At 45.9% G+C, this 225703-nt stretch overlaps 6 protein-coding genes and 1 non-coding gene across 18 annotated transcripts in view; 4 read left to right on the top strand and 3 right to left on the bottom strand.

The window, feature by feature from the left end:
• Positions 1 to 45368, bottom strand: part of Ccdc170 (coiled-coil domain containing 170) — a 74643-nt gene extending 29275 nt beyond the window's left edge. For all 4 annotated transcript variants that reach the window (XM_013126764.3, XM_013126769.3, XM_013126770.3 and 1 more), the window contains exons 1-6: positions 44909 to 45368; positions 26681 to 26809; positions 24966 to 25222; positions 20475 to 20619; positions 19119 to 19304; positions 4254 to 4571 (exon numbers count right to left, since the gene is read on the bottom strand). In XM_013126764.3, the coding sequence (XP_012982218.1) occupies positions 4254 to 4571; positions 19119 to 19304; positions 20475 to 20619; positions 24966 to 25222; positions 26681 to 26809; positions 44909 to 44974 (1101 nt within the window). In that variant the 5' untranslated portion in view covers positions 44975 to 45368. The remainder of the gene's footprint in view (positions 1 to 4253; positions 4572 to 19118; positions 19305 to 20474; positions 20620 to 24965; positions 25223 to 26680; positions 26810 to 44908) is intronic.
• Positions 16499 to 16741, top strand: LOC101825287 (NADH dehydrogenase [ubiquinone] 1 alpha subcomplex subunit 3-like). Its single transcript, XM_040728185.1, has one exon. It carries the CDS (start codon positions 16499 to 16501, stop codon positions 16739 to 16741), a length of 243 nt encoding a protein of 80 aa, XP_040584119.1.
• A 16213-nt stretch (positions 45369 to 61581) lies between the features above and the next one.
• On the bottom strand, positions 61582 to 69979 carry Armt1 (acidic residue methyltransferase 1). Of its 2 annotated transcripts, none has more exons than XM_005065887.4 (5): positions 69785 to 69979; positions 66689 to 66794; positions 65713 to 65957; positions 65070 to 65232; positions 61582 to 63274 (listed from the first exon to the last, which is right to left on the bottom strand). In XM_005065887.4, exons 1-5 carry the CDS (start codon positions 69823 to 69825, stop codon positions 62510 to 62512), a joined length of 1320 nt encoding a protein of 439 aa, XP_005065944.2. In that variant the 5' UTR covers positions 69826 to 69979; the 3' UTR covers positions 61582 to 62509. The 2 variants fall into 2 exon arrangements, with proteins under 2 accessions (XP_005065944.2, XP_040614165.1); XM_040758231.1 differs by lacking the exon at positions 69785 to 69979 and adding an exon at positions 69465 to 69713.
• A 97-nt stretch (positions 69980 to 70076) lies between these two features.
• On the top strand, positions 70077 to 101942 carry Rmnd1 (required for meiotic nuclear division 1 homolog). 2 transcript variants are annotated; one of them, XM_005065886.4, is made up of 12 exons: positions 70077 to 70210; positions 75421 to 75938; positions 80092 to 80200; positions 83228 to 83303; positions 85153 to 85192; positions 86808 to 86908; positions 87855 to 87961; positions 90107 to 90171; positions 91535 to 91611; positions 95012 to 95132; positions 100996 to 101112; positions 101443 to 101942. In XM_005065886.4, exons 2-12 carry the CDS (start codon positions 75435 to 75437, stop codon positions 101473 to 101475), a joined length of 1350 nt encoding a protein of 449 aa, XP_005065943.1. In that variant the 5' UTR covers positions 70077 to 70210; positions 75421 to 75434; the 3' UTR covers positions 101476 to 101942. The 2 variants fall into 2 exon arrangements, with proteins under 2 accessions (XP_005065943.1, XP_021080270.1); XM_021224611.2 differs by lacking the exon at positions 70077 to 70210 and adding an exon at positions 70297 to 70442.
• Positions 101943 to 112904: 10962 nt separating this feature from the next.
• Positions 112905 to 135549, top strand: Zbtb2 (zinc finger and BTB domain containing 2). Of its 5 annotated transcripts, none has more exons than XM_013126857.3 (3): positions 112905 to 113037; positions 126731 to 126915; positions 132659 to 135549. In XM_013126857.3, exons 2-3 carry the CDS (start codon positions 126743 to 126745, stop codon positions 134028 to 134030), a joined length of 1545 nt encoding a protein of 514 aa, XP_012982311.1. In that variant the 5' UTR covers positions 112905 to 113037; positions 126731 to 126742; the 3' UTR covers positions 134031 to 135549. The 5 variants fall into 5 exon arrangements, with proteins under 5 accessions (XP_012982311.1, XP_012982313.1, XP_005065942.1 ...); XM_005065885.4 differs by lacking the exon at positions 112905 to 113037 and adding an exon at positions 113446 to 113564; XM_021224608.2 differs by lacking the exon at positions 112905 to 113037 and adding an exon at positions 118314 to 118458.
• A 3268-nt stretch (positions 135550 to 138817) lies between these two features.
• On the bottom strand, positions 138818 to 223895 carry Akap12 (A-kinase anchoring protein 12). Of its 3 annotated transcripts, XM_040758160.1 has the most exons (4): positions 223565 to 223895; positions 181478 to 181592; positions 142596 to 147522; positions 138818 to 139807 (listed from the first exon to the last, which is right to left on the bottom strand). In XM_040758160.1, exons 1-3 carry the CDS (start codon positions 223712 to 223714, stop codon positions 142604 to 142606), a joined length of 5184 nt encoding a protein of 1727 aa, XP_040614094.1. In that variant the 5' UTR covers positions 223715 to 223895; the 3' UTR covers positions 138818 to 139807; positions 142596 to 142603. The 3 variants fall into 3 exon arrangements, with proteins under 3 accessions (XP_040614094.1, XP_012965675.1, XP_040614095.1); XM_013110221.3 differs by lacking the exons at positions 181478 to 181592; positions 223565 to 223895 and adding an exon at positions 162870 to 163054; XM_040758161.1 differs by lacking the exons at positions 181478 to 181592; positions 223565 to 223895 and adding an exon at positions 153628 to 153747.
• Positions 200005 to 200110, top strand: LOC121132946. Its single transcript, XR_005869663.1, has one exon. It is a non-coding gene; the product is annotated as a U6 spliceosomal RNA (small nuclear RNA).
• Positions 223896 to 225703: the final 1808 nt, after the last annotated feature.

Genomic DNA, 225703 nt, shown 5'->3' with positions numbered 1-225703 from the left:
CTCTGCTCCCCAGGGAGGGTGAGACCCTCCATGGGGGATCTCCAGAGTCTGTCATTTTTTTTTAATTTAAAAATGCATTCCTAAACTAACTTTTCAAAAAAGTCATCATGGGGCTGGTAAGAGGGCCAGGGCCTGAATCCAATCACCAGAACCTATGGTGATATATTATTTATGGTTTATTAAAGCTTGCTGAAGGATTCAGATAGACAAGTCAGCCACAAGCTACAGAAGCCAGGCAGTGATGGTACACACCTTTAATCCCACCACTTGAGAGGTAGAGGTACATGGATCTTTGTTAGATCAAGGCCACACTGAGCTATAAGAAATATATCCAATCCTAAAGAGAAACAGCTCACACAAAGATGATCTCAGCCTTGGGATCACACAACTTTAATCCCAGGACTTATGAGAGGTACTTAAGACAAGATCAGAGTCTCAGAGCTAACATCCATTCTCCAGCTGTTGGGGGGAAGTCCTGTGCATTTGTCAATAAAGCACTGCTGGCCTATAGGGAATCAAGATAGGTGGGACTAGGAGTCCAGGAGAACTCTGGGAAGGAGAAACACAAGAGAGTCAACATGTAACGCCATGGGGTAGGAAGCCCAGAACTATTCTCCGGTAAAAAAAACATACTTAGATTAACAATTATGGGGTAATTACTTAAGTTAGAGCAAGCCAGTAAGAAACAAGCAAGGCCAACAGCTTCATAATTAATATAGCCTCCTGTGTGTTTATTTGGGACTGATGAGGCTCTAGAACCAGGCTGGCGGGAAGGCTTCTCTCAAGGAAAAAGCTTCTCTTTACATCCCGCCACATTGAGGATAGGAAGACATTGAAGTCTCTAGCCACGTTGAGCAGAGTACAGCAATCTAAGTGAATCTGAGGAACAATGAAGTCGGGAACAGTCTGAGAATCGCCCCCTTTGGTCTGAGCATAGGTAGAGGTGATAGCTAGTGGCTGATACTTTGCTTTTCTGATCTACAGCTTGAAGCTTGTACCCCCAATATCCGTCTCTGGGTCTTTTATTTTTCATGTTATAAGAACCTACATAACAAAAGCAGGACATGGTGAGGTGGAGAGAAGCATACCCGTGAGGCTCACTGGCCAGACAGCACAGCCTACTCGTGATTTTCAGGCCAGTGCAAAACTCTGTTTCAAAAAAAAATGAAAGAAAGAAGAAAGAAAGAAAATGAATGGTATCTGAGCAACAATATTGACCCAAGGTCAACTTCTAGTCTCCACATAAACACACACACACACACACACACACACACACACACACACACACCACATTCACTCACACAGACAAACAAGAAAAAGTTAAGGTCTACGAAGATGGTCCAAGATCCACATTTAGCATATATCTTGAAACAGTTTAGCGCACATACCCTCTCCCCTATTACCCTTTTTTACTACGACATGGATGGACCTAAAAGACACTGTGCGTAGTGAAAGAAATCAGACATGGGAGGAAAATATTGCATGATCTCACCTATATGCAGAATCTTTCAAAGGAGGAGCAATGTCAAATACAAAGCAGTAGACAAAACAAAACCATAGTTTCTTGGGGCAGAGGAAGGAGAGGAGATGGGGAGAACACAAAAGACACAGCGCTGACCTGTGCGAGAGGGACACTGAAACGTGGGAAAGCACACTCGCCTCCTTGGGGTGAGTTTAACATCAAAAAAAGAAGTAGCCATAGTGGGTTCTACACACAAATGTAATGCCATTTAACTTCCAAACTCACTAACCAGAACACAAGTCATCATTGGGAGGCGATGATCCCTGCAACAGTCTGGGCTGAAGTCCACACCACTACGTAGAGCTCTATAGATGGCAGTTGGTGACAGTGTGGATGATGTTCATTGAGTGAGTCTCCTCACTGGCTGTCCTGGGCCCCAGCACGAAGTGCGGAGAACAGAAGGAAGGATAGAGAGGAGGCAGAGCAGCAATAGTTAACGCTTGCTGTTTTGATTTGCCAGATAGCGTGTTGGTGAACATAATAACAACTGTCCCACTGAATGCCTCTAATAAACAGTACCTTATGAGACAAATACTGGTAACTTATTTCCTCAATAGCAAGACTTGCCTTGACCTGACCCTGCAGGACAGCAAACCCTCAATGACTCAGGCTATTTATAGTCTCTGGAGTGGCTCACGGGTTCCACTACATCAAGGAGAGTGTGGCTGGCAATGGGGCACGGTCTAGACCCCTTGTGGAGAACTGTGTGTGGCTGATATACGGCTTTGCTATATACTCAGTTCACAAGCCCATGAAGGCCCTAGATTTGAAAGCACACTGGGGAGTGTGGTAGAACCGGCCTGCAATTCTAGCACTCAGGAGGTGGGGGGAAAGATTCCTGTGGGATGGAAGCCAGCCTAGATACATAATGAAATTGTAACACAAAAACACCACTCACTCCCCAAAAAAGGAAAGACTCAATGAACCCCAAGAATCTTACAGTTTTGAACAGGGACTATGAACACTGTACTAGTTGCTAATAAGATGACAAGGTAAAATCTAGAAAGTGGGAATGGTGGTTCACTGATGGACCTTCCTTCTGTATGTGAGAGTCTAGGTTCCATCTTCAATATTGAAAGAAAGGAAGGAAGAAAGGAAGGAAGGAAGGAAGACAGAGAGAGAGAGAGAGAGAGAGAGAGAGAGAGAGAGAGAGAGAGAGAGAGAGAGAGAGAGAGAGAGAGAGAGAGAGAGAGAGAGATCATTGGGGCTGGGGAGATAAGGCCTGTGCTTAAAGCGCTCACTGTGTAAGCAAGAGGGCCAAACAGAGGACTCCAGAACTGACATCAAGTGTCAATGCCTGTGGGTCTGGTGGCTCGCCTGTAATTCTAGCCTTGAAAGGCAGAGATGGGACTCTCTAGAGCAAGCTGTGTAGTAGTGAGGCTGACCACATCACTGAGCTCTGGAGTTGACTAAAGAGCCTGTCTCAAAAGAAGATTCTTGACATGTATTTCCTGCCTCTACAGGCCCATGCACCCGCACAGTCCCAGACACATGCAGACAGATGCATGCACACTACACAGACACATGCAGACATATGTGAACAGAAACACACACATCACACACAGACACATGCAAACAGATGCATGCATACCACACACAGACACATGCATACAGATGTGTGCACACCACACACTAGCACATGCAGATACATGCAAACAGAAACATACACACCACACACAGCTCAGATGGGAAAGCATTCCAGCAGAATACCACCAGTCACAGTAAGCATAACAACTTACAGCCCTGCTCCAGGGAAAGGTTTCCCAGTGTAACAGCTCTGCTAGGGCAGGGGAGGGCTTCCCCCGTGAGGTTGTTACAGTTCAGCTCAGGTCTGGAGTATAACAACTCTGCTAGGGAAAAGCTTCCCCAGTGAAAGTGTTACAGACCTGCTCAGCTCTGCCTTAGGCGATAAGTTGGTACTTCTCTGCTCTGCCCCACTCCAGTGAAAGAAGATTGTCACCCAACCCTCATTCAAGAGATGTATTGGGAGGGAAGACTCCAGGAGATTGGCTGCCTCTACCAGGGTGGAAGAAGACAGGCACAAACTGAACAGGCACGGGGTTTGTACAGGGCTCCCTAGGGGTGGGGCTTTTCTAGGGAGAAGATTTCCAGGGTGGGGATTGGTCAGATTTCAATTCCCTGAGCTCAGATTGGCTAGATCTTGTGCTCAGAGATCGGTTGGTTTTTTTTTGTTTTGTTTTGTTTTGTTTTGTTTTGCTTAGTTGGTCAGGGGTGGATTTGGCTCTGGTTTTCAAGGCCAAAGTGTGATTCTGTTACTGGCCCTTTTTAGCCTTTTGGCTCTAATTTTTGGGTCATGCCATATTTCTTTCGCTGGCTCTAATTCTATGGTCAAAGTGTGTCTCCTTAGCACTGGTTTTAGGGTCAGAATGTGTTTCTTTGGCTGGCCCTTTTCTCCTACACACACCACGCGCAGGCACATGGGGATGGGGGAGGGGGAAGGAAGAGAAAAACAGAAAAAGGCACTGATGATTGAAATCGGAAACCATGATCTCAGGGCATTGCCTAAGCTCACGCCACCATGAGTAAATGCGTGGGAGAACCATGGCGGGCTCCGCATGGACAGCTCCAACTCCATCATTGACTCGGGCCATCCTGGGTACCGCTGAGGGTGGTGCAAACATGCTCCATCATATATTAACTAATTCCAAGACGCGGCTGCTGAGTGCTGAGTGAATGCTGAGAAAGATGTAAGGGACCATGGTCTACTCACCCTGGTCTTGCTCTCTTCCTGGATGCCTAGGTCTCGAATCCTCTCCAATATGACATCCTCTGTGGGCCCAGCCGCATCCAATCCGCTGCAAAGGAGCTTGGCGAGTTTCTCCCTGAAGGAGGAGTTCTGGCTTTGGAAGGCTGCCGCAGCATCCCTACCAGCCTTCAAGCTCAGGTCCAGCTGCTGGTAGTTTTTCCTCAGCTGGTTCAGCTCTTGCTTTGAAGCGTCCCAGGCTCGCTGCGCAGCAAGCAGCCTTTCTTGGAAGAGTTTGGCTTCCTTTTCCAGAGCCGTTCTTGCATCCACTGCACCGAGCAAGTCCTGAAAGACGACGGAATGAAAACAGTAAGGGCTACATCTGCGTTTGATGAGGTCTGCATTTACCTCGCTTACCTGTGACTCCAAGAATTAGGGTTAGGAGTGCATTACGGTTCTAGCCCTAAGGTCTCTCCATGGCTTCCTAAAGTTATTAAATAAAGTTGTTTGGGCTGGAGAAATAGCACAGTGGTTAAGACCACCAGCAGCCCTTCCAGAGAACCCCCAGTTTGATTCCCAGCACCCACACAGTGTCTCTGACACCCTCTTCTGGCCTCCACAGACACCAAGAATGCGTGTGTTTACTTTCATACATGTAAGCTAATCACTCACACACATAAACATAGAGAAATAAATCTTTTTATTTAAAAAAAAGGGCTGTTTGAAGGGCTTAGGATGTTACTAGGCTGGTAGAGTGCTTGTCTACGCACAATGCCCTATATTCTAGTCCCAACATCACAGAGAAAGGTCCTGGGCTCTGACCCCAGCATCACAGAATGCCAGGAACAGTACTGTTACAGCTGAAAACCCAACAGTGAGGAGATGGATGCAGGAAATCAGAAGTTCAAAGCCATCCTCTGCCACGCAGCAAGTTTGGGGCTAGCCTGGACTACATGGGTCACAGTCTCAAAAAATAAATAAATAAATAAATAGTTTGAATACAGTGGTTGCTTTAACCCTGTTTTGAAAGCCAGACTGGCAGTCTCTTAGAAGTGTCACTCCGGGGGAGAGCTGGGTCTTCCTTCCAGTACGTTGGCTAGCTTTTCTCTCAGAAAGAAAAACAAAAAACTGATAGCCCCTGAAGAAAGGAGACTGAAAGACTGATGGGGGGGCAGTGATTGAAAGGAGATGAGAGCCACACTTAGAAAAATGATCTTGAAAAATACCATATGTACCCATGGATTAAGAAAAATAAAATGTAGGGCATAGAGATGTGTGCCTACTTCTCTATTTAATCAAGTACCAAAACACACAAATTCACATCAAATAAGATCAAACAACTAGTTGACCTGCCTTACAAGATAGTCTTGCCGCTTAGTTAACTAGTTAAGAATTTTTTGGCTTTTTTTTAATTTAAAATAGAATGTTGGGGGCAAAAGGCCCAAAAAAGGAGACAACATCCTTGAGCGCAGACTCAGCCAACTGGGCCAGCAACATTTCTGGCTATTAATATACAATCGTCATTTTCACATTAGAAATTATCTTTAAAAGGAAGACAGGAAAAGGGGTGAGGTGAAAGCTACTTCCTATTTCACAAAGGAAATATGGTATCTCCCCCTTTTCTTTTCTTTCCTTTTTTTTTTTTTTTTTTTTGGTTTTTTGAGACAGGGTTTCTCTGTATTGTTTTGGAGGCAGTCCTGGAACTCACTCTGTAGACCAGGCTGGCCTCGAACTCACAGAGACCCGCCTGCCTCTGCCTCCCGAGTGCTGGGACTAAAGGCATGCGTCACTAACACCCAGCCTCCCCCTTTTTCTTGTGGATTCTAAAATTAAATAACTAAATAAGAAAGTCTCAATCATCAGTTGGAAAGAGAAGTCACCCAGAGGCCAGGTGGTTAAGAAAGCCTGCCCGCTGCAGGGTAATAACTCTTCATGGAGCTTATTCTATGAAATGCTTTGCTTTTTAGGGTCTTGGTTCTCCCCTTTCTCTCTGGAGAAAACCCACTGTTTTGCTAATTAAATCACAGAATTTAACGTAGAGCCCAGGGCCCTTCAGCAAAGACACCATATTTTTAGCATTCACAGATTTCTTTCAGATAGGAACATGGTTTTTGCCTGCTTGCTCAATGTTGGTAGCCAGGATCACTGTTGGTGATGATCAACCAGACTCATGTTTTTCTGTAGAAAACCCCTACACTCAATAGTGCAATGATAAAAGTTAACTTAAATAACTTCAGAGTTCCAAAGCCATATCAAATATGACATATTAGGTTGTATATGAAAACAAGCCACCTCATACACAAGCAGGAATCTCTTATTGTCAGTAGTGATGTCTGAAAGCATTATTCACAAAAAGCCTTTAAGATACTTTTTTTTAATCTATCAGCACAAGTGGGCAAAGGTGATGGCCACCAAGCCCAAAGACCCAAGTTCAGTCTCCAGGACCCATATGGTGAAGGAGAGAAGCAACTCACCTATAAGTTGTCCTCTGACATCCATACATGCATACAACATGCCACCAACACACACAAAACTACATAAATAAAACATGATTTCCTCATTTAAATCTATCAGGTGCTAGAATAAGGTGGACTCACTGACAATTTGAAGTAGATTAATCAAATGTCATCTAACACAAAAAAACACCAACTGTAATTAAAATATTTCATCTTTTGAAGAACGATTCTTCCCTACTATGTACTACCAACTTAGTCTAACACCCTAAAGCAGTGGTTCCCAATCTGTGCGTTGTGACCCCTTTGGTGGCTGCTTAATCAGATATCCTACATATCAGGTATTTACATTACAATTCACAGCAGTAGCAAAATTACAGTTATGAAGAGGCGTGGAAGCAATTTTTTGGTTGGGGGTCACTACCACACAAGGGACTGTATTAAAGGGTCCCAGCATTAGGAAGCCACTACCTAAAACAAAGCACCGCAAAGTCTTTTTAAATCTAAGTGGCCATCATAATGTCTAATTAAAATCACAAAAGTAGTTTGGTTGGATTTTTTCTGGAAACATCCAGCCCAGTGAACTCTTAAGCTGTTTCTCTATGAAATACAGAGGAACCGGAGCCAGCAGCAGACCTTGGGGACAGCCACTCCCCAGGGCTCTGATTAATCACTCTGGGGCTCGGCGGCACTGTTCTTCTGGAAATAGATGGCCTCGGGACTGCAAATGCAATTACCTGTCTAGTCCCCAGGAGGCAGCCACCAAAACTGGAGTCTGGCTGCACGGCTACCTCAAGGGTACCCTGAAGCATGAGACATGAGGTGACATGAGCATGGCTAGGCGTGACCTGGTGACAACTGTCAGACCACACTGACACGGAAGGAGAAACAAACAGCTTCTTTCCCAGAAAGCTCGGAGGTGACCTCCACAGAGGAAACATCTGCAGTTCAGGGCAGGCCATAGACATAAGGGAAGGCTTTAAAACATTTTGTAATAATTAACAAACCTTTCTGGGTGTGGGACTACACACTTTTAATCCCAGCACCCAGGAGGCAGAAGCAGGTGGATCTCTGTGAGCTCAAGGCCAAACTGGCCTATCATAGCAAGTTCAAAGACAGAGCTATAGAAAAAGACCCTGCCTCAAAAAAAAATAGTAGTAACAATAATAATAAACAACTCAATCCTACTAAGACACTTAATGGATAATAATGACTTCACCATTACTTTTTACAAAACTGGGTACAAATAACATGAAGTGTTCAATGAAAGGCAAAAGTCGATCCAAAGGAAAAAAAAAAGAAAGCTTTTCACTGGTTTGCATAGAGAGGGCTCACTTTGAATCTTCACACCCCACGTGAAAAAAGCCTAGAGGTCTGCTGGGTGGGAGAAAGACAGGGAGACCCCAGAGCTGGCAGGGCAGCCTGTGTGTCCTAACCAGTGAGACAGAGAGATCTGTCTCAAAATAAGAGAGTGAAGCGGGGCGGTGGTGGCGCACGCCTTTAATCCCAGCACTTGGAAAGCAGAAGCAGGCGGATCTCTCTGAGTTCGAGGCCAGACTGGTCTACTGAGTGAGTTCCAGGACAGCCTCTAAAACAATACAGAGAAACCCTGTCTCTAAAAAAAAAACCAAAGAGAGAGAGAGAGTGAACGAGCAGTAGAGGGAGAGAGTCTCCATCAATCACTAGTCTCCACAGGCACACAAGCACATGCATAGTCATGCATAACATACACATACATACACACACAAATACATACACATACACATGCACATTCATGCATGACATACACACACACACACGCACACTCATGTATGGCATACACACACAATTGATACCTATCATGAACTTGCTAACTACAGTATGGACTTACATATGCCTGAGATCAAATTATTTCTTAAAAATACGATTAGTTCTTATCAGGTGAGAACTCTTCCAGCTGAAGCTTAATTCCCCCAATTCTAAACTCATTTTATAAATTTAAAAAGTCAGTGGTTTACTTCTGCTCACTGCAGTTAAGATTAATAAATATATCCTTCAATTCCCTACAAGCAGGCACACTTGTGTAAACAGGGACAATTTGGGTATAAATATTTCATTTAATGCATAACAAAATATAATATGCAAACATCTTTTAAAACTGCAATCATAGTCCCAAAAACATAAGCTAAATTATTAAATATGGAAGTGACAAATATTCAAAATTATTCCATTGGAATAGAGTTCTATGTCACTGAGTGACACTATTACACCTTAGAGAATAATGAGCAGAACTGTCTGCCAACACAGGAATAACAATAGGTTTTGAAAGCAAAGTTACTTGTTTTATTTAGATACAAATTAAAAATAAACATCTTGAGCATGAAGAAATCACCTTAAGATGTCTTGGGAGCCAGGAGCAAGGGCACACACTGACAATCCAGTTTCAACAAACCTTTGTAAGAAGGGTTTACTCCTGTGTCTTTGTCTTGTTGGGGCAGAACCTTTCTTTGAAGCTTTGGCTGGCCTGGAACTTAAAATGTAGACCAGGCTGGCCTTTAACTTATCTTGGATCTCTCTCTCTCTCTCTCTCTGTCTGTCTGTCTGTCTCTGTCTGTCTGTCTGTCTGTCTGTCTCTCTCTCTCTCTCTCTCTCTCTCTCTCATCCAAGGATACCTTTCCTGTGAGCATCATTGGTCCAACCAAGACAACCTCAATTAGCCTGCAAAGTCAAAATTTGTCTGTGGTCACGAGAAAACTTCAGCGCTGGCACAAGTTCTACTCCTTGTCAATGTATTTTTTTTTTTTTTGGTTTTTACGAGACAGGGTTTCTCTGTATTGTTTTGGAGGCTGTCGGTCCAGCCTGGCCTGGAACTCACAGAGATCCATCTGCCTCTGCCTTCCCGAGTGCTGGGATTAAAGGCATGCGCCACCAACGCCCGGCATCAATGTATTTATAGAGAGTTTAAAAAAAAACACACACACAAGGGTGTGTGATCTCAACTTCTGTTCAGATATTATTGTTAAGCCAACCTGTGGCTGTAACCAAGATCCTTATTAATCTCCTGTGCACAGACTTTCAAAGCAGGGCGGGTGCAGCTTGTGCGAATCTTCCCACACTTCTCCATGCGGAGGTTACATTTTCGTTTTATGCCTGTGGTTTCTAACACTTGAAATTTGGATTCCCACTCTAAGCACCACTGGCTAATTTTCCTACCAATTCTTTTTTCTAGCTATAGAGGTATGAGTCAGGAGTTGACTCAAAGTAAATGAAAAGTTATGACCCTAACCCACAGCCCGGAGGACGTCACACTAGAGTGCGTGCATAGGAAGGCTGGGGAAAGATTGAAGTTGTGTTTTAGGGGGAGATTTTCTTGAACGGCTGCCAGGGACGGGAGGGCCGCAGCGCAGTCACGGAGGACTTACTTTGTTCTTCTCTAACACATGCTCACAGATGTTCAGTGATGCAGAAGCAGGACAACTATGCTTTACTTCACATGAGCCGACCTTCCCCAAATCAGAGCTGCCCCGGTAGCATGTGTACACTGAAAGGGACAGGCGTAGCTTAAGTTTGAAAGCCTCACGGTTAGCCAACTCGGTGCTGACTGACCGTGGATTCCTCTGCCCCAGAAGCCACTGTGTTCCTGGGCTGCACTACAGAAGAGCTTGAAAACACTGCCCTGTGGTCATTCTGTGCCTGGAGGACCAAGGACAGTTCCCATTGGCACTTTCCAGTAGGATGCCATGGGTTCGGGCTAAGAGCAGAACCCACAATTTAAAAAATATTGTTCCGTGTAATCTTTAAATGCTGCTCTGATTTTAATTTTTTAGAATGACCCTAAAGATAAACCATCTAATAAATTTTAATTAAAAAAATCAGAACGTAAACCTTGACGGTGTCAATACAATAATACAGTAACAGTAAGAAGCAAGAAGGGGACAAAAAAACAAGAGGACTGAACTCTTGTTTTGTGGCCAGGGGTACAATCAACAACCCTCTACTCTCCCACATGTCGTTCCTTGGCTCGGTTTCTGTTCATTTGCTTGTTTGTTTGTTCGTTTCGTTTGGTTTTTCAAGACAGGGTTTCCCTGTGTAGCCTTGACTGTCCTGGAACTCACTCTGTAGACCAATCTGGCCTCAAACTTACAGCAATCCCCCTGCCCCTGCCTCCCCGAGTGCTGGGATCACAGGTGACATGATTGCTGGTTGTACCTTGGAGTCCCAGGAACAGCTGTAACTTTGACCTCATGAGTTGGTGTTACAATTGTGTCTGTTTCCATGCTAATCGCTCATCTGGAGAGAAGAACTCAGTCTCTAAGACAACACTAAGAGGATCCCAGCAAATAGCACTGGGAAAACCCTTAGCCAAAGGGAGATACTTAGAAATGCCTTCAAAAACCCAGAGACAGCTGACCTCAACATGGGGGGAGCCCATGGACCCCAGTCTGACAGCTGGGGAACCAGCACAGGGCTGAATCAGATATATATAGGACCAAAGCCTAGAGAATAGTGCCACCCATTTCTAGTGTGGGTTTTCCAATCTCAATTAACCTAATCAACACAGTCTCTCATGAAATTGCCTAGAGGCTACACTGTCCGACAAGGTGGCCCCAGAGGCTGGTCTAATAGGGGAGTCCAGATCCTCAGAAGTAGACAAAAGCACAGCAACTACAGCCTGCTTCTTAACTCCTCTGCCTACCATGTTAGGCTCTGCTCTCTGCACTACCTGAACGTAGCATAATGAATATATATATATGTATATACATACATATATATATATGTCTGTCTGTCTATCTGTCTGAGGGTCATGTGCCTTGCATGAATGAGGCCATAGAATCAATCTGCAGAACTGTGGAAAAAACAAGGAAGAAAAGGAAAGATGGGGGAGGAGAGGGAAGGGGATGATAGGGGAGAAGAAAATAAAAGAGGGGAGGGGAGAGGAGAGGAGAAGGGGAAGGGGAAGGGGAAGAGGAAGAAAAAATATTTCAGTTTACTCTGTGAAGTAAGACACTACCAGGATTGGGGCCTAAATTGCAGAAACTCTGGTCTCAACCTCTCTTGTTGGGGAACTTTCCCAACTGGAACTACAGAACATCAGAGACTTTCCACCTCAAGGGGAGCTCAAGAAAGGGCTAGACACCAGGAAGTATGGGGAATGTTAAAGGTAAGTCTTTAAAGCACTTGCCTGGCATACACAAGGTCCTGGGGTCACTCCCCAGAACTGCCAAAAATAGCAGTAAATTACAATAATAAAATGTTCCAAGTATGGCACACGCCTTTAACCCCAGTGCCTGGGAGGTGGAGGCAGGTTGATCTCTGTGAGTTTGAGCCTTGCCTGTTCTACATAGCCTAATCTCAACTAGCTTCACAGTGAGACCTTATCTCAAAATAAGTGCCTAATAATAATTCATATTTCCTATGAGAGCTGTGGCCTAGATAAGAAATTACTGGAAGGTTTCTTCCAACATGGTATGTGGTGTTAGATAGCTTTAGTTTCCTTAGTAATCTATTTCTAATCATATTTCACTTCCAGGAACATTCTGCCTGCCTCTTCTCTTCAAATACTCCCATATTTATTTTAATGTCTAGATAAAAGTAAGTTGCAAGGATAGAGAAGCAAAAATAACTTGTGTACCGGATGCACACTGAGTCCTGCATGGATGTGACAGTGTTGCTCTCTGTATCTGTGGCTTCCATATACATGGATCCAACCGACAACAGGTAAAAAACATGCAGAAAGGAAATTAAGTGCATAAATTCTTGCTAAATAATAGTTCATGTGCTATTTTGACTACATTAAGCATTAGAATAATTTAGAGATAATCTAAAACCTATGAGACAATATGTATACTAAACTATAGTATTTTACATAATGACTTGAACATCCACAGATTTTTTGCTATCCATGAGGCATCCTGGATTGGAGCCCCCACAGATATCAAGAGATTATTAACTATAACTTAAAACTAAAAATATGTGTAAGATACAGCCTTAAGTAGTTTTCCTATTTCACAGATAATTTTAAAGGAAAGCAGAGATTCAAAAAGTAAAGTTGCATTCCTGGGAGTCAAATGATTCTGGAGCCAGACCCAAAGTCCCAGCAATAGCAGAGTAGTGGTGGCGCACGCCTTTAATCTCAGCACTTAGGAGGCAGAGGAAGGTGGGTCTCTGTGAGTTCAAAGCCAACCTGGTCTACAAAGTGAGTTCCAGGACAGCCAAGGCTACATAAAGAAACCTTGTCTGGAAAAAAAAAAAGAAACAAACAAAGAAAAAAATCTGATAAAAGCAACTCAAGAGGAAAGGTTTCTTTTTCCCACTCACAGTTTAAGGGTGTGGTCCATCATGCTGGGGAAGCCAGCAGAGTAGAAGCATGAAGCAACTGGCCAACTGCATACACAATGTGCTCAGCTAGCTCTCTCCTGTTTACAGTCCAGGGCCCAAGCCTAGGGAATAGAGCCACCCATCTCTCCTTCTTCCAATCCAGGGCCCAAGCCTAGGGAATAGAGCCACCCATCTCTCCTTCTTACAGTCCAGGGCCCAAGCCTAGGGAATAGAGCCACCCATCTCTCCTTCTTACAGTCCAGGGCCCAAGCCTAGGGAATAGAGCCACCCATCTCTCCTTCTTACAGTCCAGGGCCCAAGCCTAGGGAATAGAGCCACCCATCTCTCCTTCTTATAGTCCAGGACCCAAGCCTAGGGAATAGAGCCACCCATCTCTCCTTCTTCCAATCCAGGACCCAAGCCTAGGGAATAGAGCCACCCATCTCTCCTTCTTACAGTCCAGGGCCCAAGCCTAGGGAATAGTGACACCCATCTCTCCTTCTTACAGTCCAGGACCCAAGCCTAGAGAATAGTGCCACCTATTTCTAGTGTGGGTTTTCCAATCTCAATTAACCTAATCAACACAGTCTCTCATGAAATTGCCTAGAGGCTACACAGTCCGTCAAGGTGGCCCCAGAGGTTGGTCTAATAGGGGAGTCCAGATCCTCAGAAGTAGACAAAAGCACAGCAACTACAGCCTGCTTCTTAACTCCTCTGCCTACCATGTTAGGCTCTGCTCTCTGTACTACCTGAACGTAGCATAATGAAAAAAATAATACAGAAGGGTCATAATTAAAAACCTAGGCATGCCTGGGTCCAAAACCAGTACCAGCCCCTAGTTTCTTCACCCTAATCAAGAATATATGAAGTGTTAAATGAAAGAGGCTGTTTAAATTGTAATGTCTATATTTAACATCTAGGTTCTAGGAAAGGTGTTTATGGCTTGAATGGGCAAAGTGACTGCTTTTAACCAAGTTGGATTTTTTTTTGTAAGATAACAAAGATAAAAAGTAGCAAACTTTGACAGTTTTTGAAACACACTGCTACATCTGTGCTACAGCTGAGGGATACATGTGCTTAGCAGGCATGCTATCTTTACTTCCCTCCCCAGTACCCAAACACACAGAATACCGCTGGAGGTTCCCAGATGATATATTCACCACACATGATAAATCACCTGGATTTTTTTCCCTTGGAGACAGGGTCCTAACATGTAGACCAGACTGGCCACTAACTCACAGAGATTCCCCTGTCTCTGCCTCCGGAATGCTGAAAATAAAAGTGTGCCACCACACTTGGCTTTTAATAGAGTCTTTAGGCAAAGCGATAAAGTCAGATTTTTGTAGACACAGCACCCCATCTGTGCGGCTCCTTCAGTCTGTTCCGTACATCTGGAGTTTCCAAATAAAATGAAGTTTCCTGCTTCAAAACCCGAGCTCTGCAAAGCAGTTGGAGGCTTTCTGAGGCCGTTAACATGTCAGTAAAAGCACTGGGCAGGGATTTTCATGGTAAATCATCAGAGTAACAGTTCCATGAATGAGCATTTGATTAAAGCCCTCATGTTTTTATTGCCCATATTTTCATTTTACAATTTTTATGAGGCTGGCGGGATCCTGGAGCCAAAGTACATGAGTTTCCAGAGTCATTCCCAAGTAAAGACACTTATATAAGACGGGGAACTGGGTTCTGTTTTCCTGTCTCAGTTAGTAGTATGACACGCTTTCTTACTCATTTCCTGCTAATGTCCAGAGACACTTTGTGAAAGTTAATATTCACTAAGGAAATTGCATGGCGGTCTATTATCGCACTTCACTAATCAATAGTCCCCACCAACACACTTATACATAGAACGATGCTCTGGCTGCCATGCAAAGGGAATGATTGATAGAACCAGAGCTCTGTGGAGATGTGGGTTCGGGTCCCAGCCTTGCCACATAATAACTGTACGGACTAGAACAAACCATACAATCTCACTGAGCAAACAGCACTGTCACTGTGGTATGGTAAATGTATAGGAAGTATGCGTGCCTGCAGGATAAAGTATGGCCCCTAAGCACCACTCCTTGACAAGTAGAACCTCAGTTCTCTGGGGAACTGAGAGGCTTATTGAGCTGGTAACCTGAAAGTTTCCAGTAAGCCTAGGATATTGCCTTGGTGCGGAAAGTCAGGAAGCGTTGAACAAGCACAAGGGCCGTCTCAAAGGACATTCAGATGCACAGGCTCAGAGAACTGGGAACACCATGAAAAAAAACTGACTGCTAGACAATAAAGATTAATGTGCAAGAATGAAAAAGAAGCCATTTTTATAGAATTGTAGCAGCTGAACACTCATGCGTTCATAGCTTTGTTCTGAATTACGGATCTTTTAAGAAAAACAAGAGAGCAAGTGAGAGAGGGAGAGGGAAAGGGGAGGGAGAGCTTGCTGGCAGCTGATCTAGGAGGAATTAGAAATGTACAAATTACCACTTTGCCACCTCTGAGGGGACAAGTTAATCAAGGCAAGATGTGATGGATGCTAACATCCGGAAAAATGCGATAAGAATACAGCTTCATGGTAGACCAGTTGCCTAACATGCATGAGGCCCTAGGTTCAATTGCCAGTACAAAAAGCAAGAATTAGCTGGGCGTTGATGGCGCATGCCTTTAATCCCAGCACCCGGGAGGCAGACGCAGGTGGATCTCTGTGAGTTAGAGGCCAGCCTGGTGTACAGAGCGAGTTCCAGGACAGCCTCCAAAACAATACGAGAAACCCTGTCTTGAAAAACCAAAAAAAAAAAAAATTGACCTCATAATTGTTACCCCACAGATATCTCAGGCAACTGGAAAAGGAAAAAAAATCTATTCTTACACAAAAGAGATTAGAGTCAGGTGTAGTGGCATATGCCTATAACCCTAGCCTTTGGAAAGCTAAGGCAGTACAATTGCTATACATTTGAGGCCAACTCGATTAGCAAATGCTAGACCAATACCTATCTGTCTGCTTGTCTACCCATCTATCGAGCCATCTATCTCTCTCCCTTCCTACCTCCCTCCTTGCCTTCTCCCTCTTTCTCTTCCTCTTTCCTTCCCTCCACCTTGTCCCCTGCTCTTCCCTCTCCCTCTGCCAAGTGAGGCACAGGAAAAAAAAAAAAACCTACATTGATAAGCATAGAAGAGGACCTCGGCAGAACTCAGCCATGCCAGCAACTGACCTTGCATTTCCAGCTTACTGTTGTTTAAGCCACACACTCTAGATTTTTTAAGTCTCATTTTCCTATAGTCTTCTGTAGTACGGGGAATCCAACCCGAGACCTGGCGCAGTTAGACTCACATGTTCTCCCTGTACTGGGTCCCCAGCCGAGCCCGTGACATTTTGTTCTAGCAGCACAAGCTGTTCAAGACAAGAAGTTGATGACAATGACAGTCTTTGCTTTCCTCCAGCACTGGAGTGCCGGGGGAGGAAAGCCAATGGTAAGAGGATTTGTTCATGAAGATAACGGGAAATAATTAGAAATTACCATCATGGTCACCTACAATAACAAGATGGCTACGAGACTCACTGCCTTCCTCAAGAATGCCTGGGCAGAGCATCCGGTGCTGGTGGTGTCTTTCTCAGTCTGGGGCCTCCCTATAATTATGCCTGTACTCAGCCCCTACACCAAGTATGCCAGCATGATCAATAAGACCATACCCTACAACTACCCAGTACCTGTTCGAGATAATGGGAACATGCCCAATGTGCCCAGCCACACCCAGGACCCTCAGGCCAAAGCCTGGAACGGCTGAAGAACCTGTGAATACTCCTGATGGAATACCTCCCTGTTGCTCCCCCAATAAAAATGTGAAAATCAAAAAGAAAAAAGAAAAAAAGAAGAAATTACCATTACTGTGGAATAACTAAAAGCCATCATTACTTCAGATCACTGTCAGACCCAGGGATGTTGTCACAGATAAGGAAGATGTAAAGAAGATACCCCTTCACACACCAACTCCACGTCATTCTTCTCAACCTGGAGACCAATGGGCCTTCCTCCCTCATGGAGCCTGTCTGGGACACCCAGTCACTACCTAGCCACAAAATCCCAGTCTGTGACTTTCCTTAGCTGGCTGAACTGGCTTACTTTACCTTTTGAAAGTGAATGGTTATTATTAATCCAATAATGAGTTATTTCATCACATAACTTAGAACATAATTAAAAGATTACACAGTGCTAAACATACAGTATTTATTTTCACACTCAAACAAGTTCTGATTAGTTGGAGAAGATCAAGTTATTCATTGCATAAATAAAAGTTTATAATCATGAGCCATTTCCTTTGGTTGACACCTCTCAGAATTACTGTATCCGTATACTTGGATCCATCAAGTCTTCTAGGATTTTGTTTTATATGACAGATGACACATGAAAAATTATATAGGATTGTTGTGGATTCAATGGGAAATGCCCCTCATAGGCTGGTGTGTTTGAACACCACCAGTTGGTGGTGCTGTTGGGAGGTTCTGGAACCTGTAGGAGGAAGAGCCCTTCTGGAGGAAGTGTGCCACTGGGGGTGGGATTTGAGGTTTTACCCTACTTCCTGTTTCTCTCTTTCTGCTTCCTGTGTGTGGATGAAGTATGATCAGTCCTCTTCCTGACCATTGGGTGGCCTCTCACTCCTGTTACCATGCTTTCTCTGCCATCATGGGGCATATCCCCTCTGGAACTGTAAGCCAAAATGAAGCCTTTCTCCCCAGAATTGCTTTGTTAGAGCATTCTATCACAGCAAAGAGAAGCAACTGATGGCAATTCTTCAGAAAGAACTTACTGAAAACAGTGTGTGGTGCACTGTCCTTTTACTAAAAATAAACATACATATGTGATACACAGAAGGCATATCTTTTATGTATATTATACATATACATGTAGAATGAATAGTTCCAGAAGGATATATATTTTTAAATGTGTGGGGTTTTGTGTGTGTGTGGTGTGTGTGTGTGTGTGTGTGTGTGTGTGTGTATGTGTCTTTTAAGGTTAGGATGACTCAGATTATTTGTGCATAAACAAGAGAATTTACATCTGGATCCCCAATATCTGTGCAAGAAGCCAAGTGTGGAGGGGGAAGGGGCGGGAGAGGGAGAAAGGGGGAGAAGGAGAGAAAGGGGAAGAAGGAGAGAAAGGGGGAGAAGGAGAGAAAGGGGGAGAAGGAGAGAAAGGGGGAGAAGGAGAGAACACACCACCGTAATCCCAAAGGTGAAGGCAGGAATCTGAGAGCCTTCTGGCCACCTAGTTTGGCCAGTTTGTGAGCTCCTGTTTCAGTGGAAACCCTGTTTCAAAAAGTAAGGGGCGAGATGAAACAAGACATCCATTGTTAACCCCATCATCAACCTCTGCCCCCACCTGTGCATACACAGGCACACACACAATTAATTAAGTAAAAAGGAATTGTAAGAAGTTTCCCCAGACGATAAGTGGCTACCTAGGAAGAGGGAGGAGAGGGAGGAATCATCGTTTAATATCTTTTGTACAATTAGAAGTTTGCACCTTTTAAACTTATTACATACTTGCTCAAAATGTAAGACTTGAATATGAAAAACATCGTCATTATCTAATCAAAGTAAACCATCCTGTCTACAAATGCCTTAAAGCACTTTATATTTCTTTTTCGCAGCTAGAAATAGGTGGCTAGTATGTATGAAAAGTACATGTTAAATATCAAACGTCCTAGTGGGATCACTTATCCCCCACATGCAGAGAACAGCCCATAGTTTCAGGGTATTCATGGGCATCTGCTCCTCCGTTTCCGCTCTGCGAGCCCGGCACAGGAGCACCTCCAGCACACTGAACCTGGGAGCCCGGCACAGGAGCACCTCCAGCACACTGAACCTGGGAGCCCGGCACAGGAGCACCTCCAGCACACTGTACCTGCGAGCCCGGCACAGGAGCACCTCCAGCACACAGGAGCACCTCCAGCACACTGTACCTGGGAGCCCGGCACAGGATCACCTCCAGCACACTGTACCTGGGAGCCCCGCACAGGAGCACCGCCAGCACACTGTACCTGGGAGCCCCGCACAGGAGCACCTCCAGCACACTGGAGCACCTCCAGCACACTGTACCTGCGAACCTGCGAGCCCGGCCCAGGAGCATCTCCAGCACACTGGAGCACCTCCAGCACACTGTACCTGACTCAGCTTGTCTTTCTCCACGGCCCAGGAGGCAGCTCTTCTCTGCTCCCGGCTGACTTCTGCCGCCAGCCTCGAGATCGTTTCTCTGTTAGCTTTTGCTTCCATCTCATGGACATTTATAGTCTCTTCAAGAGTCACGATTTGTCCTTTCAGGAATGTGTTTTCCTTACACAGCTCTCTAAGCTGAAGAGAAAGAAATTACAGCTGTGCTAAAAAAGGGGGGGACAATTCCACCCACTTTTCCAAGCAACTCACAATGTATACAAAACAATGAAAACAACAGATACAGTCACATTTTCAAAGGCAGCCTCTAAATGCCACTATTTGCAGACCCAGCAGTCAAAGGAGGCCACAAGGCAAGGATGATGGGAGGTGAGTGAGCTTTGCCTTAGTGAGCATGCCTGAGGTGAGATGATAGGTTAAGGGGACGGCAGGGGCCACTGACCAAGAGAGCTGCCTTCAGCCTGCATCCAATTGCACCTACTGTGTGCAAGGTGCTGGCATCGCAGAGAAAACCGAGCAGTTGTATTCATGAATACTTTCTAAGTAATTGTAAGCATCCTACGAAGCGTGCTAAAAATGGTTGCCATGGGGGTTGGCATTCACAGGGCTTTTTGCTTTCCCTGCTGTGTATTAAGAAAAGTTCCCTGGAAGCGTTTGTAAGCCTCCCTAGCCATATAGATAAGCTCACCTGTTAGGGCCACGACAATGCCTGTAACAGGACTTGAAACCCCGGATAGCATGGCCAACACTTGTGCTTTGACCACCGATGGAAGTGACCCATCTCTCAGTCCCTGCACTGGGTACCATTTCACAACTCAGCTCTGTTCCTCGCTCTTGAACTCTTCCTCACGTTCCCAAGTTCACTTCCCAACATCGGTCTATATCACAGCTCTGAGGTAGTGCCCCAGCCTGCCTGAGCCAGCCTCCCATACCTCTGGCATCCTTCATTCCCTAGCCCTGCATCACAAGGTGATTTACCTCACAGAACACTGCACCAGATAGGGTGACAATACAGTGTTTCACCTTGGCACCATCTCTACCCCATAACAATGAAAGAAGGGTGTTTCCCCAAGGGTGTAAAATTAGTCTTGTGTCGTTCACGGCCACATCCCCAGAGCAGTGCCCAGCATGTAATATACATCCAGTGAACACTGGTGAAATGGAAATCAAAGAAATTATTAAAAGATATGCATAGTACCCAAGAGAAGAGGAATGAGGCAAGATCCTCTGAACAGTTGAGCAAGCATCTGTAATTAATAGTAATTCTTTGAGGGACTTGTGACTGCAGGACAGGAAAACTCTGCCTACACGCCCCTGTGCATATCGTGCCTTTAACCTGCATGCAAATACCTTTAAAATCAAATCTTCATCAGATGCTTCCTCTTGCTTCTTGTCTAGACTCAAGCAGTCACAAAGCTCAGTTCGAAATTCCTCATGTCTCCGGAGATTCTCTAAGCCTTGTTTCTTAGACTCCTCATTTTCCTTCATGCAGTTTCTATCAGTAAAATAATAAATCAATCAAGATTTAACGCTATAGCAGACAACATTCATCAAACCAAATCAGAACTAAAGCTCTCCATGGGGAGTAACTACCACTTTCAATATGTAATAGTGCCCCAGTACCAATGATTGGCAGCTAACCCCTGCCAGGAAATGAGAAATGCCAACGCAACTTCAGCACACCTACAGTCTGTAGAAGATAAAAATCTTCATGGTATCTGGACAGAAGAGTCTTTGACTCCTCTTTCCAACTGATCTGCAGGCATGAAGGCAAGCACTAGTTCATATACACAGACCCTCTGCCATGTGTATGGTCACAATTCACAAGCCCTGAGGCTTCTCCTGGGGCCTCCAAGGGGAGGAGAATGGCGCTGTATTAATGCTAGAAGCCCAAGTTTCATTTTTTTTTTAGACAATATGTGGTGATCTGTATGGTTCATAGCCAAGTATAACTGATAGACACATATACATATACACACATACATACATACATACATACATACATACATACATACATACAAAGATAATATCTGAAGCAGGGGATACTCCACATGTGGAGAAAAAATATTCAAGCACCAGCGAAGAGCAACATGAGCATCCACACAGAGAGAATCTTTAGCATATTAGCAATGTATGGAGATGACGAGTCAATGAAATGCCAGGTATTTGGTCTCCAACAGGTTTGTTGAAATAGCACAGTGCATCCCTGGTGCTTTAAATGTTCAGAAATATCATCAAAAGAACAGGCATACTCTTAAGGCAAATTAGAATCATCTCGGTAATTTGGTATCATTTTTCAGTATTCTAGACAATAATCATGATTATTGCTTTCTTTTTCCCACGTTAAGTGTTTACTGCAAAATTTTTGACTCTATTCAAAGATTAACAAAGCACGTAATTGCATATCATATTTCCATTTAGGAAAGTGTATTAATAAATGACTAGTGTTGGTCTGTCTATAGTTTCTGCACATGTGAAAAGCACCAATGCCTGCCATGGCTCTGACAGATCTGCCTATGTGACCCCCACACATTGGCCACAAGACTTCAACATCACGGCTCTACCGCAAAGGTCACTAAACTATGTCCATATCTATTTGCTTCTTAACTGAGCCAACAAAGTTCCAAGAGTCTATGCTAAGAGAAAGAATCACATAAATGTAAAAATATAAGTGCAGGTGTCCTGTTCAGGTTGTTTTATAGTAAACTTTTTAATGAAACCAATCTAAGTATTTATAGGAAATGACCAAGAAACTAGTTTTGAGCAAGTGAAGCTTTTTAAGATTTATTTATTTATATTTTATGTGCATGAGTGTTTGCCTACTTATATGTGTGTGTGTGCACTACATGTGTTCCTGGTGCCTATCAAGGTCAGAAGTGGGCACTGGATCCTCCGGAACTGAAGTTATAAACAGAAAATTTTGAGCTGCCACATGGATGCTGAGAACCAACCACCTTCCCTGAAAGAGTTAGAAGTGTTCCTAACTGCTGAGCCATCTCTCTGGCTCCCCATTAAGCAAATTTAGAAATGAAATATAAAATACAATCAAGATGATGAACTAGTCCTGAGTTCAATTCCCTGAAACCACATTGTGGCTCACAACCATCTGCGGTGAGATATGGTACCTTCAGGTGTGCAGGCATACATGCGGGCAAAACACTGCATATATAATAAAACAAATAAACCTTTTTTAAAAAATGATGAACTTTTTAAAACACCAACAATGTGTTAGTCAGTAGAAGTACTATATTGCACAGTGAAATTTGGGCAAAATCATCTAAATGTCTATTCAAAAATATTAATAAGATTTCCTATAAGCAAAGGTTTTGAGTAATTTTAATTTCTTCTTGAGAATATCTGCATTGAAAGGGTGTTTTTACAGTAAGTATATAATATTTGTATTACACATTTATCTAGTAGATAATTAATGAGCATAACTGTGCACTGGATCCTATCAAGGGTGTGAAAGATGCAGATGTAAGAAAAATAGAAAAAAATCCTTGCCCCATGGAGCTTATGTTCTAGTTGGAAAGACTGATCAAAATATTAATCCATGTAAAATAAATGGTATTGTTAAATAAAGATTGAAGGAAAATAAGCAAACAGAAAAGGGAGTAAGAAGTTTTTAGACATAGCATTCATGGAAGGATTCAATGCACAGGTCCTTCCAAGTGAGTGCCTAGATCAAACATAGCCATGCCATCTGGGGAAGAACTCTGAAGACAAGCGGATGAGCAGTTGCAAAAGGCCGGAGGTAGGATCATGTCTTCCAATTCAAAAAGCAGCAAAGAAGCCAGTGGTCTAGAACTGAAAAACTAAGGCAGAGAAGGGTACCATCAGCAGGTTAGTGTGAGTTCTTTTGGTTGTAAAAATACAGGTCTTTACCCTAAGTAAGAAGAGAAGTCACTGGAGAACTCTTAGCTGAGGACTGACATGGTCTAATGTATACTTTAACAGGATCCTTCTGGCTGGGGCTGCACACCAACAGAAAAGAGAAAGTCATTTTTGAACTGGATGTTTCTGTGCCCCGTATGTTGAATTACTCAGCCTCAATTGAGATAGCATGTATACCTGAGGCTTCCAGGAGATAATTCTTAAGTCATGGATATGAATCCCTATGAATAAGATTAGTATATTTGGGAAGGAGACAAGAAAGACTCTATCTCTCTTTCTTTCTCTACCATAGGAGAAAAAGAGAGAGAGAAATTCATCTTCAAACAGGAAGTAAGCCCTTACCTCAATCTTGAACTTCCCAGTGTTCAGAACTATGAGTAATAAATTTCTGTTGGTTAAGGCACCTGATCTATTATACTGTAATATCACACTAAATTACTCAAAGAATAAACCGGTACAAGGAGTGGAGTCCTGGGGTAGTACATACTTGCTACAATAAGTCCAGGTAACAAATGTGAAATAGTTAATACTTAGTTTTATTAATTTTAAGATAGTTGTAAACCATGGGTGATACCAAGATGTTTTACCTGATGGCTAGAAGAATGAAATTATCACCAAATCAACAAGTACAGAAAGATGGTGGGAACCTCAGATCCCAGTTTCAAACACATAAAACTGAAATGTCTGCAGGGCATCTACATGAAGATGCCCAGGTTTGTGTGCCTTGTTTTGAAAGGAAATTCAAGCTAGACACCTGCATCTAGATCATTCTTAGAAGACAGGGGATTGAATAACTTAGAAATAAGAAGAAAGGTACCTCAATATTTGGAAGCCAAGAAGAGGAGAAAAAACACAAAAAGAGAAAAGTAGGATATAAACTAGTTGTGTGTAATGTTCTGGAAGCCAAGAGAAAAAGGTGGTTCACAGACCAGTTGTAACTGATGCTGCAGAGGCCAGCCAACGGGAACCATGCCTGGGATCATACCAAGGAATTTCAGCGGAGCAAATAAAAGAGAAAAGAGATAAACTGGAGACACGGATTCACAAAAATATTTAAGAAGCCCTGTAATCCAAGCTCTCGGGAGGAAAGGGAAGGAGGATTGTAAACTTGACACCAGCCCGGGCTACACAGGGAGAGCAAACAAACAAAAGAGAAGTTTGATGATAGGTGGAGGAGAACAGGGGATGGGAGTGCTGGTTCATTTTTATAAGATGGAATACAGTGACATTTAAAGCTGGTGTGGAACAGCGTGACTGTAATCCTAGCACTCAGGAGGCAGAGACAGAACAATCTTAACTTCAATGCTACATAGCAACACCAGGTCCCCAAAATGTATTACTGTAAGACCAACGCTTGAGAGATAAGAGGTAGGCAGATCTCTGTGAGTTTGAGGCTAGCCTGGTCTACAGTTCCAGGATAGCCAGGACTACATCAAGAGGCTCTTGTCTTAAAAAAAAAGTCATATATAGAATTTTAAAATATATTTTAGAAGCAAGTATTTCCCAATTTTGACTGAACGAAGTGTGAAAACCTGAGTTTCGTGAATTCTCTGTATAAAAATGCCAATAAAACCTAATTGGGGATATCTGGCTTCCTCACATTTTTCTAACTATCTTCTAAATACACTCCTGTGAGCTTCCCTGGTACTCCATAGTTAAGTTTCTACTTAAGGGAAATCTCACACTACACATGTAATAAGCTTTGGCAACTCTCACCAACAGCTGCTAAGCATGCATAACACAGTGCTGTTTGTTGAAATACTTGACAACATTTGAACTTGAGCAAAGTCTCTAAGACTACAGAGATATCTGAGGTCTGTAACTGTTTTTTTCAGTTTGAGTTTCAAGGAAAAATAATGTACAACATTCAAAGTTCACTGATGAAGCAGACAGATCTGAAGCTAGTACAGCCACTAACAAACGGGGAAACATTTCCAACTTTCTTACTGCAATTTCTCATCCAATTCCAGGGCTTTCCTAGTTACTTCCTGGTTCTCCTTCATCATGGTGTGAGCAGAGGTCTCCGCTCTGATTTTAGAAGCGGAAAGCGCTGCCGATTCCTCTTGGAGCTCCTGCACTCTGCCCCTCAGAGAGACGAGGAGAGATGATTTTCTGGCACTGCTTTCTTTGTAGCTCTCCACTTCAGCCTTCAGCTCTTGGTAGCAAACTTCCTTAGAGAGAAGCTTGGAGCGGAGGTCTCGAAGCTAATGTGAAGAGACAGGGGTGAGGGGAAGAGACAGAGGGATTTAACATGTGCCACTGGAGGTACCTACCAAAAGAGCCAAAGTTGTCATTTAAAATGTTGCCTTTCATTCATGACCTAGTCCAATTTCACTTGCTCTTTCTTGAATTTGGATCTGTGTTAGCAAATTGAAAATTATGGCTGGATAAATTCCTAATAGTCATAGACTATCTGTTTAAGAAATCAGTTGAACATTGTAGTGATAGCCTCATGGAAGAGTAATTAATTGCATCGTGTGTGAGAGACAGAGACCATGAATTCAATGACCAGCACACAGGCAAATAATAATAATAATAATAGTAATTGAGTAATGTCTTAAGTTGATTTCATACTATTTAGGAAACATTTGTGTCGGATACTACAAAAAGCAATAACATCTTTCACAGTGGGACCCATTTACTCTATCAGTACTGCTGCATTTAGTGCTGATTTACAATGATTTGGGGAACCTCCACACCACACTGTGATTTCACAGCCACAACTGTTTCTCAAGTAAATCCAGATGTTGAGGATATCACTGTAATTCTCCCATTTGCCTTCTAGACCACAATTGTAGGTGGTAAAGAAAAAGAATACTCAGATTCCTGGGGGGAAATACGGCAACAAAGAGAAATTATACAAAGGGAACTTCTGGACTTCCATGAGTTCTGAAGCATCAAAATGCTGGAGGATGCTTGCATCCCACTGACCGAGAATGTCCAGTCTCTTCTGTGGGACCATCTTCACACACATGTGGTTCTTAGGAACTGGGAATGCGCATGCATGCAGAGTAACACACATATTTACAAGTTCATCTCTCATTTGGTCCCTGGCACCCTCACTGACACTGCTAGTTACCCCCCAGGCCAGTCTAGACCCCTCTCAGCCACTGCACTGAGAGCCCAGAGAAGCTCTGAAACTCTGCTATACTAGTCGATCTTAGAATTTGCCCAGACAACCAGAACACCTTCTAAGAGCTCTGGAATGCAAGCAATCCATATTAAAGGAAGACATTCTGAAGGAGGCTTCAAGCTCCCCAAGGTCTGTGCAACTTTTTTTGTTTGTTTGTTTGGTTGGTTGATTGGTTTTTCCAGACAGGGTTTCTCTGTGGCTTTGGAGGCTGTCCTGGAACTAGCTCTTGTAGACCAGGCTGGTCTCGAACTCACAGAGATCTGCCTGCCTCTGCCTCCCCAAGTGCTGAGATTAAATGCAACTTTAACCCAAAATCCTCAGGTGTCCCCAGGTTATGCAGACTTCACTTAAATCTGAAAGCCAGCATGGAGTTGGAAGTGCTAAGCACACAAGAAAGTAAGTCTAAGCTTTGTCAATAGGTCAAAATCCCTTGCTTACTATCCTGTTTCTAATCCTCAGCCACCCATTTCATTGTATAAAAGGCTAAAAGGATGTCCTTCTGAGTCATGAAATGTGTACCGTGTCTCACCTCAGACTGAGCACATTCAAATTTGACCAAAGTCGCTGCAAGTTCACTTTGAACATTTTCAGCCACATTCCGGTAGTGGTTCAGCTGTTCCCGGGTGACTGGGAATTCCATGGGATGATTGGCAGTTTCCTGGTGGAGTTTCCCCAAAAGACAAAGCATTAAAAGAAGTGTTAAACAGTCTGTTATTAGAGGTTGGACAAAGATATCTCACGTGGAAGTTTCCTTTGTATATCAAACGTAAAGAAAATGCTAACGGTACTGTGTCTTGTTCTCAAAGTTGAAAAGGAAGCGAGAGGCAGCCCAAGAAATAATGATGCACACACTCCTGAGGCCATGGAAGAGAGAAGGCATTTAAGGATTGGTCTTTGGAGCTGGGTACCACAGCCAACACCTATAATCCTAACACTCAAGAAGCTGAGGCAGGAGGATTGAGAGTGTAAGGCCAACCTGTACAACATAGAAAACCCTATGTCTTACAAAAAAAATAGATCTTCTATTAATCTGAGAAAATGATATGGCTGCTCAGTAGTAGAGCCCATGAGTGATGCCTTGGATTGGCTCCCCAATGAAAGAAAGGAGGGAAGGAAAGAAGGAAGGAAGGGAGCGGGGAGGAGGAGGGTGGACAGCCAGGCATGGTAGCACTTGGGAGTTGAAGGCAACAGGATCAGGACTTTAAGGTTAACATTGACCACTTAGCAGATTGAAGGCCAGCCTGGGCTACATGAGATCCTATCTCAAAAAGCCCAAATCAAAACAAGAAGAGGAAGTAGGAAGAAGAGGAGGAGGAGAAGAGAAGGAGAAGAAGAAAGAGGAGGAGAAGGAGGAGGAGGAGACTACTCAACCGCCAACCACTGGTGCTTAACACATTTGTGCACACACAAGTCATCAAGCAGCCCTGAAGTGGACAACAGACATTGCCATGACCTGTGTATGGCAAGGCACAAGATGACAAACAAAACTTCCAGGACACTTAGTGACAACCTGTGTTTGCAGTCACAACACAACCAAGGTGGCTAAACACTCCTGGGGAGAGAGCAGAAGAGGCTGAGTGAAGCTCTTAGGGCAGGGTCACATACTACCAGCCTCATTCAGGATGCAGAAGGCCCCTGACCCTCGCCACTACAGCAGCTCTTCCCACACGAGGCCATGAGAGACTGACGTGTACTCGGGAGAGGTTTCAACCTTAGTGTGCATGACGAACCATTTAATAAAAATTTTATTAGGAAAATAACTTCTCCAACGGCTGTGATCTCTTTCTACAACAAAACATAGTTCACTTAGGATGTGATGTAATTATCTCACTTAAGAAGTGCTGTAATTATCCCATTGTTTTATAACTTCTTCTACTAAAAATGCAATGTATCCTCTGACTGCAATATTAAGAGCCATAGGAAGCTGTTCATCTTAGCAGGTCCTCGTCTAAAGCAGATCTGTACCAAAGTATTAACATCTTGATGTGTTCATGGGTGAACAACGATGTGTTTTACTTAAAACAGGACTATGGCTGCCGAGCGTTGGTGGCGCACGCCTTTAATCCCAGCACTTGGGAGGCAGAGGCAGGCAGATCTCTGTGAGTTCGAGGCCAGGCTGGACCGACAGCCTCCAAAACAGAGAAACCCTGTCTCGTAAAAACCAAAGGAAAAAAAAAAACAGGACTATGGGTGCAAAGTACTCCATGAAGAGAACTTGCCAAGCATGGACAAAACCTTGGTGTCAATCTCCTTACTACCAAAGCAAACAAACACCGTCTGACCCAACAGCTCAACTCTCCAGCTATTTCCCCTTAAAAACCATTCATGCATGTGCAGACACATGCATAAAGATTATTGTTATTCTGTGATCTATAATAGTAACAAAAGGGAGAGAGGTTATTAAAGCCATGTAAACTCCTATTCACATAACATTTATTAAACAAAGGCCTTCCTGAACTGTAGAATGCCCCCCCAAAAATGGGAAATAGACATATCTATACATGGGAGCATTATATTGTCTCCAAGAGACATCACTGAACAAAAACAAGAATGTGTAGAGCCACAACCTGATGCTTTTGTTCATAACCCAAAAGGAAAAGGAAAAAATACTACTATGTGTATTTCCTGGAAATACATCTAAGACAAATCAAGGTGAACAAAATGTAGATGCCTCACAGTAATAATGACCTCCAGGAGGGACTCCAGTATTGAACATGGAGAGAGAGTCCCATATTTACATCATTTGTATAATTAAATGTAAGTTTTTAAATGTTGGCAAGAAATGCTATGGTTCTTTCCATCTTCCCTTATTTTCCAGGGCCTTCACAAGGACTGTGTATGCATGTCCTCTGGGTTAAGGTTTTTTATTGAAAATATATTTTTCTCACATAATATATCCTGGTTACGGTTCTCTTCCCTCTATTTCTCTCACTCTCCCCACACACACCTCTCCTCCCACCTGGATTCACTCCCTTTCTGTCTCTCATTATCTTCTAAGGGATAGCAAAGTAAAATATAATAAGATAAAACAAAAACTGACACACTAGAGTTGGACAAGACGAGCAGAAGGAAAAGAGCCCAAGAGAAGGCATAAGAATTGAAGACCCACTAGTTCACACACTCGGAATTCCTATAAAAACACTAGACAGAAGCCATAATATACACCCAAAGGGCCAGGTGTTGGTAGTGCACACCTTTAATTCCAGCACTCGGGAGGCAGAGGCAGGAGGAATCTCTATGAGTTCGAGGCCAGCCTGGTCTACAGAGCAAGTTCCAGGACAGCCTCCAAAACAACACAGAGAAACCCTGTCTCAAAAAACAAATATATACATACATACATACACACACACACACACACACACACACACACACACACACACACATATATATATATATATATATATATGTCCTTTGGACCTGATGCAGACCTGTGCAGGCCCTATGCATGCTGGCTCAGCCTCTGTGAGTTCATATGAGCTTTGATCACACTGGTCTAGAGGATCTTGCTTTCATGGTGTCCTCCATGCCCTGTTAAGTACTTTTTTGAAGGGACAAGCACAGCTGAAACACACTAACCCTGCTATGCAGCCCGTCTATGAAGACTACGATGACAAAGAGGTGACTGTGACAGCACAGACTAGAGCACAGGTGAGAGCTGATGTTTCAGCTCTTTTAGTCAAGCCCTCCCGTAGTCCTTTGTAAACTAATCCCTCAGTTTTACCTGTAGTATTAAACAATCTCACATTATTTTTTTTCACTCTATCTACACTGGCAAAATTAAGGCCCCAAGCACTTGGCCTCCCATGAGGACAATTGAAGCCATTAGGTACTGCCCGGCTAGCCCATGAAGCAATTTTACATTAATTTCAGAGACTCAACTACATATGATTTGATTCTGCTACTGATACTATTATGGTAATGAGTGAAATTGCCTTTTGCTGGCTCACCATCTTTTCAGAATAAAGGAGAGTTTTGAAGTTCAGTGCCCTAAGTGCAAAGGTAAGCTCACTCAAAATTCAGCACACAGCGTGCCCAATTATCTGACCCGTGGGCAGTGTCTTGAGCCAGTTTCGCTGCTACAGAGCCTAGCTGCCGTGGTATCCCATGGACAAAAGTAGGAAGAAAAGGAGGAGGGGGGAAGGGGAGGGGGAGAAGGAAAAGGAGGAGGGGGAGGAGGAGGAAGGTCACTGTCAGTCAGGGACACTCGAAAGCTCTAAGTTCATTCCATTCTCACCTTGGATTCCACAACCAACCATTCTCCCATTAGCTCCAGCATTACACCACACCAAAATGTTCAACTGAATTACCACAGACCCTTCAGTTATTGAATATCTGTTTGCTTTTCCAAACAAGCCCTGAACTCTGCCCAAGGAAAGCTCCTTAAAACGTTGTTGCTTTGCGTTTGTCGGCAGCTGTCTCTTCTGTTAAGAGAAACCTGTGGCCTCCGGGACACACCATCTCCTGATAGCAACAAAACCTCGAGAGACCCACTCAGAGCACAAGAGAAAGTAGAAACCGTAAGAACAGGTAAGTAAATAATCAAATACTCTTAAACCTCCCTATAAGAATTCATGCACATCTGGGATCATTGAGGTGGCTCAACCTATTAAGGGTACTCACGGCCAATGTTGACTGGCTACCTTAGTTCAGCCCCTGGGTCCCACACAGTTAAGGCAATAACCAATCCCAAATGTGGGCCATGGCATATGCGCACGCGCACACACACACACACACACACACACACACACACACACACACACACACAAATATTTAAAGGACTTATGCAAAGGGACAAGATTCACAATAGTGTTTAGAATGACATTTTTATAGTTTTTTTATTTTGTTGCATTTCACTTTACTTACTGGGTTGTTTGCTTGCTTGATTTTTGTTGTTGTTTTGTTTTTGCTTTTTTTTAAAAAAATTTATTTACTTATTATATATACAGTGTTCTGTCTGTATGCCTGCAGGCCAGAAGAGGGCACCAGATCTCATTACAGATGGTTGCTGGGAATTGAACTCAGGACCTCTGGAAGAGCAGTCAGTGCTCTTAACCTCTGAGCCATCTCTCCAGCCCTAGAATGACATTTTTATAGTTCATTCCAGAATTAGTCCAATTCAAGGTGGATCTCAAGTCCCTTCCACTGCTGTATTTAGCAACTGTCATCACATAGCATGAGAGTGACGAAAGTCCTGACCACATTCTCTGGGGGCAGAGTCTGGAGACGTCAGTTTAGGAAGGAACCACGGGTTTCGGAAACGTGGGTCCACCTTAAACTAGACCAACCTCACTCCTCCTCAGGACCCACGTCCTATTCTCCCTGCAAGCTCCGGTGAAGAGAGTAGAGGCAGCTGTGGATTCCAAGAAGGCAGCGGAGGCTTGTTAACTTGGTATAACCTAGAATCATCCGCACAAAGGGTGTGCCCAGATCCAATTAGCCTATGGCCATGTCTGTGAGGAATTGTATTCATTGTTAGTAGATGGAGGAGGGCCCAGCCCACTGTGGGGTCATGGTTCAGAGTTGTACAAGAAAGCTGACTAAACTGGACATGTTAATCCCAGCCAGCACTCAGGAGACAAAGACAGGGGGATCTCTGTGAGATTGAGGCCAGCCTATTCTACAGAGTGAGTTCAGGACAGTTGGGAGAAAGATGGGCTACGACCTGAGGCCCAGCCTCCAGTTTCCAAGATTCAAGTCACTGGGTGTGTATTCCTTATCACCTAACTCAGGTTTGTTGAGACAGTGCAGTAGTTTGAATGTAATTGGTCCCCAGAAGCTCATAGGATACTATTCGGAGGTGTGACTTTGTTGGAGTAAGTGTGGCCTTGTTGGAGGAAGTGTCACTGTGGGGGTAGACTTTGAGGTCTCATATGCTCAAGCCACTTCCAGTGTCACAGCCCTCTTCCTGCTGCCTGCTGATCAAGATGTAGGTAGAACTCTCAGCTCCTTCACCAGCATCATGCCTGTCTGCATGCCGCCGTGTCCCCGGCCATGATGATAATGGACTAAACCTCTAAAACTGGAAGCCACCCAATTAAATCTTTTCCTGTATAAGAGTTGCTGTGGCCATGGTATGTCTGTTCCCAGCAATAGAAACCCTAAGACAGATAGCAAGGTGTGGGTATGTTCTGTTAGGCAAGTGTGGAAGCCTCCTCTGTCTAACGCCAATTCACCAAGCTCTCAGACACCTGAGCTGAAGCAAGTCAACACCATGACAGAAATGGCTCTGCCAAAACCTCATCCAGAAATAAATGAAGGTTGACACGGTAGGAAGAATTCCTGTACACCCTTCCTTCTGCCTCCCTTTGGGTTGATCTTGCTGGGAAGTTCTGATCACCTCCTCTGTGTCTTTTTTCTTCTCTTGTTACCATGATAAAATCCCTGACAAAAGCAACTTTTATAAAGAGGGGCTGGGGAGATGCTCAGCAGTCAGACCATTGCCATTCTTGCAGAGGCCTCATGTTGGGATCCTATGATCCACATGTCAACTCTCAGTCATCTGTAACTCCAGCTACAGGAGATCTGACACTTCCCTCTGGTCTCTGTAGGCCCCAGGCATGTGTGCGGTGCACATACATGAATACAGGCAAATAATGCTGCACATAAAATAAAAATAAATGGAGAAGGAGGAGGAGGAGGAGGAGGAGAAGGAGAAGAAGAAGAAGAAGAAGAAGAAGAAGAAGAAGAAGAAGAAGAAGAAGAAGAAGAAGAAGAAGAAGAAGAAGAAGAAAGAAGGGGTATAAGATGACAATAATGATGGTTTATTTTATCTCACTGTTCAAAGTACAGTCCATCATGGGTGGGGTGGGGTAAGGCAGCAGGAAGTTGAAGTTGCATCCATAAGAAAAAGAGGGAATGAATGAATGCTTACAAGCTTACTAGTGCTTAGTTCACGTTCTCCATTTTATATATTCTAGAATCCCTGCCCAGGGAACGGCCCTGCCCACAATGAAGAAAATTCTTTTTTTTTTTTTTTTTTTTTTTTGGTTTTTTCGAGGCAGGGTTCTCTGTGGCTTTGGAGGCTGTCCTGGAACTAGCTATTGTAGATGAGGCTGGTCTCGAACTCACAGAGATCCGCCTGCCTCTGCCTCCCAAGTGCTGGGATTAAAGGCGTGAGCCACCAACGCCCAGCAAAGATGATTCTTTTCACATCAATTAACCACAACAATCCCCCACAGGTTTGCCCAGAGGCCAACCTAACTAGGTAACTCCCACAGGTATCCCTGGAGACCTGTCCCCTAGGTGATTCTAGATCCTGGCAAGGTGACAACACAAACATCCTACAAAGCCTTCCCAGGTAAACAGGCAAGGAATGAACTCCCCAAGCTGTCTATATACAGCACATCTCAGTTAACTGGAATCCACAGTTCCCTCATTTCTGCTGTAATACTCAATGCCCAGGCCAACCTTCAGTCCTCCATGGGGGTGGGGGGAACATAATGGAGAAGAACAACTCTTTTCATGGCAGCCAGAAGGTGGAACAGTAAAGAATGCCTACGTTAGTGTGCTTTCCCTTAGTTCATGTTTATTCTATAAAGCCCTCCCCCCTTCCCCCCCCCCGCCCCCGACACCTGTAGGGTGGTTCCACAGTCATTCAAGGCAGGTTTTCTCCCCCTTAGTTGGTCCTCTCTGAAAGACCTTCAGAGGCCCACTGAGGAGTGTACTGTAGTAATCACCAGGCATCTCAAATTCCAATCAAGCTTATATTCAGGATAAACCATCACAAGCTCAAATCTACCCCTTGTCACCCAAAAGGCATCTCTGTCTGTGTTCCATAAAACTCTACAGAAGGTTTATGTTCATCTACTACTGCAAAATGCATTTATTCCATCTTCAAGGGTCCCCACAATCCTAGCAGCTGTTCTAACCACCTACATAATAAATATTCCATCACAAAGAAGTATTTTAATTTATTCTTAGGAGTGATTCCTGAAAAAGAAATGGCTGTGTGTGTGGAGGGAGGTCCTCTTTCCCCTTCAACCTTTTGGACACCATGCTGAAAGGGGGAAGAGGCACATGGGGTGACAGAAAGGGGGAAGAGGCACATGGGGTGACAGAAAGCTTTAGCAACACATGAGCACAAACGGGGACAGCCCTCCGGGAGACAGATTTCAGTGAATCAGCTCAATTTTATCCCAGAGTATAAGGAATATACAGGATTGGGTGGGAAGCCTGGGGACAAACCCTAATTTGCATTAAGTGGTATGCTCCTATCACAAGGTTTAGTACGTGGCAGTAGACTCCTATAACAGAGTCCCTAGCACAGGTCTTCTCAGCAGGGATCTATGCCAAGGGTCAAGAGAAAACTGAATCAGACATCTGGTTTAGAGACAGCTTTTAGATAAGGTCAGTCTTCCAGGTCCAGGGACATTCTCCAGATAAGGACAGGTAGAGAGCAGGAAGCCTTGCTAGGGAGAGAGTTCCACTTTGCTGAGCTAATGAAGTCAGCTGCTAGGCCACCTCTGACCTTCCAGCAATGTCTTCCAACATGGCTGTGTCAAAAGTAACAAGCATTTTAAGGATTTGGAAGCCTAACTCAAATAAAAGCAACACCAACTTACACTTCACCAATAAACTGAGATTCACCACATGAAGGGTGTACTTTTTTTTTTATTCTCTCATATAGTACCTCAGGACTGAAGCTTCCCCTCTCCCCTCTTCCCAAGCCTCTCTGCCCGCATCGCCACTCCGCCCTCCCTCCCCTACCTATCCCTCCTCTGTCTTCCTTCAGAAAAGAGCCTGCCTCTCAGGGACATCAACCAAACAAGGCATAACAAAGTTACAATAAGACCAAGCACACACCATCACATCAAGGTCTGATGAGGCTAGCCAGTAGGGGGGAAAGAGTCCCACAAGTAGGCAAAAGAGTCAGAGACAGCCCCTGCTCACAGTTAGGAATCCCACAAGAACACCAAACTACTCAGCCATAACATACATGCACAGGACCTAGGTTAGACCTCTCCAGGCTCTCTGATCTCTGTGAGCCGCCATGAGTCCCAGTCAGTTGATTCTGTGAGTTATGTTTTCATGGTGTCCCTGATAAAGGGTCACTACTTAATCAGCAGCTTTTCATTATTTCTGTAGCCCTTTCAAAATGTCATTTTCCAGGGCTAGGGCAAGGTCTGCAAACGGGTAAAATGATTGCTACACAAATATGTGGGAACTGAGTTCAAACCTGTAGAACCTCCATAAAGCTGGATACAGTGGCAAGTGTCTGTAGTTCCCAGCATTCCTGCAGGAAAATGTGAAACAGGGAAAGGAACCCTATAGCCAGCTAGCTTGGTTTACACAACTATAAAACAACAGAGAGACTGACCCTGTCTCAAAGTGTAAAAGGACGACAAAAATCTAAGGTTGTCCTCTGACCTCCACAAATATGCCAGGACACATGCAAATACACACACACACACACACACACACACACACACACACACACATCTTTAAAAAGATGTCTGTAATCAAGTCTTTGTCCGTTGAAGAACAACTCTCAGTAATCCTTTTTCAAGGATTGGATACATAAAAATACAAACTATCATACCAACTTCACTGCATTTATAGCCTTTACACTAACGTTACAAGACACAAGCAGATTGGTCTTGACCAAGGGACACACAGAGACTGACTTCAACCCCACACACTCATCTGATCCTTAAACCCATGATTTTACCCTGGGATCTACAAATCATTTGTACTACTGTGCATATCTGGGATGTTACCAAAATACTCAAAAATATACATTAAGGTAGCACTTTAAAAATATATTCTTCTTGAACCTTCCATAAGTCCTCTGTTATACCTTCTGTACTCAAAATCCCTGGCCCACACTATTTTTTGTCTACACCATCTCCTGAATTCCACAAAGGAAGTACAATCAGTCCATGTAGCTACCAAGTGTTAAATCCTGAAGCCAAGCCTATACCAAGCATAACTCAAGGCAGCATTATTTAATCCTGGGGTGAGCTTTATGATGCTGATGGTGTTATCCACATTGCAACTAAAGAAAACAAGGTTCCAAGAGGACAGGGAGCCCGCTCCTCCCTCCATCAACTCTAACTCCCCCATGTTCATTCTACATCAGCCACCAAGGCCCTTCATCCATTAAATCAACTTCCTCTGAACCTTCAGTCTAAATTAAGTTCTTGTGCTATTTCCTCACATAGTATCAACTTTTATCCTCTATGTCATGACTACTGTGGCTATTGTTTATCTGAATGGGACTATTTATACGACATCCATTTGCCCCAAGAGACTATTAGGCGAGAGAATATCTGTTTTGTTCACTGCTGTTTTTTTCAGTGACTAGCTATCAGCAATTGTGTGGGGGATGAAAAAATGAGTGAATGAATGAATGAGTGATCCATCAAAATGAAAACCAAGACTGCTTGACTCCAGAGTCCATATTCTTTTTTAATATTTTATTTATTGTGTATACAGTCTTCTGCCCACATGCCAGTGGAGGGCACAAGATCTCATTCAAGGTGGTTGCTGGGAATTGAACTCAGGACCTCTGGAAGAACAGTCAGTGCTCTTAACCGCTGAGCCATCTCTCCAGCCCCCAGAGTCCATATTCTTAACTGTTAACATTACTATCCTATATCTATTTGGTCAAAATTTTAAAATAATCTCTTTTCATAAATTGAATTTTTACCTAACTCCCAATGTTACTATTCGCTAGCCTGACTATTGTATTGACGGCTTGCATTCTATATGTAGTGTTGAGGGCAAGGAATTCATTTAACTTTAATTCATAAATCTCTTTCCAGCTACTGTCTACAAGATGAGTTTTTTTTTTTTCCTGTAAGTTCAGAAATGGACAGGTTGGATCAGGTCAATTTAGAAGTGTATATTTTACCTGAATGTAAAGTTCCAGAGAGCTAAGGAAAATTCAGTCCATATTAATGAGATAATTTCTCACCTGCACTCAGGTAAGTCACAGAAAAATTAATTGACTTCACCATCTAGCAGTGTGTCTGCATTTAAATTGGATCTCTCTGCCGTAGGAGGCATTAGGTGCTGGCACCACTGTCAGCATTGATAATGACCACATATTGGGAGCACTGTCACTTAACTGGCATGGAGGCAGTAGGAAGGTAAGGTTGCCGACTGAACCCTCAGAAGCCAGAGTCAAGGACTGAAGCCAACACTGAAGTCCACTCCACTGGAGCCAAGAGGAAAGAGTTGAGGTCACGAGGTCATGAAGTGTCGTTGTGATTTTTTTTTTACCCTTTTGGCTTTTTGAGGGGCCCACCACCCAGCTCCAAATAACTCACACACAAAGGCATATTCTTATACACCTTAGCTTGGCTTGTTTCTTGCCAGCTTTTCTTAACTTAAATTATCTTTGACCTCCGGGCATTTATCTTTCTCTATTCCTGTATACTTTTTCATGGCTGGCCCCTGAAGCCCTCCTCTTTCCTTTCTCAATCCCCCATCCTTTTGTCTCCTAGGTTTCTCTTCATATTTATTCTCTCTGCCTGCTAGCCCCGCCTGTTCCTCTCTCCTGCCTCACTATTGGCCGTTCAGCTCTTTATTAGACCACCAGGTGTTTTAGACAGGCAAAGCAACACAGCTTCACAGAGTTAAACAAATGCAACATAAACAAAAGCAACACACCTTAAAATAATATTCCCCAACAATGAAGAGGGCCCCCCTAATCCTCAGTCCCATGCCAATATATTCAAGATCTCTTCACCATCACCATAAGGGAGAAAGAGAAAGCAATGGGGTGTGGTTCCTTGCACAGGGAGAGAGGTATATTTCTACTCTGGTTAACATCTCCTAATGGAGACATGACCAAAAGTTTCATTTTCCCCACCTAAATGACATTGTCTCTGAAGTGTATGCTCACTGCATTTGTCCAGGCTGTACGTTAGCCCTTGCCACAGACAGATGCATCATCTAACACCTAAAGAAAACCTGGGTGAGCTGGGCGTTGGTGGCGCACGCCTTTAATCCCAGCACTTGGGAGGCAGAGGCAGGTGGATCTCTCTGAGTTCGAGGCCATCCTGGTCTACAAAGTGAGTTCCAGGAGAGCCTCCAAAACAATACAGAGAAACCCTGTCTCGAAAAAAACCAAAAAAAGAAAAAGAAAAAGAAAACCCGGGTGAACAAAAAGGGTCAGAGCAGCCCTGCAGGCGAGAGCACCAGGAATCTACTCCTCTAAGAAAACAGCTTCTCCAAGATCCAACTTAACGGACTATGCTTAAAGGCTACAGGAAGCCCCTTATACGAGGAACGATTCTGCAGTTTATAATGCTGTGCACAATGCTACCAAAGGCCTTTGCCCTGAATCGGATCCGCTGGGCGTAAGACCTGAGTCCATGTGTGAGAGTTCTCATTTCAGCTAAGTCTGTCTGTCAGTCTACTCGGAGTTCCCGTAACAAAATATCAGAGCCTGGGACAACCAAAAACATTTCTTGTTCACAGTTCAGAAGGCTGGGAAGCCTGACACTAATGTTTTCTCAGTGAGAACAGTCTCCCTAGGTCACAGGACTCCTATGCCGGTGTTCTCATACGATGAAGACAGGGCTCAGTTGTCTTCAGGCCTCCCTTCATCCACCCCAAACTCCGGCCTATGAAAACCCCAGGCCATAGGGTTTGCTGCGGCGTGTTTATCCCTGGGCACCCTAATATGGACTCGTGCATGGACACTCGCCATGCTTGCCATCTCCCATGTCACTCAGCACCGCTTAATTGTTACTTAATTAAACGATAAGTGCCATCGCCAGAACCAGTACTTCATCCTCGCTAACCACATGTGCTGACTGGCACGTATTGGTGAGGTTTTTTGTTATCGTTTTTTGAACTCTGAATACTTTAGACTCGGTCAACGATTAGGAGACCATTTGGCTATGTTTGATTTACCTCTTCGTGTGTAAATTATGATTCCAGTTGCTGAATCATTTTTGAGCAATTTTCACACACACAAAAAAAAATTGCCCAAGTCCTCCAACACACATTTTCCCAAGAACATACCTCTTCACGCAATCGCCAATGTCAAGACATTTAACAAGGCTGTAGAATTATTCACCAATTACCCCAGTAATGTTCCCCCAAAGCAACAGCGAGCACATGACAGGTGGTTGTCAAGTAGCTGTTTCTCAGCCTGTCTTTGTCTTTCAAGTCATCAGTAATGGGATAAACGGTCATGAACAACTTGTGTGCTACAATGAGAGGAACGTAATGCCTCCACAGAACTGTCAGTCGTGGAGAGACATTGCACATCCAGAAGCTGAGAACCACCAGTTAGCAAACCGCCCTTGTTTCTGATGTTGCTAAACAACAACTTTTGCTCTTGGCATTGTTGCTGAGGTTACAACATGCTGACCTTCCTAGGCCAAAGGCCAGGCCTCCTGAAAACAGTCTGTTGTTGTTTGTTTGCTTTTGTTCGCAGTTTCGTGTTTTGTTGTTGTTATTTTGTGGGTTTTTTATTTTAATACAGAGTCTCACCAAGAAGAACAAGCTGGCCTCGAATCACAGCAATCCCCCTGCTTCAGCCTCCCAAATTCTTGGATTTCTGGCTGAAAATCAGGAATGTCTGGCTCAAACTACTTTTAAACAAATAATCATTTCCTTCCCATCAACAGGCCTGCGGCTTCTAGGCACGCTCCTTCCAGGTTACCCAGGACTCGGCCCAGCATTCCATCTCCTCCCCTCCTCGCGGTAGCAAAGCTGGTCTTGCTCTACACCCTATGAACCGCCATCTTCTGACCCTGTCTGATTTTCTTCTCAGAGCCTTTATGGCTCTCTAATACTGCTCTCTATTGCTTAGCTCTTTAGTAAACTCCTTTGTCTTACTCATCTACGACTTTTATGAGACTGGGACTTTAAGACAGGCCCTACCGTTGCAGCAGGAAGGGACTCTTGTGTCTTTGCTGTGTCACAGTGTGACTGAGACTGTGGCTCTGTGACTGACTAGTCCAACAACTCACTAGCAAAACCTGTGGTTCCTACTTCTTCATAAGTTCTCATTTTTTAATTCAAACATTTAGGCTCAACATCAAAACTTCCTATCAGAAATCCTACCATTCGCAGCTTTGAGTCCAATTCAAAGAGATTTACAGAGATAACCCTAATTACCATTGGATTTTAAGACTCTTGCCTTTGGCATTGACACTGGGTTTACAATATGTTGACCTTCATCTGCCAAAAGCCACATTTCTGAAAATGAATATCTATGGGGAAGGCTTGAGAAGAAAAATATAAAGGAAAACTCAATGAGAAGGAAATCATTTGGGTTACTCAGAAATATAAAGTAGGTATGTATTTTGTGAACTAATAACCTCCCTACTATCCTACAGAGATATTTATTTATTCCATTTGATAATTTTATAAGCACCCTTTAGTTATTCAAGCAATATATATCTTGATACCTAAACTGTAGCCACCAGCAGGGCTGGCTTATCAGTAACTGAAAGAGAGAGGTATCCTAGTCCATTTCAGCAATGCCTTTGAACTTCCCTACCCCTGGATCAAAACTGTCAACAAACCAGTTTCAAAGGAGAAAACAAACTACAAGCAAAACAAAGAAAGCATGAAACCTTGAGCAGAAAAAAAAAGGCATAAATAATTCCTTGTGTAACCCATATTACTCCCTTGTACAGTTTTTTTTAAGCAAGTTGTCCTTGAGCAGGGAAAAAGGAAAATTCATCAACTTAATTCAAGTACAAACCAAGAAGCATTCACTACTGTTGGAAACACATCCACATTCTATTTGCTGAAACTAAGTAAAGAAGATCTCTTTAAAGCATGTTGTGAAAAAGAAACGAATATCACTTTGGTGTTCAAAAAGTCCTACCCATTTTTTGAAGATGTTATCTCACACTACATTCTGAAACCAGGTGGTTGGAGAATAGGTGCCAAAAGAAGATGAATGTTATAATAAAAATCTCAAAGTCAGACGTGTAAATGAACAGACCTGTCATCATTTATTCATTTATCTCTTGGCTGTTTTACTCTGACATGACTTAGAATTTTGGAAATGTTGCAGAACTTGAACAAAGACTTTCTGATCAAAGACAACTATCTCCCCAGCCTCCCTGCAAACAGCTTGTTGCACATTTATGGAAGCTATGAACTCAGATTGTAACGGTATTCCTGCTCTGCTGACCTTGTTCCAGCTCTGCCAGGGTTTGCAGTAATGGCCTTTCCTGACCAGTAGCCAATGCAGGCTCCCATATTAACATCTGGTTTCCACGCCCCCTCAGATTTCCCTCAGGGCCAGGATTTTGTAGAATTCTCCTAAAGTTGGGTTATCTAACGTTCTCAAATGATTTGATAGCTTTCCTTTGTTCATAACAGCATGAAGATCTCATCTCATTCAGTCCCTACCAATGAAGTACTTCTAGGTCTAATTATTTCATAGTCTAAAGATACACACACACACACTCACACACACACACACTCACACACACACACACACACACTCACACATACACACACACACACTCACACAATGTTCAGTTTCAAAAGAAAGGACATGTGCTACCTCACATGGGTTTGTCTGTTCATCCTAACAGATCTACCTGGTTTTTTTCTTGTATTTGGGGGCTATACTATTTCCTGAATATACATTTAGAACTGTTACAATTTCCTGGTGAATGAAATCTTTTTCCTTTTAAGATAGTAATCTTTATCATCACTTCAAGTGACATTTTTGCCACAACATATTCAGTCGTTTGGCTCCTTATGTGCCGGGTCCTCTATACCAGCAACCAGCTCTGCTAACCACTGAGCCATCTCTCCAGGCCCTACAACGCACACAGGAAAGAGACCTGCTCCATTTCCCAATAGAAGCTCCTACTGGGGTCATAATTTCCATTCAGAGTCTCTAAATGTGTGAAAACAGCAAAGTTGCAAAGTGGCCCCAACAAGAAATCAAAACTCCTTTTACTAAATCCCTGCTTTACAGCTGTTGAAGATTGTTGCCAGTACCCCATCCTTGGGTAGCAAATGCAGGGGACCCATGCTTCTACCAAGCTGTTTAAGAACTCTCCAAAAGCATGGCGCTCCCCTCTCTGCCTGAGAAGCTACATCGCCCACAGCTCTCACATTTTTTAGGTGTGTGACGCTCTCCCAGTTGGGGATTTGAGTCTGGTAAATTAAACTGAGAAAATCTTGGCATGGAATCGGCCTCCCGGAAGTGACAAGGGAGAAGCAGCATCCCTTCCATGGCTCCAATTCCCTTAACCACGAGCTCTAGCTTTCTAGGAAAAGCAAAAGTGCATTTCTTTTTCTAGCTTCAGCCTCACCCTTGGGTCCTCAAGAAATGGATTGCTGAGGTGGCGGCAGAGCTACTGGTTGAAACATCAGTGGCAGAGCAGTAGGGACACTAACGGTTAATTTTAATTAGTATCACAGCAGACACCCTGTGACGTGCCCTTCATACATGAACTGTGAAATCCCCAAAAGATACTGTGTGATATTATGATCCACGTGTGTGGTAGGTCGCCCGCCCTACCCTCCACCCCCACCTCCGCCCCCCCCACCCCTACCGCCCCACCCCCACACCAGCTTCCATATTTGAACACATGGTCGCCTGTTGATAGCACTGTTTGGGGAGGCTTTGGAACCCGTAGGAAGTGGAGCCTTGCTGGAAGAAGCATGTCACTGGGGTGGGCTTTGAGAATTTACAGCACAACCTCACTTCCGGTTTGCTCTTTCTGCTTTTCTCTGTGTCTGTTTGAAGATGTGATCTATCATCTCCTGGCTCCAGCTGCTTGCTGCCATGCTTCCCGCTCAATATGGACTCTCACTCTGGAACCAAAAGCCCAAATCAATTCCTTCTTCCATAAGCCATTTTTGGTCGTGATATTTAATCACAGAAAAAAAAAAAAAGCTAACTAGTGCATCATATTTCTGGTGAGAACATTCAAGTTCTAACATCCTGAAGAATTTTAACCAAAATATTCTGAAGAAGTAGAATACTCGGGATTTCTTGAACCCCGCTTTTGTTCCAAACCTGGGTCCCCACTATCAGAAAGGGGCCTCCTATCCATGCTTTGTATTTTAATCCATTTTGCAGTGCAGCACAGCAGGAAATGCATAAAATTTTCAGAAGACAGTTAAGTCTTAGTTGCATCTTTTGTCACCTGAGCAACCCAACTATCTAATTCAAAACGTCCTGTCTTTATTATCTACCTAAGATTATCTTAGATGAAATATTTTATAAACTCGAATTCTAACTGTAATAAATGCTGGCTTTTTTGTTTCCACCCTTCTCAATAAAGTCTATTTCTTCCAAGCCAGCTCAAATCCCAGGTAGAGCAAAAGTTTTCCTTTATGTAGATCAGGGCTTATCCTAAAAGACAATTTCACAATTATGATGATTATGATCATTAAACAAATGTTTTTATGCATAAGAATGTGTTGCCAAGTATATGTGTGTGTGTGTGTGTGTGCAAATCTGGTGCCCACGGAGGCCAGTAGAGGGTGGTGAGTCCAATAGAACTAGAGTGACAGATGGTTGTGAGCCAGCATGTCAACGTAAGGTCAACACATGCTATAAACCACTGAGCCATCATCCCACCACCTACAATTGTTTACTTATCACAGAGGGGAATCGTACAATGGAAGCATCCGCTAGATTGTTGGGATTGTTGGGAACATCAGTAATAACAGCCATACTGATATACACATCTCCTGAAGTAATGTACCAAGACGCAGAATATCCTAAGTAGTCCCCTACCAATAATCAGCTCTTAGGAAGTCACAGCTGCAGAAATCTGAGGAGCTGGTTCAAATTTAAAGACATTAAACATATTGTGTGTGGTGTGTGTGAGGGTAATATCTTACACTTGGGATAACAGTGAAAATCTAGCAGATAATATACATTAGATAATATTATTATAATCATTGCACTTCAGTGAATTTCCTTATTCTTACAAGAATATACTTGGGATTAGGATCTGTGGTTGACTTTGAATGGTCTCACTAAAAATATATTCATAACAAGAGTATCACCTATATGATTCAACCATCTTAATTCTCAGAGAACAGACACTACGTTAAGATAAAATGTATTACCAAATATGAAGTTGTCAGAAGAAAAATTAGATGTATTTGCATATTGGTTCCCCACAGCATGGGAAGAGTTGGAGAAACTTAAAAGGGGGTGATAGTCAGGTTGCTAAATAACTGAATTCTGGTAGCATGTTGGAAAATCCAAGCCATGTTTTTAATCCAATTTTGCCCAAAGGATGTATATAGTGGGTATGTCCTGAGGGCAACTCCTAGGTTAGATTTATTCCAAAAGCAGTACACACACACACACACACACACACACACACACACACACACACACACACACACACACAATCCCGGAGGAGAAGCCCAGGCAGGTCTAGAACTTTCCCATTCCTGTGTGGAAGTGCGACACCTCTAAGTCCTAGGAGTAGTGAGCAAATAGCTCCAACCGACACTGTTTGGGGACCTGTTAGGAGCCTGTAGGCTGGAGGACCTTGAGGGGCCCAGAGCTAATCACACCACCTGCAGGTTAGAAGAAAGCTGCTCCAAATGGAAAATTCGGTTCAGTGAAGCAATCCCTTTGTTCCCTGGGGATAGGGAGGGGGGAAGAACCACGGGGAAAAGTCACTGGGTGGAATTCAGTCAATTTCAGTGGCCAGAGAGGCAGCGTGGCACCACCTGCCATTCCTGATCACTGCCCCAGTGGGAACTGAGCTGCCTCAATCCCACCCAGGACACTGAGCAAACAGCAGGCTCCCGTGCCCCTCCCAGAAAACAGCAGCCGAGACTCTACCTCGGGCGGTGAGGCGTCGCTGGGGCGCTCCAGGCTCCCGGAGCCCGAGGTGCTGCTGTGGCTCATGTTGGCTGGTACCCCCGAGATGCTGCTGGGACCCAAGAAGCCTGAGTGCTGCAGTGCACGGAGCCAGGGACACCGGTGCGTCTCCGTGCGTCTCCAGTCTCCTGAGGCAACAAGTAAACAAGAACAGGAGGCGGCGCCTGTGGCCAAAGCCTCCTCCAGACCTGCAGGCCACAAGGCAATTATCCCTTAGGGATCTGTCCTCCCAGCGGAGGAGGGACACGTTGGGACAGAGATCTTTAAGGGGGAAGGGGGCACATTACCACCTCGAGCCCAATTCCAGTTCTTAAGCAGTGCTGGAGACTGAATCTGAGCCCTCATGCATGTTAGGCAAATACTCAGACAACTGAACCATGCGTCCAACCAACCCTTTCAAATAGTTTCTCTCTCTCTCTCTCTCTCTCTCTCTCTCTCTCTCTCTCTCTCTCTCTCTCTCTCTGCGTCTCTGTGTCTCTCTCCCTCTCTGTCTCTCTCTCCCTCCCTCCCTCCCTCCCTCCCTCTCTCTCTCTCTCCCCCCTCTGCGTCTCTGTGTCTCTCTCCCTCTCTGTCTCTCTCTCCCTCCCTCCCTCCCTCCCTCCCTCCCTCTCTCTCTCTCTCCCCCCTCTGCGTCTCTGTGTCTCTCTCCCTCTCTCTCCCTCCCTCCCTCCCTCCCCCCCCCCTCTCTCTCTGTGCATGAACTTTCTTTGGTCCCGCCCTCTTTTCACAACCCAGCCTAGAAGCACAGCTGTAGCAACGCTGAGCTGGTAACCTCTGTCTTCTTGCAACATAACCTATACGGCCTTTCACCACCAGCTCCAAGTGATCCCACGAGATTTGGGAGTGGATATTAGAATAATCCGTTTTCAAAATAAGCAAACCATCACAGGGGGATGAAATAAAAGCCAAGGACACACAGCTGCCAAATGGAAGACTGAAGACATCCCAGACCAGAAAATTAGGTTGATGGAGGAGCTTGTGTTAGTTAGGGGCCCTGAAAGTGAGCCCCACACTCAGTTTGAAAGCCCTGGGGGTGCATGTGCTGCTGGAAACACACATGAAATCCAGGCTGAGGCTGCTTTTCTTTTCTTTCTTTCTTTCTTTCTTTCTTTCTTTCTTTCTTTCTTTCTTTCTTTTTTTCCAAGACAGGGTTTCTCTGTATTGTTTTGGAGCTTTTCTTACATCCCATCCAGTCATTCTAGATGTATCCATTGCTGTCTCTCAGGGTTTCTTGACCTTGACAGTGGTTATTGTTTAACTTTCTGAGGTTTTGTGCAAGTATACATTGTATGCTAAGCATAGTTCCTCTCATACCACCCCCACTACCTTTTCTGCGCCCTCATGAGTCCCCTTTGCCCCACTGACAGTTTTATTCCTACTTGTATACCATGTACATACACATAAATACATACACATAAAATCTAGGAACTGCAAACAAGAAAAAATTTGTCCTCCTAAAGGCTGGCTTAATTCATTTGATTGTGGTTATCTTCAGTTGCATTCATTTTCTGACAATTTTCTTCATGACTGAAAAAAAATCCGTGTGTGTGTGTGTGTGTGTGTGTGTGTGTGAACATATATATATATGTATATGTATATATATATATATATTCTTTATCCAGCCCTCTGTTATTGGATACCTAGGTTGGTTCCATAATTTAAGTACCATGAATAGTACTGCAAAAACAACCTGCACTATGTTAACTGACACATTAGAGTCATGCATATTCATAGGGTACCTTATAGTGCTTGACACTGGCTTGTAGCATTACAGTAATGTAGCCATATATCCAATCTAATCATTACAGTAATATAGTCATATATCTGATCTAAGCTCATGTCAGTACTCTCACTTGAAGCCACATTCACTTTTGTTTTGTTTTGTTTCGAGACAGGGTTTCTTTGTGTAGCTCTGTGGACCAGACTAGCCTTGAACTCACAGAGATCTGAGTGCCTCTGCCTCCTGAGTGCGGGGATTAAAGGCATGCGCCACCACCACCAGGTCACACGCGTTTTTAAATTTCTTTGGTGAAATCTATGCTTTTGGAATCTCCTGTTTACAGAGGGATTCATAGGAAACATAGCTTCCAGTGAGTTTTTTCATCACAGTGGAATCGCTGTGGGTTTATTTGTCAATGAACTGACATGATGCAAGGAACTTCACAACAGATGAAGATGTGAGGCGTCTGGAAGAACCAGCCTGGAAAAAGTCCCCTCTCCAATAACTCTATATCCTAGTGCAGAATCCCACTTGCTAAAGTCTATTTCTGGTCACTCTGGTTGACCTCAGATTTTTTTTTTCTCATGAAAACAGGAGACCTCAGCTTTCACTGTTCTCAAGACTCATTGTGAAGCAATCTGTCTTCACATGAAGGCTTAGAACTCTAATGGCAATGGACACAGGAAAAGTATTGCCTTTGATCTTTCTGGGGTGGTAAGTCATGAAGCCAGTGGTTCCTGATGCCTCCATTCCATCACAAGATTTGCCGTGGTCATGGTGTCTCCTCGCAGCAGTAGAAACCCTAACTAAGACAGTCCCTAACTGAGCTTCTCTTCCTCCCTGCTTTGTCTGCTGTCTCCTTAGGTCCCACTAGGATCCCTGATGGAATCTAATGATGTCTAGGCAGTTGGGCAGTTGAGTCCAGAGGCTTGGATTATGGAGGGGGCTACACTGTAGACCACTGGGCCTCTGGTGTTACAGCACATCAGAGCTGGGCTTTGGAGCATTCCATTATGATGTCAGTTTTAGCAAAAGAAAGAATACAATGAATAAAGCTTGCTCCCATCTAGTCTTATTGCAAAGCTCCATGAGTGGGAGCAACCCCATGGATAAGTAACACACCATGGTCCATAATACCCAAGTGTACTCTTGTGTTCTCCTTTACAATGACAGCAGAGGCATAAGTTGCCAGATGTGCGACCTTGTACACTCCATAAAGCTATTTTTATGGAAGAGAGACACTCCTAATTAGGGCCCAGGATGAGTTTGTACTGTGTTGTCCAGGAGTTCTGAAGCTGGTATGCTTGGGAAGAGCAGTATCATGACTACTAAACTTCAAGAAAGCAGCAAGATGTGATGTTTTGATTGCATTCTGAAAATAAGGTTTGTTTTGAATCAGAAGATGGAGCTAGCCACTAGTTGGCCAAAATTAACCATAGAGGTTTTGGAGGACTGGGGAGGTGGTAAGATGGGGCTTAGACAGGATCTCGGCCTTCTTTTGAGGAAGGAATGGAAGAGGTCCGAAGTCAATGGTGGTGTCTCCCCTACTTCTCTGATTCCTGACTCCTGATTTTGTATTGATGATAATTAGATAAACCTTCAAGGCAGTGGGACAGCAGTGGGCAGATAGAGGAGGACTGGGGTGGCAAGGAGGCCCAGGGAGAGGACCGCCCCAGACAAGGTGAGCGCTGACTCAACAGAGGGTGGGGGAGTGGTGGGGATCACGTTTAACTGAGCTCACTGGGCACAGGGGATCCTAGTGGGACCTAGGAGACAGCAGACAAAGCAGAGAAGAGAAGCTCAGCTAGGGACTGTCTTAGTGCAAGCAGACAAAGCAGAGAAGCTCAGCTAGGGACTGTCTTAGTTAGGGTTTCTGTTGCTGTGAGGGGACGCCATGACCACAGTGAATCTAATAAATGAAAACACTTAACTGGGGCTGGCTTACAGTTTCAGATGTTTTAGTCCACTATCATCATGGAGGGAAATAGGGGGGCACTTGGACAGACATGGTGCTCAAGAGGTAGCTGAGAGTTCTGCCACAATAATTGTAAAAAAAAATTATTGGAGGATTAATTCACATATTTGCAGGACTTCTTATGAGTTCTAAGGAATTAGGCAAAAGGGCTGGAGTGGTGTTTGAGTAGATAAGAGAGTTTGCTGCTCTTTCAGAGGACCTAGGGTCAATTCCTGGCACTCACACACGGTGACTCACAACCCCTTCTAATTCCAGTTCCAGGGGATATGATGCCCTCTTCTGAGCACCATGAACACTGCACATGCATGGCATCTATACATACAGACACAGACACAGACACACACACACACACACACACTTATAAATGAAATAAAATTTAAAAAATAACTAATTTTAGGTAGGCCAAATATTGCGTTAAAACATAATTAACTTCTAGATGTATTTGCACTGGATTATTTTGGTATTGATTTAAAACCAGAATCCAAGCTGGGAAGATGATTCATCAGATAAAAAGCATTTGCCATGTCAGCCTGAGGGTTGGACCTCCAAAACCCATGAGAAAGCTCCACATAGTGGTAAATGACCTATGATAAGATGGGAGGTGGACGCCGGGCGTTGGTAGCGCACGCCTTTAGTTCCAGCACTCGGGAGGCAGAGGCAGGCGGATCTCTGTGAGTTCGAGGCCAGCCTGGTCCACAGAGCGAGTGCCAGGACAGCCTCCAAAACTACAACAGAGAAACCCTGTCTCGAAAAACCAAAAAAAAAAAAAAAAAAAAAAAAAAGATGGGAGGTGGAGACAGAATTCCTCAGAAGCTTGTGGACTAGTTAGCCTGCAGTTTACAGCATAGCAGTCACCAGGAAAGGAGACCCTTCCTCAGACACAGTAGAACCCTCATTACACACACACATGCACATAAACAAAAATAAACAGTCGTAAAAATTAATACCATGGGCAAAAGTTTCAGGAAATCATCTAAGAGATTATACAATTCTCTGAATTGGTAATGTGCTTGCTTTTCAAGCTTTGAGGGCTTCAACTTGATCCCCAGAACCCATATAAAACAAAGATGGATATCATGATACTCAATTGCAATCCCAGTTCTGGGGAGGCAGAGATAGGCAGGTCTCAGGGGCTGGTCCAACCAGTATAGCCTAATGGGTAAATTCTAGGTCAATGAGGGAAAAAGAAGATCTTATCAGCTGTCATCTGTCCTAATATACACAAACACAAACACGTACACACATGGACCCAACATATACCCAGAACTGTATGCAGGTTAGATTTGGCCCAAATGCCATGCTTCCAAACTGCTCTGCTGTGTGGGAGTTGGGGACAGTCTCTGCAAATACCATGGCTAGCAGAGTGTCAATCTGGGAAGATAAGAAGGAAATTCATTTCGACACGACTCAGGAGTTGATATTGGTTCAAACTTTAAAGAGTCTGACCCCAAGTAGTTTCTTTAAGCACAGCACAACTTGTAAAAACATTTCCTGTTAATTAACTCAATTCCATGTGTACAACACAGCTTAGAACATGACTGCTCTGGGACTGGAGAGATGACTCCAGAGGTTAAATGCACTGACTGCTCTTCCAGAGGTCCTGAGTTCAATTCCCAGCAACCACATGGTGGCTCATAACCAGCTATAATGAGATTTGGTGCCTTCTTTGGGCCTGCGGGCATACATGCAGGCAGAATGCTGTATACATAATAAATAATATTTTAGTTGTTGTTTGGTTTTTCAAGATAGAGTCTCTCTCTGTAGCTTTGGAGCTGATCCTGGCACTCTGTATTCCAGGCTGGCCTCAAACTCACAGAGATCATCCTGCCTTTGCCTCCCAAGTGCTGGGATTAAAGGCATGAGCCACCAACGCCCAGCAAATAATAAATCTTAAAAGAAAAGACATGACTACTCAAAACTCTTGTAAAGTACAAGTGACATCATCCACGAAGATAGGTTCTCCAGATTAACTAAGAAAACAGACTCAAGATAAACACGATAATGAAAAGGAACTGGGGTAGCAGATATGGTCTGGCCTTACAAACAGCACAAAGGTCACCAGGCTATTGATCACGTCTGATCCCAGCTTTGTGAGAGGAAAACAGGTTATACATTTCTCCCTTTGAAGAGACAACCTTGTGTACTTAACATTCCTGATTTCCTTAGTGCTTATCTGAGAGCACAAGGACCTACATGCCTCCTGCAGTCTAGAACAAAATTTGAGATATAGATACATTTCTTTTGATTTATTTTGTTTTCATTTTGAGACAAGGTCTTACCATGTATCCTTGGTTTGCCTGGAACTCACTGCATTGACGAGGCTGCCCTCAGACTTGGAGTAATCCTCTTACTTCATTGCAAAAATTACAGGTGTGTGCCGTTACACCCAGCCTTAAATTTTCATCCAGAGTCCATGTAAATAGATTACACAGTTAATCATTGCATAGGAAGTATTCAGAGACAAAAATATCCCCTAGGTGACAAGGGAATGACTAGCATTTGGGAAGCACTGTAGAAGAAAATAGTGGATTTCCTACTAGCATTGAGGGAACACCTAAGGTTGGTGGTCAAGGTTTTAAAATGAAGCCAGTGGTCTCTATTGTATGATTTTTCTCCTCTGTTCCAATTTTTTGAGAAAATGGAACACATTTCCCTTCAACCAAGGTCAAGATTATACCAGTAAGATCAAGAGAAGAGCAGAGAACTTATTGTATTTGCAAGGGAGTCGTCATAATAATGGATGTGGAATTTGAGTGGGAGAGTGAAGGAAGCAGAGGTGGAAGAAAAATGGGAGCATGAGAGAGTTAAAGAGTAATAATGAAAGTATAGGCTCGATGAATGGAAGATGCGAAGAGGTCATAAGCCGGCAGCCATGGGCTATTCTTGTAAATAATTGAGAAGATGGTGGGTGCTGAGTGGAGTGAGATGTTTGAAACCAGAGATGGTACAGCTCCTGGGCTAGGCTGTAACCATGGAAACAGGTAACCGAGTTAAAAAAAATGGGCGGGGGAGGATCATTGCTCCCAAAGCAGGTAATCAAAGAACTAAATGGCCAAGCTGTTGGACAGGTCACCCAGTTGGATGTTGATGTCACCAAGACTGATGATAGAGAAAGACAGCCAGGAGCAAAAGTCTTCAATAGATATGTCACTGAGAAATCGAGACCAGTCTATGGAGTTGGCAGATTTTTTTTCCCAGACAAAAACCTAGCTCTTCTTCTTGATGGCTAAAAATAATAGATGGCTCAATGAAAATGATGAGGAATAAAGCATTCTCTTGACTTTAAGTTGGCAATCAGCAATTAACTCTTCATTGAAGTCAGATTATTAATGAGATCAAGATCTTTTCATATATATGAAAAATTCCCCTAAAGTCAAAGATATTTTATCATTCAAAAATATGGAAAGCCCTTTTTATCCCTAGGCTTGGAGGTCCTCAAATCACCAGAGTGAACACATCCATGAGCCAGGCTGTCTGGGTTCAAATTCTGATATTGCTATTGCGTAGTCTTGTGATTGTGGACAAATTCTTTCATCTCTTTGAGCCTACTTTGCTATCTGTGTTATAGAGGTACTAATGACACTTAATCTGTGAAGTTGATATAAAGATGATGTTATTTAACATGTGCAAGGCACCTAGCATGCAGAATTTGGGATAAAGTTAATAAGTGTTAGCTGTTAGCATTATTGTCCTATAACAGAGTAGAGAATTCTCCCAATAAGGACTGGAAAAGTCCTCTTATTCTACTGGACTAACAACTTTGGAAAATTATTTTAACTAAATGTACAAGAATAAAATTTTAAAACATCTTCTTTGCTTTGGGAAAACAATAATTTTTATAAAGAAGCTGAAAACACCTCACTTCTAAGATCAGACATCAAGCTGGTCATGGAGATGCCCACATGTAACAGCAGCATTTGGGAGGTGGACTCATGAAGGTAAAAGCCACCTGTGGCTTCATAGTGAGTCTAAGGCCAGCCTGGGCTACTGAGGCCATGCCTCAAAACAACACAGGGCCAGAAGATGGCCTGTTGAAAGTATTTGCTGCTGCAGAAACCTGATGACCCAAAGTTCAGTCCCCAGAACTCATGCAAACATCTGAGACCTGACATGGATCCATAATCCCAACAGTCCTCCTGTTGGATGAGTGGCAGAGACAGAAGGATTCCCTGGAGGCTTACTTGCCAGCTAGCCTAGAGAACCCTAAGCAGCAAAACCAAGAGGCCCTTCCTCAGCAAAGGGAAAAGAATGAACCCACTCCCGAAAGTCAGCTTTTGACCTCTATGCACTTTCATGGCAGACTTGAGCCCACGTTCAGACATACACACACACCACGAAAAGAAAGGATTTAAATGCTTCTATTTTTTTAATTAAAAATACAAACCTAGGGGCTGGAGAGATGGCTCAGTGGTTGAGAGAACTGACTGCTCTTCCAGAGGACCAGGGTTCAGTTCCCAGCAACCACATGACAGCTCACAACTGACTGTAATTCCAGTCCCAGGGGACCCGACACCCATGACAATAATGCACATAAAATAAAAATAAGTAAAGAGAAAAACACAAACCTATAGGCCTTCTATTCTTAAACCATAGCAGAGATATGCAGAATGCCTTATAAAACTCTAGAATTTTCTGGGCTAAGGAAAACCTTAACCTAATTAACTATCTCATACTTAAAGAAAGAATGTGATCAACATGGGACAAGTCATTCGACAATGGGGACTGGAGACAGGAAAGACCATGGACCCCAATCACTAATGCCCTGTCCCTTTGGCAGTATGTTTGTTTATCATCAAAAATAGTAAGAAGAGCGGGCGTTGGTGGCGCACGCCTTTAATCCCAGCACTCGGGAGGCAGAGGCAGGCGGATCTCTGTGAGTTCGAGGCCAGCCTGGTCTACAAGACCTAGTTCCAGGACAGCCTCCAAAGCCACAGAGAAACCCTGTCTTGAAACCCCCCCAAAATAGTAAGAAGGCATTTAGTTTTGAAAGATCAAGGCTCCCCTCAACACAGCACCAAGCAGTAACTTCTAGAGCCAGAGGAATCTAAGAACTTCTCTTTTAATTATGCTCACCCACGCCTGGATCCACACCATAGATTTGTGCTACTTTCAACTTTAAGTCAGGGAAGCTTCCTTTTACAGAGGGCAGCAGCTAATACAGGGTCTCATGGTTGACTGTTGCGAGCTCAGCCCTAAGCTGGACAGCTGCAGCACATCCTCACCACATCCCAGGGAACATCTGGAAGAGGGGGTGGAAAGAACGCAAAAGCAGATGAGAAGAGTGCTGAGAAATGCTGTCAACTGGGCATGACCTGGCCATTGCACCCATAAACCCCCTGCAGCCGTCATCTGCAGCAGGCTTGCCCTAGCTCAAGGCTGTCAGCATTCCAGCACAGATGGGAGAGGGCTCACCAGCTTTCCCCCCTAGATGAGGAGCTATTGGTAGCTAGGCCTGTTAAAGAATGAAGGGTCATTCTTCTGCAGGGGTGAAGCTACTGGTAAGCTGTTGGTGATCCAGTCAATAACACCACACCCATGCTCATGCAAGCAGCCTTAATTAAACTCAGTGGATCATAAAATAACACAAGCATGCATGCATGCATACATACATACATACATACAAAAATAGGAGGGAAACATGTTGGGAAGAAAAGATCCAGAAGTATGGGAGGGGATAAGAAATGGTAAGGGGTTAACATGATTAAAATACATTATATGAATGCATGAAGTTGTTCAAAGATTTTTTTTTGGTTTTTCAAGACAGGGTTTCTCTGTATTATTTTGGAGGCTGTCCTGGAACTCACTCTGTAGACCAGGTTGGCCTCAAACTCAAAGAGATCTGCCTGCCTCTGCCTCCTGAGTGCTGGGATTAAAGGCGTGCACCACCAATGCCCGATCAAGGATAATTTTTAATGACCATTAACTAAAATTTGCCACTATGCTTTAGATATTATTATTATTATTATATTTATTATTATTATTATTTTAATGGATGGAGCCCTACCCATGAAAGCCCTGATTTGGGTACATGTGTGTGTGGGTGGTTAGGTGAGTGTATAGAGTGTATGCCACAGTGGACCCATGGACTTGTCTTCCCTAGGATCCTGGTCCATTTTTAAAATGTTTCTGGAGGTAATTGGTCTAAGAACAGGAGGTTAACAGCAGACATAGAAACCTACTTGAAGTTAGTCAAGATTGCTCTGAGACAGCAATGAAAAATATGAAGATTGGCTTATTACTAATAATAATATGAAGATTGGTCTATTACTAATAATAGTATGAAGATTGGCTTATTATTAATAATAATATCATTGCAGGGTGTAGCGTGCATGCCACGGTGCATGGGTGGGGTCAGAGAGCAACTCTCTAAAGCTGGTTCTCTCCTTTCACCTTTATGTGGATTCCCAGGGTCAAACCCGGGGCACCACACTTGTGTAGGATAGTGTCTCTACCCTCTGAGCCACCCACCCAGCCAGAACCCTTCTTGCCACCACAAGTTCCCAATGGAGCAAAGTTAAAAGTTCCTCAAAACATGAAGAAAATCAACCAAGCATTGGTTAAAAGAGAAGTTGGTTTCTAAAGTTAAGCAGAAGCCCCAGCTGTTTCTGAACCTTCAAATGTCCTTATCATTTTGGAAAAATCTCATGGCTCCGAGTGGGGTTGAGAGGAGTGTGGGATATTCCTGACCCCATTTTAGACATGTTCTGCGATGCTTTTAAAATTGTGCCAACTTCCAAACAAAAAGCAGTTGTCGTTTTTTAAAAAACCATGAGGGCAAACTTCTGTGCTCACACTGCTTGTGCTGACTCTAAGTTCCTGCCAAGGGTTACAGAGCAGCATTCCAAACCCTTCTGATGGTTTGTCTGATTCCCAAGAGACCAGATATTATAAGCAATTGTTGATTAGACAACCACATGTCTATATCTCCTTTATCCCTCCCAGAAATACCCAAATAATAAATTGATCTAAGTTTTTTTGGAAAAGATCCTTATCTTCTACTGATTCATAGGTTGATCTCAATTAAATCTATTTATAAATTTGCATTACCAGTCATGAATTTACTTGGCCAATAAAACTTATTAAAAGAGAAGATAAAGGAAGATAAAGGAAGCAAGATACAGAAAGTTTGGTAATCAGATAATGACTTTAAAAATAGGAAAGCCCTTGAGTCTTCCCCGGGTTTCTTGACATGGCTCTAGAAGTTTCATCCGAGACATAAGGCGCTGAGTTCTTTTATTTCATTTGATAGATCAGCCTGCTCAACACGAGTATTGATCAGAAAGCCAGTGAGTCGAACAGAGAGTGGTAAGTTGGATTCAGATCAATGAGAAATGGTGAGATTTCAAAAGGAAAAGGCATAATACACTTATTGCAAAGTTGCTAAATGATAAAGCATAATTCAAGGTAATAGAGTGATTTGAAAATATGATCAAGGAAGTTTTCTTTTTTTCTTTTTCTTTTTCTTTTTTTTTTTTTTTTTTTGGTTTTTACGAGACAGTGTTTCTCTGTATTGTTTTGGAGGCTGTTGGTCCAGCCTGGCCTCGAAGTCACAGAGATCCACCTGCTTCTGCCTCCCGAGTGCTGGGATTAAAAGCATGCACCACCACCACCACCACCACCCGGCAAGGAAGTTTTCTTAAAAAACAAACAAACAAACAAACAAACAAACAAAAAAAAACCAGGGTTGGAAAGATGGCGGCTCAGTGGTTAAGAGCACTGACTGTTCTTCCAGAGGACCAGGGTTCAATTCCCGGCAACCACATGAATGAGATCTGGTGCCCTCTGCTGGTATGCTAGCAGAAGACTGTATACACAATAAATAAATAAAATATTAAAAAAAAAACAAAGACAGTTTTTGGGGGGGCGGGGGTGCAGAGGAGATGGGCAAATGGAGGACACAGCTCAAGTAAACCCGACCTGGTTTCTGACACAGGGAAGGGGAACTTGGAGAAATGGGAGGGCACGTTTAGAATTCGTTGAGGGACATAAGGTGGGTTGAGGCAAATCCAGCACAAATCAGGGTGCTTGTATATTTTGCAAGCGCATTGGAATGTCCAGGTCAAGCGGTAAACTGGCCAAACTGATATTTCTCAAACTTTCCAAGGTATTTTCAGAGCCTGGAAAATTGTTCCTTCTGGTGACTTCAGTTCCCAGCATAATCTCTGTGTGACAATTTGGCCCTGTTGGTAAAACCACTGACTCAAAGGAGATCTTTTTTGCTCTTCCTGCCCATTCTGTAGCCATTTTGACTTTTATGTTACCAGTAATATTTTGATGACAGGCTAGAAAATGGCTTCCCGGGAAGTCTTATGTGCTGGAGCCTTGAGACAGCCATTTGGACCTCCCATGAGCCCACGGATCTCTGAATCAGTCCTTAGGCACCTAAGTATTCACTCCCAGTCACAAAACACGAAAAGCAGCTTGCCCCAAGGCAAAAGCATAAATTCACAGTTTCATTTTTTTCTAACACAGTCATAGTGTGGCCAACTGTTTTGCTGGTCACAAAACGAAGTTAGGTGTGACCTTGAACTCTGACCGTTCGGATACAAGCAAAAAGTCAAATACATGACTTGTAAGTTCGGCCGGGAAAAAAAAACACCCAGACTGCTAAGCTTCCAAAAACACCTTGTGCAGTACTATGGGTCCCTCTCCCCTGCGCAGGAAAGATGTGTCTCAGTAGACTTTCTTGTCACTGAAAGAAAATACCCTGAGAAGTGTAACCTGAGGGAGAGGGGTTCTGTTAGCTCACCTTCATGGTGGAGGATTCGAGGCACCAGGAAGGCACGGCAGCGAATCACGGTGCATCTGAGAGTGCGCGGCAGCCAATCACGCGCATCTGAGACGGAAGCATCAGCTACCGCGTGCATGCCTCCACTTACCTCCCTTTCTTCTCCAGTCCGAGATCCCCTGCTAGCTCACAAGCACTCCAGGAAACGAGTCGAGTTTCTTCAACGCCACGCAACTGTTCTTGATTTGTGCTTCGTGCCCTTCACAGGTGTATCGGATAGGAGTGAGTTTACTTCAGATTATTCATTACAACTGGCTACTGTTACTTGTTTGTACACCTCTATGGAAGAATGTGTTTGCCACGTGCTGCTCGTCCTTGTGATTGTACACTATGATCATGTGACTCTTCTCTGGCCTCAGAATATAAATCATCTGGTGTTCTGAGTAAAACTGGCTATTGCATGAGACTTTAGTCTGCCTGGTTTATTGGCTCCAGGTCCCACCGCCTCTAAAACAATAAAGAGTCCACAAGTGGACGGTTCTTCCTGCCTTAATTAACATAATCAAGATGACCGCCCCCCCAGTCACTGTAGGCATTTCAGAAGGATCAGGTGGGACAGGTATTCTGGCACTCTGGAGTCACAGAATACTGAGTGTTACACAGCTCCGATGGAACGGTATCCTGGAGCTCGGGAGCCAAGGACTACCACAAGCCACAGTAAATTTAGCTGCTTACAGCCTTGCCTCAGGGAAAGGCTTCCCTAGTGTATCTGCTCTGCTTTGGCAGGAGAGGGTCTTCCAGCTGGGGATGTTCGCCCAGTGTAGCAGTTTTTCTCCAGCAGGAGAGGGTTTCCCTGGCGAAGTTGCTACAGTTCAGCTCTGTTCCCCTGAGAATGGAGTGTGGAGTGCAACAACTCAGCTCTGCCAAGGGAAGGTTTCCCCTGCAAAAGTGTTACAGCCCTGCTCGCTCCCCTCTGCTCAGGGTCATCTCTGCTCTGCTGCAAAAGAAGGTCTTCACCCAAAGCTCATCGAAGGAGTTTATTGGAAGGGAAGAATTCAGGAGACTGGCTGCCCTCTGCCACAAGCTGCACAGACACAGGGTTTATATAGGGCTTTCAGGTGGGAGTTGGTCAGATTTTAATGCTGAGCTCACATTGGCTTGCAGTGCCACAAGCAACTCCGAGGTATCAGGAAAAGAGAGACAAGATGTCCCGCTGTTTGTACTAAGAGAATGCATGTGTTGCCTTTATTGCCAGGAGAATGTGTGTGTGTGTATCTTCATTGCAAGTGATAAGAGGTCTCTCCCTTGTAGGAGGGAGGAGCTTTATATACAGGTTTACAGCACAGTGGAAAAACCCCAGGTAGAAGAGATCGTGTTTTTCTCCTGCTGAATGTTGATGTCAGAGGGTCAAGGCCAGGGCAGTAAGCCAGGACTAGAAAACAGGAAGCACTTGGACTGGAAAACAAGTTGCACTTGTAGGCTGACCAGCAACTCACAGAGACCCTGTGGGGTTGGGGCCCAACATTGGCTAGTGCTCCTACTCGAGGATTGGTTAGTTTTCTGCACAGGGTTAGGGTCAAATTTGGCTCTGGTTTCAGGGCCAAAGTGTGTTTCTTTGGCTCTGCTCAGGGTGTGTTTCTTTGGCTGGTCCCTTTTCCCTACAGACACATCCATAAATACTGACACCAATCATTATATCATCTTACAGGAGTTTTCCATGAGGAAAAATGACACTAACTGGGAAAAAGGATGTGGAATTTCTTTTAATACACACGAACTTTCAAGCAAAAAGGGTAAATAGGACCATTCTGTTTGGTGCATGGCAAGCAAGCAAACAAACACCACAACCAAAAACACACAAGCAATCGGATACTAAAATTATAAACCGAGCTAAAGGTGAGTTTAGTGTTTATGTATAAAAGACAATTCCAAAAATAACCGAACACTTAAACCATGTACTCTATCTGAAAGTGCATTGTTAATTACTATTGGAATAGGACTTGGGTCCTAGCCCAACTTCTCAACTCTGAATCGGACCCATCTTGATGACAATCAAGTTCATTTTCTACTTTTACTGGGCTTCAGCAGCTCAAGCCAAGGTGTCTGAGAATCAAAGGAAACACTAACTAGAGTTTCCTTCACAGACAAACATAAAAATGTACCTCACTTCGTTTTAAATAATTTGTCCGTAATATTGTCAAAGGCCAAGCTGGAATCAGGATCATTTACATGAGCAAAATTTTGGATTTCACCACGAAAGCAAAAAAAAAAAAAAAAAAAATTATTAGCATCACTTTGGCTAGAAGAGTAAGCCAGTTCATCTTTGTCAAATCGCTTCCATCTGTCCCCCCATCCCCAAATAATTTCCTTTTTCTTCCCCCACTGGCTTCCAGCTGCTTGTGGCCTGAAACATGAGATGTGTCTTCTCATGGTGGGAGTTGCTCATGGTGGGGCTGTCTACACTGAAGATCTTAGAGAAGGCTTGCATCTCATGTGGTGTTCAGCACACTGCAAAAATCCAGTAATTCACATGTGCCAAGCCATGTCTAACTGCAACGTTACCAAAACACCAGCCTCCGTCTGTCCACCGTTGGTCATCATTGGGGAACATGTGAGGCTGTAATGAATTTGAAACTCAGTGTGGCTTACATCCAGAACCCTGCCTAGCATTGCCACTGTTAGTGTATTTACTAATTTAAAATAATCACGTGGCTATAAAGTATGCTAAAATGAAGTAGCTTAAAAAAATAGAGTTTTGGATTCCAGCAGATTGGAGTTTAAATTTTGATTCATTGACTAACTGGATAACCTTGTGTCTGTAACTTAAAATCCTCTGTTCAGCTGGGCATGGTCACACATGGTCATCATCCCAGCCCTTAGAGGCTGAGACAGGAGGATTGTTACGAGTTTGACATTAGCCTAGTCTATACAATGAGTCCTAGGCCACCCTGAGCCTAGCATTGGGATTGCTGTCTGGTTTTTTTGTTGTTTTTTTTTTATTGTTGTTTTTTTTGAGACAGGGTTTCTCTGTGGCTTTGGAGGCTGTCCTGGAACTCACTTTGTAGACCAGGCTGGCCTCAAACTCACAGAGATCTGCCTGCCTCTGCTTCCCGAGTGCTGGGGATTAAAGGCGTGCGCCACCACTGCCTGGCTTATTTTTATTTTTTAATGGTTTTCTCAAGACAGGGTTTCTCTGTGTAGCCCTGGTCATTCTATAGACCAGGTTGGCCTCAAACTCAGAGATCCACCTGCGTCTGCCTCCCAAGAGCTGGGACTAAAGCTGTGCGCCATCACCACCCAGCTCAATTTTTGTCTTCTTAAATGAAGATAGCCCAAAAAAGTTATTCATTTAAGTCCACTCAATTTAAAAAAAATCACTTGATATACTCACAATTAATACATTAGGGAAAGTTTACAGTAATCTTCTTTTCCATTAATTTACTATGTGTAACATCCAAGCAAAGGCTGGTTGAATGAGAAGCTTCCTATTTTCATAGAAAGGTTTTCCTACAATGTGACTTTTTTTTTTTTGCTCCATTAACCAATTCTCATGTGTTTTCCTCTTCCCGACTGTTAGTTTCCATTCTGCCTAATGCCAAATCTGTAAATCTGTAACAAGCATTCTTCCCCCCAGCCTGGTCCCAGAGCTGCATCAGTCCCAAATGAACACACAAGACACTATATTAATTATGGAGCTGTTGACTGTTTGCTATGGTTTCTTATTGGCTAGCTCTGACTAAATTATGCTAATCTGAGTTTTACATGTGGTCTCCTCTTACTAGAGAAAGAGTCCGGACCTCTTACTCCTCTCATGTCCATGACTGACTGTGCCTGTTTCCCAGAATCCTCCACCTCTCCTAGTCCCACCTATCTTACTTCCCTATTGGCCAACAGTGCTTTATTTACCAACCAATAAGACAAACATATACACAGAAGGACTTCCCCCATCACAAATCATTGTAATGTTACTGCAAGAAACCTATGCAGGAATTCAAGTCCCCAAAATGTATGAGGACATGCACCTCTCTCTATGCTATGCTTGCCCTGATCACCAAGGCAGATTCCAAGACTGAGCAAGAGCAGAGTTCATCTTCATTTACGTCACACTATCTCACAACTTCAGGTAATAGTCAAAATACACACAGTGCAGACCTCATTGTCTGTCTTCTCCTGTTGGTCTGTCCCATAAGAAAATTAAAACCAGTGAGAGCTCTCAGTAAAATTCATTTTATTATTCCAGTACAGTAAAATATTCCCAGGTTTGTTTCCAATCTGTTGTTTCTAAACAAAGTGGCATGAATTTGCTGACTCTGACGGCTGAGGTGAGGAACAACACGATGTGTAATATAAAGAATGAGCTCCGACTGGCAGTATCAAAAACAATGCCAAACAAGCTTTTCCATCTGACACACTCTTCTGCGTCTGCAAACGGAAGCTGTGTTTGTCTGGGCACCTGTGTGGTGGTGACTTCAACGTGGGCCTCTATGGAGAATAAAAGCTTCTGTGCTTGTACTTCATTAAACACCGCCTGTTTCACAATGCTCAGTTTGTGCTTTGACCCCTACCACAGGTCAGTCAAAATGCAAAGTCAGGCAAGCAGACAGGCATTTAAGACTTAGATGCATGCAAGAGAGCAGCTGCAGTGCAGGTCTGAGGTAATTCTGTCTCTGTGTATTCAAGCATCACAGACATGCCTCCCTGTAGAGCTGTTACGGGGCATGTGCTCACTAGACCCTTAGTTCAAGAGCCAGAACTAAGTTAAATAATGTTTGCTTCTTACAATAGTAAATAATTGTCCTGTTTAAGGAAGAAACAAAACAGGATTAAACTAACTTAAAAAGCAGAATTCACATTCATTTTGCATTCTCTGCAATTAAAACTGAGTTCATTAAAACCACTTGAAAGTATGCATTTAGCTTGAAATAGTGATTAAAATCCCAGCAGAGTGTCATTAGCTTAAAACCCTGTCTTTCCCAAATGTGGCAATGGGGAAATTGTCCCAAGGAAGCATCATCTACAGTGTAAGGTAGCACAGGAGCTGAGAAAATGGGGCTCCCCAGGCTGCTGAAAGTCAGGACTAGATCCACGCACTGTTTTTCTGGGGCCGAGAGGAGATTAACTGGGAATTCCTGAGCAGAGTCAAAGTGGGCCATCAAACTGAAATATTCCATACTTGCCGGTGGTCAGCCAGTGGGGATCAGAAGCCATGAGCCGCTCAGCCTCACCGGGCTGTAGACCAACCTGAAGCTCACACTTTAATGTTCTTATGCTACACAGAGGTGCCGGGTGGAAGCCACACAGGGCCTGATGGAACGGAATGGTAAACTCCCATTTTCTGTCACTCATCAGCTTCCTATAATTCAAATCCCCCTTGAATAAAATGAGGTGTGCCTTTTGTAGTTCAGCATACAAGTCAGGGGCAACCTGGGGCATCTCGCAATATGGGTGAGGCAGAGTCCAAAATATATGATCGTGGTAAATCCATCTGCCCATTTTAACATGGTTTTCCCAGTCGGCACCACAGGTGGCCATGGACTTCTGACTGCTACTCCTCACATGTTCAAGTATCCAATTAAAGTCACGCACAGTTACGTCAGACACAAACCATGGGATACTTTTTCCGTGAAAATGAATCTCAGTAGCTAACTCAGAGGATAACAAGAAGTCAGAGAGTACTAGATCTGTGATGAGTTCAAAGCCAGAATTATCCAGAACGATGTCTACTCTAACTACAGGCGGTTTTGCTGTTTTCTTGTATTTACTGAGCAATGCCCAAAGAGACTCTGTGTCGTTTATCAGAATGAATGGCTTTAGGCCTTCCAAAGAGTTCATGACATCGGTCTTCTGGGAACTGCTTTTTCCGCCTGATAGAGACAAGTCACACTTATTCCCCCAGAGGGAGATCTGAAATGGAAAGAAAAAAAAAAGTCATTACCCTTCCATAACCAACAAAAACTCCACTGTACAGGAAGGCATCCAGAATATTCCTATTTCTACAGAATTCTTAAAATGTCCACCAAATCTATTTTCTCCAATGACATATAATATATTTGCACAATACTGTGTTTAGTAAGGTAAAGCAATGATATATGATAAATTTAAGAACCATTAGTACCTACACAGATGTTAAAACATCAGCTGCTGTGAGAGAGAGGGTCAGAATGTATTCCATAACTGGAAGTCAAGAGAAAAAGCAATGTTCTCTTCTTCTCATCTCCAAACCGCCCTTCTTCTCTGTACAGATTGTGCAACCATAGGAGGGCACGTCTGAGAATGACAACCTTAGGAAGACGGAAGGCACTTCTGACATGTAGCTCTTTTGTTTGCTTGCTAATGGACACTGGACACAAGGACGTCTCAAGACCTAACCCCTACAACACGGTGATGCTAACCACAGGCCCAATGTAGTCATCTGCTTATTTAGCTGTATACTGAAATAATGCTCAACACTGTTTTCTAGAAAACAATATGTAATTCTATGGTTTTTAGCCTATATAATCCCATGTCCTGCAGGCTTGGAGTGAGACCTGTATTCAAAATCCAACATCTTCTATTACAGATCATCAGCAATCAAGGTCCCTCAGGGCTCAGATTCTGCAGTGGAAATGAGAACAGAGGCCTCTGCCCACCTGGATTGCTGTAATGCATGTCATAGCACACCAGTCTTGGCTGTAGAAGCATTCAGTAAAATGGCTAGTGTGAAGCAAATGTGCCTTGGACACCTCGTTTATGTCCCATAAACAAATGTAGAAACCCAAGGTAAACGACGTGTCCAAGGCACATTTGCTGCAGCTTGTGAGTGTCATGCATACAGTGGCTTATGTGACAATGTCTCTAGCTGATTTGCTACAGCTTGCCAGGGTCACGTGTACAGTGGCTTATGTGACAATGTCTCTAGCTGATTTGCTACAGCTTGCCAGGGTCACGTGTACAGTGGCTTATGTGACAATGTCTCTAGCTGAGCTAAGACCTTCTAGCCCTGCACAAGTCTTTCACCCCATCTTGGGTCACCATCTGTATTCCCTCCAAATCACAAGTTCTAGGCCGGGAGTGGCAACTCACACCTGTAATCCCAGCACTTGACAGGCTGAGGCAGGAGGACTGCTGTGAGCTTGAGGCTAGTCTGCACTATATGAATTACAGACCAGTCTGGGCTACGGAGTGAGACTCTGTCTCAAAACATGCCAAAAAATAAAAAATAATATATATATTATATAATATATTATAATAAAAATATAATAAAAAATATAATAAAATATATAATAAATATATACATAAAAAATATATATATATATATGAGTGCAGGGACAGAAAAGACAGTCATTTTCTTTTTCTGTGACCCTGTGCCTAGGAAGCACTTGAACAGTCACAGAGAGACCAGCAGACGGCTAGCTCCTTCCCCTTTAGAGTTTGGTCTACTTAAGGGACAATGACACAGGAGAAAGAACTACTTCCTGAAAGAGTGAGCTATAAGGAGTCATGAGCTGTGCAGTGTTCTCGTTCTCTTTAAATCTCAGACTGACATAAAGGACAGTTCAGAGAGACAAACACCAAATAAAAGAAACAAAATTAAAATAAAGTAGCCAAAAAAGGTATTGTAACACATGTGTTACTGAAGTACAAATAACTGTGTAAATTAACAGCTGCATAAACTAACACTCAGTACTAATTGCAGACTATCATAAAGCCATCTAGATACCTGCAGAAGTTTAAAAAGCTCGTCCTTTAGCTGGTCCTTGTGGAGGTCTCTGGCTGGTTTCAGCTGCTCCAAGTGCATGCACAGAGCATCGATGGACTCTTGAGACTCAAAGAAGTTCTCATCTTTGCTTTCTTTAAATACATCGAAGTCATGGATTGGTGGACTGAGGGAGGAGGAAACTGTAAGCATTTATGTGAGTCCTTTTAAAAAACAAACAACAACAAAACTCCCACACCTGGGTGACAGCAGCTCCCTAACGAGAAGAATGATTGCCATTCTTGACAACCAGCTCTGACAGACATGAGACACAGTACCAACAGTCACACAAAGATAAGTCTCAGCCGGGCGTTGGTGGCGCACGCCTTTAATCCCAGCACTCGGGAGGCAGAGGCAGGTGGATCTCTGTGAGTTCGAGGCCAGCCTGGTCTACAGAGCGAGTTCCAGGCCAGACTCCAAAGCTACACAGAGAAACTCTGTCTAAAAAAACAAACAAACAACAACAAAAAAAAGAAGACAACTTTCCATAGTTCATTCTCTCCTTCCACCATGTGGATCCCTCGCTTTTGGCAGCAAGCCCCTTATCTGCTGAGCCATCCTGTTGGCCCCTGCTGAGCTATTCGATTACTAACACTTGTAAACTTGCCTCTGGATGACGGCTTCATGAATCCTCCGATACATGTAGCACTCTACAAACAACCAGGGCGAGAAGAACCAGTGTGGCTCCCCATCGCTCTCATCCAATAGACTCTGCTCGTGTTCCAGGTACTGATTCCATATGTCAGTGTCAACCCATTTATCCGCCAAGCGGATAATCGGTTTATCGGTCTGTACCTCATTCCGCAATTTAGAAAGAAGAGAGATGGCTTTCTTTTCAGCTTCCATTCCTTCCTATGAAAGTACAAAGGGACAAAGAGAAAACTTGGCTGTGTTTTTGGTTGCACACACGCATGTATATTCCTTTAAGGTAGCATACTCTACAGACCTAAAGTGAAGAAAGAAAAACACAGTATTTTAAACCCGCCCTTTGCCTTTTATATGATCTTATAGATATTACACAGATCTCATCTTCGCCTTGGTGTGACTCAATAACCTCTCTTTCCTATTTCCTAAGACCTGGCTCCGGAGCATTTTCAGAAGGCTAACCAACACACTGAGGGAAGGGGACCACAGCCCCTGTATCTTTCTCACTTGCACACCCTTTGACTGACATGACCGGACAGGAAACCTGGACTCCCGAGTTTCTCCTGGCAGCTCTCCAGTCTATATCCCTACTCCCTAAGTCCCAGGTCAGTGACAGATGCCGTCACTGTGAGTTTTACACTTCTGGGACTCAAGATCTCAAACTAGAAATGCAAGTGCTGTAATACAGCTAGGTCTGAAATCTAAAAAGGCTCGTCGGAGACGTCAACAGCTTCATTTACAAGACAAGGTCCACTGAGGTTTCCTGAGACTAAACTATTCGCACACAACACATCTAAACCAGAAGCTGCTGCCCTCAACATACAGAAAAGCAGGTAAGTATTTGTGCCAGATATGAATCTTTACACGACAACAGTGTCCTTCCATGGATACTGTTATTCTCATGAGAAATAACACAAAACTAAAGACATAATTCTTACCTGTCCATGTTTTTCAAAAAATTCACTTCTATGTCGATGCAATGTATCGATAGCCTTGGTTAAGATCTGTGGTAGTCTGTCCTTAACGGTAAGATATGCAAACGACCTAGGAAAGAGAGGCACATGACACTGACATCACCAAGTCACATATGCAGCCCTAACACTAGAAGACACGCCCAATTTTAGCTTCTCGAATGCCTCATTTGGATTCAAATTTCCTTGTGTACAATTATGAAAGCAAACCAGTTTTACCCACTTTATAAAGAGATGCGGGACTGGGAATTTGATGAGTTGGTAGAGTCCCCCAGGCTTGCATGAATGCATGGATGAAGCCCCTGGCTAAAACACAGAGGGCACCACTGTAGCCCTAGAGGCAGGAGGGTCAGTGGTTTAAGGCCATTCTGGAATATATAAGACTGGGAGGGAGGGAGGGAGGGAGGGAGGGAGGGAGGGTGGGAGGGAGGGAGGGGGCAAAAGACAGAGACAGAAAGGCACAAGAACGTTTGAAAATCCCTCTAATGTCATGAGCTAAGCAGACTATAATACCCGATTCTGCCCAGAACTCTCTTTAATCTTTTGCTTTCTATTCTATTCATTTTCCGTCCCTAACTCAGAAACAATGTCTAAGTTCAGGAAAGAACTGGCCTTGCTATCAAACTGGTCCTGGGTCTATCACGAAGGGATTTCCTCTACTTAGAAAGACAAAAAGGTGTAGAAGTGCCTCTCGGTGCTAGGTGGCTGGGCGAGCAGAACAACGAGAAATACTTACAATCTGTTTCTCTCTTGTCTAACTCTTGGTTATTTCATCCCCCCCCCCAAAGGCTTCCCTCACTGCCTGCTCTACACAGAGAACTATTACTGACCCGAAACATAAATGCACGATAGCCTCTCCTTCCTGTTGAAGAAGTAGAGACTTCACACAACTATCAAAGAATGACGAAAGACAGAGATGAGGAAAACCTATTCTTGCATCAAAATACAAAGACATTTTGACTAGACATTTAAAGAAACACAAGATTTACATGTTTTCTCTATGGACATGCAAGCCCATTTTCATGATTTTTAATTGTGTGTGTGTGTGTGTGTGTGTGTGTGTGTGTGTGTGTGTGCCTGCCTGCTGGGGTAAGAGGCCTGGAGCTAGAGTTACAGGTAGTTGTGAACCACCAGACTGGGTCCTCACAAGGGTCCTCACCCTTGATGGCTGAGCCCTCTGTCTGGCCCCTGGAACATTAACTATGTACAGGGTACAGTGCCTAGCTGATGAGTTTCTCTGCTCTAATCATCTCTGTTAAATTTAATTTACTATTTTCTGCAAACTCAGGTGCCTCATTCTGGCTTTTAAAATACTGGGCTTAAGCATTTCTTTAGCCGGCTTCCTTGAATGGTAAGTATGAAACCTTTAAGGATTAAAAAGGAAAAACAAAACAAAACAAAACAAAACAAAACAAAAAACCTGCAAAAACCCATTTGGACTCTGAGGAGCTTCGAAATGCTTCTTAACTCCCAGGACTAGAACTGAAAGTTTAGCAATCACTAATACTGTCAAAGGGGATGGGGAGTGTGACCCAATCTAAGGCAGCAAAAACAAAAAGCAGCAGTGCTTTCGGGAGATGACTGGAATGCCTTATGTTTCTATTACGCACACCCCACCACCGAGTCCTCCTCCACTCTGGTGAGAAATCAGGATTAGGATGAAGTCAGGGTCTCCTAGAGGCAGGGTTCCCCAAACAGTGGCAGCTTACTTCTGGAGGCACAGACATGTCTCTCTGGCTGCAATCTGCTGTGTCTTGGCAAGGCCACATCTAAGCGTCTTGAAGAAACCATCTCAAGAGCTGGTGAGAGGGCTCAGTTGGGAAGGCATCTGCCACCAACTGTGGTCACCTGAGTTCAATCCCCAGAACCCACAAGGTAGAAGGAGAAAGCAGACTCCCTACACAAGCTGTCCTTTGACCTCCACTAATACATGATGTCACATGTGCTACCCTCCCATACATATAAATGAATTAAATTATTATTATTATTATTATTATTATTATTATTTTGGTTTTTCGAGACAGGGTTTCTCTGTGGCTTTGGAGGCTGTCCTGGAACTCGCTTGGTAGTCCAGGCTGGTCTCGAACTCACAGAGATTCGCCTGCCTCTGCCTCCCGAGTGCTGGGATTAAAGGCGTGCGCCACCAACGCCCGGCTCGAATTAAATTATTTAAAAATAAAGTATTTCATCCAGGCACCTTTAATCCCAGCACTGGGGAGGCAGGGGTGGTAGATCTCTGTGAGTTCCAGGCCAGTCTGGTCTACAAAATGAGTTCCAGGACAGACAGACAGACAGACAGACAGAGAAACCCTGTCTTGAGAAACCAAAAAATTCAATCAGTCAACGAATAAATTATTCCCAGTATGAATTTGGAGCCTGGTATGGTGGCTCACTTCTATAGTGCCAGCACTTATGGTGGAGACAGCATTGTCTGGAGTTCAGGGTCTTCCTCTACCACACAGTTCAATAGCTCAGTGTCAAAAAAAAACTTTTAAAAATGGATACTTCACCAATGCAACTGGATATTGTATTATCTTTGCTCTTATTATAACTTAGCTCTCAAAGCCAAGGATACTGTGATCCCCCTTTGTCCACAGGTTTGCTTTCCCAGAGGCACTAGACTAGTTTAAAAAACACACCCACAGAGCTGTTCTCTGACCTCCCTCGCGTTTAACGGCGCGCGCACACGCGGCATTTTTAAATGTTTGGGGATATTAGTTTGACCCACACCAGCAGTGCGCACCTCTCAGTAGGCAGGCGTCCTAAATTCCTGCCCCCGGCAGTGCTATTCCTCCTCCCTGGTTGAGTCTGAGACGGGCTTTCCCTAACCGATCCCAGGGGGGCCTTGAACTCGCGACTCGGGCGAGCTTGGCCTCAACTCGCAGCAATCCTCCTGCCTCAGGTTCCCAAACGCCGGCAACACGTGACGGCGAGGAAGACGCGACACAGCAGGTGCTGATGGTGCTGGCGAGCGCGGCGGGCAGGCGCCCCCGACCGCCCACGGCTTTCCCCACCCAGCCCGGCTTTTCCTCACGAGTGCGCGAGAGGAAAAGCGACACGCACCCCTCGTCCTGAGCGGAGAGAAACGCCGGGGACTCGGCCATCGCCGGCGACAGGCGACACCACGGACGGTTCACCGGTCGCTGCCTCCGGGCCCAGAAAGGGAGCGCTGGGGCTTTAAAAAAAAAAGGCGCCTTTGAATTCGAAAACTTTATTTGGTGCGGCGGCCAGGGACAGAGCACGGGGCCCCAGAGCCTTCCGGCTACGCGAGCGGAAGCCCGAGAGGACCGGAGGCGTCGGCCGGCTCAGCGGAAGAGAGGAAACGGAGAGGTCACGTGGTCTGGCGGTCACGTGTCCCGGCTGCCCGGCCTGGGGAACCGCAGCGCGCCTGCGCCGCAGCGGGGCGGGGCGGGGGAGTGGGTTTCCGCGAAGGCGCCTGCGGCGGCGGAAGCGTGTGCGCCGCACTGCGGTCCTCGTCTCCGCGCACAGGTCAGTGCTTCGCGCTTCCCCAGCCCGAGAGGCTGGCGACCAGCCCGAGAGGCTGGCGAGGCGGTGTGGGCTTCGGCCGGGGCCGCAGGTGGTAGCTGGGACACGCTCCTGACCCCTGGTTGGAATCAGGGCATAGTGGTAGCGGCCAGGATGCATGAAATCACCCTTGAGTTTAGGGATTGGAAGACGTGCTCCAGAGGTCAGCACCGCTTGCCCATCGGATCGAGCCGGGGTACAACCGCTTTCTTCATCTAGAGCTTTCTGAATCTCATACACGTGTGCATTGTATTTTGATCATGTCCACCACCATCCCCAGTACTCCCCTCGAGCCTACGCCTCTCCGGTGTCCCTCTCCCAACTTAATGGCTTGTATGTAAAACACTGAGCCCCGTTAGTGCTGCCCTCAGGCACACGACGGGCATGCTATTTATTCTTAAAGATAGTGCCCAATAACGGTAGCTGCCTTGGGTTTCATTTTAAAAATTGAGTTGATACCCATGTCGGAGGACGCCACCATCGCTGAACACAAGGGTACAAACACAGAAACCTGTTTTGAGGAGAGACAAAAATCCCTCTTACTTCTTTCTGCTACCGTTGTTAGCTAACGTGCATTACATTGATTTGCCACGTTTACTGTTTCCCAACCCAGCTGAAAACGGGCAAATATCCCGTTTGCCCGCTTTTCAGCTGTATTGGGAGCTAGCGAAATGTATGGCAATAGGGTCAGGACCCAGTCCACAACCTTTGTATGAATTAATAAAAATGCAAAGTGAAGAGAGAATGGGTGGCATTGGCTATGTGTATTAAGTCATTGAGGACCTGAAGCAAAGATCTGAAGGAGGCTAGGGAGGGACCCTGGCAAATCCTTGGGAGGAGAGCATGAGGACAGGTAAGCGCAGTGTCCAGGTATGCCTGGGGTGGGGGGGGGCAGAGCAGAATAAGCAAATGGAAGAACTGACCTCGGTGGTGCAGAAGGCTGGAAAAGCACAGGCCGTCTTAGGGGCTTTGGCTTTTACTGTGAAGGTAAAGCGGTCTTCAACTTCAGCACTGGAAAGACAGTTCTAGTTAAGGTCAGAATTTTGCTGGGGTCCATTGTGAATCATCCGTGGAAGGCTGAGAACGGAAGCAGGCGCCGTTGCCTTCCTCGTGAAGAGCAGCTTAAGGGAGGAGGTGGTGGTTGCTGCTCAGCTACAGTCCATCATGGCAGATGAGGCGTGGTGGCAGGAGTTGGTCACATTCATTGCACGACTAGAGAGCCGGGTGACCAAAGCTGCACAGAACTTTCTACTGTGCCCGTGGTGAAGCACTATTCACACTTCAGGTGGGTCTTCTTACCTCAGTTTGCCTGCTCTCCAAAGCTCGTCACGGACAAAGTCAAGGGTGTGTCTCCGTGGTGATTCTTAGTCTAGCCACGCACAGGTCAGCCACCATAAACAGGTAAAGGTTATTGTAATGATCGGTGGGAAAGTCAGGAACTTGCCTCAGATGGTAGGGGAATTTGGGCAGAGTACTGGTCAGAAAAGGCCAGCGGGATTTACTGAGATTGAGTATGGGGACTGAAGAGGAAGAAGGGAACTCCAGGGTTAGGGCTTAGCAGCTGTGAGGATGTGGTTGGCACTTGAATAGGGAAGGGCGTGGTTAGGATGGTTTTGTGGAAGAGTTCCGATGCTGAGTTTTGAGCATGTTGCATTTTTGGTGCTTAGAGTGATGATGTACAAAACCATGGGGTTGGCCAAGGTCACCCAGAGACTGAGTCCTGATGCAGTCTTGGAATGGATGAGGAACCAGCAACAGAGACCGGCAGGAGGAAAACAGCCAATGTGATATTCTAGAAGCCAAATAAAAAGGTGCTTCAAGGAGTGGGGAGTGAGTTCCAGGGGATCTGATGCCCTCTTCTGACCTCCATGGGCACCAGGCATGCACATAATTCACTGATACAAGCAGGCAAACACTTGTGCCCATAAAGTTGTTAAAAGAGGGTGGATTGATCAGTTGTTAAAAGAGGGTGGATTGATCAGTGGGTTGCAGGCTGATGATGGCTGAGGGTTCATGTTGTAGAACTTTCGATTTCTGTTTAGTTAGTGAAAAGAGGAAGTAAGGTCATCATGGAGAATGAGAAATCAGGAAGAGACCAGAGGATTCGAGGAGAGGGAGTCGGTGGGATATAGCAGGGATACGGTCCTGAGCATCAGTGAAGACCGGCCGGAAGAGATGGGCCTGGCTGGAGAGTGGAAGGGAATGGCTGGTTGACAGTCTCTTCACAGTGCGTAGACACAGTTCAGCTGGGGAAGTCATGTTCAGTTAGGACTGAGGTTGTCATACGGCTGTGGAAGTGGGAGGGACGCAGGCTTCACGGTGAATGGGAGGGATGCTAAGAGTGGGCCTGGGGCGTTAGCTGGATGTGAAGGAAGTGGAAGTAGGGGCGGGACTGAAAGTTAGGTCCTGCTGCGGAGGAGGGAGGATTGTTGGCTTTGGGTAGTGGAAGGAATGGACTGGAAAGATTGGAGGCAGTGTCTGGGGCGTGACAGGGGTAAAACCAGAACATGGGCTGGACTTAGAGGACCTAACAGGGAGATCTTGAGCTTTCTAGGTTCTGCATTGATAAAAGAAAAACATGGGTAAAATTAGCTTTAATAATTTATAAAGGGGTTATATGTTACAGAGATTTTACAGGTAACTAAGATCATGGTAAGAATCTAGCCCTTGAATTAAGGAAAGCCTGGGTGACTTTGTTTTCATTTGGAGGGGGGGGGAGTGAGTTCACCGACACTTGCCACAGCATGTGGAGGTCAGTCAGAGGACACCCCGCAGAAACCAATTCTCTCTTACCCTGTGGGGTTTGGGCACTGAACTTGGGCCAACGGGCTTAACAGCAGGCATGTTGACCCACTGAACCATCTCTCGGCCCTGAGCAACTTCCTTTAGCCTCTAGACTTCAGTTTCCCCATCTGGGAAATGTCTTCCTGAGCGATTATGAGGTAAAATAGGGCGTTTAGAATGCAGAAGGTACTGGAAGGTCACATCTGAGGTTTTCTCGGCTCTCCCTTCACATCATTAGCGGAGACATGTTTCTGAAGCACACACCTGACCAGGTGGTTCTGTTATTCCAAAGCCTGACTCCCCCACCAGTGCAACCTGTAGGACCGTTTTTAATGTGTCTTTAGCGTCTGGCCACTTTTTCCTCCTCATCTCCGCAACTCACTTCTCAGCTGAAGTTTGTTAGATAAATAATACTGTGTACCTGGCCTGTTTGCTCTGCTGATCTCTCTGTCCTTCCGTGAACCATAGCAAATGTCACCTCTGACTATGTCACACTCCTCACGCCGGGTCCTCCCTTGTCAAGACCACATAGCATTTTGTACATCAGATTCTGTCTCCTTGGCTGGACTGCGAGTTACAGTCTCTGATCGATGCTGTGTCTTCGGCACCTAATGTTTAAGAATTGTGATCATCACTTACTGTATGTTTGCTTTTTGAAGAATGTGCTATTTTATATTGTAAGGGGTGGCAATCTCGCATATAACAGTCCGCTTCCTTCTGGCTGTGTGTGTGCTTGCCTGTCTAATATGCCTGCCCCAACTCCTTACACCCAGCCCCAGACTGAGTAGCACCTTCCCGCTTAAAAGATGGAAGGCATTTCAGTCTTTCTGGGAGCATTTCCTGTAGAACTGAGGGAGCTCTTGCTGTTTGCTTCTCATGGCTTGTACTCAGCTCCGTGGTTTGGGCTCTTTTGTGGCGTTGTGATGAAAAAAATGCCCGCCTTCTCCAAAGGCTGGAATATGATGGCAAGGGTACTTGGCCTTTGATGCACCTGTGGCCTCGGCTAGTTGATTGATTGATTGATTGATTGATTGATTGATTGATTGATTTAGGTTGGTTGGTTGGTTTGGTTTGGTGTGGTGTGGTTTTTGGTTTTTCCAGACAAGGTTTCTCTATGTAATAGCCCTGACAGTCCTGGAATTCACTCTGTAGACCAGGCTGACCTTGAACTCATAGAGCAACCTGCCCCTGCCTCCCAACTAGTTGATGGTTGGGTTATAAATGTTGAATAAAGGAATGTGTAAGTACAGGTTGGAGTACGAGCGCGCGCATGTGTGTGTGTGTGTGTGTCTGTGTGTGTGTGTGTGTGTGTTGGTTTTCTTTGGCGTTTTTGTTTGTTTGGTTAGTTTTTTTGTTTTTTAAGAAAGGGTCTCCATATGTATCTCTGACTGACTTGGAACTTACTATGTAGAGCAGGCTAACCTTGAACTCACCTGCCTCTGCCTCCCAAGTCCTGAGACTAAAGACATGCACCATCACATCCAACTGTTTTTAAAGTATTTGATATTACAAAAGTATGGAAAGGTTCCATACCCTTTTCTCTTTTAACATCTTTGTTACTGATAGTACATATATAATTTTATAATCTTCCAGAAAAAGGTCAAAATAATGACTAAATGGAAACAAAGTAAGAGTGTGTGTGTGTGTGTGTGTGTGTGTGTGTGTTTTGCATGACTGAGTAAACCAGGACTTTGCTTATCCTAAATAAGTACTCTACCACCAAACTATGGCCTTAGACGTATATATGTATATATAGGATTAGGTTATACTTCTGTTTTATAATTTTTATGAGTGTTTTGCTGGCATGTATGTTTGCACACCTCATACATGTCAGAAGAAGGCAAAATAGGCTGTTGTCAACCACCATATAGATGCTGAAAATTGAACCCGTGTCCTCTGCAAGACCAAGTGCTGGGCCTGGTGTAGGTGGCAAAAGACTTTAGTCCTGACACTCAGGAGTCAGAGGCCAGCAGATCTTAAAGCTACTGAGGCCAGTCTGGTCTACATAGTGAGCTCCAGGCCAGCCAGGACTGCATGCTGTGAGACTCTGTGTCAGAAAAGAACACCAGTTCAGCTGGTGAGATGTCTCCAAGGTTAAGAGCACTGGCTGCTCTTCCAAATGCCCCGGGCTCCGTTCCCAGCACCCACACTGCAGCTCACATCTGTCTATAACTCCAGTTCCAAGGGATCCAACAACCCTCACGCAGCCACACAGGCAGGTAAAACACCAATGCACATAAAAATAAATCATTAAAAAATGAACACATGCTCTTAACTGCTAAGCCATTGCTCCAGCCCACGTTGTACAAATTTTTAACACAAATAAATACATGTGTATTTTAAACATATTTTTAAAACCCAACCTGACTTTTTCATTCTTTTGGTTTCAGCCTGAGATGTGGTCATGCCAGCCAGACTGCTCCAAACCCTGGTCTCTTTACCCAGTGCATCATCAAAGGCTCACCAGTGCAAGAGACTTTCTCGGCTTCCGCTGAAACCACCTACGGCATCTGAAAGTACAGCATGCCACAACAGCCTGAAGATACAGCAACGTTTAGGTTCGTTCTTTCCTCGCATAACAGCTGACAGCTTGAATAAGCCAAAGATCCTGGAAATGAGCTGGATGGTATCAAACGCAAACAGACCCTTTCCATTAGACGCTGTCCGATGTCGGGAAGGAAAAGCTTGCCTGCCAACCATGCACCCCTTTGGGACTCCCAGGAATGTGACCCACAGACCAAATCTCTTATGTGCTAAGTGGTTTATAAAAACAGTAAAAAGGCATCACTCTGTATCAACTGAAACACTTGTCCCAAAACAAGACCCTCCGCAGATCAAGAGGCCCCTGAAGGCATCCCGAACCCGCCAGCCCTCCAGGACCAACCTTCCAGACCTATCTGTGAATGAGGTAAAGCCTACTAGTTCTGTGGCCCTTGAGTGCCCTCCGAACCGGCGTGTGTGGCACCACACCCTCTCTGCTTACGTAGGAGAACTGGGCAGCCAGCTCAGAATTCTGCACAAGACCTTTGAAGTCTAACATAGCTAGAACAACAAAAAGCTTAACTTGCAAGAGTTAGTTGCCCGTATCAAGTGTGGCACTAAAAGCCCTCAGTCATGGCTCAGGAGGGTTAGTTAGGCCAGAGGGAACTAGAAAAGGAGCTTCCCACCAGTCCAGCCAGGGATGCAACAACCTGGTTTTGTTGCTGTTGTTGTTGCTTGGTTTTTGTTGTTGTTGTTTTGATTTTTTAGAATTGAACCAGAAATGCATGGGGAAATTAAAAAGATCTAACCGCCAGCCGGCAGGTGTTTCTTACTAGTCTGTGGTGACTGCACAAGGTTGAAGAAATGACACGTCAAGGCAGAACCCTCTGGAAGTTCAGGGCTTTGCGGTAGTGGCGGCGGTGGTGGTTTTTTTGTTTGTTGTTTTTGTTTTGTTTTGATTTTTATTCAAGCTTTAAACAGTTTAGGGTCAGAGTTGAGGCCTTTGTTAACTTTGTGTCTTGAGTGATATCTTAAGCCATGCCCTCGATGTCTGTAGGGTTGTGCATGACGGTGCACATACCCATAGTAGATCCAGCTGAGGAGCCTAAGGGTCATCTGAGCCTAGGAATCAGGCTGGCCTGGGTAGTTTAGCTAGATCCTGTTTGCAAAGAAAAGAATGTTATCTGTTTAAGCCTTGGTTGGACCTCCTGAGTCTACCAGAACAGCCAGAATGTCTGTCTTCAAACTTGAAACGGTAGCCCTGGGTGTTTAATTTAGATGAGGCTTGTTTTTACTGCACAGATTTTGGAAAGGTTAACTTTGTCAGACATGGTAGCACCCCAAGGCTCAAAAGGCTGAGATAGGAGGATCAAATTTGAGGCCAGGCTGGGCTATATGGTGAGACCCAGTTTCAAAAGAAAAAAAGTACAAGCTCAGGCCATGTCTTTAATCCCAGCACTCAGGAGTTCAAGTCCAGCCTGGTGTATGTAGCAGATTCCTGCCTGTTAGTATTTAGGCGTTTGTACTGAGCTACCTTCCTCTAAGAGCACCACCTATGCACATTCACTAAGTTCCTTTTTTTTTTTTTTTTAAGTTTTTCAAGACAGGGTTTCTCTGTATTGTTTTGGAGGCTGTCCTGGAACTAGCTCTTGTAGACCAGGCTGGCCTCGAACTCACAGAGGTCCGCCTGCCTCTGCCTCCCGAGTTCTGGGGTTAAAGGCATGTGCCACCAATGCCCGGCCACTATGTTCCCTTTTTAAAGGGCCCTGCCCGCCTCCCATCCCACCCCCTCTTTCTCTCCCTGTCTGTTCCTTGTTCTCTATATCCTCTCTCCTGTTGCTCCTGTCCCCAGAGACCGGTCTCCCCCTCCTATTTCCCCCTTTTATGATCCTTTTCCCCCAATTAAAAAAACCCTCTGCTTGAACTCTGTTACATGGTGCCTTTCTCTCTCTGGCTGCCTTTTTTTTTTTTTTAAATTGCAACACCACCCAGCCAAGGCTAAATGGCAAGACCTTGTCTCCAAAAGGAAAAGAGAAAAGCCGTGCCAAGCAAGGGCGGTCACTCCTGGTCGTTGGGGGGGGGTGGGGGGGGCCTCACAGACAACTGGTATTTTGTACCCTTACTTTAGCTCCACTTCTGGTGCCGCCTCTGCCCAGACTGTAACAGATGGAAGAGTCTGCAGAAAGGGCCCTCTCCCAGCGCCGTGGGGTGGGCTGCCGTCAGCGTACCCTCCAGCCTTCTTTCCTTACCCCGGGAGAGGTGGAACTGAAGGCTGTGAGCTTTGAGTCAGGCTTTGTGTTCCCAGAATCCAGGCCCTTTCATGGACCCACCCACAGCCCAAGAGTTACCGCGGTAGAATAAACAGCATTCCTTTCACACTAAAAATTCCAGGGGATGTAGGATGTGTGCCAGGGGATGCAGAGACCCAAGTGATGCCCCAGTGTGCATATCACTAGGGAATTACACTGGCTCCAGCCGCACTGGGAACTAAGGGCGAAGGCCAAATGCAAGTTTCTTCTGCCCCAGTGTCAGTAAGATAGAGGCCGCATTGCCATTGCACACTGAGCTAGCCGCGAGAGGGATGCTCTCAAAACAGGAATTGCCTAGACCGCTAGCTCCATCTGCTGGACTGTGGGTCGTCCATAGCCAAAGCAGCAAAAAACGTGCATTTACATAAACTGGGCATGTTTGTCTTGTTTTACATCCTAAAATAGAAAGGTGTAAGTGTGAGGCCTAATCCAATAACTGTTCTAGGCTGCTATGGTCACCTGTCTAGGAACAAGTTCCCATCCCCAAACCTGAAACATGATTCGACATATGTAAATTTAATAGCACTTTAGAATAAAGATAAGCTATAAGAAACTAGAAAAGACTATGAAAGCGAAAGTTGCTTACAAAGTAGTGTTACCATTAATAGGCCAAAGAACAAAAAAAACAAAGCCTACTTCCTGGATCTCTTCTCCCTTTCCAAATGGACTTAAATGGAACAATACCAAAACAAGATTATCAGAAAGAGTCTATAAAACTGAGGTAATGCCAGGTGGTGGTAACACACACCTGTGGTCCCAACACTCAGGAGGCAGAAGCAAGCAGATCTGTGTGAATTCGAGGCCAGCCTGGTCTACAAAGCAAGTTTCAGGACAGCCAGAGCTGTCATACAGAGAAACCCTGTCTCATAAACCAAAAAAAAAAAAAAGAAAGAAAGAAAGAAAAGAAAGAGAGAGAGAGAAAGAAAGGAAAGAAATGCTGGTGTGGTGTGGTGGTGCACACCTTTAGCTCCCTGCACTCAGGAAACAGGCTGGATGATCTTGGAGTTTGAGGCCAGCCTGATCTACATAGAGTTCCTTCCATGACCGCCAGGGCTACATAGAGAGATCTTGTCTCAAGGGAAAAAAAGATGGAGAGGAAAAGAAAGACACATTGAACTTGAGTCAGCTCCAGATGTGCGGCTGCGCTTGCTGGGTTTGCAGTCAGCTCTGGAAACTGACCTGCTCCGTCGTGGGCAGGGCCGCCACAGGCCCACCCTCTCCTGGATTTTCTCCCTTGTGACAGTCTCCATTCTATGCCCCTGCTGTTCCACTGCAGCCCGAACCAAGCCTGTCATCCACCGCAGTAGCAGAAAGTACAGGCACCCACCCTGCTGCAGGTCTCACTGAGAGGAGCATAGTGCAAAGTTACTCTTTTTACTCTCTGGTCTTTTCGAGGGCCCACCACCCAGCTCCCAAATAAGTACACAGGGAGACTTATTCCTAGATATGAATGCCGGACCTAGGCTTGGCTTGTTTCTAGCCGGCTTTCCTAATCTTAAGTTATCCCAGCTACCTTTTCCCCCTGGGCTTTTCCCTCTCCTTTTCTGTGTCCCTTTCCTTACTTCTTTCTCTGTGGCTCACTGGGTAGCTGGCGTTCTCCTCTCCTTGTTCTCATGCTCCTCCTCTTCCTGGGTTCTTCTATTTACCCTCTCTGCCTGCCAGGCCCTCCTGTCCTTGCTGCTGCCTCGCTGTTGGCCGTTCAGCTCTTCATTAGGAGGACCATCAGGTGTTGTAGACAGGCACAGTAACACCGCTTCCCAGAGTGGACCAAATGCAGCATAAACAGAAGTCACACACCTTGGATAGCATTCTCCCACAGAGGAGCCTGCCTACTGTGCCCTGAGAGGACCTCCTTTCAACCCCCTGAGCCTCTGCTCACATCACCCCCGGACTCTTGGGAGCCCCTCATAAGCACATGCCTGCCTGCTACCTGCTGCAAACCGCCGTTCCCGCCTTTGGCTCCCTTCACCCATGGATGCTAGTGCGTCATGCTATTCAGTCTGTGTTTGGTCCTACCACTGGTGCGTGTGGCTTCACTCTCAGGGTTGCCCTATCTGCTTTTTTGGCTACCTTTTCTACCTCGAGCGGAGATATGCCTCCGAGTAACTCATTCCTCTTTGTCCTCACTGAACTCCGTGTGCACCACTGAGGTCCCCAAGCACACTCTCAAATGCTGGTTTTGCAGGGTAGAGTTCCATAGCGGAATCCAGCTACCATTGCAGGGGCTTGAACCCTTTGCTAACCTTAGTCCCATGCTCATCCCCTAAACAGGACCTGATGCAGTGCACAGCGTTTGCAACCGCAGATGAGTATCACCTGGGAAGTCTGTCCCAAGAGCTGGTCTCCTGTGGATATGTGGAGGTGACAAGCCTGCCTAGAGGTACTGCTGCCCTCACCCAGGGCCACGCATGCTAGGTGCTGGAAAGTGACTCTCCTGTGATGGTGTTTCAAGTGTACATTTGTTCCCATTCCATTGGATCACTGTCATTTGAGAAGATCAGAGCATGTGTGTGTTAGCTTCCTGTTGCTGCAGTAAATACCTGCAGTGAACTTAAGGCTAAACCAGAAGGGCTGACGTTGGCTCCCATTCTGAGGATCCCATCCACGGTCCCATACCATTGTTTGGGAGTCTACATTGAGGCTCATGCCCTGGTAAAAAAGGGGAGCAGGGGAAGCTGCCCCACACCATGATGAGCATCCCTTTCAGGGCATACATCCAGTGACCTGTCTTCCTTCCGGTAGGCCCCCCCCTCGCTAAAAACTGCAGCGCCTCCCAGTATGGTGAGCTAGAGCCAATCCTTTAACACACGGCCAAACCACTGCTCCATACTGCTGCTGTCCCGGCACATTCAAAAGCTTTTCTCGCCAGTGGTGGTGGGGTAGGCAGATCTCTGAATTCGAGGTCAGCCTGATCTGCAGTACAAGTCAAGGACAGCCAGGGCTGCACAGAGAAGCTGTCTCGTGGGAAAAATATTTTTACACACACACACACATGTCGCACCTGCTGTGCAGCCTGCATCCGAGAATGTAGCGAGGTGGTCAGGATAGATGACACAGAGACCGGTTGGTTGGTCTGGTGTCCCCCCCACACACACACACGAACACCTCACAAATAACAGTGACAATAACTGATAAAAATTTTTTAGGAGAGGCTTTAAAAGAAATTAATATTTTTGCCGGGCGTTGGTGGCGCACGCCTTTAATCCCAGCACTCGGGAGGCAGAGGCAGGCGGATCTCTGTGAGTTCGAAGCCAGCCTGGTCTACAGAGCGAGTGTCAGGACAGCCTCCAAAGCCACAGAGAAACCCTGTCTCGAAAAATCAAAAAATAATTAATACTTTTAACAAAATTAAAGCAAAAATTAAACACATAAATATAAGAAAGAAAACTAATTTCCTATTTTAAGAAAAGTGTGAAGGACTCCAAGATTCAACTGGTCCCAGGCAGGTGTACACCTCTAATCCTAAAGTCAAGGCAGAGGTGTCAAATCTCTGGGAATCTAAGGCCAGTGTCTACATAGTGAGTTTCTGGACAGCCAAGGCTACACCGAGACCATGACACATACACACAGAAAAAAACCCACTCACTGGTCCCATAAGGGTTGAAATGCCGTGCGTTTTCATTGTTTATTGCATGAACAGACTGGATTTGATGACAGAAATTGACTTAGAAGAACAAAGCTCCATGGGCAATGGTGACACACGCCTTTAGTCCCAGCACTCAGGAGGCAGAGGCAGGCGGATCTCTGTGAATTCAAGGCCAGTCTGGTCTACAGAGTGAGTTCCAGGACCGCTAGGATTACATAGAGAAACCCTGTCTTGGAAAAAAAAAACAAAAAACCACAAAGCTCTGTCCAGAACCCCTGCGATAAAAAGTTGGTCAGGGCAGCCATGACTGCCACTGAAGACTGTCCCTAGTGTGGCTTTGAGTCTTCATTTGCTTTATCATAGTCTGGCTACAAGGTAACCTGTCTGTTAGTATAAAGTACTCAGGGGTCTTGGGAGTGTGCTCCAAACGGTTGTTGCTGCCAAATTTTACCAGGAATCCTGAAGCTTTGAGAATACCAGTGTTAGAAACCAGGCGAGGGGACTTGGTTGTGTAATGTCAACACTTGAGAGGCTGAGGGAAGCCATGCTGGGTTACGACTAGACATGGTCTCAAGCACATAAAAATTAAAAAAGAAGTTGTACATGACTGCAAATTAGTAACAATGTCTTAATTGGGAAATATTGTTTATAATTTACATTATAAAAGTTACTCAAGGGCTGGAGAGATGGCTTAAGAGGTTAAGAGCACTGGCTGCTCTTCCAGAGGACCCGGGTTCAATTCCCAGCAACCACTTGGTGGTTCACAATCGTCCATAATGAGATCTCGTGCCCTTTTTTGGTGTGCAGGTATACATGCAGGAATAATTTTAAGAGAATTTAAAGAAATAACATTAATTATATATATACATATTACATATATTGTTTAAATTAATTTTGTAGAAGGATGTTAAATTCCCGACATAGTTGTATTGAACCTAAAATTATAATATTTATTGGGTGGACTATTGGTTACTGAATCAAAAATCAGTGTGAATGAGCAGTTGTAGAGAACATTGCTATTATAGAGTTTTCCAGTGACATAATTTCTTACTTTCCTTTTTTAAAACTTTGTTTTTCTAAAAGAATTTCTATTATATGTATCGGTGTTTTGCTTGTGTGTATGTCCGTACATCATGTGCATGCCTGGTGCCTACAGAGTCCAGAGAGGGTTTTGGATCCCCTGAAACTGAAGTTGCAGATGGCTGTGAGCCACTGTTGGTGTTCAGAATTGAACTCAGGACCTCTGGGAGAACAGCTGTGCTCTTAACCTCTGAGCTACCTCTCCAGCCCTCAAAGATTTATTTTTACTTGTACATATGTCTCTGTGTGCATGCATATATGCGTGCCAGAAGAGGGCATTTGATCACCTAGAGCTGGAGTTACAAGTGGTTGTGAGCCACCAAATACAGGTTTAGGGAACAGAACTCGGGGTCCTCTGCAAGAAGAGCAAACACTCTTAGCCATTGAGTAGTCTCTGCAGCCCCTATTTTGGTTTTGGTAGGTTTGGGGCTTTTTTTGTTTTTATTTTTGTTTGGTTTTTCAAAATAGGGTTTCTCTGTGTAGCCCTGGAACTAGCTCTGTAAACCAGACTGACCTCAAACTCAGAGATCTGCCTGCGTCTGCCTTCCAAGGCTTGAGCCACCACCACCAGCCCATTTTCACATCTTAAAACCCTTCTTCAGTCTTCGGGAGGAAGTTGATTGTGCTGTGGAGCATTTCAGGTTGTGAAATGATCTAACAACAGATTAAAACACATACAGGCCACTCTCGGGAGTTTATGCCACCTCTAGACTCAGCCTTGACTGCCGTTTTAAATCACAGATGCAGCCAATATTTTGGTGATGGGTGTGGAGAATGCTGCAAAAGAAGGTGACCCCGGAATGATCTTCTTGTTCAGGTAAGACAGGATGGACACAGCTTTGGGAAGATGGCTGTGCCCAGATGCCTGGAGCCTCTGGGGTGGGCGTGCCTCTCTGGGATCTTCCTCTGCGTCTGGAGTTTGAATCCGTCATCTGACTCTGACTTCATCTTGGGGAGTTTGTCAGGGTTATGACTCTCCTCTAGGTCATCCTTTTCTACATATGTACTTATTTTATGTGTATGAAATTTTTGCCTGCATGTATATCTGGATACCATATGTATGCCTGCCTGAGGCCAGAAGAGGTTATTGAATCCCCTGGTACTGGAGTTACAGATGGTTGTAAAGTTGACATGGGTGCTGGGGTTGAACGTGGGTCCTCTGGAAGAACAATAAGTTCTCTTAACCACGGAGCTCTCTCTCCAGCCCCTGGTAGATCAACTTATAAAATAAAATTTTAAATTTCGAGACAGGGTTTCTCTGTATGTCTCTGGCTGTCCAGGAACTTGCTCTGTAGATCAGACTGCCTTGAACTCACAGAGATCCTCCTGCCTCTGCTTCCCAAGTGCTAGGATTTAGGGTGTGAGCTACCACTGCCCAGCTAAAATGAAAATTTTTGATAGAGTAAGTCATCGTTGCCTGACGTGTCTTTCATTGAATGTACAGATGGAAGGCGGAGCAGCCTTGTCTCTGCCCTCAGGAGACTGCACACCTGCTGCCATTCCCTCACCTTCTGTAGCCTTTCAACTGAGATCGTAGCCTCCTTGGCCATTCCAGATACCTGAGAGAAAAACCTCATTCACATAGTCTTACCTTTTCCGGGGGGGGGCTGAGACAGGGTTTCTCTGTGGCTTTGGAGGCCGTCCTGGAACTCACTCTTGTAGACCAGGTTGGTCACAATCTCACAGAAATCCGCCCACCTCTGCCTCCCGAGAGCTGGGATTAAAGGCGTGCGCCACCACCGCCGGTTTAGTCTTATCCCTTTAAAGATTGGAATGACAGGACAGTGGCAGTAGCAGCCTTTGAAGACCTGCTGTCCCATTTTACAACCAAGAACAGGGAGGGTCAGATGCATTTGGGGAATAACCCATAGTCTGGGGACAAGTAAGTGGCAGAACAGAGAGATGCACATCCAAAAGAATATAAGCTAAACCCGGTATGTTGATTCACAGCCGTAATCCCGGCAGCCTGGAGGCTAAGGCAGGAGGATCACTGTGACTTTGAGGCCAACCTGGGCTGCAGAGTCAAACAATAAAAAGGCTAAACTGCCACACATGGTGGCTGATATCTGTAGTTCAGATACTCAAGCAAGCCAGTCTTAGTGATCAACCGAATAATTTCTTCACTTACATTCATTCTCAGTGTGTTCTAGAGTGATGGGTCTCAACCCCCTTGGGTCAACCCTTTCACAGGGGTCACAGACGATCAGAAAATACTGATGTTTTCATTATGATTCATAACAGTAGTACAATTGGTTATGAAGTAGAAGTGAAAATAATGTTATGGGTGGGGGATCATCACAGCATGAGGAACTGTGCTTAAGGGTCGCAGCGTTAGGAAGGCTGAGAGCCGCTGTTCTGGACGCTACTTACACTTGGCTTTTGGTGTGTCTCTGAAGAAATGTTTTCTCAGGGACTAGAGAGATGGCTCAGCAGTTAAAAGCACTTGCTGTTCTTGCAGAGGACCCAGGTTAAATGCCCAGCACATGTATTGGTGGTTTACAGCCATCTGTAACTCTACTTCCAGGGAAACTGCCACTCTCATGTGACCCCTGTGGGCACCAGGCACTTGCACCGTGTGTACATACATGGGGACAAAATAAGACAACAAACCTAAAAAGAACGTATTCTCCTTTTGCCGAGGTTGACTCTCCTATTATTTGAATCAGGGAAGGAGCTACTGTGTTCTGGAACGTAAAAGACAAAACTGTAAGTACAGTAACTTGTGCATGTAGAAGTCTCGTTTTCTCAGAATATTGTTACTCATACTCAGCAGTCTGAAGCCTGGAGGGACAGACATACCATAATCCACAGCTGCTTTTCTGTGGGTCACACAGTATTTATCCTATCCCTTTCATCTTCTAAAATTTAACAGTTTTTAAATTTTCTACACATGATACAGTTGAATTAAAACAATAGCTTATAAGCACAATCAATATGCTGTTGGTGCTTGGTAAAGTACACTGTAAGTCATGTACATGCCTGTCATCCCAGAAATCATGAGGTGAAGGGAGGAGGATTGTGAGATAGAGGCTGAACAACAAAACCTGCCTCCAAAATGAAAAGAGAAAAGAAAACTCTGGCCATAGTGACCCATGCTTATAACCACAGCACTTGGGAATTAGAGGCTGGCCGAAGGATAGGCAATCTGAGGCCAGTCTCTTAGTTACGTGAAAGAAATCATGGGGAAAAAAAACAAAATGTCTGCCCAGACTCATACCCCTTCTCTGCTCACTTGAAATCGTACTCCTCAGAGGCAACCATGAGTAATCTCAGAGTATATCCTTCTGTGTGTTTGTGGGGTCACTGAAAAGAAGGAGATACACACCCCATGGGGGGGGATAGGGAATAAAAAGTAAATGTACAACGTGGCTCTCTGCCGTTGCAAAGACAGAAAAGGCTGATAGCAGGCCTTGCTTTTATGAGCACTCATGAATATTTAGATCCTAAAAGGACAAGCTATTTTGGAGAGCAGTTTGGAACACTTGGAAGAATTCTGGGCATGCATGTCTGTCTCCCCTTCCCCTTATCCCCTTCTCTGCAGTGCTGGCAATAGTCAGGCTTCCAGCATGCTAGGTCTCTCCCCTACAGCCATAGGCTTAGGTCTTAGCAGCTCTTCAAGAAATGCCTCACAACAGGATGATGCCCTGAGATGGTAGAGAGTGGAAATCACCCCCAAGGATGGACACTCAGGTGTATAAATACATTATACACCATCCTTTGAGAAGACTAGCAGTGCAGGTGTGCACGTGTAGAGCATAGTCCCACTCACATAAAAAATAAATGACACATATACTCATAGAAAACATGCAGACGCATGGTGGATCTGTTCTTAGCCCTGCAGACACACCAATTACCCCATAGGTGCCTAAAGGAGTCAGAAGAGGCCATCAGATCTCCTGGAACAGGATTCCCAGGCTGTTGTGAACCACCATGTGGGTGCTGAGATCTGAACCCAGGTCCTCAGCAACAGATGCTCTTAACCGCTGAGCCACCTCTCCAGCCCCTGCTGCTTGAATTTTTACGTGTCCTTTGCCTGTACAAGTTTTCCAGAGACTTAGCAAATACCAACTATAATGTTAGTAGTGATTTTCCTTAGATGCTGGATAATGGTAATTTTTATTTTCTTTTTCTTTTTATGCTCATCTTACTTTCCAAATATCACAATAAATGAACATGCTAGTTGGTTTGTTTACTGTCACGGTGAGCTTACCTTTTCCTTAAACACTAAGACTCAGAAAACATGTGTTAGAGTGGTGAAAGCCGTCACGGGCTGATGAACCCCTGTGGCTTATGGCGAATCGCTGTGACTGTCGTCTCCCAGGTGAAGCACGTGATGCAAGTTCTGGAGAGACACGAGACCCAGCCCTACGAAGTGGCTCTGGTTTACTGGGAGAACGAAGAGCTCAACTACATGAAAACAGAGTAAGTGTATCCCAGCACACGCGGGAAGAGGGCGGGGAGAGCGGGGAAGCTGGCAGATCACTGTGAGTGAATGGTCACAGCCAGCGCCCACACCCGAGAACAGGATCTGTATGTAAAGTCTCACATCCTCAACCTAAATTGAGGAGGACAGGATGAGCGTAGCAGCTATTTCCAGGAAGGGTGTACTTCTAGGTAAATCCATGGGTTGCTTTTGTTTTGTTCTGTTTCAGTTGAATTTGAATATGACAGAAATGTTCTGAGGAGGTGACCGGGGAGAGGTGTGAGGGTCTGACAGGCGTCCTCAGGTGAGGAAGTGTGTGCAGGCAGCAGGCTAGCCAATTTTCTCACTGTGGCTTCAGACCCTCCGTGACTCCTCCATGCTGTGACTACAGGCTCAGGCCATCAGGTCTCGCCCTTTTGTTCTGTGGAATTACTAATCTAGTATATTTTTCTATTGAGTCTTTTTTTTCCTGACGTTTTACTAGTGAACATTTGACAATAATAAAAAGTCTACTGTGGGGCTGGAGAGATGCCTCGGTGGCTAAGAGCACTTGCGGCTCTTGCGGAGGACCTGGTTCGGTTCCCAGCACCCATGTGGTAGGTTAACAACAGTTTATTGACTAGGTTTGGTAACTTAGACCGATAATCCCAGCATTTAGGAGCTGAGACAGGAGAATTACCATGAGTTTGAGCTATCCTAGGTTACAAGGTGACACTGTGTTTCCAAAATACAGTTTAAAAAAAAAAGTTCATGGTTACACAAGGTTCCCGATTATTTTTGTAGGTTAGTTCCTAAGAGTGGAATTACTCAGATCAAAGGGTAGGAGGACATGTATAACATGTCATCAGTTTTTCAAGTGGCTTCTAAGGAGACAGTCAAGATTTTCAGAAACATAGCTGCTTTTTAGATTCAAAAGACACTTTTCCTTTCCGCTTCTCTTCACAGGGGACAGTCTAAACTGCACAGAGGGGAAATCAAGTTAAACTCCCAGCTGGACTTAGATGACTCCATACTAGAAAAATTTGCTTTCTCCAATGCTCTCTGCCTCTCAGGTAAGTTATTCTGCTTTGTGCAGATGGCATATTACACTTGAGTAATGAGAGCCAGGTGATGGTGGTACGTTCCTGTAATCCAAGCTCTGGGCAGAAGCAGGCAGACCTGAGCTCCAGGCCAGCCTCGTCTGCAGCGTGAGTTCCAGGACAGCCAGAGTTACACAGAGAAACCCTGTCTCGAAAAAAACCAGGGAAGAAGAGGAAGTCCGGTAATGATATCGTGGTGTTTTCACAACACTCAATTCAGCCTTAATATTCCTTTTTCTTTAAAAAAAAAAAAATGTATAAAATATATCGTCCCCTGGTTGTTCGTTCCCTGTTAATTGTGTTGATGAAGCTTCACTTCTCTGAAATGTGTATCATATTACTGGCTGGCACTCCTTTGTTCCCCTTTCTCCATGACTGTTACCCTCAGTAGCCTCTAATCCAGAGAGGGCCCAGACCTGTGTAACCGGGAGCAGGTCACGGCAAGTCACAGTGCTGAGATCGTGGCTCCTGGCACACCAGAGGTGCTCAGTGAGGGTTTCCTTAGCTTGCTCTGCACCAGCCTGCAGGGCCAGGGTTTACCCTGTGGGAAGCCTTCGGAGCTCCTGTGCTGCGCTCACAACCCTGAGGAGTATAGGAAAGGCCACGGAAGTCACACCCCTGCCTCATCTACAGCAGTATCCATAGGCGCTGGGTGTGTTCGGCATGTCTGTTTTCTGAGATGTGAGCAAAAGTTTGGAATAGGAAATACACCTGTGTTCTGCCAACAAGTCTCAGAAAGCTGAAGTCCACTTCCCTTCCTGTCTTCACTGCTGTCTTTTAGCTTCTTTTGTTCCAAAGTTTTAGTACCTTTGCCTTTTGTGTTGTTTTGGATTGAAATTATTAAAAATTCCATTGTTGGACCAGACTGGCACGTCCTTCAATGTGAGCACTCAGGTGGCAAAGGCAGGTGGACCTCTGTGAGTTCAAGGTCAGCCTGGTGTACGTAGCAAGTTCTAGGCTAGCTGGGGTTACATAGTGAGACCTTATTTCAAATATAATTGAGGGGCTGGAGAGGTGGCTCAGCAGTTAAGAGCACTGGCTGTTCTTCCAGAGATCCCAAGTTCAGTTCCCAGCACATGGTGGCTCACAACCATTGATAATGAGATCTGGTGCTCTCTTCTGGCATGCAGGGTTACATGCAGGCATGTATACATCATAAATAAATCTTACAAAATGTTAATTGAAACTCAAGAAATTGAGCGACAGAGAGGGAGGACTGATGAGCAAAGGGGTTAAGACTGGGCTGGTTTAACCCCCAGAAACAGCTGACCTGACAAGGGTTAGCTCTTGAATCCCAGACTGATGCCTGGGAATACAGCATGGGACTGATCAAGACCCCCTGAACGTGGGTGTCAGTGAGGAGGCCTGGGTAATCTATTGAGTCTTGGGTAGTAGATCAGTATTTATCCCTGGCATACAAATGGACTTTGGGTGCCCATCCCACAATTTGAGATGCACTCTCACCCTGGACTCTTGGGGGAGGGTCTAGGCCCTGCCCTGGATGAAATGACAGACTATGGACACCCCCATGGAGGGCCTCACCCTCCCTGGGGAAATAAGGGAATATTGGAGGAGTTGGTGGGAGGGCACAGGAGGAGAGGAGGGAAAGGGAGAGGGACCTGGAATTGACATGTGAAGCCACCTTGTTTATAATTTACATTTAAAAATAAAAAATATATATAAACTTTTTTTAATTGAACCAAGTGGTGGTGGCACACGCATCTAATTCCCTAACTGGGAAGGCAGAGGCATACAAATCTCTATGAGTTCAAGGCCAGCCTGGTCTACAGAATGAGTTCAAAGCCAGCCAGGGCTACATAGAGAAACTGTCTCAGAAAAACAAAACTAAGTAAATAAAATAATTAATTGAATAAAAAGTGTCAGGTGACATTCCCTTCTCATGTCTGGGTTACACTTTGAAAGTGAAAACATCATTTTTTATAGCCCAAGTCAGAGGAACTTCTCAGGGTCAGGGTTGCAGGTGTACACCACCATGCCCGGCTGTACATTTGCTTCTTAAACAGTTATTGAGTGGCAGCAAAGGCACCATGCCAGTATGTGTTCTGTGTGGATGTGACCATGATGGTAAAGAAAAATTCTTCTTCCTTCTTTTCCCAGTCAAACTGGCTATTTGGGAAGCAACACTGGACAAATTCATTGAGTCTATTCAGTCAATTCCAGAGGTAATTATATCAGCTCTATGGTTTTTGTCTAGAATTGGCCTCTTGGGGAAAGTACTAATTGCTCAACATGATAATATGCACATTTGAGTAATGATAACTAGAAAAGCTGTAGAAAGTATAGTAAAAACACTTTCAGTTTACACATAAGATGATGGAGTCAGGATAAGGAACTCCACGTTAGATTTTACTTGAAGACTTCAAATGACTATGATTAGACACTGCTTTCAGTGTGATTCAGTGCTGCGGGTAGCCCAGTGGTAATGCAGTTGCCCAGCATTCACAAGATCCTTGGCTTTTACTATAACAGAATAACATGACTAGTTGTCCTTGGGAAAGTGACCTCACTTTTCAGTTAGGTGATAAGGAACAGGTCGGAGCTGCAGAGAGGGATGTGTGATTAAGAGCACTGGCCATTCTTGCAGATGACCTGGGTTTGGTTCCCAGAACCCACTTGGTGGCTCACAGCTGCTCATCACTCCAGTTCCAGGGGATCCAATACCCACTTGTAAAGCACAAACATACATGCAGACAAACGTCTTACACATAAAAGAAAAATACATCTCTTTAAAATGAGAGACAAGGAATGTTTATCATTGAAAAGACTAAAAGGGACACATTAGCTATGTCTTCTGTAAACACAAACCAACATTTTTGTGGGAAAGGGTTATTTTGGAGCACGGTTTGTAGCTTGGCAGGTGCAGGGGTTTAGGCCTTGGTGAAGCAACACCTCGTGCCAAGAAGCTCCTGGTGGGGCAGCAGCCAGGAAGCAGTGAGGAGGGAGAAGGCCCAGGGTCCCAGCAGCCCCTTCAAGGCCATGTAACCAGTGGCCTAACTGCTTCCCACCAGGCTCCACCTCTAAAGGTTTTAACCACTTTCCAGTAACACGAGCTAAGGATGAAGCCTTGATGGATAGCTCCCGGGGCCACTCAGGAACCAGGCTGTAGCAGAAGGGATGCAAAGCCTGAGTGTAAAATGCTGAACGCTTGATGTGAGTTAGGACATCTCATTGGGCAGCAGTTATCTAAATTATTCCTATAAAATGAAGTGTCCCTTGAGAACATGCTACATAGTCCTAACACTGATTAGAAAGATGTATGTGCATTGTCCCCCAGTGTCTGGAGGATTGACTGTTGCAAGAGTACTCCCCACCCAGGGTACCAAAATCTGTGCGTGGTCATCCTGGACGAGAATGTCGATGTTTGCTGCAATGTATGTAGAATAACAAAGGAAGAGAGTGGACCTGCTCGACAGAGGTGCAGGTTTTAGTATTTTCTGACTGGGGTTCATTGGAGCCACAAATGCAGCCCCAACAGACACAGGCCCATTGTGTATGGTTTTTTGTTTTTGTTTTCCTTCCAAATAGGCATTAAAAGCTGGGAAGAAGGTCAAGCTGTCTCACAAAGAAGTTATGCGGAAAATGGGTGAGCTCTTTGCCCTCAGGTACAATGCCCTCTTGTAAATGACGGAGTTCCTTTAAGAGAAAACATTTAGCTATGAGCAGGAAAAACTCTTCCTCTTTAGAAGCAGGAAGGCTGAGTCAGGACCCTCAGGAAACCTGATGGATACAGACGAGGAAAACTCATTCATTAAACATGTCACACATCACAAGACTCTCCAGGAAAACAGGGCAGTGCATGTAACGTGAGCGTGACGGTTTACACTTACTGAGTGCCATTGCTATGGGAAGTTTTACCCTAGTTTACCAAGTCTGACCCTGTGCAGTGGTACAGGTGAGGAAGACCCTGCCTCCTAATTGGCACTTCCTGTCGTTGTGGAGTGACGTGTCCTAGTTGCGGTTGTCTCACTGGGCATGTCATCTAGTTTCCTCCTTTGCACATGGGATGAGCATCCAAAGCTCCTTGCAGATGTTGTCTTCCCGCTCGCTTAGACACCCCGCAGAAGAGGTGTTTCTCTCACACCGCAGGGATGCTCACTCAGGATCATTCATTACGAGCATCCAGACTTGTGAGACTCTTTTCCCTGTTCTCTAGCTAATACAAGCAGAATCTGATAAACAGATTGTAGTACCCAAACTCAAACATTAGTACTAAGTAAATTTAATTTGAGAATAGTTTCTACAAAGCCTGACTCTCCTTACCGTTTTAATCTTTACAATGAACGTGTTTCTGTTACTACAAAGAAAGTAATGAGTCAGCGGGGGCTCATTGGTGAGGTGGTGGCTGCAAGCCTGGCAACCTGTGCTTGACCCTAGGAGCCCAAGCAAAGGCTTGCAAAGACGGGCAGTCCCCAAAACTGACCACTGACCTCTTCTGCTTTCCGCCACACGTGTGCTCACACGCACACACACATCACGCATAATCACAGTAGCGATTCTTAAAAAGAAATAGGACTCCAAGTAGTGGTACACGCCTTTATGAGTTCAAGGCCAGCCTGTTCTACAGAGTGAAATCCAGGATAGAAAGCAATTGAGAATCAGAATCTTGTTGCTGCCCCAGAGAACCTGAGTCTGGTTCCCAGCACCACATCAGACAGTGCACAACTACCTGTACCTCTCACTCTAGGAGGCCTGACAGCCTCTTCCAGCCTCCAAGGACATCTGCATGCACATGCAGACATACATGCACATGAACAATAATAATAAATCTGTTTTTAAAAAAGATGTAGTGGGGCTGGAGAGATGGCTCAGAGGTTAAGAGAGGTTAAGAGCACTGACTGCTCTTCCAGGGGTCCTGAGTTCAATTCCCAGCAACCACATGGTGGCTCACAACCATCTACAGTTCAATCTGGTGCCCTCCTCTGGCATGTAGGCAGAACACTGTGTATGTGATAAATAAATCTTTAAAAAAAAAAAAGATGTAGTGATCTGTGAAAAGAGTCCTAGCTAAGATGTTAGGAAACGTTGCGTCTTGGGCTGCCGCTGTAGCTATAGTGTGTGCCTGGCATGCACAAGGGAAACCATGGAAAGGATCAGAAGTTCATGACTCTCAAGCTAGTCAAAGAGTTTGAGGCCAGGGCAGACTAACATGAGACCTTGTCTTTCTTTTATTTATTGTTTTTTCCAAGACAGAGTTTCTCTGGAACTTGCTCTGTAGATCAGGCTGGCCTCAAACTCAGATCCACCAGCCTCTGCCTCCCAAGTGCTGGGATTAAAGGTATACACTATTGCACCTGGCTAAGATCTGGTCTTTTAAAAAAAAAAGAAAAGAAAAATGTTACAAGATATAGTGGTGCATGCCTTTAATTCCATTGCTGTGGAGGTGAAAGCAGTGACTCCCAGGTCAGCCAAGGTAACACTGAGATCCTGTCTCAAAATATAAAAACAAAACAGAAAATTAAGCTGCAAATTATATATATGGTATTATTCCTTTTGCATAGCAAAAAATATTATTTCTCTTGATTTATAAATGCACACAAGTCTGTTTGTGAAGAAATGTACAAATAGGCCTTTCAGGGACTGGAGAGATATCTCAGTGGTTAAGAACACTGGCTGTTCTTCCAGAGGACCTGGGTTCAATTCCCAGCACCCACATGACAGCTCATACCTGTTTGTAACACTAAGATCTGACACCCTCACACAGACATATATGCAGGCAAAATACCAATGCAAATGAAATAAAAAACTATTACACAAGTATAACGTGCATTGTCCCTGCTAGCCTGGTCCCAGAGCCGTGTCAGTCCCAAATGATCACACAGAACACTGTATTAATTATGAAGCTGTTGGCTGTTTGCTGTGATTTCTTAATGGTTAACTCTGACTTATTAATCCATAATTACTAATATATATTTTTATATGGTCTTATCTTACTGAGAACACCAGAATTGAGTCCTCTCCTCCCGGGGATCACATGACAACTCTGCACCCTTGACTGTATTTCCCAGAATCCTCCTCGACTCCTAGTCCCACCTATCTTGCTTCCCTGTTGGCCAAGAGTGCTTTCTTTATCAACCAATATGACAACATATACACAGAAGGACTTCCCCCATCACAAAAGATTAAATAAAACAAAAACAAATCGGCCAATCAAAGTGTTCACAGGCCTGTCCTCTTTTTAGAGAATAAAGGGTTTTGCATTTGGAAGACTAAACAAGCTGACTGCTGTTTCTGCTTTCTTCTCCAACATACATCTTAAAGAACGAACAGTTACTTGTATTTTACTATGCAACATGAATTTCCATTAAACTAAATATTTTTAAAGTAAACTCAAGGGCTGGGCATTGGTGGCACACAACTTTAATCCCAGCACTAGGAAGGCAGAGGCAGGTGGATCTCTGTGAGTTCAAGGCCAGCCTGGTCTACAAGAGCTAGTTCCAGGACAGCCTCCAAAGCCACAGAGAAACCACGTCTCAAAAAAAAAAAAAGTAAGCTCACAATTCTGATGCCAAAGTATGAGTGAAACTAAAGAGTGCCAGTGTGGCAGCACATCCCATAGTATTCTTAGTTAATAGAGACTAAAGGTCACCCAGAGCCCAGCTAGTCTGAGCTACATGCGCAGGCTAGCCTACATAGCCCTGTTGAAAAGAAAGAGCCCCTGCAGATTGCTGCCTGGCTTGTGCTTGCACAATAACAAACACATATAGAGGGATCTTGAAGGTGGCCAGTGAGCCCAAAGTGAGAGAAAGGGAAAACTGCGAGTAACAAGAAAAGTGAGGTTTACCCATCCTTACCTTTGTATTTCTTCCTGCTTTTCCTTTAGAGGGTGCACAGGGGGGTGTGGGGGTGGGGAGGGGTGTTTGTGTGTGTCCACTTCTCAGATAGTTTTTGAAGAGCAAGTGCTTAAAACTGTTCTCATATTGTACCATGAAAATGTGGAATATAATAGAAACTGATTTTTAATTTACCATAAATAAAAAGCTAAATTGTGCTTTCTTATTTAAGGCACCGTATAAACTTGAGTTCAGATTTCTTGATGACTCCCGACTTCTACTGGGACAGAGCAAACCTGGAGGAGCTTTATGACAAGACCTGCCAATTTCTCAGCATTGCTCGAAGAGTTAAGGTATGTATTTTTAAAGGGAGAAAAGATGTGTAAGATGGTGATGGCACAGGTCTTTAATCCCAGCGCTCGGGTGGCAGAGGCAGGTGGATCTCTGAGTTCAAGGTCAGCCTGGTCTACAGAGTGAGAAACCCTGTCTGGGAAAGCTGGAGAGGGAGTAGAGACAGAGAGAGGAGAGAAAGAGATTCCCCACTACAATTTTATCACTGAAATTTTCAGCTAAGTATGTACAGTTGCATTTGGAGAAGTACTATTTGACTTCTGGTCATGTCTCCTTAGATTCCCACTACCTCCTCTTGTCTTCTTTGCAGTCAGTTTAGTCTTGTTCTTAGGAGACTGAGGCAGGAGGATTTGCTTTTGAACTCAAGACCAGCCTGGAGTAAAGATACTATGTCAGCCCTGACCACCTGAAGAATAAAATATAAGGAATTGTTCCAAGAGGGTTTTTTTGATACAAAGTATCACCCTATAGTCCAGGCTGGCCTCAAACTGTTGCTAGAGGGGTTTTTAGATACAGTATATCACACTGTAGCCCAGGCTGGCCTGAAACGTAGTGATCATTTTGCCTTAGCCCTAGTCCTGAAATTCCAAACATAAGCCACCATATCTGGCCCCACTCCTCAGCTTTCTGTGTCAAAGGCTCAGTTCTAAGACTTCTGGGTTGTTCTGTTTTAATGTTTCCTTGTTCTTGAGGTGGAAATCTCATTGCATTGTCCAGGCTAGCCTTGAACTTGGGAATCCTCCTGCCTAAGCCTTCCAAGTAGCTAAACACGTTTCTTCATTGTTGTGTTATATGTGATATGCATGGTACATGCTTGTATTCATATGTGTGTGCACATATAGATGCACACAAGCATGTAGAGACTAGAGGGTGACTTCAGTCTTCTTCTGTGCTTGTCTATGTCTATAAAAAAGTTATTTCTTTGTGTGTATCTGTGGGTTTGTGTGTGTATTCAAGGAGTACATGTGTGTATTCAAGGAGTACATGTGTATAGAAGCCAGGTGTTAGATCCCTTGGAGTTAGACTTACAAGTGGTTGATATAAGCCACCCACACTCTGAACTGGGTGTTTGGAAGAACAGCCAGTACTCCTGTTAAGCCGCACCCCCCCCCCATCACACTCTTCAGACAGGCTCTCACTGTCCCTGGAGCTCACTGGTTCATTAAGGCTGGCTGGCCAGCAGAAACCTCAAGGATCCTCCCGCTTCCTCCTCCCCGGCTCTGGCGGTACGGACATTTGCTTCTGTGCCTGTTTTATTTTCCATTACATTTTCTTATTTGTGTGTGCATATATGCCAGTGTGCATGTAGATTAGGAAACTTTATTTCTCCTTCTACCACTTAGGTTCTGGGGCTTGAACTCAGGTTGGCAGGGTTAATGGCACGCGCCTTTACCTGCTAAGCCATCCTCTAGGCCCTCTGCCAAATTTTCACGTGGGTGTTAGTGATCAGAAATCGGGTCTTCATGCTTGCAGTACAGGCACCTTATCTGTCAGCTCAGACATCTCCCCAGCCACCGCCTACTGTTCTCTGCTGAGGATTAGTGACTGTTTCAAATGTCCAGGCACAATACTGATTTTACATTTATTCTGTGGGGCTAGGTAGATGGGTGTGTGGGTGCTACAGTGTGCATAAGGAAGCCAGAGGGCAACTAATTGGGACTCAGTTCTTTTCTTCCACTGTGTCGATTCTAGGAATTGAACTTATGTCATCAGGCTTAGCAGCAAGCCCCTCTACCCACTGAGCTGTCTTACCAGCCTTAAAGTTACTTTTTTTTCTTTTTTCTTTTTTTTTTTGAGACAGGGTTTCTCTGTGTTGTTTTGGAGGCTGCCCTGGAACTCACTCAGTAGACCAGGCTGGCCTCGAACTCACAGAGAATCCGCCTGTGTCTGCCTCCCCGAGTGCTGGGATTAAAGATGTGCGCCACCACTGCCCAGCCAAAGTTACTTTTTTTTTTAACTTTCATTCTCTCAACAGCTTTTAAAGTTCTCATTGTCTTTTGTTGTTTCCTGACCTACACTTTTCAATATTACTTCTAACCACTTCCCAGTCACCTTATGTCCCATCAAGTAAACTGACATAATTTCAAAAACCTCCCCAAAACACTGAATGCTATTCAGTTCTAGAGTATATCCTTTCTCCAACCCAGACATTTGTCCTTTGCATAATAATCCCACCAGGGGTATCTACAGTTCCTCACTCATCCTGGTGTTCCTTTGCATCAGCAGGACTCAGCACGGCTGTCGGTGGTGCTGGAGTTCTTCAGTAGACAGTGTAGTCTGATAACCAGCTGTCTGAGACATTTGATGCCCCAGGCTGTCTGGACAGACAGAAGGCTGACTTTGCGAGTGGCTGGTTAGTGCACAGGCTGAAGATAAGGATGTGAGGGGGATGCTGAAGCTCTATGCGGATGTGAGGGGGATGCTGAAGCTCTATGCAAATGAGGCCTCTCAAGTGCCAGCATTGGCTAAGCCCTGCCATGCAGGGGTTCCCCCAAACTAGCAGCTTAAAGCATCTTTCTCCTAGTTTTATGGGTCAGGTCCTCTCTGGAGGCTGCAGGCATCTCTGCGGACCGCTGGGAATGGTCCCCTTCCTGTCTGGATTTGGTCCCTCTAGGCTGTGGGCTAAGGTCCAGGTCCTTGTCACAAGATCGTCTGTACAAAGCATCTATTATCATATGCATATTAAGAGTCCTAGAGTAAACAAGACAGGAGGCAGTATCTTAGCACCTAATTACAGTCCCAGGCAACTTGTGACTTCTGCAGGGTTCTGTTTAAAATAAGTCCGAAGGCCCGCCATATTCTCAAGAGAGGAGGTATCGCTAGTGAGCACCAGGTCAGGAACATCTAGATGGTAGTGTTCACTTTAGAAGCCTCCTGTGTAAACAGTGACCTACATTATTTTCAGCAGCCACATGGTGCCACGTAACCATCAGTAACTCCCAGACACTCACCCGGGACATTCACTTGTATAAAATAAAGTCTAGATTAAAGGCGTGAAGACACACCAGCTCAGATGCTGGAGCTCAGTTGGCAAAGGACTTCCTAGTGTGTCTGGCATCTCCAGCACCATCTGCACACTGGGAGCGGTGGTGCACACCTGTAATCCCAGCATTCACAGAGACAGGTGATGCAGAGTTCTAGCTCATCCTTGGCTACATAGTGAGCTGGAAGCCAGCCTGGGCTACATGAGACCCTGTCTCAGAAGGAAGAGTACAACACTGATTCCCTAAGACTGGGCAGTGTGGCGGGCAGGTGGGGCTAGCACTGCAAAGGAATGGGAGTGAACTGGCAGTGAAAATGTCGTTACAGATGTTTGTTAGAATCCAGAGCTTAGATGGGCATGTTATGTAAATTAACTTGATAACAAACCTCATGTTTTTTAGGTGAAGCTGTATTTATTATGATTTCCTTTGCTGCCTCTCCATGTACTTTTGAGTGTAATCCTTACAATGAGATGTAATATGACTGACACCAAGTTGCAGGCTTCTCTCCCTCCTAGGACCAGCGTGTTCCCACTCTTTTGAGCTTGAAGAACTTGATTAGGAAACAGCCATGCGCTCAGGGCTGTCTGCATTGCTGCTGCACCACAAGCACCGTTTTCCTGACCTCCGCTCTGGTGGAGGGCATTTTCAGCCTTACCCTTCCAACCACACTTCCCTGCATGTGTCTCCCAGCTGCCTCAGGCCCTCCACACCGACATGCTTAGGCATCCCCTGAGTCCACTGTTACTCCCCACTAGTGTGTAAACTCTGTGACATCTGCTACTATATTTGTAGAATAAACAGGAGACTAGGTTTCAAAATAATTATATTTTCCTGGTTTTGAAACTGCTTTGGCCTGGGCCAAATGCTTGGGTTAACCCAGCTTTGAACTAAGAAAATAGATTTTAGTCATCAGGAGACTTAAAAGACAGACTTGAAGTTGCTCTGGCTGGCCTGGAACTTGGTAAATAGTCCATGCTAGCCTCGAACTCAGAGATCTGCCTGCCTTTGCCCCGGATACTTAGATTTAATGTATTCACCACCATTTTCTGCAGGAAAGTTCCTTCAGATTTACTTTCCATGCATGTCTGTGTGGGCTTTTTGCAGTCCGTGAGTTCAGATGCCTGGAGCCCAGAAGAGGACGTCAGAACCCCTAGAAGTAGTTACAGGCGGTTGTGGGCTGCCTGGCATGAGTGCTGGGGACCAGCCTAGGTTGTCCTTTGCAGGAGCAATAAACACTATTGCTGAGCCCTCTCCGGTCCCCAGGAGGCTAACACTGCTCAAATCGCTTTGGGGTCTTTTGGGGGGGGTGTTTTTGTCTTGTAAGCAATTATTGGGAGAGAGCATGATCTCTGTTCTGTGGTCACAGCTGAAATGGAGGTCTGTCAGCAGTTTGAAGAGAAGTAAGCTTAAAGATGAACTCATTAGAAGCCAGGTCTAAGCAGTCAATAGATAGAATGCCGCCCTAGACATTTAATGATTAGAAACTACACGGTGGGCCTACCAGCCAGGGGAGCTGTGTGTAATGTCACTCACTAGTAAAGCAGTAGGATGCTCGGTGTAAGAAGTTGTGTGTAATGTCACTCACTAGTAAAGCAGTAGGATGCTCGGTGTAAGAAGTTGTGTGTAATGTCACTCACTAGTAAAGCAGTAGGATGCTCGGTGTAAGAAGTTGTGTGTAATGTCACTCACTAGTAAAGCAGTAGGATGCTCGGTGTAAAACCCCGAGTATTGACATAAAGAGGTTTCAGTTCACACCTAGACCTCAGCTCATACTGGCCAAACCGGCACCAACTAGAATGTTCGCCAACTTTACGGCTTTCAGAGAAATGTACAAGTACTAAAGAGTATATAACTGCCTGGCACTGACATCCAGGTTCTAAAATTAGATTCTATTTTGTGTGACAGCCGTCCACACCCCACTCCAACCAGTTTGTCCAAGGTGTTATAACCTTTGCTAGTTCTGCTAGAAGTGGTGCCTTCTAGTGGTGAGTTCCAGGTTACATGCACTACTTAGTTCCGTAGAAAGGTGCCTTTGTACTCACTTCAGTACATACTCAAATCTGAACCGTGGAGATTAGCATAGCCCTGTGCCAAAGTAGTCTCGGCTGTGCTTAATAAAGTCAAGCTTCCCTAACAGAATATGAGGAACCCCATTTTTAAAATTTCCATCAGAGGCTGGAGAGATGGCTCAGTGCTTAAGAGTACTCACCAGCTGCTCTTCCAGAGGACCTGGGTTCAATTCCCAGTACCCAACATGATAGCTCACAGCTGTCTATAACCCCAGTTCCCAGGGGATCCAACAACCCTCACACAGGCATATGCAGAACATGTTTTCTTAAAGTTTAAAACCTCCATTTTAGGAAAACTAGCATTCCAAGTTTTATTTTTTTCTGCATACAAAGGTAACATGGGCTAGAATTAATTTGGTAGTGTTTGCTATCAAGCATAAAGCCCTAAGTTCAGTCCCCAGCACTACATATAAACAGATGTGGTGGTTTGTGGCCCTCTAGGAGGTGAGAGCAAGACTATAGGCCACCCTAGGTTACAAAATAAACAAGGGTCTGGAGAAATGGCCTGGTGACTGAGTGCTTTCTGATTAGTACCAGAGCGAAGATCCCAGCACCGCTTAGCATAAGTCTGATGGGTTCTTGACTCTTGTGCCCCCCCCCCGCAGGCACTTGCGCACCCATACATTCAGAAAGACACACACAGTAAAACAAAGTTGCACTGCAAAATGTTTCTAGACAGAGTCACTGAACACTGTTTGCTAATGGCTAGTTGTCTTTTGAGGACTAAGCAGCAAGAATCGGGTGAACTGCGTTATATCTAAGTCTGTATTCTCTTTAGATAAAAATGCATGACGCTCAGACGTTTCTTGCAGGTCATGAATGAAAAGCTTCAACACTGCATGGAACTAACAGACCTCATGCGGAACCACCTGAATGAGAAGAGGGCCCTTCGCCTGGAGTGGATGATCGTCATTCTCATCACCATCGAGGTCAGCGGTAGCTGTGTGGCTCCAATGGCCACTGCATGGGCTCCATAGCCTACAGGCGGCATTCGCTAGTCTATCGTGTACAGCCTGACATCAGGTCAACTGCCGGAGCTCGGCTTGCCATGTGAGACAGGCAGTGACAGCGCCCTCTCCAGGGACACGTCTCTCTCACGGCAGTCTTGAAGTCACTTGAGCTGCTGATTGTTAATTCTGTCAACTTGACACAATGTAGAATCACCAGGGATTTGTGAACCTCGTAAAAACCCTTCTTACGAAATGAAATTCAGTTGCTTCACCATGAAATTAATAACTCTCCCTTTTTATTTTCCTAAGGTGATGTTTGAGCTGGGAAGAGTGTTTATCTGATCTTGTAATAGGAGCATCACTGGAAGAGATAATTCAAGTTCTGCAACCAAAAACTGCCAGCATTCACTTTGATTTAAATCAACTGTCACTGGCGTGGGACAGCTGTAACCCCAGCGCTCTGAAAGCAGGAAGATGAGCTCCCAACTAGCCTTGTGCTGCACAGGAAACCCAGCTAGGAGGGGGGGGGGCAGATGGTGGCGCATACAACAGAATCAACACTTGAAAAGCAGAGGCAGAGGACTGCCTCAAAATAAAACAAACATCTTAATGACCTTTTGCAACTTTTTAAAAAAGATTTATTTATTATTATGTATACAGCATATATGCCTGCAGGCCAGAAGAGGGCACCAGATTTCAGTACAGACGGTTGTGGGCCATCTCTCCAGCCCCTTTTGCAACTCTTAAATACATTGTTGCCCGAATAAAAATTATGAATATGTTGGTTGGGTCAGCACACCCAAAGTTCAGAAGGGCATTGTTCATCAGTTTTAGTGACCACACTTGTTCACAGGCACACTGCCTTTCACCCATCAACCCTCTGCACTCCAACATGGAGGAGGCCAGTCTCCCTGCCGACCCTTCATTGCGTGCAGGACTCATGCGCCACTCACACCAGAAGCATAAACTTTAAAAACAAACCAAAAGAACTTGAACATATTTACTTTCACAGCCTTAGTCTGCCAAGGCCACACTTCATGTGTGTGTGCCTCTTCTGCATTACTTTGCACTGAAATGGAATGTTCATCTGTTCCTTGGTTAACTGGTGCAGTTTTTGCTAATACTGCTGAGTAGCTGGCCTTTCTTTCCAGCACACTGCAATGGTGTGGTAGCTGTGTCCCAGCTGAGATCCCTGTATCCAAGGAGTTGGGAGCCTAACTGGCAAGCCTCCACGACTTCCAACACAGTAGCATCTCTCAGCCACCCTAAGTTTGGTCTGTTTCTTAAACCATGTGAAGGGACAGTCACCTTGATGAGTACAGCCTTTTTGAACCAAGGCCATTAAGTTTACCTGTTAAGAAATCCATTTACAAAAAAGTTAACAAATTCCAGTGGATGGTAACTTCAGATTACCTAAACAAAAAATCCTAACAATTTCAATAAGCTAATAAAACTATGATGCCTGATAACTCTGAGAAAATATTTATAAATGTTGCAAAAAATTATTTTCATAAACATTTATTTGGATAAAGTTTTATGAGGAAAATATAGCAAAAGCAGAAGCCAAAGGGATAATGCAGATTTTGAATAGTTTTCCTGTATTTCAGTGACTCATGGTGGAAATTAAGACATCACATTGTTTTCGTTCCCTGCTCCAATGTTGCATGTGACAACCACACAGCACTGTATACCTACTCCAGTGGTCACTCCTCATCCAGTTCAGCATGATTACAAATTCTTACACATTTCTCTCAACCTCAAGACAACCCTGCTCTGCAAAGTTTACCGGCAGTGAAGGCAGAAAGGAACCACTAAGTCACCTGCTTTAGGGACAGGCTTAGACATCACTGTTTGACTTTTAAAACTTGAAACAGAGATTTAAACCTTTTAACTTGGCTTCCATATGGGAATCTGCTTGTACAGTAACCTTTTTTTTTTTTTTTTAAAAAAAAGGTTGCTATCTATGAAGAGTAGATTGAAGTTAGACTTGCTAGTGTTTATCAATAGAGAGCACAAACTAAGAAAAAAACAGCCAAGTGCTTCTGATGGGGAATGTCCTTCTGTTTCTTATTGGTTGATGAATAAAACAGACTGGCCAGTAGCCAGGCCGGGCTACTATATGAGAATTCTGGGGAGAGGCAGAGAGGAGCCACCAGGAAGAGATGCCATGTAGTGGCTGAAGGAAAACATACTGGAGCCTTCTCCAGTAAGGCCATGTAGAAATACATAGATTAGTAGGTATGGGTTAATTAACTAAGAGAGCACTGGCCAGAGAAGCCTGAGCCATCTGCCAAACGGATTCTAATTAAGATAAGCATCGGTGTGTTTATTTAGGGCTGAAGGGCGGCTGGACCATTCAAATCTACCACTCCTGCCCCAGGACTGGTCTTGAGCCTAAGCCATGTGACCCAAGAATTTTACTTCTAGGCACCACAATTAATTATGTATCTAATGGCTCCTGTTTAAGCTTGTTAGAATCCTTTAATTTCGTGACCCTCTTTGTATAATGTGACCCACCATCCTGGGTTTTCCTGAGTGAAGATTTTACAGGAGCAGTACTTGCTGACTGGTGGGTGCAAAACTGGCAAGAGCTGGCCCCCATCTTCAGACCTCTTCTCCAGCACTAATGATGGGTGGAATGCTACCTTCCAGCGCACAACCCTGTTGCAATGCTAGAGCCACAGCTATGATGCCTCTTCTACCATCAATGGCTGCTGTCACAAATGGAAACACATCAGAGGAAGCACAGATGCTTCTCAATTTACTACTGTGCTCTACTGGGACCGACCACACACACACACACACACACACACACACACACACACACACACACACACACACACACACACACACACACACACACACACACACACACACACCTCCAAGGGGGAAAAACTACAGGTGAAAAAATATAAATAAAATACTACTGTGCTCTACTGGGACCGACCACACACACACACACACACACACACACACACACACACACCTCCAAGGGGGAAAAACTACAGGTGAAAAAATATAAATAAAATGCAATACCTAACCGTCAAACACCTTAGTTTTCCAACAGTGCCAGCTAGCAGATGTGATCAACAACTGGGAGCTATAGCTCCCTCAGGAGAATCAGACTACATAGAGTGCACCAGCAGCATCGTCAAGGAGATTTGAAGTCCCCCTTGACTGTGGGACCAAGGATAAAACAGTAGAGTGCCTGCTTAGCACAGACAACAGCACATCAAACAGCCCTGTAGTGATGCTTATAATCTCAGCACTTGGATGCAGACAGTTCAAGTCATTAATTCCGCCTACCTTCAATAGTTCAAGACCTGCCTGCCTTACAGGACTCTTAGAAAACAAGACAAACGCATGGCAAGTTTCCTTGTAAATTCTACCATTTAAAGTCATAGTCAGGTTTAGTGGCACACACCTTTAATCCCTGTACTCAGGAGGCAGAGGCAGGTAAATCTCTTTTGAGTTTGAAGCCAGCCTGGTCTACATAGTGAGTTCCAGGACAGCCAAAGCTACATAGTGAGTCCCTGCCTTAAATAAATAAAACAATATAGTACTTTACTTAAATAAAACAATTTAGTACTTTAGCAGGGCATGGTGGCCTACACCTGTAATCCCAGCACTTGAGAAGTGGAGGTATGAGAGTTCAAGATTATCGTAGGATACAAAGTAAATTCTAGACAGCCTGGGCTATCAGACCCTGTCTCAATGGGAAAAGGAAAGGGGACGGGGTCGGGGACGGGAGGGGGGGGGGGGCACAGGGGCCTGAAGAGATGGTTCAGCAGTTAAGAACACCTGCTGCCAGAGATGGGTCTGGAGTTAACATCTGCTCTTGAGGACCCATATTCAATTCCCAGCACCCACATGGCAGTTCACAAGTTCCAGGGAATAGGACACCCTCTTCTACACTCAGGCACCAAGTACACACTGAGTGTACACACATACATGTAAGGAAAATTCATACACCATATAAAAATAAATCTTTGTTCTAAAGTCAACATAGGGTGTACAGTTTCAGACTAGCTTAAGGTACATGAAACCACTTCCCCCCCAAAATTTACTTCTAACTTACATATGTATCTTACTTTATTTAGTCAAATTAAAGCAGACACTCTGAAATGGCTACAATTTTTATAATTCTATGTACATAAAATGTGGAAAATTTAAAACTACAGTATAGCCAACAGATGGGAGTTCCAGGGTAGGGGTAGGAAGAGGGTAAATCTGCAACAAAGGAAACCAATGGAAATTTGAAGTGATAGGCCCTTCCTGAATCCTTGGCAGTTATTATACATATATAGTGTTGAAATTAACAGGACTGCACATGGAAAGAAAAATCAACTTTATTGTATGTATAATTTGAAGTTATACAAAGTTTACAGAAGTCATCTATTTCAGAAATATATTAATGAACACCATCACTTACTGAGATACTATGCACCCCCAACATTGTACTAACTTAATTTTACACAACTCGAATAAATTTATCCCTGTTGTAGGTAAAAAATGAAGGTTAAGAGCACAATGTGTTAGATGCAGCACAATTCCAGACCAGATCCAACTGCAAAGCCTTCTCTTTCCTGTGTCCCTGTGCCTGTGTGTGTACTTGAAGCCAGAGGCTGGGGGTCGTCACCACCATTCTTTTGTGTGTTTGTGCGTGTGTGTATGTGTGCGCGTGCGCACGTGCAGCATACATGCAGAGGTCAGAGACAACGCTGTGAGGCTAGGTATCTTCTTCCACGTTTACATGGGCTCCAGGAATTGAACTCAGCTCAGCAAGCTTGCTCAGCAAGAACCTTCACCTGCTGAACCATCTGACAAACCCATCACCTTGTTTTTTGTAAGCTGCAGTGGCTGGCCAGTGACTCTCCAGCTCACTACTCTAGGTGGAGTTATGGCCCCACAAGTCTTCATGCTTGCACAGCATTTTAGCCACGGGAGTCATCTCCCAGCCCCAAAGCTTCTCAACCAGGACATAAAACACGGGTTTGTTCCCTTGTTCATAAACATCAATCGTGACTCCTCCCACAACAGCTCGCTCCTTTGTTCCATTTCCAACTCAAGACAGTAACACAGAAACACAGGTAAGTCACACACATTTTCACAGCATCACCATCCAAAAAAGGAATTCTGCTGCGGTGGAAATGCTCTCTGGTGTCTGTGCTGTCACCTGTACCAGGTGTGACTTAGCTACTGGACTGGACCACAGACATCTAGAGAAATACACATTCTAGAGGAACGAGTAACTTACGATGGCAACTTACCACCAATAAAGGAAAACAATTTAAGGTAGTGTCACTCAACTAAAACTACTTTTTGCACACCTCTCCAAAACTGAAGAGTCAGTTTCCATACCAACTTCATTTGGTCTATCACAGAACTTCTGTAGAGTAGGAACAACTGTATATTACATCACCTCATTGTGTCCCTCCTCACTGCACCTCTAAGAAGAGCAGGGCTAACCAGTATATATATATCTCTCTCTCTCTCTCTCTCTCTCTCTCTCTCTCTCTCTCTCTCTCTCTCCCTCCCTCCCTCCCTCCCTCCCTCCCTCCCTCCCTCCCTCCCTCCCTCCCTCCCTCCCTCCCTCCCTCCCTCCCTCCCTCCCTCCCTCCCTCCCTCCCTCCCTCCCTCTCTCTCTCTCTCTCTCTCTCTCTCTCACACACACACACACCATCTATACCCAGATGCTTCCTACAACCACTTTTCCATTCAGTGCTAGTGAGAAAAATACTCTTAGATCCCCAGTCTTAACCCTTCAATTACAAATTCACTGCGCAAAGCAAGCAGATAAGCATCAACTGTTCACAAGAGCTCACTCAAGCTTACTGTGGGGTAAAGGTTAAAATATGTATCAAAGTAACCATGTGGAGGTGGAAACTTATCTCCATTGGTAGGCAGGGTGTTTGTCTAACATAAAGGAAGCCCTGGGTTAGATCTCCAGGGCTCTATAAACTGGGAGTGATGGCGTTGCACACCTGTAAGCCAAGCACTTGGGAGGTGGAAGCAGACCAGCAGTTTCAAAGTTTAAGGTCCCCTCTGGGTTGCCTGATCAGACCACCTGAACCATATCACAGACTAGGAAAAGGTTGCCAGGTAAGGCAGTCCACAACAGTAAGCAGTACTTTACACACAAGGATAGGACCATAGAGGACATGAAGTCCCAGGCCAGCCTAGGCTACCAAGTGATTGCGGAAAAGGTTAAGCAAAATGTCTTAAGGAAAAAGCCTGTCATTTTCTACCTGTATAATACAAGTACAAAATAATCTGTATGGCCGGGCGGTGGTGGCGCACGCCTTTAATCCCCAGCACTCGGGAGGCAGAGGCAGGTGGATCTCTGTGAGTTCCAGGCCAGCCTGGTCTACAAAGTGAGTTCCAGGACAGCCTCCAAAGCTACAGAGAAACCCTGTCTCGAAAAAAAAACAAAACAAAACAAAAAAATAATAATCTGTATGTCCTATTTATTTAAAGTTTCCAATAGGCAATGGTGATTCATTCCTTTAATCACAGCACATAGGAGACAGAAACAGCCAGTTACATGATGAGTGTCTCAAAAAAAAAATTCCCATGAAAATTTCACAGCACAGAAAACTAGGATGGTAACCCAAATCATGTATGCAATCCCAGCTACCTGGGGCAGTACACACCAAGCTAAAGGCCAACACAAGCAATACAGTGAGACCCCCATCTCAAAATAAGAACTGGGGACTTACCAAAGTAGCAAACACTCGCCTAGCACACAAACCGGAGTCATACTTCGCCCTCTTCTGGACTCTGAAGGCAAGGCACCGGCACATGGGTACACATACACTATGTTGTTCACAGTCTCGTGTACTTCAACAGTACACTGGCAGTGCTGCCTGGGACAGTCTAGAAGCATGCGGCTGGGGGGAGGCTTTGAGTTTGCAGCCTGCCCTCTCCTCCAGCTTGCCTTCTCTGATTCAGTGGGTTGCTAAGAAGCAACCTCTCAGCTTCCTGTTCTCCTGCCATCATGGACTCTACATCTGGAACCATACACCAAAATAAACTTTCTTCCTTGTTTCTGGTCATGGTATCTTATCACAGCAACGGGAAAGTAACTAACACGTACACCTATATACGTAATTAAAAATAAAACGTTCTTTAATACCCACAGAGACAGGAAAGATGGTTCAGTGGTCCAAGTTCCCAACACTCAATCCAATGCCCTCTTCTGGCCCACAGAAGTACCAGACATCCATGTGGTGCATATAAGCTCACAAACACACACATAAACATAAGTAACTATGCAGAAGTCCTTGAAATATATGTACTACCCAGGTCTGCAAACTGGGAGACTAGATATCTATACTGTAACTTCTTTAAGAAAGATTAAAAAGCAATTAGCAATTTTCTCATCAGTGAGCAGATTATCCCTGATAAAGGTCAGAGAAAATCTTAGTTTCCAAAGACTGAATCAGGCCTTAAGCCAGAAAATTCCTGAACTTCTGAGTCTCCTTTCACAGTTAAGCTGAGCAGAGAAACTAGACACCCTTAGAGGAAAAGAAAAACTGACTTCATCAACTAATTACTCACGACTGACTTTAGCAAGGTTTGATTCCATCCTAACTCATCTAGGAACTGGAGAAACAGCACCGAGCCAGCTACCACAATATTCTGCCCCTGAGGAGGAGGAGTTTACAGCCTAGGCCTGTGCTGTGCACTGCCACTAGAAGGCAGCTCAGGTGCAGTATGCGGCTGCTTCTTCACTGCTGCTTGGATAGCTTGCTCTGGGAGAGCCCGGATGCCAAGCATAAGGACACTTAGCAATCCAATGAAGACTGGGGGGCTGCAACCAACACTACAGGCAAAACAGTGAACCACCTTGAAAGCAGATCCAACAGCTACAGCAACTTGACTGAAATTCCTGGAAGACCCTGCATACAGAGCCTCTCAGCTCCACTACTCCCTGATACCTGTGACCCACAAAAACTTTGTGAGATATATATGCCTTACCTTCTTAATGTTGGGCTGGTTACAACAGAAAAATCAGTTTTCCTCACACTGAGAGCTCAATTTTACAGGTACATACACCTTTAATTCTGGCACTGGGAAAATAAAGGCAGGAGAATCCAAAATTCCAGGGAACACAGCAAGTTCTGGGCCAGCTTTAGCACAAGATTCTTCTTTAAAAAATGATTTAAATGGGCTAGAAAGATGGCTCAGAGGTTAAGAATGCAAAGACCAATTAAGTTCCCAGTACCCACAGCTTAACTTCTACCTAACTTCAGCTCCAGGGATCTGACCTCAGACTTGAGTGAGCACACACAAGTGAGACAGACAGACAGACAGACAGACACACACACACACACACACAATTTAAAAATGTGGCTCAGCAGGTCAGAATCTGCTATGCAAGCCTAATGTCCCAAGTGTGATCCCCAGAACCCACATAAATGTAAACGAAACCTCTACAGCACACACCCACCTGTCTATATACACACAGTATTTTTAAAAGGCATTCACTAACATCAATCAGTTAGTGAATTCTCAGATTTGCATGCACTTGACCACAGCAGCTTCACAGAAGCATAGGGAATTCATCTCTAGGGACTGTGAGCTAAATAACAACCAACCACGAACCAGTATTTCTTAAAATGCCTATGATATAAGCCAGTGAAATAAATGTGACAGTCTTCAAAATAAATTGGTTTTTCATCCGCTTTGTTTGTGGGGTTTGTTGGGTTTTTAAGATTGAGTCTCAGCTGAGCAGTGGTGGTTCACTCCTGTAGCTCCAGCACTTGGTAGGCAGAGGCTGGGGGATCTCAGTGAGTTCAAGGCCACCCTGGTCTACAAAGCAAGTTCCAGGACTGTTAGAGGAAAAACAAAAAGATCAGAGTCTCACTCTGTAACCCTCAGTGGCCTGACAGCAATCCTGCTGCTTCAACCTTCTGATAGCTGATTTCAGGGATCTGACACACTTGGCTAAAATTCATCCTTTCTTACTTATATGTTAAGCTTATTTTATAACAGAGGGTATGAGGCAGGCATGCTGACAAAATGCCTTATAATCCCAGCACTCAGGAGGCAGAGGCAGATGGATCTGTGAGTTCAAGGCCAGCCTGGTCTACCCACATGAACACTCTGAAGTCCAACATGTAAAAGCATGTCGTTGTTACTCAAAAGGACATCCTTCATAAAATCTAGTGAAAGACAGCATTGGATTCCAATCACATTTATGAGCAAGATCTTCCTGTTAACTTTCTCACCAAAGTTTGCAGGAAATTCCACCTTCAACCTCACCAAAATTGTGAGGGTTAAAGGATAAGTTCAGGCCGGGCGGTAGTGGCACACGCCTTTAATCCCAGCACTCAGGAGGCAGAGGCAGGCGGATCTGTGAGTTCGAGGCCAGCATGGTCTACAGAGCCAGTTCCAGGACCACCTCCAAAACAATACAGAGAAACCAAAAAAAAATTTTTTTAAAGGTTAAGTTCAGAACGATTACATTGTTATTGTCCACTGTCAATGTCACACTGGAACGATCTTTAAAGCATACAAATAAAAGCCTACTTCTACGGATGCACCTCAGCAGAACACAAACCTACTCTCTAGTCAATACAAGACTTCACAGGGCATTTACTCCTTGTTTTGTTTTGTTTTGTTTTTTTTGGCTGACTCCACGGAGATTGTTAGTACTGTTTTCTTTGCACTCCCAATCTGCTATCAAGCAGGTGTGGCAGGAGCCCTCAGCACTGTCCTAAGTAGTTAGCCTTCTCTGCAGCGGCTGCTGTTTTCCCCCAGTCTTTCCATACAAAGGCATCCACTTGGAAAAGCTGGGAAAGAGCAGAGACCACACAGCCTCTTGAAAGCTACCTACCAACCCATGATGGGACTGAAAACCAGAAGTCAAGCCGGCTTGCCTCTCTGCCTTGAGAACTAGCAGCAAAGGAGCCAGGCTCTAATCTCAGCAGCAGCAGCTCCTAAAGAGAGGATGCTCTAAACAGCACATTTGCAGCCCCAGCTCCTGAAGGTGCGAAGACCCATGCTCCCAGCACATGCCTTAGGAACGACAGAGCGTTCGCTCACTACTGGTTTGTTTCTGTAAAACTATACAAAGTCCTGGCAAACGATTCTTAAGACTCAAAGATAGGTGACATGTGGTGTACCCCTACAGCCCTATAGCACTGCAGAGGAAGAAAGATCGTGGCAAGGTCCACGACACCCAAGAGCTGCAGAACTTTTGAGACTCCGCTTCAGCAAACAGAGAACTCCACAAGCACAATTTAAAAGAACGAAGAAGCTAAAGATCTTGACTATGACTCTACACAACAAATCAGATTCATTTCGGGCTTTCACTAAGAGGAAATAGACCAGTCACTCCAAGCTGTGGCCCTGATAGTGTCCCAGAACACTTGGCTCAGGGTCATAATTTGTTTGTGGAGTCAAACATTTAAAAACTCCACAAGTTTTTCATCTAGCTGATCAAAGTCTACCAAAGTTCAAGGCAGGTATCTTCTGGGTCTATTATTCACCCTGTGGCCACACGAGTTACACACACGCTTATTTTGTCTTCAAAGAAGAAATTAGTCATCAGTGGCTGTACACACAACTGAATTGCTAAATCCAACTCAAGACTAATAGGATGAACGCTGCCAATGTGCCAGGCATTGGGTTGGGGGTTGGACTCTGTAAAAAACATAGATTTGACATCAACGTCCTTACAGGTAAGTTACTGTGCTTTAAAACCAAGTGTAACCTGGAAACTTCTGCCTCCATTTACTTACGAGCCAAGCTTAAAATCCAACATATGTAAAACAAACCATTAACTCGAGTCTTCAAAAGGGATAAAACTGTACTTCCTAGACAGAACTTCTAGCAAAATGGCAACATAAGTAAACTTTAAAACCTTAAGAAAGCTTATCATGGAATTCCAACTTCCCTACCACGTTACCATGTTTCAGGATGTCCCTGTTACATCTAACAGGATGGCAACTCTGAATCCGCTCTACCAGACCCTTGGAGTCCAAAAGTCAGCCAGAGTAGTGTCCGGCACAAGTATACACACACCGCCAAGCGCCACAGACTAAAGCTCAACATAAGGGAGTAAGCACCCCATGCCATTCAATCCTAGAAAGCATCTTCGCCCACAGCTGTCTCGCTACTCAGGACCCCTAGGACATCTACTTGTGCATGACTTTCAGCCACCACCGGTGACAACACCATCAGTGACTGACAGCAGCCCACTCCACTTTCACGTCTCAGGAGGAAAAGCTAAACACGGAGCAGTCCGGGTACAAGGGCACAGCCAAGAGATGTCAGGCATCCCTCGACAGGAGGATGGGCATGCATCTCCCTCTGCACCCCGAAATGACCATCTGCATCTGCAGCACTGGTCCTACCGAGACACTCTGGAAACAAGGGGGTCGGGCCGCCAGCCTCCGGGCCCGACCGCTGCGGAGAAGTTTCCTCGCCTCGGCTGCACATGGCTTGCAGAACTTTGGCTGGAGCCGCGAGCCCCAGGCTGGGTGGGAGCCGCAGCGCCGAGCTGCAGGCGGCGGCGGTGGTGGTGGTGGTGGTGGCGGCGGCGGCGGCAGAGCAGCAGGAGGCGGAGGCGGGCGGGCGGGGGGGGAGGGGAGCGGCTGGGGGGGGCGGAGGGGCTCTTGCCGCCACTGCTCTCTCGCCGCCTCTCCCCCCCGGCGGGAGCCGCTCTCAGCCTCTTTGCACTAGTCGCTCCGCTCTCTCGGTCATGTGACCTTAACGTAACCGGACAGGAAAAGCCCCGCCGCCGCCGCCCGCCGCCGCGCCGGAGACACCGACCGCGGCGGCAGCAGCAGCAGCAGCAGCAACGCGGGGCAGAGGCGGCAGCGGCGGGGACAGTTAGGCCAGGCCGCCCGGCTCTGCCTTCCCCCTCACGCCCCGCCGCGGCCGCACCGGCGACAGGTAAGCGCGCACCGCCACCGCGTCCCGGGGCCCACGTGCCGCCCCCGGCCCGGGCTCCGGGAAGGCGCAGGGAGGGGGCGGGAGCCGCCGGAGCTCGCAAACGGTTCCGGCAGCGGTCGTGGCAACAAAGGCGACGAATGACTCCCGTCTCGGGGCTCCGGGAGAAGGCAGGCGGCGGGCCCGAGCGCGCGGGGCGCCGGGGCGGGGAGGCCGGGGCGGGGGGCGGGAGGAAGGGGGGAGGAAAACCCGCGGGGCGGGGGCGGCGACTGCGCCTGGCGCCGGGGCTCTGGCCGCCTGACAAAACCATCCCGGCAGCCAGGCGGCGGCGAGTCCCGGCCGCTCCATCCGGGGCTTCGCGAGAGGGGGAGGGGACGGAAGCCGAGAGGGCGGGCGCAAGGGGAGGGGGCGCTCCGCGTTCCGGTCCCAGTCGCCGGTCCCTGCTGCCCGCCGCGGCCAAGGGCGTCCGGAGCGGGCGGCGGCCGGTGAGCGGTCCCGCGCCGGAGCCCCTCCAGGTTGGGGCCCGTCAGGTGCGTACTCCGCCGTCGCCTCCTGCTGCGGTTCGTCGTCGCCGCCGCCGCCGCCGCGGCGGCCAGGCCGCGAGCTGCGGAAGTGGGCTGGGGGAGGGGAGGGAGCAGGGAGGGGAAGGGGAGGGATCCGGTCGGACCGGAGCAGGCCCGGCCTCTCTGGCGCGTCTCCCAGCTGCAGCGGCTCCTACAGCTGCTGCCGCTACTGCTCCGGCTCCGCCTCCCGCTCGCGGGCGGGGGCGCGCACGCGCGCTTCCGGCCTCGGGTCTCGCGCTGTCTGCGGCTCTCGCGCGCGCTGCTCCCCTCCCCCTCCTCCACCACCACCCCCCCTCCCGCCCCTGGCGCCGCGGCCGTGGCGCCGGCCGGGGCGGCGCGCGCGCGCGCGCGGCGGCAGCGGCGGCGTAGGCGTCGGCATTGTGTTCGGCGCCGCGGGACTTAGGGGCGCGCGCGCGCACGCGGGGCTGACGGGAGGGGTGGGGGGGGTGAGCGAGCGGCGCGACCCGAGTGCGTTGCGTTGCGCCGCTCCCCCTCCCCTCGATCCCTGGGGCGGGGCTGGAGCGAGGGCCCCTCCCAGCTCCTCCCACAGGGGCGGGGGTCAAAGCCTCCTGGGCGGGGCCACGCCGCCTAGGGCTGCAACCGGGACGGCCGCGCCCTCCTCTGCTGGCGCCGCCGCGTTGGGAGCATCTGAGCAGGGATGCTGGAGGGATAGGCTTGGTACCCCCAGGAGCGAGCCCCCAGACGGTTCGTTCGCAGGCTGGAATGCATGAGCAATTAAAAGCGGCGTGGAATGCGGGCTTTTGTTGCCTTTAGCTGGTAGTAGATTTTAAAGGCTCTCCTGCATGGAAGCTCGTGCAGCCGAGCAGGAAGAGCGAAACCCCTGTGTCTGACAGAGCAGTAACTGCGAGAACTTCTACCCAACTCCTCGGACTAATTATTCCTCGGGGAGTGGACTCGAGCTTTTGGTCTCCTCGCGCCACCAGTCTGCATTGTTCCTGCCCACCACCATCATACAACGCATTTGGTCCTAGATTCGGTTCATTTTCATAATGTATTGTTTTAGTAAAATACAATAAAGAAAATGGATTTGGGGCTCGTGCAACGCTGGTCATGGCTAAACGGGCTGTTGTGTCCATCCTGGTTGATGATATCTATATAGTGTCTATACTAAAGACCCTGACCAGTGTGCACAACCAACATTTTACTCTGAAAGGTTTAAAATTATACTAAATTAGTACTGAGACATTTTAATCCTCATTACTGTGTTTTCTCACAAACCAAAAAAAATTAAATTTGGGAGGGGGGAGCATTCAGACCTTCAGGGTAACACCTTTAGTTTGCCCAGGATATTTGTAAACTTGATCGTTTTTCTTTTTTGGGTGTGGGGGGGGCAGAGGTTTCAAGGCTGGGTTGTTTTCTCTGTTGTACCCCTGGCTGTTCTGGAACTCTGCCCTGTAAACCAGCCTGGCCTCAATCTCAGAAATCCACCTGCCTCTGCCTCCCGAGTGCTTGAATAAAAGGAATACAACCCCTCCCAATAACTTGATAATTTTTAAGAAAAATTAAATTTATCTGTAATTCTTTTAAAGGTGATATTTAATTTTTCATTTAGTAAACTTTGAGTTGTGTGTGTGTCTGTCTATCTGGTTTTCCTAGCTAAGATTAACTTATTGTGGAAACCATAATAGTTAAATTTTTTTAAAAAATGGAAGGGTACCACAGAAAGAATTGCACCAGTGGGTGGTTGGAAACTTTGTCGGGTTATTCCTGTTTCCTTGCCCAGCTGTAAGCTTTTCTCCCAAGCATGTATATGTAGATGGGTGTAAAACTTCTCCAAAATACTCCAGCAAAATTAATGCTAGATATGTCTTTTGATGGTGTTGTTTTCTTTTATTTGTTTTTCAAGACAGGGTTTCTCTGTATTCTTTTGGAGGCTGTCCTGGAACTCGCTCTTGTAGACCAGGCTAGCCTCGAACTCACGGAGATCCGCCTGCCTCTGCCTCCGAGTGCTGGGATTAAAGGCGTGCGCCACCAAGGCTTGGCTTGTTTTGCTTTTTCAAGACAGGGTGTCTCTGTGTATTCCTGGCTGTCCTGGAACTCACTCTGTAGAACTGGTCTTGAACTCACAGAAATTCCCTGCCTCTGCCTCCTCTGGGGGGATTAAAGGCCCAAATTTTTCATTTTACAAGACCTTTGTGGCGGTTGAATAAGAAAGGTACTGTTAGGCTTATATATTTGACTATCTAATCACCAGGGAGTGGTACATGTGAGAGAATTAGGCGTAAATGTGTTGGTGGGGTGTGGGTTTGAGATTTCAGAAGTCCATGCCAGGCCCAGACACACTGCCTACAGATCAGGGTGTTGCTTCTGCCTGCATGCCACCATGCTCCCTGTCGCAGTGATAATACTCTAACCCTCTGAAACTGTAAAGAAGCCCACAATTAGATGCTGTCACTCACCAGAGTCCTGGGTCTCTATACAACAGTGACTAAGACACTTATAAAACCCTTTACCCCAACACCCCCTCAGGAGCTATTCCTTGTCACCCTGTGATTTCAAGTACCCACTGCTCCGCTCCAAGGGGGGTGTTTTCCTCCCTGAGAACCTCTATACCCAGTAGTAGACAGTGAAGGAAACAGAACAGCTTGGAATCAGCTGAGTGGGGGACTCTCTTGCCACCTCTCAGTGTCCCTGGGTTCTTTGTCCCTGGACCTAATCCCCTTTCCCTGCAGGAAATGAAGTAAGTTGGACAAGAAGTGTGGCACGTGCGGTAGGAAAGGACAACTGAGGAGCACGGGTCTGTGGCCACCGGCACCACTTTTCCTGCTTCTCCTCTGTGCTCCGTGGTTCTCTGAACAGACTGAGAAGCTCACAGGGAATTGGATATTTGAAGATTTCTAAGGATCAGATTGAGGACTTGCTCTTAGCAAATTACAAATTAAGAGTACAGATTGATACTAAATGAGATTCCATATTTACAATGCTAAGATGGTCATTAAGATATGGAATCACAGGCTAGAAAGATGGCTCAGAGGTTAAGAGCACTGACTGCTCTGCCAGAGGTCCTGAGTTCAATTCCCAGCAACCACACAGTGGCTCACAACCATCTATAATGAGATCTGGCGCCCTGTCTGACCTGCAGGCATATATGCAAGGAGAATGCTTTATACATAATAAATATTTTTTTTAAAAAAGATAAGCGGGGCAGTGGTGATGCACGCCTTTAATCCAAGCACTCGGGAGGCAGAGGCAGGCAGATCTCTGTAAGTTCGAGGCCGGGCTGGACCGACAGCCTCCAAAACAATACAGAGAAACCCTGTCTCGTAAAACCAAAAAAAAAAAAAAAAAAATATGGAATCACGAGGGGCACTTGGGAGGCAGAGGCAGGTGGATCTCTGAGTTTGAACCCAGCCTGGTCTACAAAGCGATTTCCAGGACAGGCTCCAAAGACACACAGAGAAACCCTTTCTCAAAAAAAACAAAATTAAAAAAAAAAAATGGAATCATGCCAGGCATAGTGGTCCATGCCTGTAATCCCAGCACTCCCAAATTGGAGACTTGAGAGTCAGGAATTCAAGGCCAGCCACCATCCTCAACAACAGAGGATTTGAGGTCAGCTTAGACTACATGAGCCATGGAGAAAGGGGGAAGAAAGAGAGACAGGGGAGGCAATCAGCACGGAACAGGAAAGCAAGCACTTTCTTCAAGAAAACGCAAGCTGGACATGGTGTCACACATCTGTAACCCTATAGGGCACTGGTGAGGCTTCAAGTTCAAGACCAGCCTGGACTTACTATAGCAACCCCCCCCCAAAATAACAGGAAGGAAGAAAAAGTTCACAGCACAAAGTTAGAAATTCATGAAGTGCTTTAGAATGTCTGGCTAAGTACTTAAACTTTATTTTTCAAAAAAATTTTGCCAAATGTGTTTGTGCACAACTTTTATCACAACTCTTGGGAGCCAGAGGCAGATAGATCTCTTGTGAGTTCAAGATCAGCCTGGGTTACATAATAGTAATAAGTTCCAGGAAAACCTGGGCTATGTAGAGAAACCCTGTCCGAAAAAAGCAAAAACAAAACAAAAGCATGGTGTCACACACCTGTAACAAAAATTTCTTTGTACTGTTCCTTTAAATTATGTCACGTTGTAGATTCTGCACCAGGGAAAGTGTAGAATTGTCTGAAAATAATGTGTGAGTGTGCTGGGCCAGACAGGCTGGCCATTGTGGTTCTCTCAGTGCCTGAAATGACTCTCCACAGTGGCTATATGACATGCCCTTGTGAACCCCACAGCTCTGCCAGGCTTCCACATGGTTGAAACAATTTTCATAGTAATACTGATCTCACTCTCTTTCCAGTGTGTTAACACTGGGGAAATCTTATAATTCAATGAGTCAGTATCTTCCAAATGACCGCTGGATAATTAAAAAAAAAAAAAAAAGCATGCATCAATAAAACTGCACGGCTCAGCAGGTAAAGTCACCTCCTGCCGAACCTGATGACGTAAGTCCCATCCCCAGAACCCACATGGTGGAAGGAGAGAGCTGAGTTCCTTTCACACACACACGCGCGCGCACGCACACACACGCACACACACATGCGCGCGCGCGCACACACACACACACACTGTGTGTGACTTGAAAGCAGAAGGGAGCCTATTTGAAGGGAGAAAGAACCATCAAGGGAGGGGAGGGGCGTGGGTGAAGGTGGTAAGGGAAGAAATACTAACAGCTTAGGGTGGTGGCATTTGTGTGTGAAGATATCATGGAACCCACTGTCCTTTAGAAATCCATTACAGTTAAAGTACAGAAGTCTGAGTTTGACCCCACACACCATGATTCAACCTGAACCAGACCTGTGGGTGGTGTAAAAAGGAAGGCAGGCTCTGCTTTGACTGGGAGGTAAAAATTTTACATTTGCTGCTATGGCCATTACTTTGTTTCTTTAAAGTTGATTGTAGCGTAACTTTTAGAATTGTCACTCTCTTCTTAACGTCTCTGAATTGCCACCTTCAGATTTCATACATTTAGGAATTTAAAACTAACTTAAAGGTGAATTAAATGAAAGAAAAATATAATGGAAAAGACAAATCTTTTTGCTAATGATGCATTTTCCAGTAGGAAAGTGCTATTAGATGGTTTATGCCCTTCTGTAATTACCATAGAAGAGAATTCAGTAAAAGGGGGGGTGCATTTCTTACCTCTGAAGTTCTGAAGTATCTTAAAATTCCATTGTCCAGCATTATTCAGATTTAGTTCTTGCCCACCCACCCCCATTCATTTTTAATAGTATTAATTGAAAAGACGGTTTTTACCCTGGTAAGTGGCTAAACTACTCGACAGAACCCATCTTACTCTGAATGAGGCTTCTTCAGTTCCTGCTGTGTATGCCCTGTGCATCACAACATTTCTTATTCTTGGTGTAAATAAATTGAGGGCTTCAGAGGACCCTTTTAGTGCCAGCCCTTGAAGCGCCAAGTCTAAGTGGTGGTTAGTGAGTCCTGAAAGCAATTATCTTTAGAAAGGGAGTCATCTATTCCCCACCGCTGTTGTTCCTCAGCGTTTGTATTGAAAGTGAGGGAGGAACTTAGATTGGCAAAGTAGCTCCTGATTATGCAGTCTGCTCATGCCTCCTTCCAAAGACTGGGAATCGAGTGCACTTGACAACTAGATCCTCAGTGTATCAAAGTGGGAGAGGGGTGAAGATAAGAGCCAAATATTACATAGAGGAAAGTGGTCGTTATATATTATATATTATATATTATATATTATATATTATATATTATAGCTGGCTCTGGGAAACATTTGTTTTGTTTTACTTTTGGCATGGATCTACCATACAGTCTCGGGACTCATTTAAGATAATAGTGTGCACATGTGAATTATGTAAAGACATTCTATAAGATCCACCAGGTGTGATGTGCATACCTTTAATGTTAGCACACAGGAGGGAGAGGGGGTGGATCTCTGTGAGTTTGAGACCAGCTTGGTCCACATGGTGAGTTCCAGACCAGCAAGGATCCCATAGTGAGACCCTGCCTGCAGTTCTTCAGCATACACTGTAGGAAAAACAGGTGACTTTTTTAACGAGTGTGTGCACCTCATGTATGCCAGTGACCAGAAGACCACTCTAAGTGACTTTTCTTTAGTTGCTTCTTTTTTCTTTTTAAGTTCTGTTTAACTGTGCCAAGTGGTTGGGTTGTTGTTTGCCTTTTTTTTTTTTTTTTTTTTTTTTTTTGCTGTTGAGAAAAAGTCTCCAGCATCCCTAACTAGCCTTGAACTGTATGCTGGAGAATGACCCTGAACTTCAGAGCATCCTTTATCTCCCTAGTGCTGGGATTACAGGCATGTGCTACCTACATTCAGTGTATGTGACGCTAGGGATCAAACCCAAAGCTCTGCATTCTAGGCAAGAACTCTGCCAGCCAAGTGATATCCCAAGGCCGGTTAAGGATTCTCACTATCTAGCTCTTAAGTGTGCAGTCTCGTTGCTAGCTTTGTGACTAGCATCAGTAAGAACTCTTAGAAATGTTCTATAGAGCAAGGCAGGGTCACACACAGCACAAACCATATACCCAGAAGGCAACAGTCGCCTGACTCTTGGCCCTTTGAGCCTCTCCCATACGGTACCATGACAACACACTGACGTGACTTAGGGCTCTGGCTCTGAAATCAGGTTGTCTAGCTTCTTGGAAGACCTCAGCCATCAATCACCAAGCTTCTAGACCAGACCACTATCCATCTCATCCTAGAGGCCCCAGTGGTCTCTCAAATGCGACGTGTTCTTTCCCACCAATCTAAGATTTTTGTCCTCATCTCCCAGCTGAGATCTACCAGCTATTCCAGTAAAAAGCCTCCCACCTCCCTCCCCTAGGCAATGCTGCAGATTTGAATCTTCTAGATGTCTTTCTAATCTGCCCTCTCTCTTTGGGTTCTCTTGGTCTTTACGTTATAGTCATCCCATTGTGTCCCCTGGGAGCCTTCCCATTGTTCCTAAGAACTGAAGTCCCTTAAGGTACTGACTGCATCCGAGCCACTTGCGGCATGCCTCTCCCATCATGCCTCTGGGCTCACAGTAAACTGCCAAGCACTAGCCACAACTTAGTGTGTGGGGAAACATCACCTGATTTTTTTTTTTTTTTTTTTTTTTTTTGGTTTTTCGAGACAGGGTTTCTCTGTGGCTTTGGAGGCTGTCCTGGAACTAGCTCTTGTAGTCGAACTCACAGAGATCTACCTGCCTCTGCCTCCCGAGTGCTGGGATTAAAGGCGTGCGCCACCAACGCCCGGCATCACCTGATGTTTGTAAACTGAGAAAAACTTCCAAACTGTAGCACATTAAGTTGATAGGGATGTCTTGGATAAAAAGAAACTACACTTTTCTCCCAAAGCAGCAGGGTAGTTGAGCCAAGGCTGGAACTGAGGACACTTCCTGTTTCTGAACTAGTTAGTTTAGCAAATGGCAAACACTCGCCTAGATAACGTCCTAGGCACCTAGCTGAAGCTTTCAAGAAGCATCAGGTGGACTGCAGACTGGCATCAGGTGGACTGCAGAACTGGCAGAACTTCTCATACGTGAGAGACAAGACCAGTTGCGTGAGCACGCATGTGTGAATACACACAAAATTAACTGTACATACACATGTCAGTGTACAGCCTCTGTGAAAGCATTTTCAAAGGTCCAGAGCTAAGGTTCTAAGCTTCAGGTCTAAACAGGTTTTCTGTATCACAATAACAGGTTTTTCTACTGATGCACTAAGACATTGACTTGAAAAAGTAAAAGAACAGGTCTATTTGAGCAAAGCAACTCCCAGGTGAGTTTTCCAGCCCCAGAGATGGAAGCAGAAGTCATGCGTCTGCACTAAAGCAGGGATATTATATAGGTTCTAGGTGGTTTGTGCCCAAGTATGGTCAAAAACTGAGCACTTTAGGCGGGGACTTGGGCTACTGGCAACTTCAGGGGAGGAGCTGCTGCAGGGACCAAGAATTCATAACTGGGCTTTTTTGTGTCTTTTCTTTGTTGGAGATTCTCTGAGAGGGCGGAGTTTGAAGAGAGAGGACAGGAGCTTTCTGGATCAAGCAGGAGTGAGCTGGGGCTCCCAGCTGAACAAGGGCCACCAGCCCTGCTGACCTTGGTGACTGGAGATGCCTACGGCAACCCAGTGTGGAGCTTGTAGAATGGGGACCAGGGCTGGGAGCCCTGAATTCTTTCAGGAGCCAGTAATGGCCCCAGCACCAGGGACCTGGGGAAAGGCTACCTTTCCTCAGCAGTGCATCCAGAAGATTCCAAGTGAGTGGACATCTTGTCTCACTGACCAACATCCTTAGGTGAAACAATATGGCCCTCCATCTGATTGGTTTTTTAAATAGGATCTTGCTGTGCAACCCAAGCGGGCCGTGATTACAGAATGTTCCTGACTCAGCATCCCAAATGTGAGGATATCAGGTGTGTGAAACAGGATTTTTGATAATGCTTGTATTTTAGAACAGGCACTTTGTAAAGATCACCACCAAGCTCACAGTTGTATATCTTGTATAACTGTCACAGGCCAGTAACCCAAAACTCAGGTACTATCACAGCTTCAGGGGCTGTGTGGACTACATATGAACCTGTCTGAGAAATAAATAAAAAACTAAAAATGAGGTAGACATTTAATGTCAAAATTACACTATTTGTCATGCCTTGTTTGCATTAAAAATATTTTTTATAGTCAGGCATGGTGGTGCACTCCTATAATCCAAGCACTAAAGTAGGGAAGAACCAGCGATGATGGCGAATGCATTTAATCCCAGCACTTGGGAGGTAGAGGCAGGCGGGTCTCTGTGAGTTAGAGAGGCCAGCCTGGTCTACAGAGCCAGTTCCAGGACAGCCTCCAAAGTTACAAAGAAACCTTGTCTCGAAAACACAAAACAAAAAAAGGAGGAAAATGGATAAAGTTCATGAAGACACAGAAGTAGCTAATATATATTTCACATCACTAAATATCATTCATATCATAGGAAGGGAAAAAGGTAATATTAACAAGGAGTCTGAACAAAGTAGTAGTGCAGATCTTGGGTTCTATGGCTCAATAGCAGAATACTCACCTGTAGCATGCACCAAGCCGTAGGTGTCCCATCCCCCCCCCAACACAAAAAGAGTACCAATATATGGGGGTTTGGGCAGCACTCATATTTGTATGTCCATAGTATCTGAATCCTTAACAAGTACATATATGTTAAATCACTAAAACAAAAACATAGTATCACTTGTTAATTTAAAAGTGGGCTGGGGGTGCAGCTAGAGAGATGGCTCAGAGGTTAAGAGCACTGACTATCCTTCCAGGGGTCCTGAGTTCAATTCCCAGCACCCACATGGTGGCTCACAACCATCTACAATAAGATCTGGTGCCCATTTCTAGCCTGCAGCTATACATGCACGCAGAACACTGTATACATAATAAATGAATAAATCCTTAAAAGACAAAAAAGCAGGGCCTGGCGAGATGGCTCAGAGGTTAAGAGCACTGGCTGCTCCTCCACAGAGCCTGAGTTCAGTTGTCAGCAACTATGTGGTGGCTCACAGCCATCCGTAATGAAGTGCTCTCTTCTGACCTGCAGGGGTATCTGCAGACAGAACACTGTATACATGATAAATAATTAAATCTTAAAAAAAAAAACAAAATAACAAAGCCAGGTGTGATAGTAATGCCAGTGCTCAAGAGACTGAGGCAATTGTAGCACAAGTTCTAGGCCAGCTTGGGCCATACAATAGTATTTCTCAAAACAAACACAAAATCCAATGAACCCTGCTTGAGTCTGCTTCTCAAAACTTATTGTCCTGTGATCTGAGCAGACTGCCTGCCTTCTTTAAAATGTAAGTAGCTAGACCTACCTCAAATACCTCACTAGTGTGGAATAAGATGATGGTATGTGAGGGGCATTAACAGTGAACATCCCATAATCAGCAGCTGCTGTCGTTGACGAAGAGAAACAGTGCGGTGGTCTGACCTGATACTGCGGGAGGTAGTATCTCACAGTTCATCGGTATTGTGACTTTATGATTGTCAGTCCCGAGGACACGATTTCACATAAGTACGCAGTGGAAAATGGCAGAAGTATATGTAGGGTCATCTCAAAAATGACATAATTTCAAGGTGAAATCTGTGTAATGATTTTTTTTAATGAAACTCAAACAACAGTTTGGGATTTTTTGTTTGTTCGTTGGGAGGGTCGATACAGTATTTCCATATGAAGAGGTGTGGTGTTTCTTTGCTTGTTTGTTTTTTGGTTGTTTCGTTTTGTTTTTACAGTCTGGCATTCCAAAGTTTACTAACAATCCAGATATACAATAACTTGGTACTTAGATACTGAGGTACGATGGTTAGGAAACATTCTTCCCTCACCCCTCACAGGGCTTCTCTATGTAAGTTTGACTGCCCTGGAACTTGCTCTGTAGACCAGGCTGGCCTGGAACTCACAGAGATCCGCCTGCCTCTGCCTCCTGAGTGCTGGGATTAAAGATGTCTGCACCTCCACCTGGCAGGAAGATACTCTAAATCATGTTTTCCCTGACTAAACCACTGTTTCTGTGAAAGTAGAAAACATCTTTACAACATGCAGTTTATAACATGGAGTGATCACACATCTGTGCAGAGGCTGAGCAGGTGCTGCATTCACTGTGCAAAGTACCCGTGCTATGAACCCAGACCATGGCTGCCGTGAAGCCCGGCCCCCAACACCTGAGATCCTCAGTCTACAGTTGCTACCTTTTGCTGCTGTGCTGAGAAATGCTTTGCTGCCATTTCTCATGCCCTTCGCAATCAGGGGACCCTGCATGGGCTGGACCATACTCCATCGAAGTATTGGCATTGACGCCGCGTCATCTGTGGGACACTTCCGTCGCCACAGGTGTCCCTCAGGTACCCTTTCTGTAGCAATACCACCTGCTTCCCCTCACTGCAAGTCTGTTCTCCATGCCCCTAAGTTTCATGGCTATTATATCAAGAGACTCATCATCCATTCCTGTATCTTCTGTCTACAATAGTTTGTTCTGTTTTGTTTTTGTCCTGGAAACAGTCTCACTGTATCCCCGGCTGGCCTCAGATTTACTCCCCCCACCCCACTCACCACCACCTCAGTCTCTGGAGAGTTGAGATTAGTGTGTTTGCCATCATGGCCAGCAGTGGTCCATCTCTCCTAGTGAATAAGTGATTCATAGCACAGCCTAACTATTCAACAACTAAAGGATAGCTGGGCTGTTTCTAGTAAAACCACGTTAATGTACAGTTTTGTGTAAAAGTCCATTTTCACTTTTTGGAATAAATGTGTTAAGTCATTGGGTTGTATGTGGTCTCCAGGCCATCTGTACCATCCCCCGAGCTCACCAGCAGCATGAGCCCATTCCTCTGGGTCTGTGTCCTCACCTCCCCCACCCCGCCCCCATGAGTGTGCTGACACTGTTTCTGTTGGGGGGGGACTACTGAACACTATCTGTCCACTTGCCATCTGTCTTTCCCCTCGGTGACCTCTGACCTCTTCAAGTATGTCTCACTTTCCAGTGTATTTCCTGCTGGTGACTTTCAGAGTTCTTTCTGTCCGGTGCAGGTGCAGACCTGAGGAGCTAGCTGCCGGCCTGTCCATCCTCTTAGCAGAACTGTGCCCAGAGCTAACACTTGTCTTTTCACCAAGTGCGACTTTCCCACTTCCTCCTTTGTGGATCTAAGTTTTGGGTTTTTTCCTAAAGTTCTTATAGTTGTGCTTTTACGTCAGCCCGTGGTGCCGTTTTTAGTTTGTGTGTGAAAGTCTGAGATGTGCCTCTGGCGCTCCAGCCCTGCAGCACCGTCCGTGGCTCTGCTGCCCCTGGACACCCACCACTCTGCTTCTGTGGGAGCCTGAGTCCAGGTCCAGGCTGTTGCTGTGATGTCGTCTCTTGAGTCTTGAGTTCTGTGCCACTCTCTCGTCTGGGCTTGAGTCGAGGGACCAACTTCCCCACTTTTTTGTTCATTTCTAAAAATGTGGTCTTCTTCTGGCTTCTACACAATTTTACTTCTGCCTTCCACACACTTTTGAACAGTCTTGTCTGTCTACAGAAAGAGGTCTTGCTGAGGGTTTGGGATTCGGCGGTGTGTATTTTCCACATATAGCCCCTACACATTTTATTAGATTTACTTGTGTATTTCCTTATTTGGATTGCAATGGTTTCATGCATTTCATTCCCATGTTCATTCCTAGCTTACGGAATTGCAGGTAGAGTTTGGGGGATTTTGTTTTGATGTATTTTACCCCTTACCACATTCCTTGCTAGTTACAGAAGCTGTTGTATAAATTGCCTGGATTCTGTACACCGTAGGTTTGCTTCTTCCTGTCCCGGCTGTAGACTTTTATTTCCATCCTGTTTTGGTTTTCTGCCTCTCATTCTGGGTGCTGTAGGAGGGAAAGGGCGCAATCTTTGCCTTGCTCTAGTTTCAGGGAAAACAATGCTGGTCCCTGGGGTGGACTTTCCTGGTGTGCTTATGAAAAAAAGAACCATCTAAGGATTTCAAGAACCTGGCAGGTCCTGGCTGCTTCTCACAGTAAACAGATCAGGTCCCAAGGACTATGGTTCACTGACTGAATAATGGAAAGCACAGAATTTGAAGTAGGTGCATTCAAATTTAAATTTTGACTTCTTTGCCTTCCCAGTGAAAGACCTGGGGCAACTTACTTACAAATCTCAAAATCCATTTCCTCCTCCACAAAAGGGAGGTGGAGCGCCATTACTAATGGATATGCAAGCTTTTGTGGCCTGGCTGTGGTGGAGAAGCCTTGCTGTGACTCCTCCCAGCACTTGAGTGGTTCTGTCTTGGCGGAAGATTGATTGGTTGCATTCTCAGGAGTCGTTAGTGTTTGCTTTGGGATCTTTAAAGGGCTAGGTGGTTCACGGATTGAGGCTTGCAGGTACACTACTCCGGTCCATTCCCTAGCTTCAGCAAGTCACCCGAGTTACCCTAGATGACATCATCTGAACCTGAGTACTGGCAGGACCCAGTCCAAGGACTGTTGTGGATTAAACGCTTTGATGTATGTACCATGTCTAACAGTGCCTGACACGTTAGCCTTGATGACATGTTAGCTGTGAACATTATTACTATAACGTTAGGACACATTTCTTATTTGTGGAATACCTTTCTTAAAAATAAAATTGTTTACTTTGCAGATTTTTTAAAAAATGGATTTGACCAACCATGGACTTATTCTACTGCAGCAGTTAAACGCTCAGCGAGAGTTTGGTTTCCTGTGTGACTGCACGGTTGCAATCGGCGATGTATACTTCAAGGCACACAAATCAGTTCTTGCTTCATTCTCCAATTACTTTAAGATGTTGTTTGTCCATCAGACCAGGTAACTAAAATGGTTGATAATAATCTATGGCTGTAGCCTCCTGACTCTGGGTCCCGCTTCCCACTGAGCACACTCTTTGCCTTCATCCAGACCAGGGGTCTTTCTGCCTCTCCCTGATATCCAGGCACCTACCCCACACCCATGTAGCCCAGCTTTTCCCTGCCTTCTTGGTGACTAATTCTTTCATTAGTACTTGGGAATCTTCCCTACCTGGCTCCATGCAGCCCCTCCCTTTCCAAACTGCCTTCTGCCTGAGTACCACCTATGGATTGGCAGTGACAGACAGGAGACTTCAGTGGCCCCTCAGGAAGCCCTCCTCTAGGCCCGGTCCCTGAATACCCCACCTTTGAATATTTAGTTTCAAATGAGGGGCTGGAGGGCACAAATTCCATTTCCCTCTTTTCTAATGTAAAATCTGACTTAGCTCCGTTTTTTGTTTTGTTTTGTTTTCCTTTGATTTCTCCTAAATGAGATTCTTAGTGAAAAGAATCTCTGGGTGTGGAAAGAAAATAATCTCCCCCTCCCTCCCATCTCTCCATTTTCCTCTGTTCTCTCCCCCATCCCTCCCTGCCTGGTTTGAGCAGAAGACCTTCCTTGACCTTGCCGGCTCCTGGAATTCAGCCCTGTTCTCTGTTCTTGAACCTTCTTAAAACGGCACCTTTGTGGGTCTGCTCATCCCACATTGTTCCTGTCCATTTGCACTGTGGTTTCCTGTCTCCACTGCAGTCCCATCCCAGAGGGCAGCTCTCCACCTGAACGCTGCAGTCCTCACCTGTGACCAAATGTCCTCTGTTCTTCACGGCTACACTGGCCTTGGGCCTCCTGGGCCCCTACTGTCCTTGTATGTTGTCTGTGACGGACAGGTCATCTTTTCAGGCTTTGCCTTTGCTGGTGGAAACTTTCAAGTTTCAGCTCCAGCCTCCCTCTTTCTGTCTGTAGAACCCTGTTCCTAAGTATCCTGCCCCGGCTGGCTCCACTCCATGTTTCTCATTGGACATGGATAAAACTGAACTGAGACTCTTCCCCCAGAGGACCCTGGCTCACCTGTGCTCTTACCCTCAGTTAGACCAAGCTTTAATTTACATCTGTTTCAGACCCCAGGTATCGATCCCCAGGTCATTTCTCTTCAGTACACGTCCCATGTGCTCTGTCCCTTCTTACCCCCATTTTGTAACTGTTCATCTCCCACGCCCCTGTCAGGTGACTATTCCTGGAGACTGGGTGAGGCATGCCCTTGACCAGAGCTTAGGAGAAGGGACACTGGGCAGTTCACTCTGCAAAACAAGTCGGGTGTCTAAGCTCCTTAGTCTGCCTCTTAGGAGTGGGACTTGGCCTTGAAGCCTGACACTTATCACCTGAGTGTCTCCGAGACACCATCTTTGTGGTTCTCTCACCTGAATGAAACTTTCTGAGTGTCCCGCCTACTCCATGTCCCTAATCCTTGCCTTCTTCCTAGTCAAGTGACAGAATCTTCGAGGATGACCACGTTGTGCTGCTTACAGCAGCATTTCCTTGACATGGCTCTCTGAGTATTACCCCCTCCCTCTGTTTATTCCCCCCACACACACACAGAGAATCTACTCACCCCACCCCACACACACACACAGAATCTACTCACCCCACACACATACACACACACATACACACACAGAGAATCTACTCACCACACACACACACACACACAGAGAATCTACTCACCCCCCCACACAGAGAATCTACTCACCCCACACACATACACACACACACAGAGAATCTACTCACCCCTCCCCACACACACACAGAGAATCTACTCACCCCACACACACATACACACACACACACAGAATCTACTCACCCCACACACATACACACACACACACACACAGAATCTACTCACCCCACACACACACACACAGAATCTACTCACCCCACACACACACACACACACACACACAGAATCTACTCACCCCACACACATACACACACAAAGCAGTTTGATAGATCTTCTGGGACAGGCACCATGGCGTATGGCTGAGTGTGAGCTTCTTTTTTTTTTTTTTTTTTTTTTTTTGGTTTTACGAGACAGGGTTTCTCTGTATTGTTTTGGAGGCTGTCGGTCCAGCCCAGCCTCAAACTCACAGAGACCCACCTGCCTCTGCCTCCCGAGTGCTGGGATTAAAGGCGTGCGCCACCACTGCTTCTAATAGTCACTTGTAAACATCTGGAGGAGCAGCAGGGCCAGGCGCAGGTGGCTTAGCACAGAGGAAGAACCGCTGGGAACATTTCCTTTTGAGGAGGGCATGTGAGATGCATTCCTGTAATCTTAGCACTTGGAGGGGAGGCTGAGACAGGAAACTTGTCTGGTCTAGACCAGCCAAGACTCTGTCTCAAAACAAATTTGTTTGTATATTCGCCATCTTTTAACATCATTTTGTAGATGTTATTTGCAGCCACTAATCGCAACACAGTGAATCAAATGACTTTACAAAAGAAATGTCTAGCTGGGCGGTGGTGGCACAGACCTTTAATCCTCGCACTCAGGAGGCAGAGGCAGGCGGATCTGTTTGAGGTCAAGGCCAACCTGGTCTACATAGTACGGACATCCAAGGCTTTTCATAGAAACCCTGTCTCGAAAAGCCAAAGAAATGTCTTTAATTTTGAAGTGTAAAGACAATGTAATAGGTTTTAATTAGATGCAAGAAACCTCCCTTATTTTATGTATAGGGTGGTGAACTAATGTCTTTCTAAGAAAGGGATGTGATCTTTGTGTTAGAGTCTGCTGAGGTCACCAAGGCAATTACATCATCATCTGTCGCCAAGGTCACCAAGGCAGTTACATCATTACCTGTCGCCAAGGCCAAGGCAGTTACATCATCACCTGTCGCCAAGGCCAAGGCAGTTACATCATCACCTGTCGCCAAGGCCAAGGCAGTTACATCATCACCTGTTGCCAAATGCCTTTCCACCGGCAGCCATGCCACATGTGTACCCTAAAAGTGTCCGCCAGGCACAGCTCGCTCTCTGGCCTCTTGCTCCTCTCTTCTTCCTCTTGTCTCCTCCCTGTTCTCTCCGTTTGTCTGTCTGCTTGCCGGCCTCTCTCATGCCCCTTCAGTAAACCTCCCACTGACTGTTTGGAATGGCATGTTTGCTTGCTGGCTGGCGTACCTTGGCAGGACCCACCCACAGGTACCCACTTCGCCTTTCCTTGTTTTAATCGTTGCACTGTGTGTCTGAGAACACCCACCTGGTGGCCCTCTATATGCAGAATTCAAGGTCACTGTCACAAACAGAGCAGAGGGCAGCATGCTTTTAACCAGTGCTTCCCGCCTCCTGGCAGAGGCTGAGCCCACGGCTGGGTCTTTCATGTCCTATAGCTACCACTAGGTGTCGCTATCTTTTCTCTGTAGACTGAGCACTCAAATAAAACTTCAGCTAAGAATAGCCAGCTGAGTGTGGGAGCCACACCTTTAATCCAGCACTTCAGAGGCAGTGGCAGCTGGGTCTCTGTGAGTTCAAGACCATCCTGGTCTGGTCTACATAACGAGACCCTGTCTCAAAAAAAAAAGTTAAACATTATTTAAGACTCTTATTCTAAAATTCTAGTGGAGACCACAGCATGTGTGGCTGGGCTAACACTCCCTTTGCCCTTCTCCCCCATAGAATCGAGACGCCTGGCCGGTGTCTGTATGGCAAAGCTTAGGTGAACTGACTATGTGTTGTAGAAGATGGAGATGCGAGTCTGGCCCCTATCATGTTGAATGGATAAAAAGAAAGAGTTCCAGCCAGTCCCGAATCAGTAGCTGGAGTGTCACACATACGTGTACACATGTGCCTACTGGGCAGCCCCAGGGACTCCCGGCTGGCTTCCTCTCTCTGCTGTTTTCCCAGCACTCCCTCCAGACCTGGCTGAAATGTAGGGTGTTGGTTGACTCCCCGGTTCTGTCCTGTCCTTGCCACGAAGGACTTGTTTAGAACTGCAGAGGCTAATTACTGTCACTGACTACTTACAAGCAAACAACAGAATGACCTGTCCAACCACCGTGAGCAGCTGCAAGCCCTTGTGGAAAGAGGCTCAGCCGGGTAGGACCTTTGTGAACAGTGAAAGGAAGCGCCGTTTCTATATCCCTCCTCTCTTGAGGACCGCACCCGTCTCCTGGAGAAACACACATCTTCAGACGCTCGGGTCTCTGCGGGTCTCTGCCTGATCATGCCAGTGGTGGAGTACACTTCTAGTTCCAACTCTGGGAGGCAGGAGGTGGATCTCTGTGAGTTCCAGGCCAGCCTGATCTACACAGGATACACAGGAAGACCTTGTCTCAGAGAGGGAGGGAGAGGCTAACAATAATGACAATTTAACAGTTGGTTTGTTTTTTAAGAAAACAATATCAGACTCAAATTTCCCACTCCCTTTGTATTGCGGGTGGATGCTAGGTTGTGTGCTTTCTTTGTACTGTTTGACATTGGTGTTTGTAGTTAATGTGAGTACTGTATGAAGTCTTAAAGTCTTCATGAAATATATACCGTGGTATCTATCCAGTAATTATTCATTATTTGTCCTGTCAGAAGTCCATCTTGAAATCAAATTACCCCCAAAAATCAAATTAGCCTTTTCTCTTTTCTTTTACTACTTCTTTTTTCCTTAGTGTCTCTCACTGTAGCTAGGCTAGCCTTGAAGTTCAGATAATCCTCCTGCCTCATCCTTCTATGTGCTGGGATTATACATCATGCCTAGCTCATCCATTTTTATTTTAATAAAATGTTAAATTAGGAGATTGGGTATGCTGTTACAATTTTAGAATGGTGAGATAATTGACTTAAACAACGAAAAGTAGTTATAATTGTTAAATCTGCCAAAGAGATCATTAATGCCAAGAAATTACATAGTCAAAATTATTGTAAATTCCAAGGCGTTCAAGGGAACTGTTTCCGAAAATGCATAGGATATATTCACTCTGTGGGTGATACTGCATGCCTCCTGGGCACACAGAGATATGGGTCTCATTGTGCTCAGGATACAGTAGAACTTCTTTTAATAGCAGTGGTCTGAGGAGTTCCTCACTTCTTCACTGCTGCTGTTTGGGAAGTGACGTCAGTCTGGAAGGTAGAGGCCAGCTGGCTATCTGTGTAGGTGGTTTGCCTCCATTCAGAGGGGACCAATGAAACCCAGCTTCTGCCTGCCCACAGAGCTGTTTTATTGCTCTGAAGGGTCCCCGTGTGGCTTTGGAATGAGTAAGTCTAGGTTCGAGTCCCAGCCCTACCACTCACCAACCGTAAGGTGAGCCCAGCCAGAGCTACCCCGGGGCCTCGCCACCTGTAAAGTAAGGACTGCGGGCGGTTGACAGAATGACTGTAAAGCCCACAGCAGGACCCCTGGCGATGCTACCATACTGATGAAGACTGTGTTGTCCATACCGCTTTCCAGTGCCACCTAGTGACGCTGGGAAGGTGACCGGGCTCACTTGCCCCCTGCCGGAGAGGTCCCATGACTGTGGGCCTCAACAGTTTAGCGTCCTGCGTTTAAGTGTTGTGCTCGCAACCACACCTGTGTCGATGTACAGCTTTGAAGGCTTTCCGATCAGATTAAATTTCTTTATTTACCTTACCCTGGCTGCTGAGCCGCGAACTGGGTCTCTAATGAAGCTGGGTCAGTCTGATGTGTGACTCCACGGGAAGTGTTCTTCCGAGTGTCTTGCCTGTTCTTCAGGCTTTGTTTCCGCCCAAGCAGCGGGTTGGTGTGTCTTCATGGCTTTCTACTGTTTTTCAGTGAGTGTGTCCGTCTGAAGCCCACCGACATTCAGCCCGACATATTCAGCTATCTGCTCCACCTGATGTACACCGGGAAGATGGCCCCACAGCTCATCGACCCTGTGCGGTTGGAGCAAGGGATCAAATTCCTGCACGCGTACCCCCTCATCCAGGAAGCCAGCCTCGCCAGCCAGGGCACCTTTTCCCATCCCGAGCAAGTCTTCCCGCTGGCCTCTTCATTGTACGGCATTCAAATCGCCGACCACCAGCTGAGACAAGCCGCCAAGATGAATTTAGGGCCTGAGAAACTTGGGCGGGAGCCGAGGCCGCAGGCATCCAGGATGAACCCGGAGCCGGTGCCCGAGACCTCGCAACTGTCCCAGCTGACTACACACCTGACACAGGTGAACCGGACAAACATGACGCCCGCAGACCCCCTGCAGACCTCGCTGTCACCCGAACTTGTCTCCACGCCTGTTCCTCCCCCTCCTCCTGGGGAGGAGACCAACCTGGAGGCCTCTTCCTCAGACGAGCAGCCGTCCACCCTCACGATCGCCCACGTGAAGCCAAGCATCATGAAAAGGAACGGCAGCTTCCCCAAGTACTATGCCTGCCACCTGTGTGGCCGGCGCTTCACGCTGCGCAGCAGCCTGCGAGAGCACCTGCAGATCCACACCGGGGTGCCCTTCACGGCCGGCCCACCCGGGGAAGGCCGCGGGCCCCTGTCGCTCTGCAGCAATGCAGCCGACCTGGGCAAGGATGCCCTGGAAGTGCCCGAGGCGGGCATGATCAGCGACAGCGAGCTCCAGCACATCTCCGACTCCCCCATCATCGACGGGCAGCAGCAGTCGGAGACACCACCGCCCTCGGACATTGCAGACATTGACAACCTGGAGCAGGCGGACCAGGAGAGGGAGGTGAAGAGGCGTAAGTACGAGTGCACCATCTGCGGCCGCAAGTTCATTCAGAAGAGCCACTGGCGCGAGCACATGTACATTCACACCGGCAAGCCCTTCAAGTGCAGCACCTGCGACAAGAGCTTCTGCAGGGCCAACCAGGCCGCGCGCCACGTGTGCCTCAACCAGAGCATCGACACGTACACCATGGTGGACAAGCAGACGCTGGAGCTCTGCACCTTCGAGGAAGGCAGTCAGATGGACAGCATGCTGGTGCAGGCCAATAAGCCCTACAAATGCAACCTGTGCGACAAGACCTTCTCCACCCCCAACGAGGTGGTCAAACACTCCTGCCAGAACCAGAACTCAGACGTGTTTGCCCTGGACGAGGGCCGCTCAGTCCTCCTGGGCGGTGGGGACTCGGAAGTAACTGAGTCAGACCGTCCTGTGTTAGCGACCATCAAAAAGGAACAGGAAACTGTATTACTAGACTGAATGTTACTTGTCTTTTTAAAAACTGTCATTTTTACACAGAACCTTCTCCCCCCCCACCCCCACCGCCACCCCCACCCTGGGGACAGTTTCTCCATGGCATGATACAAACGGGCCCACTCCTTTCCGGTCCCCTCCTCCGCCCCTATCCCCTTAAGGCTTTGTGCATTATAAACCTGGACTCTATTTACTTTCATTCAGGGGATATTGGATGGATAATGGTCAGTAGGATCTATAAAGAAATAGGTTTTGAGAAGTTTTAGATTATTTTAAAAACCTACTTGAAAATAATTAAGAGTATATAATAAAACAACTAGAATATAATTTGGTAAGCTAAAATTATGACTGTCCCCGGGTAATAAGTCTTCCTTCTCAAAGAAACCAAGTCGGAAAATACAGCATGCTTCTTAGAGATAAAGCTGGGCTCTGCTATGCAAACCTAGAAGGTGTGGGGAAACTTGAAACCCGAGAAAGTGTTTTTACTATTTGCCCTCTAGGTGTCCGATTTCAGAGTGTATCCTTTTGAGATTATGTCCAGTTAAGGAAAATCACTAGTTAAGAAATCAACAAAATGCGAGAGTAATAATGTGATGGCAATCTTCATTTTTGGATCAAACCTGACGGGGCTGTGAGTTTGTATGTGAGCGGACACGTGGATACTTGCTACAAAAAATGAGAGAATTGATGCTCATGCCTTACCCGATGCGGCCACTTTCCAAGATGAGCAAGAAGATGCTGGGTTTTGGTTTCTGGCAAGCTTGTTTTAAAGTCAGATCTGAAAGCACGATTCTGTAGAACGTCGTTCCGGACAGCTAATGACACGCCATGTCCTAGCAGTTGCCAGTGGGGAGCGTGTGTCAGCGCCAGCCAGCTGCCTGTAAAGTCAGTGTGTGTGCTGCAGGGAAAGGACTGTGAAACGCCCATCTTACAAGGGAAGTTTGAGCGGAAGTTGTAACTAAATGAGTGTAAAGTTGTTGCTGCCTGGCTTGGTGGTGCCCATCTATGACCCCAGAGCTAGGGAAGGGGATTGGGGATGGGGTGGGCCAAAGGCAGGAGAATTGGAAATTTGAGGCCAGCCTGGGCTACATAGAGAGACCTTGCTTTAAAAAAAAATAAAAGCAGTGCCCATAGTTCACTGGTGACATCTACTAAGGCATCAAAAAATAACGAAGAGAAATCAGGATGACAAAAAAAACTTAAATTTCTTCTTGGAGGAAAAATAAACAATTGATTTTGATATGTATCCTCCAATTTTTGTTAATACCTGAAATTTTCCCCACTGGCCTAACAGCATTAAAAGTTGTCCATTAATCTTCCCTTGGGCCAATAAGAAAATGGTTTCACAGGATGTAACAGGAGCCAGAAGTGAGGGCTAAGGGGTGAGGGGTGGGCTAGTGCATAGCTATTCCGTACGTGTATGTTAGAAACTGAATATCCCATTCCCTCTTATATGTATAGCCGAGTTCTCAAATTTGTAAGTTTTTATACATCCTTTCATTGAATAAACATTTAATTAAATGGGCATGTGATTTTTCCCTTTTGCGTTTGTCTACCCAAAGAACACGGAAAGGAGGCGTGTGGAAGCCTTGCATCAAGAGTCATTCTAGCTGGATGTACACCTGTCAGATAGACCTCGGGCAGTTCCTCCCAACAGGGTGCCCTTGTTCACACCGATAAAGCAGAGAGGTGTATAATTACACGGGTCATGAATTTGTGACTGCAACGGGCTCCAGAAGATGCCAGAGCAGGCTAAGCCTCACAGGGCGTGTAGATGTCATCCCACCAAGTATCTTCACAAAGAAGGACGTGATCAGGGGATGCCGCCTATCCCAGCACAAAGTACAAGATGAACCTAGATTATTTTTCTTGCTCTTTGGCTTTTTTTTTCTCTTTGAAACAGGTTTTCTCTGTATTCTCACCCATCCTAACACTGCAACCCTTTAATAAGTTCCTCATGTGGTGACCCCAACAATAACATTATTTTCTTTGTATTTCACAGCTGTAATTTTGCTAATGTTTTTTTGTTATTTTTTGTTGCTTTTTTTTTTTTTGAGACAGGGTTTGTCTGTGTTTAGCCCTGGAAACTTCTCTGTAGGTCAGACAACTTTGCTATCATTATGAATCATAATGTAACTTTTTTTTTTTTTTTTTTTTGGTTTTTTACGAGACAGGGTTTCTCTGTATTGTTTTGGAGGCTGTCGGTCCAGCCCGGCCTCGAACTCACAGAGATCCGCCTGCCTCTGCCTCCCGAGTGCTGGGATTAAAGGCGTGCGCCACCACCGCCCGGCTTCATAATGTAAATATTTTTAGAGATAGTTATTTAAGTGGGTCCCCGACCCAAAGATTGAGAACCCCTACTCCAAAGCCTCTTCAGGGCCTCTCCCCACACCCTGCCTATAACAATTCTATTATTCTTTAAGCTATCGCTCTTAATGAAGTTTCTCTCTGGGTTTGGTTTTTTTTTTTCTTCTTCTTTTGTTCTTCTTTTGGTTTTCTGAGACAGAGTTCCTCTGTAGACCAGGCTGGCCTCCAACTCAGAGATCTGCCTGCCTCTGCCTCCCGAGTGCTGGGATTAAAGGCGTGCACCACCACCGCCCGGCTTCACCACACCTGGTTTATGTGGTGCTAGTGATAGAATGCCCCACTATGCAAGCATCCTACTAGCTGAGTGACATCGCAACCCAGATGGTGCTGATGCTGACTGATGATGGTTGCACTCTGAGCAGCGCAGGTTGCCTGGTCATCTCTGCTGATATATAACTGTCCTTTCTTGCCTTGTGTTAGCTTCCTCAGGGTTAAGAAGAGTTTGCAGGCTCTGGGGTTGTTCTCAACTTCCTGTCCTCATTTCAGATGTGCTTGGAACCTTTGAACACTTAATAAGAATGTAGTAGCACATATGCCTGGGATGCCAGTACTTGGGAAGCAGAGGCAGGAGGATTACCATGAGTTACAGGCCAGCCAGAACTACATAATAAAACTGTCAGGAAACATTAAAACATTTAAAAAAAAGAAAAAAGACAAAAGCCAGGCACTTTGGGAGGCTGAGGTAGGAGGATCCTTAAGTGCTCCAGCCTCCCCCTGGGCTAGTGTGAGCTCCAGGTTAACCTGGAGTAAACTGGGACCTTGCTTAAAGAGAAGGGGGGGGGGGGGCTAGGAGGAGGGAGAGGAAGAGCTGGAAGAGGGCAAGTAATAGAGGTACTAAATTTTCTATGAAGCACCCGAGTGGTGGTGTCTCCTGCCTTAAATCCCAGCACTAGGGAGGCAGAGGTTACCCAAGCTTAATTCTTCACCCTGCTCAATTTCCCACAACAGATAAATCGGGATTGTATGTTGTTGGAGAGGAGAAGAGCGGAGGGCAGGGGAGGAGAATGAGCAGAATATGAAATAAAGCTGGGAGAAGCATGTGTTGGTGGTGTACCGGGGGATGGTGGGTAGATGTATTTGAAATGCATGCACGATATTTTCAAAGAATTAAAAATATAATCCCCAAAATCACCATTAATCTCCCATCCACCGTACCCAAGTCTCTTATCCTGTGGTTACCTTAGCCTCAACCTGTGTTGCAGCTTGTCTCAACTTTGTGAGGCACAAAAAGTATTGATTACGGCCAGGCAGTGGTGGTGCACGCCTTTAATCCCAGCACTCTGGAGGCAGAGGCAGGTGGATCTCTGAGTTGGAGGCCAGCCTGGTCTACAGAGCGAGTTCCAGGACTGGGGGGGGGGGGAGGTATATTACACTCATTCCAGTAACAATAGGCAGGAGGTGACAGATTTCCATGAGTGTGCAGTACTAGGAGACAGGACCCCAGGAGATGAGGTTGGGGCAGAGCAATGCTCTCATTAGACTGGCCTGGAACTTGCTGTGTAGTCCAGCTTGGCCTGGCCTACATCTTCCTGCCCCTTCTCCTGAAATGCTGGGGTCAGAGGTATGCCCTGTTAGAACTGAGAAAGGGGTTCTAATTGTTATCTGGTAATCGCTGGTGTTTTAGCTATTTTTCTATTGCTGTGAAGAGACACCATGACCAAGACAATTTAATGGAAGAGCTAACTTGTGCTGACGGTTTCAGAGCTGTCCTCCATGACAATCAAGGTGGGGAGCGTGGCAGCAGGTGGGTCGACAAGCATGGGACAATAACTGAGCACTTACGTCTTTAGACACAGCCACAAGGCAGAGCGCTAACTGGGAATGGCATGGGTTTTTGAAACCTCAAAGTCCATCCTCTTAGTGACACAGCTCCTCATCCTTCCCAACAGTCCCACCAAACGAGGGACCAAGCATTCAGATATATGAGCCTAGAGTGGACCATTCTTTGTTGTTGTGTTTTTAAGGTTTATTTATTTTAGTTATACAAGCGTTCTATCTGCATGTGCGCCTGCGCACCAGAAGAGGGCATCAGATCTCACGACAGATGGTTGGGTGCCACCATGTGGTTGCTGGGAATTGAACCCAGGAGCTCTTAGAAGAACAGCCAATGCTGTCATTCTTATTCAAAACACCACAGTTGGTATGTCAAGGGAAGTCCACACTGACTATCCAGAAACCACACAACACTGTGTTTACATGGGTTCTGCAGACAGACATGCAGGCAAATACTGTGTACATAATAAAAAAGAATGTATTTAAAAAACAAAGAGAAAACAGTGAATCAAGATGGGCAGCAGTGGCACACATCATTAATGCCAGCACTTGGAAGGCAGAGGCAGGTAGATCTCTGAGTTCAAGACCAGCCTCGTCTATGGAGGGAGTTTCAGGGAAAATCCTTCTTGGAAAAACAAACAAAACACCTTGAATCTAAGTGAAGCAAATATTTTATTCAAATCAGTTGTCAAATCACAATTTATTCAAATGAACATAATGCAACATTGTTCTTAAAAGGGCACTGATATAACACAGACACACTCCAGTATCTATCAAAATACCATTTTATAAAGAACGGGACTCACTTTGTTCTGCGCACGAATTCGATCCAGCATATAAGAGTGCAATCAAAAAGCACAACAGATTTCCTTCTGCATAAGATGGAAAACGTATCAAGACCTTAGGCACGCTCATCTGTCTGTGTCACTAAGAAAAGGGGCTTAATCTGCCACTAAGGAGACTGCTTTCCAACCTGAACTAGATTAGAAAGAAACAAGTCACAGTAATATTGGGACATTCTAGATGTTTCCAAATGGTGTTTTATTTCTGAGCTCCCTGTGCGAAGGAAAATGACCACCCTTCAGAGGACTACTAACCCACAAACCTAAGCCTCAGTGAACTTTAAAACAACTTGTACCTTCCTCTCAGGAATGTTATTTCTCTGTTTGCCACAGGTTATTGTTGAGGCTTGGAGCTTCTCAAGGCTTCACTATGGCTGCACACCCATCATATATTGCGTAATACAAAAGGCATGTGCTTGAACATTAGGAAAAAATATACAATAGGTACATGAGGAGGACTACAGGAGACATACATATAAACACATAGAAGGGCGCTCCAGTTTGAGAAGGAGAACTAGGTATTGCCGACATCGGTTCCAGGTTGAATGTAGGACCTTCCATCAGAAACATACGGTATCCAGGGAAAAATCAAAGGCAGTCTTGAAACAAGGAAATGTTAGCTGGCTCTAGCTCCCGGTGAAGCCTCAGGATTGTCGGGGTTGCTCTCCAAGGTTGAAGTCAGCGGACGGCCCACTCTCTGAATCTTAAGGGCTTGGCAATCTTGGTCTCAGGGTCCCAACAGCAGCATTTTGTTCTGCGGCTTGTCTTCACATTCTGGCCTTGCAGATATACAGTGAGTAACTGCAGGAGGGAGAAAGGAGAGAAAAATAAAGACCTCGTTTCCTGCCTCGGTTTGCTGACGGCGGAAGGACTGCACAAGAGCTGTGGGGATTGGGTACTTACTTGGGACGCTGGAATTGAACTCCATTAGAAGGAAAAAAAGGGGCCCAGTGGTGGTGGCGGCGGCGGCACACACCTTTAATCCCAGCACTCGGGAAGCAGAGGCAGGGGGATGTCTGTGAGTTCGAGGCCAGCCTGGTCTATAAAATGAATTCCAGGTCAGGCTCCAAAGCTACACAGAGAAACTCTGTATCAGGAAAAAAAAAAAGAAGAAGAAGAAAAAAGAAAGAAAAAGGTTGGCTAGACAGCTCAGTAGCTAAAGGTGTTTGCTACACCAGCGTGGAGATCTGAGTTCAATACTCAGAAGTGTCCTCTGACCACCTACCCCCCACCCCACAACAGCATAGCATAGGCACCCTACCCCACCCACATTATGGAGGCATGAACACATGCAACCACCAAACATTTTTTTTAGATTTGTTTAGTATACAGCGTCTGTCTGTATGCCCGCAGGACAGAAGAGGGCGCCAGATCTCATTAAAGATGGTTGTGAGCCACCATGTGGGTGCTGGGAATTGAACTCAAGTCCTCTGGAAGAACAGTCAATGCTCTTAACCTCTGAGCTATCTCTCCAACCCCCACCAAACATTTTTAAGGCTTAAGAAAGAAGGCACAGTGGATCCTCCATACTATTAAGGCACACACACACACACACACACACACACACACACACACACACACAGAGACAGACAGACTGGGGGATCCTTATAGGCTGAAGAGTGCTGACCTAGAATGAACCCTGGATTCCAAACTCAACACCGCACACAGAAGAAATGCATCTTACCAGAGCCAGATGTGGTGGCTCATGCCTGTAGTCTACTGATAGAAGATTGAAGGCAGGTGAATTACCTGGAGTTCAAGTCCAGCCTGGGCTACACAATCTCTAAAAAGTAAATAGGGAAGCTGGGCATGGTTGTGCACACCTTTTGATCCCAGCACTGGGGAGGCAGAGGCAGGTAGATCTCTGAGTTCAAGGCCGGCCTGGTCTACCAAGCGAGTTCCAGGACAGCCTCCAAAGTTACAGAGAAATCTTGTCTAAAAAAAAAAGAAAAGCAGGCCGGGTATTGGTGGCGCACACCTTTAATCCCAGCACTCGGGAGGCAGAGGCAGGCGGATATCTGTGAGTTCGAGACCAGCCTGGACTACCAAGCGAGTTCCAGGACAGCCTCCAAAGCTACAGAGAAACCCTGTCTCGAAAAACCAAAAAAAAAAAAAAAAAAAAAAAAAAAGAAAAGAAAAGAAAAGCAGACAAAAGTCAGGTGTGGTGGGACATTCAGCACTTGAGAAGTGGAAGATCAGGAATTGAAGGTCATCTGTGCCATCCTTAGCTACATAGTAAGCCCAAGGCCACCCTGGGCTAAAACAAAAGATAGCACGGTCCACATTGTGTCCCACTACTACAAGGCTAACAGCAGAGACACCTCCACCCAGGCTCAGGTGCACTGCAAGCTAAAAAACACTTGTCATGCTGTTGGGGCCTAGGGGTGGGGTGGGGTCTATGCCTTTCCTGAATAGCTATTAACTAGTTTTGGAAAGAGGATTTTGATTTATGTGTCTTTGTGTAAGTATGCATATGGTCACGGAGGAATCAGGAGGCCAGAAGGCTGAATTCCACTAGAGGTTGGAGCTGCAGCCTGACACGGGTGTTGGGAACTGACCTATTTTCCTCTGCAAGAGCAGTGCACATTTGTAGGAGGAGATTTAGGACTCCGCCATTAGCCGCGTGGCACAATAGAGGCGCAGACGGATGTAGTAATAAAAGGGCAGTTTTTAACGCACTGCTAGCCACACCCACTTTTGGGCGTGGCTAGAGGCGTGTATTGAGGTAGAAATATAAGACAACTACAAAGGTGCGCTCGCTCTCTTTTCTGCTTCCGGTTTGGTAGCGAGAGACTTGACTCATCCGCGTTGCCCGTTTTCTCTAGTGAGTAATTTCTACAATAAACAGTTACCTATACCCTCAACAAGCGTGCTGTCCATCGTTACAGCACCACACATTCTTATATTTTTGGTTGTGAGCCTAGCCTTTAACGGCTGAGCCATCCCTCCAGCCTAGACAGTACACATTCTTAACCACTGAGGTACCTCTCTAGGCCCTAAACTAAAAAGTTACAAGTTTTGGCTGATCTAGTAGGTATGGTGGCCAGCATGGGAAGGAGAGGGACAGAGGTCACCAGCCTGGTCAACATGGTGAGTTCCAGGACAGACAGCAAGAACTACAAAGTGAGACTCTGTTTAAAAAAAAAAAAAAAAAAAAAAACCAAGAAAAAGGAAAAAACAAGAGTAAAAGGAAGCCATTATTTTCAGGACATCAGTAAGACTTGATGGAATTCTGATTAAAACAAAACAAATAACAGGAGGTAGGCTGGAGAGACGGCTTGGTGCTTAGGAGCACTGCCTACACTTCCAGAGGGCCCGGGTTCAATTCCCAGCATCCACATGGCAGCTCACAACTGTCTGAAACTCCAGGTCTATAGGATCCGACACCCTCTCACAGGCGAAAACATCAATGCACATAAAAATAAATTTCAAACAAACAAAAAAAAACCCAAAATCTACTGTAGATCTTACTCTAGTTGATAATTATTTCCACCTGAAGGTTCTGAATAAAATCAATTATTGTCATGCAATTGTATAGATGTAGGATGTGGGGACGGGGAACCAGCCTCCCGGAAGGAAGTTTACCTACCCAACATCTTAGGATTCTGCCAAGTCTCCCTCTGGCTCCCGTAGGTCCTCCTCTGTCTGGGACTTCATCTCTTTGACAGACTCGGTGTGCGTTTTCCCTTCCCGAATCCCTACTTCCTGGGCATCTCCCTCCTCTGTTAGCTTTGGTCCATTGGCGTCTGGAGACTCTTTGGCTGGGTTTCCCGCGGCATCCACCTCTGCCTGGGCTGAGCTTTGGTGTTGGGGGCCGTCAGCGGCGTGCCCCTTTGGATCTTTGGATTCAGGTGGCAGCTTCTCTACACTTTCTCCTAATTTGGCACAATCGTCACCTGGCACGGGTTTCCCGCTTCCATCTCCCTCTGCCCCGAGCGGGGCAATCACCTGCTCGCACTGCTGGTCTTTGACACTGGCACTTTCCACTGCAAGCACATTGACCTTTTCTGAAGGCTCCCTCGTGCCTTCGGGAATATCAGACAGGGCAAGTCCGTCTTGGGCTGCAGCAGTCACGGCTTCCTCTTGGGCGGAGACTTGATGTTGGCTTTCTTCTTTGTCCGGCATCTGTTGAGCTCCCTGGCTGTCAGCCTGCATCAGCGGAACCTGGGTCTGCAGATCAGGAGCACTGGCTGTGGGGACTGTTTCCGTACGAGCGAACTGGTCCACGGCTGTCTGGATGATGTTCTCGACAAGCTTAGTGCTCTCACTCTGGAGCTCCAAGATCTCAGCTTCAGCCTCGAGGCCTCCCTCCCTTGCTGTACTCTCGCTGCCATCGGGAGAACCAACCTGCCCGTCATCTTCGTCATCTGATCTCTGTTTCTGGGATGCGCCTGTCTCTCCCTGCAGGTCAGAATGTAGGGTGTTTTCGGGAGTCGGTGATGCTATTACCGGGACTGACTCTGCCTTCGACTCGGGGCCCGAGGGCACAGTGTCCTCTCCATGCTGACAAGTCCAGGGGTCACCCTTTTCGGAGGACTTCTCTGCTAGTATTAAGTGTGCACCCGCACACTCCAAACTTTCATCTGTTTCCGAAGCCTTGACAGTCTCTGCAACCTCCCTCACGGATACGGCTGTTGGGGCTACCGGTGGGTCCGAGCTTTGAACCTGATCCTCTATGCAACCTGCCTTATCTTGGTCTGGGAGAGAAGAGCTTCCCTCAAGGCTGCTCACTTCCTCTCCCCTCTCTGAGTCGGAAGCATCAGCGGTCTGGATGGGCTGCGGGTGGGCTTCTTCACGCTCAGGAGACGCTGCCCTCCTCTCAGGGTCTTCACTAGCTTGCTCTGGCTCTGTTTCCATTTTCTCCTTCTCAACATCAGCTGCCACCTCTCTCTCCTCTGGGCTCCGCGCCCCCGCACTCTCCTCCTCCTGACATTCAGGCTCTCCAGCCATCCCCTCACCATCATGTGTCACCTCAGCAACCGTTTCTAGACTGTCGGGTCCATCTGCCTGCACGGACACCTCCAGTCCCTCCACACAGACTTCGTCTTTGACTCTTTCGCCATCAGGGTGGCCCGCCTCTTGACCCACCTCGGTGTTTGCTAGGACGGGCGCTGCTTCCACAGCAAACTCTCGCTGCACTGGTTCTAGAACATCTCTTCCTGGTGTTTCCCCGGGTTCTTCCTGGGGTGGAAAATGGGGCGGCACTGAAGGTTCCTCCTTCTGAGCAGGAGCTGCTTCTGCCTCTGTGTCCTGTGACTGTCTGTCAGCTGCAGTGGCTTCACTGTCCTGGCTTCCGACGGCCGTGTCTTGCTGGGTGGCATCTGGAGTGTGGTCGGAATCTGCTAGGGGAGTGCTTCCATTTGTCTCACTGTCTGTCAGGGTTTCAGATGACTCCAGGGCTACAGCTTGATCCATCAGCTGCTGGGGCTCTATAGCCTGGCAAGTGGTGACCGGCTCCTCCAACTCCATGCCCGCCGTGACTTCGGGAACTGCTTTGAGGCTATCTGGAGTACCCTGTCCAATCTCAGAGCCCCACGCACAATGCTCAGCTTCACGTCCCTGCACGGGCTCTTCCAGCGTGACGACGTCCCCCTCTCTCTCCACAGCTAGCACTTCGGAATCCTCTTCTACCTCCTCCACTTTCTCCAGAGCTTTCGGCCCCGCTCTCTGCACAGTCTGGGGGGCAGGCTCCTGTGGCTCCCCTTTTACCTTTTCTGCGACTACCTGGAGGACGGCTTGTGTCTGCCGCTCCTGCTCTTCTCTGTCTGGCACACCACCCTCTACCTCCTGGACCGGGGTGGCTTCCTCTGTGGTGTCTGGAGAGTCGGTTAGTTGGGAAACCGCTGACACCATGTCTGTGGTCTCTTCTGCCCCTGAAGCTTCGGTGACCTCTTCAGCATGGAGAGCCTCTGCGGTCTCTGCAGCTGTCACAGCTTCCGAAGTGAATTCCACCTCACTGACAACTGTGTCATGGTGGGTATCGTTGCCCTCTGGCAAGGTCTGGGTGACCATGGGGGTTTCTTTTGCAGTGACTTCTCTTTCGGTGACCTCCTCAGTGGAGGGCGTGGCTTCGCCTTCGGCCTGTTCAAGAGGTTCTGTCACGGAAGCGGATATCCAAGAAGGAGACCGCTCTTCGGCACAGGTGACTGCCCTGGTCCCGTCAACGACAGCCACACTGACGGTGTGAACCAGCGTCTTGCTAAGCTCCTCAGACACGTACACGGCCCCCTGTAGCTGGGGTCCTTCCTCACGCTCCTGAGCCTGCTGCGCTGCCATCTTCTCCCTTTCCACCGCGTCATACTCGGACAGAGGCACGACGGCCGGGACGTCGGGGTCATCCTCGTTGACTTCTGTCGACGCCATGTCTTCAGCGGTGGCTTGTTCTTGCTTCCCATCGGGCCTTTTCTTCCGCCGTCCAGGGATAAACTTCTTAATGGAAACCCAGGATTCTTCTTTGCTCGGCTCAACGTCGGAAGCCAGTTGCTCTGCTCCGCAGTCTTCCGTTTTCTCTTCTAGCTTCGTCTTGGACTTTTTTCTGGGAGTGACTAATCTTTTAAACGACTCCCAGGTGGAGACACCTTCCCCTTCAGAAGGACTTCCAGCCGGCTCGGGGGAGGAACTTCCCTGCGCTTGGTCGTGTTCCTGGGTGGGGGCAGGGACAGCATCTGCCCCAGCTTCTTTGTCCTTGCTGGCCTCTTCCACTCTGTGGCCGTCCCCTCCCACTTCGTCGTCTGATGACGACGCCTTCCTCGCTCTTTTCTTGGATGACCCCACGCAAATCAGCGCCTCCCACGACACAGAGGTGTCCACCTTGCGCTTCGGCTCCTCTGGCTTTTGCTCCTCCCCAACGGCTTTGACTTCTTCCTGCACCTCTGACACTGTGCTCTCCGTGGAGGACAGCGTGGCACTCTTGAGCTTGTCCACTTCTTCCTCCTTGTCGCTCTCAGAGGGCCTTCGGACCCGTTTCTTCGGTGTCACCATCTTCTTAAAAGATGCCCAGGGAGTGATTCCTTCCCTTTTTCTCTCTCCATCAGACGTGGCCCCCTCCTCGGCCTCTCCCTCCTGGTGGGCTTCCGACAGCCCTTTCTCCAGACACGTGATCTCCTCCTGCTCTTCTGGGGAGGAGGCAGAGCTCTCCCCCTTTTGCTCATCCGCGCTCTCTGGGGACTCGGTCTGAACCTGTTGGTGTTCTCCTGACTCTTCGTCTCCTCCGCCCCCTCGCTTCCCCTTCTGCTTCTTCCCAGAGAGCTTCTTTAAGCCAGAGCTACTGAAGAGTTTCTTCAAAGGGCTCCCCTGAACCTTGATCCTCTCCTGGGAGGACAGCATCTCCGCCTCACTGACAATGCCTTCCGGGTGCTTGGGCAACGTCTTCTCATCGGGACTTAGGTCTGTCAGCTGTGTATGGTCACCTCCGGAGACACACACTTCTTTGCTCTTCACCAGCTCCTCGGCAGGCTCGGCTTCCTGGGGGGCCTCCTTGGTCTCGGCCAGTTTTTCAGGGGGCAAGGATTCCCCCGCCTCTTTTACATCGACTTCGGCCTCTTCCCCCGCCTCCTGCTCCTCCGCCATCTTCTCTACGGTGCTCATGTGGACTTCTGCAACAACTTCTTGTTGGGCTTCCGCTTTCTCATCAAACACCTCCGTTGCCAATGGAGCACACTTCTCCTCCGGGCCACCGATCGCATCTTCCAAGGGCAGCTCCACCTTCTCGTAGTCTGCGGACAGCCTGGCCTGATTTGTGCCTCCCTCGGGCTCCTGCTGCTCGGACGCTGGGGCCTGCCCAGAAGAACCTTCTGTCTTGCCGCCTTCTTCCTCGTCGACTGCTTCTGCCTCTTGCTCCTTCTTCTCAGAAGTCTCCGGCTCGTCCTCCTTCGGCTTCTTGAAGCTGGTCTTTTTGCGCCAGCCGGCCCAACCGTGAGTGAAGAATTTCTTGAAGGAAGATGTTGTCTCGACGCTGACGGGACTGGTTGGAGATTCTGCGGATTTGGTGGGTTCTTTCTCTTGTTTTTCATCTCCTCCATCTTTGGCTTCTCCCCCGGCCACTTGACCAGATTCAGCCTGAAGGGGAGTTTCCTCCGTGCTGCTCTCTGCCTGCTTCGGGGAGTCCTCGGGCTTCTCTGTGGATTGCTTCAGCTCACTTTCTTTGGGTGCGGACTCTCCGGTCTCCAGGCCGGGCTCCTGGTGGTCTCCGGCTCCAACGGTGGCTTCTGCCCCTTCGCCTTCATCCTTTTTGACAGTGAGGAGCTGGACAGTATCAGATTTCTCATTTTTATCCTTTTTCACGGTGAATTTAAAGCCAACAAACTTAAATACCTTCTTAAAGCCAACATCATTCGCCTGGGACTCTGCAGGCTGCGGCATTTCTTCTACATTGCTTTCCGAAGCAGGGATCTGTTCGATTATTTCAGGTGTTTCTTCCTGCCCATCCTTTGTGATGTCTTCAACAACTGCAGAGTTGACAGCCATTTCTTTAGCTCGGTCTTTTTCCCTCACATCTTCTGACTCTCTCTGTCCAACTGTTAATAAAGGCAAAGGAGAAGAAAGGAAAAACTATTTAGCCCAACAAACAAAATACTTGCATTAATACTAAGGTAAAGACTATGTAGGTGGCCGGGCGTTGGTGGCGCACGCCTTTAATCCCAGCACTCGGGAGGCAGAGGCAGGTGGATCTCCGTGAGTTCGAGGCCGGGCTGGACTGACAGCCTCCAAAACAATACAGAGAAACCCTGTCTCGTAAAAAAAAAAAAAAAAAAAAAAAAAAAAAAGTAGGTGTTTGTTAACCCTTAATAGATGGGCTGATGGAGGATGTCCTTCTGTCCTTCTGTATGCTGGGAATGTATGTTTCTCTTATTGTCTGATGAATAAATGCTGACTGACCAGTAACCAGGCAGGAAGTATGCAGGGCTACCAGACTAAGAATGCTGGGAAGAGGAAAGGCAGGGAAGCAGTCTCCAAAGGGAGACTGCCATGTAGCCAAAGGAGTAACATGCCAGAGCATTACGGGTAAGCCACAGCCATTAATAGAAATGGTTTAATAATTACGAGAGAGCTAGCCTATAAGAAGCCTAATCCCAGCCGGGCGTTGGTGGCGCACGCCTTTAATCCCAGCACTGGGGAGGCAGAGGCAGGCAGATCTCTGTGAGTTCGAGGCCAGGCTGGACCGACAGCCTCCAAAACAGAGAAACCCTGTCTCGTAAAACCAAAAAAAAAAAAAAAAAAAAAAAAGAAGCCTAATCCGTCATCCAGTTTATAATCAATATAAGCCTCTGTGTGATTATCTGGGTCCAAACGGCTGTGGGATCAAGCGGTACAGAAATTTCCATCATCAATGGGCAATGGCCTTTCAAAGTTTTGCTCTCTACCTTCCCTCGGTTATCAAGGTATTAGATCCATGAGCTGGAGAGATGGCTCAGTGGTTAAGAACACTAGCAATTTTTGTAGTGTTATTACACTACAAAATAGACCTGGGCTCTATTTCAAGCACCCACATGTTAGCTGGATCCAACTCCCTCTTCTGGCCTCTGTGGGCACCGAACACACATGGCACACAGGTATGCATGCAAGCAGAAACACTTACAGAAGTAAAAATAAATCTTAAAAAGCAAACACCTGAATACATGAGTAGTGATACAAAAACAAAATCCATTAAATGAGGATCAAGAAGTACTACTTAAAAAAGGGGGCGGGGGACTGGAGAAATGGCTCAATAGTTTAGATAACAGCTCACAACTGTCTGTAACTCCAGTTCCAGTAGGTCAGACACCCTCACATAGACACATACGTGGAGGTAAAACAACAAAGCGCATAAAATAAAAATAAATTAATTAAAAAGAAAATCAGGCTTGGTATGGTGACACGTGACTTTAATCCCAGCACTTGGGCAGCAGATACCTTTGATTTCAAGGCCAGCTTGGCTTAAAGAATGAGTTCCAAGGACAGCTAGGGGCTACACAGAGAGACCCTATCTTCAAACAAAACACAGCCAAAAGACAATGTGTGTGGGTGCAGTGTCATGAGTGTGTGTGTGCACGTGTCTGTGTGTCTGCATGCAGGATGATACTGAGGTCTTCCTTAGTGGCTCATTTTATTTACTTCTTTTTCATTTATTTACTTAGTGTTGGAGGGTCCTGCCACAGAGCACATGGGAAGTCAATGGACAACGTGTGGGAGATGGTCCTCTATTCCTGTTGTTGAGTTCCAGTGTTTGACCTGGGCTCATCACATGGCACAAAGCACCTTGCCTGCTGAGCCGTCTGTGGTCTCTCACTGAACCTGGAGGCCACCAGCTTGGCTAGACAAGGTGGCTAGCAAGTCCTGGCAATCCTCCTGCTCCCACTGCCTTGGCCTTTTCTGTGGGTTCTGGGAATTGAATTCAGATCCCTATGCTTCTGTGGTGGGTACTCGACACCAGGCTCAAGACGTATGTTTTACAGAGGAAAAAAAAGTTGATAGACAGTTATAACTTCCAGTGTGATCCCTGAAGTCATTCTCTTTAGTGTGTAGATAGACCTCAATTAGTCCAGGGTGGCCTTGAATTTACTATGTAGCCAACAATGTTCTTGAATTTCCATCCTCTCTCCTCTACCCTCTACCCTCTAGGTGCTGGGATTACAAGCATGTGCCACTACGCTTATGTCTCTCTGTAGAATTTTAGAAGTAGTGGGGCTGGAAAGATGGCTCAGGCGTTAAAAGTACTGTGGCAGAGGAACAGGCTCAGCGGCCAGCACCCACATACTGGCTCATAACCATCTGTAACTCCAGCTCCAAGAGACCTGATATCCTCAGGGTGCTGGCACGGTGTATGGTATACATACATACATACATATGTACAGGCAAACCACTCACATAAAATAGTAAACCTAATTGGGGGTATATCAGTGTGCTGGGTAATTTTAGGTCAACTTGACACATCCATCTGAGAGAAGATGCATAAGATGCAGCTGTTGGGCATTTTCTTAATTAGTGATTGATGGGGAGAGCCCCACCCACTGTGGGAGGTGCCGTCCCTGGGCACGTGGTCCTGGGTTCTATAAGAAAACAGGCTGAGCAAGCAGCATCCTCCATGGCCTCTGCATCAGTTCCTGCCTCCAGGTTCCTGCCCTGTTTGAGGTCCTGTCCCGACTTCCTTTGATGATGAGCAATGATGTGGAAGTATAAGCCAAATAAACCCTCTCCTCCCCAGCTTGCTTTTAGGTCACGGTGTTTCATCTCAGCAATAGAAACCTTAACTAAGACCATCCCAATATATAAATAATGCATTGTTAAGTTAGGCAGGGGCTATAGCTCTGTGGTAGAACACTTGCCTAGCATGCTCTGGGCTCTGAGTTTGAGTTCTAAACCAAATAAAAAGGTCTGGGGGCCAGGAGGTTTGTTGCTTGGGAAACTAAGGCAGAAAGGATTGCAAGGTTGATGGCTAACCTGCACAAGATAGTTAGCCCTCCCTCATCTCAAAAATCAAAAAATAAAACTGGGCATGGTGGCAAATGTCTTTAATCCCCAGCCCTCTGAGGAGGCAGAGGCAGGTAGATTTCTGTGCGTTCCAGGCTAGCCATGTTTACATAATGCAATCCAGGACAGCCAGAGCTACACAACAGACTGTCCGAAATTAAATAAACCAAAATATTAAAAGAAACTTTAAATCGTGGTAGAAAATAGTAATATAAAGCCAAGAATCAAAAGTTGCTAAGTTCAAGCCAGATAGTGGTGGGGCTCACCTTTAATCCCAGCACTTGGGAGGCAGAAGCAGGCGAATCTCTAGAAGTTCGAGGTCAGCCTGATTTACAGAGCTAGTTCCAGGACAGCTAGGGCTGTGAGAAGCCCTGTCTTGGAAAAAACCAACCAACAAACCAACCAAGAAACAAAAGACAAACAAAATTGCTAAATTTATTGGGTGAAAAGTTGTCAGAAAGCATAAAGTTTCAGAGTATCAACACACAGGTGATAATCCATTACAAGGAAGAAACCTAACGGGTCCATAACCCAGTGACCAGGCGTGGCATCCTTGCAGGAGGAACCGAGAGGACACAAGTCAGCCAGCCACATTACACACTGTCAGACAGCCAGGCCTCCCGAGCACTGTGTCACCAAAGGTGAAAACCAAGCATGAAGGCTTGCCTGCAAGAACCTTCAGATGGCTGGAGAAGAGGGAGAAGAGTATGGAAGGCTAGATGTTCGTGTTTTTTCTATAAATGGACGTTAAAAGAATGACCAGGTGTAAAAAAGCAAGAGCACCCGAGGTAATGAAGCTTGGAGGTGGGGGAGGACTAACTGCAGGAACAGGGAGCACTCTGGGAGCACTCACAGCACAGCAACCAGAGATCCCTCCCCTGCCACTCATTAGGAAAAGTCACTGAAAAGAGGTTTGGTGGGGGAGGGACGACAGGACACTTCAAACTTTTTATAAAGCAAGATGACCATCATATTAAACATTGAGGCAAACATTCAGAGAGAAACGAAAACTCAAGACACAACTACACTGCTCACGGTGTCTAATGTTTTTCCGCATTGAAGAACAACCCTGTCGGTTTGTGCATCCACACGGATGGAAACCAGCATGATCCAGCTAGACACCATTCTCGTCCATGGACCCACAGGACTCGGTAACACTCCACAGCTACTTGTACAACCGTGTCTGTTGCTGCTCTACCCAAATAGCCAGGACATGGAACCAGCCAAGGAAATGACAACACAGATGTATGTTAATGCCACAACGGAACCTGCTGTCTGCTAACACGAAACATTTCATCTAAAACGTGTTACCTTTTTGTTAATTTTTTAAAGCATTTGAAATAAGGAAATTGACTTGTTTCTACCCGTTCCCACTAAAAGCCAACACTGGGTGCTCGGAGCATTTCCACAAACTATTTCCTTTGATTCATTCTGAGACAAGGTTGCACAGACCCCAGGCTGGCCTCCAATTGAAAATGGTAGGATAACCCTGAACTTCCGACTGAGGTTACAGAAATACACCACTAAGTCTGTTAATGCAATGCCAAGGACTGAACCCTGGGCTGGGAAAGCTCTCTAGCCCAGTGTTCAAAAATATTCCAATGCAAGAAGAGATATGACCATTTATCCACCGGAGGTGAGTTATGTGGACTGTACTCCGTGTGTGTGTGGGTGATCCAATCAGCGACTAATTCTAATAAATTTTACTAGTAATCAGTAAAAGCATAAATTGAGTATCCTGTCACAAGCCTTCTCTGGGATTATGAAATACAGGGATTTTTTTTCTTTTAACAAAGATGACAAACTGTGGCGTTCCACACCATCGCCTCCAAAATATAGGTTTTAAATTTGGAATACTTCCACATTTTTGTTTGTTTTGAGGCAGAGTTTCTTTGTGTAGCCCTGACTATCCTGGAACTCACTCTGTAGACCAAGCTAGACTCAAACTCAGAGATCCACCTGCCTCTGCCTCTCAGGTGCTGGGATTAAAGGTGTGCGCCACCACTGCCCGGCTAAGAACAAGTGTTTTTAGTCTCTGAGCCATCTCTCCAGGCCCCTTTCTAATTCTGCATTGGAATGCTTAGGGTTGAGCTAAAGGACACAAAAACAAACAATATGCCAGCCAACTAGCAGGCCCACACAGCTTCTTGACAGCTAAATGGCTAAGCAATAGGAAACTGCCTCATGAACTCTTAAGTCTTGAATAATTGTGAAGTCTTAACTGGCCTACTAGTCTACAGTGTCCCTGTAGATAAAATCTTAGACACAGAACAATCCACAGATGCAACCCCAGCCCATCCGCATGGCATCCATTTCCCCCCCATTTTGCCTATCATGTTGGACACTCACGTTTTGTGGGTCTCGGCCTCCACTCCTCTCCTGCCTCAACCCCGACCCCAATCTGTACAGAACTTACAGGGAGGTTCTACCTCCAAAAATTCGGCCTCAGCTGCATAGCCAAGCTATCAAACAAATGGTGGCCCCGGGCCTTGCGTTTAGTCTTCGCAACCACTAGGCCCAAGACCGGTTAAATCAGGTTCCAACAGGATACAGAAATGTCCTCGTGCGCCCCAGTGGCGCACAGGCGCGTTTGCACATCCTACACCCTGCCCCCACGTCATGCGCTTGAACCCACAGTGATGCCTGGACTCCTATTTCTTGGCCACGCGCCGACACGCTGTGATACAGCAACCCACACAAATAGACCCTACCCACCTCCCTCCACGCCCCATGCTTGCAGGCTCCAGACTGGGAAGGAAGGAAGTACAATGGCCTTTCCAGTCTTGGATCATTTTCTATCTCTCCTCTGCCAACCATCTCTGTCCCTTTTCCAAGCTAGGTTACTGGAGGTTGTACTATCTGTCTGACAAGTGATATCTGCTCTTAGGTAGCCGCGTGTAATGCCCCTGTGTTAAAAATCTATTATGCTCATCTCCAGGTTAGATCGTGGTTGGTTTCGCATGTGCAGTACATGACCTTTCATGGAGGCGTGGCTTGGCCTGGCTCTCCAAGGCTGAGCCCACTCTAAGCGCAGTGCGCTGTGTCCTGTGCCCCTCAGGAAGACTGATAGAAAGTGGGCTGCGAACCACATCCCCCATCTAGAGGGGTCGCCTTTCCCAGCCGGCAGCCCTACTTACTCCCCGGGAGGGGGCGGGGGGGGGCACGCTACTTACAGCAGAAGTTACTCCACCAGGGCATGGTGTCGGGTGGCCTGGTGGCCGGGGACAGCGGCCCGAGTGGCCCGGCCAGCCGCTCCCGGCTGCCCCATCGCGGGACACCAACCGGCCGCCGGGCGGTCGGCGGCCACCCAGTTGGGCAGGGGCACCCTTGGGAACGGCTACACACGTCACAGAGGCGGGGCACTGTTTGCCAGGTGACCAAAGTAAGCCCCTCCCCCAACACCAGAAGATTCTAGGATCACGTGTGGGGCTTTGCCTCTCTGCCCTAGTACAAGATTTGGTGATGGGCTCTCTTGACAGTCTGTCTTCTGTATACCACATACTTATGATTAGTTAGTTAAAGCTCAGAGTAAAGATCGCAGACACGCAGGGCACACCTCTGTGTGGGCTTGGCTTGGGTATGAGCGTTTTTTTCTTTGTTTATAAAACCCAGTTGCAGAGCTGTCAGTCCAGGGCCGAGTTCTTTCCTATAACCACATAGAGCCGTAGAGCTTGAAGGCAGAGCCTCCAAACTGCCTCAGAAGACGCAAGACCTTCCTAAACTGCAACCTTGTGCCGGGTGGTGGCGGCGCACGCCTTTAATCCCAATTCGCCAGCCTGGTCTACAAGAGCTAGTTCCAGGACAGCCTCCAAAGCCACAGAGAAACCCTGTCTGGAAAAACCAAACCAATTCAAAACAAACAAACAACAAAAAATCCAGCGACCTAGGAGAAGGCCCCTATAATGACCTGGGGCCACAATTTGGCAGTTTATTACAATGCTAAACATTACAATGGTTGTGAGAATGCAACCATGACCCTTGACACACACAATGATGAGCAGGAAGCTACAGTCCATACACACACACACACACACACACACACACACAAAACTATACTTGGGTACTGAATTCAGATTCACTCATAACTGATCACAATTAAGACTAACCAGTCTAGAATTTAAGAGGTAATTGGGTAAAAAGATCATGGCCTGACAGGGGATTGGAAGGAGGAATTAATAGGTACCAATGGGGGTGTTAGGGATACTATACTTTCTGATACTAATTATATTGAAAGTATACACACCTTTGATTTGTCAAAATCCATAGGACGTACACCACCAGGATTTTTTGTTATTGTTGTTTTGTTTGTTTGTTTTTCGAGACAGGATTTCTCTGTATTGTTTTGGAGGCTGTCCTGGAACTCATCTTGCAGACCAGGCTGGCCTCGAACTCACAGAGAAACCAAAAAAAAAAAAAAAAATCAACCAAGCATGCAAAAGAAACAAAGGGGGAGAATGGCTAACGCAAGAAGTATTGACGATGCTAAATTGGAATGTGTGCCAGGTGAGAGACCTGGAGGAACACCAGTTCTACGGTGAGGAAGTGGGGGGGGGGAGTGGTCGCCACTCAAAAGCTTGTGAGGAACAAGTGGCATGGTGCACAGTATCCTGAAAAAAGTCATTCACCATCATCCCTGATGCACTGTGGCTAAATTGATCCAAAGGAGACGACACAGCATAAAATAAAGCACCGCCCCCCCCAAAAAAAGGAAAAGAAAAAGGTCTAGATTAGAGCTGCAAAATGCCATCTTCTGAGCAGGATGCAGCCATTACAATCACAAAGTCTATCAGCTGCACTGGGAGTGCATAAGAACAGTCAGGCAAGCTGGGCATTGGTGAGTTCGAGACCAGCCTGCTCTACAAGAGCTAGTTCCAGGATAGCCTCCAAAGCCACAGAGAAACACTGTCTCAAAAAAAAAAAAAAAAGAAAGAAAGAAAGAAAGAAAGAAAGAAAGAGAAAGAAAAGAACAGTCAGGCATGGGTGGAGGAAGGCGGTGGGGGGGAAGGGGCAGGGTTATCTCTCACTACTAAACTATTTGGCTAAATGGCTTACTAGATAGACTATAGAGTCAGGGAGAGGGTGAGTCATCGTCTTTAGAGCCTTCCGCTGGTGACCAGTGGGTAATTCCAATCCAGTGCTCACACAACACAGATGACTCCGGTTAAACAGAATGGATCACCAAACAAAACCAAGTCCTGAACATGGAAAAGGCATGAGATAAGAGAGGGAGTTTGATGGCCACTGGGGAAGGTTATAAGAGGAGACGTGAGAGTGTAATGGTGTGAGACATCACTAGTACTTTATGTGCACGGAGGAAATTGTCCAAGAACATGTTCCAGGGGGCCAGTTCGGTGAGTAAAGGTGCCTGTCACCAATTCTGATGACCTGGATTTTACCCTGGGCAGCCACATGATAGGAGGAGACAACCAGTCCCCCCAAAGTCGGCATTCACACGTATGCAGACACAATGTAAATTGCCAGGTGCTGGTGGCGCACGCCTTTCGTCCCTGAATTCAGGAGGCAGAGGCAAGATGGATCTCAGAGTTCTCGGCCAGCCTGGTCTACACAGTGAGTTCCTGTCTCACACACACATACAGTTACTCTTGAATTTGAGATTCTAATACCGGAGGCTCCTGAGTCCTGGGATTACAGATGGATAACACGAAAACTATGGCTTTCCCTTCCCTCAAAGACACAGAGTACTATACTAGACACAGCCATCCCATCGCCCTGCCCAGGTATTTTCCCAGTGAGCCAGATGCCCAGCCCTCAGATTGATGATTTTTTTTACATTTTGAGTGAAAAACTATTATCCACAGCCAGCTAATTAGTAAGCTCATTGAAAGCTCAGACGGGTGTAAAGGTGCTTGTTTCTTTTTCCAAATGTGCTTACTGTTTTGTGAGGATTTTTGTGTTTGTTTTTGAGAGGGCCTCACATATCCTAAGGTAGATATTAACTAGCTATATACCTGAAGCTGGGCTTGAACTTGTAATACCCCTGCCTCCATTCCTAAGTACTGGAATTATAGGCATGCACTACCACACCGAAGTTCTTAACTGATTTTTGTGAATTCCAAGTCTATAGATAGGTAATTGCTGGTGGCGAATCTATAGAAATGAAGATTCCTATAAAGACAATGTAAAGAGATGACCACTATGTTTTTTTTTTAAGTTGTTCAATGGTCTGCCAAACTGTGCCATAATGGTAGCATGACCAGCAGTTTGTTGGTCCTATCTTTTGGGGTCATTATCCGAATCCCTGCCGGAGTTTGAACAGAAGAGGGCAGTGTTGTCCAGCCTGCTGCTGGGGAACTCTACCGCGCCAAGACCTGCAAGAGCAGAACCCACACAGGCGGGTGTGCTTTCAAACTCAGCAAAATTGCAGGTTCTGCTGGTGGCTTTAAGAAGGAAAAGGTCCCAGCACTCGGGAGGCAGAGGCAGGCAGATCTCTGTGAGTTCGAGGCCAGCCTGGTTTTTTTTATAAAGGACAGTCAGAGCTGTTACAGAGCAACGGAAGAAAAAAAGAAAGAAAGAAAGATAGGAGGGAGGGAGGGAGGGAGGGAGGAACCTTGACTTCCAACATAACCCTCCCTAGGGTGTTAAGAAAAGCCTATATTTCAAGGTGGCTCTCTTACCCTTGCTATCATGTAAAAGCTGCAGTCTCTTCCCCCATTTGGACCCGTGTGAGCCTGCTGTGGCCTCATCTAAGTTTTTCTCCCATCCCTAACCCCCAATTCCTCACTCTTTTAGCTCTTTTAGCTTTCACTGGTCTACCTGTTCTTGGAATATTCAAATTACCCATATTTCCCCAGTCCTGCCTGGAAATGGAGATCCCCAGAGCAGATATCATTCCCATCTACCTGTGGGTTTCCAGAACCCCTGCCAGGGTGCAATCACAGGCAATACTTAGTAAACAAACAGAAACTTGCTTCTGGCAGGAGCTCAAGTACCCAACTCCTTATGTAGCTGAGAGGAGCCTTGCAATGCAAGGGCTGTGATTACAGGCTATGCACCACCAGGCCCAGCTTGAGAGACTGTTAAACACTTTAAAGCAAAATAAAAAGAACAGGAAAAAAAAAGCCCAAAAATGTGGCGACGGCAGTGAAAAGACCTAAACCAACAAGCTTCTAATGCAGTGAGTGGTCTCAACCTGTGGTCTGCCTGTTTCTCTGCCTCTCTTTGTCTCGGTCTCATACACGTGCTCGTGCAAGAGAAGGAAAAGCTAACTGTTGTTGAAAGCAACCAGCAACATTGACTTGGGGTTCGTGGCCCCCTAAAAGTCCACACATCAATACAATCAGTTGTAGAAGAGGTCTTTCTCTCACTTAATACATCTCTCAGCAATCCCACCACAGTGAAGACAAACACTGTTCATGCAGCAAATCTCAAGTGCTCCCGGGTCCAAAGAATGTTCACTCATCCTGGTGCTCTGCTGGGAACGACAGCATAGTCTCATCAGGATCCCGATGAGGGTGTTCACCAGAAAAGCCGAGTGAACAGCAGCAGACATCTTCATACTGTCCCAGCTAGCAACCCACCGTCTCCCATCCCACCGACACCGCAAAGGCTGGGGAAGAGACTATAATCCCTCCAAGGGTCCAGATGGCCATCTGCAATACCATCTCATAAGCCATGTGTGGGGGGGGCTATGGGTCCTTTACATCTACCAATAATATAAGCATCTCTAATGAACATGTCCACGGAAACTTCCTGGTGCTCCCTGCAACTGGCTTCTGAACCCGTGCAATGTGCATGGTGGATAAAGGAAGCATGGATGTTCAACCAGACTTAGAGCAAAAGACACTTTGGGGGGAGACTCCCTCCGAACTGAGCTGGTACCAACCTCCTTTCTTCATCCTCACTCTTGAATGGCAATGTAACAACTATTTACAGTATATTTAGTGGTATAAGGGTTCCAGGGGTGTAGGGGTGAGCCCACAATACTGTCCACGCCCCTTTGTGGGCTCACCCTTACACAGGGGTATTTAAAGTGCAGCGGCACAGGTTGTTTGAATAAAAAAAATTTCTAATGGACACATTTTGTGTGGAGATCTTGGAACCAATCCCCCACAGATGCCAAGAGACAACTGAATTTAGGAGACTGAACTAAAAGGTATTACACACACACAACTTAAAAGAACCATAAAAGAAATAAAAGCAACCTCCTGTCCCTCATGAAATATTAATATTTTTATCTTAATGTACTTGTTCAGTTTTGGTTACATCACTTTTAAAACAATAACAACCAAAAAAAAAAAACCAAAAAACAAAAACAAAAAGAAAGGAAAGAAAAAGGTGCAACACCACAAAAACTACAACATTCAATTTTCAGGTTTAGAATAACCAGTGCTCTCTGTCCCCAGGCACAGCTTACTGTGTGTGACATCTGGAACTGTTTAACTTTCCCCCACGATCGCCTGGAATTCTTCCAGGAATTCTCTGCATTCTGAACCCACCCCTTATATCAAAACACGCCCAACTCAACTCTGCTTGTCCCCAAAGCTCATCAACCAAGAAACCTCCAAGCAGAAGAACCCGTTTAACTGGGATTAACTCAGAGATGCAAAGCCCCATCACCAGGCCATCCAGGTGACATTATTACGGTGCGGCTTTGACCACCACGGTGCAAGGGCATGCCCTTAGATAGCATCGGCTAACCCTGGAGAAAAGACCCTTTATCAGATATCTGCCGCCAGGCTTGAAAAACTTCCTCTTAGGACAAAAGGAAGCTCAGGAATCAGAGTTTTCACGACAATTGTTAGGAATAAACAATGGAATCCACAGGGCACCAAGAACAGAGTCAGCATCAGCACCTGAACTCTTTGGATTACTGTTCTGCCCCATCAAATCAGAGCCAACACATCACACCAGCTATCCGCAGGATACTGCCTCCACATCATTTGCATAAAAGTGCATTATAAACTGTCTACAATATGCCTGAATGCTTCTCTGGTCTAATTTTTTTAATCAAAAAAAAAAAAACTCACTGGCTCTTTCCCATTTTTTTTAGCCCATCTTTTTTTCTTTCTGTATCTGCCTCCCAAGTGCTACATTATAGGAGTGGATGACCACACCCGGATTCCCAGTTTACTTTGGAGATAAAAAGAACAACGTTTTTTCTCAATTTAACAAATGGAAATACTATCAGTTAATCTAAAAACGTGTGAATTAAGGAAACAGGAAAGATGCTTTTTAAAAATCGCTTGTTTTTAATGACGTACATATGTGGGTGTTGGTATGCAGGTGTGTGAATGAGTGCAGGGGCCCCGCAGAGACCAGAAAAGAATATGGGATCCCTGGAGCTGAGGTTCAAGTCAGCCGTGAGCCACCTGGGAAGGGGCACTGGGTCAGATCTCAGGTCCTATGTTCCCAACAGCTAAGCCCTCTCTCCAGTGCTGAATGATACTTCCTCCATTCAAAAAGTAGCTCTGGCCGGGTGTTGGTGGCGCACGCCTTTAATCCCAGCACTCACGAGGCAGAGGCAGGCGGATCTCTGTGAGTTCGAGGCCAGCCTGGTCTACAGAGCGAGTTCCAGGACAGACTACAAAACAATACAGAGAAACACTGTCGAGAGAGAGAGAGAGAGAGAGAGAGAGAGAGAGAGAGAGAGAGAGAGAGAGAGAGAGAGAGAGAGAGAGAGAGAGAGAGAGAGAATGAGGGGACTGGAGAGACAACAGTGGTTAAGAGAGCCAATTACTTTTCCAGAGGTCCTGAGTTCAATTCTTGGAAACCACATGGTGACTCACAACCATCTCTTAACTGATGCCCTCTTCTGGCATCAGACACACATGCAGATAGAGCACACGTGTCCAGAAACAAATCTTTTTTTTTTTTAATGCTGCAAGTAGTCTTGCTGTTGTCTCACCACGCGGTGCCTTAGGGAAGGGGACCTTCTTTCGCCATCGTGTCACAAGGATTTTCTAGTTTCTATGCCTAGTTAATGCTAATGGGAGTCGGGAATGGCGGTGATACCATGTCCCTTGAGCAATCCATCAGATCTAATTCAGGTTGTATTGTCTGCACCTCAGGTGTCTGTGTAAATTGAAAGAGAGGTGACAAACAGGTCTTTAAGACTTCTCCTACTTTCAGAAGTGAAAAGACGTTTCTAAGTAGTTTCCATAACACCTGTAAACCCTGCCAGTGAGTAAGAAACTTAAGTACCGGGCCCCTCCTCAAATGCTATAGGAACTCTCTCTGCCTTTTTATTTAAACAAGCAGCTCCAAGCTCTTCACTGCTTTTCAAGATTCTGACCAACTAAAGACCACTGAGAACACATCTTCCTTAGCTACTCACAGAAAAACAGCAACTCAGACACTGAAATTGCTTTTGAAGAAGTCTCCTTGCTCTTAACGTTTCTGTGTCTCTTATTTATCTTTTTTTTTTTTTTTTGATGAGATGTCTCATGTATCCCAGCCTGGCTTTGAACTTCTGATCCTCCTGTTTCCACCTCCCCAGTGGGTAGTAGCATTGCAGGTCTGTAATACCATGCCTAACTTCTGCAATGTTTGGGATCAAACCCAGAGTTTCAGGCATGCCAAAAAGCATTTTACCAATCAAGTGGCATCTCCAACTCCTTGCCATTAAAGATGTGTGCTCTATTTCTTTCTTTCTTTCTTTCTTTCTTTCTTTCTTTCTTTCTTTCTTTCTTTCTTTCTTTCAAGATGGGGTCATCCTATGTCACACCAGCCTTCCTGGAACTCTCCAGTGGAGACCAAACTGGTCCTGAACCCAGAGAGCTCAGCTTGCCTCTGACCCTAGAGTGCTGGGACCCAAATGTATGTACCACCATGCCTGGATTCTTATGTAGTTTCTAATTACTAGCAAAAAGCACAAAACCATGCAACACTGCCTATATGCACATTGTGAAGTGTAACCTAGAAAGTAATAGATCCAACCATTTGATATTGCCTTAAGAATAGACAGTTCCTCTAAACATTCTGTCTATCACCCCACGGGGATTACCTACTGAACTCCCCCCTTCCCACAAGAAACTGAGCATGTGACAAACTAATAAATATCAAATACACAAAACAACACCTTATACAGGATAAATCCCAGAAGAGTGAGGTCTTACAGGCCCCTTGTAACATTGTTTCCTTCACGTAAAAATCAAGGACTTGGGAGCAGAGGGCTCAGCAGTTCAAGGAATGCACAGATCTTGCAGAAGCCAGAGATTCAGATCTCAGCACCCAAGCCAGGCATCTAAATTACAGGCTTTATTTAGGGGATCCAATATCTCTTGTTTCAGAGGGCACCCGCACTCACATACGTCCACACACAGATTGATACAGATATCTACACATCACTAAAAATAAATCTTAAAATAACTAGTGACTTGGGAAGACAGAGACTGGTATTCATTTTATCTATGCATTTCTAGGTTTTACAAATTTTCTTGCTGGCTGGTGGTAGAAAGACAAATGAAGTCAGAGAGGGGACAAACTATGAGGGAGCCCTAGGCGTAAACAAGCTAAACTATAGGAAGTGAGAGATATTTTTAGCTTTGCCAAACTTTCGAATTCATTTAGAATTCCACAGGGAGACCCAGCTTTGTGGGGGAGTAGCTACACAGAGAAAATGCTGAAGTCAAAGACAGTTTATGCATCACTTTAAGACAACAGATTTGGCAGTATGAGTCTCAAACATTTAAATCAGAGCTGTTTTTATAAATGTAAGTTAGCAAGTGGAGTTTAATTTTCTGAGGAGGCAAAAGGGAAAGAAAGCATAAACACACAGTCCCCTAAGACTCCCAGACACAGCACAACTACCTAGGACTATCAAACACCACGTTAGCGGATTTGCAAATAAATGCATTCTAAAAGCCTGGCGTAGGCAGCCCCTGAAGTAAGCATTTCACTACAGCTCATACAACTAGATTCCTAGAAAACAAGCATAAAAAAATAAATTTTATTTCTTTATTACTATTTTTACTAACATCTAAATGTCATTCCTTGCTACAGGTTTAGGAACTATGTCTTTACTAATACCAACCACTTAAGCCAGAACTAAATAAATAAACTAAAACATTACTCGGAAACACTTTACCCTGAGTTCTTATTAGCGAGCATCAGGAAACTGCAAACACTTGGAATTTCTCAGGCACGGGAACTTTTAAAACTTAAACTAACTAGAACAGGCTATCCACAGCGAATAGGACACCTTTTCAATTCGGTTGGCTGCTGTGGTTCCTTCCCGCTTCTCCAAGGGGAAAAGATAGGGCTCCTAACCAATGCATCTTCCCATTAGCTCTTCCAGGAAGATTTGCGTTTAGATAAAAATAAAACGCGGGGTCCATTGGTTCCTGCAGGACTATGGAACACTCTCCTGATGAAAAGTGCAGGGAGAGAACTGAAAGCCAATGAAGTTTCAGCCAAAACGTACTTTTCTCCCCACCAAGGGAGAACAGAGACTTACCTGTGATGGTAATGGTCCCCAGCATATTTATTATCAGTCTTCGCCCTCCTACGGCAGCTGGCAGAAACCTCCGTCTCCTCCCTGCTAACCCAGTAAGGTGTCGATGTGATCGGAAGGAACCAAGTCCCAACCACCCTCAGAGCATCAGGGAGCCTCTCGCGCCCTAGAGGTGCAGCAATGAGGACAGGAGAGGCTGCGCCTGGCAATTATAGGAAGACCCCGCCCTCGTCCCAGGCCCCGCCCACACCTCTGCCCTGACTTGGCCGCACCGCCCGGGGGAAGTCACGTGCCCCATTTTACAGGGCTGATCTCTGAGGGACGTTTTTTAAGTCTCTGGGGGTGAACGAGACCCCAAGAATCAGTATTGGATCTAAGTGGTGACTTCATTCCTGGCACCGACTTTAAAAAACTTAAAAAAAATTATGCAAAGGCAGTAACTGCACAGATATTAAATTCTCCGATTTTTAACGCCGCGTTCTGCGTCCCTCCGCTGGTTTAAAGGCGGCTGGGGTGCTAAACGGCATTCTCATATTAAAGCCTACGGTATTTGTTTTATGATGCCATCTGTTCCCTACACACCGGCGGGTGTGAAGATCCACACTCGGCGCAGCCCTGTTTCCCAGGCTTTTCGCGAAGGGTTGTTACAAAGCAAACTGTCTTCAGAATTTACTCAAGACAGCTTTTTCGAAGGTCTCTCCCCCTTTTCCAGGGTAGAAATGAGCTACACATTTGGCCCAAAGTACACCTGCATTCCCCGGCTTCTATCGTACAAGCCTATGGCATATAAATAAAACAAAAATAGGTATTAAAAATTCAGGCGGCAGCCCGTTTCTTTTTCCGTTAATCTTGAGATTGTTTCACTACAAAGACACAAGTAATAGATGAGCTGTGTCTTCTGTTAGGAAAGGTTCGTTAGGCACCCAGAGATTTCTTTCTTTTTCATCTTTTTCCTAAGTATCACAGCATGCTTTGAGCAAACAGCCTTGCCCCACCCCAAAATGAAAGGTTTTATTATTGCTCTTCTCCAGACCTGAAGGATTTACTCATGACTTTCTCGGGGCATAGAGCGTGGGTATCAGCGTGGAAAAGCATGAGTAAACGCAAGAGACACGCGGTGTGGGGGAGGGGGTCTAAAAAAATCGAAGGTTAAAGCCCAGCCCAGCTGTCAGACACGCATATGGTTGCTCCTTCTTGCCACCAGGGGGCGCGACGCACCATGTTTGGGCCCAGAAAGACAGAGAAAGGGCCAATTCCTGCCCTTTCCTATACAGATCAGCTTCCCAGACAACACCCAACCTGGCTGTGAGTCTAGGTGAGCAGGGCCTTATGTTGATTGGTTAAGACCTGGGAGCAGACCTTTACCCTCTGTGTTCCCAACATGTGAGATTCCAGGCAGCCCAGACACTGGAGATGTGAAGATCACGGACAAAAAGCCCCTAGAAGCAGCATCAGTGGTCTACGTTAAATGATAACCCCCTCAGTGTCCCAGGAGCCTTGAAGCCCCCAGGGACCTGAGGAGATAATGAATGATTTCTCAGCACTTGCTGTGGTGTCTGCAGTTGGGTTCCTCTACGGACTCAAGTTTACGTAACCGTATCACCAACACCTTCCCTTCTGAGTCCAGATTCTAATAACAGCTATGCCACTGCAATAGCTAAGGGGACAATTCACTAGAAACAAAATTCGGACGCAAAATGACGCTTTCTTTTTAAAAGGTGGATGCAAGTTCTTTGCTATCATGGAACGGCGGCCCAGCAAGTCCTCTGGGTCTGGCCTTAAAAAGAAAAGCCATTCATCAGGAGAAATGCAGAAGGAAAGGTCAGACAGGAGGTCACAGTAAATGCAAGTCACTTTCCTTCGCCACCGCTACCATTCCACGTATCACCATTCAAAGCAAAAAGACTAGGGTAATACACACCCATCATTTGGTGGTGACAATTGTGTGTGTGTGTGTGTGTTGGGGGGCGTTCTTAAATCTGCATGGTTCCATCAACAAATATTTGACAAGTTCTTGCTCCATTTTTGTTGGGTGAAGCCCACTGGGAACCAATCAAATACTGTGTCTCAAGCCTCTGGGCTCTCACAGTTGTGCATGGCAGCCACACCCAGGAAAGAGAATTTAGCTTGCCCTGGGAGGTAACATTTGAGCTGGCCTAGGAAAAGATGGGGACTCCCCAGCATGGGACACAAAGAGGCAACATTGTGGCGCAATGCCTGGAGAGCACCACTCTAAGGGATGCATGGGTGTGTTCCTTACTCCCAGCATCATTATCCATTAGAGATATGCAAATTAAAGCCACTTCACTCCCACCAGGATGCTAATAACCAAATGACAACAATAATGGAGAATGAAGAAAAAAAAAAAAAGCTGCTGCTTGCAGCAAGGAAAACAGCAAAGCTGATTTGGAAAATGCCTGGGACTTCTCCAAAGTCGAGTGCATTTGCCAGATGACCCAGCAACAGGTACACGCCAAGAGAAATGACAACACACATCCACGGGAAAACCTGTGTTCATAGTGACAACCGGAACAAAGTGACTGCGGCTTTAGTGTCTGTCCATCAACTGACACAGGGTAAACAAGTTTAGTGCATACACATAAGTGCATCATGTTAACCACGGGTTAACATGAATGAGGCATGTGGGTGCCAGGGAGTGTCTCAGAGTTTAAGAACACCGGATTCAGTTCTCAGACCCCATGAGGCAGCTCACAACTGTCTATAACTCCAGTTCCAGAGGATCTGATGCCCTCTCCTGGGCTCTGTACAAATACAGTGCAGATATATGTGCAGGCCAACCACCTATACACGTGTACTAAAAATTAAAGAGTGGTTAAGATAGTCAGAACTGGTGGCTTCTTACACCTATAATCCCAGAACCTAGATGGCTGAGGCAGGAGGATTGCCATCTTTGAGGTCAGCTTAGGCGACCTGTCAAAAACTAGCCTAAAGTCAGGGCTACCTAAGCAAGACTGTATCTCAACCCCAAGCCACCTTTACACACAGATTAAGATAACAAAACTTAGGTACACTTTGTCACATGAGGAAAAACAGAAGACACAGCTAAAGGAAATCACAGTGAGGAGGAAGGGGGGAAATCACAGTTGGGAAAGGAAATGCTTCCCACACACCTTTGTCTCCTGGGAAGTCTTGTTCTGAAGGTAGGCAGTCCTTGGTAGCATCATTTGTGGACCTTGTTGTTCAGGGCAAACCATTCCCTGGACTAATGTTTGGGAGCACAGAAAAGTTCCCATGATCCTTTGGGGCATAGGCATATTGTCTGGTGACTTAGCACATTTGGCCTCATTGTAAGAATCGCCATCTTGAAGACCAGATGGGATAACACATACCACAAGGGACCACTGCCAACGGCACAGTAGGCTGACTTGCCCACTTAATTTTGGTGGTGGTGAGGTCTGTTCTGATTTGTGTAGCCCAGGTTACCCTTGGATTCTTTATCTTCCTATCACTTTTCTCCTAAGTGCTGGAATAGCAAGCATCACTACTTATACCTGACTTTGTGTGTTTTGGTTTGTTTCCTTTTGAGGCAGGGTATTATTATATATATAAAACCTAGGTTAGCCTCAAGTTTTAACTTTCCTGCCTTGGCTTTCCCCCTGCTGGGATTTCAGATGTGTGTCCCAATGCCTGGACTTCAACAGCAAACTTTCAGTCACTTCTGGAGTACTCATAAACCTAACAATATTCAAATCCTGGGTGACAGTGGCCACCCTGAATTGCTTGGTGATAACAGTGTGTGTGTGTGTGTGTGTGTGTGTGTGTGTGTGTGTGTGTGTAAGGATATAAGTGTCATGCTGCATTGCTTACTGACAATGGGGAGGGGGGTACCTCTGTGCATGTTCAGAGAGCGTGCCAGGAGATGCATGCTCATGCAGATTGTTCGAACCCAGACTAGTTGATTCCATGCTTGGCTGATTAGATGTGGAATCTGAAGTCCCAGAGGATACACAATATATACTGAATATTAGATGGGGATTCTCTGTGTAGCCCTAGATATCCTGGAACTCACTCTACAGACCAGGCTGGCCTGGAACTCAGGGATCTGCGTGTCTCTGTCTCTTCATTGCTGGGATTAAAGGCTAATAAAGGCTGTCCTAACTATTTGTAAGGACAGTGACAAGTTAGTGACAGGATAGCTGCTTCTACAAGGCTCTGTGCATTCAGGTCTCTGCCCTGTGCGGCAACGGCACTAGTAATTGAATTTCATGGTCCAGATGCATTGGACACGTTCACATAGATATGGTTATTTAAATTTGAAAAATCTAAATAAATCATCCGGAGAGCGTGGAAATTTAAACCGCTTAAAAAGCATGGAGGAAAATAAGCATTAAAAACTCAATTTGAAGGAGGACTGGAGAGATGGACCAGCAATTGAGAGTGCATGCTGCTCCAACTCCCACATCAGGTAGCTCACAAACACTGTGACTCACCGAAATCTACTTGTCTCTGCCTCCTGAATGCTGGGATTAAAGATGTAAGTAAACCAAACCTACACCTGTTTATTCAGAGTAGAACCAGAGAGTAAATGGTATATTCGATGTAGTCCCAAATGCTGTATGTGTGGCATTGTGTCTTTAAAGCGTCTCAGTGCTGGGATTATAGACGTAGGCCATAGCACCCAGCTTCTTGAGGGAGCTGGGGATCTGGTCCTCATGCTTACATGGATAGTAAGCACATCACTGAGCTCCTCCCCATTTTTCCTCAAGTCTTATTCAAAACAAGTGGGAAAGAGGCACGATCTGAAGCTACAGACTCAGAAGAAATAATGGCAATTATACACATGACACTCACTGATTCTCCATTGCAGAAGTATCTACCTCAACAATAATGGCAGCCCCAGATCACCCACATAGGCAGCCTCAAACCTTCTAGTAACCACATTGGAAAGTACGTGTACACACAGGCACGCACACATGCACAGTTGTCCTGGAATCAGGGAGTGGCACTATTTGAGAAGGATTAAGAGGTGTGGCCTTGTTGGAGGAAGAGTGTCACCAGGGGTGTGTTTGGAGGCTTCAAAAGAGCGCAACTGGCCCTGTCAGTCAGTCAGTCTGTCTGTCTGTCTGTCTGTCTGCCTTTGGATCAGGACATAACTGTAAACTATTAACTCAGCACCATATGTACTACTATGCCCCCCCCCTTTGTCCCTTGTCATGATGCTAATGGACTAACTCTGAAACTGTAAGCAAGTCCCCAGTTAAGTCCTTTTTTTAAAATAAAAGTTGTCTGGTGGGGCTGGAGAGATGGCTCAGGAGTTAAGAGCACTGGCTACTCTTTCAGAGGTCCTGAGTTCAGTTCCTAGTAACCACATGGCGGCTCACAACCATCCACAATGCTCTCTTCTGGCCTGCACACATACATGCAGGCAGAACACCACACTACACATACATTAAATAAATAAATAAATAAATCTTAAAAAGGAAAAGTTTCCTTGGTCATGGTGTCTCTCCACAGCAACAGAACAGTGACTAATACAGGAGGGAAATGTACTTCCCTCAGTGAGACGCCTGGATTTCTAGCTGACAGCTTATTGAATGAAAATGTATTGTAGAGATTCCTTTTCCATGAACTTCAGGAGGCTGAAGTCTCCAGGAACCACATAAGGGATTAGGTCTGGATGTCGGCAGGTTGGACAGCAGCACATCCATCATGCTGATCATGATGGAATCCCAATGTGTGTGAACACACTGAACGGAAATTAACTTGGCGAGAGAAACTCTTGGGTGGAAGATTTGACAGTCGTGATGAAAGTGAGGCACTTCTTTAAAAGTCCATTTGCTCACTCTCTTGTTGTCTTGGACAATGACACAAAGGGACATAAACCCGGTACACAGGTCCCAGACAACGGGTGTCCAGTTCTCACTATTCTGACCTAGAAGTCTGGGATCAGCATGTGGTGTGCTAAGGGCCCACTGAGGGCCTTCTCCAGGGCAAGAGGCTCTTGATTGACTTTCCGGGCATTTTGTTTGTATTTGTTGTCCTGGGAATTGAATTGAGGTCTATATGCATGCTGAAAAAGTCACTTTCAGGGTTTGGTGAGGTGGCTCAGAGAGTAAAGGCACTCACTGCCAGGCTTGACAGCGTTAGTTAGATCCCCGTGACCCACTTGGTGGAAGAAGAGACCCTAAGCGTTGGAAGTTGTCCTCAGACCACCATATGAACAATGTGGCATGCACACACCACACACACCACACACACACATACACACCATACACACACCACCACCACATGAACAATGTGACATGCACACACACCACACACCACACACCACACACACAATGTAATAGCAATCGAGTTATTTTTTTAATTGCCATATGTGGGGCTGGAAAGATGGCTCAGCAGTTACGAGCACTAGCTGTTCTTGTAGAGGATCTGAACTTGGATCCCAGCAGCCGCGTCGCACACAGACGTGTGTGCAGGCAAAATATCCATCAAACACATGAAACATTAAAAGTAACTCTTTTGAAAAGTGAAAAGGGCAGGGTGTCTCCCTGGCCTACAACACACAAAGCAGACTAGACTAACTGGCCAGGAAGTTGCAGGGGCCTTAGCCTCCTCAGCACTGTTCCATGCCACACGTGGTGGCTTTTTAAATGTAGGTTCTGGGGGGCTGTGCTGAAGTCCACAAACATGTTTCCCAACTGAACTATCTCCCCATCCCAATTTTTTAAAAAAATAAGGTCTATGTATCCCAGGTTAGCCTTGAACTGAAGATAATGCTGATGGGGACCTTGAACTGTTCCTCCTGCTGTGACCTCCCAAGTCCTGGGGTTCTGGGCATGCAGTGCCCTGCCCGGCTTTATTCTTCTGCTTTAAAGAGACTGAGTGAGAAATAAACTTAGAAAGGAGAACTAGTAAGCAATAGCGAGATCTAGTTCGTTTTGGCAGGCTTCCATCCCATATATGCCTGGTGGAAATATATGTAAGTCCTGGCGTTGGTCTTCTAATGCAAGGCAGCTTCTTCTCTCTGGAGATATTAGGAGAGATGAGAGAGACGACATGATTGATGCTTGCAAATAGGGCTGCCTGTGGAAAGGAGGTGAGGTGCTCTGCCCTGGAACTGGAGGAGAGTGTGAGGGAGGCAGGCTTTCAGGCCTCCTTTTATGGAGAAAACTCCCAGAGGAGGCTACCGTGGGCAGGGACCTGACACCCCATCCTTAAGGCTTCTTGCTCCCAAATTTGACTTTCTGATCTAAGAACCACAGGGATGGTGTGACAGGCTAACTGCCCCCTCCTTTGGATAGAACCCCCTACCCCACTCCTTTGTTTATTTATTTTTTTCCTTTTTCAAAGACAAGAGCTCACACAGCCTAAATTGGCCTTGGACAGGGCTAATTGGCTGAGGGTAACCTTGAACTTCTGACCTCTTCATGTTATCTCCTGAGTGCTTCTTTACAGGCAGGTGCCACCACATCCCAATTTAATGTGGTTCTGGAGATCGAACCCAGGGCTTTGTGCATGTTGGATAAACATGCCAACCGAGTCACATCCCCAGGTCATGAGGAGAGAGGGCCTTTACAAAGGCAATTAAGCCAAGAATGGTGTCTCTAACCTAGAGAATCCAAGACTAGCCTGGGCCATAGAACAAGTTCAGGGCAAGCATGGGGAGAGCCTTTTTTTGTTGTTTTTATTTTTCAAGATAGGGTTTCTCTGTGTATCCTTGGCTGTCCGGGAACAAACTTTGTAGAGCATGCTGGCCTCTAGATATGTCTGCCTCTGCCTCACAGAGTCCTAGGATTACAGGCATGCACCACTACACCCGGCTTAGAGTCTTTAAAAAAAAAATAAAAAATTTAAACAGTTTAAAAATTAGGTCACTTAGGGTGGGCTCTAACCCAAACTATCTGGTGTCCTTCTCATGAGAAGAAACTTGGACAGCTAGAGACATCCAGGAATGTAGAAAGGAAGGACATGAGGGTCAGCAGAAAAGCAGTTACCTGCAGGCCAAGGAGAGGCCTCAGGAGACTTCGAAACTGTTCATCAGACTCTGAGAATGAGAAATGTCTGTCTCTACGTCATCTGGCCCCATCAGTCTCCTACAGTGAAGTAATGGCCACACGGCCCCTTTCTAAACACGGCACATTAAAGCTGGGGGCTGGGGAGATACTCAGTCAAACAAACAAAACAAAACAAAAAACCCAAACAAACAAATAATAAAAACAAAAAGCCAAAGCCACGTGCTGTCAAGCCTGGTGACCTCAGTTCAATCCCTGGACTCATATGGTAAGAAGAGAATACTCTGGTGACCTCTGTATGAACACACACACACACACACACACACACACACACACACATGCGTGCGTGCGCAAAGATACATTAAAACAACCATGCATTGTGGCACATCCTTAATCCCATTACTCGGGAACCTGAGGGAGGAAGATTGTTTGAATTCTAGGCCAGCCAAGGTTACTGAGATCCCCATCTTAAAAGACAACAGCAAAAGGATGCTTTTGAGTTTTTTCCCCCATATTGCTATTGTGTCTCAAAAATCTGTACAGAGCACTGCCAAATAATCGGGAGGCTCCAGTGTTAATGACATATGCATTAGTTATTCAGGTGAAAAACTAATATATGGGGAGAGCCTTAAGTTATTGGGGCATGACCCTGAAATGGATTATGGGACAACCCCTTCCTGTTCCTCCTCCGCTTCCCAGCATGAGGTGAGCATCTCATTCCTTCATGTACTCTGGCCCTGACTATCTGGCATAGCTCTCTGAAACCCCAAGCAGTGGATGTCCCCAGTCTTGGACTACAGCCTATGAAGCAGGAAGCCAAACAGAACCTTTTCTCTTTGTCAGTTAACTTCCTTGGGTATCTCTTCACAGTGGCAGAACTCAGCTAACACACTCATTATACCCCCTACCACCCCGGCAAAGAACACAACTCTAAACAGAGCCATGGGCAGAGCTGCGCAAAGCTATAGCGTTCTATAGGTGACACTTCTAGAGTTAGCTGACAGGGAGGGAAGTTTTGGCTTTTGTCAACATCCTTTCCATCCATTCTTCCTTTTCAGTCCCAACCTTTCCGGAGCTCGGCAGAACTAACACTAGAGAGAGATCCATGTGACACCCGTGGCTACACTCACTTATAAAGAAAGCCCTTGCCGGGTGGTGGTGGCGCACGCCTTTGATTCCAGCTCTTGGGAGGCAGAGGCAGGCAGATCTCTGTGAGTTCGAGGCTAGGCTAGACCGACAGCCTCCAAAATAATACAGAGAAACCCTGTCTCGTAAAACCAAAAAAAAAAAAAAAAAGAGAGAGAGAAAGCCCTTACCCTTGGTCCCACGCTTACATGACCCTGAAGCAAGCTATTATTGAATAAAATGTCCCCTCCCAACCTTTTGTCCATTTAAAAAATTAAACTTCAAACCAGAATATAACTTTCAGTATCAAGTTATGAAAAACCATAGAATAATTTTCTACATAGGCACAATGGATTTTAAGCACCTGCCCAAGGATGCTCAGGTGTCTCCATTAGCTAATCCTCTGTGGTTTACAGCCCAAAGGATATCTGATATTAGTCAGGCTTCAGAGATAGATGAGGATGCTCATTTTACAGATGCTCATTTACAGACTCCACAGATATAAAAGGATGCAGTCAAATGAAGGTCCCATAGGTGTGTTGTGTGTATGAGAGAGAGAGAGAGAGAGAGAGAGAGAGAGAGAGAGAGAGAGAGAGAGAGAGAGAGAGAGATTAAGCACCCTCACCTGAGTTTTACCACTCTGATATAAAATAATTTAGAAAGAGGATGAAGAAACAGTACAATGCACCTATAATCAAAGCACTCGGGAAGCTGAGACAGGAGGATTGCCTGGGCTCTTCCAACACCAGCAGGGAGCAGGGAACGAATCTAAATGAATTTTCCAGGACCTGAGTTCAAGGCTTACCTTGTGTTAGCATTCTACAATTTTCGAAACATTGACACAACAGGACAGAGCTTGAGAAAAGGCTGTAAAATGTGATTGGATCTGAAACACAAAGCTTGTGCTGTGGGAAGGAGGCATCCCTCTGTCTACAGAGCATCTCTAGAAACCCTCGTTCACTCATGGACAGTCGGGATGGTGTTGCCTGCTTCAGGACAATATCAGATGCCAGCCAGCAGTGAGCGCCTGAGGGCCCAGCAGGGAGCTCTGGAAGGATTCTGGCTTTGTTACGGCATCAAAAGGGAGCATGGCCAAGACCCCCAAAGCCGAGGCAGGCAATGGCAGGCGTGGCGTGTACACCTATAGTGCCAGCACTGGCCAGGCAGAGGCAGGAAGACTACCATGAGTTTGAGGCCATCGTAGACTAGGATAGGGAGACTCTTAACAAAAATAAAGCGAAACAGGTTGCAACATTTAACCACAGGAAAGGAGCTCCTTCACCACCTCCCCATCCCTGGCCCTACTTTCCATCAGGGAGGAGGTGAGAGAGACATCAGATGCCACATGTTAACAACTAGCACCAAGAGAAACAAAAGCAGAATGGGGGGGATGGGGGTGGCGGGCAGGTCTTTCTAAAAATATAAACAAGATTATGTCACAAGCTGAAATAGAAGAGGATCAAAAATCAGAAAATATTTCTGAGTAGGGAAAGCAGCCTTCAGCAGAAAAGCAAGTGTGAGGTCATCGTTACAGGAACCAAGGGCAGGTCTTAGCTCTCCCATGCTCCAGACAAAGTTATTATGCACCCCAAAGAAGGAAGAGTTACCTTGAACTCTAGAGCGATTATCTGTAAGGTAACAGGCTCACAGGGAAGATGATAGTTATTCAGTGGTCACCTCTGTTCTTTCCACACAAGGCATTCAGCACCAGGAATAGGAAAGCTCGAATTCAATAAAACAAGTGACAATATAAGCACCATTATAAAAATGAATTCTCCACCACGCTGCAAATTCAGCCGTTAAATAACTGAGTCACGAGTCCTCCGCTTACGCCTGTAACTGAGGGATAGCGAGAAGCTGTAGAAATGTGGGTGACTGTGAAATGAGGACTAGACTCTCCAGAGACCTCAGCTTTAGCCAACGCCCTTGGGGGTACGGGAGGGGTGAGCTGCAGGCTCAGCAAATGTAATAGAAATACTGGCCTGTGTAGTATTCTCTACCATTCTCTGATGCACAGGCCATGCTCAGGATCACCTGGCTGATACTTGCAAAGCAGGTGAGCTCCAAAGGGACAAACGAACGCCACCGCCACTGCAGCTGGTGTGAACATCCTCAGCTCTGGGTGTGCAAACAGGGCAGTACTTACATGAAGAAAAGTGACTGAAAACAAGGACGGAGCAACGCTGCTCTTTTACTCACACACATGTGACCAGGAAGATGGAGAAGCGTCATTTTTGCTACATACACTCTGCAGAGCGTAGCCCCGAGGCAGGACACCTACCTAGCAGGAATGGATCCATGGACTCCATACTGGCACCACAGAAACACCCAGAAATTCCTGCCTTGTGAAGGATACATGGAAATACATTCAGACCTGAGATACCACAACATTACTTGTATGAGGTCTGGGGTTCTTTAGACATTTTGTTCAGCAATTAGTTAGAGTAGCATCAACAGAAATAGGATGTTACATTTTCCTCATCTGGGCCAGCGGTGCTGGCACACGCTTTTAATACAAGCACCCGGGTGTTATAGAATATTATTTTAAGGTGTGTTACTTTTGTTTATGCTCTGGATCCATTTGTTTAATGATGCAAAGACGTGTTCACCTGTGGCCGGGCATTGGCAACGCACGACTTTAATCCCAGCACTCGGGAGGCAGAGGCAGGCGAATCTCTGTGAGTTCAAGGCTAGCCTGGTCTACAGAGCGAGTTCCAGGACAGCCTCCAAAACAATACAGAGAAACCCTGTCTCAAAAAAAAAAAAAAAAGAAAGAAAGAAAAGAAAAAAGAAAAACATGTCACCTGTGGCTAGGAGGCTGGGGCAGCAACTAACTGACAGGAAGTTGTAGAGAGGAGCTGGGTGGAGAAAGAAGGGTTTATAAGGAAAGTGAGGAAAAGCACAAGGACTTCTTGGGAGGCAGGGAGAGGTGAGCTAGGTGAGCTGCTTGCTATTGAGCCTCTCTGGGAAGCAGGATTCTACCTCAACCTCTGAATCTTGTAGTCTTTAGAGGGGCAGAGATTTAAATAAGTTTCCTTAGCATCTTTGGAAGAGAGTTGGTGCCTGCTAGAACAGAATTCCCTCCCACCCCCCCTCCCAATGCTGATAGAGGAGTTGCAGTCGATGAATAGGAAAGCTGTGGCTTAAAAGGCAGAAACAATTAGAAACAAACAAACAAACCTCCAAGGCAGAGGCGGATCTCTGTGAGTTAGCCTGGTCTGCACAGAGAAACCCTGTCTCAAAAAACCAAAATAAATTTTTAAAAAAGAGAAAGAAAAGAAAACTTCTAAGCTGGAAAGGAAGAGGCAGTGAGGGCAGGCAGAAATCTTACAAGATTTCCTCCCACTGCCTCCACTCCCCCCCTCCTCCAATCTGCTCCACAGAGAGGGTACCGGCCTCCCCTAGGAAGTCTACTAAGTCTGTCCCATCATCTTGTTGAGGCAGGACCAAGGCACCTCTCCACCCCCTACGCCCCATGTCTAGACTGGGCAAGGTGTCTCTCCATATAGAATGGGCTCTACTAAGTCAGTTTGTGCATTAGTGTTAGGTCTTGGACCCACTGCCAGTGACCTCATATATTGTCCCAGTCACACCTTTGTTACCTATTTTAAGGGAGTCTAGTTCAGTCTTATGCAGGTTCCCCGTTTGTCAGACCTGAGTCTGATCTCTCACTAGCTCAGGTCAGCTGATTCTGTGGGTTTCCCATCATGGTCTTGACTCCTTTGCTCATATTATCGCTCCCTCCTCACTTCCATTGTACTCCAGGAGCTTGGCCCATTGGTTAGTTGTGGATTTCTGCATCTGCTTCCATCTGTTTCTGGAAGAGGGTTCTGGCTTCTCTGGAGTTGTGGATTGTAGGCTGTGTGCTTTATGTCTGGTATCCACTCATGAGTGAGTACATACTATATTTGTCTTTCTGATTTTGGGTTACCTCACTCTGAAGACCCTGAATTACCACTGTTGGGCATATACCCAGAGGAGGCACATTCACACCACAAGGACATTTGCTCAACTATGTTTATAGCAACATTATTCATAATAGCCAGATCTTGGAAACAACCTAGATTCCCCTCAACTAAAGAATGGATATAGAAAGTGTAGTACATTTACACAATGGAGTACTACTCAGCAGGAAGAAACAATGGCATCCTAAAATTCACAGGCAAATGGACAGAACTAGAATTATCAGCATTTCTTCATTTCAGAAAAGGCAAGCAAGTTGTGATGGGAAGCGTTTCATATTTGTCTGTCTAGAAATGTTGTTGGCCACTTCTTGAGTGGTGGTGGTTAGTGTTAACTGACAAGTCCACAGGATCTAGAACTACCCAGGCCTCCAGGTACACCTATGAGGTGTGTTCTAGACTGGGTTAGCCTCTGTCCTGGCCTGGGAAGGATTGTCTTCATTAGGCTAAGGGGGATGCAAAACCCAACCACTGCAGAAGTGGACACCATTCCCTGGGCTTGTCTGGGCTGCACAGTAGAAAAGCCAGCTGAGTGTTATACCACTGCTTCCTGGCTGCAGATGCCATGTGACCAGCCTCAAGCTCTGGGTGACAAGCTTTCTGCCATGGAGCTGTACCTTGAACTGTGAGCCAGCATAAACCCTGTCTTAATTGCTTTTGCCAGAGTATCTTATCACAACACTGAATTAAAATACAGAAAATTGGATTCAGAAGTGCTCTGGGACTCACTGTATATGTAGTCCAGGCTAGTTTTGAACTATGAAGCAATCCTTCGGCCTCAGTCTGCCAAATTCTGGGATTATAGACAGGCATCAATTACCATACCAAGATGACATTTTTCTTTTTCTTTTCGGTGATGCTGCAACTCAAACCCAGAGTCCCAAGTATGCTGTCTAGGTGTTGTACCACTGAGCTACACCTGCAACCTCATAAATATCACCTATCTCTTTAGAGTAACCCTTCTTCAGCAGGAATGTCCCTTGGTGGTAATTGACTCATCAGTTTAGCTAATCAAATGCTAAATTTCACCAATGGCCAACCCAAGGATCAACACAGGTCCAAACTTGTTTTTATTATTAAGTGGACCATGGTAGAAAGCAAAGTCCTCCAAAGCCTACAATCAAGTATTTACATGCTCAAACTATGTTTCTGTTTACACAATCGTCATCTTTCAAGTAGATTCTGATTTCCAGAAATAACCACAAAACCCTAACCACAGGGGTCTGGAGAGACAGATCAGGGTGTAAGAGCACTTGCTGAGTTTGAATCCCCAGGACCCACGTGAAAACCAGGCAGGGCTGTGAGGTGCTATAACACCAGTACTGGGAGTGGGGTGGGGGTCGGGGGGAGACAGGTGGAGACAGAAGAATCAGGAAGCTGGCTGGTGAAACCACGAGTTTGTGGTGTGGTGAGGGATCCAGTCACTCCAAATAAGGCAGAGAGGAGTGGTAACGCTCCCTTCTAGTCTCTGAATGCATGCATGCACATACATGAACACATACATACACTTCTCCCTTATAGCATCTAACAGGTAGTAATAGAGCTGGGGGGTGGGGCAGGGATGAGCAAAGGGCCTTGTTGTCAAGCCTGGCAACCCATGTTTAATTCCTAGAGCTCCCAAAGAAACTTAAGAACCAATTCCCACAAGCTGTCCTCTGACTTCTCTTCGCGCACACACACAAATAAATATACATACAAAAAATTGTAAGCACCTAACCACAGGCTTAACACTGGTATCCAAAGAAAAGCAAGAAAAAAGGCTGTTAAAGAATTTAACATGAGGATTCTGTCTGCATCAACACTGCTGGGCTGTGAATTATTATGACCAGGCAGATAAGATAAAGACAAAATCAAGGGAATATCACAGCTGCTTATAGCACAGGCCTCTAGAAGAGCCTCTCATGGCGTCTAGAGCCCTCTCCAGGGATGGTTAGCCTTTCCCAGAAGTTGAGCTTTCTTTGGGGTCTTCTGAAGGGCAGTCTGTTTCTTTCCATTCTCCTGGAGTTCAACATTTGGTGTGTGCCCAGACTTCCCAGGTCAGCCATGGTCAACAGCCTGGGTCTGCTCAGGGAAGCTGTGGGATAGTCATGGGTGGGGACAGAATGGGTTTCTATAAAAGTTGGTGTTTAGTCATGTGGCTGCAATGTCCTGAGAGAACACATCTGGAGGAAAGGGAGATGGCAAACAGTAAGCCTCTAGGAAACGTGTCACAGACGCTTAGGGACACCACGGTTGCAGGATCTTATGGGCCGTGTGTGTGTGATGCCATCCCATACATCTAGCCTACATATCAGCTAGGCCACATAAGAAGCCCACTCATGGACTTGCAATATTGCACAATGAATAAAGGTGCTTGTGGCCAAGCCTGACAACTGAAATTCCATCACTGGATTTCACACACATAGAAGTTGAGAAAAAACTGACTCTAGTGAGCAGTCCTCTGGGTTCCACATACGCACTGTGGCGCGCGCTCATACACACACACACACACACACACACACACACACACACACACACACACACACACACAATTCCACATGTGCACTGTGGCATACACACACACAATTCCACATGTGCACTGTAGCATACACACACACACATTTCTACATATGTACTGTGGTACACACAGACACACACACACACACATGATGGATGGATGGATGGATGGATGCATGCATGAAAGGATGGATATTGAGGTATGCATGTCAATATGGCTTAGTCCTGGTACCTCTTACCAAGCCTGATAACCTGAATTCTATCCTCAGGACTGACATGGTCATATTTCAGTGATTTCATCTGTCCACAAAGTATTCCAAATCACACTGTGATCAGAGATGTCATTCTGAAATCTGTCTCTTATTGGTTGTTGAATAAAGCACTGTTGGCCAATAGGGAAGCAAGATAGGTGGGACTAGGAGTTGAGGAGGACTCTGGGAAGGAGAAACACAGGGAGTCACCATGTAGCCTCCATAGGGGTAAGAAGTCCGGACCCTTTCTCCAGTAAGAGAAATATTTAGATTAACAGTTATGGAGTAAATACTTAAGTCAGAGATAGCCAGTAAGAAACCAAGCAAACGGCCAACAGCTTCATTATTAATATAGCCTCCTGTGTGTTCATTTGGGACTGATGCAGCTCTGGAACCAGGGTGGCGGGAAGGCTTCTCTCTACAACACTGATTATCCCTCTTATCTAGTCCCTGTTTTTCTTTCAGGTCTGTCCATAGTTTTGACACTACAACACAGTTTTGTCATCTACAAAGTTATGCTCCAGAAACATGCAATCAAATCAAATTAATATTTTTTTTTAAATCTCATGCCACTTTCTGTAAGCTTGTAATCTTATTCTGGTGACATTCACAGCAGCCAGTGGCCAGCAGATTAGGCTCATTAGAAATTTCCTCCATGCTGCTTCATATGTGTCCTGCATGGGGACTGCATAGTGGTTAATTATCAGTTCAAGGTTCTAATCACGTTGGCTCAAGTCCCAAGAATATTGCCTAGCCCACAACATTGTTGTGACTACTGCTGCTGCTGATGCAGATAAATAGGCAGATGGTGACATGCTTAGAACACACAAGGCCACGACTTCTAACCCTAACGTGATGTAGGCGGTGGCCACATCAAGTGTTGACACTCGTTGTCCTCAGTTCTACTAATAAACATTTCTTGCAGTGCTGTACATCAAACTTGGGCTTTGTACACTGTACACAAGTGCTCCAAATACTGAACTGAAGCCCCAGCCCTGATGCTGACATATCCGAATCTGACTTCTCTTCTTGCCCTGGGTGCTATGCCACCTCTGAACTCCCAGCAGCTCTCACCTCATGCAGCCTCGTCTTAGCCTGACATTTTACTGTATTCAATCTTCAACTGACTGCCTTCCCGTGTCCCCCATTGGAAAGCATTGGAAGTTGAAAACCCATTCTTGGTGATAAACTTCTCAGAAGCACCTGTGCCACAATGACTCCACGGAGTTTTTTCAAAGTCACTGGAGAGCTATAGAGGTGGCACAGTCCATAAAGTTCCCAGAGTCGGATTCCCAGAATCCACTAAGACAGCCAGGCCACTGTGGCATGAACATATAATCTCAGTGCTAGAGAAGCAGATCCCCAGGGACTACTGGTCAACCAGCCGAGCCTATTTGAAAAGCTTCAGGCCAGTGAGAGATGCTATCTGAAAAAACAAAGTGGCTGGCTCCTGAGCTTGTCCTCTAGCCTCCACACATACAAACATGCAGCTGTACACACACAACCTTACACACACAGACAGACAAGCCTCTATTCGTTTAATTGAAAATGAACGTGGAACGGACAAAGTATTGGCCTTGGGAATTTGATTTGGGTCCACTCCAGCTGTCTGGTGAGTATTACTTGAAACTCTCACACTAGGTCAGGGAAATATTCCGTCTGTGAGACTCCGTGTGCATTTCTAACTTTATATGGTGCCTGTGGTAATATATAAAGATCAGTGTTCCCACCAACTTCAAAGCAGCTCCCGGCTTGACGCAGCACTGTGGGGCCATAGGAGAGGAGAAACGGGTTCCATGTGTTCAAAGACTCTTATCCAGAGAGGCAATGCCCAACCCTTTCATCTGTCTCTTATTTATATTGCACATAGGAGTCAAGTTAGCACATGTCAAACCCTCATTAAATATATCTTTTTAAAATTATGTTGATTTATTTATTTACATACCTCGAGTGCGCCTGAGTGGTCAGAGGACCACTTTCAGCAGTCAGTTCACTCTTTCTATCATGTGGGTCCCGGGCATTGAACTCAGATCGGCAGGCTCAGTGGCAATCACCTGTACCTGCTGAGTAGCTCAATGAATGGGACATGACCCCAATGCTCCTGCCCCATGGAAGCATCTTTGGTTAAAGATGCACCAGCCCATCGACACCTCCTCTCTTCAAGAGCTGAAAGCTATGAAACACATCACAGTCCAGGCAAACAGATGTCTGCATCTGCCAGGAAGTCTGTGTGGGCGACACAGACTTCTCTAGAGTGATGCTGAATTGCTACTTTAGCTTTTAGTTTGGGGAGATGTTGGGCCAGCAAACATGACTTTAGTATTTCCAATGAGAGTTTACATCTGACTTCACACATGAATAAAGGACAATGATTTTTTTTCAAGACAGGGTTTCTCTGTTTTGCTTTGGAGCCTGTCCTGGAACTCACTCTGTAGATCAGGCTGGCTTCAAACTCACAGAGATCGCCTGCCTCTGCCTCCCGAGTGCTGGGATTAAAGACGTGCCCGGCAAGGGACAATGATTTAAATGAACAAGCAGAAAACCCCATTAAGTTCTAGGTAAGAATACTGAAGAGAGTGTGATTGTCAACCCTTGAGCACAGGAGCTACCCAAAGGGTCAGTCAAATATCTCTTTTTGAGACTAGAGGAATATATTGTTGACATCATCCACCATGAGGCAGCACTAAAGTGTTTTATGTTGGTAGCATGTGACAATTCAGTTCTGGTTCACTACAAGTACAATCTGCCCTCCAGTTCCTAGTGCCCTGCCAAAGCCAGCCAGGCCTGCAAGGACAGCTTACCGTCTTCGACAATGACTTCTTCCTCCTGCCCATCCTGGTTTCCCTCTTGGACATGGACATCTCCTTGTTCAGCTACGCCATTGACAGCAGACAGCTGGCCATTCTTCTGTAGGAGCTGTGGGGAAGACAAGGCCATGTAAACGTGAGTTCAGTTCACTTATCCAAGTTAAGAGCAATGCTTCGACTTCCAGAGTACAGATTATGAAATGGAGGAACACAGAGGAATGGAGGCTACATGATGATGATGTAAGTTCCATATCCATCTTCAGCAGCGATATAGAATACACGATGTCCTAACACCAAAAGCTTGACCCTGATATGTGAAGTGTGTGCAGAAGTCTGCAAATTTGTTCTTTCGTCCATTCTCTGGTCAAGATCCTGCTTCAGAAACTATAGGGAAGAACTCGGGTAAGTCTTGCCACTCTGAGCTTACAGACTAGCATGAAAGCCAGACTTTTATTATCCTTTTTATTTTTTATTCTTCCTTGTAATGGTGGGGATCCAGGGCCCTGGTATGCTAGGGATGAAATCCATCATCCATGGTCCTAAAAACATGTTTTCCCTACAAAATAGTGTCTCAGTGACTGGTTTTAAAAGCCCACACCCACGCTCCTGGATGTATCCCATTCTTTCCCTGAGCATCTCTTTCTACTAATGCCTAAATCAGTTAAATTACCTTTTAATAAAGCCCAACTCTGGAGCCAGAAAGATGGCGCTGTGGATAATGGTACTCAATTCCTGCCAAGTCTGTTCACTCAAGTTTGATCTCTGGTAGGAGGAGATAACCAACCCCCACAAGTTGACCTCTACATGCCACAGCGTTCATGCACACATATGTATGTTCACCAGCACATACACATGTTAAAACCTAAAAGGAGGGGTGGCACTGGAGAGATGGCTTAGGGTTAGAGTACTGACTGTTCTTACAGGGGACTGATGGGAGACGTCATTCTGTAAATATGTTTCTCTTATTGGTTAACGAATAAAGCACTGTTGGCCAAGATAGGTGGGACTGGGATATGAGGAGGATTGTGGGAAGTGTAGGCAGTGAGGAGTTGTCATGTGATCCCAGGAAGTGACTTGACTGGGCAGACACTGCCACTAGCTGGAGGTCTGTACAGACAGGCAGGAAGTGACGTAGGTGGGCAGAACCAGGCTATAAGCAGGGACAAACAGGAAATTGCCCTCTTCTCTTCTCTACGGACACACTAAGTCAGTCACCATGTAGGATGCCAGAGGAGTAACAGGTCCCCGGACCTTTCTCCAGTAAGAGAAGACCACGAGGGAATACTTAGATGAACAGAAAATGTGTTAATGATTAAGACAGAGCTAGCCAATAAGAAACCACAACCAATGGCCAACAGTTTCATAATTATTATAGCATCCGTGTGTTTCTTTGAGGTAGAGAAGGGCAGCAGGACCTAGCCGGACCAAGAAAACATTCATGTTACAGGGAGCCATGTTTGCTTCCTAGCACCCACATGGGTACTCACAACCATCTAGAACTCCAGTTGCTGGGGATCCCATACCTTCTTCTGGCCTCCAACGGGACAAAGTACACACGGTACACATAAATATATGCAGGCAAAACACTCAAACACATAAGATAAGTAAATTTTAAGATCCAACTCTGCTTTTTAAAAAACATCTAAAAACTTAACACATAAAACCATGTTTCTGTGTGACTAGATACAGGTTAAGAAGAATATGTGAGCTTTATAAATAGTAAGATCTCCTCAGATGAGAACTGATGATTAAATTTTTTAGTTGTTTGTATGTGTATGGGTGTTTTGCCTGCATGTTTGTCTGTACAACATAAACATGCAGTGCCTGGAGATAGACAAGGACATCAGGTCCCCTGGAACTGGAGATGCAGAGGATTGTGAACCTCCATGTGGGTGCTGGGAATCAAACCTGGGCCCTGTAGAAGAGCAGCCAGTGCTCTTAACTGCTGAGTCAGCTCTCCATTCTTCAGAATTGATGACTGAACACGTCATTACTAGCGGCAGTTATATGAAGAGTCATGAAGCAATCATATGCAGAGCAAATGACAGAGACAGGAGGATCCCAGGCCACACTGGGATTGGGGGAGAGGTTCAGAGGACAAGGATCTCCTGGCAAGGTGGGGGGAGGGGAGAGGGAGGGAATCAGAGGACAAGGTTCTCCTGGCAAGGGCTGTGTGAGAACTGGGGGCACAGGGAAGGGGGTCACAGAAAGAAGGCTTCAAGGGGTCACAGCTGTTGTTCCCACAGCCCAGAAAACACCTGTTTTCTTTAAAAATATTGCTATGGGGCTGGAGAGATGGCTCAGAGGTTAAGAGCACTGGCTGCTCTTCCAGAGGACCCTAGTTCAATTCCTAGCACCCTCGTGACAGCTCACAGCTGTTTGTAACTCCAGTTCCAGGGGGATCCAGCATCCATCCTCACACAGATATACATGCAGGAAAAACACCAATGCACATAAAGTAAAAAATAAGTTATATTTTTAAAAATACTGCTAAATGTGGGCTGGGGAGATAGCTCCCTCTATGCTATAAAGGGCCTGATATGCATGCATGATAACCCAGATTTGTTCCTGTAACTCATAAAAAGCCAGCCATCAGCAGGAGTGGTCCTTCAGTGGGTAAGGTGCTTGCCTTCCAATCTAAGACCTGAGTTTGTTTGGATCCCCAGACTGTATGATAAAAGGCAGGTGTGGTGACACACACCTGTAACCCCAGAGATGGCAAGAAATGGGCACAGGTAGGTCTTTGGAGCTAATGGGCCAGCTAAGCTGGACTATTTGGTGAACAGCGAGGGACCCAGGCTCAAACAGGAGGCTGTCCTCTGACCTCCACATATGGGCTGTGCACACGCACACACACACTGAAAGACAGAGGGAAAGACCTCACAGAACTCAGCACTCCCCTTGCTGTCACTGCTCACGGGTCAATGGTCGGCACAGGACACACAGGTACTGACGGTTCCTGAAGGTTCTGTGGCCTCGAGATCCAGAAGACTGGAAGTGTGTGGAACTGATTTCCCCGGTGCTATTCCCTATTGCCAGCCAAGCCCTTCACCCTCTTACACTTCCCCTGAAATAACATCACATAGTGACACTGAAGACGGATCGGTTGGCCCATGCTGAGTCTGCTTATTACACGTGCTACTCGGATTACAGCTCCATTTCAAGGCTTCAATGACCAAAATATGAAAGATGGGAATTTTAAATGAAAGCTAAAGATATAAAGGAGGGGTGCTGTCTCCACAAGGTCATCAGCAAAAAAACAAAACAAAACAAACAAAAAAAACGAAAACACCAGAACATTTTAATTGGAGAGCACTAAATGGGATTGGATTGGATTAGCAACATGAAGGGCAGGGTGGGGTGTGGAGGCAGAATCGCATGTTTAGGAGGGTTGCATGGCGACTCAATGAATTGTAAGCTCTATCTTGATGTGTTAGGCATGGTGGTACAAGCCTGCAATATGAGGCAGGAGGATTAGGGGTTCAAAGCCACCCTGGGTGACGTAAAACACTGCGAAAATCAAGAGTTGGCGCTGAAAATTAAACAGATCACCTTAATAAACCCACTTTTAAGGCTATAAACACTAGGTTAATTGTAAGCTGTAGACAAGGCTAATTCTTTCTCTTCCTTCTCCAATTGGTTGGAATTTGAAAGAGGGTCTCACTGAATAGCCCAGGCTGGCCTCAAGCAAAAGAGATCCACCTGCCTCTGCTTCCCAAGTGCTAGGATTGAAGGCGTGTGCTATCATGACTGTCCCTGCCTCATCACACTTATTTACTAGCATGTGCCTTCCTTCACCTTTTTAAAAACCATGTGTGTGCATATAGGGGTACATACACATAATTGTGGGTGCCCTCAGAGGTCTCTGATCCCAGAATCTGGAGGTCCAGGCGATTGTGAGCAGCCTCTCCATGGGTGCTGGGAGCCAAACTCAGGTCCTTTGCAAAAGTAGTACATTCTCTTAACTAACACTGAGCCAACTCGCCCAACCCAGCACTTGGTTTTCTTAAACGCTGGAGAGTCCACACTGGAGAAATGTTTCTTCACTAAACCTTTCTATCCGTCATCTTTAATCCATGGTATCTGTGACTCACAGGACCACAGAATAAAGGATTTACACTCAGCTCATGCCAGGACAGGAAGGGGCAGACCCAGATGAGGTTCAGTGGTCTCCAGAGTTCAGGGAGGAAGGTAATTTTATAATTCAAGGATTCCAATCAAGAAAGAAGGGAACTCTGTGCCCCATTTTTCTTTCTGAATCTCCCTTCCTCAGCTTTACCCACACATCTTGGATTTAGTATTAGAGATACATTTATGTCTTTGGAGACAAAAATTGGAATAGAAAAGACACAGCCCTCACCCTGTAAGCACGATGAGTACCAGAAACCCAATCTGCCCACGGGATTGTGCTTCAAAAGCAAAGACGCCTCCTCTGACCAAATCAAAACCCTAAGTGTTTTCAAGCTCATATCCTCTGGGGGGGTCAGCCAGAGTTTATCCCAAGCAAAGTGTTACCACATTACAACAGAGCAACACTGAAATAATCGAAACTCTCAAATGCTTCCAGCAACAGCCTCGCCTTCCTCTAGGAACATCCGAGAACATCCCAGACAGTTGGTAAGATGTCTGAGAGTGACTGCCAGGCATCTCTCTCTCCTTCCCTCACCACGGAACTGTCTAGAGCTTGCCCTGAGTTCTCTGTGCAGTATCAAGACCTTTAATGAATTGCTTAAATAATGAACAAAATCCAGGAGGTCCTGCCAGCTGTCGGGATGATGGGGGCAGAGGCCAGATGACTGAAGGAACTGCAGGAGCCGTGCTCCTGTCTTACATCCCCCTGCATGGCCCACACAGGTGGGAACTGGCCCAGCATCTGTCTCCCGCAGACGAGGCAGCTCCAGCTCACCCCACCTGCGACGGCCGAAATCATGTGCACAAATGGCCAAATTAAAAAAAATGAGAAAAAAAAGGCGGATCTGTTTGGTGAGAGGATAGGAGCCATGAGCATGGTGGACAAGTGTTTCCTGAATGAAAAGGAAGTAAGGGAAGTACACCACTGCTCCTAGGTATCGGTTTAAAAGTTTATTGCAGATAAAAGGGAAAGCGCGGCCAGAGGCAGAGACGTCTGGGAGAGTCCAGAGTGGACAAATGCCCCTGAGCCATGTGAGGAGATGGAGGAGGGGAAGGACAGGAGAGAGAGGGGAACGGGGCAGAGCAGCCAAGAGGGCAAAAGCTAAACACCAACAGCAGAGTGTTTTAAAAGGCGGTTACCAAAATGGCTGGATTACACAGGGAAGGGCAGCCTAGGCCCTGGGCTGGAGGAGTTTAGGATAAGAGGCTGGGTATTGCCAGCCAGAAGGACCCTGTAACTGGTAGGGGCTGAGGGATGCTGGGAGAGCCCGGTGGCCCGGTTCACTTTGATTTGTTAAATAAACAGTTTGAGACTTAACCCTTACCAAAGAGCCCCAGCTCTTCTCAGGGTTCATAACTCTAGAGGATTCTATAAACCATCATAGCTGAGTGTGACGTTCTGCTATCCTTATTGTCTACCAGTGTCATTGGTATATTAACGCCCTCAGTCAAGCCTTTCATCAAAATACTGAAGAAGGCTCAAATATAATTCAGAGCACTTACCTAGTACAGGACACTCCCATGTTTGATCACCACACACACACACACACACACACACACACACACACACACACACACACACACACCCCTAGAACACCACCTGACACGTGTTAAGATCTTAAGTCAACTGTAGAATCTTTGCTATGTCATTTGTTCTCAACAACTGGGATCTTCTAGTGACAATTACTTGTCAAGACAAGCTCCTGTTGTGTTTCCTTACTTGTGAAGGAAGGGAGCAAAGGGGATGGAGGAAGACAGCTGCCTGAAGTTTAATTCCTGTTGTTTTTGTTGTTTGGGGTGGCATGTTAGTTGCTTCTCTCTTGCTGTGATAAAATATCACGACTAAAAATAACTTGAGGAAGAGAGAGTTTATTTTGTCATGTGGTTCCAGAAAGGATAAAAATCCTTTGTGGTATCAAGTGGCAGGCATGGTGACAGAAGCAGGAAGCTAAGGGTTAAGATCTTTTACCTCAAGCATTAGATAGAGAGCGATCACTGGAAATAGCTACTCTCAAAGCTCTCTCCCAGCATGCACTTCTCCAGCAAGGCCACACCCCCTAATCCTACCCAAACAGAGCTAAGAACTGGGGACCAAGTATTCCGACACCTGAGCCTAAGGGAGACATCTTTCATTCAAACCACCACAGGGGATTTTCAATAACAAGACAGTATGGGGCATAGCAGCTATAAGTAAGTTCTGAGGTCAAGTTCCCACTCCCCCAGGCTCTGAAACCTCACCTCGGCTCATTTTCCCAGTTATAAATCAAGACCTAATACAGTCTTCTGTTTTTAGACTGTCTGGGATTCAGATGAATAGTATCTGGGACATTGTCTACATCATAAGAGCACACTGGGGACACTTTTCAAGTCTTGGTCCATTTGCCCAAATGAAGACATGTGCTCTAGTTCAGTCTTTTCTGGCTTTTTTTTTTTTTTTTTAGTATGCATTGGTGTTTTGCCTGCATGTGTGTCTGTGTGAGGGTGTCAGATCTTGGAGTTACACATAGTTGTGAGCTGCCATGTAGGTGCTGGGAATTGAACCCAGGTCCTTTGGAAGAGCAGTCAATGCTCTTAACTACTGAACCAACTCTCCAGCCCTTTTTTCTGGCTCTTATATCACAACGAGGTCTTTTCTAAAGTGTCCTCTTGTATTGAGGAGGGTTTCAAAGATTGACAAAAACAGTATTAACAAAATGAAGCCTTTCTTCCTTCCAACAATGTTATTGTCAACTGTTCTTCCAGAATGATGAGAAAACAAGTGTGCCTTCCGATTTTTCAGAATTAGAAGAAAGGTTTTCTTTAGTGAAGCTTGTCCCAACATTTGGTTACAGATGATGAAATCCACACAGCTACCCAACTGTGGGCAGCACAGGCCTCTAATTCTAATATTGGGAAGGCAGAGGCAGGAGGATTAATTAGTGTTTGAAGCCAATCTGGGCTATCATAGTAAGAATCTCTTTTTACAAAAATAACTTAGGGCTGAAAAGATGGCCTAGTGGTTAAATTGCTCCTGCCAAAGATTGGGTTCGCTCCCAGCACCTACATGGCAGCTCAAGCCATCTACACAGAACTCTTGTTCTAGGGGATTCAACACCCCCAACTGTGCAGGCATCAGGCATACACATGATTTACATACACATGTGAAAGCAAAAGATTCATACAAATAAAACAAATGGAAAAACCTTTGTAGTTAATAAAATAAAAAACTTAGTAGTTAATAAAACTTCAATACAGGGGATTAGAAAGTTGGCTCAGATGTTAAGAGCTCTTCCAGAGGACCCAAGTTTAGGTTCCATAATCCAAATCAGGCCCCTATAACTCTGTTCCAGGGGATGACGACTTCTGGCATCCATTGGTCTGAACATGAGTGACACACACACACACACACACACACACACACACACACACACACACACACACACACACTGAAACAGAGCCAGTGATTGGGCTCAGTGGGTGATGGCGCTTGATAATAAGTCAGTGAAAAATAAGATATAAAATATAATAACTTTTTCAAAGATAGTGAGATGGTTGAGCCCTTGGGGATAATACAATTTCTAATACGAGGAACATGTATTTCTATTCTGTGAATTTGCGGAAAAATAACCCTCAGGCAACCAGAGAGAGAAGACTATGATGAGCCCCCTTAACTACTAGCAAAACCTTTCAAAGACAATAAACAGCTTCAGGAGGTGTATGGGGGCTGCTGAGCCTAAAGCTCTCCCCAACCACACGGGAGTGAGGAGAGTGCATCCAGTAGGTGATTCTGGTAACCTCTACAGCCATCTGGGAAGTCCTTATCTCTGGCAGCTGAGATAAAACAGACCCTCACGGCATGGTGACACACCACCCCCACGGGCACTGATGAGAACACAGATGCCCCCAAATTTTGAGCTTTCTCTATGGTCAGGCTGTTTTCTCCTACTCACTTACAGAGAGTGAAACCAGGAAACAACAGACACCCTCCTTAACGGCTGGTTTTAATCTGAAGAATTCAGAAGACAGACTGCGTACAACTCCACGCCATGCAAACATCCTGGCCCCACTGTCCAAATCCCGGACATACTTCTCCATTTCAGAGCTTCTGCTTCTAAGATCTCACTGAGGACCAGTAGTATTGTCCATCATCGCCCAAATGACCACTGGAATACAAGCGTTTTGTAAATCACCAGGATACAAATGTATGCAAAACGCCACTTAGTCATTTAAATATTTGATTGCCTTAGGAAAAACATACTGTGCAGATGTAAATTTAATCTCAATATGAAAACTCTTGTTTTTCTGGGAGCTGCAGAGATGGCTCAGCAATTAAGCTTTTGCAGAGGACCCATTCTAGTCCCAGCCCCTGGGTTGGGTGGCCCACAACCACCTAGAACTCCAGCTCCAGGGGATCTGCTCTCCTCTGGGACCACACGCTTGTTTGTACACACACACTTAAAAATAAAAATCTCTTCTTTTTTTTTTATAACAGCTCTGGCTGTCCTGGAAATCACTCTGTAGACCAAGGCGGCCTCGAACTCACAGAGATCTGCCTATCTCTGCATCCCGAGTGCTGGGATTAAAGACATGTGCTTCTACTCATCAACTGAAATAAATCTTTTTCAAAAAGTGAAAATTCTCATGTTCATAGAGACACTACTTCTCTGCTGCTACTGACGGTGTCATGTTTACTCTTTGAGGAAGGATCCAGGAAGGCACCTGCCCAGAACGCAAACCGAGCTCAAGTCGCTGCCTTTCACCCGATAGCGTCTTTGGCCACTGTCTGTGAATCCTCAATCTTCCTTCTCCTATAATTTTCGTTAAAATTTCTTGACAAAGTTCCAGGAGGAAGACCTCGACTGTGTCTTTATCATGAGGGCAAGTGTCACAAGACAGCCACTGGAATGACCAGTTTCTCTTAGCACCCACAATTTGTTTTGTAGTCAACCAAATACTCAAGACTGTTGAACATCCTAGAAAGTAATTAGCATAATATCGATTATGTAAACAAATCCCAAGGTGAACTCAATTAGGAGTGTTGCCTACAAATTAGACCTCTTAAAAAGCAGCCCCTTTCAAACCAGGATCTGGAAACAGCACAGGCGGAGCATTAGCGCCAGCCTGGAAGGCACTGAGCATCTCTCAGCTTGAAAGCCCGGCTTCCCTGAATTGGGCTTGTTTACTTAAATTTAAAAGAGCCCTTAATGTGCTTTCTGAGCCTCTATGGGAGGGGATGGGGGACACTTTAGCATTTTCTAAAATGAGTTGCACAAAGAACCCCCTGTGAGTCACAGCTAGTAACACTGTCCATAAATAAGACACCACGGACAGGACACAGTAAGCATGCCGTAAGCATGTGTTAGCTCCCAGTTCAGTCAAGAACCCCCCCACAACACACACACACACTTTAAATGATAGGAGTGTTTTGAAAAATATTAAAACATCTGGGTTCTCTGGGAAAGTATGTGAAGGAAAACACAAGAGTTCTAAATCTGGTTAGGTAGGCGATCAACCGCACTGATTTCAGGCAAAGGGAATTTTTAAGATCTCTGCTTGGGACAAGGGAAATAAAACCATATCATCTACCAGCAACAGCAACCCACTGTGACAGTCAACTAAATTCCTTATGCTGAGTGTCTCCCTTGTAATGTTTGGAATGCCCACAACTCCAGGTCAGTGTTGTACAGTGAACACAACTGTAAGGTGTGTGACCCTAAAAATCACGTCCTTGATTCTTCTCTGTGTGAACACTACACAGAGACCATGAGGGGTGATCCTTGGTCCCTGCCCCGGCCCCCAAGCGGTGTGCCACACCTCTCATGGAATGGTGGCCATTGAACTCCTAGCTAAGAAACACTACCAAGCCGGGTGCTGGTGGTGCATGCCTTTAATCCCAGCTCTGTCCAGAGGCAGGTGTATCTCTGTGAGTTCCCGGCCAGCCTGGTCTACAGCGTGAGTCCCAAAGCTACACAGAGAAACCCTGTGTGTGTGGTGGTGGTGGTGGGGGACCACTACCTATAACCACAGAGACCCAAAAGAAGCTAGCAGAGTAGCACACACCTATTGATATTGGCACTTGGGGGGGCTGAAGGTGGGAGTTTAAGGCTAGCTCGGGCTACATAAAAAGAACCTTTGAAAAAAAAAAGCGGGCCGGGCCGGGCGTTGGTGGCGCACGCCTTTAATCCCAGCACATGGGAGGCAGAGGCAGGCGGATCTCTGTGAGTTTGAGGCCAGCCTGGTCTACAAGAGCTAGTTCAGGGACAGCCTCCAAAGCCACAGAGAAACCCTTCTCAAAAAACAAAAAACAAAAACAACAACAACAACAACAACAAAAAAGCGGGCCAGCAAGACTGCTCAGCTGGGAATGCATTTGCTGTCAATGTTCATGACCCGAGGTTGATGTTTGGAACCCACATGAAGGCAGAAGGAGATAACCAGCTTCACAAAGTCCTCCAGCCTGCACACATACACACATACACACACACATAGCACCCCAAAAAAAAATCCAAGGACTGAGTGAATAGCTGCACTTTTACTCTCTCAATTTACCAAAAGCTAAGAAAACACAATCCCTAGCTGCTGCAGATCCGTAGATGTTTAACTCTGTTGCTGAGGTCAATTGAGGGGTGTGGGGTGGGCTGTGTGTTATGATTTTGAGATCTTCAGAGCCTCTACAGCTGAGTCTCATTGCTTCCGGCCTGTGGTGGTGCAGTACATCTTGGGGAAAACTCAGGCAGAGAAGGCCAGTTTACCTCACTGCAGGCGGGGTTGGGGGGCAGTAAAGAAAAAGAGGGGGTATCCAGGAGCCTTCGTCCCCTTTAACCCACAAAAATCTAGTTACCTTCCCCCAGGCACCACATCCTGATGGTTCTATTTCTACCATGCCCAGCAGTGTCTCAGCCTGGTGAGCAAGCTTCCGGCTGTCTGTGGAACACATCCACCACTCTGAAACTGTGACTGGCTACGTTCAATTTCCCTGCCAGTTAAAGAAGTCCCGAGTGCAGCCAGAAGTAGCAGGGGCAATCTCAGACACAGCAGATGACGGAACAACCCGTGAAGAAAGGCTTTTTATTGAGCATGAGGAAACTTGTGAGAGCGTGGATTCGAGAGAGAGCTCATGCACGTTTGAACGCTCACACGCGCGCTCACGCAGACACACAGAGAGAGGGAGGGGTGGGGAGGAGAGACAGAGAGAGAGAGATTCTCAAAGCAGAGCAGAGACTCAGATCGGAGTCATGTCAGTCCTTGAGGCTGGGGGATTTAAGGGCTGATCGGCCCACAACTCTGGTTCAAACATATCCCAATCTGGCCTTGGACTTGTCAGGCATGTTCACTAGTGGGGGTACCTACTAGTGAGACAAAAGTCCTGCCGGGCCTCTGTTTCAAACTGCCAGGCTTCTGTCTCAGGTTAGGAGCACGAGGAAGAGGCCCCAAGTTTGCCATCTCTGTTACCTGGTTGCAGCCCCTCTTCCTGTCCTGTCAGGGGTCTAACTCCTACTCTCTGGGAGCACAGTGACTCACTTAAAGCTTGCTGTCGGAGTGAACCGTGGTTGAAACAGGTGTCCACTTAGGGCGGGGGAGACTAAGCAGTTGAACAGTTGAGGGAGTTCTTGTGTGAAGGACAATCAATGAACAAGCCCACTGATCTCATGATCTCATGGTTTACTTTCGTAAGTTTCAAAGTGATGCCAAAGCGCCACAAGGAGCAGAGAGGACAAGAGAGTGACAAGAGGAGCGTCCCAGGTGTCTCACAGCCCTCACACCTCTTGGTTTGGTGTTGGTCTCATCCAATCAGAGAGCATACACCACAGATCTTGAGGGAGTTTGAATTAAGAATGGCATCCATGGGCTCCTCTAGTTCAATGCTTGATCCCTGGTTGGTTGAACTGTTTAGGAAGGAGGTGTGGCCTTGTTGGAGGGGGTAGGTTTCTTGGGGTGGGCTTGAAGGTTTCAGAAGCTCACACGAGGCCCAGCAAACACACACACTCTCTCTCTGTCTCTTTGTCTCTGTCTGTCTCCGTCTCTGTCTCTGTATGTGTGTGTCTCTCTCTCTCTGCCTGTGGATCAGTATGTAAGTTCTTAGCCACTGCTCCAGCACCTGACCAATGCCATGGTCTCCACCACGATGGCCATGGGCTCACCCTCTGAAACTGTAAGCAATCCCCAATTATATGCCTTTTGTTGTAAGTTGCCGTGGTCATGGTGTCTCTTCACCGCAATAGAACAGAGCTCTTGGACTACTGTCATGTCCTCCACTGGGAATGCCACGGGTAAAGTTCCAAACAGTTGAACACACACACACACACATACATACATACATACATACATACATACATACATACATACATACACACACACAAGCTGTCCAGGACAAACCAAGGGGCCATCTTCCAGCATCCTGTTACAAAGGTAGGAAAGTATTGCTGTGGGGTGAGCTAGTATGGGGATGTGAACCTGTGATTCCCAGCACCCAGGACGGTGAGGCAGGAGGGCCACTGAGTTCAAAGCAAGCAAACTATACAGTGAGTTTGAGACCAGTATGGGTATAGAGTAGGACTCTAATCATTGAAAATAAAATAGGCTGGCAAGGTGGTTTAGCAGCTTGAGTTTGGTCACCAAGATCGACGACATGGAAGGAGAGAATCAGCTCCCAAAAGTTGTCCTCTGACTGCCACAAGCAAGCTGTGCCCATCCCCAGCTGTGGCACGTGTGCCCGGCGCCAAGCACACACCAAATAAAGAAAATGTAATCATAAACTTGTCTCAATACACAAATTAGGATGCGGAGACATTTCACACAATTCTGGTGACACACATCCTGGGTTTCTTTTGAACCCGGTACCCAGGAATTCCCAGCAGGTTTTATCTGGAGCAGACGCTGTAGTGAAGACCTAATTCTCACTCAACTGTTTCGTGTAATTCACACCCAAGTACATCAAGCGGTGGCTTTTCTCAAAGGAATCTGCTGCTTCATAGTGAAATCATCACGTTATGTCGCTGCCTAGGAAGTCTGATCATAAAATATGTTTTGAAATCTATGTGCCATGGAAAACCTACTTTCCATAGCTTGACGTAGTTTCACCAAGAAAAAAATACAAAAAAAAACAAAAAACAAAAAACCCACACACTCAAAAGCCAGCAGTATCCCCAGTGAAGTTTAAATTTTAAAGTTTGAAAAAACAAAAAAATATTTTCAGACAAGGCCTCAATATGTAACCCAGGCTGACTTCAGATTGACAAAGATCCACCTGCCTCTCAAATGCTGGGATTAAAGGTGTGCGCCCCACTAGCTAGTAATGGAATGCCTTTTTGTTTTGTTTATTTGTTTTGTTTTCCGAGACAGGGTCTCTCTGTATTGTTTTGGAGGCTATCCTGTAGACCAGACAGGCCTCGAACTCACAGAAATCCACCTGCCTCTGCCTCCTGAGTACTGGGATTAAAGGTGTGTGTCACCAACGCCCAGCTAGATCTTTATGAGTTCAAGGCCAGCCAGCTATCTACAGAGTTCCAGAACAGATAGGGCTACACTGAGAAACCCTGTCTTGAAAAACAAAGACAACAACAAAACAAACAACAACAACAACAACAAAAAGATGCGTGCCCCACCATGACCAACAAAGTATGAAAAACTTTAAATGCAGTTTCTCATCAAAGGTGTCTCTCCAAATCAGGGGAATTGCCTGACATCCCAACACTTAGCAGTGTGTTCAAGGCCATTCTCAATTGTGGTGATTCGCAACCTCCCTAATGCTGTAACCCATTAATACACACAGTTCCTCATGTTGTGGTGACCCCCCAACCATAAAGTTATTTTCACAGCTACTTCATGATTGTAATTCTGCTACTGTTACGAATCGTAACGTAAATATCTGTTTTCCAGAGGTCTTAGGCAACCCCTGTGAAACAACCATTCATTCAACCCCCAAAGGAGTCAAGATCCACAGTTTGAGAACCAATGCTCTATTGCATACCAAGTTTATGGCCAGCCTGGATAGTACCAGATCCTGCGGATCCTGTGGTGGGGAGTCCCTAACACAGGCACCAGAAACTTCACCATGTGAACACAATCAAAATGCATTGTATGCATGGATGGAATTTCAAAGAATTTCTAAAGATATTCTTATTTTTTAAAAGATAAAAACTTCGCCATGGAAAGATGGAGAATGCGAAAAGTACAGTGTCCAATTTTCCATAACCCCATCTACGTCTAGGGCTGAAGACAGAGGAACACACCAGGGTCTCCCACACAAAACTCTTCACCCACTCTGCACAAGGGTCCTTGTTAGTTGGCAGAAGTTTACTCCCAAATTAGCCCAATACAGGCAAGATGTAAGAAAATTAACATTAAAGCCACCCACCCTAAGAATATTTAGTGGCTTTGAAACTTATCGATAGACTGCTGGCTTTTTCTTTTAACCCACTTAGAATGTATTGATCACATTTTGCACTTCAATTCTCTGTGTGTCGCGTTTTGATTGAAAAGGAAATAAGTGGAATTGCTTGTCTTGTCTTCTATAGACTGCGTCTAATGCATCTCAGCACGGCCCGTCTAGGATAATGTAATTTACCCAGGAGCCCACATGTGCTATCCTATCATCCGATGCACTGAACATTTCCAGGGCAGCCACTTACAGAATAAGGCTAATTTGCAAAGAGCCGTGCCAGGCTTGCTAAAAGCATCTGTGCTGGATCCTAGACTGCTTCTCGATTGATTAGCAGTCTCTGCCTTTTCCTCCTTCCGAAGCCGGCTAAGTAGGAGTCTCCACCGCCCCTCTCCTTGCAGCTAAGTTGGAAGGCACTCAGCCAGCGAGGACTGGGAGGGAAGAGTCAGGTGGCCCGCTTAGCAATGCTACCACATTCCCAGGGACTTTAGGAAAAGTTTCCTTTCATATGAAAAGAAGAAGCAAAGTGTCCTACTCAGGATGGCATGGATTACTTAATAAAGTCATTAAGTATTTAACTCCAATAATGGACCTGAAAGATGCCATGCTGGTGAATACATCTCGGTGGGTATTAGCAAAATTAAAATGATAAATGGAAATGGGTTTCGCTGACGTGTGTGCTTCTGTTTGTACTCCATGGAACCAAGAGCCTGCTGCATGTCAAAATAAAAGTGGGCTGCACCCAGTCCTGCAGCTGCTCTAGGCACAGCCAAGATTCACTAAATGGCTGGAGGTGCTTAAAGGCTATTACACCAGGGATGCAGATAATGGCTCCTTCTAGAACTCATTAACTGTCCCCAACTTCTCTGTTTGCGGCTTCTCCTGGTCAGGCAAATCAGAATGCAGGAGCCCCCAAATTAACTGAAGGGGCCTAAAAGGAGAAACTCAGAAAAAGAGAAGCAGGGAGTTACCTGCTGGGGGGGGGAGGGGGTAAGAGTGAGGAGGTTACCTGCTGTGTAGGGGGCAGGGGTGGAGGAGGGCACATAACTGTGTATGAGGGGGTTAGTATACCTGCTGGGTGGGGGAAGGGTGGAAGCTACCTGTTGGTGGGGGGTTACCTGCTGGAATGAGGGGGCAGGGGTGGGGGTTACCTACTGTGTAGGAGGGGGGAAGTTTACATGCTGGTAGGGGGACAGGTTACAAAACAGACCCATACAAATCGAGGATTTTAGGAACCAGCACTGCCCAGAACAGAAGGTCAAAATGACACCTGATTTTGGGTTTTAGCTAATAACTGTGTGTTCCTGGGGTGTGGGGGTGAGCCACAGAACACAGGTGGAAGACAGCATCAGGAGTTGGTTCCCTCCTTCTACCCTGGGGACCACTGGGCCATCTTAAGATGCCAGCCAATGTTTGGTTTTGCTATACAAGGCCAGGGTGCTGAATGTATCAGCTTCCTCCCGTCCTGCCCCACGGCTGGCTGAAGGCGCCACTAAAGGAGCAAACGGGCTGGCAAGATGGCTCAGCACTTGAGAGAATTTGCTGTTCTTCCCGAGGACCCAAGTTTGATTCCCTGCATTCTCCCTGTGGGGCTCACAGACGCCTCTGGCAGGGACTCACAGCCGCCTCTAACTCCAGCTCCAGGTATCCAATGCCCTCTTTGGGCTTCAGTAGATACATATGGCAAAATCCACAACACAAACATGCAGAATTTTAAAGACAAAAAGTGTTTTTGCTTTACTTTAAAAGAAAACATATCACACCTCCAGAAGATGGGCACACTGTAGATGGAAATTTCAAGTCTTTGCTCTTTCTGAACAAACACTGAACTACAGGAAATAGCTTGCTTTAAATTCACAGTATATAAAACTTATATTTAAGAACAGTCAGGTGGGGTGGTGCACACCTTTTAATCCCAGCACTGGAGAGGCAGAGAGGTAGCAGATCTCTGTGAGTTCGAGGCCAGCCTGGTCTGCACAGTGAGTGTCAGAGTGAGCTACACAGAGAAATCCTGTCTCAAATAAAACCCAAAAAGACCCTGACAAAAGCAACCTGGGAGGAAGGGGTTTGTTTCGGCTTTAAAGCCAGGTCACCATCCACCAATGTGTGGAAGTCAAGGCAGAAACTTCAAATAGGAAATCACACCACATTCAGTTAAGAGCAAGAGCTGGCAAGCCAGTGTTTTAACCCCAATACTCAGGAAGCAAATGCAGGTGGATATCAGTCAGGGCTACATAGTGAGACTCTGTGTCAGAGAGAGAGAGTATGCATGCTCAATTGCTTGTGTCTGGTTTTGCTCTTTAACAGCTGGGGAACCCTGCCTAGGGATTGTTACCACTCCCAGTGGGCCGGGTCTTCCCAGCTTCAGTTAAGACAATCCCCCACAGACATGCCCACAGCCCAACCCAATGTAGACAGTCTCTCTTTGAGACTCTCCCCAGGTGATTCTAGGCTGTGTCAACTAAAATTAACCGTCACAAGATCCGTTTGCATAACCATGTGAGAGTAGTTTGGAGACTAGAAAGCATTAAGTTTGCTTGAACTGGCTAGGCTTTGTGATGGACCACTCATCTGACTCGGTTCCCACACTCTCCCACTTTGTGGGTTCCCGAACTCTTCACACCAGTCTTGCTATAGTACAGATATGGTCGGAGTATATTCTAGAGGCTTGCTACCCTGGATAGCCATGGTAAGCGCATGGATACGTGGAGAAGTAGCCTAGAATGAGGTAGTTAGGTCACAGGGGTCACGCCACTGGAAGTGATTCATGTGACTTTCCTTGAGTGATTTGGGTCTCGTGGAAAACAGGCTGTTTTAGAGCAAGACCATCTTATTTGTACACATGACCCCCCACACACACACACACACTTCTGGATGTAGCTAGCTGCCTTTGTTTCTCCATCACCCAGTAAGGTAGTCGGGGGTTCTTTGCGAAGAAGTCAGCCCCGTGCTGCTCCGGCTACCAGAATTATGCAGCCACCAATCACCTTTATCCCTACTCCTGGCATTATTTTTATTGTTGTTTATGTTTTTCAAGACAGGGTTTAGCTTTGGAGTTCATCCTGGAACTCATTCTGTAGACCAGGCTGGCCTGGAACTCAGAGATCCACCTGCTTCTGCCTCCCAAATGCTGGTATTAAAGGCGTGTGCCACCACAGCCCAGAAAAATAATTTCAAATAGGGACATATAAAGTGTGAGGGTTTTTTATTTCTTGTTGACAGGGTCTCATATCCCTCAGGCTGGCCTTGAACCTGTTATATAGCTAGCTGACTATGACCTGGAACTCCTAATCCCTCTGTCTTTACTTCCCAAGGCTGGGATAATAGGTATGCAACACCAGGCCCAGCTTGAACTACTTTCCAAGCAGATAATATCACACCAAGAACAAGGTGGGCAATAAATGCGGCTCACCAAATGAAATCACTGACTTACATACGGAATTACATTTGCATGTTCTGTAACCTAAAGAAATGATGAGACCAAACCAATGCTAAGGCGTCCATCCTTCACCCGTCAAAGCAAACAGAACTCATATGACTCTGGAGTAAATGCTGATGCTCATTCATACATCAAAATAAAAACCAGCACGGCTTGTTAAAACACGCACTCTAGTGAGCTTTCCATCCGGCCTGTAGAGAGGCACACACAAGTTCGGCCACGCCTCCTAGGAAGTGGCATACTTGAGGACTCGCCTACATCTTCACTTCTCCAGCAAATGCCCTTTCTCCCCGCTATACCCTGAGGCCCAGTAGCTTAGCCTACGGAAACACCAGGAGGAAGGAAGCAAGACAAAGCCATTTCCTGCAGAATGGTAAGCAGCTGGCAGCCCTCTCACTAGCAAATAAAAAGGATGGCCCGATTAACTCTCATGTGCTTGTTAAATTGCATAGAAATATAAGAAATCAGTATTCTATTTGGCAAATTGAGACTCTTCCAAGATAATTACAACTCAGAGAAATTCCATATGCTTATCGATTGATTGCCAAAATGGGTGGGGGCCAGTTATTATCTTATAAAGAAAGCATGGCTGTTGCCATATTTTTGGCAGCCTACAGCTAAAGATGGGATGGAGCAGAGATTAGCATGGCCCCTATGCATGGATGATACCCAAATTTGCAAAGTGTTCCACATTTTTTGATATAGTCTGTGCTGAGAGATCCAGGACTCTGAAGGCATTCAGCTTATTCTGGGACTAAATTGTTCCTCATTTAACGAGTCAATTTGAGAGAAAATTACTGTATGAAAATTATGAAATGATCAAACGATCCTTTCAGGTAGGATCTAGGCTTACGGAAGCACACACCTGCCAAAGTTTAATGAATCTATTGTATGTAACTTGCATTTTGGTTTTTGGTTTGTGTGTTTGGTTGGTTGGTTGGTTTTTTGAGACAAGAGTTTCTCTGTAGCTTTGGAGGCTGTCCTGGAACTCACTCTGTAGACCAGGCTGGTCTCTAACTCACAGAGATCTGACTGTCTCTAGTGCTGGGATTAAAGGTATGTGCCACCAACACCCGGCGTAACTTGCATTTTGTATATAAAAGTTGTATTCATATTGCATGGAGGGGGGTGTTCATTCTAGCATTTGTAATAACAAAACAGTGGCATTGCTCTAAATGGCAATCAGTATATATAAAAAAAGGATATTTATGTCACTAAACAGATGGCCATTATACTTTTAGCTAGATGTTTGTGTGTTAAGTACGTATGAATACATACACACACACACACACACACACACACACACACACACACACACACCACATTCTGAGCCAGAGAGAGTCCAAGATACACTAAAGGCTAAAAGAATGTAATGAGTAAATATATGGTATGCAACATGTTGAAAATTCAAGAGCAAATATGTGTATATATTGAAAGCCTCAGCCTGGCATTGAGTACACGCCTGTAATTCTAACGGTTGGGAGATACAGACAGAGAGACATACAGACACTCAAGGCTAGCCTTAGAGACATAGCAAGTTCAGGGCTACCCTGAGCTACAGAAGATCCTGTCTTAGAGAGAGTTGAGGTGGGTGTGGTGGCACAGGCCTTTAATTTCAGCACTCAGGAGGCAGATCTCTGTGAGTCTGAGGAGCCTGGTCTACATAGGGAGTCCAGGCTACAAAGAGAGATGCTATCTCATGGGGGGGGGGGAGGAGGACAGCAGGGATGGATGGATGGTAGAAGTAGGGAAAAGAAGGAGGAAGGAGGGATGAAAGGTTAAAAAAATCAAGTGGGTGTGGAGACTGTCTTTGTCGTGGTGTCTAAATGCTGGCAATGCATTATTCTGTATTTTTTTTAAGGGGTGGGAAAACTTGGCTAACATACCTAAGGCTCCATATATAAAAAATAAAAGCCAGTTTTCATTTTTGGTTTACGATTTACTTTCATTAGTTTTGCTGTCTCTCCTCTGTTGCACGACCTAGAATGCATTTTCCACTTAGGTCAGAGCTATGTTAAGACAGTAGCTGAGAATATAGTCTACACTTGAACCCTGAGCGCCTGTTGTGACAGGAGGGTCAAGGTGGGGCCTGGGAAGCCACTGAGGTAACATGGGTGGATGTTGTTCATGAGCAAGTCTCCAGTTAATTACTGAAATTTTTATACAAGAATGTTAGAAAGGGATATGGTCATCCTTTTTGTTGCTTATTTTTGAGACAGGGTCTCATGTAGTCCAGGCTGGCCCAGAATTCATGACGCAGCTGAGGACCTTGAACTCCTGATTCTGCCCCTCTGCCTCCAGGACAGATGTGAACCACCACACTGAGTCTGGGGGTTACTGAAGATCAGAGTCAGGCCTTCATGCATGCTAGGACAGCTCTCTATCCATTCAGTTCCAAGATGAGGTATACTATGACAAACAATATCTTTGCTTCGATTTTTGAAGCAGGGTCTCACCCTATACTCAGGCTAGCCTAGAACTCACTAGGCAACACAGATTGGCCTAAAAGATCCTACTGCCAGCAGGGCGTTGGTGGCACATGTCTTTAATCCCAGCACTCGGGAGGCAGAGGCAGGTAGATCTCTGTGAGTTCGAGGCCAGCCTGGTCTACAAAGCGAGTTCCAGGACAGCTTCCAAGACAATACAGAGAAACCCTGTCTCGAAAAACCAAAAAAAAAAAAAAAAAAAAAAAAAAAAAAAGATCCTACTGCCTTTGCCTCTGGGGGCTGGGATTCCAGGCCATGTGGTACCATGTCTAGCTTGAAGGACATTTTGACCCGGTCATTCTCATCTAAGTCACTAGTCATTTCCTCCTGCTAACTTCAACACCATTGCTGCAGGGAGACTTCCAGAAGCCTCTCTACTCCTATTTATGATGTGGTTACTCTCTGATAACAATAAACTGCTCTTGACTTCTACATTATAAGTCTACACATAGTTACAACAGACACAAGCAAGGAGCTCCAACACAAGAGTGGGAAATAAAGCCATGAAATTCTCAAGTACCCTTTCATGATGTGTTTTCATCTCTGAAGACCTTAAAACACCAAAGAGAAGATGGGTAAATTCTATTATCTCCTTTCTACAGTGGAGGAGGATCTCCTTTCTTTTAGGATGCAAGGATACGCAGGCACGCACGCATGCAACCACGCACACAGTCCCGTGTGGTGAGTACGAATCTAATGTAATACTAAAATTTTTGTTATTGTTTATTATCACCTGTAATCCTAGTCTTCAGAGGCTAAGGCAGGAAGATCACAGGTTCCCGCTGAGAATGGACTACATCATAAGACTTTATCTCGCTAAACAACTAGAAGCCTGACACATGTTAATTATATCTTTTGAGATGTGGAAGCCAAAGGATGGAGTTGAGTTGAGTATGAGGGTAGCCAGAGACAAAGACTCATGCAGTCCAGGGCTCTTCAGACTCCCGAGCTTCCTTCTTTCTTCTGCTAGGATTCTAGTCAATGTCGTGCCTGGCACAGGCTTGCTAGTAAATGAAAACATATATGTTGCTTACTAAAGAGGTCCAGCCTAAGCCGCGTTTGTAAGTGACAACCATTTCTTTCTGCCCCATCCATCAACTGTCCATTCTCGCTCTATTACATATGGAGACTGGTAGTAAGGAACCTGTCTTAATTATGTTTGTTCAGAGAACAATTTACAAGAGCTAGTTCTCTCTTTCCATGCTGTGGTGTAAAAGGACTGAACTCAGGTCAGGGTCAGGCTTTGCAACATACCCCTTTTCTAGCTGAGCTATTTCCCAGGCCCAGGACCCATCTACCTTTAAACTGACAGAGAAGTAATTATCCCTAGAGCAGTAGTTCCTAATTCTGTGACCCTTTAATACAGTTCCCCATGTTGTGGTGACCCCCAACTATAAAAGCATTTTCATTGCTACTCCATAACTAGAATTTTGCTACTGTTATGAATCATAATGTAAATATCTGTGTTTTCAGTTAGTCTTAGATGACCTTTGTGAAAGACTCTTTTGACCCCCAGGTTAAGAACTGCTGCCCCTGGAGACAGAAGGAACCTTTTATTTATTTATTTATTTATTTATTTATTTATTGGTTTTTCAAGACAGGGTTTCATTGTGTATCCCTGGCAGTCTGGAACTAGCTCTATAGACCATGCTCAAACTCAAAGATCCACCTCCACCAGCCTCTGCCTCCTAAGTGCTGGGAATAATGGTGTGCACCACCACTGCCCAGCCTATGGCTTTTTTCTAGGCTTCTTTGTTTTCTTTCAATGACTAAGAGCAATGCTCAGACTTCCTATATCACAGCACAAAGGGAGCTCTTAAAAGATAGCCCTCTTACATTCTGATTAAATAGGTATATCAATAAAAAGAAAAAGACAACAATCAATGAGTTCCCTTCATCTTTCATAAAAGCATGTGGCTGTACTATGGGGAACAACAGGAAATACACAATAAGTTTCCTCAAGTCTGGCTTTCCCAGTGTACACTTGAGCTACCCAAGTTCCGACGGCTTCTCTTCCAAGCTAAGCTAGGAAGCCTCTGCCCACTGGGAGATCTCCCCTCACTGCAGTCGCTGAGAGAGGAGTCCAGAACTAGGGGACCTGCATCCCTCCAGGGCTAGAATAGCCACCGCCCTTTCCCTGTGAGTGTCTGGTTTAGCAGAACGTTTAATAAGCCATGCTTTCTTGGTTCCACTAAAGCATGGAGCAAAACTGTAAGCAGCCACTCAATTGCTAGTGACAATGTCTTAATCAACTATAAGGAAAATACTTGGAGAATGAATGGTAAAATTTTTACTCATTTCTGGCTCCAACAAAACATCTGCAACAGTGATTATTAGCACCAGCACTGTGAGTTAAAAAAATTCCCATAGGGGCTATGGAGATGACTCCATAGGTAATGTGCTTACCGTGTAATCATGAAGCCCTGAGTTTGAATCCCCAGCACCTACAGAAAAGCTGAGCACAGTGGTGAATGTCTGTAACCCCACCAATGGATGGGATGGATGGAGAAGGAGGACCCCTAGGCATTGCTGGTCAGTCAGTGTAACTTATCTGTGAGTTCCAGATTCAGAAAGAGAATCTTTCTAAAATAGGTGAAGGGTCCAGCAACATAGCTCAGCAGGTAAAATTATTTCCTGTAAAGACTGGCAGCCAGAGTTTGACCCTAAATCCACATGATAGAGAGAAACAACCCCCACAAGTTTTTCAGGACAAAAAGGCACTCTATTGACTTAATCAACACAAAGCCTTTCTGCATCCTACACTGGGGAGAAACACATACAACCTGCAAGGCTTGTCATCCGTCTTCAGAGAGAAACCAAGCGCACACAGGTGGGCCCAGCCCAGAACAGATGGGCAGGAAAATAAACCTACAAAACCTTCTGCCTTGTTGCCAGCATGCCACTGAATAAGATTTCTCCATTTTAATGTTAATTCCTAACTCAATATACTATGCATAAAATATTCCAATTCTAAAATCTCTTAAAAGTTTAATTTATCAGTGAGACAGGGGCGTATGGAGGTCTGAGGACAAAAGTAAAGGAACTGGGACTCTCCCTGCACTGGGTAGGTTCCAGGTTAAGGATGAAGGCTGTAAAGCTTGGTGGCAAAGCAGTCAAACCTCTCGCCAGCCCACAGGTGATTTTATTGTGGTTGCTTTGTTTGTTTGTTTGGACAGGGCTTCTCCGTGCAGCCCTGGCTGTCCTACAACTCACTCCATAGACCAGGCTGGCCTCGAACTCACAGAGATCCACCTGCCTCTGCCTCCTGAGTGCTGGGATTAAAGGCATGCGCCACCACCACCAATGTATGAAACACATTTTAAAGAATCAAAAGGTGTCTGTAGTAGATTGAATAAATGCTAAATTGTCTGATACTGGGAACCATACTGTGGTTAAGCAGAATGGCGCAGGGTAACCGTGGGCAATGCTGAACTGTCCAAGCAGGAGGTGCCCTGATATCTAAACTCAAGCTGCTGGAGCTCACCACCACCAAAGGTAGAAAAGCACCAAAGGTGTCCGGGCGTTGGTGGTGCACGCTTTTAATCCCAGCACTCGGGAGGCAGAGGCAGGCAGATCTCTGTGAGTTCGAGACCAGCCTGGACTACCAAGCAAGTTCCAGGACAGCCTCCAAAGCCACAGAGAAACCCTGTCTCGAAAAACCAAAAGAAAAAACAAAAAAAAAAAGAAAAGCATCAGGTGGGTGTGGTGGTTCCCTGTGATCCCAGGATGCACTCAGAAGCCAGAGATGGGGTCCCTTGGGCAAACTGGTTAGGTAAAAGAACTAAATTGGAGAGCTGGGCTTTTTTTGAGACCTGTCTCATGTAAATAAAGTGGGGAAGGACCAAAGAAGACATCTGATAACCTCTGCCTTCCTCAATAAGCATGCGTATACATGGGTACTCGCATACACACACACACACACACACACACACACACACACACACACACGGAAGAAAGGAAGAAGGAAAGAGAGGAAGAAGGAAGGAAGTTAGGAAGTTAGGAAGAAAGGAAGGAAGGAAGGAAGAAAGGAAAGAAGGAAGGACAGTCAGTCTGGGGAGATCCAGAGAATATAGCAACACACCCAGTGCTGGGAAAGAGACAGGAGGATCCCTGGGGTTTGTGGACCAGCCAATCAGGTCCATCAGTGAGCTCCAGGTTCAGTAAGAGTCTTGTCTACAAAGTGAAGGTGATGAGTTAGCGACACAGCTCACAAGTTAAGAGCTTGTACTGCTCTTGCAAATGAGCTGAGTTCAGTTCTCGGCACCTGTAGCCTCATCTTCAGGGGGGATCGATGCCTCTGGCCTCCAAGAGCACCAGTGCTCATGTGCACACACCCACACACATGCACACATAACTCAAACATGAAAAGCTGATTTTTTAAAAGATGGTGATTGACTGAGTCAGATACCCCAGGTTGACCTCTGACCTCTATGTGAATGTGCATCACTCCACCAGATACCACACACATGCACATATGTGGCACATATGTGAACACACTTACCAAGAGTAACGTAACAGAAAGCAAAACTGAAGTTGGCATGATGGGACCTGTAATCCCCGCACCAAAGAGGATGAAATAGAATTGTGATAAATTCAAGGCCAACCAGGGTTACAAGGCTGGACCCTGTCTCACAAATAAAATATATATATATATGACTGACAACTAACTGTACTTGGTGAGAGGCATCTTTAACTCTTACAAAACCTCACCCCCACCTCACTGACCTCCTCAACCATGAATACAATTCTCTGCAGAGCAACATTCCGATCTGGAAACGCTCTTATCTAAATACCAAGTCAAAGTATAAGAGTGTGGTTCAGTGGTGGAGACTTAGGAGGTTCTGAAAAAAATAAACTCAAGACTGTGAGACCAGGAGAGCGTATGTCTTATTGTCAATGATGTGCAATGATTGCATCAATCCAGCCTGGCATTTGTCGGACACGCACTGACGTCAGACATCATCTTTAGCTAGACCTAGTAGGGTGCACTCATCATCCCAGAAGTTGGGAAGATGAGGCAGGAGGAGCTCATCCTGAAATTACATAGCCCAACACTTGTCTCAAAGAAACAAAAAGTGAAAACAAACAAAGAGGGGGAAGGGGGGAGATGGGCAAGGTGTTTGCTGCCAAGTCTTCCAGCCTGAGTTCAATCCCTGGAGCCCTCGGAGCGGAAAGAAGAGACTCACACTCAAAAATAAGTGAATGGGGAGGAGGAATAGAGCAGTAAACACTTGACTAACACGAGTGAAGCCCTTTCCATCCCCAGTGCTGCATACAAGTGTGATCCCAGGACTTGGGAGATGGAGGCTGCAGGACCAGAAGTTCATCTTCTGTCCTCCACAAAGCAAGTGTAAGGCCAACCTGGGCTACAGGAATAACTTTCCTAAAAGTTGGGGTTGTTAAGAACCCTCTAGTACAGCTATTTTCTGCTCTAGTAATCAAACTATAAAGCTTTCGGTGATCAGACTCAAGGCAGAAATACACCAGGGTCCTTCTCAAGCTCTTATCTGAAGCTGAAATAAACCAGCTGGTGCGCTCCCAGCAAAGGAACCAAGGCTTTGGAGATCTTCCTTCTCCATGACCATAAAAAGCAACAAGCGGTTGACATTTCCCTATACTCGAGTTTGCCAGCGGAGGAATTTGCAACTCCATTCAAGCAGGCAGACTGACCTTCCCTTGCTCTTCCTTCGAGTTCACACACAGGCACAGAATCTCTAGCATCCACTGCAGGATCGGGGAAAGGGTTTGAGGAACATAGTAATTTAGGTTTTCTAACTCCACAGTAGTCCAATTGTCTCGGAAAACACGGTCAAGGGAGAGGGCGCGGGCTTAAGGCAGCTTGAACCAGGACCATTGGCTCCGCTTGAAATTAAGTCTATAAACAGTTATTATTGCAGCCTGAAAGCCAAATGAACCCTGCAGCAAGCTTACTGGAGCCTTTGAACAATAAGGTCCACCTAAAGGGCACTGGGTCCCGAATTTTCGAAAGAATTCCTTTTATTGGCTTAGCTTTCTGCTTTATCTCCTATGGGCCCCTCCCTGCCGGCTATCCCCACATCTGGATGCGGTTAAACAAGGAGATAAGCAGAAGAGGCTTGGCAGGGTGCTCCCGGCGTATAAAGCACTGGGGAGGCTGAAGCAGGAGGATCAAAAACTCCTTACCCAGCAGAGAAAGCCTGCCTCAATACAGGCATAGGGTCTAGGTTTGATCGCCAGCACCTCAACAAAATAAACTTAATGCATTAATGATAAAACAAAATCATGGTGGAGGAAGGAGCCAGACGGCTAAGTGGCTAAAGGCGATTGCCATGCACACTTGGCATTCTGAGTTCAATCCCCAGAACCCACAGAAAGGCAAAAGGAGACCAGACTCCGTGCTACAAGGAAACCTGGGTGGACTGACTGAGGCCACTATTGACATATCAAAACCAATGCGGGCTAGTTCTCCCAGCATGCCTTGGTACCTGTGGCTCCTCCCAGCTCTTCTCAACCTCTCTCTACCATAAAGCTCTTCCTCCCAGTAGATCGGCTTGCTCTTCCCTTCTCCCTGCTTCTCCTCCCTGTAAGCCATTTTGAACACTTGGCTTCTTGTTCGCCTGGCCTGCTCTCTCCTCCCGCCCCCCGCCGCCCCCCCCCCCTGCCCCACACACCCATGGCCCACTTCACTCTGGAACATTCCGTATGCCTCTGCCTGTTTTCTCCTGCATACCTACAGCAGACCTCCTCAACCGTACCTTGGAGCAGTCACGTCCTCATTTTTTCATTCTGGCTCCATGAAGCTGCCCCGGCTCCCACACTCACTAGGGCTCCCCCACTCACGCACATCACATATGCACCGCATACTTTTGTTCTGTTTTGTTGAGCCGGGCTCTCGCTGTGTAGCCCTGGCTGGCAAAGAACTTGCTCTGTAGGCCAGGTTGGCCTCAAACGTGAAGACCCTCCCACCTCTGCATCCCAAGTGCTGGGTTTAAAGGTGTACCCACAATGCCTGGCAATAAATAGAAATTTAAAAGTAGCAATGTATGAACTTTCACTCAGCTTCCTTGGTGTTCGAATGCAGCACCCCACAAGGCCTGAAGAAAACTTTTACATGGAGTGGAACCCACCCTCCCCTCCTCCACTCAACAAAGAGAAAACATTCATAACATTTCAAAATCCTTCCACTTCCAGATTCAGAGCACAGTTGGGAGTGGGGCACGGTGGGAAATCCTGCGTGGTGAGAAATCCTGCACGGTAGGAGAGCCTGCGCCGTGGGAGAGCCTGCGCGGTGGGAGAGCCTGCAATCCCAGCAACCAGGAGGCTGAGGCAGTAGGAATGTGAATACTGAGTCCAGTGTGAGCTACCCAGGGAGACCTTGTCTCCCACATTAAACAATTTTGTGTGTGTGTGTGTGTGTGTGTGTGTGTGTGTGTGGGTGTGTGTGCATGAACATACCGAAGAATTCCTTCAGAGGCCACAGGAGGGAAGAGAAAGGAGTCAGTTCTCTCCTTCCACCCTGAGGGTCCTTCAGGATGAACTCAGGTCATGATGCATGGTGGCAAGCGTATTAACCCAGTGAGCCACCTCATTGGCTCCATCCCCAGATTTATAAAGCATATTAAGTTCTGTAGTCGAAAGAAGGAAAACCGTGTTAATCCAACTTTTCTTTTTCCTTTTAGATATGGTCTCATGTATCCCAGGCTGGTCTAGAAACTGGAGATGTAACTAAGGATAACTTTGAACTTTCGATTCTACCTGGACCTCTTGGTGCTGTTATTACAGGCATGTGCTACCACATTTGGTGTTCAGGATTGAACCCAGGGCTTCAGGAATGGGGGGGGGGGCGGAGTGGCGCACACCTTTAATCCCAGGACTTGAGAGGCAGAGGCAGGCAGATCTCTGTGAGTTCGAGACCAGCCTAGTCTGCAAGAGCTAGTTCCAGGACAGGCTCCAAAGCCACAGAGAAACCCTGCCTTGAACCCCCCCACCCCCCCAAAAAAGAATATTAGGCAAGTACTCTCCCCACTCTTGTCCCTAACCCAACTTTTTCTGGACAACCACTAGCTCAAGGTTACCACAGCCTGGCTCCTTCTGACCTCGACTTAGCCGTGTCTCTCTCAAGGGTCACCATTCTTCCAAGTTTCACCACTGAGTCCGTTTCCTGCAGACGACTGCATCTGGACCCCCTCACTTGCTATGCCCCATCATGTTGGACCTTTAGTGTATAGCACTAACGCACAATTCTGGGCAAAGTGCAGTTAACCTGCACCCAAGTCCTCCATAAACTCTGGGTACCACAGCCATCTGTAATTCTACTGGGACTCCAGCTGAGTGCCCAGCAGTAGCCAACATTTCCAGAAAGGCCTTCCAGTTCATTTCGTTTGTTTTCAGACAGGGTCCCCTATAACCCACTCTAGCTTCTTACTCTATACAGAAGATGACCTTGAATCTCCGTTCCTCCAAGTGCGGAGACAACGGAACCATCACGCTACGGTTGAACCCAGGTCCATGTGTGATGGGTAAATACTGTACCAACTGAGCTGTATCCCCAACACCCCAAATCCCCAAGTCTTTAAAAGCACTGACTCTTCTTTTCTTGCTAAATGTGCTTAACCCCCCCTCTTTCCTCCTCCTCTCCTCTCATCTATCACTTTTAATACTTTATTTAATATATGTGCGCGGCACGTGTCGATGAGAGCGTATGCCATGGGTGTGTGGGTTCCCAAAGAGACCAGAAGAAGGGATCTGGAGCTGGAGTTATGGGCAATTCTGAGTCTCGGCTGTGGATACTGGGAGCCGAACTCAGGTTGGTCCTCTGCAAGAGCACAAAGTGCTCTTAAGTGCAAAGCCATCTCCCCAGCCCCTGCCTATTAGTCTTTCTATTTCAGGATCATGCAGTTTAAAAAAAAAAAGTATCAGTCCCACATGATTTTTCTTGGAGACCCAAGCTTGAATCTGGAACTTTGAATCCAACTCTCCAGAGGCTGGGAAGTTCATTCTGCTGCCGAATTTGCTTAAGACTGAAGCATTCTGGGAAAGGAATCAGCTGGGTTCCAGGGCTCCGAGAGACTGCGGGAGAAAGCTTTCTCTGGCCAATGTAATACTTTAAACCATGACCTACTTCCCTGAATACTGGAGCATTCTTTACATTCCTCGGTGTCTTGAGGGACCCCATGTGAAATCTGTCACTGTTACAGTCTAGATACTACTGCTGGGTCTCAGTCACCACAAAGTCTCCACTTGGAGCAACGACTAAAAAAAAATAGATTTTAAGCATTCTTAGTACTAAAAGAATTACTAGTTTTCATGCTGATCAAAGCAAACAAGTTTAGCTTATTACAAACAAAACAGAAGACCTAATTAAGATTACTGAATTTCTTTCAAGTAAATTTTAACCCTTGAGGTTTTTCAATAAAGGGTTTGTGTGTGCAAATTGATCAACCTGGCTTTTATTCCCATTACAGTCCAGTATTTTTTGCTTCAATTTTGTACACGAGCTTGTGTCAAGATTGGGAGAAATTGTTATAATAAGAAAGAATCTAACAAAAATTTATAACATTCCCTACAGCTTGAGTGACTTATTTTCTACAACACACAGCAGAGAGATTACAAATTTTCATTTAAATATCCCCAGTTTTAACAAAGAAGTTGGAGCTCAAATCTAAATACTGATTTGCTCCATGTTATTTCTGAAGCAACTAAAAAATTCACCATGGGAGATGGCTCAGTGGTTAAGAGCACAGGTGGCTCTTCCACAGTACCTGGGGGGTTCGGTTCCCATCATCCACATGGTGGCTCACATCTGTCTGTAACTACAGTTCTAGGGGACCCAACACCCTTACACAGGCATACACACAGGCAAAATACCAATGCACATAAAAATAAAAACTAAGTATTTTTATAAAGTCATCACAGAAAGTGGATTATAATCTGACACAATGGTGCCCACTGGTTTTCCCATCTTTTGGGAAACTTGAGGCAGGAGCTCAAGGCCTGCCTGGGCTGTAAAGTCAGACTCTGCTTAAAAAATGGAAGCCAGAGAGAAGTGGCCGGTTCTAAGTGATCTAGAGACCACCTTGTCCCCACCTTGCCTGTCACCAACACTGCAGTGTCTACCCAATCACAATTTAGAGCAGGGATAGCACGCACTGAACTTTCTGCAGAATTTAGTGAATGCTCACACCCCAGTGCAGCGGGGTAATTCCAAACAACTTTCTAAAAAGTTTCTAAAAGGCACACTTCTAGCCGGGCGTTGGTGGCCTTTAATCCCAGCACTCGGGAGGCAGAGGCAGGCGGATCTCTGTGAGTTCCAGGCCAGCCTGGTCTACAAAGTGAGTTCCAGGACAGCCTCCAAAACAATACAGAGAAACCCTGTCTCGAAAAACCAAAATAAATAAATAAAATAAAAGGCATACTTCTGAAGAGTCGGTTAGGTCTGAGTTTAAATGATCACTAAGAGCCACACATATAAAATATAGCAACCGATAAAGCCAAGAAAAAATGATACATATTTGTAAGCCCTGCTGAGGCAGGATTGAGAGTTTATCTAAAAAAGTTAATGAATGGAGCTGGAATAGGGGCACATGCCTTTAATGCCAGCGCTTGGGAAGCAGAGGTAGGCTGATCCCTGTGAGTTCAAGGCCAGTCTGTTCCACATAATGAGTTTCAGGACAGCCAGAGCTACATAGCTCAGACCCTGTCTCAAAAACAGTAATAACAACAATAACAAAATGAATAAATTTTAAAAGTAAAGAACTACAAAGCAAACAAACTTCTGCTTGCTGCAATGACAACATATACTTCGTGAAGAAACCTACCAAGACACAATGAAGAAGCACCTCTTCATGTATGCATGTGCTCATGTATGTGTAAGATTGGTGCAGGTACAAATGTGTGTATGGAGGCCAGGTCTTCCTCGGTTGCTCACCTTTTAAAACATCTTTGTGTGTGTGTTTGAGACAAGGGTCCCCCGTGTAACCATCCTGGCTGCCCTGGAACTCTCTCTGTAGACCAGACCGGCCTCACACTGAGAGATCCACCTGTCTCTGCCTCCCCAGTGCTAGGTTTAAAGGGGTGTGCCACCACACCCAGCTCTTTTAAAAGTTGTATTAGATATCTCTTTCTCTCTCTCTCTCTCTCTCTCTCTCTCTCTCTCTCTCTCTCTCTCTCTCTCTCTCTCTCTCTCTCTCTGTGTGTGTGTGTATGCACCCACGGCATGGCACACAGTGACAGTCAAATGACAACTTCAAGGAGTCAGTTTTCTACTTATACCATGTGGGCTTGAGAGATCAACCTCAGGCTAGGCTTAGCAACAAGTGTCTTAACAAATCAAGCCATCTTGCTGCCTCAAACTTTTACTCATTATCGACATTATTTGTTTGTTGAGACAGGGTCTCATTGTGTAACCAGCTCCAGCTGGTCTGGAACTAGCTATATAGACCAGGCTGACCTTAAACTCCCAGAGATCTCTGTTTCTATGGGGATTAAAGGCATGTGACACCATGCCCAGCCCCAACTTTGTTCAAGCCAGAGTCTTTCCTGAAACCTGGAGCTCGCTAACCAATTTGGCTGAAGAGGGTGAGCCAGCAAGAGTCAGGGATCCTCTTGTCTCTGTCACCCCACTGGTGGGACTATGGGTACATATCATCACATGGATGCTGGGAATACAGCTCAGGCCGTCAGCCATCATGCTTGTAGGGCAAGCACATTCCCGATGGAGCCATCTCCCCAACCCTCCTTTTTTTTTTTTTGTCATCTCTCCCCGTAGGAGACAGGCTTATTATGTAGCTCAGGTAGCTTTGAACTTGTTTTCCTTCCAACTCAGCCCTGCTGAGATGGCAGGTGTGGGCCATCACGTGTGGCTCAAAGCACCCTCTACATAAGGACTGCCGGTATCAGGGAGTGTCCAGCCGGTATGATGGCACACACCTCTAATCCTATTTTTTTTTTTTTTTTGGTTTTTCGAGACAGGGTTTCTCTGTGGCTTTGGAGGCTGTCCTGAAACTAGCTCTTATAGACCACCAGGCTGGCCTCGAACTCACAGAGATCCGCCTGCCTATGCCTCCCGAGTGCTGGGATTAAAGGCGTGCGCCACCAACGCCCGGCCTAATCCTAATTTTTGAGAGGCCGAATCAATATTGTCAACCTGGGCTACACGGTAAGTTTTAGGACAGCTTGGTATACAGAATGAAACTGTGCTAAAAAAAAAAGGGTGTGCACACCTTTAATCCCAGCACTCGGGAGGCAGAGGCAGGCAGATCTCTGTGAGTTCGAGGCCAGGCTGGTCTATGGAGTGAGTTCCAGGACAGCCAGGGCTACACAGAGAAACCGTGTCCTAAAAAAAAACCAAACAAGTAAATAAATGAAATAATAAAAAGAGTGACAAGCTGCAAGACGGCTTCAAGGGAAAAGCACTTTGCAAGCAAGCCTGGGACTGTTACCCCAACACTGTGAACCCTAGCACTCCCTGTTAGGAAGGAGAGGAGAACTGGCTGGAAGCTCTGGGCCAGCTGGAGCACACAGCACAATAGAAGCGCGGTAGGCTCTCTCACACAAGGTGGAAGGAGAGAACCAGCTCCTTAGAGTTGTCCTCTGGCCATACACAAGCCACAGCACCGCACAGCACCCCCCCCCCAGCAACAACAATAAACAACAGGACAGTTTTCAAAGAGTGATGAATTGACAGCTGCCATCTTCTTAACCAGCAGCCACAGGCTCAGACACACAAACTAAGAGCGCAAACCTCAGCACAAACCAAAATGCTGCCCCCGAACATCGGCATCACCCAAAAGAAAGCACCCTCTTTGAAAGCAAAGGTGAGTCATTCCTGAGATGCCTCCTCTTCTACCTGAAAGCAGAAGGGGTGTGATCGACCCTCAGGGACCTCCATTTCCTGATGGAGAAGATTCGATAAGGTAAGTGGTGTTCTGGCAGCTGGCCAACTCCCTGTCTTTAGTTTTATCGTCTGTTTCTGTCCATTTTTCCTCCCCTTTATATCTCTTGTTAGTCACCGCCTTCAGGTGCCAACAGCATTGTCCCTTCCTATTGATGACCCCAATGCTTCACCACCCCCAGTCTGTGCTGTCATGAAAACCACTGTTAGAAGCCGGACGGTGGTGGCGCACGCCTTTAATCCCAGCGCTTGGGAGCCAGAGGCAGGCGGATCTCTGTGAGTTCGAGGCCAGGCTGGTCTACAGAGTGAGTTCCAGGACAGCCTCCAAAGCCACAGAGAAACCCTGTCTCAAAAAACAAAAACAAAAAAACAAAACCACTATTAGAGATGTGTAGCTGAGTGTAGACGCATCTTGTGATGTGTTGGCGCTGGTTACATAGCCTCAACTGCCCTCAAACTCACATCCTCCTGCCTCAGCCTCTTGAGGATGCACCCCCCTGTAAACCCTTCTTCTGAGCCCTAAATAACCACTGTCACATGATGTCCTAGCTTCACGTCTGTTGCTGTGGCCAGATGCCCTGATAAAAAAGGGGCGGAGCAGAGAATGGGTTATCTGATCTCAGTCCTAGGTGACAGCCCATCCCTGAGGGAAAGTCAAGACAGGAGGAGGCTGAAGCAGCTATATCCACAGACAGGAGCAAAGAGAAATGAATGCACGCATGCCTACAGCTCAGCTAGCCCTCCTCTGACTGAGTCCAGGGCGTCAAACCAAGGATCTTTGCCCGTCAATCAAGGCAATCCTCCAGAGATGCCCGGAAGCCCACCTGCTCTAGACCACCCCTCTTTGACGCTCTTTCCAGGTGATTATAAGTTGTATCAAGTTAACAGTTAAAAATGTCTCCTTTCAGTCTGGAGAGATGGCTCAGAGGTTAAGAGTACCAGCTGCTCTCTCAGAGGTCCTGAGTTCAATTCCCAGCAACCACATGGTGACTCACAACCATCTATAATGAGATATGGCGCCCTCTTCTGGCCTGCAGGCATACATGCAGGGAGAACACTATACAAGATAAATAAATCCACGTGTCCCAAGACAGGTGGGAGGCTGAGCCAGAAGTTTCATTTGCACAGGAAACATTCTGTTTTGTTCCGGAACAAGATTTCACCTAACTTGGATTGTAATCTAATCTGACTCCACCAGACATAGTTTGTATACAGCAACACCTGACATGGCGTGAGTGCACCAGCCTCCGCCCAACATGGCTCAAGCTCAGGAACCTCCACCCCCAGCACACTACGTAGGAGGATAATTTCCTCTATTTTCTTCTCTAGATACGTGAGAGGAGGAAATCTGACACCTTCCTCTCCACCCACGCAAGTTCCAACCTTAGTAGTGAGTCTGAGTTGTCATCTAAGCCTTAAACACTCAGGAGAGGAGAGGCTCTGGTGCTGGCTCCTCCCCTCCAACAAGGCCACAGTACCCACACAGAGCCATCAGAATCCAAGACGGCCTTTCATGAATCCAGGCCCTGGTCCTGGAATTCTAGGCTACAGAGAGACTCAATCTCAAACACATACTCACACGCATGCGCATGAACACACACACACCCCTACCATCCCAGCACACACACACACACACACACACACACACACACCTACCATCCCAGCACTTGGGAGGTAGAGAAAGAAGACTCAGGAGTCCAAGGGCAGACCTGGATGCATGGTGATTTCAGGGATGACAGTCTGGCCTTTGAGATAAAATCCTATCTCTAAATCAAAGAGAAAGAAGAGGATTCATGAGTACAGAACAGGAGCAGTCACAGGTTCCGATCCTCAGCAGGAAAATGGCCCAAGACCCAAACAGTGAGTCAAATAACAGCAATCGCGTATTTCTCAAGCAAGGACAGGGCGGGAAAGACGGCTCAGCTCTTAGGAGCTGCTCTTCCACAGGATCCAGGTAGGTCCAGTTCCCAGCACCCCAGGGGGGCTCACGGCCATCTGTGAGTCCAGTTCTACAGGACCTGATGCCCTCTTCTGATCTCCACGGGTACCAGGCACCCATGTGGTACACATAACCATACTTTCGGTCAAACACACACAGGAAAGAAAAATGAGTCCCTGTCGGGCAGTGGCGACACACCTCTGAGAGTCAAAGCCAGGCTGGACTAGAGAGAGAGTTCCAGGACAGCTAGGTCTACTACACAGAGAAACCCTGTCTCAAAAAATAATAATAATCCTGTGTAAACACAAGACACTCAGTACATTATTTGTCCTTCTCCCAGCTCGTTGTCTACTTTCTACTATAGTATTTTTCAATGCTTAGGGTAAGAGAGCTATGCATTGGGTCCAAGGATTTCAACAGACATAGGTATTAACTATTTTCTCAAAATGATAAATGCCATATACTCCAATCCCACACCTCACGAAGGACGGCCCACACAGAACTACACAGGTCAATGATGAGCATACTTTCCCATGATCCTTTTCTTGCACAGATGTTTTGTTCCCTAAACCCTGAAATTTTTGTTTTGTTTTGTTTTCTGAGACAGGGTTTCTCTGTTGTAGCTTTGGAGCCTATCCTGGCACTCGCTCTATAGACCAGGCTGGCCTCGAACTCACAGAGATCCGCCTGCCTCTGCCTCCCAAGTGCTGGGATTAAAGGCATACGCCACCAACGGTGGGCCTCCCTGAATATATTTTAAAACTTAGAGAACACAATGAAAACAGAAAGTGTCATTGTGTCGAAAACACAACACCTTTGTGCATGTGTGGTGTGGGGGGTTGGAATGAAACCCAGGACTTCCCACCTGCTAAGAACAGGCTGGAGTCCTCAGCGACCATCCCAGACCATCCCAGGCCTCAACACGGTCATGCAATTTCTTTTGTGCTGATTGTCCTAAAGTCCACAGGAAGCTAGGGATTTTAAAAGGGCCCAAAGGATCTGGGCCATGAGAAATGGCTCTGCTAAGAAGTTACAGGCCACCAAGCTAAAACTAAATTATCTGACCTACAAAATATCAAAAGATAGAGAGCTAGGTAATGGCCAAGTCCAGCTTTCTGTGATGGTGCATGACTGTTAGTCGTCACTCAAGAGGCGGAGGCAAGAGACTGCCTCTTTTGAGTCTGAGTTACTTTGAGATCCGTCTTTAAAACAAACAATGACGCCCGAGGGTGGTGATTGTGGTGGCGGCGGCGGCGCATGCCTTTAACCCCAGCACTCGTCGGGAGGCAGAGGCAGGTGGATCTCTGTGAGTTTGAGGCCAGTCTGGTCTACAGAGCGAGTTCCAGGACAGCCTCCAAAACAATGCAGAGAAACCCTGTCTCGAAAAACCAAAGAAACCCCTAAACACCCATAAACCAAATAAATCCAAACCCAGCAGGATAGTTTGGGCTGCCTAAGTGTGCCCCCTTTCCATGAATCTTTACAAGACAAGGAACATTTGGTTCCGTCTCAGGTTTCCTCAGTCCTTTTTCTTCTATGAGGTCATCTTCAACCCAGCTCATCTGGCCAACTGTTCCATTTTATCACAGGCTTCCCATTCTAGAAGCACAGACAGAGCCCTCAAAAGTGAAACTCAGTCCTGCATGCCTATAAGCCCAGCCTCTAGGAGCTGAGGCAAGAGCCACTTAGCCCCAGGACAAGAAACCAGACTAGGTTAGAGAGAGAACCTTGTCTCACTCGTGCACAGCGGGGCTGATGGAGATCTTAAACTAAATATATTACACATTTGTATATTTAAAAAGTGTGTGTGCACATGCCCGTTTGAGGCTATGCAGAAGCCAGAAGAGGACAACAGGTGGCCAGCGCCCTTACTTTCTGCCTTAGTCCCTTGAGACGGGGTCTCTCTAAGCCCGGAGCACTCAGCTAGACTAACAGGGCAGCAGCAAGCTGGCACCAGGCTTACAAGCACAGGCTGCAACACCCAGCTTTTTGGGGGGCGAGGGGTATCTGTGGCTTTGGAGGCTGTCCTGGAACTAGTTCTTATGGACCAGGCTGGTCTCCAACTCACAGAGATCCACCTGCCTCTGCCTCCTGAGTGCTGGGATTAAAGGCGTGCACCGCCGCCACCGGCTGCAACACCCAGTTTTTAAAGTGTGTGCTGGGGACCCAAACGCAGGTCCTCGCACTCTGGATGCAAGTACTCTTATAGCTCAGGCTGATCTCAAGCTATGAAGCCAAATAATTTCATCTTCTGGAAATCCTCAGTGACTTGAAGCCGCAATTGAAGCCTTCAATCTCCAATGTTTTTGTTCGTGTTTATTGGTTTAGTCTCTGATTTAGTGAGAAAACAGCACCTCCTGGAATATAGGTAACACACATGCAAAGACTCCACTTTCCTCAGGAATGGAGGAAGACTGAATCAGAGGTTCAAGAACAGCATCCTATATATAGTGAGTTTGGGGCCAGCCTGGACTACATCACACCCCGGAATACACACACATCCCACATACAAGTAAATGTGTAATCATATATTTAAAAGCAAAGGTTAATTCAGAGGCATTCTGATTACCAAACTTGGCCTCCAATTTGTCTCCAGAAATCAAAATCTACCAGAGCAATGAAGTCCATTAGTCATCCATAGTCTGTCAGCAACTGAATGAGTATAAACTTGCAGAGGCCAGAGCTCATAAACACACAACCAAGGAAAGGAGAAGCCAGCCACCCAGCTGTCCCTAGGAGCAACCGTGAAGTCTTAAAACAGGCAAGTAAGTGACCAAGCCATTTATTTCCTCTTAGAATTTGCATATGAATACAGACTATGGGACTCCCTGCATCATAGATAAAACCAAGATACAGGACATTTAAATGTTAAACTTGAGTAATCAAAAGTTTAAACTCTCTTGGGCTGAGTTCAGCCCCAAAACAAGAGGAGGAGGAAGAAGATGATGTTTAACTCCCAGCGGTTACAGCTCAGTGGCTTAGAGCACTTACTGTAAGAGGATCAGAGGGACCCCAGCACCCACACCAGGGAGCACACAACTGCCAGTAACCCCAGCTCTGGTGGATCTGAAGCCCACCTCAGGCCTGCATAGGAACCAAAGCGCGTGCACACACACACACACACACACACACACACACACACACACACAATCTGTAATCATTTATTTAAAAACAAGTGCAGGGTAGTGGTAGGGTACACCTTTCATTCCAGCACTCAGGAGGCTGAGGCAGGCAGATCTTTGAGTTCAAGGCCAGCCTGGTCTACAAAGGCAGGCCCAGGGCAGTCAGGGCTATACAGAGAAACCCTGTTTCAAAAAAATAAAAATAAAAATAAATGAACTCTCTATTTGACCTCACGGCAGAGTTCAGTCAGGAAGTTGCCTTTGGGAAGTCTTAGGGAATAACTGGTAACTATGGATGGGAACTGTGGCTCAGTTAGTGTACATCCCAAGCCTCCTGCCCAAGCTAGTTCACTGTCTAGCATCCAACAAAGAATCAAATTTTGGGCTGTACACAGATGTTATAATGAAACCCGTTTATTTATATGTTGACCTAAAATTATGTATGTATATATATCCTAATAGAGTGGCGGCTCCCAGCTGTCACTTCAGTCCCAGGAGGCTGAAGAAAGATCAAGGTCAAGGCCAGTCTGAGCTGCATAGTGCGTTCTAGGACAGCCTGGGCTGCAGAATGAGTCCTTGTTTAAAAAACAAAAGAAGAAACCCAAAACTAACTGATTTACTAAATATGTAGCACATATGATATAAATATGTGACATTAAATACAAAACAAGCCGGGCGTTGGTGGCGCACGCCTTTAAATCCCAGCACTCGGGAGGCAGAGGCAGGCGGATCTCTGTGAGTTTGAGGCCAGCCTGGTCTACAGAGTGAGTTCCAGGACAGCCTCCAAAACAATACAGAGAAACCCTGTCTCGAAAAACCAAAAATAAATAAATAAATACAAAACAAATCTGAAAATAATCTTTAATGATTATATTATGTAAAAATGAAAAAAAACGGATCATTCTATCCAAAGAGGAGAAAACGGCACACTCTATGATAAACCTCCCCCAAATGTTTACACATCCATCAAGATTATATATTCATGATGTAACTCATAAGTAACTCAGTGTACGATTCATCTGAACAAAAACAAAAAAGCAAGGTTTCATGTAGCCCAGACTGTCATCAAAGTTAAGTCACAGTTTTCCTGCCTTAGCCTTCTGAGTGCTGGGAGTGCAAATGTGATCCTCCGCACCCAGCCACGCCACTCTTATTTCTAAAGAGCAAATCTAGTCTTCAGCTCTGAGTTTCCTCCTAAATCATTTGCTCTGTCTAATTAGTGGTCTCAGCCACTTTCTGATATAAGAAGCTAATCACAATGAGGCTAAAAGTGGGGAAGCAGACAGCTGACATTCACCAACGAAAACACAAGGGCCAGTACCATCACTTCCTTCTCTCCATCAGATCTTGTCAAGTCTCTACACTTCATGCCAGGTCCCAAGCTTCACACAGGGAGGGGACAGTTTGTCAGCAAAACCAGATAAGCCCCTTGCCTAGTAGAGCATGCAGACCAACAAAACCCATTGGTTAAAAAGCTCCTAAACCCACAAACGTAGCCTCCAAAGGGAATAGATCAAGGGGTTAGGGAGCCAAGAGGCAGATGGAACCTGTCTGGAGGTCAGGGACTGGAGCTTAAGACAGAGAGTAAGGGCAGAATTTGGGGATGCTGAATTATTTTTAATTCTGAGATTCTACTCAAAGTGTTGGTCTTCTAAACTCGGGTTGAAATGAAGGAACTCATATATTCCAACAAGCACATGCAAGTGTATCGATCCATCTCCAAATTGATAACTGGGAAACCGGCCAACAGATTAATGATGCTGTGGATGTCACTTAAGTCATCTCTTAAAAGAGACTGCCTGGATGTTTCAAGATGGTGGTTGACTAACATGGAGAAGGGGGATGCAGGTTTCAGGAGGGTATGTCAGGTGGAGAAGAAAGGAAGGAATATTTTTAAGCAAATAAGTGTAATTTATTGGGAAGGGGATAAGGTCATATTTCAGTGTAAGCAGATAATAAGAAAACTATAGTCATATAAAAATCGAGGTAAGGAATGTCTCCTGGCTACAAATTTTTAGCAATTATACCTTAAAATCACTGTATTCAAAACCAGAACTATGTTGACAGCAGTTGTCATCAAAGCCTGGTGTGGGCCGATGAGATGGTGGCTGGGAGAGGAGCTTGCTTCCCAAGGCTGGCGACATGAGTTCAAGCCCCACAACCCACATAAAGGGAGAGGGAGAGAGTCAACTTCACAGAGCTGTTGTCTGACCTGCACACAGGCACATCTATCCCTCCCCCACACAGAGATGGAGCACACACCTCCACTCTTTCTCTCATGAGTCATTCTTTCTTTAAAAAGGCTGTTGTTACCAAGTATCAAAATGTAACTGAGGCATCCGATAGAGACGGTACTGCAGACGGTGAGGTGCCTGTTTGAAAACCTATGCGTTCTCGAGGCCGTGAGGACGTTGAGTTTTACAAGAAGTGATGAGTTAAAACGTGTAGATAGAAACTGTTAAGAGCGGCCACTCAGCATATGCTATACTAGGACAACTAAAGAGGTCAAGGCGATCAGGTCCAACCTCTGTGAGATTTACCTGGATCTCAATGTTTTGTTCTACACAGAAAGGTGTTTACACTTCAGGAGACACTCCTACCAGTTCTCATTACTCTCTATCCCCAAATTCAGCAATTGGTTGATTTTCTGTAGGTTGTTTGGTGGTTCACAGGTTTCTGTAAGAATATCATAAATCCACCTGAGTGAAGTCTTGCTCACCATCACGGGTGCTGGAAAACAGCTAAAATGCAATGTCGCCAGCCGGGCGTGGCTGCGAAGTCATTTAAAAGGCTGAGGCAGGAGGATTGCCACTAGTTGGACTAGGTAGTGAGTTCCAAGCCAGCCTACGTTAGAGTAAGACCCTGTCTCAATACAAACAAGAAAATTAATTAGCAGTCCCGAACAACAACAAAAGAAAAAGAACTGAATAAAACTCAATAATACGAATGAGACAAAAAGGCTGTGGTGTACCAGATTGCATATTCCCACCTCGAGCCAAGCGGGCCTGTGAAATGCAGTATTTCTAGAGCTTTTCAGTAGACAGAAAGAGGGCAAGGAACGCTCGCTTAAGCCTATGCCTACGTCCGTGGAGAACTTCTAACTCCAATGTTTGTTTATCCAACTGAGTCCTTAGGCAGCAAACTGTGAGAAAGGGAGACAGGATGTCAGGAGCTTTGCCTAACCCTCCATTGGTGCTAGGCTCGGGTTCTCTCTGTCTTCCAGACAGACTCTCTGCATCAGCTAGGCGGTGTCCCAGGCGCTGCCGCAGGACTCTGGGTACCAAACCCAGTAGCCCGGGTGGAAGCTGATGTCAAGGCCAATACTGGGTGGGGAACCTAGGACCCAGGTTTGCAATGCTCCAAAGCACGTTCCGACTTTTCCTCTCTGGGACCTGGGGGTGTGTGAGGTGCCTTCAAATGTCTGGCCATGATCAGTTCTTACGGATGCTCCACCGGCCATTCCCCGGGCTGCCAGCCCACCGGAAGAGAGGGGAAAGGCTGGAAAGCGGCGGGCAGAGGCAGATGTGATGGCTGCGGAAGAGCTAGGTCGCCGCCCTTTGGGACCCACGACAAAGATGCCAGCCCCGCCCCGGTGCGAAGGACCCCGAGAGCCTGCAAAGGGTTGCGCTCGAGTTTGCAGACGGGCTGCACCGGCGGGAAGTTGTGGCAGGCGGAAATCGCCAGGACGCCCCATCTCCATCCCGCCCCACCCGGGCAGGTGGCCGCAGCATACCTTGGTGGCGGGGTCCGCGTCGGCGGGTTCTCCTGCTGCTCCCGGCTCTTCCGCTGCGGGTCCGTGGCCACTGAGCTCTAGCTCGCCCGGCGTGTCGCTCTCCGCCGGCTGCTCGGGGCTCCGCTGCTCGGTGGAACTGCCTGCGCCCATGGCTCAGTGGCTCTCCTATTCCCGCTGGCTAGCGCCTTCCTGGGACCGCTGGGACGCCGAGGGACTAGGGGACGTGCTCCCAGGACCACAGGCTCTAGGGGCGAGGAGCGCCGGGTCTCTGCGATCCTGCTGAGAACGCGTCCAGACTGCGAATGAAGGGGACGCGCTCGTGGCAAACTCCTTAAAAGAAAAAAAAAAAAAGCCACCTCGTAGCCTCCTCCCCCCTCCTTGTTTTTCCCTCCCTTCATCACATGAGCACAGCCCAGACACGCCTTGCAGCATCTCCCCCTAAGCTGCTAGGACCAAAGGCTCCGCCGCCAGGTCCCCAGCAACCCACCCCACCCCCAGGACTCCTCAGGTCCCTAAAGGGGACAAGAGCTTTGGGGTCTGTCCCGGGACTGAAGAAGGTTCAGGGACAGCAAGAAGGAAGGGGGGAGGGAGCAAAAGCTTTGTTTTTTAAATTCAATGACTGATACTCCCAGGTTGGAGCTTCTGCAGCCCTGGGATTTGCATCTGGCCAGGCGCGAACCCAAATTCTTTTCTTAGGATTGTGTTTGACTTTAAGCATTTGTTCCAGCCTTCTCTCCTTTAGCAGGAGAAAGGAAGCGCTCCTGGGCTGCTCCTGAGCCTGGCCATATTAGGTTGGCTCACGTGGCTGGAGCTGGGAAACCCAAAGGTTGATGCAGTCAGGCCACCGCTGAGGTGGGCCCAGCGTCCCCCGTGATCGCAGCCAGTGATGTCAGCTGATGCCATCAGCAGAACTCACCGCCCTCTTTCCCCAGGGAACGCGGGGAACTGAAGCTGTTACTGGAAATGTGCCTGTCCTCTGAGCGTCTGATGCTGAAGGTACACATCCAGGCCTCTTGTCTCGGAGGACGCTAAAACACCACGTTGGCTTAGGTCTGACCGGTCGCCATTGGTGTTCTCAAGCCATGAAGATCTCGAATACCAGCGAAGAAGGGGCTTGCCTGTTTTCTTCCTCCACTTGATTCGATAATCACTATATTAACGTCGCAGCCGATAAAGTCTTTGACTTAAATTAAAATGTTGCTGGATTATTATTCCGCACTAAGCATGAGAGGAGTAGGGAGGGAATCATAAAATGCTCTCAGGTGAGCTGGGGTTTGTATTCAAGCGGGTAATCCCTGATAACTGAGTGGCAGAGGCAAGAGGGTCGGTCAGCTTGAGCCCGAGGCCCCCTGAGCTCCAATTCAGCCTGAGAGCCACAGAGCAAGACCTTGTGCAGAAAGAATTAAGGAATCAGGGACTTAAAACACAATAAGAGCATTGAGTCTAGATGCCAGATAAACATCTCACTCCCAGATTTAATACAATTTAGTGAAGTGTCAATGGAAACATCAACTTAGTTATATGACATCTGATCCTTATTCGTTGTCATAAACGAACATATTGGCAACCACTCATTAGTTTTTTCAGGATGGAATTTGGTTTTTTGGAACTGGAGAGGTGGCTCAATGGTTAAGAGCACTGGCAGCTCTTCCAAAGGATCCCAGTTCAGTTCCCAGCCCCCACAATAGCAACTCACAACTGTCTGTAAATCCAGTTCCAAGGGATCCGATACTCTCACAACAGACATGCAAGCAGGCAAAACACCAATACACACAAAATAAAAATAAATAAATGATTGAAAATTTGTTTTCTCAAAAACATTTGTTTTCTCAATTATTTCTGTGGGTATACACGAAGGCCAATTTCTCTGGAGTTTATTCATTTAGTAACAGATTTTCAAGACGTTTGTTTTTAGTTATTTGGAATCTTATCACCTAGCTCAACTTGTTTTATGTTATGGTATTTTATTTGTTGAGACTGTAGTCATGCACTCTCTAGCTAGGCCCAGTCTCTGGAGAGAAGACAGTATAGGCTTGAGAGACCACGCCCACCCTGCTCCAATTTAAATTTTGACTGTTTGGAGAATATTAGCATCTCCCCTCCCCGACCCTACACAGTGCTGGAGAGTGGACTCTGAGG

The sequence above is a fragment of the Mesocricetus auratus genome, unplaced genomic scaffold, assembly GCF_017639785.1.
Source record: "Mesocricetus auratus isolate SY011 unplaced genomic scaffold, BCM_Maur_2.0 Super-Scaffold_100018, whole genome shotgun sequence".
NCBI classification, from domain to species: domain Eukaryota; kingdom Metazoa; phylum Chordata; class Mammalia; order Rodentia; family Cricetidae; genus Mesocricetus; species Mesocricetus auratus.
This window is presented reverse-complemented; position numbering and strand designations above follow the sequence as displayed.

Coding starts and splice junctions, on each gene's coding strand:
- LOC101825287 (XM_040728185.1), top strand. CDS start 16,499: ATGGCTACGAGACTCACTGCCTTCCTCAAGAATGCCTGGGCAGAGCAT.
- Armt1 (XM_005065887.4), bottom strand. CDS start 69,825: ATGGCCGAGTCCCCGGCGTTTCTCTCCGCTCAGGACGAGGG. Junction 65,958..66,688: donor TTTTTGAAAAACATGGACAG/GTAAGAATTATG, acceptor GTACTTTCATAG/GAAGGAATGGAAGCTGAAAA. Junction 63,275..65,069: donor AGCTTTTTAAACTTCTGCAG/GTATCTAGATGG, acceptor TTTCCATTTCAG/ATCTCCCTCTGGGGGAATAA.
- Rmnd1 (XM_005065886.4), top strand. CDS start 75,435: ATGCCAGCCAGACTGCTCCAAACCCTGGTCTCTTTACCCAGTGCATCA. Junction 87,962..90,106: donor CAATGCTCTCTGCCTCTCAG/GTAAGTTATTCT, acceptor TTCTTTTCCCAG/TCAAACTGGCTATTTGGGAA. Junction 101,113..101,442: donor TCATTCTCATCACCATCGAG/GTCAGCGGTAGC, acceptor TATTTTCCTAAG/GTGATGTTTGAGCTGGGAAG.
- Zbtb2 (XM_013126857.3), top strand. CDS start 126,743: ATGGATTTGACCAACCATGGACTTATTCTACTGCAGCAGTTAAACGCT. Junction 126,916..132,658: donor TTGTTTGTCCATCAGACCAG/GTAACTAAAATG, acceptor ACTGTTTTTCAG/TGAGTGTGTCCGTCTGAAGC.
- Akap12 (XM_040758160.1), bottom strand. CDS start 223,714: ATGGGCGCAGGCAGTTCCACCGAGCAGCGGAGCCCCGAGCAGCCGGCG. Junction 181,593..223,564: donor ACGCGGACCCCGCCACCAAG/GTATGCTGCGGC, acceptor TCTTCCCCACAG/CTCCTACAGAAGAATGGCCA. Junction 147,523..181,477: donor AGAAGTCATTGTCGAAGACG/GTAAGCTGTCCT, acceptor CTTTATTAACAG/TTGGACAGAGAGAGTCAGAA.